This window comes from Aquarana catesbeiana, linkage group LG07, assembly GCF_042186555.1.
Source record: "Aquarana catesbeiana isolate 2022-GZ linkage group LG07, ASM4218655v1, whole genome shotgun sequence".
NCBI classification, from domain to species: domain Eukaryota; kingdom Metazoa; phylum Chordata; class Amphibia; order Anura; family Ranidae; genus Aquarana; species Aquarana catesbeiana.
Window position 1 is genome coordinate 109,135,057 of NC_133330.1, and position 288,358 is coordinate 109,423,414.

Sequence of the window (288,358 nt, forward strand, 5' to 3'; positions counted from 1 at the left end):
CCAAGCCAGAGACCCAGTACCACAAGGCTCATTTTGTTGAAACCGAATGGGCCATTAAACAAGCCGAGCCTTGCACTCGCCAAGTCCACTGGGGTCTCTGCAACAAAGTCTGCGACCAAATTAAATTCTTCCAAGGCTGTAATAATTTTACTGGAATGGGGTGATTGTAAGTGCATGTATGATGACAAGCTTTTCCCTCTGACTAGAAGTTTTGATTATTCCAGGAGACTCGCCGCCACTCAACCCTGGATGGATCCTCAGTTTGCTGTGCAGATGGATGGTGCTTGCAGTCGGCTCTTGATTGCTGTATAACAGTGTTTACGTTTCATAGAGCGACACACATCTTTAGAATGTCGAATACTCTTTATTGGTCACGATTAAAAGTCACATCCCAACGCTAAGCACTATTCCAGGAGCAATCGGTGGTTTGTCTGGCCTTCGTCCTCATAGGTGGTCAAGGCTCCAGTGAGTTCTCTCTGCTAGTTTGGTCTACTCTACATTCCAGGACTTCAAGATCGAATAGAAGTGTGTGCAAAGGCATCTTTCTGAAGGACGCACAGCCATGGTTCTTTTCAATCCCTTACAGGAGTCTGGTTGATAGGAGACCACCCCCCCCCCCCCCCCCAGGCTAAAGTGGTGAGGGCCAGGGTGGCTGATTGTGCGCACTGATGGTAAAGCCCATTTTTTGGGACCCATGGGTGCCTTCTATGGTAAAATTCTGTTACTTTTGGTGCTTCAAATATCACCCTCCAGAGTATTTCTTCATCCTGACCAGATTAGCACATTCCGCGCAGGAGGTGGATGTCCTCTCTGATTACATCAATATTATACAACTACAATGGGGAATGATTCAAAGTCCTTCCTCAGAGAGATTTACAGGCTTTCATTATCTTCTGTGTCTTGTGCAAAGAAGACCAGTGTTGAATTTAAAAGAGATTGAGTCTAAGTTGGTGTCAGAAACCATGAATCAGACTGAGACAGAAGTACAGTTAAATCACACTTGCTTAATAATAATAAAAAAAGGTAAACAGAGTAAACTTAGTCAAAACATAGCCAGAGTTCAGGAACTGAAACGGGTAGTCAGACAAGCCAAAATGTCAGGGAGCCAGAGATGAGCGTAGTAGAACAGCAAGCCCAATCTGGAGCCAGAAGGAATGTCAGCCAAGCAAGTTTTTAACAGGAACACAGGAGAGCGTCTCTAGAGATGTGACCAAGGCAAAGGCAGAGACCTGGATTGGACAGCTTAAGTAGGTAGGACTGACCAGCAGGATATCATCAACAGGTGAGTCACTGTGGAGAGATAGGAGCTGGCAATTAGCTGACAGCTGAGCGCCCAGCTTCGAGAAGAAAGGGCTGAGCCTAGCCCTGACAGTACCCCCTCCTCAATGACCCTTCCCCCTCGGAGGACCACCAGGCTTGAGGGGAAAATGTCTATGGAAATCACGGAGGACAGGGGCATGTATGTCCGAGGATGAGACCTAAGAGCGTTCCTCTGGACCATACCCTTTCCAATGCCCACAGAACCTACAGGAGTCAACAATGGACTGTACTTCATACTCCTCATGGTTCTCAACCTGTACAGGGTGAGGAAGAGGCACCAAGGTGGTAAAGCAGTTGCAGACCAAAGGTTTTAATAAGGAGACATGAAATACATTCAAAATACGCATATTAGAAGGAAGGTCTAATGTGTAAGCCACTGGGTTAATCCTGTGAAGAATACGGAAAGACCCAATAAACCGAGGTGCGAACTTCAAAGAGGGAACACGAAGTCGGAGGTTGCGAGATGACAGCCAGACCCTGTCCCCAACCTGGTAGGAAAGCGCAGGCAGGTGTCTGCGGTCAGCATGGAGTCTGTACCTATCATTAGCATTTCGCAAAGCCTCCTGGTCCCCAAGTGGAACGAAGACCACGGAGATGCTCCTCTAATGCAGGAATAATCGGCAGAACAAATGAGTCAGGCAACATGGAAGGTTGGAAACCATAGTTCGCCATAAAGGGGGGCAATTGGGAGGCAGAATTCAATGCACAATTGTGAGCAAACTCAGCCCACGGTAAGAGGTCTGACCAGTTGTTATGATGGTCAGAGATATAGCAACATAGGAATTGCTCCAAGGACTGAATGGCTCGTTCTGTGACCCCATTAGACTGCGGGTGATACGCAGAGGAGAAAGCAAGCTGAATTCTCAACTGTGCACAAAAGGCTTGCCAGAACCGGGACACAAACTGACTACCCCTGTCTGAGAGAATCACCTTGGGTAGCCCATGTAAGAGAAAGATCTCCCGAGCAAAAATGGAAGCCAGTTCCTTAGAAGTGGGAAACTTCTCCAGTCAGGTGGGACGTGAGGATGTGACACACCTCACAGAGGGAGGGGCCTGATCGTGTTGGCGACGGATCGCACGGGGAGATCTGAAGGAAGCTGCGGTGAAGCCGATGAGTGAGAGACAGCGGTGAGCCGTGGATGAAGACCCAGCGCCCCCCCAGAAACCCACCGGAGACCCTACATCCAGCCCAGGAGACAGGTGGACTACTGGACCTCGGCGGGATGGCGGAGAACTGAGGGTCTACTACCTCTCCTCCCGCCCCCTTCCCCCTCCACACTATTTGACCGCAGCGTGGATCCAGCTAGCATCACCATCAGCTTGTACGGTTGATTCAACGGGAGGCAGTGTGAGAAGCTAGACAACAGTCACAGATGGGAATCCTGGAAGTTCCAGACTCTAAGTGGGAAGTAGCGGTGAGTTGAATGCCTGTTTGGAAACAGTAGCAGGACGTAAAGCAGAACGGAATAGCGGCAGTGGAAACAGACAGGTACTTTCTTATATGAGTTTTAGACTGTAAGCTGTGCTACGACTGTTAAAGCATATATCGACATATATTAGCACATGCCAGCATACTCCTACAAGTATACACTTACACCTGCATGTGTCCATTTTCACCAGCATAATTTTGTACTCATGAAGAGAGTCTATGCGTGCCTGCAATTATCAGTTTACTACTATATGTATCCACATGCCTCTGAATACATCCAATTACAGCTACAACAACACCAGAAAGTATTTGGGTTTATACCTGCTCATCCCGGTATTTAACAACAAATAACCGCAACAGTGGTTGTGGGGATGAGGCCCTTGTCCCCATCAACATGGGGACAAGGTGTTTTGGGGGGCTACCCCAAAGCACCCTCCCAATGTTGAGGGCATGTGGCCTGGTACGGTTCAGGAGAGGGGGGCGCTCACTCGTCCCCCCCTCTTTTCCTGCGGCCTGCCAGGTTGCGTGCTCGGATAAGGATCTGGTATGGATTTTTGGGGGGACCCCACGCCAATTTTTCTTTTAATTGTGGCGCGGGGTTCCCCTTAAAATCCACACCAGACCTGAAGGGTCTGGTATAGATTTTGAGGGTGACCCCATGCCATTTTTTTTTTTTTTTGGCCGGGGTTCCCCTTAATATCCATACCAGACCTGAAGGGCCTGGTATGGAATTTAGGGGGACCCCCCACGTCTTTTTTTTTTTTTTTTATAATTTTGGTTCGGGGTTCCCCTGTGGGGAATTCCAATGCCGTTTTTATCAATGAACTTTTATGTGTATTGTCGGACCGGCAATTCATTAATAGCCGCGAGTAGTTTTAAATGACTTTTTTCCTTTGAAATGTCATTTTGCTGTCAGACTGTTCTAAACACGGGAAACATGCACCCCTTTACAGGCATACTATAGACACCCCCCAGGTACGAAATTTAAAGGAATATTACACTTTTATTGTTTCACTTTAAGCATTATTAAAATCACTGCTCCCGAAAAAAGGTCAGTTTTTAAAACTTTTTTTTGCATTGATCCATGTCCCCTGGGGCAGAACCCAGGTCTCCAAACACTTTTTATGACAATAACTTGCATATAAGCCTTTAAAATGAGCACTTTTGATTATTCATGTTTGTGTCCCATAGACTTTAACGGTGTTCGCGTGTTCGAGAGAATTTTTTGCCTGTTCGCAAGTTCTGGTGCGAACCGAACAGGAGGGTGTTCGGCTCATCCCTACTGGGGAAACGCAAAATCACGGCCAAAAAACCCAGTATGAAAGGCAGGATCTCAAAATGAAGTGATAGTAAATCACCTAAGGCGAAAAGGGGAGTCTGATTATGAATTCCTCTAGGTTCCCAGTGCGCTCCCTACCTGATCCCCCCTACGATCGGGGGAGATGGGGGGAGGGGAATCGGGAACAGGGCCAGAGTCTCACCTCAAGGAGAAGAACCAGTGGTGGAAATGGAGCCGAGTTCCACTATGGGTTTAGTGGTCAGAGGAGGCCAAAAAGAGGGGAGGGATGGCGGGGTGGGGGACGGGTGGTGGGAGGAGGGATCTGAGGGTAGGGTGGGGAGGGTAAGGGGGAGGGGGTGAAGAGGCACCTCTCAATTTAATAGGGTACTTATTAACAGAAGATGACAATGAAATTCTTGATATATAACGTCCGAGATCTCAACACTCCCATAAAGAGACACAAAATTTTGAAAGAAGTTTTTTTTACAGGTGACCCACTTGTCACAGGATACTAATATTAAACTATTCTCTAAAGATTACCCGACATGGTACTATGCCGACTCGACTACAAAGAGAGCCAAAGGAGCGGCAGTTGGATTTGCCGCGGGGACAAGGTTCAAGTTGGGGGACAGGGTGGGGGACCCCGAAAGGTAGATACCTCTTTTTGAGGGGCTCCCTGGGGGATACGGAATGTATGTTGGCAAATATATATGCCCCCAACTTGAACCCAATAAAATACCTGAAAGGGGCTATGGAGAATTTGATGGATTATAAGAAAGGAATTGTGATAATGATGGGTGACCTGAATTTTTGTTTAGACCCCGGATTGGATAGCACGTCTCGTCTCAAAAACGATTAAACAGAAATTGCACCAACTTCAATTATCAGATGTTTGGGGGATTATGTATCCTACAACGCTAGATTACACGTTCTACTCCCCTGTACACGGAACGTACACTAAAATTGATTATATATTGGTAGACCATATAGCATTGGAACTAGTAACTGAAACAAATATAGAAATAGCTACGTTATAGGATCACTCCCCAGTAACTATGAAAATGAGAGTAACAGGCTTACAAAGACCATCTTCTACCTGGAGGCTAAATAAATCATTAATACAAAGTAAAAAAGAAGTAGAAATAGTCCAAAAGGAGTTGGAGAATTATTTCCGGTTCAATGATACACAAGACATCTCCTCCGCTACCCTATGGGAGGCCCATAAGGCCTATATTAGGGGTATCCTTTTCTCTATAGGGGCGGGGAAAAAAAAAAAAAAAGAATGAAAAATTTGTTAGCAATTGAGGAAATATACAGATTAGAACAGGTACATAAAAAGCATAAGGGTGAAAATCAGGAAATTTTCCATCAGTTGGTAGTCAAGAGAGATGAATTAAAAGGTCTTATGGCGCAGGAAACAAAAAGGACATTTAATAGAATATTAAAAGATAGATATCAATGGGGAAATAAAACGAGCAAACATTTGGCCAGGATGTTAAAAAAGAAAAAATCAATGAATTACATAGAAAAAATCCAAAATAAACAAGGGGGAATGGTACATAAGACAAAGGAGATAGTGAACGTGTTTAGAGATTACTATGGAGCATTGTATTCAGTAATGTAAGGAAAATGGAAGAGTTTTTAGCTAAAGCAAGGCTTCCCCAAATATCTGAAAGTGATAGGGAGATGCTTGATAGACCTATAACTGAAGAAGAGATTATCAAAGCACTGCAAGTCTCTGCCCAGGGCAAAAGCCCTGGACCAGACGGGTTCACGACCTTTTATTTAAAACAATTTAGGGATATTTTAGTACCAAGACTCTGTCAATATATGAACGGATTGGGAGTGGAGTATGATATGAGTAGAGATGCCCTTTTGGCTTCAATAACAGTCATTCTGAAGGAGGGGAAAGACGGGACTCTTTGCCCAAGTTATAGGCCAATATCCCTCCTGAATGCCGACACGAAATTATATGCAAAAATCTTAGCCACAAGGATAAAAAACCTAATGAATGAACTGATCTGAGATTTGAAATATAAATATAAGTAAACAAGAAGAACAGAGTCTGCAACAGGATTTCCAGTTCCCTTGGAAGAAGGAGGGTTTAAAATATTTGGGAGTAAAGCTGATGACTTAATAAAGTTAACTATATCCCTCTTTTGGATGAAATTAAAAAAGAAATGAAAAAAATGTCAGTAAGACCCCTTTCCTGGATAGGACGAATCAATACGGTTAAAATGGTTATACTTCCGAAGATATATACATATAAGTTTCAAATGTTGCCCATAGCCCTACCACAATATTATTTCCAGACACTTAAATCTATTTTAATGAAATTTATCTGGCAAAATAAAAAGCCCAGAATATCTTTTTCAGTTCTGTGACAGGAGAAAAAACAAGGGGGTTTAGGGGTACCCGATATAAAAAAATATTATCACGCACTGGTACTTTCACAAGTGACGGAATGGGCCAGAGAGAAAAGTGAAAAACAGTGGGTTAAAATAGAAAATAATCTATGTGAAGCACGATTAAATAGTTTAATATGGAACCCCCCACAATTCAGGGTATTGGGAGCCAAAACGCACGAGATTACACGTAATGCACTTAATATATGGGAATTGATCCATAAACAAAGTAAATGGAAATATAATTCACCCTTGATTTGTTTGAAAGACAATGATTTTTTTGCACCAGGGAAAAGGATAATAGGAGGGAATTGGATAAAAAGAGACAATGCACAATTAAGGGAGATAACTAATTCGGGGAAAATAAGCACGTTGTCTGAGTTACAACAAAACACGGATTTAATGTCGATTAATGAATGGCGATATCTCCAGTTAAAGCACTTTGTGGAAAATCTGCCTCAACCATTTAGAACAGTTGATGAACTAACGCCATTTGAGCGATTATGTATAGATAAAAAGGCAAAAAAATATATTTCTCGGATCTACAGAATGCTTTTGGTTATTGACGAACTTAGGGTCACTTGAGTATAAACACAAGATTGTAAAGATTTTGAATTTAACACATAGTTCTGCTATAGATATTAGAACGGCTGAAATGAATTATAAATGTTTCACTAAGTGGTATGCCACCCCTGACAAACTAAGTAAATATCACTTGGAGAAATCACATGAGTGTTGGAGAGGTTGTAAGGTTACTGGAACGATGGCTCATTTATGGTGGAATTGTACCAAAATTAAAAAATATTGGAAAGAAATACTACAGTTGATCTTGGAAATTACAGGTAAAGCAGTGGTAGAAGATCCATGGATAGTTCTATTCCATGGTACAGAGGGCTCGGTGAAACATTATAGGGAATCAATAATACCCCACTTGTTGAATGCGGCGAAAAGCCTTATACCAAAGAAATGTGAGGAGGTAGAAAGCCCCACATTACGGGATTGGGTTAAAGTTGTTGAAGGGACATACGAAATGGAGGGCCTGAGATATAGTGAGCCAGATGTAAGTGAAGTGCTAATGGACAAATGGAACTGCTGGGAGGAGTTCAAGAAGATATGGAGATATGTTGAGGTGATGACTAGTGGAGATTAGGGAGAAAGTCGATAAGGGTACAACTTATTTGATTAGTTCGAGTGAGAGGGGGCCTGGGGGGGATGGAGGGGGGGAGGGGTATTTAATATATCGTGATGAAGAAAACTATGTTGTGCAGTCTGTGTTACTCACTTTTTTATATATTGTACTGTATTTGATAAAAGATAATAAAAAAAAGTAGTGGGGGCGTGGCTTGGCGAGCGACCGAGATGGCTGCACACTGACGGAGCTCCGGGATAAGACACAGCCGACAGCTTTTTAACCTGACTGCTCGGATCGTGAGATGGGCAGACGGATGCACCAGACTCCCCACAATAAAACACGCCGTTCGGCAGCAACGTCCTCCTCAGCAAGAAGCATATCAGAGCTTCTGAAAGCAACAACTACGGCCCGAGGCAACGTGGCGGGTCACAAGATGGCGCGGTGACTGCAGGAGGAGGAGGAGGATTTCAGCAAGGACTCGCAGTCTGCCATGGAAGGACAAGGTAGGAGCAGAACGCGCTCCAACAAGCCTCTCACTTATGCAGATATGTCTGGCTTTGCGGCAGACATAAAAGCGACATTCTCTGCAGCTATTACAGACTTTAAATCAAATATATTAGTACTATCTGATAAGATGGAAGCGGTAGAGGAACAGGGGAAACATAGAGACAAAGCACTGCATAGACTAGACAAGATTGCTGACAGACATGTTTCACACTTTATTGAAATGAATCGTCATCTTGAAGACCTGGATAACTGTGGTCGCAGACAAAATATCAGGGTGAGGGGGATCCCTGAAACTGTAGACAACGAGCAGATAATACCCGCACTCAGGAGATTGTTTAACAGCCTACTGGAAAGACAAGAGGACTCTGACATAGAGTTTGTCAGGGCACACAGAGCGCTTAGAGCCAGAGGACCAGACACCGCTCCCCCAAGAGACATAATCTGCTGCTTACAAAGTTTCCCCCTCAAGGAGGATATCATGAGGAAAGCAAGGAGAAATGAACACATCATATTCAACGGCGCACACATCATGCTGTACCAAGATCTCTCACAGATTACATTAAAGAACAGAAGAGCTCTCCGCCCCCTCCTGGACAAACTCAGAGAGAAAGACATCAGATACACGTGGCGCTTTCCGTTCGCCTTAGTAGTGAATGTCACAGGAAAACAGCTAGTGCTGCGTACACCAGACGATCTACCGGATTTCTGCACAGCATTGGACATGGAAGTGCTAGACTTGCCGGAATGGTATCAGGAGTCTGCCCTGCCACCTCATGTTAAAAACCCACATGGGTCGCCATTCTCTACCCCTGACAAACAACAACAGAACAAAAGAATGAAACAAGGACGAGGAGGAGGAACACCGAGGGGGACCCCAGTATCACGTCCAACACCCTCAAGATCCGACGTATCTGATTGATTAAGCGAACAATAAGTCCATTAGGTTGCAACCCTTCTCTACGGGCCATCAGGCTGTGACTTAAGTTTAAAGTTGTCTACCTTCAACACCCCCTTTTTTTCTTTCTTTTTTGTGCTCTCTTTTTCCTTTTTTTTTTTCTGCTCTAGCAAGGTCTACATATGCGATGAGCAGCTGCGACTACCTTTATACAGGAGTCAAGGGAACACTATGCCAAGTTGGAATTGTTTACTTTGAGTGGACTTTTTGCTCATTAGACTAGTTGGAGCCGAGCTGCTTACTCAGCAATCACATTTCAGAAGGGTTTGGAAGACGGTGAGCTGCTGGGAACAGAATACCAGATGGCATATCCTACAAAGGCTACAAATAACTCCAAGATTCTGAAACACGGAATATGAAGCTCACGCGTTCTCTACTAGTATATGATCCGAACATGCTGTGAAGTTGCATACGCTCACTTAGAGCACCGTCAATCAACAGGACTATTCCACTTTAGTGGAGAGAAATGGAAGAGGGCATTTAAAGCGGGGTTCCACCCAAATTTTGAACATTATCTCTATGCATTCTCTTCCTTGCCTTGATGCTGACATGCTGTGTAAAAAAATTTTAATCGCCGTAATTACCTTTTTTTTTCTAATCTTCTTAGCACTTCCTGGTTTTCCTCCCATGGGAGTAGGCGTGTTTCTAGCCTCTCCCAGACCTCCCACAGTTCCCTGGGAGCTAGTCTCAGGCTTCCCAGCATGCATTGTGCAACAGCGTCATCACAACATCTCGGTGAATGCTGGGAGCACAGCATTCACCGCATCCAGGAAATACATGCTTGTGGGCTTCAAATGCCCACAATGAAGATGGAAACCGCCTTCAGTGAATTTTATAAGTTATTCTTTACAACCAAATCGGACACAGGCGGACTTATTACACAGAACATGTGAGTAGATAATCATGAGAAGAAAAGTTTGTGAATGAACTCCAAAAAAAAAAAAACGATAGATAGGTGGACCCCCGCTTTAAATAGAGTTGACATCTCACTAGATTCAAGCTAAAAGTTGCCTTTTAGAGGCTGTGTCTTGGTCCTTATCCGTCATAGTTATAATAACAAATAACTAACTTTTTTTTTTTTTTTTTTTTTTTAGTATTCAGGTTGTTTTATAGTCCTGGTCGCGGACTTATCACGTCACCCCAAAGTATATCTGAGCTGAGACCCCTCGACTCAGATATACTACTTAAAAACTCTGGTCCGGTTTTTGAACTGACTAGGGTGTGATACAATTAATCTACGTACAATAGAGTTGAACCCTATTGTTGAATATTCTGTTGTACTAACATTTCTTTTCTTCTCTTCTCTTCTTCTCTTTTTTCTCCCTTTTTAGACATATATATATATATATATATATATTTTTTTTTTTTTTTCTGTAACTACCCCTATTCCCCCTATTCCACTTATCCCTTCTGTTTTTAAGGAGTGAGGTGGAGACTGGTCGTCTATAACCTTTCCAGTGCTGGTTGTGCGATTTATCGGCTGGAACCACCTATCTAATCCTACAGATGGCTTACTCACTGTTGGGTAAACACCCAAAGGTGATCTCGCACAATATCAGAGGACTGAACATACCAGAAAAAAGGACTTCACTCCTCAGAGAACTAAAGCGGGGTAAGCCACACTTTGTCCTTTTACAGGAGACCCACTTTAGGACAGGGCACATTCCAAAAATTACGAACGCGTTCTTCCCAACTGCATATCATGCAACTAATGACCAGGCCAAGACTAAAGGAGTAACGACTCTTGTGAGTAAGGAGGCACCTTTCATGCTTAGTGAAAGCCTTAGTGACCCGGAGGGAAGATATATATTTATTAAAGGTACATACCATGACAGACCGATCACGATAGCCAACGTATACTTCCCTAACACAGCACAAGTGGCCTTCTGCCAAAAGATAGTTCGGCTACTTACGGGCTTCGCAACAGGAATACTTATACTGGGAGGAGACTTCAACATACCACTGAACCCGGCAGTTGATTCCTCTTCAGGGAAATCCTGCATTAAATATAACGCACTAAAAAAAATCAAAACACTCCTCAGCTCCCTACAATTAATAGACACATGGAGATACCTTCACCCAGACTCCAGAGACTTCACGTTTCATTCAATACCACATAACAGATACTCACGCATAGATTTTTTATTTGTCACTCAAATAGATCTACAAAATGTAACCGACGCTCAAATAGGCATCCAATCAATATCTGATCACGCCCCAATTTCCCTGTCAATAGACCTAGGTCCTCTACCTCCAAGATCAACTGGGTGGAGACTTAACTCCTCATTGTTGACTGACCCAGACATAACACCCAAATTGACAAAAGCACTAACAGACTACTTTAGTACCAATGTCACACCTGATGTAGACCCTGTGACTATTTGGCAGGCACATAAATGCTATATGAGAGGAGAGCTGATCAAATTGGGCTCCCAAAAGAAAAAAAGACATGAACAAAAAATTGCGAACTTAATAAACGACATTAGAACATTAGAAAATAGTCATAAACAATCTTTATCTTTGCAGTCAGCTACTGCACTTCTTGAGAAACGAAAGGCTCTCCAACAATTAATGGAACATAAAACCAAAAGACTTTTGTTTTCCAGGAGAGCGATTTACTACGAATCAGGAGATAAAACTGGTAGATTGCTAGCGAGGGCCCTGAGGGAAGCAACTGTGAAAAACAACATAGCAGGAATTAGGTCACAGGAGGGGAAACTAGATGTTGTCACCAAAGATATAGCCTTACATTTTCACCAATTTTACTCAGCCCTATATAATTTACCCCCACCACACAAACCTCAATTTATACAGGCTGATAGAGATTCAGCTATAAAAGATTATTTGCGCAATAGTGGGCTCCCCAAGTTAGAGGATATAGAAACCTCTCTTTTGGAAGGAGAAATAACAGAAACAGAAATAATGTCAGTCATTAAAGAACTTAAGTCAGGGAAAAGCCCGGGCCCAGACGGCTTTACGTCAATTTACTACAAATCATTCAGCACTAGCCTACTGCCACTATTGACTAGAGCTTTGAATGCCCTGTCCTCTCCCAACCATGCAACAGATGATTTCTTGTCTGCCCATATCACAGTCGTGCCTAAACCAGGAAAGGACCCAGCAGATTGCGCCAGCTACAGGCCTATCTCATTACTGAACTTAGATTACTGAGACCACTACTACACTCCTTGGTAGGTCGGGAGCAGGTAGGTTTCATGCCTGGTAGAGAGGCAAGGGACAATGTGATCAAGGCCCTGCTGTTAACACATGCAGCCCACAGAGGTGACTGCGAGGGCCTTCTCCTGTCCACGAATGCGGAGAAGGCCTTCAATAGAGTCGCATGGGACTATATGCTGGAGACCTGTAGATTCATTGGGCTGAGACCACACATGATGAGTTGGATCTCCACTTTATATGACAAACCTTCAGCCCAATTGAAAATCAACGGCACATTGTCAGATAGGGTATTGATCACAAATGGCACTAGGCAAGGGTGCCCACTGTCACCGCTACTATTCATTCTTTCACTAGAACCTTTCATCAGGACAGTCAATCTAGACAGCTCAGTATCTGGGTTCAAAGTAGCAGGCAAGGAATATAAGATCGCAGCCTATGCCGACGACCTTCTGTTTTTTCTGACCAACCCCCACACTACAATCCCCAACTTGATGAAACAGTTCACACATTTCGGTTTTATAGCAAACCTTAAGATCAACTTCACGAAATCTGAAGCTATGAACATTTCCCTCACAACAGACAACTTAACCAAAGCCAAACAAAATTGTCCCTTCCGTTGGGAGCCAAATGCTCTTAAATACCTTGGGATTTGGTTAACCCCGAGCTTAACATATACATATGAGCGTAACTTCCCTGCCCTTCTACATAAAATAAAAATAGACTTACAAAAATGGCACTCCAAATATTTGTCCTGGTTTGGGAGATCAGCAGCTTTGAAAATGGTCATACTCCCTAGATTACTTTACCTTCTCAGAACATTGCCGATCAGAATACCACGGAAATTCTTTAAGGCATTGCAATCTACCCTGATTCAGTTTATCTGGAGACTTAAGAAACCTAGAATTAGCTTTTCTCTTTTTAATAGGCCAAAAAACCTAGGTGGGATGGGACTATCAAATTTCTACAACTACTATCTTGCATCACATCTCACAAGAGGAAACTAAGGATTGGGTAATACTGGAGAATTCATTGTATCAAACGCCATTGAAATTCGCCCCTTGGACACCACTCAAAGCTCATCTGTCCCTCGCTAAAAAAACATCCTCTGACAGGCACGACATTACACTTGTTTCACAGTATAGCTAAAAACACAGACCTAACATCCAATATCAGCCCGCTCACCCCTCTGACCGTTAATCCTGACTTCCCTCCGGGCCTCAGAAATACCTGTTTGCAGGCTCTTGATCTCTCACAACCTCTTATTGCAAAGACGTGTTTTCACAAAGGCCAAATTAAAGACTTTACCACACTAAAGGTTGACATCGGACTCCCAAAACTACCTCTGTGGACGTACTTCCAGATCCGTAGCTTCTTAAATGACAAATATAGGAAACCCCAACTTTCTAGGGAGCTGACGGAATTGGAAGAAATCTGTTCTAACGGGTCGCAATGTGACCGGGCAACATCGGTCACATATGCATGGCTACAAAGGACGAAAGGGACTAAAGACGACAGATTCCGCAAGGCTTGGTCTTCCGCTTTACAAATAAACATAACTGACAGACAGTGGGAAGCAGCATGCGTTCTTTCGCATAGCTGTTCGATCAGCACCAAAACTCAAGAGTTATCCTACAAACTCCTGACACAATGGTATGCTACCCCTGATAAGTTAAAAAAATGGTATCCACAGGCTTCAGACACTTGCTGGAGATGTGAAGGAGAAATAGGCACCCTCCTGCATGTTTGGTGGGAATGCCCCAAAATTACAAACTACTGGAATGAAGCCAGGAAAATTGTGAGGCAAATCACGGAGACCAGGATTACACTTAACGCTGCTTGCTGTCTACTTCATAACACTAATATCCCCATCAGAAGCTACAAAAGATCTCTAACAAAACACTTACTTAATGCTGCCAAGGCACTAATACCTCTGTACTGGAAAAACACACACCCTCCATCCATTCAAGAATGGCTAAAAAAGGTTGCCGAAACCTGTTACATGGAAGATACCCTAACACAATCCCAGGACAAAGCCGAAAAATATCAAAAGACTTGGTCTCCGTGGTTCGCCTTTAAGGCCTCCGAAACATATAATAAAATAATGAACCAATAGAAGTTGGCGACATAGACTAGAGAATCCTGATGACTACAGCGGTGGCGATGACCAGTCTCCACCAAATCTGATCCCACCAAATCTAATTCTGAATTCATATATGTCATTCAAGACACAAAATAACATATACCTGCTTTACCAACCATATACACCTTCCCTCTTCCCCCTTTCTTTTTTTTTTTTCTCTTTTTCTTTCTTTACCTCACTTCTATCCCATTCTTTATGTTAAAAATATACATAAGTTGGAACAATCAAAGCTTACTAATGAAGCAAACAATATCTTGTATATTGAAGTTTTGTAAGTGATTTAAGCTTAACAAATAAATAATACGCAATTTAGGTAAACGTTAAATAATACTGTAACTTTTAAAGCGTAGGTCTTTTAGTCAGATATAGATGATACCATGTTTGCAAGAATGCAGGACGAGAATTGTACACTGCTAGTATTGTACACATTGCTTTGATTTGTATTGTACTGTTTAAAACTCTTTACAATAAACTTCTTTGATGTTAAAAAAAAAAAAAAAGTAGTGAGCAACTTCTTAAGTGAAATACAATGGGACATTTTCGAGAACAGGTCAACCACCATAAGAATAACTGTGTTGCCCTGGGAGTTGGGTAACTCCACAATGAAATGCATAGACAGGTGGGTCCAGGGCCTCTCTCCATTGGGCAGCGGTCACAAGGTTTCTCAGGAGGAGCATGGACCTGAGCAGCAAGAATTTTGTCACCCAAAGGAGAAGTGAGACTGGTGTAAACCGTAGCTAGAATACGATCAGGAGTAATTACAGTAACTGGAACCGACTCCATCTTGGAATAAGCCTTACATTCTTAGTACCGGGTAAGAATAAGGCAATGTAATTGAAACTAGACAAGAAAAGAGCCCATTGCGCCCTCTTGGAAGAGAGGCGTTTAGCCTCAGACAAGAATGTGAGATTCTTATGGTCAGTAAGAATGAACCAGCACAGTGGTACCTTCAAGGAGATGTCTCCATTCTTTCAGGGCTAAAATGATCGCTAACAGCTCTCTGTCACTAATCTCGTAATTACACTCCGCAGGTGACAATTTCTTGAAAAATTAGCCACAAGGATGCATCGCTCTCAGAGGTAGGACGTTGAGACAGAAGGGCGCCAACTCCAGTCTCAGAAGCATTAACCTCAAGGACAAAAGGTAATGTAGGATCAGGATGTGCCAGCACAGGAGTAAAGGCCTTAATGGACTCCGGAGACCAACTCTGTGGGTTACCGTCCTTTCTTGTCATATCAGTTGGGGGCTTGATTAGAGACGAGAAGTTACGAATAAACTTCCAATATTAGTTTGAAAAGCCAAGGATACACTGCAGAGGACGTAAACCCACGGGTCGGGGCCACTGTAGGACTGCTGAAACTTTCTCTGGGTCCATCGAAAAACCAGCAGTGGAAATGACATAACCCAGGAATTTAACCTGTTCATGATGGAATTGGCACTTTTCCAATTTACAATAGAGATTGTTCTCTTTTAGTTTCTGAAGCACATGACAGACATCTGTGTGGTGGCTCTCCAGGGACTTGGAAAATATGAGGATATCGTTGAGATAAACCACCACACACAACTGCAACAAATCTCGGAGGATATCGTTAATAAATTCCTGGAAAACTGCTGAGGCATTACAAAGGCCAAAAGGCATTACGAGGTACTCATAATGGCTGTTCTGGTATTAAACGCAGTTTTTCACTCGTCTCCCTCCTTAATCCTCATGAGATTGTATGCCCCTCTCAAATCAAGCTTTGTGAAAACCGTTGCTCCCTTGAGGCGGTCAAATAACTCCGTAATCAAGGGAATCGGATAGGCATTCTTAATCGTGAAACAACTGCGACCCCTATAATCAATACAAGATCTCAGTTCACCACTCTTCTTCTTCACAAAGAAAAAAACAGCACCAGCAGGAGACGAGGATTTGCGGATGAAACCTCAAGAAAGTGCGTCTGCAACATACTCTTCCATAGTCTTATACTCCAAGACCTACAAAGGGTAAACCCAACCACAAGGGGGTATGGCACCAGGTTGAAGGTCAATTGCGCAATCATATGACCCATGTGGATGCAAAGTACCGGCTTGACCTTTGTCAAAGACATGGCTAAAATCGCGGTACTCCTCTGGCAGGGAGGAGAGTGAAGAGGTGCACAGGACCTTGGCTACCTTCTGGAAGCATGTCTTACTGTATTGTGGAAACCAGGAGAGAACCTCAGCATGGAGCCAATCAAAAGAGGGGTTGTGCCTCTGTAACCAAGGATAACCAATAATCAGCGGAAACTTAGGTGAGGAAATAACTTGGAATTGGATTATCTCATGGTGAAGAGCCCCTACGGCCATGGACAACAGAACAGTCTCATGAGTCACATGGGCAGGCTGTAGAGGTCTTCTGTCAGGAGCCACAATGGCAAGTGAAGTGTCACACAGATGCAGCGGAATCAAGTGCTTCGATACAAAGGCAGCATCAATGAACAGGCCTGCAGTCCCAGAATTGATTAGAGCCTGTATCTCAACGGACGACTCAGCCTGAGAAAGGGTAACCAAAACCAGGGGCTTATCCTTCTGGATAACTAGGGACAAAACAACGCCACCTAAGGTCTGTCCGTGACAGGGCCTCAAGGTTTGTCCGTTCCCTGGACGGGTAGGACAAACTCAGGGTAACTCAGGACAATAGGTTTTTGCGTCTCCCACAGAGTGTTTGCCCAGGCCAAGGCTCTCTCAGTAAGCAAAGATATCACAAAACCTACTTTGCTTCTGTCCATGGGAAACGCCTGGGGCGGCATCTCAAAGTATATCTCAACCTGGTTGAGAAACCCTCTGCATTGGACTGGATTGCCCCCAAATCACTGGGGAAGTGGAGCGGAACCAGATATACCTCTTATAGAGGAAATACTTGAGGTGTGTGCCTGCACAGAGACTGGAGCAGCAACAGGAATGGCCTTCAACACAGGTTGTACCGGAACAGCCACAGTGGGAGATTCCAGGTGAGCAGTGCGGCTCAGGAGCGTTTGTAACGCCATGGCAAATTGATCCATGCGGTGATCCTGCTCATCCAATCTGGAAAAAATATTACCAACAAGTGGATTGACTGCATATTCTGAATTCATGGCCTTCGTCTACTGTCAGTTCAGGAACTGGAACCCATAGTCAAACAACCCAAAACGTCAGTGAGCCAGAGATGAGCGTAGTAGAACAGCAAGCACGATCTGGAGCCAGAAGGAATGTCAGCCAAGCCAATGTCATCTGGACTAGACGGCTTAAGTAGGCAGGACTGACGAGCAGGATACCATCAACAGGTGAGTCACTGTGGAGAGATAGGAGCTGGCAATTAGCCGACAGATGAGTGGCCAGCTTTGAGAAGGAAGGGCTGAGCCTAGCCCTGACAGTGGGAGATGGAAATTCTCAGTACGTGTGTCTTTCTTTCAGGGCTCTCCACCTCACCGATGCCTTATGGAAGTCCTAATCTCTGTGTAGCCCCTCAACAATGATGTCTTGCATCCCTATGCTACCATGGGCACACTGTATTCTTTGTATTATTTCCTTTTTGCAATGCACACATGCTTCTCCTCAGATTCACAGGAGCCTCACTTGCTCCGGGACCATTGTCACCATTGATGCCAGTACTTGTTTCCCGATGAATGGGTCTTTGATCAGAAAATCTTGCCTATATCACTCAAGTATGGGGCCAACCTCAGCTGAGTCTGTTTGCATCACCATCCATTCACTAGGTGTCTCTATTCCTATCTGCACCGGTTGGTGGAGGAATTGGAAACCCTCACTCACCCAAAGAATAGTCACCTATCACTCAGATGCCTTTTCTCTACTGCCTTTGGTCATGAAGTTCCAGGGGAGACTGTTGTCTGAGGATCTCACTGTGATACCAAGCATGTCGATTGACCCGCAGGCCTTGGGTTTACTCTAGCTATGGAACCTAGTCAGGACCAAGCACTTCAACTACCAGTATTTCCACAACACCTGTCCCACGATGGACTGAAAATTGAGGGGGAAGGATTGAAGGACTTGGGCCATCTTCTGGAAGTGGTTCAATCCTGGCATAGTTTCAGAAAGCAAGTCAACAAAAGCAATTTACTGTGGGCGTGGCCGGGATGTGAGCCGGGGAAGAAGTGTGCCTGCAGAGTTCCACACTGATCTTGCTATACACCCTGACAGACCGCTCGTTTTCCACTGGGAGGATTCCCCTCAGCATCTCCACACACCCTGGATCCCTCGATTGTTGCATCATGTCAGCAAAAGGCTGGGGAAAGGCGCAAAACACTGCAAAACCTCAACTCTCTGAGCACCATCTTGGGCTCTGCTTCTGGAGCACCACGTGGAGGAGGGAAGGAGCAGAGTCCAGCGAGATTTCCTCCGGCCATGGCATTTCCCACAGCAGAGCTGTGTTGTGGAAATTTTATATTAATGTGTTGTCATAAGTCTCCCAGTGTGTGTTCAGCCACAGCCCGCTCTAAAGAGCTGACTGCGGCAGATCGACGCTGGCTGAGACCTGTTAGGTAGTGGAAAACTTCCTGGTGTTTGGAGAGAGGTGTTTGCGGAGAGAGGACATGTCCGCCAGCAAAAGAGCCCCTGTGCAATGCACAGAACTTTCGTCTGGTGGGGATGCTTTCACTCTGCAAAGACATTATCTGTTTAGAGGTGTTTTGCTCTTGTCACCCCTGGTATGCCTGATCAACATGTTTGGGGTGCCATGACGTACACCTGCAGATAATCTCCCATCCATGAGGAACTTTAGTCATCGTCATTTAGTATATTGTATCATGTCCTGTAGTAATTGGTTGTTTTGTGTTCTGTTGTTAAATCCTTATATGGTCACTTACATCCTGTGAGGTCACAAGCTTTGTAAGAGGTGTGTTTGGCTGTTGGAGGCGGAACCCTCGAGCTGTGGGACCTCCTATTGATATGCTAATAAAGTGACTCACGCAGACAGCTGGGGCTGGCTGGCTGGCAGTGGGTTTTTGGAACCGGAAGCAGGAGGATTTGATTATTTGTCTAGTTGGTTGGATGGGGCACACACCAGAGGATGGATACGATCAAAAGGTGAGATGGTATTATATCATTTAGATGAAATTGTTATTATGATTAGAAACAGGAGATTTGGCTGTGTGCTTTGCGTACAACCAAATTTCGCTGACAGCATGGTGAGCCAGAACGTAGGAGTGAACAGAACCTCTTTCAGAATCGGATCATTAAGATGTGCTGGGGAGGGTCTGCTTCGCAAAAAGAACACATTTTTCGTCTTTTGAAATAATGCTGGAAGTTTGATCGTATGTCTGGTGTGTGCCTGTGTGTGTGGGTGCCTGCCTGTGTGTGTGATTTGTATTTCGAATCTTTGTGTAAGGAGACTGTGTGTGTGTGTGTGTGTGTGTGTGTGTGTGTGTGTGTGTGTGTCTGATGCTGTGTAACAAGTTTGTAATGCATATGAGAAATATAAATGTATGAATTGATATTATTTGCAGCCTGCAATGTGTGTGTGTGTGGCTGAGTAGTTTTGTAAGTAGCTGAACCTGTTTGTAAAGATGCCATGAGTTTAGTGAAGGGGCAGGCATTGCTGTTTTGGTATTGAAAGGGGCTAAGCCCTGGGGGAAGGGAACTCTAATGTTCTGAACAGACATACAAACATTCACTGTCTGTATCTCAATGTTTTCTTCCTGTGAAAGCTGATGTGAACTGAGTTTGAGGGTATGTTTCAGCCATGTAATTGTGGGTTATGTGGCTTGGTTGTTTCATTGGATAGCATGTGTTCCTAAGTTGTGGGTTTTTTTTGTAACTTTAATGCCCCGTACACACGGTCGGATTTTCCGATGGAAAATGTCCGATCGGATCGTGTTGTCGGAAATTCCGACCGTGTGTGGGCTCCATCGGACATTTTCCATCGGATTTTCCGACGCACAAAGTTGGAGAGCAGGAGATAAAATTTTCCGACAACAAAATCCGTTGTCAGAATTTCCGATCGTGTGTACACAAATCCGACGGACAAAGTGCCACGCATGCTCAGAATAAATAAAGAGATGAAAGCTATTGGCCACTGCCCCGTTTATAGTCCCGACGTACATGTTTTACGTCACCGCGTTTAAAACGATCGGATTTTCCGACAACTTTGTGTGACCGTGTGTATGCAAGACAAGTTTGAGCCAACATCCGTCGGAAAAAATCCTAGGATTTTGTTGTCGGAATGTCCGAACAAAGTCCGACCGTGTGTACGCCCTATAACACTTTTAAATGTTTGTCTAAGCGTTCATTTAGTATCTCAAATGTGTAAGTTTTTGGGGAGACATTTTTGGTTTTGGCAGGAAAATGGTTTTTGTCTGCTACTTCCTTTTGTTCTCTTGTTGTCTACCATATGACTACGGTCAGCCATTTTCTTTTCCTTTGTGTGTGAACTTTGAAATGTTTATCCATCTTGGTCGGTTTTGGCGGGAAAATGCACCATTTTGTTGGGGTCTGGCCTTTGTTGTGGTCACCATGTGCATCGGCGGCCATTTTGAAGACCTGTGAGCCTCCTATAGGGGAAGCTCCACTGTGTATTCCTTTGTGTGTGCAAAGCCATGTGCTTTAAGCTACAATCTGGCTTCTAGGCACCATTTTGTGAATTCTATTTTTGTACTGTTTACATACTTTTTAAGGAAACTATTGCGTTTTCTGTATTGAATATTGGTTTTAAGTTGAAATGCCTGACGCATATCCAAGTGCCCATGCATTGTTGGGACATCACAATAGGAGCTGTTTACACACTGTGGGGGTCTCAGGTTTCTAGGTAATAGCATGGGGGAGTTCTAACTCTCAGAGTCAAATAGAGTGTATTGTTTAAGACATTTTATTTCATGTCTTATGTAATTTTGTGTCTTGTCATTTGTTAATGTCGGCCATTTTTCTGTAGTCCGGGTTTCATTCACCATTTTGCCAAGGACCGATTTTCGATTGCTGCAACTGCTTTTTTGTTTCTGCTGATTTTAGTCTCGAGCGAAATATCTCTGGGTTTGTACTGAATTCCATTTCCAGTAGAATCATTTAGGTTTTTATACCAGTTGTTTTAAAGAAGTTTATGTTTCTAGTGAAGAAATCTCGATTTTGGCGGGATCAACAACTAAATTTCATGTGTTAATTTCGATATTTTGTTTGTGGCTGCAGTGGAAGGGAAAAGAACTCCTTCAGCCATCTTTTTGCAGGAGTTTCAGTTTTTGGCTTTTGTTACACTGTTGTGTGGTATTTCGGTCAAAACTTGTGGTTTTCCTAGGGGATATGTGAGTCAAGGGGGATTCCCTCCCATTTGCAATATGGGGGCTTATTCCACCCACTCCTGGACAAAAGTTTTTATTTGTTGTTAGCCATAGAATTTTCTAATGTCTTGATAGACAAAATATGAAGCTATTTGAGGTTTCCCCTCCCCCTCCCTCTTCCTACTCAGGTGCGCAACAGGAAGTTGGTGGGAGGGGCTTAGGGTCTTTTGACTTGTATTTGGAAGGACAAAATCATTTTTATTTTTAAATTAAATTAAGGTTTATACTGTAATACAGTTTTGGGTAGAGAGCAAACAGGAGGCATCCAAGTTATTGTTGTAATATCTAGGTACAGATAGAAGCCATAATATTGTTTTGAATAGCGGACGATTTCATGGTGCTTTGTAGTTTGTCTGACAACACATTTATAGGGCTGCCGATAACCGGTTGTAGAGCATGTAAATGTGAGGATTAGTACGCTAGCACACCGGGAGGTCGTGTAAAATAATCGGAGAACGCCGGGTGCCAGTACTGTAAAAATAGTCACTAAGCAGTACTGATCTGAAAACTAGTGCAAGGGTGCCCTGGACTCAGGGACCGTCATAAGCGATTCGAGTCGTCATGGGTAATGTGCCGTCCATGCGTTGGAGGAAAAAAATGAGGCTCCACACCAGTCAGACAGCTGCACTTCACATGAGATCGGGGTCTGGGGCTCCGGACATGAGACCCCTTAAAGATTGGCAGATATGGTCGGAGGGTACAGTAAGGTGTATTCCTTTGGAAGGTACTTTTGATGTCTGGAAGTACGAGTCCCCAGAATAAAAATACCTTGGAAGTAGTTCAGCTGTGGCTTCAGAAATCTGTAATGTTGAGTGAGTTGATGGGTGCGTAGTATACGTTTGTGTGATTAAAAATACACAGGCCTGTTTTTGAACTTTGTGTGGCTGGTCCATGCAAAGATTTCGAAATGCTCTCGTGCCTTTCAAATTGTATTCTTTTCTATAGCTAAAAGAGTGAAGGCAGCATTCCATCTGGTCGTTTTTATTTTTTCATTTTTCGTTTTTGGGAACTATGAAATATCTCCCCCACATTTGTATCTAAATGTTTGTCTTTGTCTCATTGTTTGTATGTGGTAACAAGATGTTTGAACCTCCCGTGACAGCCCTCTTGCGTGTCGCGGCTGTTGTATTTTAGGAAAAAAAAAAACGTACAGAGGGTTTAGTTATTATCGTTTTTGTGGAATGTCAGTGACAATTTACCAATGTACATGAATGTTGTATTGTTTACCATTCTTTGAAGGATAGAGTAATAACTTTTGTTTATAAGTATCTTTTCAGGTCCAAGGAGTTTCTAGAACTGTGTGTACAGGTGTATAAGAAGGTAAAAGTATCATAGGCTATTTCACTGTTTTATTCTGCACCATTCTAAACCCTGCATGTCTTCCTCCAGTTTGTAATGAGGAGGGAAGAAAAGGGGGGATGAGAGTGGTGAGAATAACACATTTTCAAACCAACAATACTAACCGCTCTAATTCTAACCAAGTTTGTGCCAAGACTGTCTTTCTTTGATGGAATTTGAATCAGCAAGCAGCAGTCTGGTGAAGTAGGCTCCCATCCCAGATGCTAAGAACCTTTTTGTCACTGGTTCCAGGTATTACACCCCGGATGGTAAGCCACGCACAGGTTATGCAGTGACCACAGTCCCGATGTCTGGGTTATTGTCATATGAGGTTTGTTTGAAGGTCAACCAAAAACAGAGTTGTACTTTACTCATTAGCTGTCACCCAGAGGCGTATCTAGTGAAAATGGCGCCTATGGCAAGAACTGAAACTGCGCCCCTGTCCAGCACCCAAAAATGCGGTAACATCAGCACCCATAAATACAGTAACATCAGCACCCATAAATGCGGCCTTACCAACACCCATAAATGCGGCCTAACCAGCACCCAAAAATGCAGTAATATCAGCACCCATAAATGCGGCCTTACCAGCACCCATAAATGCGGCCTTACCAGCACCCAAAAATGCGGCCTCACCAGCACCCAAAAATGCGGTAACATCAGCACCCATATATACAGTAACATCAGCACCCATAAATGCAGCCTTACCAGCACCCATAAATGCAGCCTTACCAGCACCCAAAAATGCAGTAACATCAGCACCCATAAATGCGGCCTCACCAGCACCCAAAATTCGGTAACATCAGCACCCATAAATACAGTAACATCAGCACCCATAAATACAGTAACATCAGCACCCATAAATGCGGCCTTACCAGCACCCATAAATGCGGCCTTACCAGCACCCATAAATGCAGTAACATCAGCACCCATAAATGCGGCCTAACCAGCACCCAAAAATGCAGTAACATCAGCACCCATAAATGCAGTAACATCAGCACCCATAAATGTGGTAACATCAGCACCCATAAATGCGGCCTTACCAACAACTAAAAAAAGCAGTAACATGAGCACCCATAAATGTGGCCTAACCAGCACCCAAAAATGCGGTAACAAATGCTTTGAAGTTGGTGCTGGTTACTGGTACACATGCACAAGATGATCAATATCATGGTGACAGGTGCTGTACAGTACTAGTACCTGCTGCTGCTGCCTGGGGGGGTTCCAATTGGTTTTCTACTCTCTGATGTCTCTTTCTTCTCCTGGTCACCAGCCTCCATGTTCCCCTATAGAGTCCGTTGCCGACCACGTCAGAGCACCGGGCGTCAGCACGTCACAAAGACCCGACCCGGCCCGTGAGACCCACCAGAAGAGAAGCCGAAGTAGCTGCGCAGAGGAGGGTAGGCGGAGCATTAGGCTCCGCCTCCGCCAGTTACTTTATCTCTACGTAGATGACCCAGGGGCGGTCACTCTGGCCAGACCAACTCATCGGCCGTCAGGGGGGGCGCCTGTCACTTGCTTCCCTCCTGGCCTCCTCACTTGCTAATTTGCTGTGCCGGCGCTGCGCTCCAGCAGGCCGGTCGTGGCGCCGGGGACAAGAATATAGCGGGAGGCGGCCGCGAGAGGACGGGTGGTGGGACTTTATTTTTTGTGCTTTTTTGCCGCCCCCCCCCATGGCGCCCATGGCACTTGCCATGGCTGCCATACCCTAGATACGCCTCTGCTGTCACCTACATTCTCAGCTGATGGGGTGGGTGCAATCACTGTAACATGAACTTCAAAAGGTCCACCACAGGGTTCACGAGTCCATCCCGGACCCTGACACAATAACCAGTTTACATTCTTTCCAACCAGGTGACTGGGTCATTGTAAAGAAGCTTGAGAGATGAGACCACGCCAGCCACTGCAAGAAGCTGATCAACCACAAAGAGTAGAGGAGTATCTTTGTTCATTTATATTTTTTTGTTTAACCACTTCAATACCAGGCACTTAGACACCTTCCCGCCCAGCCCAATTTTCACCTTTCAGCACTGTTGCAATTTGAATGACAATTGCGCGATCATGCTACACTGTACCCAAACAAATTTTTTATCATTTTGTTCCCACAAATAGAGCTTTCTTTTGGTGGTATTTGATCACCTCTGCGGTTTTTATTTTTTGCACAACAAATAAAAAAAGACCGAAAATTTCGAAAAAAAACAAGTTTTTCTTTGTTTCTGTTACATTTTTTTGTAAATAAGTACGCTTTCTCCTTCAATAATGGGTACTGATATGGCTGCACTGATGGGCACTGATACGGCGGCACTGATGGGCACCGATGAGGTGGCACCAATGAGGTGGCACTGATGATGGGCACTGATAGGTGGCACTGATGGGCACTGATAGGTGGCACTGATGGGCACTGATAGGTGGCACTGATGGCACTGATAGGTGGCACTGGTATGCGGCACTGATTGGCACTCATAGGTGGCACCGATGGGCACACATAGGCGGCACTGATGGGCACTCGTAGGTGGCATTGATTGGTATATATGGGTGGCACTGATGGGTACTTATGTGTGGCACTGATGTGTGGCACTGATGGGCACTGATAGGTAGGCACTGATGGGCACAGATGGGCACTGACAGGTGGCACCGATGGGCAATGACAGGTGGCACAGATGGGCAATGACAGGTGGCACTGATAAAGCATTGCTGGGCAGATCTGGGCATTGCTCGGCAGATCATTGACATAATAGTGCCAATCAGTGCCCATTTGTGGGCACTGATTGGCACAGATTGGGCACATGTGGATGGCCATGGGGTACATACCTGGCCATCCACGTTGCCCCTTCCCTGGTGGTCCTAGTGGCATCCCTGGTAGTCCAGTGGGGTGATCTGAGGGGGGGCTGCGCTGATAAACAATCAGCGCAGACCCCCCCTGCCAGGAGAGCCGCCGATCGGCTCTCCTCTACTTGCGTCTGTCAGACGCGAGTGAGGAAGAGACGATCAACGGCTCTTCCTATTGACAGCGTGATCAGCCATGATTGGACACGGCTGATCACGTGGTAAAGAGCCTCCGCCGGAGGCTTTTTACCAAGATCAGTGTAGCGGTGTGTCAGACTGACACACCGCTCCACCGATCGCCGCGATGCGCGCCCCCGGGGGCGAGCTGCGGCATGTTATCCTGCTGGATGTCATATGACGTCCAGTCAGGAAAACAGAACCACTTCCCGGACGTCAATCCGCTATAGGGCGGGCGGGAAGTGGTTGATAAATTTTGGCAAGGGTAACGATGAAAAGCATCCCAACTGGCTAAGAAAGAGAACAGGACACATGGTCGGGTCTACTAGTGCCCCAGCGGTACATGCTACGTGACGTTCATATTGGTGTGAGGAGTTTTGACAGACTAGTAAAATCCAAACAGACACCTGTCAAAAGAACTTAACAGAACATTTATAGAGGATAAAATTAATTATAATTTTAACAATAGCTCTGGTTCTTGCCAGCTTTGGTATCGGGATAACTAGGTAGCCCACAAGTGTGCTACAACTGTAGTTTGGTATTGATGTGGATCTACAGCTTATAAGGTATTTACCGTAAGGCAAGAGGTTCATGTGTGCTGGTGAAACTCGTCCCAGCATCTTATGTCGCAGCTGATCGTGAGGATCTGATGGCGCGAGAGAAGGTAAGAATGGCAGGGACAGTTGGAAGGGAATTGCTTGTACACAGTGGGGGCTTGAGCTTATGAAATGCTTGAACAATTTCTCATCCATGAGGATGGGATGTTTCATGTAACTGTTGAAGCTACAAGGAAGTTCCCACAGTCTAAGGGTTTGGGAATCATTGGGGATTTTTTACCTTGCAGCGGATCATAGTGAAGGAAGTAGGGGTATATATACTCATGTTGTTTTTGTTTCTATTCCTTCTATATGCCATGATGAGGTGCTCCTGTTGCCTGATTGGACGCGTGACCAGAGCCTGAGTAGATGACCACATCTTCCCTGATGAGATGCCCCGAAGTCCGACCCACGTACAAGACACAGAGGATCCCAGACCGACCGGCGACTACTACAGCTCACCACGTCATCTCCAACAGAGTCTACATGTCAAGCCGTGTTTTACTTTTTATGGACTAAGAAGAAGATCAGGATTCATCGAGGGACACATGGGATCATATGACAAGAGGAGGGACTGTTGTGGAAATTTTATATTAATGTGTTGTCATAAGTCTCCCAGTGTGTGTTCAGCCACAGCCCGCTCTAAAGAGCTGACTGCGGCAGATCGACGCTGGCTGAGACCTGTTAGGTAGTGGAAAACTTCCTGGTGTTTGGAGAGAGGTGTTTGTGGAGAGAGGACATGTCCGCCAGCAAAAGGGCCCCTGTGCAATGCACAGAACGATCGTCTGGTGGGGATGCGTTCACTCTGCAAAGACATTATCGGTTTAGAGGTGTTTTGCTCTTGTCACCCCTGGTATGCCTGATCAACATGTTTGGGGTGCCATGACGTACACCTGCAGATAATCTCCCATCCATTGGGAACTTTAGTCATCGTCATTTAGTATATTGTATCATGTCCTGTAGTAATTGGTTGTTTTGTGTTCTGTTGTTAAATACTTATATGGTCACTTACATCCTGTGCGGTCACAAGCTTTGTAAGAGGTGTGTTTGGCTGTTGGAGGCGGAACCCTCGAGCTGTGGGACCTCCTATTGATATGCTAATAAAGTGACTCACGCAGACAGCTGGGGCTGGCTGGCTGGCAGTGGGTTTTTGGAACCGGAAGCAGGAGGATGTGATTATTTGTCTAGTTGGTTGGATGGGGCACACACCAGAGGATGGATACAATCAAAAGGTGAGATGGTATTATATCATTTAGACGAAATTGTTATTATGATTAGAAACAGGAGATTTGGCTGTGTGCTTTGCGTACAACCAAATTTCGCTGACAGCTGGATGCTCCTCTGTCCCCCTCATTAGTAGAGGCAACCCCGGAGGCTATTACCAAGCTTATCCTAGCAGCCATTGATGGCTTCAAGTCCATGTTGATGGTGCGGGTGGAGCACCTGGCATCTGATTGCACTTTGATCCGCCATGACCTGGATAAAATAAGGGGGAGACTTACTGAAGCTGAGGGATGGATCAGCAATGTGGAGGACCAGCATGGGTCCCATACCTTGCAGATCACGGAACAGCAGTCACTGGTGAGTTCACTAGTCCATAAAGTGAACGACACAGAGAAAAGACAGAGGCATAACAACAGTGTGTTGTTACATAACAACCGCGTTGTGGGCCTGCCAGAGGGTGAGGAGGGCTCCCGCCCAGCTGTTTTTGCTGAATCCCTGTTTAAAAAATTGCTGAACTTACCTGATATGCCCCCCACCTATGTGGTAGAAAGGGCCCACAGAGTTCCTATGGGCCGTCGTCCTGAGGAAGCCCCTCCACGGCCATTCTTAGTGCGGTTCCTGAACTACCATGACATAGATATTGTAAGAGTCTAGGGCTTACTACGCATGCACCAATGGAGCGTTGCCACAAGAGGAAATCTGTGCCAACTGAGCATGCGCCAAAGACACCTCACTGCGCCAACCCGCACCTGCTCAGGAGACCAGATAGAAAAAGGCAGGAAAATGCCCAGGAGGCGCACAGGAAGTGACCTCAACCAGATGGAAAAAGGCGGGAAAATGCCCAGGAAGCGCACAGGAAGTGACCTCAACCTGATGGAAAAAGGCGGAAAAATGCCCAGGAGGCGCACAGGAAGTGACCTCAACCTGATGGAAAAAAGCGGGAAAATGCCCAGGAGACGCACAGGAAGTGACCACAAACTTCCCAATATAAAGCCCAGCCTAGACACTGCCAAATAGCTGGATTATCTTCAGTCCCCCCTTGTTCCTGTGCTAGTGTGTGATCTGTCTGAACTTGTTGTGACCTGGAAACCTATTTGACTACTCTTGTTTGCTGCTTGCCATTGACCTCGGATTTGTACCTTCACCATTCTACTTCTTTGCCCCTTTTGTACTCAGCTGCCAGATTGGAACCAACCCGGCTTGGATCTCAACCATTCTTCTTCTGATTAACCCTTTTATACTTCGTTGCCAAACTGGACTGGACTTCGGCTCGGATCTCGGACTAAGGCTTGTCTCCATCTCCAGAGGCTTCAAAGACCCGAGGTGCAAGGGAGGCCTCCCCGCTACTTTGGTCTCACCTCAGGTATGTGGCCCTCATGACAGAATAATCCAGCCATGTCTGAGACTGAGGGGAGTTCTTCCACCTTCGAGGCCCTGTGCCAACAAATGGCCTCTGTGTCTCAGGCCCTGACATGCATACAAGAGGGGTACTTTCAACTGGAAGGTCGGTGGACTGCAATGGCCAATACCTCAGTTTGGAGCCCCGCAGAACCACCTGTTATGGCTATGGAGCAGCCCATCTCTACTCCAGTTCCTGAACCACGGGTTCCTATGCTGGAATGCTTTTCAGGGGTTCGCTACAAGTTCCAGGCTTTCAGGAACGCCTGTCGGCTATCTTTACCTTACAGCCTAGGAACTTCTCTTCAGAGGATACAAAGGTCGGGTTTGTAGTAGCCTTATTTACAGAAGAACCTCAGGCATGGGCTCATCGGCTATTGGAAAGGGAGAGTCCTTTACTGCACCCACTGTCTTCTTTCTTCGATGCCATGGCAATGCTCTATGATGACCCACAACAAACCACCACGGCCGAAACAGTGCTGACCTCTCTACAATAGGGGAAATGGACTGTTGAGGACTACGTAACGGAATTCCGCAAGTGGGCTGCAGACACTGCATGGAACGGCGCTGCCTTGCGCCATCATTTTCACTTGGGCCTGCCCGAGCCCCTCAAAGACTAATTAGCAAGAGTGGGGCTCCCTGATATATTGGAACCTACAATTCAGTTGGCTATCCAGCTTGATCGCAGACTCAGCGAACGTTGCAGGGAACAATCCAGTATGGCCCGTCCCACATGGATGCTCCCACGAGTACCCATGGCTCCACACCTGAGAACCCCTGAGACCCACGCATCAACCCCAATTCATGACGCAGAACCGTTGCAGCTCAGCTTAGTTAGTGCACCCCTCACACCCAAAGAGTGACAACGCCATCGCCTGAACAATCTATTCCTGTATTGTGGTGGAGCGGGTCACCGAGTAAGTGGATCGAACCCCCCATCTGTTTTGCCGTAAATTGTTAAATCCTCGCATCTTACTCTCTGCCTCTCTTTGCAGATATCGGGAAGGATAATCCGAGTAGCAGCCATTATTGACTCTGGGACTTGCAGCCGCTTTATTGACATCCACTTCTCCAAAAAGTATGGAATTCCACTATGCAAGAAGCCCCAGCCATTTACCGTTCATCTGGCAGATGGCTCCAAACCAACCTCGGGTCTAATAACCCATGAGACCACCCTCATTTTGGCCACCACCAAAGCAGACCATCGGGAATATCTTTGGCTGGATGTGATTTCTTCAACCATTTTTCCGGTTATTTTGGGGTTACCGTGGCTTCAGCAGCACCAGCCACAGATTGATTGGTCCACTGAAGTTGTGTCTTTCGGCTCACCCTATTGCTTACACCACTGTTTCCCACAACAAGTCTGTTTGACAGTTCAACCCCTTTCCACAGGTGACAACACTCTTCTCCCCCAGGTTTACAGAGACTTCCTGGACGTCTTCAACAAGAAGGGGGCTGAATCCCTATTGCCTCACTGGACGTATGATTGCCCCATTGAGCTTCTTCCTGGTTCTGCAATACCATTTGGGAGGATCTTCCCACTCTCTGTGCCTGAATTAGAAGTCCTCCGAAAATACATTGATGACAATCTTAGGAAAGGGTTCATCCGGCCCTCTACCTCTCCTGCTGGCACTGGACTCTTCTTTGTGGAAAACAAGGACCATTCTTTAGGACCATGTATTGACTACAGAGAGTTGAACAGTATCACAATCAAGAATCGATACCCGTTGCCTCTAGTCCCTGAGCTCGTTCAGAGGTTCCGCACCGCCAAGGTCTTCTCAAAATTGGACCTACGGGGGGCCTACAATTTAATACAGATAAGAAAGGGTGATGAATAGAAAATGGCCTTTCGTACTAGGTTTGGCCATTTTGAGTATCTGGTCATGCCATTTGGGCTGTGTAACGCCCCAGCAACTTTCCAACACTTGGTGAATGACATCTTTCGGGATTTTCTTGACCTCTTCATGATAGTGTACTTAGATGACATCCTTGCTTTTTCACTTTCCCTCGAGGCACATCACATCCACATGCGAAAAATCCTTTCTTGCCTCCAAGCCCATAAACTCTACGCCAAGCTTGGAAAATGTGAGTTTGAGAAAGATACCATACAATTCCTTGGCCTCGTTATTTCGACTTCTGGCATATCCATGGACCCCCAGAAGGTAACAGCAGTTCTTGAATGGCCAGTACCCTCGGACCGTAAGAGCGTCCAGAGGTTTGTGGGATTCGCCAATTTTTATAGAAGATTCATAAAAGGTTTCTCGTCAATAATTTCACCTATCACACAACTCACCAAGCAAAACAAACATTTTCTGTGGTCCCCCTCAGCACAAACGGCTTTCGACAAACTCAAGAAGCAATTCAACTCTGCCCCGGTCCTTCATCATCACGACCCAGCCCTGCCTTACGTGTTGGAGGTCGATGCTTTAGAGATTGCAGTTGGGGCAGTCCTTTCTCAGCACCACAAAACCACAGCCATATTGCATCCTGTTGCCTTCTTTTCCAGGAAGTTGTCCCCAGCCGAAAGAAACTATGATGTAGGGGGACGGGAATTCCTTGCTATTAAACTGGCCCTTCCTTCTCTGAGCTGGCCGCTCAGCTGTCGGCTAATTGCCAGCTCTCATCTCTCTCCACAGTTAACCAGCTGTTGTGGATCTGCTCGTCAGTCCCGCCTACTTAAAGATCTCCAGCTCACTTCATTCCTGCCTTCGCCTTGGTCACATCACAAGAAACCATCTCCTGCATTCCTGTTTAAAGACTGGCTTTGCTGACATCCCTTCTGGCTCCTTATCCTGCTTGCTGTTCCTCTACTTGGATCCCTGACTTCTGGCCTGGCTGATTACCCGATCTGGTTACTGAACTCTGGCTGGGCTTATTACCCGATCTGATTACTGAACAGTGGCGTTGTTAGGTGGGTGCGGGGGGTGCGGGCCGCACCCGGGTGACACCCGCTAGAGGGGTGACACCCGTAGGTAGCGGCACACACCGCTACACTGCCCGCTGCCCTGATCTGCGCCACGGGACTTGTGCTGTGTCCCTCAGCACAGCGGACTGAAGCCGCCTCCCCCTCCTCTCTGTTTACATCCACACAGGAGGAGGAGGAGCCCGAGGGACACACACGGCTGTGTGCATCTATCCGCGCTGTTCTGAGGTCTGTAAACTTTATGAATACAGTATGTGGGTGGACATGTGCAGGGGGATTCTATACTAATGGGGGGCGCTGCACTGAGGGGGATTCTATACTAATGGGGGGGGCGCTGCACTGAGGGGGATTCTATACTAATGGGGGGCGCTGCACTGAGGGGGATTCTATACTAATGGGGGGCTCTGCACTGGGAGGGATGTCTATACTAATGGGGGCTCTGCACTGAGGGGGATTCTATACTAATGGGGGCTCTGCACTGAGGGGGATTCTATACTAATGGGGGCTCTGCACTGAGGGGGATGTCTATACTAATGGGGGCTCTGCACTGAGGGGGATTCTATACTAATGGGGGCTCTGCACTGAGGGGGATTCTATACTAATGGGGGCTCTGCACTGAGGGGGATTCTATACTAATGGGGGGCTCTGCACTGAGGGGGATTCTATACAAATGGGGGGCTCTGCACTGAGGGGGATTCTATACTAATGGGGGCTCTGCACTGAGGGGGATTCTATACTAATGGGGGCTCTGCACTGAGGGGGATTCTATACTAATGGGGGCTCTGCACTGAGGGGGATTCTATACTAAAGGGGGCTCTGCACTGAGGGGGATTCTATACTAATGGGGGGGCTCTGCACTGAGGGGGATGTCTATACTAATGGGGGCTCTGCACTGAGGGGGATTCTATATTAATGGGGGCTCTGCGCTGAGGGGGGATTCTATACTAATGGGGGGCTCTACACTGAGGGGGGATTCTATACTAATGGGGGCTCTGCTCTGAGGGGGATTCTATACTAATGGGGGGCGCTGCACTGAGGGGGATTCTATACTAATGGGGGGCTCTGCACTGAGGGAGATTCTATACTAATGGGGGGCTCTGCACTGAGGGGGATTGTATACTAATGGGGGGCTCTGCACTGAGGGGAATGTCTATACTAATGGGGGGCTCTGCACTGAGGGGGATGTCTATACTAATGGGGGCTCTGCACTGAGGGGGATTCTATACAAATGGGGGGCTCTGCACTGAGTGGGGAATCTATACTAATGGGGGGTCTGCACTGAGGGGGGATTCTATACTAATGGGGGGCTCTGCACTGAGGGGGGATTTTATACTGATGGGGGAGTCTGCACTGACGGGGGATTCTATACTGATGGGGGTCTGCACTGGGGAGGTGTATGTACTGATGGGGCGGTCGGCACTGAGGTGGGAGGTTGATACTGATGGAGGGGGGTCTGCAGACTCTGTACTGAGGGAGGGTTTCTGTACTGATGGGAGGTCTGTACTGAGGGAGGGGGTCAGTACTTAGTGGGGGGTCTATACTGAGAAAAGGGGGTCTGCACTGAGCGGGGGTCTGTACTGATGGAGGGGGTCTGTACTGAGGGAGGGGAGTCTGTACTTAGTGGGGGGGTCTATAGTGATGGAAGGGGGTCTGTACTGAGGGAGGGGGGCTATATTGATGGAGTGGGGTCTGTAGTTAGTGGAGGGGGGGTCTGTACTGAGGTAGTTGGTGGAGCAGGGTGACACCAATTTTTTTGGCACCGGGTGACACCAACCCTAGTGACGCCACTGTTACTGAACTCTGGCTTGGCTGACTACCCGATCTGGTTACTGGACTCTGGCTATGCTTTGACTACGCTTACTCTATTTACCTTTTTATTTTTATTAATAAAGTGTGATTTTACTGTACTTCTGTCTCGGTCTGGTTCAGGACAAAGGAGCCTCGCACCCTATACTTATCTACACTGATCCTAGGAATTTGGAATACCTCTGTACAGCTAAACGTCTCAGACCTAGACAAGCCAGATGGGCTCTCTTCTTCACCCGATTTCAAATGCATATCACGTCCTGTCTGGGCTCCAAGAATTGTAAACCTGATGCTCTATCCCGCATGTATCCCACATCAGATAACTCGCCAACGACGGACGCGATACTCCCTGCCTATAATTCCTTCCTACTTACGGATGACCTCTTGTCCAGGATTAAACTGGCCTCTTCTCTAGACCAACTGCCCTTTGGAGAACATCTGCAAGTAAAGGACCGACTTTTCTTCCATGACCATGCTGTGTTTGTGCCCCTTCAAATGAGAGTTCCTGTGCTCAAACTCTGTCATGACAACAAGTTAGCAGGGCATTTCGGAGTGACCAAAACCACCGATCTGCTTTTGCAAACCTTTTGGTTGCCTACCCTCAAGGCAGACTGCCACGCTTACGTCAATTCCTGCCCGGTATGCAATCACAGCAAAACGGAAAAGAATAAATCATGGGGTCTCCTACGCACCCTGCCTGTTCCCTCCAGACCCTGGTAGCAGATCAGCATGGATTACATAGTGGAGCTACCACCCTCTGATGGGTTTACATCCATATTTGTTGTTGTGGACCGCCTTACAAAAATGGCTAATTTTATTCCTATGATTGGCACTCCTTCCGCCCCAGAAACAGCTCAGGTTTTTATCAAGGAGATCATACGCCTCCATGGTGTCCCCAGCAATGTCCTATCGGATCGTGGGGTCCAATTCACCTCTAAATTCTGAGCTCTGTCTTGCTCTAGACATCGAGAACTACTACTCTTCGGCCTACCACCCTCAGACCAATGGACAAACGGAACGCACAAACCAAACTCTTGAACAGTACCTTCGTTGTTTCTCCACCTTTGTCCAGGACAATTGGGCGTCCCTACTTCCTTGCACAGAATTTTCATACAACAACGCAATACATTCTACCACTAAGCAATCACCGTTCTATGCCAACCTGAGGTACCACTCTTCTTTTTCCCCTGTCCTACCTGCTTCTGCTTCGGTCCCGGCTGTCTGGAACCGAGTGGAGTTTCTACACAACAACTTAGAGCTCCTAAAGGATACCATGGCCAAGGCACAGCTGGATTACAAGACCATCTATGATCGAAGGCAGCAGGGGGAACCTGGATCTTCAACCAGGAGACAATGTTTGGCTGTCTACCAGGCATTTTAAGTTTAAGTACCGCAACCCTGGCCCCCATGCCACTCGCATACTTACCAACTGTCCCAGATTTCCCAGGACATTACCGGGATTTGGACTCTTTTCCTGAGTTTATTGTTTCCCGGGAAATGTCCCGAGAAATCAATTTTTTTACGAATTTTCGCCGCCCCGCTAGAGGTCCACGGCCAGCGGAGACATTGTCTCCGCCGGCCGGCATTTTTAAGGAGACCAGGAACGGCTGGGTGGCTAGACGAAGCTCCAGCATCGCCGCCCACCCTGCGCCCCGCCTCGCCCCGCCTACCCCCCGCCCCGCTGCCGGTCTGTTATGGAAAGGGGTTCTGTTGTAACCACACGGCCGGCGGAGGGAGACATAATTTTGTATACCCCCTCCTACTAGGACACCTGAGGTAAGGGGGGCACCGCTGGGGACACCTGATGTTGGGGGGCACCGCTGGTGACACCTGATGTAAGGGGGGGCTCCGCTTGGGGACACCTGATGTAAGGGGGGCTCCGCTGGAGACATCTGATGTAAGGGGGGTTCCGCTGGGGACATCTGATGTAAGAGTGGGGCTCGGCTGGGAACATCTGATGTAAGGGGGCTCCGCTGGGGACATCTGATGTAAGGGGGGGCTCCGCTGGGGACACCTGATGTAAGGGGGGCTCCGCTGGTGACACCTGATGTAAGGGGGGCTCCGCTGGGGACATCTGATGTAAGGGGGGCTCCGCTGGGGACATCTGATGTAAGAGGGGCTCCGCTGGTGACATCTGATGTAAGGGGGGCTTCACTGGTGACACCTGATGTACGGGGGGCTTCACTGGGGACACCTGATGTAAGGGGGGCTTCGCTGGAGACATCTGATGTAAGGTGGGCTCCACTGGGAACACCTGATGTAAGGGGGGCATCGCTGGGGACATCTGATGTAAGGGGGGGCTCCGCTGGGGACACCTGATGTAAGGGGGGCTCCGCTGGGGACATCTGATGTAAGGGGGGGCTCCGCTGGGGACACCTGATGTAAAGGGGGCTCTGCTGGGGACATCTGATGTAAGGGGGCTCTGCTGGGGACATCTGATGTAAGGGGGGCTCCCCTGGGGACATCTGATGCAAGGGGGCTCCGCTGGGGACATCTGATGTAAGGGGGGCTCCGCTGGTGACACCTGATGTAAGGGGGGCTCCGCTGGTGACACCTGATGTAAGGGGGGCCTCGCTGGGGACACCTGATGTAAGGGGGGCTTCGCTGGGGACATCTGATGTAAGGGGGGGCTCCGCTGGGGACATCTGATGTAAGGGGGGCTCCGCTGGGGACATCTGATGTAAGGGGGCTCCGCTGGTGACACCTGATGTAAGGGAGGCACCGCTGGTGACACCTGATGTAAGGGGGGCTCCGCTGGTGACACCTGATGTAAGGGGGGCTTCACTGGTGACACCTGATGTAAGGGGGGCTCCGCTGGTGACACCTGTTGTAAGGGGGGCTCCGTTGGGGACATCTGATGTAAGGGGGGCTCCGCTGGTGACACCTGATGTAAGGGGGGCTTCACTGGGGACACCTAATGTAAGGGGGGCTTCGCTGGGGACATCTGATGTAAGGGGGGCTCCACTGGGAACACCTGATGTAAGGGGGCATCACTGGGGACATCTGATGTAAGGGGGGCTCTGCTTGTGACACCTGATGTAAGGGGGGCTCCGCTGGGCACATCTGATGTAAGGGGGGCACCTCTGGGGACATCTGATGTAAGGGGGATCCGCTGGTGACACCTGATGTAAGGGGGGCTCCGCTGGTGACACCTGATGTAAGGGGGGGCTCCGCTGGGGACACCTGATATAAGGGGGGCTCTGCTGGGGACATCTGATGTAAGGGGGGCTCCGCTGGTGACACCTGATGTAAGGGGGGCTCCGCTGGTGACACCTGATGTAAGGGGGGCCTCGCTGGGGACACCTGATGTAAGGGGGGCTTCGCTGGGGACATCTGATGTAAGGGTGGGCTCCGCTGGGGACATCTGAAGTAAGGGGGGCTCCGCTGGGGACATCTGATGTAAGGGGGCTCCGCTGGTGACACCTGATGTAAGGGGGGCTCCGCTGGGGACACCTGATGTAAGGGGGGCTCTGCTGGGGACATCTGATGTAAGGGGGGGCTCCGCTGGGGACATCTGATGTAAGGGGGGCTCCGCTGGGGACATCTGATGTAAGGGGGCTCCGCTGGTGACACCTGATGTAAGGGGGGCTCTGCTGGTGACACCAGATGTAAGGGGGGCTCCGCTGGTGACACCTGATGTAAGGGGGGCTCCGCTGGTGACACCTGATGTAAGGGGGGCTCCGCTGGGGACATCTGATGTAAGGGGGAGCTCCGCTGGGGACACCTGATGTAAGGGAGGCTCTGCTGGGGACATCTGATGTAAGGGGGGGCTCCGCTGGAGACACCTGATGTAAGGGGGGGCTCCGCTGGGGACACCTGATATAAGGGGGGCTCCGCTGGGGACACCTGATGTAAGGGGGGGCTCCGCTGGGGACACCTGATGTAAGGGGGGCTCTGCTGGGGACATCTGATGTAAGGGGGGCTCCGCTGGTGACACCTGATGTAAGGGGGGGCTCCGCTGGTGACACCTGATGTAAGGGGGGCTCCGCTGGGGACACCTGATGTAAGGGGGGCTCCGCTGGGGACATCTGATGTAAGGGGGGCTCCGCTGGTGACACCTGATGTAAGGGGGGGCTCCGCTGGTGACACCTGATGTAAGGGGAGCCTCGCTGGGGACACCTGATGTAAGGGGGGCTTCGCTGGGGACATCTGATGTAAGGGGGGGCTCCGCTGGGGACACCTGATGTAAGGGAGGCTCTGCTGGGGACATCTGATGTAAGGGGGGGCTCCGCTGGAGACACCTGATGTAAGGGGGGGCTCCGCTGGGGACACCTGATATAAGGGGGGCTCCGCTGGGGACACCTGATGTAAGGGGGGGCTCCGCTGGGGACACCTGATGTAAGGGGGGCTCTGCAGGGGACATCTGATGTAAGGGGGGCTCCGCTGGTGACACCTGATGTAAGGGGGGGCTCCGCTGGTGACACCTGATGTAAGGGGGGCTCCGCTGGGGACACCTGATGTAAGGGGGGCTCCGCTGGGGACATCTGATGTAAGGGGGGCTCCGCTGGTGACACCTGATGTAAGGGGGGGCTCCGCTGGTGACACCTGATGTAAGGGGAGCCTCGCTGGGGACACCTGATGTAAGGGGTGCTTCGCTGGGGACATCTGATGTAAGGGGGGCTCCACTGGGAACACCTGATGTAAGGGGGGCATCGCTGGGAACATCTGATGTAAGGGGGCTCCGCTGGTGACACCTGATGTAAGGGGGGCTCCGCTGGGGACATCTGATGTAAGGGGGGCACCTCTGGGGTCATCTGATGTAAGGGGGGCTCCGCTGGGGACATCTGATGTAAGGGGGGCTCCGCTGGGGACACCTGATGTAAGGGGGGCTCCGCTGGGGACACCTGATGTAAGGGAGGCTCTGCTGGGGACATCTGATGTAAGGGGGGCTCCGCTGGGGACACCTGATGTAAGGGGGGCTCCGCTGGTGACACCTGATGTAAGGGGGGCTTCACTGGTGACACCTGATGTAAGGGGGGCTTCACTGGGGACACCTGATGTAAGGGGGGCTTCGCTGGGGACATCTGATGTAAGGGGGGGCTCCACTGGGAACACCTGATGTAAGGGGGGCTCCGCTGGGGACATCTGATGTAAGGGGGCTCCGCTGGTGACACCTGATGTAAGGGGGGCTCTGCTGGTGACACCAGATGTAAGGGGGGGCTCCGCTGGTGACACCTGATGTAAGGGGGGCTCCGCTGGTGACACCTGATGTAAGGGGGGCTCCACTGGGGACATCTGATGTAAGGGGGAGCTCCGCTGGGGACACCTGATGTAAGGGAGGCTCTGCTGGGGACATCTGATGTAAGGGGGGGCTCCGCTGGAGACACCTGATGTAAGGGGGGGCTCCGCTGGGGACACCTGATATAAGGGGGGCTCCGCTGGGGGCACCTAATGTAAGGGGGGGCTCCGCTGGGGACACCTGATGTAAGGGGAGCCTCTCTGGGGACACCTGATGTAAGGGGGGCTTCGCTGGGGACATCTGATGTAAGGGGGGCTCCACTGGGAACACCTGATGTAAGGGGGGCATCGCTGGGGACATCTGATGTAAGGGGGCTCCGCTGGTGACACCTGATGTAAGGGGGGCTCCGCTGGGGACATCTGATGTAAGGGGGGCACCTCTGGGGTCATCTGATGTAAGGGGGGCTCCGCTGGGGACATCTGATGTAAGGGGGGGCTCCGCTGGGGACACCTGATGTAAGGGGGGCTCCGCTGGTGACACCTGATGTAAGGGGGGGCTCCGCTGGGGACATCTGATGTAAGGGGGGCTCCGCTGGGGACATCTGATGTAAGGGGGGCTCCGCTGGTGACATCTGATGTAAGGGGGGCTTCACTGGGGACATCTGATGTAAGGGGGGCTTCGCTGGGGACATCTGATGTAAGGGGGGGCTCCACTGGGAACACCTGATGTAAGGGGGGCATCGCTGGGGACATCTGATGTAAGGGGGGCTCCGCTGGGGACATCTGATGTAAGGGGGGCTCCGCTGGTGACATCTGATGTAAGGGGGCTTCACTGGTGACACCTGATGTAAGGGGGGCTTCACTGGGGATACCTGATGTAAGGGGGGCTTCGCTGGGGACATCTGATGTAAGGGGGGGCTCCACTGGGAACACCTGATGTAAGGGGGGCATCGCTGGGGACATCTGATGTAAGGGGGGGCTCCGCTGGGGACACCTGATGTAAGGGGGGCTCTGCTGGGGACATCTGATGTAAGGGGGCTCTGCTGGGGACATCTGATGTAAGGGGGGCTCCCCTGGGGACATCTGATGTAGGGGGGCTCCGCTGGGGACATCTGATGTAAGGGGGGCTCCGCTGCTGACACCTGATGTAAGGGGGGCTCCGCTGGTGACACCTGATGTAAGGGGGGCCTCGCTGGGGACACCTGATGTAAGGGGGGCTTCGCTGGGGACATCTGATGTAAGGGGGGGCTCCGCTGGGGACATCTGATGTAAGGGGGGCTCCGCTGGGGACATCTGATGTAAGGGGGCTCCACTGGTGACACCTGATGTAAGGGGGCTCCGCTGGTGACACCTGATGTAAGGGGGGCTCCGCTGGTGACACCTGATGTAAGGGGGGCTTCACTGGTGACACCTGATGTAAGGGGTCTCCACTGGTGACGCCTGATGTAAGGGGAGCCTCGCTGGTGACACCTGATGTAAGGGGAGCCTCGCTGGGGACACCTGATGTAAGGGGGGCTTCGCTGGGGACATCTGATGTAAGGGGGGCTCCACTGGGAACACCTGATGTAAGGGGGGCATCGCTGGGAACATCTGATGTAAGGGGGCTCCGCTGGTGACACCTGATGTAAGGGGGGCTCCGCTGGGGACATCTGATGTAAGGGGGGCACCTCTGGGGTCATCTGATGTAAGGGGGGCTCCGCTGGGGACATCTGATGTAAGGGGGGCTCCGCTGGGGACACCTGATGTAAGGGGGGCTCCGCTGGGGACACCTGATGTAAGGGAGGCTCTGCTGGGGACATCTGATGTAAGGGGGGGCTCCGCTGGGGACACCTGATGTAAGGGGGGCTCCGCTGGTGACACCTTATGTAAGGGGGGGCTCCGCTGGGGACATCTGATGTAAGGGGGGCTCCGCTGGTGACATCTGATGTAAGGGGGGCTTTACTGGTGACACCTGATGTAAGGGGGGCTTCACTGGGGACACCTGATGTAAGGGGGGCTTCGCTGGGGACATCTGATGTAAGGGGGGGCTCCACTGGGAACACCTGATGTAAGGGGGGCATCGCTGGGGACATCTGATGTAAGGGGGGCTCCGCTGGGGACATCTGATGTAAGGGGGGCTCCGCTGGTGACATCTGATGTAAGGGGGGCTTCACTGGTGACACCTGATGTAAGGGGGGCTTCACTGGGGACACCTGATGTAAAGGGGGCTTCGCTGGGGACATCTGATGTAAGGGGGGGCTCCACTGGGAACACCTGATGTAAGGGGGGCATCGCTGGGGACATCTGATGTAAGGGGGGCTCCGCTGGGGACACCTGATGTAAGGGGGGCTCCGCTGGGGACATCTGATGTAAGGGGGGGTTCCGCTGGGGACACCTGATGTAAGGGGGGCTCTGCTAGGGACATCTGATGTAAGGGGGCTCTGCTGGGGACATCTGATGTAAGGGGGGCTCCCCTGGGGACATCTGATGTAAGGGGGCTCCGCTGGGGACATCTGATGTAAGGGGGGCTCCGCTGGTGACACCTGATGTAAGGGGGGCTCCGCTGGTGACACCTGATGTAAGGGGGGCCTCGCTGGGGACACCTGATGTAAGGGGGGCTTCGCTGGGGACATCTGATGTAAGGGGGGGCTCCGCTGGGGACATCTGATGTAAGGGGGGCTCCGCTGGGGACATCTGATGTAAGGGGGCTCCTCTGGTGACACCTGATGTAAGGGGGGCTCCGCTGGTGACACCTGATGTAAGGGGGGCTCCGCTGGTGACACCTGATGTAAGGGGGGCTTCACTGGTGACACCTGATGTAAGGGGGGCTCAACTGGTGACACCTGATGTAAGGGGGGCTCCGTTGGGGACATCTGATGTAAGGGGGGCTCCGCTGGGGACACCTGATGTAAGGGGGCTCTGCTGGGGACATCTGATGTAAGGGGGGGCTCTGCTGGGGACATCTGATGTAAGGGGGGCTCCGCTGAGGACATCTGATGTAAGGGGGCTCCGCTGGTGACACCTGATGTAAGGGGGGCTCCGCTGGTGACACCTGATGTAAGGGGGGGCTCCGCTGGTGACACCTGATGTAAGGGGGGCTCCGCTGGTGACACCTGATGTAAGGGGGGCTCCGCTGGGTACATCTGATGTAAGGGGGAGCTCCGCTGGGGACACCTGATGTAAGGGAGGCTCTGCTGGGGACATCTGATGTAAGGGGGGGCTCCGCTGGAGACATCTGATGTAAGGGGGGCTCCCCTGGGGACATCTGATGTAAGGGGGGCTCCGCTGGGGACATCTGATGTAAGGGGGGCTCCGCTGGTGACACCTGATGTAAGGGGGGCTCCGCTGGTGACACCTGATGTAAGGGGGGGCCTCGCTGGGGACACCTGATGTAAGGGGGGCTTCGCTGGGGACATCTGATGTAAGGAGGGCTCCACTGGGAACACCTGATGTAAGGGGGGCATCGCTGGGGACATCTGATGTAAGGGGGCTCCGCTGGTGACACCTGATGTAAGGGGGGCTCCGCTGGGGACATCTGATGTAAGGGGGGCACCTCTGGGGTCATCTGATGTAAGGGGGGCTCCGCTGGGGACATCTGATGTAAGGGGGCTCCTCTGGTGACACCTGATGTAAGGGGGGCTCCGCTGGGGACATCTGATGTAAGGGGGGCTCCGCTGGGGACACCTGATGTAAGGGGGCTCCGCTGGGGACATCTGATGTAAGGGGGGATCCGCTGGGGACATCTGATGCAAGGACGGACTCTGCTGGGACACCTGATGCAAGGACGGACTCTGCTGGGGGCACCTGATGCAAGGAAGGACTCTGCTGGTGGCAGGCGACGTGGCAGGTGACACGCTCAAGAAACCCACTGATTCGGCATTATGGTGAGTTGAATGATTTCATTTTATATTACAATGTAATAATAGAAATAATGCACTTCAATCATCCTGACACCATAACAACCATGGTGCCGGGATGATTGAAGTGCTAACACCAGGTGTTTGGAGTATCTTTATCTGCTGGTTTTTAAACTTTCTAGAATACACATATTTCCATTGTTGTGTAGGATCTAGGCCTCCATCCCTCTCCCCCACTTTCCCTCTCCATCCCTAATTCATCTCAGACTCTAACCACACACCCTTTGAGCCACACCCACTTAAGACACGCCCACTATTTTGCGTAAACCACACCCAATATTCGCCGCTGCGCATTTTTACTTTCCCCCTGTGCCACGCCTACAAACACACGCCCCGCCCCTAATTATAAGAAGACTCCGCCTACAGCCAAAAAAGTGTCCCTAAAAATTTTTTTTCAATGTTGGCAACTATGCACTCGGTGTCCACCAAGTCTCTGTCTCCATCTCCAGAGGCTTCAAGGACCCGAGGTGCAAGGGAGGCCTCCCCACTACTTCGGTCTTACCTCAGGTACGTGGCCTTCATGACAGATATGATACTAGCTGAGGCCCGGAAGCACCCAGAATTACCCTATGAAAATACCAAAGTGATGTTGTTACCTGATTTCTCGGCTGACGTCCAGAAGCGCCGCAGATCCTTTAATGAGGTGAGACGCCGGCTTAGAGAAAAAGACATCAAATACAGTATGCTCTACCCCAGCAGACTGCGGGTCCCACATAAAGGCACTGTGCGGTTCTTTGATACTCCCATGGAAGCCAGCGACGGGATCGATAGTCTGTGAGTAACGGGCCGCAGAGCCTGAGGCTGAAGGTTTTTTTTTTCTAATACTAAACTGTTCCGGATTCTCCTGATTGGGGTGGGGGGTGAAATGGGAGGCTGAGGCCCTCGCGTATAGCTTCTGAATATGCGGACTTCACCATCCGGCCTGGACTGCACCTAAAGGCTGGTACACTATACAACGTATACTATGTTGAAATATGATTATGGCGGGGTCAATCGTTAATCTAGTGTCTTGGAACGTCCAAGGCTTAAATGACAAATTTCATCGAGCCTTGATGTTCCAATACTTAAAACCGATTAAACCCCATGTGGTGTTTTTAGACACACTTGGATGGGAACAGGGTGCTGACCTTGCATCGATCCTGGATACAGCATGCACTGTCATCTCAGATCCTGGTGGTCATATTTTGATTGTCATACCTGATCTTAGCACGCATAAGATGTTGTTGGTAAACCTCTATATCCCGCCCCCTTTTCAGGTCCAGGTATTATATGACCTTATTGGTAAGTTGGCTTCCTACATGCATCTCCCCCTTATTATAACAGGGGATTTCAATGCCATACTAAACATCAAATGCATCTAGGGTGGCATCTGCAGACCTTTCTGCTTGGGTAGCTACGGCATCCTTGACAGAATTGTGGAGATGGAAAAACCCCACTACCAGAAGCTTCTAACACTTATCCAAAACTCATAGGTCTTCTTCGAGGATTGATTTGGCCTTCGCCAATGCACCAATGCTGCAACTAGTGGGGGGGTGCTAACTATTTAGCTGGTGGCTTCTCGGATCATACACCTCTATCTGTTCATATTGGCCTACCCTCAGTATTCAGGGGGGGCGTGAAGGTTGAACCTGGGCTGGTTGGAGGTAGAAGCGGTGTCTTCCCAAGTGGCGCCACATTTTTCTGGCTATTGGGAGGACAACCACACTTCGGCTGATCTTCCTATTGTGTGGGACGCGTTTAAGGCATGCATGCGAGGGCAGTACATATGAGCCATTAAACAGGCATGTAGGGTTCACAATAGTAGGGAGCAAGAACTACAAGACAAGGAAAGAACTTGTGAACTTGCTCATGCAAACAATCAGTCAGATGTTACATATGCAGAATTATTGGAGGCTCGCCGCATTCTGGCGCTGCACTTGACCGAATTAATACATACCTCTTGGGTGAAAGGGGCTGAGTCAATTTTCGAACGGGGGGACAAAAATGGGAAATTGCTGGCTATTCTAGTGGCAGAACAGAGAGTACAGACAAATTTACTATGCATTAAAAATACTCAAGGGGACATTCTCACAGACCCAACTGATATTATGAACATGTTTGTGGAGTACTACAAAGCATTGTATGCTCCTATTCCAGCCTAAAATGACCAGGACTTAAAAGCATTAATATCGTCTCTGGATACTCCTGTTCTGCCTTAGACAGATAGGGATAGTCTGGAGGATGAGATAACTGAGAAGGAGATAGAAACCGCTATCAGAGCCTTCCCCCTCCACAAATCCCCGGGCCCTGACAGCTTTTGTATAGAATGGTAAAGGCTTTTTATGGAGGCCCTAGTCCCCAGATCACGAACCCTGTTCCTTTAATGTTTAAAGCAAAAATACCTGCCGGACTCTCTGTTAGAGGCGCAGGTGATTCTTTTGCCTAAACCGGGAAAGGACCCCTTGTCCTGCTCCTCATACAGACCTATAGCACTCTTAAATCAGGACCTTAAGATTCTGTAGAAGATACTAGCCACAAGGCTTTCGCAAGTTATCACTACCTTGGTGGTCATAGATCAGACGGGCTTCATACCCCAGAAATTTATGGACACCAACCTTCATAGACTGTTTGCACACTTACAGATTGACCATACTAATCCAGGGACCAGGGTGGTGGTGTCCCTCGACATGGCGAAAGCCTTTGACTCCGTGGACTGGAATTATTTGTCAGCAGTGTTGCGCCATATGGGGTTTGGGGAAGTTTTTCTGACTTGGATTTCATTGCTTTACAGTAAGCCCCAAGCGGCTTTTAAGATGGGCACGTTCCCCCCAGTTTGCGGTGGGTAGAGGTACGCGTCAGGGGTGCCCGCTCTCGCCATCCCTATTCGCTCTAGTGATAGAACCCCTGGCTATAGCTCTGCGGAAGTCACCAGATGTAAGGGCACTGGAGGTGGATGGTATTCGGGAATGTACTGCACTCTATGCATACGATATGCTCCTCTTTCTGCAAAACGCGGGGCCATCATTAGAGGCAGTGTTTGAGATATTAGGTAACTTTGCAAGATTTTCAGGACTAGGAGTGAACTGGGAGAAATCCAGCGTGATGGCTATTGATGCGGGTGCCAAGGCATTGTCAACAAAAACGGTTCCCATTTCCTGGGTACCAGAATTCAAATACTTGGGCATACGTATATCTCCCAGAGTAGGTGATTTTATGTCCCTCAATTTACTCCAACTTTTGACCAAGGTAAAGATGCAGCTGGATGCCTGGAGACATCTGCCACTGTCCCTGATTGGAAGGGTTAACCTTCTAAAAATTAAGATTCTGCCGGTTTTCTTGCACTTCCTACGGAACTCTCTAATCTGGATCCCCTGCTCATTTTTTAGGCAGATAAACAGCTTGTTTAGTTCCTTCTTATGGTCCACAGCACACCCCAGAATTAGCCTCTGTACCTTACAGGAACCTTTGGGTTAGGGTGGACTGGCCTTACCAGATCTGTTCAAATACTTTATAGCGGGACAAATGGTGATTTCTAGACGCTGGCTAATAAGAGATGATGGAGATGCAGCAACAGTATTAGAGGCAGCCCTTATAGGATCATATGAGAGTCTGTACTACCTAGTATATAGGGGGCCCCAAGCCTCGGCATCTTTTACTGGCTCAATGCGCATTACTATACGCGCATGGGACAGGGCACAGGTGTTCATGAAATCTGCAGATGGGGATTGGTCACAGGACACCCTGTTGTGGTTTAACCCTAGACTGCCCCACTTCGGTGCAATACCTGACCCAATAATATGGGCCAGAGTAGGCATTAAACAACTAAAACATATAGTGGTAGGGAGGAAACTACTTACTTTCGACCAACTTAAGGATAAGCACAGTCTGCCCAACTGGTATTTCTTCGATTATATTCAGCTGAGACATGCATTCCTAACTCAGTTCAGCTCAGACATGCTGGAGCTGGGATCCTCCCCATTAGAGCTATTGCTGGGCAATGAAGCCTTGCAAAAACCATTATCAGAAGTTTACAAGGAATTATTTGTGGAAAGACGAAAAATGCTCAGCAAATGCAAATGCAAAAGGACACATGGAGTGCTCTGGTAACTAATTTTGAAGTTGAGGACTGGGATGATATGTGGGATCACCCGTTCTGGACTCTGGTGTCGGCTAGGGATAGGCTTATCCAATTTAAATTACTACACAGGGTCTATTATACCCCAGCGAGCCAGCATTTAAGGCACTGGCGCTGCGGAGTGCTGGCTCTGTACTACCAGTCATACTGATTTTGATCATATATTCTGGCACTAACGGCCGATACGGGAGTTCTGGGCGGGGGTTACTCACACCATCCAAAATTTGTTATTACTACCCATCCCTCTAACAGTCTCGGTATGTTTGCTGGGCCTGATGGAGGAGGTGGCGCCACGTAGGGCCCAAAGGACCATGATATCTCTTTCTTATTATATCTTATTGTGCTGGAAAAAGCCTGAACCACCTACAGTGTCCTACTGGAAAGACGTGATTAATAAATCACTACCCTTCAATAAAGCAACATACCTAAGTAGAGGCTGTCCAAAAAAGTTTGAGAAAGTGTGGCAATGCTGGCTTACCGCCGATGATACGTTAGTCTAGTTTCTACAGTGAGGGAATGCTATAGTATAGACCCACTCAAACTCTAGGTGAACTAGCCATTAACCACTTGCTTACTGGGCACTTAAACCCCCCTCCTGCTCAGACCAATTTTCAGCTTTCAGCGCTGTCACACTTTGAATGACAATTGCGCGGTCATACAACACTGTACCCAAATTACATTTTTATCATTTTTTTCCCACAAATAGAGCTTTCTTTTGGTGGTATTTAATCACAGCTGGGATTTTTATTTTTTGCTAAACGAACAAAAAAAGATGGAAAATTTTGAAAAAAAAAAAATCATGTTTCAGAGTTTGTTATAAAATTTTGCAAACAGGTAATTTTTCTCCTTCATTGATATGCGCTGATGAGGCGGCACTTGTGGGCACTGATAGGTTGCACTGATGGGCACGGATAGGCACAGTTAAGGCAGCACTGATAGGCACAGTTAAGGCGACACTGATAGGCACAGTTAAGGCGGCACTGATAGGCACAGATAAGGCGGCACTGATGGGGACAGATAAGGCGGTACTGATGGGCACAGATAAGGCAGCACTGATGGCCACTGATGGACGCTGATGGGTGACACTGATGGGTGGCACGGATGGGTGGCACTGATGGGCACTGATAGGTACCACTGATGGAGGGCACTGATGGGGGCACTGATGGACGGCACTGATGGGGGGCACTGATGGGTGGCACTGATGGGCAGTGATGGGGGGCACTGATGGGCACTTCTGGGCACGGGTAGGTGAAACTGATGGGCACTGATGTGCAGCACTGTTGTTGTGGCACTGTGGGCGCTGATGGGTGGCACTGTGGGCACTGATGGGTGGCACTGTGGGCACTGATGGGTGACGCTGGTGGGCACTGGTAGGCGGCACTGCTGCCTATTGCTAGGTGTCACTGGCAGGGGGCACAGATGATCGCCGTGATCGGGACTGATGTCCCTCTCACGGCCGCCGGTGATCGGCTTTTTTTTCCTCCTCATGCTGTCAGCGCGAGGAGAAAAAATGGCTGATTACCGGCTCTGTTTACATCACATGATCAGCTGTCATTGGCTGACAGCTGATCACGTGGTAAGAGGTCGGGACCGACCCCTTACTCTGATTTGTGATCAGGCGAGTCTCATAGACTCGCTGATCACCGAGCGTGCCGCGCGCGCCCTGAAGGGGGCGCGCAGGCCGCTCGTGCACGGGGCGACGTTAATAGACATAGTCCCGGCAAAGCAGGTCCGTGCTGTTGCCGTCATTTGGCAATAGCATGGATCTGAACTGGTTAAAGGACGACCAAGTAGATGTCTGATTATGTGATGAGTCAGTGTAATATATACTGCCTTGGTATAACAATGTTTTATTGGCAGGGCTATGAACATGGATGGTGATCCTGTATTGTTTGGAATGTTGTACAGGGAACAAGGGAGGGGGAGTTGGGGTGAAAGTTTTGTATATGTTGTACTGTATGTGTTGCAAACATGTTAATAAATATTAATTTTCAAAAAAACAAATGCAATTTTCTCTGAAGTCTGAAACAGGCTCACAGTCTTTGCAGATTGAGCAGAATTTTGATCCTCGCAACCTGGAGGTTGCTGAGTTGCTATCATTTCTTCACACGGATCTGGATTTGGGGCTCAGCCTAGTTCAGTAAGCCATTTTAGCTTTCATGGGCATGTGAGCTGCCAGGGGAATAATTCACGAGGTCAAGGTTGATCATGAGACTTTGCCCTGAGGAGGAACAAGGTTCCCCAGTGGGTTTTTATCCTGGTCCTGGATTTCCTTGCCAGGACTCTGTATCATAAGAAAGCAGTCCTCAGTGGGAATCACTAGAGAGGCAGTGTCCCTAGATAACTTCAGGCAATAACTTCAAGGGGCAGAGTATCGGATCTGCAAGCATTTGGAGCTACAGAGTCCTACCAGCAGGGCCAGATTAACATAGGGGCTATTGGAGCTGCAGCTTCAGGCCCCTGCTTTAAAATCGGCCAGCCCAGCCAGCAGTACAAGCCCGATTTCTCCTGTCCATAAATGTCTATGGGACAGAAGAAGCTTTGTGTAAATGTAGGGGTGTCTGGCTGCATCTGTGTTGGCTCACTGTGGTTATTACAATGTCACACTGTACAGTTCCCCCCTGCACAAATGGGAGAGGAGAGAGGCTGGGTATACCCTGTCTTCCCCCTCCCCTCTCTCTCCTCTCTCCCTCTGTGAAGTCCATGCAATGAAGGAGCCGTGTGGGTGGGAAATTATGAACAGAGCAGCCGGCACATAAGGTGAACACGATATCTGAGTGATAATCGTTCGACCATCCAAGTGTGAGATCAATGACTGGACTCCTAGCTCCCTTCCCCCCCCCCCTCTTTTTTTACTTTTTCCTTCAGCAATAGCTGTTATAACTGCAGCCAATATGTTTATACTTGGTTCCTTGTACTTCACACTGGTGGGTTCGCACTGGTTTGCTATGTTTTGGCCCATTGCTGGTGTATCCGTAGTTTTCCTTTTTACCCACAGTCCTATTGATTTCCATTAGGTTGCATGTTTTTTCTGAAAGCGCACCAAAATTCCTGCATGCTGCATCTTTTCTTTAGCGCACTGTCAGAAAATGCGTCAAAAACCTGCAACCTAATATAAATCAATAGGACTGCAGCTAAAACTGCAAATACACAAGCAGTGAGCCCAAACTGCAGCACACCAGTGTGAGCCCAAAGGCTTGTACACACCCCCCCCTGTAGAACTTGATCTGATCAATACTCCTGGCATTCATTTTACACACAGCCATACCATCCCAGCTCAGGAGGGGTGGGGGCTCCAGGGATTTGTTTGACTATGCAGGCCCTGTCCCTTCTACTCATCTGGACAGAGTCCTGGAGGGAGTGGCAGGCTGCTGGTGGCAAGTGGCACACTACATGGTGGCAAGTGGCACACTGTATCTGGTGGCAGGCTGCTGATGGCAAGTGGCACACTGTATCTGGTGGCAGGCTGCTTATGGCAAGTGGCACACTGTATCTAGTGGCAGGCTGCTGATGGCAAGTGGCGCACTGTATTTGGTGGCAGGCTGCTGGTGGCGATTGGCACACTGTATGCCTGGTGGAAAGTGGCACACTGTATTTGATGGCAGGCTTGCTGGTGGCAAGTGGCACACTGTATCTGGTGGCAGGCTGCTGGTGGCAAGTGGCACACTATATGGTGGCAAGTGACACACTGTATCTGGTGGCAGGCTGCTGGTGGCAAGTGGCACACTGTATCTGGTGGCAGGCTGTGGGTGGCAAGTGGCACGCTATCTGGTGGCAGGCTGCTGGTGCAAAGGACACACTGTATCTGGTGGCAGGCTGTGGGTGGCAAGTGGCACACTATCTGGTGGCAGGCTGCTGGTGGCAAGTGGCACACTGTATCTGGTGGCAGGCTGCTGGTGGCAAATGGCACACTATTTGGTGGCAGGCTGCTGGTGGCAAGTGGCACACTGTATGTGGTGGCAGGCTGTGGGTGGAAAGTGGCACATTATCTGTTGGCAGGCTGCTGGTGGCAAGTGACCCACAGTATCTGGTGGCAGGCTGTGGGTGGCAAGTGGCACACTATATGGTGGCAAGTGGCACACTGTATCTGGTGGCAGGCTGCTGGTGGCAAGTGGCACACTATATGGTGGCAAGTGGCACACTGTATCTGGTGGCAGGCTGCTGGTGGCAAGTGGAACACTGTATCTGATAGCAGGCTGCTGGTGGAAAGTGGCACACTATCTGGTGGCAGGCTGCTGGTGGCAAGTGGCACACTGTATCTGGTGGCAGGCTGCTGGTGGCAAGTGGCAAACTGTATCTGGTGGCAGGCTGCTGGTGGGAAGTGGCACACTGTATCTGGTGGCAGGCTGCTGGTGGCAAGTTGCACACTTTATCTGGTGGCAGGCTGCTGGTGGCAAGTGGCACACTGTATCTGGTGGCAGGCTGCTGGTGGCAAGTTGCACACTGTATCTGGTGGCAGGCTGCTGGTGGCATGTGACATGCGTTATCTGGCAGCAGGCGATGGTGGCAAGTGACACGCTGCATCTGGCGGCAGGCAACTGTGGAAAGTGATACGCTGCATCTGGTGGCAGGCTATGGGTGGCAAGTGACATGCTGCATCTGGTGGCAAGCGATGGTGGCAAGTAACAAGCTGCATCTGGTGGCAGGCTATGGGTGGCAAGTGACATGCTGCATCTGGTGGCAAGCGATGGTGGCAAGTAACAAGCTGCATCTGGTGGCAAGTGACAAGCTCAGGTTCACGCTGATTCTGCATTATGGTAAGTTGAACTACTTCACTATATATGACAATGTAGTAATAGAAATAATGGAATTTTATCATCCTGACACCATATCAAGCATGGTGTCATGATGATTTTAAGTGCCAACACCAGCCATTTGCCCAACAAATCACCCCCGCCTCCGATTTCACCATCAACCCTGAGACTACATCCCCCACCCTCATCTTTTTTTGGGAAGGGGGGGTTGTCCCTGAATGGACGTTTGGAAATGTGGTCTCCCTATGTTGCTGCTGGTGAGAGACCACATAGCAGGTGATATTGGTGGTGTTGCTGCTGCTCAGAGGCTGCACGGCTGGTAGTATATTTAATTTGTTTTAGCAAAAAATTGTTTGCATTTTCATTTTGTTTCCATAAAAAGGCTTGCCAACATTCTCAGCACCAGGCCCATGATGCTCTTAATCCGGCCCTGCTTCCAGACAAGTTGGGGGCAGTTTTCATCTTACAAAGTGGTGGTCCCATCCTCTCCGGCAGAGACAGTACCTGACCTACGCTGGATGTACCAAGTGTCTATAACGCCTACCTTCAAGCAGCTTCCTAGTTAAAATCCTCTAGAAGGCTGTTTGTGTTTCCATCAGGCGAATTCAGAGAAGGAACCTACAGCAAAACCTTGTCATCTTGGAGAGTCAAGGTCATCCAGAAAACTTACAGTGTGGTCAGGCAAGAGCCTCCAGAAGTTATACAGGCTCATTCAGCTAGGTCCATTTTTACATCTCTAAATTCGGGCCTTTGCCTGTGGAGACATCTGCAAAGTAACAGGCTTCTTGGCGCGGTGCACCTGCCTCAGGCGCTACAGAGAAGATCCAAGGGCCCATACATTAATGGACTTCAACAGAATGACGGTCCAGGCTTCCATGCCCATTGTAATAAAGTTTGATTATACTTTTTAGCCCCCCCGTTAAGCTCATTTAATTATCATATGTATGCTGCCATGTTGGCATCAGGAAAATGGAAAATGGTACCTGGGTTTAGAAAAGGTATTTAACAGCTTATATATACTAAAATAATTGCATTTCCATGTTCTGTGTACTGTATTTATTCTGTAGCAGGTTTTGCCTACCGTCCAGTGGTGGCTTTAACTTTAGTATCCCAGGCCTTGAAATCAAGGATTTTGTAAAACGGAAAATTATATCAAATACCTACTGTAGGTTTCAAGTCCTGGGGCACTAAAGTTAAAGCCACCACTGGACGGCAGGCAATACCTGGTACAGAATAGATCTTTCTTAAAGTGTTACTAAACCCAGGACCCTGCATTCACTATATCTGGTCTCCCAAAGTACACAGAACATGGAAATGCAATTATTTTAGTAAGTATAAACTGCTCAATACCTTTTCTCGTCAGCAGTATATAGCAGTCATGTGACTTCTATCATTGTCTGACAGAGCACTTGTTAAAGCTTGTAGGAGGTGTTTAGTAATACTTTACTTTTCCACCCTCCGATCCAGGGTTCCTGAAATTGAAAGAGCTCTCCAGGGGCAGAGCAACATGGTCAAGCCAAAAGTTGTAAGGGTGCATCTGTTACCAGAAGAGTGTCCCACACTAACAGATCTGTCAAGCTGTCAGGGCTGGGCTCAGCCCTTCCTTCTCAGAGCTGGCCGCTCAGCTGTCGGCTAATTGCCAGCTCCTATCTCTCCACAGTTACTCAGCTGCTGCTGATTTCCTGCTCGTCAGTCCTGCCTACTTAAGCCGTCCAGTCCAGAGGATCTCTGCCTTCGCCTTGGTCAACATCACAGAGACATTCTCCTGCGTTCCTGTTTAAAGACTTACTTTGCTGACATCCCTTCTGGCTCCAGATCCTGCTTGCTGTTCCTCTACATTGATCCCTGACTTCTGGCTTGGTTGACTATCTGTTCCGGTTACTGAACTTTGGCTATGTTTTGACTACGTTTGTTCTTTTTACTTTTATTATTAAACAAGTGTGATTTAACTGTACCTCTGTCTCAGTCTGATTTCATGGTTTCTGACACAAGCTAAATGGATATAGTTTTGCAATACTGTTCTCGAGGTTAGCTTTGTTATCAGGCTTCTCCCACTCCTCATCAATGAGTTCCCTTATATCCATCAACAAGGGGAAGATAGGAACCTGTTTTTTAAGGCCTGAGAAAAACGTACGCGCATCCGTGTGTGCCCTCGTGCACCTGTTGTGCACCAGTGCACATTCCTGTGTCCATGCAAAGTACTGACAGGAATAGCAGGTCTTCAGACACCTCTGCCGTGGACAGTGCCCAACAAACCACTCCCCCCTGACAGCCAGCCTCCGGATGTCCACTCCGGTGTTTGGAAAATAATTCTCAGAGCAGCCTGGGAGCATGTACATTGACCTCAGGTTCCCAGGAGCTTTCCTCAGGCAAATACCCCTTCCATTTGATCAGATATTGGTTTTGTCTCCCTCGCTTCTTGCAATTCATTATTGACTCCACCTCATATTCTGTTTCCTGACAGGCAAGGAAGTTTCAGGTTGACAACCAAACTTTGTCTCCAACGTTCAGGGAAGGGTTTCCCCTCCGCTTCCTTTTTTAAAGTTCACCTATGCCTTTCGTATGGACTCCTGGAGAGCTCAATAATTGTCTTGTATAAAGGTGAGTCTGTCTTGTACTGCGGGTACTACTGATTCAAGCACGGTATCTGGCAGACAGGAAGGATGGAATCCATAACTGGCCCAGAATGGAGATTGGTTTGCAGCTGAATGAATTGAATTGTTATGAGCAAACTCTGCCAACGGGAGCAGAGATGCCCAGTCATTTTGGGAAAAAGTTCAGAAACAACATAAATAATGCTCCAGGGTTTGGTTTGTATCAGTGGCGGCTGGTGCTCAAAATTTTTGGGGGGCTGCAAACAAACAACAAAAAAAATCAATCGCAGCCACTGTGTCATCAAAACGCAGCCACTGTGTCATCAAAACGCATCCACCGTGTCATCAAAAACGCAGCCACTGTGTCATCAAAAACGCATCCACTGTGTCATCAAAACGCATCCACTGTGTCCACTGATCCCAGACACCATGATTGTCTCCTTAATAGCAGCCAGCATCTCTTTGAACAAGGGGGGAAGGGGGGCAAGTTATCAAAGAAGGATACTCACAGTGATTTGGGGGGCTGGAAGCGGATGCTGGATGTGCTAGAGGCCACTTTGGGAGCAAAGAGGATTTGTGCTGGGGGGGTCTAATTTTATATTCAACCCCCCTTCTAGCACAAATCCTCTTTGCTCCCAAAGTGGACCCCTAGCACATCCAGCATCCGCTTCCAGCCCCCCAAATCACTGTATCTTTCTTTGATAACCTGCCCCCCTTCCACTGCAAGTGTCATATTCAGACCTCAGATCAGCACGTCCTATTGATGTGTCCATTCTCCTCCCCCTCCCCCTCTGTCTGTGTATAGGAAGGCACTCGGAGGTGTCTGCAGTCCGTGTGTTAGTAAGACAGGAGAGGGGGGTATGGGGAAGAGAGGGACAAATGCAGCTGTGCTGTGCTGGAGCTCACCCTCCTTGCGGCCGCTACATAGACCAGACTGGAACCCGTCCTTCATGCTGCTCTCTTACCTTCCTCCTGCAGCTCCGCTCGGGCCGAAGAACGGAGCTGCCGATGTCACTTCCGGCTTTCGTCTGTTTCACGAAAGCCATAAGTGACCTCGAGATTTGAAAAGCAATGCTCCCGCCAATAGAATCACACTAATTCTACAGGCGGAAGCTAATCGGCGTTTTCGATTGCGCCGCAAGGCGGGCCGCAAATGAAGCACCACGTCTGCTATCTCGTGATTGCACTGACGTGGCACTTCCCATAGTGCACTGCGTCCGGGGCCACAATGCACTTTGTTAAAGGACTTTTTTTTGTTCTTAAAGGGGCCGTTTTAAATTTTTTTTTTTTTGACTACAGGAAGGGGGCGGTGCCCAGGCGCCCCCTATGGACGGGCCGCCACTGGTTTGTATATTCAATTTGCCCATTAATTTGGGTGTGGTAGGTAGATGATAAGCAGAGTTCCACTTTCAGGGACATGCAAAGTGCTTTCCAAAACCTTGAGGTAAATTGTACTGGTCTGAAACAATATTATTGGGCAATCTGCGCAGTCTAATGCCCTGTACACACGGTCGGACATTGATCGGACATTCCGACAACTAAATCCATGGATTTTTTCCGACGGATGTTGGCTCAAACTTGTCTTGCATACACACGGTCACATAAAGTTGTCGGAAAATCCGATGTAAAACACGTACGTCGGGACTATAAACGGGGCAGTAGCCAATAGCTTTTGTCTCTTAATTTATTCTGAGCATGCGTGGCACTTTCTGCGTCGGATTTGTGTACACACGATCGGAATATCCGGCAACGGTTTTGTTGTCGGAAAATTTTATAGCAAGCTCTCAAACTTTGTGTGTCGGAAATTCCTATGGAAAATGTGTGATGGAGCCTACACACAGTCGGAATTTCCGACAACAAGGTCCTATCACACATTTTCCATTGGAAAATCCTATCGTGTGTACAGGGCATTAGGATCTCTTTTTGATGAAGGCATGGGAGGTCTAAGTAGACATACTGTGCAAGATTTTACATAGGCTCTACAATCCTGACTCAAGTTGGGCCACCAAAAGGACCCCTGGATAAATTCAATTGTTTTACGGGCCCCAAAGTGTCCATCAAGTTGATAGACATGGAATGTCCTCAGAACTTGAGATCTCACCTTCTGAGGTATAAAGACCTTATCTTAATGCCACAACAATCCATCCTGCCTCCTTAACGAGTCATGTTCATATCTGGAGTATAATGTGGAGGCCTGTTCTATAGATGACTTTAAAGTGGGCTGGATCAGCAAAAACTTTGGGCAGACAAGATAGGGCTTGGGGGAGCAGACACAGCTGATTCAGGAAACATGCAGCATAGAGCATCTGCCTTTCCATTCTTGAATTCTGGGCGGTAGGTTATGTGGAAGTTGAATGATCCCCCACATCATAATGCCTTTCAACTTGGCTCAATTTCTTAAAACAAGCTACCAGATGAAGCAGAGCCTTTGGGCCCTGCTGTTGAGAGAGCACAGCTTGTGTTGCCACTTCAGATGCATCCACCTCCAGGAGTGCAGGGTCTGGATGTTGCAACACAGGAGCAGAAGTGAATAGAGCTTTCAACTGTTCAAACATTCCTTAAGCTTCCTGGTTCCAGAGGAAGCGTGTATGCTGATGAGTTGGGTGATTGGGGCAATGATGGTTGAAAAGTCTTTAGTATATTTCCCATAAAAGTTTGCGAACCCTACAAATCTCTGGACCCCTTTTCTGTCAGAGGGTGTAGGCAAATCCAGAATTGCAGAGACCTTCTGAGAGTCCATAGAAAGCCACTCTGTAGAGATAATAAATCCCAAGAACTGTGTAGACTGCTTTTCAAACTCACTGTTCCACCTTTGCATACAAACCATGCGTTCTCAGTGTATTTAGTACTTTTCTGACATGGTCTCTGTGGAGTCTAAGTGAGGTATTCCTAGGATAGCCAGAAACATGGGAGATCTGATGACATCAAAACAAAGGTATTCCTGGTGACCTGAGTCAGTGGTTGCTAGGATAGAGATGGTCTCCTGAGTAACGGGTCCTGAGTTAGGAGTTGTGCCATCAGCTAGGTGCACGTCAAGTCTTTGCTTTTTTAAATTAAGAGAAATGCATAAGTCCTTGGCAAGGTTGATGTCCGAGAAACAGCTGCAGCCCCATAGTCAACAATTACCTGCAGCTTGACCTCCTTTCCAGCCACCTGCAAAGAGATGGGGAAAATGACAGGATAGTGGATAGAGTCCCAGATAACTGGAGGTATTACGGTATGGTTGACTGGATTTATTTGGTCAGACAGGACAGTTGCACAGGAAATATCCCATGGCCCCACAGTATAGGCATAAGTTGCCTTGTCATCTGTGCACCCTTTCTTCAAGGGTCAGAGTGGGTCGGAGGAGGCTGATTTGCATCAGTTCCACTTCATAAGTATTTATAGACTGAGGAACAGAGGCAGGGACTGTTGATCCTGGAACCTTTGGCAATACCTATGTGGGCCGGATGGTATGAGTCCGTTCGGAGCGTCGTTCCAGCAGACGGCGATCCAGCTGGGTGGAGAGCTGAATGAGATTCTCTAGAGGGGAGGGAGCTTCAACCCTGGCCAACTCATCCTTGAGGGCTTCAGATAGGCCTAGACTGAACTGGTATTTCAAAGCTGCATCGTTCCATTCGGTATTGGCTGACTATTTGCGGAACTCCACAATGTAGTCCTCCACAAGTCGCCAGCCTTGTTGCAAGGCACGAAGGACAGATTCAACAGTGGCAGTTGTTTGTAGGTCATAATAGAGAGCAGCCATGGCTTTGACGAAGAAAGCGACAAAATTTAGTGCTGGGTTCTTTTGCTCCAGTAGGCAGTGAGCCCAGGATTGGGGTTCATCAGACAAGAGGGAACTAATGAACCTCATCTTGACAGTCTCAAATGCAAAAGTCCTTGCTTGCTGGGCAAAGTAAAGTTTGCAGGCGTTTTAAAAGCCCTGAATTTACATCGGTCCCCTGAGAAGCGTTCAGGAGTGGGGACTCTGAATGCGGCAGCACCACAGCAGATGTAGCAGCGAGTGGTGAACTGGAAGGTGCAGCTACAGAGGCAGGTTTGGCAGCAGGATTGTGGTCAGTGGATGTCACGGATACAGTGAGTGTGTGAAGACGTCCTCCTAGCTGGAAATTTCCATCTTGCAGGTTTTTGACTGTGTGAGGGCTGTCATCTGTTGACATAGTACCTCCAACGCAGAAGCACCTCTCTCGGCTTCTGACAAAAGTGCTGGTTGATACTATCACATGGCAACAATCACATGTTGTGCTAACCCCACCCACAAAATATCATAAAAATAATTCATAAATAATATTTATAGTGATAAACAGTTTATAAGTCCAATGTGAAAAAATCCAAATTGAAAGGAAAAAGTGATCCAAAAAGTGTGATATGGACGATATCCCCTGTGGTGATAATTGAATGAAAAAGTGCTTTAAAGGAAGACGGCACAAACTCCTCTACCTGATAGTATTCAGAAAGGCTTAACCGATAGCCATGACCTTCTTATAATGGGAAGGTCAGACAGCGCATCTGCCCCAAGGGCTATATCCATCTTTTAGCCTGGATCCTCTGGATGCTGGGACAGTGGTGTAATTTGGGTTTGTGCTGCCCTAGGCAGGACTAAAATCCTGCCCCCCCCCTCCATCGGACGCCCCCCTCATCTAGTTTTGTCCCACCACTTCCTTTCACTTGAGCAGTCCAATTGGACCTGCCTGTCTGTTTTTCAGGCGGACCCAATTGGACCCTCCATTCACCTCTATGGAGCAGCAGGTGCAATCTCCAATCCAATCCAGTCTGCTAAAAACAAACGGAAGGAGATCTGTTCCCCTCTGCCTGGGCGGTTCAGTTCTAATATACCTAATGCTACAACTACAACTTGAACTGCTCGGGTTATCAATTGGAGGGTTATTGGGAAGGATAATGAGTCATATTCTTCATGTGACCACTTCAGGGAGAGGTGCTGAGGCTGGGGGAAACTCATCTAGGTGTACCAACAAATATCAGCAGAATTATGTCAACAGCGCTACAAGACATTTGGTTAAAGTAAACAAAGGGATCTAGATCCTATTGTGTTGTGATCGTGATGTCTGAGTCTAACCATACTTGCCAAATTTTGTCAAACTTGGCTGGGCAGCATCTAACATGATAAACTGCTTTGTATAGTGGCACCGCTGAGTTGATCAGTGATATCCAAGAATTCAAGGTGGGTACCTCTGGTTGTTTCCATTTTATGAGTAAAGCCTTCCTAGCATAAAATAGTAGAAGACCTATTAGGGTTTTGGTTGCTCGGCGGCAGGCCAGGGGACCGACCAGGCCCAGCAACCAGATCGACACCTTCAGAGGAACATGGATCATAAAAAGAGTTTCTATGAATTTTGTGACCTCCGTCCAAAAGGACTGGATCCTGGGGCAGGACCATAGCATCTGGTTGAAGTCATCTTCAGGTATACCGCACTTCTAACAGTTGGAGGAGGAATTTGGGTAAATTTTGGATAGCCTTTGGAATGACACTTAGAGAACAAATCCTCCAGACCAAAATGGACTGAGGGTAATAAAGCCTTGTAAATGGTAGAGGTGGGTTTGGCCAGCGGGACGTCCCCTCCTGTGGACTCAAGATTGGACCGTAGGAGAAGCACTGGGGAGGATCCAAACTGGGTAGTAAAGGCGTGGCAAATTTGAAGAAATCTAAAGAATTCTCGATTAGTAAGCCCAAATTTCTCCTTAAAGGAGTCAAAGGATAGCAGGGAGCCACTAGTACAGATATGTTCCAGTTTTTTGATACCTCTGGCAGCCCAGAATCGTGGATCCGGGACAGACAGAAACTCTGATAAGTGTGGGTTGATCCACAAGGGGGTGTCCAGAGATCGAGTGTGAGGATATCCTTGTACTTTACATATTACTAGTTGCCAAGCCCTGATCACCGCCTTCATGGAAAGTGTGAGAGGAGAGGGGGCCATGACACCTCTATCTAAAGCATTTCACAGCACCTCGTAGGAACCGAGGTGTGCAGCTTCAAGGACTACAGTGGGATAGCAGTGCAGCAAAGAAAAATTTCTGAAGATCCAGACAAGCTAGACCACCCTCTGTCCAGGGCCTTTTGAGTATAGATTTATTTATTCTGGGGGGGCTGGTCTTCCACAGAAAGGAGGTTATAGTTGAGTCAAAGTTTTGAAAGAAGGCTTTGGGGATCCAAATTGGGGCGTGCCTCAGTACATAAAGAAAAACTGGGAGGAATTTCATTTTGAGTAGGTTTATCCTGCCTATGAGGGATAATGGCAGGTTATTCCAAACTCAAAGTTTAAGTTTCAGTTGGGTGAGTAAGGGGTATACGACTTGAATTTCACCCTTTTTCTATATACCCTTTATTTTTCGCTTGATTGGTGCTTTCTTTGCCCCTTGAATTGGTTGACCCTGACCACCGGGCTGTGCCTTATTTCTTTTGGAGACCATAATCTTTTATAGGGCTTGTCCCAGAAATCATTACGTTTGGGGGTGTTTTTATTCTTAATATTGAAATCTGTATATATGTACATTCCCTACTTTTTGATATTCTGTCATTGTGATAGTTTTTTCTTTTTGTTGTCTCTTTTATGTACTTGAATAGAAGCTCTAGCTCCTGAGGAAGCGTTCTGTGCAACGTGAAACATGTAGAGCAACTAGAGAGCATCTCACCTTGGATCACCAGACCTGCAACATTTTGTTTATTAGAACTTTATGATCGTTTACTATTCAATGTTTGGGGAAGTATATGCTCCTTCATTTGGCAATAAGCGCTCTGATCATATATTTACTTTTGCTCTAAATTTCACATAAGCTTGCAGGACAGGATCCCTATGGTTACCAATACCAGGTTCTGTGTCTAGCCTGATTTGTTTTTAAATGTCCATGTTTGTTCATTGTCCTTTTATACTTTATTATTAAAAATTCCAAACATATCTATCCTTTTGTAGTTTAATACTGTTGTGCCTCCAAAGTCCCATTTCTAGATTCTATGTGTTTTCGAGTAAGGGGTATAGATTTAATTTAGCAAAGTCGAAGACTCTAGGGGTAATGTCAATGCCCAAATATCAGATAGAGGAGGAACAGGTCAGTGACACAGAGGGGTCTGCATGAAGATTTGCCTGGGGGTCAATAGGTAGTGCTTGAGATTTGTCCCAATTGACTCTCAGCCCAGATAATTCGGAAAATTCAGAAATAATGTTCAGAGCAGCACAGAGGGAGGGCCCGGGTCATTGAGAAAAAGCATGAGGTCATCTGCGTATAGAGCGAGTTTTTCGGTGATGGAGCCAACTTTAACACCTTTTACTAAGTCTGAGTTCCTGAGGGCTGTGGCCAGGGGTTCCATGACCAGGGCGAACAAAAATGGAGAGAGGGGACACCCCTGCCTAGTACCTCCCTCTACTGGGAAGGGATCTGACAGCAGGCCCCCTAATTTGACTTTTGCTGTTGGGGATTTGTACAATATGTCTATCCATTTGCAGAAGGAGGGAGTGAATCCGAAGGTCTGAAGGATTGATTTCATGTATTGCCAGATCAAAGGCTTTTTCAATATCTAATGCAACCATTACATGGGTTTGGGAATGAGAATTTGAGAGCTGCAGATGAATGAGAACTCTTCGCAGGTTGATGTCAGTGGATTTTCCTGGCATGAACCCGGTTTGGTCGGTGTCATCTAGTGGCGAGGACCTTGGCCAGAATTTTTAGGTCGTAGTTTAATAGGGAAATAGGCCTGTAGGAGGCACAGTGTTTTGGGTCTTTGCCCGGTTTAGGCTTGAGTATAATGTGGGCACCGTACATAGTGGGTGGTAAGGGGTTAACTTCTAAGCTGGGGGAGAAAAGTAGCTGAAGTTTGGGAGCTATAAGCTTGGTGTATTTTTTGTACCAGTCACCCAGGAGGCCATCTGGTCCGGGGGTTTTGGAGGGGGGGAGTGAGGCGATGGCCAACTCATTCTCGTGGGTTGTTATTGGGGCATCCAGGACCTCGATTTCTGCAACTGGCAGGCTGGGGAGATGTAGTTTTTGTAGTGCAGATACGATAACCTCAGGAGCAGGGCATTTGGGTTGGTGAAATAAGTTTCTAAAGAAGGCAAAAAATTTGTGGAGAATTGCATCAGGGTCAGTAACACTGGTCCCGGTCCCCGACAACAATTCGGGAATTATAGTTTGAAGATGCAGGTCGGCTACCAGATTAGCTAGCAGTCGGCCATTTTTATCGCCCGATTCAAATATTTTACCGGACAGCAAATGGACATCAGTTTGGGTTAGAGAGGTATAATGTAGAGCTATATTCCTCCTGGCTTCAGCTAGTTGTAGATAACTGGATGGTGTGGGATGCTCAGCAAAGGAAGCAGAAGCATCTGTCTCCAGACCCTCTAGTCTAGAGGTTTCAGCAGCACAGTCAGATCTGGTAGCTTTAATGCCCAAAATATAAGAGCCTTGGGCCGTGGCATTGAAGGCATCCCACACCACCCCAAAGGAAGCTGTGTCCGTGTTGTGTGACCAGTAATCTTTGAGTTGTGGAGATATGAGCTCAGCTACACTATCATTGTTAATCCACCTGGGAGCTAGCCTCCAGGTGCCTGGATCTTTCCGTCTACCCAACCTTAACATATTTCAAGTGGAGAGTAGTCAGAGAGTCCCGCTGGGAAATACGACGCCCCAGAGACTTTAGAAAGCACTGGGGCACTACCAAAAGCGAAATCTATTCTGGAGCCAGATTTATGGGCTGTGGACAGATGTGAAAAAACTTTTGAGTTAGTATGTTTCCATCTCCGTAGCTCAGATAGGGTGAAGGCGTCCGCCCATTGAGCGAGATAAGGGGAAACATTGCGCTGGGGGTTAGAGGAGTCTAGGGCTGGGTCAAGGATTGAATTGAAGTCCCCAGCAAAAATGATATGTGTAGAGGGGAGGGGAGCTAGTTTCTCGCTAATGGAGAAAAGTAGAGTGGGATCTGCAGGGGGGGCAAATAGACATTTACGATGGCCCAGAGAACTGCATGAACTTCTAGTAGTAAAATTATATATCTGCCATTGGGATCCAAAATCACTCTCTCAACGTTACACGGTAGGGCTTTGTGTATTAGGATTGCGACTCCTCTCGCATAGGTCGAGTTTGTGGCATGGAAGGCCTGCCTCACCCAAGATCTACACAGAGCCAATATCTTACTTCCCACAAGATGAGTCTCCTGTAGAAATAGGATATGCGACCTGTGGGACGCTAAGAATTTGAACATTAGGGAACGTTTACATTTGTCATTAAGGCCTCGTATGTTCCAGGAAACCAGTTTACTATCAGATATAGCCATTATATAATAACTTCAGGTAGTTAGTGAAGACCATCGTTAAAACTTTCAGTAATGACCCCAGAAAAACCACCCCCAGCAAACAGTGGTGTAGAAAAGGAGATGCAATGAAGATAGACATGACAATGTAATCAGGCAACTGAGCAGTTATAAACTTAGTGAAAAACTCCCTACTACTTAGCCAATACCCCAACATAACCAGGCTTGTAGTTTAATCCCTAAACTTAAATACCAACAAAAATCGCCTACGTGAGGCTAATGCCCTGTACACACGGTCGGACTTTCCGACGGAATATGTGCGATTGGAGCTTGTTATCGGAAATTCCGACCGCATGTAGGCTCCATCGGACTTTTTCCATCGGAATTTCCGACACATAAAGTTTGAGAGCAGGCTATAAAATTTTCTGACAACAAAATCTGTTCGCGTAAATTCCGACCGTGTGTAGACAATTCCGACGCACAAAAGGCCACGCATGCTCAGAATAAATTAAGAGAGGAAAGCTATTGGCTACTGCCCTATTTATAGTCCCGACGTACGTGTTTTAGGTCCCCACGTTCAGAACGATCGGATTGTCGGACAACTTTGTGCAACCGTGTGTATGCAAGACAAGTTTGAGCCAACATCCGTCGGAAAAAATCCATGGATTTTGTTGTCGGAACGTCCGATCAATGTCCGATCGTGTGTACAGGGCATTAAAGTTCCAGGGAAGTTCCCTGATGGTGTCCGGCCTGAAACAGCAGGCGAGGGTGAGGGGACACGTATCCCATCACGTCCGGTGGGAGACCGGATATTCCATAGATGCCCAACGTGGGCACATTGTTATCGGGAAGGTGTGTTGATTTGTCTTGCTGTAGCTCCGATTAGCAAGGATCAGATACGATCAGGAGGGTGCATTGCCCCAAATAGGGGAGTGAGCCACACCAGACACCCACCATGGAAGGGGCCTGGGGTGAGATTCCGGGAGCAACCTGAGACAGCAAATGGAAGGCCAGCCTACCCTTGATTCAGGGGCATGCCTGGAGGGCATCCGGGCAGACCCGCTAGGTGGTCACAGGTATGAAGGAGGATGTTAGACAGCTGGGTAGATGAGTCCCCCTGTGTGACCCCTCCACGGGAGAACAGCCTCACTGTCAGAAACCATGAACCAGACCGAGACAGAAGTACAGTAAAATCATACTTATTTATTAATAAAAATAAAAAGGTAAATAGAGTAAGTGTAGTCAAAGCATAGCCAGAGTCCAGTAACCGGATCGGGTAGTCAGCCAAGCCAGAGTTCAGTAACCAGATCGGGTAATCAGCCAAGCCAGAGTTCAGTAACCAGATCGGGTAATCAGCCAGGCCAGAAATCAGGGATCCAAGTAGAGGAACAGCAAGCAGGATAAGGAGCCTGAATGTATGTCAGCAAAGCCAGTCTTTAAACAGGAACGCAGGAGATGGTTTCTTGTGATGTGACCAAGGCGAAGGCAGGAATGAAGTGAGCTGGAGATCTTTAAGTAGGCGGGACTGACGAGCAGATCCACAACAGCTGGTTAACTGTGGAGAGAGATGAGAGCTGGCAATTAGCCGACAGCTGAGCAGCCAGCTCAGAGAAGGAAGGGATGAGCCAGCCCTGACAGTACCCCCCTCCTCAATGACCCCTCCCCCTCAGGGGACCACTGGGCTTGAGGGGAAAACGTCTATGGAAATCACGGAGGAGGGCAGGAGCATGTACGTCCCAGGAGCGTTCCTCCGCACCGTACCCCTTCCAATGCACCAGGTACTGTATGCGCCCATAGAACCTACGGGAGTCAACAATGGACTGTACTTCATACTCCTCATGGTTCTCAACCTGTACAGGGTGAGGACGTGGCACCGAGCTGGTAAAGCGGTTGCAGACCAAAGGTTTTTATAAGGAGACATGAAATACATTAGAGATACGCATATTAGAAGGAAGGCCTAATGCGTAAGCCACTGGGTTAATCCTGCGAAGAATATGGAAAGGCCCAATAAACCAAGGTGCGAACTTCAGAGAGAGAACACAAAGATGGAGGTTGCGAGATGACAGCCAGACCCTGTCCCCAACCTGGTAGGAAGGTGCAGGCAGGCGTCTGAGGTCAGCATGGAGTCTGTACCTATCATTAGCATGACACAAAGCCTCCTGGGCTTGTGCCCAAGTGGAACGAAGACCACGGAGATGCTCCTCTAGTGCAGGAATACTCTGCGGAACAAACGAGTGAGGCAACATGGAAGGTTGGAAACCATAATTTGCCATAAACGGAGACAATCGGGAAGCAGAATTTAAAGCACTGTTGTGAGCAAACTCTGCCCATGGTAATAGGTCTGACCAGTTGTTGTGGTGGTCAGAAATATAGCAACGTAGGAATTGCTCCAAGGACTGATTGGCTCGTTCTGCGGTCCCATTAGACTGCGGGTGATATGCAGAGGAGAAAGCAAGCTGAATTCCCAGCTGTGCCCAAAATGCTCGCCAGAACAGGGACACAAACTGACTACCCCTGTCCGAGACAATCACCTTGGGTAGCCCATGTAAGCGAAAGATCTCCCGAGCAAAAATGGAAGCTAGTTCCTTAGAAGTGGGCAACTTCTTAAGTGGAATACAATGATACATCTTTGAGAACCGGTCAACCACCATAAGGATAACTGTGTTGCCTTGGGAGTTGGGCAACTCCACAATGAAATCAATAGACAGGTGGGTCCAGGGCCTCTCTCCATTGGGTATGGGTTGTAGGAGGCCCACTGGAAGGTGTTGTGGAGTCTTACTCTGAGCACACATGGAACAGGCAGCTACAAAGGCAGTTACATCAGCACGTAGACTAGGCCACCAGAATTGTTGGGAAATGGCCCAAACGAGTTGATTCTTACCAGGGTGGCCAGCTGCCTTGGGAAAATGGTAAGTCTGGAGCACGGCAGTATGGAGACACTCTGGGACAAAGCAGCGGTCACAAGGTTTCTCAGGAGGAGCATCGACCTAAGCAGCAAGAATTTTGTTACCCAAAGGAGAAGTAAGACTGGTGCGAACCATAGCCATAATACGATCAGGAGGAATCATAGGAACCGGAACTGACTCCAACTTGGAAGTGGAGGAAAATTGTCGTGACAAGGCGTCAGCCTTTACATTCTTAGTACCGGGTAAGAATGAGACAATGTAATTGAAACTTGACAAGAAAAGAGCCCATCGCGCCCTTCTGGGAGAGAGGCGTTTGACCAGAGATGAGAAGTTACGAATAAACTTCCGATAATAGTTGGCAAAACCCAGGAAACCCTGCAGAGGACGTAACCACACGGGTCGAGGCCACTGTATGACTGCCGAAAGTTTCTCTGGGTCCATCGAAAAACCAGCAGTGGAAATGACATAGCCCAGGAATTTAACCTGTTCCCGATGGAACTCACACTTCTCCAGTTTACAATAGAGATTGTTCTCTCTTAATTTCTGAAGCACACAACAGAAATCTGTGTGGTGGTTCTCCAGGGACTTGGAAAATATGAGGATATCATCGAGATAAACCACCACATAACTGCAACAAATCTCGGAGGACATCGTTAATAAATTCCTGGAAAATTGCCGGGGCGTTACAAAGGCCAAAAGGCATTACGAGATACTCATAATGGCCTGTTCTGGTATTAAACACAGTTTTCCACTCGTCGCCCTCCTTAATCCTCAAGGGATTGTAAGCCCCTCTCAGATCAAGCTTAGTGAAAACCGTTGCTCCCTAGAGGCGGTCAAATAACTCTGTAATCAACGGGATTTCTTAAAGGCATTCTTAATCGTGAAACGATTGAGACACCTATAATCAATACAAGGTCTCAGTTCACCGCTCCTCTTCTTTACAAAGAAGAAACCAGCATCAGCAGGAGACAAGGATTTGCAGATGAAACGCAGAGAAAGTGCAGCTGCAACATATTCCTCCATGGCTTTATCCTCCAAGACTGACAAAATGTAAACCCAGCCACGAGGGGGAGTGGCACCAGGTTAAAGGTCAATTGCGCAATCATACAGCCGGTGTGGAGGCAAACTACCGACTTGACCTTTGTCAAAGACATTGCTAAAATCATGGTACTCCTCTGGCAGGGAGGAGAGTGAAGAGGTACATAGGACCTTGGCTACCTTCCGGACCAGGAGAGAACCTCAGCACGGAGACAATCAAAAGAGGGGTTGTGCCTCTGTAACCAAGGATAACCAATAACCAGCGGAGACTTAGGAGAGGAAATCACTTGGAATTGGATTATCTCATAACTGTCCCTGAGCCACCCCCATCAAATCATTCTTTGCAGCTATTACCTTTTGTACCACCACCCCCTCCCTTTAGAATGTAAGCTCTACGAGCAGGGCCCTCCTGTACCCTTTGTATTGAACTGTACTGTAATTGTGTTGTCCCCCTTATACATTGTAAAGCGCTGCGTAAACTGTTGGCGCTATATAAATCTCATATAATAATAATAATAATAATAATAATCTCATGGTGAAGAGCCCCTACGGCCATGGACAACGGAACCGTCTCATGAGTCACATGAGCAGGCTGTAGAGGTCTCCCGTCAAGAGCCTCAATGGCAAGTGGAGTGTCACGCAGCTGCAGTGGAATCGAGTGCTTTGATACAAAGGCAGCATCAATGAACAGGCCTGCAGCCCCAGAGTCGATTAGAGCCTGTATCTTGATAGTCAACTTAGCCCAAGGAAGGGTGACCGAAACCAGGGGCTTATCCTTCTGGATAACTGGGGACGACACCACACCACCTAAGGTCTGTCCATGACAGGACCTCAAGGTTCGTGTGTTCCCATGATGGGTAGGACAAGACTTCAAAAAGTGACCTGCCTGGCCACAATAAAGGCACAATCTCTCCCTCCTCCTAAAGGCTCTCTCAACCGCAGAGAGATGCGTGAAGCCCAAGTGCATGGGTTTACCTTCACTGACTGCCTCGGTACCAGGAGGCATGGGAGGTGAGGGAGGCACAGGTGGGACTGCAAAGCTTGGAGGCAAACGTACAGGAGGCTTCCACAAGCGCTCCTTAAAAGAAAGTCTTTCTCTGAGTCTGGAGTCAATGAGGATGGCAAATGAGATCAAGCTCTCCAGCTCAGTGGGTATATCTCGGGCTGCTATCTCATCCTTGATGGAATCTGAGAGACCATGAGAAAAAGCAGCCACAAGGGCCTCATTGTTCCAAGCGACCTCTGTTGCCAGAGTACGGAACTCAATAGCATAGTCGGCAACAGTTCTCGTACTCTGATGGACATGAGGCACTTAGCAGCAGAAGCGGAGCGTGCGGGAACATCAAATACCCTTTTAAAGGTGGCCACAAACTCAGGGTAACTCAAGACAACAGGTTTTTGCATCTCCCATAGAGGGTTAGCCCAGGCCAAGGCTCTCTTAGAAAGCAAAGATATCACGAACCCTACTTTGCTTCTGTCCGTGGGAAACGCCTGGGGCAGCATCTCAAAATTTATCTCAACTTGGTTAAGAAACCCTCTGCATTGAACTGGATCGCCCCCAAATCGCTGGGGAAGCGGGGCGGAACCAGACATACCACTTATAGAGGTAATACTCAAGGCGGCCATGATCATCCATGATTGTAGATTGGAGAGTAGGCTCAAGAATTACTGCAAAGATAGTAACCAGGTGTTACTGCCTCGTCAGGGGATTCAAAAAACTTCACCGAACCGCCATGTTGAACTTGCAGGCGACTTGGGTAGAGCATGGAGTATTTGATATCACGTTCCCGGAGTTGTCTTCTGACATCAGTGAAAGTTTTGCGATGTCTTTGTAAGTCTGCGGAGAAGTCAGGATAGAGATGTACCACTGTGTGATCAAAGGGAAGGGTGGGATGTTTGCGGGCCTCAAGTAGGATGTGGTCGTGGTCTCTGTAATTGAGGAATCACATTAGGAAGGGCCTCGGTGGAGCTCCAGCGGTGCTCCGGCCAGTTGGGCCAGTTATGAGCCCTTTCCACCACATACGTTGGGGGGACCTCGGTCAGGTTAAGAAGTGTCTTAAAGAATGCTTCTGCAAACTCAGCTGGGTGGTCCCCCTCCGTACCCTCCGGGAGACCCAGGACCCTTACATTATTCCTCTGAACGCGATTTTCCGCGTCATCAGATTTAGCCACCAGGGATTGGACGGTGCGCTGCAATGTGTGGAGGGCATCATCATGGCGGGCAGTGAGGTCCTCTGTGGCAGATTCGTGACTCAGTCTCAGAAAGTCTGCCCCCGAATTTGTCCAAATCTGCCTGATGAGGTTATATTCCTCAGCCAGGTGATCGATGCGGACCAGTAAGGAGGTTCTGCTATATTCTATGGCCACAAGGATGACAGTGGTGTCACTTGCTTGTGGTGGCGCCTGAGAGGCCGTTGGGATCGCTGCCTGTTCCATGTCCGCTAAAAGCGCTTTAAATTGATCCAAAATGGCACTGGGACACTGGACGGGCTGTGCTGGCGCATTTTTGGTCGCTGTTTTGCTCTTTGAGGGCGTGAGCAGGCGATCTGGGGTTATGCAGGTTAAAATTCAGGATGGTGGATTTGTTCCCTTTAAGAGTTTGTGGTTGCAGACAGGGAGACTGTCATGCAGGGGCGACAGACACCTGTGGCTGGTGTAACGCTGAGCTCCCTCACTGAGGCCTAATGGTGCTGGCTGACAGCCCCCAGATGCAGCATTCACTACCTGTGCCCTTCAGAGATGTTGTCACAGGGGATGGAGTGTGTGATGGCCATTCTTTCCACATGTCACGGCACCCGGCTGAGGAGGATACAGCAGGCCCCAAGATGGCGGCGGTCCACAGGTGTGTGCGGCCGGCTGTGTAGGACCTCTCAGGTACCCCTATTCTTGGGCTCCCGAACGGTCTCCTCCGGGGATGCTGCCACAGATGTGCGGCAACCGCTCGTCCTGCGAATTGTGGCACCTGAGCGTGGAGGATTCAGGAGGCTCCGTAGGCCTCAAAATGGTGGTGGGCCTTTGCTGTGTAGAAGGCCGCGGGCCGTGTATCTACACAGCCGGTTAGCCAGGCTCCAAGATTTAGGATGGGACTGAGGCAGGGGATGACCTGGGACAGGCAGGGCAGCTGTATAGGCTCACCAGATTGTTCTGCGGAGAGGATGGCTGAGGATTACTGCAGGATACACGGAGCTCTACAGCGGCACGTCCTCATCGGCTCAAATCCGGACACACCCCATTATTTTTTATCAATTTTTTCAAGCAATAACATCATACATGATAGATCTTTGTGAAATTTTCTGACCGATCAATAACTAATCTTTACTTTAAGACCCCTTTCACACTGAGCCACTTGCAAACTGCCAGTAAAACACTGAGCACTTTTGAAGAGCTTTCCATTCATTTCAATGGAGAGGGGCATTTTTTCACCACTCTGCCAGCGCACTGCCCCAGTGTGAAAGCATTCATTGATTTTAATAAAAATAGGTCTTCATGAGCTTTTCAGCTCATTAGCGTGAAAGTGCCTTTTTTAGCGTGAAAGCACCTGAAAAGCGCCTCAGCGTGAAAGGGGTCTAAATGTAACATGGGCACTTCTGTACACACCATGAGCTAACGCTCTGATAATCTGCTGCAGGTGCCGGCCCCACCTCATCTGATGCACTCGTGGGGGGCGTTTGCACGTGCGACTCCTTGCAAGCCGCATTCAGTGGATTGATGTCTTCCCCTTGGTGCTGCACCGGCATGGAGGCGCGTGGGATTGTCTGATAGTTTTTAAGGAGGTTCTGGTTGAGAGGCTTTTTCCTAATGCATCGGTAACTATGTTAGATGTCTATACTGGACATATAATTTAATATATATTATATCTTTTAAAATTGATATGCTAAATGCAATCTCTTTTCAGCAAACTCATCCTCTGAAGAAGACCCCGAATTTATGGGTCAAAACGCGTCAGTAATTGTTATACTCTAGACATTATGGAATGTTGTGTATAATTTTTATGTTTGTAATTCTTTGTATTTGGTATGGGTATGCCCCCATCTGAGCTCATATTTTAACTAACATCAAACCTCAATTTTCCAATAAAGAATTTATTCTTTTAAACCCATGTATTCTTTCAATTACTTTACATTGCTGCTAAAAAAAACCCTGAGGGACTTTTCCTATTTCGTTCATATTGGGGTGTGCAGCACCATCACCTCTCCCTATATGTGTCTTCCCCATGCCAAGTAAAAAATATTGTTTTTTTTTTTCAAAATTGTCGCTCTTCTTTTCTTTATAGCACAAAAAATAGGTGATCAAATACCATCAAAAGAAAGCTTTATTTGTGGAAAAAAAGGACATAAATTTTGTTTGGGTAAAACGTTGCACAGCCACGCAATTGTCAGTTAAAGCGACACAGTGCCATATCGCAAAAAATGGCCTGGTCAGGAAGGGGGTAAATTCTTCTGGGGCTGAAGAGGTTAACAAATCCCATTAGATTTTAGTCAACTCAAACGTATGGGAAATTTTAGTCGACTAAAATGTACGGGAGATTTTAGTATAGTAAGATGTACTGGGGATTTTAGTTAACTAAAATATGACTAAAACAATTCAGATGACTAAAGCTAAAATGGCTCTTTAGTGAAGACTATGACTAAAACAAAATCATAATTTGATGCCAAAATTACCACTGCTGCAGGCTTTAATTTAGACATTGGCAGCATGTGGGGAACGGTGTCAAATGTTTTGGCAAAATCCAAGTATACTACAAGTCAACAACCATTCATTTGTCCAAGTTTTTGCTTACCACCCCCGTAACAATAAACCAGATTTATTTATTAGTTTCAGCCTTTGTTGCTTTAAAATATAATTTTCTAGCAAAAACTCTTCTATATGGTCCATTATTTGTTTAGGGATAAGTTCATCTTTTTTTCTCTAAATTCCAGCTCCTCTATTTACCCATATTTCATGAATGTCTTATTTTTAGAAAAAGGCTTTACTTTAGACTTTGCTGCATTTCTTAGAAAGCTTCAGAGACTTCCTGGTATGTAGATTTGAGACGGAGTAACCAGAAAGACACAGGAAGAAGTTTACCAGCTGAATTCATGCGCACACACCCTTCACCCATCAACTAGGTTTGCACAATATACGCGGCATCCCTCCATGCGTGAATTTGCCTGGCTTGTCAATGTAAGCTGCCACAGCCGCTATGTCCACATGCTAAACTCCATGGGGCCGGGGGTTGGACACTGCCTGATCGGATACAGATTGGATAGATGGTGTCTCCTCCTATTCCATAGGTTTGGTAAATCTAAAGGAGATTGTACAATCAATCAGATTGTGTGGTGTATGGCCACCTTTATACTCCTAAAATTAACTAGTTGCGCATTCAGTGCCATTATTTGTTAATGGCACAGCAAACACACATTTTGCCACATGAGAGAACGTGCAACCTGCACCACGCCAGAATGTCCCATGAGCTACTTTGCCATGTGTAAGACAGCCCATCGAAATCAACAAGCTGCCCTATGTTTGTCATCGGAAACAAGCCTAAAAAACCATGTGCTCCCACTAGGCTAGGTGTGAATGGAACCTGAAAGCGAAATTTGTGTGTTTACAATGAGGCTCCATTCACATCTGTGCATTTCAACATGCACGGCAAACACAGAAAATACACGCTTTGCCATGCGTTTCAAAAACACACTGCAAATGCATTTCCAGATTTCTCAAGATTAATCTACAATTATAAACATACATATGCACTTCAATGGTATTTATACACAGGTTATATATATATTTGAGCATAAGTAATCTCAGTCTAGTAATGACCAGAATGTGGTTAAAGTGGAACTTCAGTCATTTATTTTTTCCAATCTATTAACTACTCTGCTCTTGTTGTTTTAACTTTGGATAATAAAACATTTTTTTCTGCCAGTCCTTATACAGCCCACTTCTTGTTTCTTGTCCGAAAAAAAAAAAAAAGCCTAGGCGTATGACATCATGCCTCTCTCTCAAGTTTGCTAGGGAAGGGGGGGGGGGGGTGTGAGTCATTCGAGGGCCAATGAGAGCTGCAGGGCTGGAGGTGTGCCTGTGTAAATCCATGAAGTGAACAAGCAGCAGCTTCAGCTGGCCACAAATGATTGCAGCAGCATATTTGGCGAGTACAGAATCACAGTGTGGGAAGTGTGGTTGTCAAGTCTGTGTCTGCACCTATTGTTTCTCTTAATGTAGTGAAGGCAGCGGAGGGTGCTGGACCAGCGTGTATGGTGGTGCCAACCCCTCCTCCTCGGCGTAGCAGAAGTGTGGGTGGAGTGAGGGATGGATTGGATAATGGGGGAGGTGGAGGTGGGAAGGGAATGAGGGTGGCTGGTGCAGAATGCAAGGTGAATGATGTGGAAGTTGGGGCGAATGACATGGATGGGGGGGGGGGTTTGGAATCACATCCTGATGGCAATTAAGTCTCAAAATGTTTCTTAGCCTGGATTGTGTTTAAGTTGAGCTTCAGGGTTTGTAATCGTCATTAAAATATGTTTCTTTCTATGTAATCTTGTTAGGAAACGGTTTTCTTTACTTGCTGATGTAAGCATGCTTGTTTTTGTTTAGTAGTTGTTTATTTTTGTGTAAATATGTTTCTAATAATGAAATGTAGGTTTGTGTGATTTTTTTTTTTTAAATAAAAAAAAAATTACAGAATCACAGCATATATAAAATATACAAAGTGGTTGGAGAGACGCTTCAGAATGGCAAAGATTTTTTTATTACAAATTATGTCAGCAGACTGCAGTTCCTCTTTAAGAACACATAGAAGTAACAGTGAGTTTATTGCATAATCAAAGTGTGGTGGAAAACAAAATGAATGATCACATGGTTTATGTTATGTTTATTGTAGTTGCTTAGTTTTAGTGGCAAGATGCTGAAAGTATATATCTTGATACCCATATTCTGTTCATATGCAACAAGGCTATGATCAGCTGTTGTTAATGTTATACATTGTATAAGTATTGAATATTGTATCTGTAAATCAACTTTGAAACATGAATAAAAGTTACCAAAAAAAGACTGGCCTGTCTGTGCATTGTGGTGCCTTGGTTCAAATGTATATGTGAAAGCATTCTTACAGTAGAGAATTAAAACCCAGTAACATATTTCTCTATAACCTGTGTTAATAGGCTCAGACGCTTACAAAATGTATTATGTACATTTAATTTTCTTTTTAATATTAAAACTCTGAATATTGAGTTTAAAAAACACAAAAAACAAAAAAAAAAAAAACAAAAAAAAAAAACAAACACACAACCAGCACAAAATGTACTAACTTGCATAGAGTCTACACTGTAGTAAAGGGGCAAAGACAGGACACAAAAATGTGTATTCTGCCCTTTACATATAGTTCAGTCTTCTATAAATGTTCATTAATATCCATTTCGACTCCATCGCTTTTATAGCTTTTTGATGAAAACAAAATTTAATAATGGAATAGAAGCATAGACAACACAGTCACTTTAGTCTCTTCTACTTGGCCACAATCTGTCTGCTTCCAAAGTATTCCTTTTCAAAACGTTTGAAGTCTGAATCTGAGAACACAGATTTCTGTTGCACCCTCTTTTTCTTCTTTACCTTCTGGTCTCTTGCTTTCCGTCCACAGTGCTGATTCAAAATCTGAGAAAAAACAAAAAACAAAAAAAACACAACAAAACCCTATCATGGTTAGCATCAAAAGAACATTTAAGGTTGGGTTCACACTGGTACAACACGATTGTCATTCTACTTTGCCCTGTGATGGAGGGGAAGGGAAGGGAAGGCGAGGCGAGACGAAAGAAAAGAGATAAGAAAAAAAAAAAAAAAAAAAGAGAAAAGAGAAGAAAGAAAGAGAGAAAAGAAAGAAAGATCAAGCTAAAACATTAAAATTTTAGCTGAAAAAATGCAATGTCGATTTGGACACTGGCAAACAAAACAGCCGTTGGACAGCCAAGTAAAACCCTTACCACTGCCAACATGTTTTGGTACAGCAAGTAGAAAATCGTATTGTTTTTAGGGACACAGGATTCAGTTAATCTGAGACAGCTGGGTAGTCCAAAAGTCAAACTGAAGGGTGGGCAGCACATCGAACAGAATAAATCTGGGCCTGCATGAAAGACCTTCCGCCCAAAACTGGCATTAGATGAGACCTGAACATATAAATAAATATAATATATATATATATATATTTTTTTTTTTTTTTTTATACTTAACCCATAAATTTGGATTAACTGTCCTAGGCAATGGGAAATGTAAGAATAAGAAGCTGGTTCCCCTTTATGGAGACCATCAGGTCTGCAAGTGCAGAATGCAGGTTTACAAACTGTTGCAAAGAAACAAAAAAGTTAAATATAAACCTGGGTGGAGGGAGAGGGTCTGGTTTGTAACCCCTGGAAACTCTGTTCTGGTAAATTGAGATATTGCTGCATCCACAGTAGGAATAATATAATATAATATATATATTTATTTATATTAATTTATTTATTTTTTTCCTGGGGGAAAAAAAAAAACAAAAAAAAAAAAACAAAAAACACACAAGAGAACAAAAGCCAAAAAACACACCACACCACACAGATCCTGGTCCCTTAAAGCAGATTACACAGCACAGTGCGCTTGTGCAGTGTAATCTGCCCCCCTCTAAACTGTAAAAAAAACAAAAATAAAACCTGAATCTGCTACTTCCTGTATGCCCTCTCTGCGCTGACTACGAAATTCAGGGCTACACGTTTTTTTAAAACAACTTTCATAGTGTGCTATGCCAGCCTCTAATAGAGGGGCTGGCATAGTCTTCTATAAATGGGTTAACAAACACTTTTTTTTTTTTTTTTTTTTTTTACAAAGAAACGTTGTTTATTATTTGAAGAGAGTACACATGTAATTAGCAAACATTACACTGTAATACGTAAAAGAATGTAGTGATTAACAGAGTAAACAATGCAATTTGTACATTTTCACAATCTGATTACAGATAACAAATAAGTATCCTCTGTCGAGCTTTGTCATACGTTCGGGATTTCGTTATGTGTGTTGTGTCAATAGATTATCCTGTGAAGTATAGTTTTTTTTAGGCTCTTGAATTGTTATCGGTTATGGAATTGCATGTAGTTGAGTTACCTAGCCAGGAGTTCCATATTTTCTCATATTTGGATGGGCATCCTATGTGGGCGTATATTTCTTTTTTATAGGGCAGGACGATGTTAACAGCAGCGATCCATTCTTGTATTGTAGGCGTTTCTATCCTCAGCCATTTTCTTGCTATAAGCAGCCTAGCTATAAACAATGTCTCCTTAAGAAAAATGATATGGAATTTATCCGAGTCAGGATCTGGGCAAATTCCCAGCAGGCATTGTTTGGGGCAGAGTCTGAGGGGAGACCCCATTTCGTCATGTATGAACTGTACCACGTGAGACCAGTAATCTTGTATAGCTGGACATGTCCATATTAGGTGGAAAAAGGAACTAGAGGGGCTGTCACATCTGGGGCAGAGAGGGTTATGTTGAGCTTTGAATCTAGCTAGTCGTATGGGAGTCAAGTATGATCTGTGCAAGATATATAACTGAGTAAGTCTGTCTGCCAGTCTAGTAGACACAGCTTTACAGTTGTCCAGCGCATCCTCCCACTCGTCATCCTCCAGCTCCCCCACGTCCTCAGCCCACCGATTTTTTAACCCATAGGCAAGAGTCACTGCTGTAGGACGGATCAGAGCGTTATAAAAAATTGAAATGAGCTTGGAGGAGTCCTGTCCTACAATAATATGAAGGATATCTAGTTGTTCTAGATTGGGCGAGCCATCATGAAACTGGGTCAGTAGGGCATGGCGAAGCTGGAGGTATCTAAAATGCATAGAATTAGGAAGGACAAAGTCATCTTTGAGCTGTTGGAAGGATTTCAGAGTATTGTCTTGGTACACATCTGAAAGCGTCCTCACCCCTCGAGCAAGCCACATGCTGCGTCCTGGTAGAGTTAGTAATTCCTTTAGACCTGGGTTATCCCACAATGGCGTGTGTGAATGCTTGTGTGGCATAGCTAATCTGAGTCTCACCACTGCCCATATTTTGCAATGAGTATACAACAGGCCTTTAAGGTTGCCCAATGTCCCGGGGGCTGTGGGGTCCCTGAAGATAATTTGGAACGGGTGGGTGTAAAGATGGGCCTGTTGGGAACAGAGCAGGGCCATATATATATATATATATATATATATATATATATATATATATATATATATATATATATATATATATATATATATATATATATATATATATCTATATCTATATATATATCTATATCTATATCTATATCTATATCTATATCTATATCTATATCTATATCTATCTTTCTTTATCGCATTTGTCCAGATAATAAAAATGTGACAGCTGCGCTGCCAGATAATAGTAATTAAAATCCGGGAGCGCAGTGCCGCCTAGATCTGTGGGGTTCTTCAGTACTTGCCAGGGTCATTTATGTCGGGCTTTCCCCCACATAAATGAATTAAGAATTTTTTTCGATTGATTTGAAAATTCTAAGCGGTAAATAAAGTGGAGCATGCCAAAAAACATATAAGAACTTGGGGAGTAGAACCATTTTTATAAGGTTCACCCGACCCAAGACTCCCAGGGGAAGTTTAGCCCAAATTTGGGTCTTGTGTTTCAAAATTGTAATCAAGGGTTCTATATTTAATTTGGTGTATTCTTCAGGGGTTCGAGTGATGGTGATCCCTAGGTATTTTATGGAGCCAACGGTTGTGAGGGGGGGAGGAGGCCTGGCTTTGGGAAGGTGCACCTGTATCTATAGGGAGGATTTGGGATTTATCCCAATTTATTTTTAAGCCCGAGTGTTTTCCGAATGTTTGTATTGTTTCTAGCGCTGTTTTCAGGGAGGAGCCAGAGTCAGATAGATACAACAACATGTCATCTGCGTAAAGACTGAGTGTTTCCATCAAGCTACCTCTCCTCAGACCTGTAATTCCCGGGTGTGACCTCAGTGAAGCTGCTAAGGGTTCCACCGCAAGGGCGTAGAGTATGGGGGATAGGGGGCAACCCCCGACGCGTGCCCCTCGAGAGCGGGAAGGAGTCGGAGACCCTCCCATTGACCAAGATCCTGGCGCTAGGGCCCCGATACATTAATTGAATCCATCTAATAAATTTTGGGCCGAAGCCAAACTTTGCCAAACACTGCCAAAGATAGTCCCACTCTAGAGTCGAACGCCTTTGCGGCGTCAAGGGATACTATGACTCTGGAACCCATCTGATCATGTTCGGCTTGCAAATTCATATGCAATCTATGGAGGTTATAGGGGTTAACAAACACTTTAAACAGATATCGACTTGCAAATATTTTAGGAAAAGTAAATTTGTTAAGAATGAAGCTACAGGGTTGTCCATATTTAACATGTCTGGCACAGCATCTATAAGAATCAATAAGGTATTCTTTAGCCTGGGGCCTATTTTTGCAGTCGGAGCCTCCCCGGGGAGCTACCCTACACTGAACAAAAAGGTGAGAAGAATGCTGGGAGTGAGCACATGTGCGACACTGAACTAACGACACAGCACGTTAGGCATTTCCGCAGTAATTAAATTGGGGAGTAAAGTTTGTGCTTAACATTGACAATGTAGCAGTTCCCTCTGCTCAGCCATAATGGTGGGTAACACCAGACGCTGTGCCATAGTTTTGAACACAGAAAGCTTTCTGTGGCTAACAAACATAGGGGATGATTTATTAAAACTAAAGATTGCAAAATCTGGTGCAGCTGTGCATGGTAGCCAATCAGCTTCTAACTTCAGTAGTTCAATTAAGCTTTGATAATAAAATCTGGAAGCTGATTGCAAAATCTGGTGCAGTTCTGCATAGAGACCAAAAAAAAAAAAAAAGCATCTGGTTTTTCAGTGTCCATATCCCTCTGTAGGTGGAAGTATAATTCAAGGGTTTCAGATTATTGAATAGTTTGTCCTTTAATGCAGAGGTCCACAACAACCCCTGGACCGCACGGCGGTTGAGTGAGCCAGCACAAACTACACTGCCAACCTCCAACTACTAGAAGGCACTCATTCCCCTCCGCTCAGCACCACTTTCCACCCCAAGAATTCATTCACAGTGCCTGCAGCTGCCACAATAACACCGGAAATGGTGCCAAACTGCACCTGACAGCGCTCAATCTCCACCTAGTCAGATGCTCCTGCCCATCCCGCAAGACTGCCACTGACGGAGAGTTCCTCTATTCAGGATTTACACCCCCCGGAGGTGACAGGCTGCAGACAATAGAGAGGAGAGACAATATGCCTGCAGAATAAATGATCGTTGTGACAGCCAATCAGAGGCTATCAGTGATAAAGTCATTGGGATTTGGTTCCCCTGGGGCCCGATCATTAAATGGAGACCCGGAGCTGTCATGGTCTCAGTGCTGGGAGTGTGCGATTGAGCGAACTTTATGCCGCATATGTGTTAGGTGGTTGTAAAAAAGGGGTTAAAAAGGTCTCTTGACAACATAAAAATAAATAAATGGGTACACAACGGTTCTTCTCTCCTGCGTTTGGTGTGCCCCATTTGCAGTACTACATTGCCATCGCATGTGAAATTCCCATTACTACAAAATAAGCAGGAAAAGGTCTCATGCACAACATGACATTCTTGGGGTATAAAAAAAAAAAATAAAAAATATATATACATAATGAAGGTTACTTTTTGGAAAATTAAAAGACGACTTACCTCTTTGACAGCATTTTTGTTTGCAACAGAGCGGGATCCAAGCATATATTTGAGATTTTGTGCAAGATAGTCTTGTGATGCATGTTTTTTATACTCCTCTGAGAAATAAAAGAAATTAGAGGAAAAATAAAGCAATATATTATTATTTAGGTGCCCATTTATAAAAGGCAGCACTATGCTATACAAATATGCTTAGTTTCAGAATTCCAAAGCATTCATTTTCCTTTCAAAACCATGTGGCTGGTCTCTGTCATGGAGTGCTCTCTTAGGAGGAGTAAAGACAACCAGCAGGGACAGAACAGCAATGAAAACCTGATGCGGAAGCAAGTGAAGATCATTGGCGTATCAGTGTCTACTTCAACGATTTCCAGCTTCCAGGGGCATTGACCGGGTATGGTATATACATAATTATATTGGTCCAATGTGACTATGTATAAACATACCGATGCCTGGAATTTCTTTTAAAGTGGTACTAAATTTACAAGTGAAAATCTACTGACAAGCAGGCTTTTCATAACAGAAGAGACCTTAGTGGTCTATTCTGTCACAAACAACGCCAGCGGGTGATGTGGTCTGAACTGAGCATGTGCGGCTCAGATTACATTTACGGCCTGCTCTGCGTGCCGGCGCGATGCGATGCACAGGAGCGATGTTCACCTGCGGCGCAGCAATCATGCACCTGAAGATCGGTAACCTGGAAGGAAGACTGGGCGAAGATAGAAGCAACCAGAGACCAAGGAGAGCATTGTCGGCATAGCGCTGGAGGGCTCCGTCTGCAGGTAAGGTTTTCATAAATGTACTAGTAAGCAGTGCATACTAGTACATTATAGGGCTGAAACAACTAATCGATTATGAAAATAGTTGTCAGCTATTTTCATAATCGATTAATCGGCCAGCCGATTAGTTGGCCTGCATACAGAATGCAATAATTGTTTACACATCAGGAAATACAGTGCAGCACACATACAGCTCAGTACACCGTCCATACATGTCAGTAAGTGCCTGAGAACGAGAATGTGCGAGGAGCAATGCCTCATGGAACATGTAGTCCCGGGCAGGAAGTGAGTGGGTGTAAAGGCAGAAGTTTTTTACCTTGTTATAGGGGCACACTATACTATAATTTGTAGCTTGCTATTGGGGCACTCTGAAGGCAGGGAGGAGCCAGAAGCATCGGTGAGGAAGCCTAGAAGAGAAGAATCTGGGCTGCTCTGTGCAAAGCCATTACACAGAGCAGGTAAGTATAACATGTTTGTTGTTTAACCACTTCAATACCACGGACGTCATATGACGTCCTGGGCTTTGAGTGGGTATATGTGAATGATGCCTGTAGTTACAGACATCATTCAGATATTGCCGGTTTCAGCCGGCGAATCTCTACACGTCCCCCCCTCCCGCCGCCCCCGTTACGATCGGTGAGGCGGAGAGTAGATCAGCCTGCGCCGGATGTAGATCATAGAGATTTCCGGCGGACCAGATGGTCCCCGGAGTCTCTATGATCGTCGGAGGCCGGGCGCGATGTTATGACGTCACGCCTGGCCTCCTCATTCAAAAAAACGGCGCCGCTTTGGCTGGGAAGCGGCGATGGTTTTATTTTATTTTTTTATTTCAGGCTTCCCAGCCTAGTGGTGAGATATGGGGTCTTATTGACCCCATATCTCACTATTAAGAGCACCTGACATGTCATATTGCTATTACAAGGGATGTTTATAATTAAAAAATATAACTAACAATAAAAAAAATTTTAAAAAATTTTAAAGCGCCGCTGTCCCCGTGTGCTCGCACGCAGAAGCAAAGGCATACGTAAGTCCCGCCCACATATGAAAATGGTGTTCAAACCACACATGTGAGGTATCGCCGCGAACGTTGGAGCGAGAGCAATAATTTTGGCCCTAGACCTCCTCTGTAACTCAAAACATGTAACCAGTAAAAAAATTTCAAGCATCGCCTATGGGGATTTTTAAGTACCGAACATTGGCGCCATTCCACGAGCGTGTGCAATTTTGAAGCGTGACATGTTAGGTATCTATTTACTCGGCGTAACTTCATCTTTCACAAAATGCAAAAACATTGGGCTAACTTTACTGTTTTTTTTTTTTTTTTTTTTTAAACACAAAACAGTTTTTTCCCCAAAAAAACGCATTCGAAAAATTCCTGCGCAAATACTGTGTGAGATAAAAAGTTGCAACAACCGCCATTGTATTCTCTAGGGTCTTTGCTAAAAAAACATATATAATGTTTGGGGGTTCTATGTAATTTTCTAGCAAAAAAAAAATGATGATTTTTACATGTAGGAGCAAAGTGTCAGAATTGGCCCGGTATTTAAGCGGTAAAAAAAAAAAAAAAAATATAATACTTTAAAAGACTGTGCAGGGAAGATCAGCATCTGAACCCAGAGAAGGTGAAGGCCGATAGACTGGAGGTAATAGAAGGCATTACAATTACATTTAAAGTAAACTTTTACATGGAGGCAAGCCACATTACGTGGGAGCAGGGCATATTACATGCAGGCAGAGCACATTACAAGGAGGCAGGGAACATTACATGCGCCCCGGTGTGAAAGGGGTCCAAATAAAAAATGTGATCTCCTAGTCTGATATTTACCAGATTCAACCTCCAATAGTATATACAGTATATCTCTTCTGTCTGTTATTCTCAGAGTAGATTAGAGAATTTTCTCCCTAAACATATAGTTGGTTATTTATATTTACCACTGCATAGAGATTTTTAAGAACACATTTTTTTAAACTTTACATATTAAATTATACACCACACTTTTTTAAGGTTATTATCCAATTAATCGAAACAATAAATCGGCCAACTAATCGATTATGAAAATAGTTGTAGTACTAGTACATTATGACCCAAGCCTGCAAGGGGACAGAAAAAAAAAAAAAAAAAAAAAAAAGGGGGGACTTTACTACCACTTTAACCACTTGACGACCGCCTCACGCCGATTTACGTCGGCAAGGTGGCACGGACAGGCAAAAATCACGTACATATACGTGATTTGCCTTCCGCGGGTGGGGGGTCTGATTGGACCCCCCCCCCGGTGCCCGAGGCGGTCGTCTTTTGTCCAGCGGCGATCGGAGATGAGGGGGAGGCCATCCGTTCGTGGCCCCCCCCTCGCGATCGCCGCCGGCCAATCAGATCACTTCCTTTGCTGCTGTATGCTAAACAGCAGCAAAGGAAATGATGTCATCTCTCCTCGGCTCGGTATTCCGTTGCAGCGCCGAGGAGAGAAGACTTCACTGTGAGTGCACCAACACTACACAACACAGTAGAACATGCCAGGCACACAAAACACCCCGATCCCCCCCCCGATCGCCCCCCCCAATCACCCCCCCGTCACAAACTGACACCAGCAGTTTTTTTTTCTGATTACTGCTTTGGTGTCAGTTTGTGATAGTTACAGTGTTGGGACAGTGAATATTAGCCCCCTTTAGGTCTAGGATACCCCCCTAACCCCCCCTAATAAAGTTTTAACCTCTTGATCACCCCCCGTCACCAGTATCGCTAAGCGATCATTTTTCTGATCGCTGTATTAGTGTCGCTGGTGACGCTAGTTAGGGACCTAAATATTTAGGTTCGACGTCAGCGTTTTATAGCGACAGGGACCCCCATATACTACCTAATAAATGTTTTAACCCCTTGATTGCCCCCTAGTTAACCCTTTCACCACTGATCACCGTATAAGTGTTACGGGTGACGCTGGTTAGTTTGTTTATTTTTTTTAGTGTCAGGGCACCCGCCGTTTATTACCAAATAAAGGTTTAGCCCCCTGATCGCCCGGCGGTGATATGCGTCGCCCCAGGCAGCGTCAGATTAGCGCCAGTACCGCTAACACCCACGCACGCAGCATACGCCTCCCTTAGTGGTATAGTATCTGATCGGATCAATATCTGATCCGATCAGATATATACTAGCGTCCCCAACAGTTTAGGGTTCCCAAAAACACAGTGTTAGCGGGATCAGCCCAGATACCTGCTAGCACCTGCGTTTTGCCCCTCCGCCCGGCCCAGCCCAGCCCACCCAAGTGCAGTATCGATCGATCACTGACACTTACAAAACACTAAATGCATAACTGCAGCGTTCGCAGAGTCAGGCCTGATCCCTGCGATCGCTAACAGTTTTTTTGGTAGTATTTTGGTGAACTGGCAAGCACCAGCCCCAAGCAGCGTCAGATTAGCGCCAGTACCGCTAACACCCACGCACGCACCGTACACCTCCCTTAGTGGTATAGTATCTGAATGGATCAATATCTGATCCGATCAGATCTATACTAGCGTCCCCAACAGTTTAGGGTTCCCAAAAACAGTGTTAGCGGGATCAGCCCAGATACCTGCTAGCACCTGCATTTTGCCCCTCCGCCCGGCCCAGCCCACCCAAGTGCAGTATCGATCGATCACTGTCACTTACAAAACACTAAACGCATAACTGCAGTGTTCGCAGAGTTAGGCCTGATCCCTGCGATCGCTAACAGTTTTTTTGGTAGCTTTTTATTGAACTGGCAAGCGCCAGCGGCCTAGTACACCCCGGTCGTAGTCAAACCAGCACTGCAGTAACACTTGGTGACGTGGCGAGTCCCATAAGTGCAGTTCAAGCTGGTGAGGTGGCAAGCACAAGTAGTGTCCCGCTGCCACCAAAAAGACAAACACAGGCCCGTCGTGCCCATAGTGCCCTTCCTGCTGCATTCGCCAATCCTAATTGGGAACCCACCACTTCTGCAGCTCCCCCCATTCACATCCCCAACCAAATGCAGTCGGCTGCATGAGAGGCATTTTCTTTATGTCCTCCCGAGTACCCATACCCAACGAACCCCCAAAAAAGATGTCGTGTCTGCAGCAAGCGCAGATATAGGCGTGACACTCGCTATTATTGTCCCTCCTGTCCTGACAATCCTGGTCTTTGCATTGGTGAATGTTTTGAACGCTACCATTCATTAGTTGAGTATTAGCGTAGGGTACAGCATTGCACAGACTAGGCACACTTTCACAGGGTCTCCCAAGATGCCATCGCATTTTGAGAGACCCGAACCTGGAACCGGTTACCGTTATAAAAGTTAGTTACAAAAAAAGTGTAAAAAAAAAAAAAAAAAAAAATATATAAAATAAAAAAAATAGTTGTCGTTTTATTGTTCTCTCTCTCTCTCTCTCTCTCTATTCTCTCTCTCTCTATTGTTCTGCTCTTTTTTACTGTATTCTATTCTGCAATGTTTTATTGTTATTATGTTTTATCATGTTTGCTTTTCAGGTATGCAATTTTTTATACTTTACCGTTTACTGTGCTTTATTGTTAACCATTTTTTTGTCTTCAGGTACGCCATTCACGACTTTGAATGGTTATACCAGAATGATGCCTGCAGGTTTAGGTATCATCTTGGTATCATTCTTTTCAGCCAGCGGTCGGCTTTCATGTAAAAGCAATCCTAGCGGCTAATTAGCCTCTAGACTGCTTTTACAAGCCGTGGGAGGGAATGCCCCCCCCCCCACCGTCTTCCGTGTTTTTCTCTGGCTCTCCTGTCTCAACAGGGAACCTGAGAATGCAGCCGGTGATTCAGCCAGCTGACCATAGAGCTGATCAGAGACCAGAGTGGCTCCAAACATCTCTATGGCCTAAGAAACCGGAAGCTACGAGCATTTTATGACTTAGATTTCGCCAGATGTAAATAGCGCTATTGGGAAATTGGGGAAGCATTTTATCACACCGATCTTGGTGTCATCAGATGCTTTGAGGGCAGAGGAGAGATCTAGGGTCTAATAGACCCCAATTTTTTCAAAAAAAGAGTACCTGTCACTACCTATTGCTATCATAGGGGATATTTACATTCCCCGAGATAACAAAAATAAAAAAAATGAAAGGAACAGTTTAAAAATAAGATAAAAAAGCAAATCGAGGGCAGTAATTTTTGCAGTAGACCTCCTCTGTAAATCTAAAGTGGTAACCTGTAAAGGCTTTTAAAGGCTTTTAAAAATGTATTTATTTTGTTGCCACTGCACGTTTGTGCGCAATTTTAAAGCATGTCATGTTTGGTATCCATGTACTCGGCCTAAGATCATCTTTTTTATTTCATCAAACATTTGGGCAATATAGTGTGTTTTAGTGCATTAAAATTTAAAAAAGTGTGTTTTTTCCCCAAAAAATGCGTTTGAAAAATCGCTGCGCAAATACTGTGTGAAAAAAAAAATGAAACACCCACCATTTTAATCTGTAGGGCATTTGCTTTAAAAAAATATATAATGTTTGGGGGTTCAAAGTAATTTTTTTGCAAAAAAAAATAACTTTTTCATGTAAACAAAAAGTGTCAGAAAGGGCTTTGTCTTCAAGTGGTTAGAAGAGTTGGTGATGTGTGACATAAGCTTCTAAATGTTGTGCATAAAATGCCAGGACAGTTCAAAACCCCCCCAAATTACCCCATTTGGAAAGTAGACACCCCAAGCTATTTGCTGAGAGGCATGTCGAGTCCATGGAATATTTTATATTGCGACACAAGTTGCGGGAAAGAGACAAATTTTTTTTTTTTTTTGCACAAAGTTGTCACTAAATGATATATTGCTCAAACATGCCATGGGAATATGTGAAATTACACCCCAAAATACATTCTGCTGCTTCTCCTGAGTACGGGGATACCACAGGTGTGAGACTTTTTGGGAGCCTAGCCGCGTACGGGACCCCGAAAACCAAGCACCGCCTTCAGGCTTTCTAAGGGCGTGAATTTTTGATTTCACTCTTCACTGCCTATCACAGTTTCGGAGGCCATGGAAAGCCCAGGTGGCACAAAACCCCCCCAAATGACCCCATTTTGGAAAGTAGACACCCCAAGCTATTTGCTGAGAGGTATAGTGAGTATTTTGCAGACCTCACTTTTTGTCACAAAGTTTTGAAAATTGAAAAAAGAAAAAAAAAAAAAAGTTTTTTCTTGTCTTTCTTCATTTTCAAAAACAAATGAGAGCTGCAAAATACTCACCATGCCTCTCAGCAAATAGCTTGGGGTGTCTACTTTCCAAAATAGGGTCATTTGGGGGGGTTTTGTGCCACCTGGGCATTCCATGGCCTCCGAAACTGTGATAGGCAGTGAAGAGTGAAATCAAAAATTTACACCCTTAGAAATCCTGAAGGCGGTGCTTGGTTTTCGGGGCCCCGTACGCGGCTAAGCTCCCAAAAAGTCCCACACATGTGGTATCCCCATACTCAGGAGAAGCAGCTGAATGTATTTTGGGGTGCAATTCCACATAGGCCCATGGCCTGTGTGAGCAATATATCATTTAGTGACAACTTTTTGTAAATATTTTTTTTTTTTTTTGTCATTATTCAATCACTTGGGACAAAAAAAATAAATATTCAATGGGTTCAACATGCCTCTCAGCAATTTCCTTGGGGTGTCTACTTTCCAAAATGGGGGGGTTTTGTACTGCCCTGCCATTTTAGCATCTCAAGAAATGACATAGGCAGTCATAAACTAAAAGCTGTGTAAATTACAGAAAATGTACCCTAGTTTGTAGACGCTATAACTTTTGCGCAAACCAATAAATATATGCTTATTGACATTTTTTTTACCAAAGACATGTGGCCGAATACATTTTGGCCTAAATGTATGACTAAAATTTAGTTTATTGGATTTTTTTTTATAATAAAAAGTAGAAAATATCATTTTTTTTTTAAATTTTCGGTCTTTTTCCGTTTATAGCGCAAAAAATAAAAACTGCAGAGGTGATCAAATACCATCAAAAGAAAGCTCTATTTGTGGGAAGAAAAGGACGCAAATTTCGTTTGGGTACAGCATTGCATGACCGCGCAATTAGCAGTTAAAGCGACGCAGTGCCAAATTGGAAAAAGACCTCTGGTCCTTAGGCAGCATAATGGTCCGGGGCTCAAGTGGTTAAGACAAGGCCTTTTCTGACACATAGATATATACACACACACACAGTTGTGCTCATAAGTTTACATACCCTGGCAGAATTTATGATTTCTTGGCCATTTTTCTGAGAATATGAATGATAAAACAAACATTTTTCTACTTTTGGCAGCTTTACCATCTGAGAAGATAAAGCGCCTCATCCACAAATTTTCTTCAAGCTGTCACTGATGTTAAAGAGGGCAGTACACGGTATTAAGAACTGGGGTATGTAAACTTTTGATCAGGGTCATTTGGGTAGTTTGTTGCCATGATTTTAAAAAAGGAAATACCAGTTGATTGATAATAAATGGCTTCAGCCAAACACTGTGTGAGTGAAAGAAATTTTTTTGTGTTATTCATATTCTCTGAAAAATGGCCAAGAAATCAAAAATTTTGCCAGGGTATGTAAACTTATGAGCACAACTGTTATATACACACACACACACACACACACACTGTATATTGTCAAAAGTATTGGGGCGCCTGCCTTTGCACGCACATAAACTTTAGTCAGCAGGGTTCATTACTGAGTTGGCCCACCTTTTGCAGCTATAACAGCTTCATCTCTTCTGGGAAGGCTGTCCACAAGGTTTAGGAGTGTCTATGGGAAGGTTTGACCGTTATTCCAGAAGAGTATTTGTGAGGTCAAGCACACTTTAACCCTTTTGTTGCCGCAAACGACTTATGTCGGCAACAGCATCAGATGTATACAAATGCCCAGCTGCTATAGCAGCTGGGAGTTTACCTATTAAAAAAGGTAAACTCCCGTTATCTCCTTAACTACCTCAGTCCAGGCCATTTTTCAGGTTTTCAGCGCTGACACACTTTGAATGACAATTGCGCAGTCATGCTACACTGTAACCATGTGAAATTGTTATCATTTTCTTCACACAAAATAGAGCTTTCTTTTGGTGGTATTTAATCACTCCTGTTTTAATTATTTTTTTTTTTTAAATTAGGAAAAATGACCAGTTACACTTACCGGTAACTGTGTTTCTGGGAAGTCTTCCAGGACAGCGCCCTGAGAGATGACTGGTCCACCCGACAGGAAACACAATCAGTCAAAGAGGTTAAAAGCCCTCGTCCCTCCCCGTGCTCCTCAGTTGTGACAAGGTATTGACGCACACCAGTGCACGAGAGTGAAGAAAAAAGACTAACACCACCACACTCTATATATTAGACATACCTAAACAGAACGGGTGGGAAGTAGGCCTGCCGTCCTGGAAGACTTCCCAGAAACACAGTTACCGGTAAGTGTAACTGGTCATTTTCTCGAGTCGACTTCAGGACGGCACCCTGAGAGAGGAGCAAGTAGCTCAAGCCTACCTTAGGGCGGGACAACCGCTTGCAGGACCTTCCTGCCAAACACCAGATCTTGAGGAGACAGTAACTCCACCCTGTAATGCTTCAGGAAGGTGTTCTGGCTTGTCCAAGTAGCGGCTTTACATATCTGCTCCACCGAAGCTCCGGCCCTTTCCGCCCAAGAGGTTGCCAGAGATCTGTGGAATGTGCCTTGAGGTTCCTAGGGGCTGCCTTACCGGAATGCTCATAGGCCAAGGAAATAGTGTGCTTAATCCATCTAGCTATGGATGCTTTACTTGCTTGTTGGCCCTTCTTTTGGCCGGAAAAGTTAACTAAAAGATGGCTGGACCTTCTAAACTCCTTAACTTCTTCTAAGTAGGATAATAAACAACGTCTGACGTCCAGACAGTGAAAAGAAACTTCCCTTTCATTTTTGGGATTGTTGCAAAAGGAAGGCAGCACTACTTCCTGAGTTCTGTGGAACTTAGATGCTACCTTAGGGAGGTACAGGGGGGTCCTGCCTAAGTATCACCCTGTCCTCTAATAAACGAAAAAATGGCTCCTTAAATCGAGAAGGCCTGAATCTCACCTACTCTCCTGGCAGATGTGATTGCTAGTAGGAAAGTCAACTTAAAGGTGAGGATCCTAAGGGGAATTTGATCTATAGGTTTAAAGGGAGCCTTAGTTAGACTTTCCAACACCAAGGTAAGATCCCAAGGTGGAAAGCTAGACATCTTGACAGGGGACAACCTCTGACTAAAAGGAATCTTTTGATCAGGGGGTCCAATGCAAAGCGTCTTTCCAAATAACAGGATAGGGCTGCGACCTGTACTTTAAGCGTCTTGGTTGCTAAACCCTGATCTGCACCATCCTGGAGAAATTCCAGAATGGCGGGGATCTCTTGATGAGAAGTTCCTCTCTCTTGACACCAGCGAGAGAACCCCCCCCCCACCCCCCAAGTCTTAGCGCAATAACGCCTTGTGACCTGCTTCCTGTTAAGAAGAAGAGTATCCACTACTGTGTCCGACAGGCCCTTTTTCTGCAGGTTCCGCCTTTCAAGAGCCAGGCCGTCAGCCTGAAGGGGAGCATAAGCCAACCGGAACTTCCAAACCTGGGCCAATGCATCTATCCCCTCCGTGCCCACTTCTCAAGCAAGGGAAAAGAATCTCTTTACCCTTCTGTTCTCCCTGCGGGCGAAGAGATCTACTTTTTTTTTTTTTTTTTTTTTTTTTGGGAAAACAAACTTTATTAAGATCAGGCAGACTCTATACAACAAATTTGAGGCCTATATATAAGTACATAAAATATAGTCACATATGGTACGTTTACATACTTTAGCACATTGTGTAGCTGGCATTACATATTAAAGATATACAAAGTGATAATAATCAAGTAAGGAGCTTCCAACCAGTACTTAATTACATAACGTATATTTGTGATTTTTAGCTGCTAAGTATTGATATTGTTTGCACACATTACTATACACAAGTCTCCCCGTCTCCCAACCACCCATCCCATATCCTTGAGTATTTATGACTACTACCCCTATGTTTGTAAATCAATTGTTTATATGGGAGAGAATTATTGACATCTCTCTTCCAGCTTGATATGGTGGGGGTTACGTTTTTTATCCATGTTTTAGCGATTACTTTTCTGGCCATAAATAGAACTTCGGATATAAATGTGGCTTGGTATTTATCAATGTCCGCGTCTGGAAGGAGACCCAAAATACATAGCTTTGGGTCTAATACTACAGGGGACCCCATTTGGTTGTGTAAAAATGTAATCACTTGAATCCAGTATGTTTGGAGGATAGTGCATTCCCAAATTAAATGATAGAAACTACCTACCTCACCCAAACAGTGAGGACATAATATATTGCGTGTGGGTTGAAACTTCCTTAGTTTGTTGGGGGTCAGATATGCTTGATGTATGATGTATAACTGCGTCAATCTATCAGACAGTTTTGGAGATGTTGCGTTTACATTTTCCAATATTTCCTCCCAATCTGAGTCGCTAACAGCTCCCACATCACATTCCCACCTTATTTTGGCCTTTTGTACCACTTCTTTTATTCTAGGTATCCTTATAGAGTAATACAGATTGGATATAAATTGTGATTCGGATCCCATTATTATATCTAAGATTTGGGGACATTCCAGGTTACAACTTTCATTCCTGAATTGAGAGCGCAGGGCATGCCGGAGTTGTAAATACTTGAACAATAATTTTTGCGGAATAGAATATTCATCCTTAAGAGTTTGAAATGCTTTAGGTCTAGAGTTTGTCATTACTTGGTGTAGGTAGATTATTCCATAATTAGCCCATAAAGTAGGGTCCGGTATTTTTTTAAGCTCTGCTAACTGGTTATTGGCCCATAAAGGGGTGTGAGAGTGAATATGCCCTAATCTAAGTTTTTTCAGGGCTATTCCCCATATTTTTTGATGATGATTAAGTACCCCATCATTGAATTGTGGACCTTTCCTATTAAATTGTCCTCCTCGTAATATAACTTGAAGCGGGGTAGTTAAGGGGCTGCCTGGACTACAAGATACTAATGTACTATAAACGCCGTTTTTCATTGTTATGGTAGTGATGCATATGTGACAGCTGTGCAGCTATATAATATTCCTGCAGATCTGGTAGAGATGTCCCTCCCATGTCTGTAGGGTTTTTAAGGATATGCCATGCTACTTTATGTTTTTGGTGTCCCCAAACAAAAGTATTCAGTATAGATTCCATTTTTTTGAAGATCTCAATAAGTAAATACAGAGGAGCATGCCATACCATGTACGGGATCTTAGGCAGGATAATCATTTTTAATGATATTTATTCTTCCCATTATTCCCAGTGGTAGTTTGGACCAGGCTTGTGTTTTTGTTTTAATCATGGTAAACAGAGGTTCTATGTTGTTGGTTGTGTACTCTCGTAGGTCCCTTGTGACCAGTACCCCTAGATATGTAATAGTGTTTACCCTGACTAATAGTAAGTCCGGTTGTATATTGGTTGGAGGAAACTGGTCTATGGGAAGTATCTGGGACTTTTCCCAGTTTATACGTAGTCCTGAGAATTTCCCCATTCTATCTATAATATCCAGGGCTGCTTGAAGCGATGGGCCTTGATCAGCTAGATATAGTATCGTGTCATCCGCGTATAGTCCAATCTTTTCGGTATAGTTACCTACTCTTGGTCCAACTATGTCAGTGGCTGCTCTTATGGCTATGGCTAAAGGCTCGGCTGCTAAAGCATATAGCAGTGGGGAAAGAGGACATCCCTGGCGCGTGCCTCTTTCAAGAGGAAATTGCCCCGACAGCCATCCATTAACGAAGACCCGTGCTTTTGGTGATTGATAAAGTATTTGTACCCATTGTATAAAATTTGGACCAAATCCATATTCTCGTAAGCACTCCCATAGAAAGGGCCATTCCACTGAATCGAAGGCCTTTGCTGCGTCTTTTTTTTTTTTTGTAAATTCTTTATTCAAGTTTTCATATATACAATAACCACTGGCCACCAACGTGGCAGAGCCAGCTTTGGCCTCGCAAGGCCCAACAATGAAAACCATCCCCATGACTCCCCCCCCCCCCCCCCCCCCCCATCAACCCACATCCCTCCCCCCCTGTCACAGCCCAAAATCAAAATTCCAAATGACCAATGTATATTTAAAAGCTCCTATATTTTAAATTTAAATTTTTCTCACCGCTGAGAAAGACTAATTTTAAACTCATTATAGGTCCCCAATCAACCTACATCCATTCACTCCTCCTATGTTCACAGGTTAAGAAGAGTTCTCACACATTTGTTTTCAACTTCCTCCTGTTGTTTTTTTAAATGTTTTATTTATATGCCTAACCCACTGTGTTTTCAGCTCCATACCATGCCTGCCACACCTTTTCAAATTTTTTTTTACATCCTCTAGCCTGATATGTGGATTTGTAAAAAGGCATCATATTATTTACCAACTTGTTGCATTTTGAAAGGTCTGGGGCCTGTGGATCCTTCCATTTGAATAAAATGGCCTTTTTGGCATAAAAAAGCAGAATAGTGAGCAGCGTTCTTATTGCCCTGGTCTGAACCACCTCTTGTACCAGTCCCAACAGACATACCTTGATATTTAAAGGAATAGGAATTGTGAGAAGGCCCGAAATACAAGATAGGACCTCCTCCCAGTATCTTTTGATATGTGGACAGTCCCAGAAAATATGACCTGCATTAGCCGGGGAAAAGGAACATCTCCAGCATTCCGCAGAGGCTGCCCAAAAATCTTCCCTAATCTTGCCGGAGTAAAGTAACTCCTGTGAAGAAATTTGAATTGAATTAACCTGTCCCTGGCTGACACCAAATGTCTAAACGGTTGATCCCATACCTCCTCCCAATCCTCTCCCTGAAGCCCTGGAACCTCCAACTCCCATTTACTTTTGGTTTTCGCTATTGTTTTTGGCGTAGTTTTGAAAAATTCTTTGTAAGATCTGGAGAGGGGTTTGTCTAGAACATCCTCCGATAACATTGACTCAAGACTGGATGGAAAGGATTCCACTCTGCGGACCCTGAATTGTGACTGATACGCATGCCGAAGTTGTAGGTAACGGAATAGATATACATTTTCCAAGTTATGTCTTGACTTTAACTGGGGAAATGTCAGAAGATCTCCGAGAGCTGTTATGTCCCCTAGAGTCTTAATTCCCTTTATTGCCCATATCATGGGGTCAGGTAAGTTGTAGAAGTGCTGCAGCATAGGATTCATCCACAGCGGAGTTGTGGGCGAATGACCATGAAAGCTTGGGGAAGCCAAGTGAACCGCCATGTCCCAAGCTTTTATAGTAGCCTTCATAGTAGTAGTCAATGGTAATTCAGACTTAAGTCCCCTAAATAGTGCTAAATAGACTTTCATATGACCCCAGGTGCGCCGCTTCCAACACCGTAGCTGCGTCCCCACCATCCATGATTAACCATCTGCGTGCAAAAACCATCTGCCCTGCCAGATAGTACTTGTGCCAATCTGGGAGCCCACAAAAAGGAGCCCACTATGCCATCCAATTGATGAAAAAATGATTTTGGAATCCACACTGGTGCATGTCTCAAAAAATATAGAATCACCGGCAGGACCTTCATCTTAAGTAAGCTGATCCTGCCTATCAGAGACAGTGGAAGCCTGATCCAAGCCTGAGTTTTTTGTTTGAGGAAAGTTATCAGTGGGAGTAAGTTACGGCAAATATAAATGACTACATGCCCCTTAACTTTAACCCCTAGGTATTTCATAGACGATACCCATTGTAGCGGCAGATCCGGATCAATCCCGTTTTTTGCTCTGTCATCTAATGGAAGTATTGAGGACTTGTTCCAATTCACTTGTAACCCCGAAAACCTTGCAAAATTATCCAAGATTTCGAGTACCACCTTTAATGAGTTCTTCGGATCTGTCAGAAACAAGAGCATATCGTCTGCGTAGAGTGCAACTCTTTCATGAATGGTGCCCACTTTGATGTCCTGTACCTTCCCAGAGGCCCTTAAGGCAATGGCCAAAGGTTCCATCACAAGGGCGAATAGGAAGGGGGACAAGGGACAGCCCTGCCTTGTGCCTCTACCTATCGCAAAAAAGGGAGACACCCTCCCACCCATGCGTATCACCACCCTAGGGTTTTTGTATAGCAGAGAGACCCATTTCCTAAATTGGGATCCGAAACCCATGGCCTCTAGTACCTTACTCATAAATTGCCAATCTACAGAATCAAAGGCCTTTGCTATATCCAGTGATACCACTATTTTACATTCAGAGTCTGAGGTGGGAAGTTGTAAATGTGTGAACAGTCTCCTTAGATTGGTGTCTGTTGATTTTCCTGGCATGAAACCTGTTTGATTTATATTAACTATTGTCTGGATAACCTGTGCAAGTCTGGCTGCTAATACCTTGGTTAAAATTTTTAGGTCTGTGTTTAGTAGGGCTATAGGGCGGTACGATGCACATTCAGTCAGGTCTTTCCCTGGTTTTGGCAGGAGGATCATATATGCTTCCATCATTGAGTCGGGTAGGGAGGAGTGCTCTAGACAATGTTCCCGTAGCCAGTTGAATCTACCAGCTAATAGTTCAATGTTCGCCCTGTAAAAGTCAGCTGGTATACCATCTGGCCCTGGGGCCTTGTTGGGCGGAAGTGCACATATTGCTGCCTCTATTTCCTTAATTGTTATCTTAGCCTCCAATAACGTGCAGTCTTCCTCTGACAATCTAAGTATAGGTAAATTCTGCAGTACACTATCCAATTCCACCTCGTCATATGGAGGAATGGGAGAATATAGCTCTGAGAAAAAATCCACAAATTCCTGCATGATAAGTAACGGGTCACTAACCACTGCCCCACTCCCATCTTTAATAACTGGGATGTGAGCCATCGGAGGGTGATCCGCCACTAGCATGGCCAGGAGCTTTCCATTTTTGTCCCCCTCAGCAAAAATTTTATGTGATTTCTGGGTTTCCTCTGACTTTGTCTGTCCTTTAACCAGTAGTGACAGACGCCGTCTGACCTCCAGTAGGGATTCATACGAGACCCTCGATGGGGATTCCGCATGCTCCCCGGCCTTTTCTCTCTCTTCCTGTTGCATGTTTTCATATTCCTCGTTCTCATTTACCCTGGCTGTTTTTATGGCCGATATGGATTCCCCTCTGATGACCGCCTTGAAGGCATCCCAGAGCAACGGTGGCCCTACTTCGTCTACATTGGACATCCAATAATTTTTAGTCGCCTCCTCCAGCTGGACTGCAACCTGTTCATGCTGCAGCCAACCTGGGGATAGACGCCAAGTCCCCCTCTCCCCCCCAAGCCTAACGGTCAGAGTGAGAAGGAGGGGATTATGATCCGACAGACCCCCTGCTAGGTAATCAATACTGGACACATATTGTAACATAAGATTATTACCGAAGGCAAGATCTATTCTCGCTGAAGAACCATGAACTGTCGATATGTGAGAGAAGCATCTAACTACTGGATGCTTCCATCGCCATAACTCCTCCACTCCGAATGTGGAGGCTCAACTCTTCAGATCCGCAGAGCTTATCCTACCTGGGTTGGAGGAATCCAACGCCGCATCTAGCACTGCATTGAAATCCCCCAACATGACCAGGGGCAAATGTAAAAATTGCGCCAGTCTTGTCACCATATCATACAGAATCTGAACCTGGAAGGGCGGTGGTATATATACATTTATGAACAACATTCGACTGTTAAGAATGTCCATTACCACTGCAGCATACCTGCCTTCTGGATCTGTAATAATGTGTTGAATAGTGCAGGGAAGAGATTCTACTAATGAGAATGGACACTCCTCTCGCAAACGTGGAATAAGTGGAGTGAACTGCTTTTTGGATCCACTGTTTGCGCAAGGCCATAACTTTACTACCCTCTAAATGGGTTTCCTGGAGAACAACCAGATGAGGTTTATAATGCTTTAAATAATGGAAGACTGAGGCCCTTTTGAATTTATTGTTGAGATCCCTGACGTTCCAGGACACTATATTAATTTTATCCGTCATGACTTTTCCTGTCTTTAGGACCAATAGTATGGAACGCCAGGGGGCCCAATCTTTCCCTCCCAACGGTGTCACCCACACTCGCTAAGATTAGGAGATTCCTACACCAGATAAAAAGGTACATACATTTGGGCTGTGACAGATAAACCTTCCCCCCCTGCTATTATACCAGAAAAAAGTCCCCAACAAAACTCAAAAACAGTGCTGGTATGTAGCTTCATCCCAAATACCAAAAAAAAAACAAAAAAAAAAAAACTCTCGTGAGATCTGGTCGTTGCGATCAACAGTTCTGCAGCTCGATGTCGAATCCACGTGTCTTCTCTTCGCTCCAATTAAAAAAAAATAGTCAATGGAGCATTCAGAAAAAAATTATAAATAACGCTTATAGCAAACTAAAAAGTACCTCAGCACGAGATGAGGATAGTGCATTCCTTCATTGCAAGTATATAGAAGCTCCGCTGGCTGTGTCCTCCGTTTGGGGATGTTGGATGTTAATTGAAAGTGTAGTCTCAGAACCTCTCCGTCACATCAGCTTCAGTCCTCCCGCACTTTTGAGTTCTCGGTCCTTCATGATACTCAGCAAATTCTTGACCCTTCGTTGAGACTCCCGGATATTTAAAGCATGGCCTTGAGGCCTTCTGACTTTCAGTCCTGAATGTTTCAAAAGTCCGTTTTAAATTAAATTAAATTAAATTCACGGGCTCTTGAGTGTTAGGATACTATTCTGAGCCATAAATCAACGCACAACAGGTGCAACATTTAACCAAGCAAGCTTAAGTTCAGTTCAAGGTAGACATTTTAGCATAGTTCCTTGTCAAGCCAGTCACTGGCCTCTCCAGGATCTTCAAAGAATCTCACACTGCCCTTATATTGGATCCTGAGCTTGCTCGGGTACAGCATGCTATATTGGATCTCCTTATCTCTCAGTCGCTTCCGTATGAGATGGAATGACCTGCGTTGTTGTTGCATTGCCGCCGAGAAGTCTGGAAAAAACATTACTCTGGCATTTTCATACTTCAGCTCCGGCGTTTGCCTGGACTCGGCCAAAATTATGTCGCGGTCTCTATAGTTCAGGAACCGGACTAACTAGGGTCTGGGGAACGCTCCTGGCGGTCTGCGACCTGTGGGTACTCTGTGTGCCCTTTCTACTACATATGTGGGGGGCAAATCCTTTAGCGACAATATTTGTTTGAATAAACTTTCAACAAAGATGACAGGCCTGTCCTCTTCTGCCCCTTCAGGTAGGCCCACCACTCTGATATTATTCCTCCTCTGTCTGTCTTCAGCGTCAATTGCTCTGCGCTGCAAGGAGAGCACCATATCTTTCAATTCAGATAAGTTTGCCCCCTGAGAGTGAGTGATATCTTCCACATCAGAGACCCTCGTTTCCACAGTAGTAAGCCGCCCCCGGATCTTGTCAAGATCATGCCTTATCAGGGTACACTCAGATGATAGGTGATCAATTCTACCCATAAGTTCCGACTTACTGGTGTTTATGGCTTCTAGGATCGGTCTTATTATGGCATCCGTATCCACAGCCCCCTGTGACTCCTCCGCTTGATCATCTGCTATTTCCAGCACAGCAGCGTCTCTTTCCGTCGCCATCTTCCCTGATGTCAGTGTGGCGCGCTTTGCTGAACTCCGTGCAGGCAAGATAGCGGGGGCGGAGTCTTTCGTTCCGTCCTTCATGGAGCGGGTATGGCGCTGCTCATTTGCGGCTTTCTGCTGCTTCTTGGAGGGTGAGGAATGCATCCTTTTGCTCCTGATTGCTTCCTCTGCAGGATGGTTAGGTTGGATTGGCGGATTGAATGCTTCAAAATCGCGGATTAGTCCAGGATAAACGGAGCCTCTGAGAAACGCTTGCTGCCTTGCTCACATCCGGCCACGCCCCACCTCCTTTGCTGTGTCTAAGGCCACCACTACTCTGGTACCTCGGTTGTCATGCTGCGCTTGGAGGTTTAAAAATAGTCTTCTTATATTCATGGCCGTATTTTTTCTGGGCATGAAACCTGTCTGGTCAGGGTGTATTAATGCTAATATGACTTTATTTAGGCGGGACGCTAGAATTTTGGCCAATATTTTGATATCTACTTGAAGTAGCGAAATTGGACGGTAAGACTCGGGATATCTGGGGTCTTTCCCTGGTTTGGGTAGAACTATTATCTGTGCTTCCTGCATAGATGGAGGGAGTGTTCCATGTAGAAATATCAATTGGTATAGTTTTTGCAATTTCGGAATTAAAATGTCAGGGAATGTAGTGTAAAATTCTAATGGCAAGCCGTCAAGTCCAGGGGCCTTAGATTTAGCTAGCTGGGACAGTGCTTCAGAGATGTCCTCTTGGCTAATGGGGGCATCCAGTAACTTAACCTGTTCTGTATTGAGTCTAGGAAACTGAATACCGTGCAAGTGATTTTTAATTTCTTGCATAGAGTGTGCACTCTGAGTTTTATATAAATTCCTATAAAAGTTTTGGAAACTATCTGCAACTTGGTGTGGGTCAGTCATCAGGTCCCCCTGTTGGGTAGTTAAGGTCACTACCACTGGGGGTTTGTCATTTAAATGAGCTAAATATGCCAGTAGTCTACCCGCTTGCTCTCCGTGTAAGAAAATTCTTTGTTTTTTAACCACTTCACATCCAGGCCATTTCTGACACTTCGCTCCTACATGTCAAAAATCATCATTTCTTTGCTATAAAATTAGATAGAACCCCCAAACATTATATATGTTTTTTTAGCAGAGACCCTAGAGAATACAATGGCGGTCATTGCAACTTTTTATCTTGCACGGTATTTGCGCAGCAATTTTTCAAACGCGTTTTTTTTGAAAAAAAAACAGTTTCATGCTTTAAAAAAAAACAAAACAGCAAAGTTAGCCAAATTTTTTTGCATTGTGTGAAAGATGAAGTTACGCCGAGTAAATAGATACCTAACATGTCACGCTTCAAAATTGCACACGCTCGTGGAATGGCGCCAAACTTTGGTACTTAAAAATCCCCATAGGCGACGCTTTAACATTTTTTACTGGTTACATGTTTTGAGTTACAGAGGAGGTCTAGGGCCAAAATTATTGCTCTCGCTCTAACGTTCGCGGCGATACCTCACATGTGTGGTTTGAACACCGTTTTCATATGTGGGCGGGACTTACGTATGCGTTCGCTTCTGCGTGCGAGCTCACGGGGACAGGGGCGCTTTAAAAATTTTTTTTTTTTTTTTTATTGTTAATTTTACTTAAAAATTTTTATTTTTACACTTTAAAAAAATTTTTTTTTTTTTGATCACTTTTATTCCTATTACAAGGAATGTAAACATCCCTTGTAATAGGAATATGAGACGATCAGTCCTCTTTACAGTGAGATATGGGGTCAATAAGACCCCACATCTCACCTCTAGGCTGGGAAGCCTAAAATCAAAAAAAAAAATAAAACGATCGCCGCTTCACAGCTGAAGCGGCGCCGTTTTTTTGAATGCAGAGGCCGGGCGTGACGTCATAACATCGCGCCCGGCCTCCGAACGATCATAGAGACTCCGGCGACCATCTGGTCCGCCGGAAATCTCTATGGTGAACATCCGGCGCCGGCGGATCCGCTATCCGACTCACCGATCGCTGAGGTGAGTCGGTAGTAGCACCGGAGGGCGGCGGGAGGGGGGGGACGTCCCCTCCCGCCGCCCGTAAGAACGATCAAGCGGCGGAACAGCCGCTATGAACGTTCTTATGGTGTACGGAATCGCCGGCTGAAAATGCCGGTATCTGAATGATGTCTGTAGCCTCAGACATCATTCAGATATAAGCCCCGAAAGTCGAGGACGTCATATGACGTCCTCCGGATGTCAAGTGGTTAAAAAATACCTGTTGTTTGGCTTTCTCTGTATGCATTTGGGTTACCACTCTGGATTGCATTTGTACTTTATGTAGGTTGTCAATACTGGGATCTTGTGCGTACACCTGTTCCAATTCCTGCAGTTTGTCAGTGGTTATCTGTAATAGCAGTTTAGAGGAACTTTTAAATCTGTTTATTCTAGTAGATAATAACCTACTAGCTTGATTTTTAAAGTTATGAAGAGATCTACTTCTGGAACGCCAAATTGCTGGCAAACCAAGGAGAAAACCTCTGGATTCAGCATCCATTCTCCCTGCAGAATTGGCTGGCGACTGGGATAATCTGCCTCTATATTCAAAGTTCCCTTTATGTGAACTGCGGAAATGGAGAGAACCTTGTGCTCCGCCCAACCCAGGATCTGTAGTCACAGGGCCAGGAGGGACATGGATCTGGTGCCCCCTTGATGATTCAGAAAAGCCACTGCTGTGGCATTGTCTGAAAGGATCTGAACTTCCTGGTTCTTGATTCTTCCCTCGAACGCTTTTAACGCTTCTCCGACGGCCAAAAGCTCTCGAAAGTTGGAGGAAGACCCTCTTTGTCTCGAGTCCCAGGACCCCTGAGCTTTTAGATCCTCTAGGTGTGCCCCCCACCCCCAGGAACTTGCATCCTGGGGGCGAGGAGCAAGGGGAGGGGCGGGGGCTTTTAACCTCTTTGATTGTGCTTCCTGTCAGGTGGACCAGTCATCTCCCGGGGTGCCGTCCTGGAAGTCGACTTGAGAAAAATAAGTTTTAGTTTATGTCAGTAAATTTTGTAAATAAGTAATTTTTCTCCTTCACTGATGGGCGCTGATGAGGCACAAATATGCCGCACTTATGGGCAGCAGTGATGAGCATCACTGACTGGCATCACTAATTGGCACAGATTGCTGGCACTGGTGGGCAAGCACTGCTGGGCACTTAATTGTAATCAGGGCACTGATGGTCAGTGCCCCCATTACAATCCTAGCTGTCCCCTGTGAGATGCCGCTGATCGGCTCTACTCTCATTCTGTCAGTGTGAGGCGAGGAGAACCGATTACCGGCATCTCCGTGTTTACATGTGACCGGCTGGGATTGGACACAGTCGATCACATGGTTAAAGAGCCGCGGCTCTGGGTCGCGCCATGTCCTAGGAGTGCTGCGTGCCCCCAGGGGCACGCGAGAGCGGTCATTCTGGGAGGCCGTCATATGACGTCCACCCAGAATGAGAGCCGCACCGCCCAGCCGTCATTTGATGGTGAGCCAGCGGCAAGTGGTTAAAGGGAACCCGTCACTTGCACTAGGCCATCACATATGGAGCTAATCCAAAATGTGCATGTCAGTCACAGCTTTAAAGCTTGACATATTTGGTATCTACTTATTTTACACAAATTTTATCAAAAAAAAAAAAAAATTAGATCTTTCGCCTGTTCACCGATCCAATACCACCCCCCATTCGCAAGTCTTACCTATTGCTGATTTAACAACTCTGTCTTTGGCTGTCGCTCTCTGATTTTGTGGCTGTCCCTGATGTTTCAGTTTTCGGAGCCGCTTCTTCATTCCTATTTTATTGCTGTTTAAGGCATCATTTTGCTTGTGCTTTTTTGGTTGCTTTTTGAAACCTAGGTTTTCATACATAAAGAATTGAATGTTACAAAGTAAAAAAGGTTGACAGTGACCCATAAGCCAAGCTGCACAACAGTACACACAATGGGAGAATAAGGGGCAACACTTAGACACTTAGGGCCAGGGTGGAAAAGAAAAAGGATTTTGATTTAAAAATCAGATTTGATTTTTAGAAAATTATTTTTAATAAAACGCTTTTGGAGTAAAATTACAGTTACTTACTGGTAACGTCTTTTCCAGGAGTCTTTCAGAACAGTCACCTATGACAGACTTCCCCTCCTCCCTTCTGAGGAAACACCGCCCAGCCTAGATTTAAAAGGCATGCTTCCACGCCAGCTCCTCAGTTCTTCAAGAGCAACTCCGGCCAGCTGGGGAGACACAAGAACGCATCATACACCATAAATTACTTTTTGATGGTTCCTGAGTCAGGAACCCAAAAGGAAACCAACAAGGGTGGGTACACAGTGCTGTCCTGAATGACTGCTGGAAAAGACGTTACCAGTAAGTAACTCTAATTTTCCCATATCATCTTTTAGGACAGCCACTTATGAGAAGATAAGCAAGCACTTACCCTTAGGGTGGGACTATGACTTACAGGACTCTGTGTCCAAAGAGCCTGATCCCTTTGCTGACAACAAGATCAGCCTCTAGTGTCAGGTAAAAGGTGGGAGAGCTGAATCATGTTGCCGTTGCACAGATCTGGCGTGGAGTAGCATCAGCTTCTCCGAGATCTCCCTACATATAAGCTTGTCCGATTGTTAGCTAATGCCATTTTAACCCTTACTTTAGTTCCTGCAAAACAAGGAAGGAAACCCCTTAGACACATGAACCAAAATTCAAAAGGAAGATCCCACGAGGCCCTACAATAAGTAAAGTTTGGTCCTACTTGGGAGACTGCAGACCTAAAGCTGGTCCAGCTGCTGTAACGCTTCCAAATCTCAGGTAAGTGGAGCATAAAATATAATCTTGAGGGATCCCTCTTAGTAGTCAGACCACCAGGTTCCCAGAGCCCTCAGGACAGAGAACCGTGGTCCTTTAAGCCAGTGTGATACAAAGAGAACAATCGTAGTGTTCTATGCCCACCGGTAAGACTGGGGGTGGGCGAGATGACACAGCACCTGGGGAAACGCCAGCTAAGTGACGGCATCTACCCAAGAGTGCAAACCCTTTACTGGTTCAGGCCCAAAGAGGACGTTTTATGGGAGGAAAACAGAGTTCCCGGAGGAAACTCGAGATCCCAGGGTTAACCGCCCTATAGATGGTCCAGATGGAAGAACCTGCAACTGCAAGAGGTCTCCACTGAGTTTTAGTCATAACTTCCGTTATCAGATGAGATCGGGTGCATTTAGGGTGCTGTGGCCATAGACCAGCATTCCTACCTGGGTCACCCTTGTATTTCACAGGAAGGGCTCTCTTCCTGTTTGCTATGCAAGAATCACCTCCGGCCCAGGACAAAGAACAGGTCCCATGTGGGAGGAGATAGCACAGTCTTGGACATGCTGTTAGTCACCCACCACTTGGGGGGCTGCCGGTCTTACTAACCGTGCATCAATGAGTGTCTGAAATTGTGTCAGACAATATTCTGAGATGCATGACACCAGTATAAATGCCAGGAGTAGTTAATTTTCCTACGATGAAAACAATCACAGGTCCCTTTCAGAAGAGAGTTCATTCTCCCGAGCATGGAATCCAACAATACCCCTCCGTCTCCCAAGACTAGGCCGGTAAGTCTGGATCTGTGGAAAAAACTGCGTCTGGTGGGAGCAGAGGGTACTGAACCAAAGCCTGCCAAGAAGCTGGACCCTAGTCTTCCCCAGCTTCCATCAGACCTAATGGACAGGAACGCTCTTTCCCACTGCTCTGGCCTTGGTCGTGGAGCAAGAGAAATTTTGTAATGAGGGGGCCTACTGGATTCACCATCCAGGCCTTCTCCCACTTCTTAACAAGTGTTTTAGAAACCTTTGTATCTTTCTAGGGTATGGTCAACTGAAGTGAAGGCCTTTAACCCTACGTGATGCCATCCAGGGGGCAACCCCTCGATAATCAGGCCCTGGTCACCAGAGATCCCCTGTTTAGTTTCCTATATCAGGTGCATACAGGTGATGTGGCCATCAGGCACCATCCGGCCGGCAACCCTGTAACCTCAAAACACTAGTGAAACATGCAGGGTGCTAGCTTGGTTGGGATTCAAAGTCATGACCTCAGTGTTTAGGGCGCAGTTTAGGTGTAACACCTTCAATGTGAGCTTTTTCCTCACTGTTTGTGGGTTGACCCAGAGAAAATGATGCTTTTAGATGAGCTGGTTTGCCGGTCCTACACAGGCAAAGTTTTAACTGCAGAACACAAACACAGAGAGAACCCACAACTTGATGCAAGTACTGGAATGTTGGGGGATATGAACTAACCACCCCAGTGTTGCCAGGCAGAAGTGTCAGCCACACAGGCCTTTGCCCCTGTATAGACGCTTTCCCCAGGAACTGAGGATGGGGGACAGCAGTACTCACTCACTCCCCTGGTGAAGACTCTGGTTCCTTTGTGAAACTAAATATGGAATCCTCCAGTTCCCCCAGAGGGGGTGACCGGCAGGAAAGGGAATGGTACCCTACTATCGCTGGTGAGGCACAGTCTGGGGCTGTGGGAGTTACCACCCGCCCAACTGGCAGGCAACCCCGTTTGTGAGGTAGTCCAAGCCCTGGGACCTCAAGCTCACCCCCCCCCGGAAAGCACATAGAACCACCAGCCCCCAGGTCACATGTGCCTCCTCCCCTCCGACCACCAACCAAAAGACAGGTAAGGGATGCAAACCCCCCTGGGTCTTCCTTACCTTATGATGGCGATGTTGACAACGCCAAAATCCGCCACGATGGCCCCTGCCTCTGACACGCTCCTGTTGTGAAAAGGATGGTCTTGCCTCTGGGACCTCCAGCCGCCTGTGCAACCTTTCTGGGTCCCCATCAGCCAAAGTCTGGCCCGCCTTCAGCATCCGCGGCTGGAACCAGAAGCTGCGAATCAAGGAGAGGTGCACACCCCCTGGAAGTGACGTCACCAGCCACACAGCCCTGCTATGAGCTGCATCGCAGCTCGCAACCAGAATGAAAAGGGGGGTGGGGTGGGAACAGCACCTCCTCCTGAGTCTCCACTGAGAACCTAAAAGCAGGCCCCCGGAGAATCCCACGACACAACTATGGCCAAAAAGTTAGAGGGGTTTTTAAACTAGGCGATGGGGGGGGGGGGGGGGAGGGTCCAGAGACAGTGATAGCCAGCGCGGAAGATATTCCAGAGGGTAGTATTGGGGGCATTAGTGGTAGGTTAACCAAAGCACAAAAACACAAGGTGAGTATAGTAGCAAGTCCTAGTTGCAATCTTGAAACACCCAATACGAGGACAATATGCGACCGGTCTAAACTATGTGGCATGTTCACCAATGCCAGGAGCATGGCGGACAAGATGGGTGAACTAGAGATACTGTTGTACAAGGAGGATTTGGATTTTGTGGGAATTTCAGAGACCTGGTTCAACAGCTCTCATGATTGGCTGGCAAACATTCAAGGGTATACCCTATACCGCAAGGATAGAGAGGGTAAAAAAGGGGGAGGGGTATGCCTATATATCAAGAATAATGTACAAGTGAATGTGAGAGATGACATCACTGAGGGGGCTAGGGAGGAGGTGGAATCTTTATGGGTAGAGCTCCAAAGGGATGAAGCTAAGGGGAAAATAATACTGGGAGTATGCTATAGGCCCCCTAACCTGAGGGAGGAAGTGGAGACGGATCTCCTATCACAAATTGGATTAGCAGCAAGGATGGGAAGTGTTATCATAATGGGGGATTTTAATTATCCAGACATAGACTGGGCGGAGGGAACCGCGCATTCATTTAAGGCTCGCCAGTTCCTTAGTGTCTTGCAGGACAATTTTATGGGTCAGATGGTAGACGCACAAACCAGAAATAAAACATTACTAGATCTACTGATTACCAACAATACAGACCTGATAACAGATGTGGAAATACGGGGCAATTTAGGTAACAGCGATCACAGGTCAATTAGTTTCAGTATAAATCACACAAATAGGAAACATGAAGGGAACACAGACACTGAATTTCAAAAGGGCCAACTTCCCTAAACTACAAACCTTGCTAAAAGGCATAAATTGGGATAAATTATTAGGAACAAAGAATACGGAGGAGAGATGGGTTTGCTTTAAGAGCATATTAAATAAGGGCATTAGCCAATGTATCCCATTGGGTAATAAATTTAAAAGAGCGAACAAACATCCTGGATGGCTAACTCCAATGTAAAAATGCATATAAAAGCAAAGGAGAAGGCCTTCAAAAAATACAAGGTTGAGGGATCATCCTCAGCATTCAGAATTTATAAAGAATGCAATAAGAAATGTAAGGGTGCAATTAGGATGGCTAAGATAGAACATGAAAGACACATAGCGGAGGAGAGCAAAAAAAATCCCAAGAAATTCTTTAAGTATGTAAACAGTAAAAAAGGGAGGACAGACCATATTGGCCCCATAAAGAATGAGGAAGGACATCTGGTTACAAAGGATGGGGAGATGGCAAAGGTATTGAATTTATTCTTCTCCTCAGTCTTCACGAGTGAATCGGGGGGCTTCAGTAACCAAAACTGCAGTGTTTATCCTCATGACACAACACAGGAAGCACCTACATGGTTAACAGAGGACGGAATTAAAATTAGACTTGAGAAACTTAACATTAATAAATCACCGGGACCAGATGGCTTGCATCCGAGGGTACTTAGGGAACTCAGTCAGGTGATTGCCAGACCGTTGTTCCTAATTTTTACAGACAGTCTATTGACTGGAATGGTACCAGCTGATTGGAGAAAAGCCAATGTAGCACCAATATTTAAAAAAGGCCCAAAAAACATCCCTGGGAATTACAGACCAGTTAGCCTAACATCAATAGTATGTAAACTCTTGGAGGGGATGATAAGGGACTATATACAAGATTTTAGTAATAAGAATGATATCATTAGCAGTAATCAGCATGGATTCATGAAGAATCGTTCTTGCCAAACCAATCTATTAACCTTCTATGAGGAGGTGAGTTGCCATCTAGATAAAGGAAGGCCCGTAGACGTGGTGTATCTGGATTTTGCAAAAGCATTTGACACAGTTCCCCATAAAAGTTTACTGTACAAAATAAGGTGCGTTGGCATGGACCATAGGGTGAGTACATGGATTGAAAACTGGCTACAAGGGCGTGTTCAGAGGGTGGTGATAAATGGGGAGTACTCAGAATGGTCAGGGGTGGGTAGTGGGGTTCCCCAGGGTTCTGTGCTGGGACCAATCCTATTTAATTTGTTCATAAACGACCTGGAGGATGGGATAAACAGTTCAATCTCTGTATTTGCAGACGATACTAAGCTAAGCAGGGCAATAACTTCTCCGCAGGATGTGGAAATCTTGCAAAAAGACCCTTTACAAATTAATGGGGTGGGCGACTACATGGCAAATGAGGTTCAATGTAGAAAAATGTAAAATAATGCATTTGGGTGGCAAAAATATGAATGCAATCTATACACTGGGGGGAGAACCTCTGGGGGAATCTAGGATGGAAAAGGACCTGGGGGTCCTAGTGGATGATAGGCTCAGCAATGGCATGCAATGCCAAGCTGCTGCTAATAAAGCAAACAGAATATTGGCATGCATTAAAAGGGGGATCAACTGCAGAGATAAAACGATAATTCTCCCGCTCTACAAGACTCTGGTCCGGCCGCACCTGGAGTATGCTGTCCAGTTCTGGGCACCAGTCCTCAGGAGGGACGTACTGGAAATGGAGCGAGTACAAAGAAGGGCAACAAAGCTAATAAAGGGTCTGGAGGATCTTAGTTATGAGGAAAGGTTGCGAGCACTGAACTTATTCTCTCTGGAGAAGAGACGCTTGAGAGGGGATACGATTTCAATTTACAAATACTGTACTGGTGACCCCACAATAGGGATAAAACTTTTTCGCAGAAGAGAGTTTAATAAGACTCGTGGCCACTCATTACAATTAGAAGAAAAGAGGTTTAACCTTAAACTACGTAGAGGGTTCTTTACTGTAAGAGCGGCAAGGATATGGAATTCCCTTCCACAGGCGGTGGTCTCAGCGGGGAGCATTGATAGCTTCAAGAAACTATTAGATAATCACCTGAATGACCGCAATATACAGGGATATGTAATGTAATACTGACACATAATCACACACATAGGTTGGACTTGATGGACTTGTGTCTTTTTTCAACCTCACCTACTATGTAACTTTCGGAGAGCTGGGGTGGCAACAAAAAAAGTCTGGCTGCCAGGTAACCTCTCTGAGGCATAGCACCACTAGTTCCCAGAGACCTCTGTCTCCTTCCCGGACATACAGGCTTCAGCCTCCCTGGCTGTCTTTAGCCACGGCTCCTCACTGTCTCCTGCCGGAGGAAACACCGAAAACTGAGGAGCTGGTGGGGAAGCATGCCTTTTTAACTCTAGGCTGGGCGGCGTTTGCTCAGAAGGAAGGACCCGAGGTCTCTCATAGGTGGCTGTCCTGAAAGACGATATGGGGAAAAAAAAAAAAAAAAAAATATCTGAACATAGTTTTCTATTTAAGATACATAATTGAGTTTATTCAGCATGAAATTGATATTAGTTATGTAGCATGAGGCTGTATATTCTGAAATATTTACATTTTTAGTAAACTCAGTCAATGAATACAAGATCTGCAAGCTGAAATAACATGCACTGCATTGATGCATTCAGACAATTTCACAGTAACCATGATATAAAACAAAGTTCAGGAATATTTCTTTATCCCATTGTTTTGCAAAATCTATGTACACTACAAACTGTATGATTGTTTGAAGAGAAATACATCTGTACCAGGCTCTAATGCCCTGTACACACGGTCAGATTTTCAACGGAAAATGTGTGATAGGACCTTGTTGTCGGAAATTCCGACCGTGTGTGGGCTCCATCACACATTTTCTATCGGAATTTCCAACACACAAAGTTTGAGAGCTTGCTATAAAATTTTCCGACAACAAAATCCATTGTCGGAAATTCCAATCGTGTGTACACAAATCCGACGCACAAAGTGCCACGCATGCTCAGAATAAATTAAGAGACGAAAGCTATTGACTACAGCCCCGTTTATAGTCCCGACGTACGTGTTTTACGTCACCGCGTTTAGAACGATCGGATTTTCCGACAACTTTGTGTGACCGTGTGTATGCAAGACAAGTTTGAGCCAACATCCGTCGGAAAAAATTCATGGATTTTGTTGTCGGAATGTCCGATCAATGTCCGACGGTGTGTACAGGGCATAAGTGTGAGGAGGAAGGGCAAGCAGTAAAAATTAAAGTGAAACCTTCTAAACAGCTTATAAACCTTGTGATCTTCCTGCACATAGCTTGGAGGTGCTTTATTCCTCCCTTGAGGAGCAAAACGGCAGCAGGCCGTAAAAGAGACCCAGTTTAGGAATATTTACTAACCTAACAGCTTATTATTCTAAATAGGAATCCATCATTTTGTTTGCAATTATTAAAGATTCTAACTACCAGAAAGAATGAGTCCTTATATTTAAAGAGCACCTGTCATTTCAGATTCATCATGGCAGCGCCTGTTAGCGGGCATCCACTGACCTGCTGCCGCCACATTCTTCACCTTGTTGGGTCACTGCCGCAACACCAGCCACCTCATTAAAGTGAATGGGACTGTCGGAGAGTCAACAGCGGGTCGGAGGAGGAGCTGCTGCAGGACAGAGATGACAGTTGCTCTTTAAAAATTTGGATTTAAAATAAAACCTTTTTACTAGTGATTTAAATAATCTTGATTTAAATCAAATCCACCCTGCTTTGGGCTCTCCCGCTTTGCAGACATTGCAGCTTTACTGTTCACAGAATAAAAGAACAGAGCATCAGCATCGTCAGAGTGCTATGTCTTCGCTGTCTTGTCATGGGGGAAAGGTAAGAACTGTTTAGCGCCAACAAGCAGAAAGTAAAGCCTGCTTATGTAATGTCTGAATATCCCAATGCCTTACAAATATGCTTTATCTAATGTTTTAACATTATATCAATTTGTAGCCACCCAGGACTTTCAAAAAACAAGGAAAAAAAAAAAAAGTGTCTTTTAAAAAAGGACAACATTCAAGGCGTTTTGAATACTCTTCAGTACCCAACACCCACAGATATGGATTTCCTGCTCATGTAATGCCGCGTACACACGGCCGGACTTCCTGACAGAAAAAGTCCGATCGGAGCTTTTGGTCGGACATTCTGACCATTTGTATGCCGCATCGGACTTTTTCTGTTGGCATTTCCGACGGACTCAGATATAGAACATGTTCTAAATCTTTTCGTCGGAAATGCAGACGGAGTTTAGTCTATTGGCAAGTCCGCTCGTGTGTAGGTGGCATAAGAGGTTTTTCTTCTTTTTCCAGGATTAATATTGTGATTATTGTAGACAGACTGTCCTCCGCAGAAGAGACGATGTGACTGTATATATCGGTTTACACAGAATGGGTAGGATTCTGCAATGAAGGTTTGCTAAAATCCTTTTAATGTATATAAACTGACTGGGGGAAGGGGCTTCTTTTTTCATTTAAAAAAAAAAAAAATTGTGAATTTAACTGAAAAAGTGGAAGAAAGAAAAGAGGACATATGCAGCGCTTCGCATTACTTACTGTGGAAGAAATTACAGGTTTTAAAATTTTTAAACATGCATGTAATTTAAAGAACAAAAAATTATTATTGCAGCTTAACAGTCCTTAGATGTGGCAGCAGCATTTATCTTCTTTTTTTTTTTCCAGGCTAAATACATTTACTTCAAGTACAGAAAATACCTGTGGATCTTGCCAAAAATCCACTATCCTTGTCACTTATTGTGCTCTGAACAGATATCTCATTGGGTTATCAATTTTCCCAGCAGATTTTGGTGAACTGCAAGGGAAAGACTCCCTATGTAATAAAGGTGTAGAAAGGAGAGGATTGTAGTCCAGAGAAGAAAAGGAGCCAAGGGTGACAACGCTGCGCCCCCCATACATACACTATAGTATGTTGTCACACTAAAAAAGGAAGTGTGTTACTGGCTTAAAGTAAAGACTGTAGGTTTCCTCTCCCCACAGCATCCTGTCAAATTTGAACTCCTAGCTGAAGGTTCATATCTTATTACAAACATGACAAGAAACTGCAGGTGCTAGAGCATTGCACCCATGATCCAAATTTTTCTGCTTTACTTACCCTTTTTACCACCTCTTCCTGGTTTCCCTAATGGCACTGGTGAAACAGCTCTGGCTGCACAGATGCCCCCTGGGAAGGCAACCTCACCATTGCCTGTACCTAAACTACAAGACCTCACAGTATTGTTATACGGTTCAAGTTGCATGACATCATGCAAATCATCTACCATATGCATTGAACATTTTTTTTCCCCAGCAAATAAAAGGGGGGCGGGGGAAGAGGAAGGAGCTTCTCTCTGAGATCTCACAAGATCTCTTGAAGAAGCATCCCTACCCCAAGCAAATAAATAGTTTTTTTATGCAATCCACTTCCTTTCATGCATGGTATGAAGGACACTTTCAAAATAGTGGCACTGGAACCCAGGCAGCACAGAGGCATGACAAAAATAGGCAAATATGAAGAGAAAGGACACAAGAAAATACTTAAAGTGGTGTTCCGGCCGAAATTATACTTATTAAATAAAAATACCCCTATAATACACAAGCTTAATGAAATCTAGTAGTTAGTCTGTAAACGAAGGTCTGTTTGTTGGTTTATAGCAGTAGTTTGTTATTTTATAAACTTACAGCAGGCTGTGGCCATCTTAAGTGTGGGCATCTGAAGCCAGACTATTTCTATTTGGATCTCATCCTTACAGATCTCGCACATGCTCAGTGCAGCATAAGCAGTGTACTAGGTTTCAGGTCAGGTTTCCATAGCAACGGCAGTGTCAGAGGAAGTTGCCGCCCCTTCCCAGAAGGCATTGCAAACAGGAAATGATGCGATGGGCCAGGGAGGAGGAGGAAGTGAAAAATGAATGACAAGCATCAGGCGTTTTTTTTTTTTCCTGCCAAAAGAAAGGAAGAAAGGCTTCTAGGAGAGTTGCCGAAGTCCTGTGTGTATAGATGCTGCATCTATGCTATAGTGCTGCATTCAAAACATACTGTTCTCTTCTAAAAACACTGTATTTTAAACACCTGTGTAAACGAGCCCTGTGAAAAATGAAAAGGGAAAAAAAAAAAAAAAGGGAAGAAGAAGGAGGATATATATCAGCAAAAAACAAAGATGAATGGAGTGCTGTCGGTTGATGTTCTATCGAAAAATGCCTCCCGTTGGATAATGCCTCTGAAGGGTCTGTGCATGCACAGTACACGTCACTCCAGTTGATATGTTGATCAGCTGGCATGATGTCAACGCAGCGCAGATCGGCGAAGGGAGTATCCGACAAGCTACAAAGAGCCGAGGGAGAACGTACATGGCAAATTCTGCCTCACTGGTGTGAGTGTTGCAACCCGCCCTTAGACACAGGCAAATCCTGCAACACACAAACAAAACACGCCCTTCAGCACACGGAAAACCCACCCAGCAACAGCGAGGCAATCTGCACATGCGCTGTGTTGACCTCACACCAGCTGATCAACATATTAGCTGATGTGATGTTTGGTACTGCGCATGTGCAGACCCATCAGAGGCATTTTTTGACAGGATTTTTTGATTGCTGTAAAGCATCAGTAACTGGAGAGTTAGACGAGTTGCTGTTCTGACACAACACCAGCAAGCGTATACAGTCTGGTACACGATAATATGAGTGAACATTGTTAGTCCGCCCGATGCGAACAACATGGCCGCCTCCAAGGCGGTGACAACTTTTTCCTCCTCAGCTGCTGTTCTCCCAAAACATCAAACTCTTTGTGTACAGGAGAGTACACGCTTGCGTCAGATTAGGCGACCCGTCAGAATTTGTAGCGAAAGTCATGTTCCATCACAGCCATCTTGCTACACCCCGCAGTCCTCCACAGTAAGGATACAGTGAGAAGATGGCAAGCGGACATCTCGTTACACCCACCAGAGTCTTGCATTTCACACTTATTTTTAACAGTAAACTCAGCCTATATAGTGAAATTCATTATTTTCAATTCGCTTACGCAGTTTTGATGTTGATTTTTCAGCGGTGTTCTGTCAGATTAGCAAACCTGTGAGATCAGCAGGTTTGCCGCTGCTTTTAAAACAAAATAAACAGTGAGATGGATTTTTAAATGCTGTATGTCACTAGATAAGCTTAGTTTACTGTTATAAATAAGTGTGAAATGCATGACTCCGGTGGGTGTAACAAGATGTCCGCTTGCTGCCTTCTCACTGTATCCTTACTGTGGACGAGTACGGGTTGTAGCAAGATGGCAGCGATGGAACGTCACTTCTGTCACAAATTCTGACAGGTTGCCTAATCTGACAAAACACCAGGGGTTGTGTCAAAACAGCAACTCGCCTAAATCTCCAATTAATGATGCTTTACAGTAACCGGAAGTGACACGTTTGGAGATCTCAATGAATTAGCTATTTTGACACAACACCGGTGTTTCGTCAGATTTTGTAACAGAAATGACGTTCTGTCACGGCCATCTTTGTACACCCTGCACTCGCTCACACTAATGCCCCGTACACACGGTCGGACTTTGTTCGGACATTCTGACAACAAAATCCTAGGATTTTTTCCGACGGGTGTTGGCTCAAACTTGTCTTGCATACACATGGTCACACAAAGTTGTCGGAAAATCCGATCGTTCTGAACGCGGTGACGTAAAACACGTACGTCGGGACTATAAACGGGGCAGCGGCCAATAGCTTTCATCTCTTTATTTATTCTGAGCATGCGTGGCACTTTGTCCGTTGGATTTGTGTACACACGATCGGAATTTCCGACAATTTCCGGATTTTGTTGTCGGAAAATTTTATCTCCTGCTCCCCAACTTTGTGTGTCGGAAAATCCGATGGAAAATGTCCGATGGAGCCCACACACGGTCGGAATTTCCGACAACACGCTCCGATCGGACATTTTCCATCTGAAAATCCGACCGTGTGTACGGGGCATAAGCCTGCAGTCTGAAGTCGCCAAGCGGACATCTTTTTACACCCCCCGAAATCTTGCATTTTACACTTTAACCACGAAACTGAGCTTATATAGCGAAACACCGTTTTTAGAAGTCCGTGACACTGTTTTGATGTTGAATTTTAAAAGCAGCAGCAAGCTTGCTGAGCTTACACGTTTGCTGAGCTGACAGAAGACCACTGCTTTTAAAATTCAACATCAAAACAGTGTCATGGACTTCTAAATAAGTACGAAATGCAAAATTCGGTGGGTGTAAAAAGATGTCCGCTTGGCGACTTTAGACTTACGGCGGCTAAGTGCGGGGTGTACCAAGATGGCCATAACGGAATGTCAGGTCGCCTAGTCTGACGGAACACCGGTGTTGTGCCGAGAATGGTTTCCCCGTCGAAATCTGTTCCCCCTGTCTCTCGGCTGAGATCGGAACTCCGCCTCTCCAGCCCTCTGCACTGCCGCTCTTCCTACTCTCCCCCGAATGCTAATCATCCTTCTACCGTCCCCGCGCGCGTCCCCTGTACAATATTAGTCCATCCACACAAATATATATGTATATATTATCACTCCTTATAAAATATATATCTGGTACAATATTATTACTCCTTCCATATATATTATATATAAAAAAAAAAAAAAATCTATGTGTGTAATATATATATATACACACACACATACACACATACATATATACACACACACACACACACACCTCATTATTATCCCTTCATATTAATTACCCCTCCTATTAATTTAATATTATTTATTGAACACTGGAAATTCTCCCCACAGTCCCTATTATTATTATTCCTACCACCTATTATATATCTATCAGTATACACGTCATCATTATCATCTCTTCCTATTATTTTATCTAATTTTTTATTGCCCCTCCTATTATTTTATTTATTGTTACACCTCCTAGTGGCAGATGGTGCTGAAAATTTTTTTGGGGGGGGGGCGCAAACAAACTGAAAAAATCTTTAAACGCAGCCACTGTGCACATCTGTTTCTCTGACTGTTTTACTCTTTGTATCAATCATCCTCACTCTTCTTTCTTACCCCAGACCCTTTCTGTCCAGGGGAAGCGGATTTTGATAGCAAGCTGACTATTGCTATCGAATCTGGTTCCCCCTCCCAATATAGCTTCCACAGCATTTCAAGGGTTAAAAACACTTGTATATGGCTTCTCTGACTGCTCTACTCTTTGTATCAATCATCCTCACTCTTCTGTCTTACCCCAGACCCTTTCTGTCCAGGGGGAACGGATTCTGGTAGCAAGCTGACTGTTTTAAATTTGGTATTATCGCTCTCACTCTCTCATACTGGTCACTGGAAGTTCAACATGGCACCTCATGGGAAAGAACTCTCTGAGGGAGGATCTGAAAAAAAGAATTGTTGCTCTACATAAAGATGGCCTAGGCTATAAGAAGATTGCCAAGACCCTGAAACTGAGCTGCAGCACGGTGGCCAAGACCATACAGTGGTTTAACAGGACAGGTTCCACTCAGAACAGGCCTCGCCATGGTCAACCAAAGAAGCTGAGTGCACGTGCTCAGCCTCATATCCAGAGGTTGTCTTTTGGAAATAGACGTATAAGTGCTGCCAGCATTGCTGCAGAGGTTAAAGGGGTCAGCCTGTAAGTGCTCGGACCATATGTCGCACACTGCATCAAATTGGTCTGCATGGCTGTCATCCCAGAAGGAAGCCTCTTCTAAAGATGATGCACAAGAAAGCCCACAAACAGTTTGCTGAAGACTAGCAGACTAAGGACATGGATTTTTGGAACCATGTCCCGTGGTCTGATGAGACCAAGATAAACTTATTTGGTTCAGATGGTGACAAGCGTGTGTGTGGGGGCAACCAGGTGAGGAGTACAAAGACAAGTGTGTCTTGTCTACAGTCAAGCATGGTGGTCTACAGTCAAGCATGGTGGTGGGAGTGTCATGGTCTGGGGCTACCGGTGTGCTAAAAGAAAACCTTGACTCGTGCAGAAGTTCGACCGCATCACTTCCGGTGCGGCTACATCACAAAACAGCTGATCGCGGGGTTCCACTGCGCATGTGCTGCTTCACCATGCCTATTCCGCGCATGCGCAGATGCTCATTTTAGTTGAGAAAAATTATAGACTCGAGTGGGTAGGCGGAGCGAGTTGCTTAATTACATCATCGGCAGCACCGCCTCCAGCCCCGCCCCTAGTCTGCTCTGGAGAAGGGGGGCGGGCCCCCTTGCAACTTAGCACTGTGTATATCAACGGGACCAAGGTCGAGAGAAAATATCGAGCTGCACCGCCTCCAGCTCTGCCCTCGCCCCTAGCCTGCTCTGCTGAAGGGGGGCGGGCCCAATGCATAATAGCACTGTGTATATCAATGGCAGGTCCAGGAAAAATATAGAGCTGTGCCTGTGGGAGGGGCCAAGCCTTTGCATAGAAGACATTCCTCATCAATATGAGCATCCACACTGCATGATGTACATAATGTGAAGGGCTGTTCAATCTGTTCAGGAACGAAAACAGCAGCCTAACACATGGAGCTTCGCTTACACAAATCTGTCTGTGCACAGCCCTTCAAAATACATAAAAGGGAGGTCAAGGAAAATTATAGAGCAGTGTCTGTGACAGTGGCGGTTGGTGCTTAAAAATTTTGGGGGGCGCAAACAAACGGAAAAATACTGAAACCACCCCAGCCCCCCCCCCCCCAATCAATTGCAGCCTGTCATACGCAGCCACTTGTGCCCCTCATACGCAGCCACTTGTGCCCCTCATATGCAGCCAGGCGCGTCCCCCAACTCAGCTGTTACTTCACTAAACCCCCCGCGCGCGCGGCTAGTCTAGTGGCACTTACCGAGTGACGGGCTTCCTCCTCTTCTGTAGCGGCGGCTGTGGCCCCTGTGTCCGCCCGGCTCCTCAGGCTTCTATAGTATGTGTCTATAGTATACCTGTAAAGGGGGGCATGTTTCCCGTAATTAGAACAGTCTGACAGCAAAATGACATTTCTAAAGGAAAAAAAGTCATGTAAAATTACTATCGCTAGCGCCAGCTATAATGAATTGTCGGTCCGGCAATACACATAAAAGTTCATTGATAAAAACGGCATGGAGTTTCCCCACAGGGGAACCCCGAACCAAAATTAAAAAAAAAAAAAAAAAAAAAAAAAAAAACTGCGTGGGGGTCCCCCTAAATTCCATACCAGGCCCTTCAGGTCTGGTATGGATATTAAAGGGAACCCCGCGCCAAAATTGAAAAAAAAAAAAATGCCGTGGGGTCCCCCCATAAATCCATACCAGACCCTTATCCGAGCACGCAACCTGGCAGGCCGCAGGAAAAGAGGGGGGAACGAGAGAGCGCCCCCCCTCCTTAACCATACCAGGCCACATGCCCTCAACATTGGGAGGGTGCTTTGGGGAGAAGGACCTCATCCCCACAAGCCTTGACCGATGGTTGTGGGGGTCTGTGGGCGGGGGGCTTAGCGGAATCTGGAAGCACCCTTTAACAAGCGGACCCCCAGATCCCGCCCCCCGTGCGAACTGGTAATGGGGTAAAAATGTACCACTACCATTTCACAAAAAATGTGTCAAAAAGGTTAAACACAAGAGACGGTTTTTGACAAGTCCTTTATTAGTTTCTTCTTCTTTCCGCTTCTTCTTCCATCCTCTTTCTTCTGGTCTTCCTTCGGTGTTCTTTTTCTTCTTCTCCATCTTCTTCTTCTCCATCTTCTTCTTCTCCATCTTCTTCTTCTCCATCTTCTTCTCCATCTTCTTCTTCCTCCGCTCTTCTCATCCTGCATCTTCCTGCGGCTTCTTCTCCGCTCCGTCCGCATGATCCGCCTCAGTGGGAGTCTTCCGCCGTGTGACGCTTCGGTTCTTCTGACACTTCTTACATAACGGAGGGCGGGGCCACCCGGTGACGCACGGGGACTTCCTGGGACTTTCCTACGGCTTTCCCCGTGTTGTCAGAGGGGGGCGGGGACACGCCCCTCCCTCCGTTATATAAGAAGTGTCAGAAGAACCGAAGCGTCACACAGCGGAAGACTCCCACTGAGGCGGATCGTGCGGACGGAGCGGAGAAGAAGCCGGAGGAAGATACGGGATGAGAAGAGCAGAGGAAGAAGAAGATGGAGAAGAAGAAGATGGAGGAAGTAGAAGAACACCGAAGGAAGACCAGAAGAAAGAAGATGGAAGAAGAAGCGGAAAGAAGAAGAAATTAATAAAGGACTTGTCAAAAACTGTTTTGTGTTTTTTAACCTTTTTGACACTTTTTTTGTGAAATGGTAGGGGTACATTTGTACATTACCAATTCACACAGGGGGGGGGCGGGATCTGGGGGTCCCCTTGTTAAAGGGGGCTTCCAGATTCCGATAAGTCTCCCGCCCGCAGACCCCCAAAACCACCGGGCAAGGGTTGTGGGGATGAGGCCCTTCTCCCCATCAACATGGGGACAAGGTGCTTTGGGGGGGCTACCCCAAAGCACCCTCCCAATGTTGAGGGCATGTGGCCTGGTATGGTTCAGGAGGGGGGGCGCTCTCTCGTCCCCCCTCTTTTCCTGCAGCCTGCCAGGTTGCGTGCTCGGATAAGGGTCTGGAATGGATTTTTGGGAGGACCCCACACCATTTTTTAAAAAATTTTGGTTCGGGGTTCCCCTGTAGGGAAATTCCATGCCATGTTTAGCAATGAACTTTTATGTGTATTGCCCGACCGACAATTCATTATAGCCGGCGCTAGCGATAGTAGTTTTACATTACTTTTTTTCCTTTAGAAATGTCATTTTGCTGTCAGACTGTTCTAAACACAGGAAACATGCGCCACTTTACAGGCATACTATAGACACCCCCCAGGTACGAAATTTAAAGGAATATTACACTTTTATTGTTTCACTTTAAGCATTATTAAAATCACTGCTCCTGAAAAAATGGCAGTTTTTCAAACTTCTTTTTGCATTGATACATGTCCCCAGGGGCAGGACCCAGGTCCCCAAACACTTCTTATGACAATAACTTGCATATAAGCCTTTAAAATTAGCACTTTTGATTATTCATGTTCCATAGACTTTAACGGTGTTAGCACTAATTTTTTGCCTATTCGCATGTTCTGGATGCGAACCAAACCGGGGGGGTGGTAGGCTCATCCCCAGCCATGAGGTGCCATGTTGAACTACCAGAATGAGAAAGTAAGAGCGATAACACCAAATTTAACACACAGTCAGCTTGCTATCAGAATCCATTTCACCTGGACAGAAAGGGTCTGGGGTAAGAAGGAAGAGTGAGGACGATTTATACAAAGAGTAGAGCAGTCAGAGAAGCCATATACAAGTGTTTTTAACCCCTGAAATGCCGTGCAAGCTGTTTTGGGAGGGGGAACCAGATCCGATAGCAAGAGTCAACTCGCTATCAAACTCCGCTTCCCCTAGACAGAAATGGTCTGGGGTAAGAAAGAAGAGTGAGGATGATTTATACAAAGAGTAGAACAGTCAGAGAAGCCATATACAAGTGTTTTTAACCCTTGAAATACTGTGGAAGCTATATTGGGAGGGGGAACCAGATTCGATAGCAATAGTCAGCTTGCTATCAAAATCCGCTTCCCCTGGACAGAAAGGGTCTGGGGCAAGAAAGAAGAGTGAGGAAGATTTTTAGAAAGAGTAGAGCAGTCAGAAAAGCCATATACAAGTGTTTTTAACCCTTGAAATGCTGTGGAAGCTATATTGGGAGGGGGAACCAGATTCGATAGCAATAGTCAGCTTGCTATCAAAATCCGCTTCCCCTGGACAGAAAGGGTCTGGGGTAAGAAAGAAGAGTGAGGATGATTTATAGAAAGAGTAGAGCAGTCAGAAAAGCCATATACAAGTGTTTTTAACCCTTGAAATGCTGTGGAAGCTATATTGGGAGGGGGAACCAGATTCGATAGCAATAGTCTGCTTGCTATCAAAATCCGCTTCCCCTGGACAGAAAGGGTCTGGGGTAAGAAAGAAGAGTGAGGATGATCGATACAAAAAGAGTAGAACAGTCAGAGAAACAGATGTGCACAGTGGCTGCGTTTAAAGATTTTTTTTTCAGATTTCTTCAGTTTGTTTGCGCCCCCCCAAAAAAATTTTCAGCACCATCTGCCACTGGGAGGGGGTAATAATAAATTAGATAAAATGAATATGTGTAACAATAATATAAAATAATAGAAGGATTAACAATGAATATAAAATAATAGGAGGTGTAATAATAAATAAAATAATAGGAGGGGCAATAAAAAAAATTAGATAAAATAATAGGAAGAGATGATAATGATGACGTGTATACTGATAGATATATAATAGGTGGTAGGAATAATAATAATAATAATAATAATAATAATAATAATAATAATAATAGGGACTGTCGGGAGAATTTCCAGTGTTCAATAAATAATAGGCAGGGATAATAATGAAGACGTAGGAGGGGTAAGAATAAATTAGACACATTAATATGAAGGGATAATAATGATGACGTGTGTATAGTTTATATATATATCTCCATCTATAAAATATGTGTGTGTGTGTGTGTGTGTGTGTGTGTGTGTGTGTGTGTGTACACATAGATATTTTAGATAGATAGATATGGAAGGAGTAATAATATTGTACCACATATATATTTTATAAGGAATGATAATATATACATATATATTTGCATACCTCCCAACTTTGGAACTTGAGAATGAGGGACACCTAGGGACGGAAAAGACATGTGGAGCACATCGCGACAATAATGGGCGTGGCTTAAATGCGTTGAATTTTGAGGTGGCTTAAAGAAACATGGTTAAATAGAGTCTAAAGCGGTATTAAACCCACAAGCAAATATTTATTATATTTCAGCTTACAAATTCTTAGATGTGATGGCTGCATTAGTTTTCTTTTTCTTTCTTTTTTAGGCTTTCTTCTATTTTCACCTGGTGATCCAGCCAGTATGTTTTTTTGTTTTTCAAAAGAACAAGCTGTCCTGCAGATGTAGCCATTAGAGAGTTGAGACAAACCATTTACCATTGACAGGGGTGCTTACAATGATCAGCTTTTTTTTATTTATGTAAGACCTTTATCCTGAAAGAAAAAATATGTTTGCTGCAATTTCTTATTAAGTATTAGTGTATTTAAATCTTCTAGTCCATCTAACACTCCCTTCCTTCCAGACTGACAACGTTGCTGTTTAAAGGTGCCCCCATTGCTCTTTCATCCAGAGTTGTGTCTCACTAATACAGGAGGTGCGTTACTGACCAAATCACCAGGTAAAATTTAAAAAAAAAACAAAAAAAAAAAAAAAAAAAAACCAATGCAGCCACCACATCTAATGAGTATTAAGCTGAAATATATTACATTTTTGATTTTGGGTTTATTACGGCTTTACAGTGGTATATACTGTACACAGTCCGCAGTCCTCATACCCACAAAATACTCCTTAATTTCTGTGCCATGAGTGAGAGGCCCGCTGACATAAACCTACACCATGTATACACTCAGATACAGTTACGGGCTGAGGTATACTTAGTCACCCTTTATATCAGAATCTCCCCTTCACATCAGGTGCCCCCTTCACATCAAAGTCCCCTCCTTCACACCAGTAGTTCCCCTTTACATCAGAAGACCCCTTACATTAAGAGCCACCCTTTCACATCAGAGTCCCCTTTTACAGCAAGAGTCCTCCTTTACATCTGCAATGGCCCTTAAATTTGGGGCCACTTTCTCATCAGAGTCACCCTTTAACATTGGTAGTCCCCCTTTAACATCAGCAGTCTTCCCTTGACATCAAGAGTCCCCCTTTACATCAGGAACGGGGGGGTGTTAGGAGGAGTGATCCAGGGATATGAGATCACCTACCAGATCGGCTGCAGGGATTGAGAATGGGGGCACCGTTTGCTGACCTTTCCATTGCTAGGAGGAGATGAGGGTGGGTAAGCAAACTGTAAAGTTCCAATGTGACAGTGGCAATGCAGGGGTGCTACAGTGACATCATGAAGCTGGAGAGGAATGAGAGCACTTTCCGCACCTCCTCCGGGCTCTCTCCTGTTCTCCTGATTTGATTTTTCTCATCCAGAGCTAAGCTGACAGGAGTAATGATGCCGCTCTCACTACTCCTGTCAGCCTTGTAGTGGCAGAAACGCTCCTCCCGGCACCCCCAGCTCACATGTTGCCATCATATTTCTGCTTCCTCCTTGTCCCTGCTCTGTGGCCCTGCCGCAGCTACTGCTGCCTGGATGATGATACCTGAACAGTCCACACACCCTCCACGTACCTTTCCTTCACAGTCACCGCTGGCTGCAGTCCTGCCTTCTGCTTTCAACACTTCCTGAGAGTCAGGCAGACAGGCATCCCCTCCATATCATTCCGCCAGGGAGAGCTAGGCTGGGGGCCGGAACTTTAAACTATCGGCAAATGCGGCTCTAGCTGCCTCTGCCCCTACATTAAAAAAAAAAAGAGCTCCCGCTCTGCTACTGCCTCCTGGGGCCCCACTGATGGAAGGATGGGGCCCCGCAAATGTTATTTAATGATTGGTCAATCTAGGAGCTGGTCACAAGCCTTGAAAACTGCCTGCACTTTACAAGAGTGAGTGGCAGTGGAGGCAATGCGGGAAACAGCTCAGCTGAGCGGGACTGCGGGACATAAGTCCGAATCCGGGGCTGTCCCGCAGAATCCGGGACTGTTGGGAGGTATGTGTGAATATACTAATATTGTACAGAGGACGCGCACGGGGGCGGGGACGGTAGAAGGATGATTAGTACGGGGGAGAGTAGGAGGAGCGGCAGTGCAGAGGGCTGGAGAGGCGGAGTTCCGATCTCAGCCGAGAGACAGGGGGAACAGATTTCGACGGGGAACCATTCTCAGCACAACACCGGTTACTGAAGCAATTTGAAGGAACAGTAAGCGCTCTTAATGAAATCCGTGTTCTTTTAGGCGAAGTGACACAACTGTACTCGGCGTGGTCCCGCCACACACAACACATTCATACTGCTAACAAGGCTCTCGCACTATAACCTCACCAATTGAATCAGAACACACCAACTCCAGTCCCTTCTTCAGCAGTGACCGAGACATCTCCACATATGACACATGGGTCTTCAGGGCGGAAGTGACGTTCAAGAAATGCGCGAAGGGGCGGAGCTCGGGCTGTGTTGTGTATGGAGGGGGGGAAACACAGAGAGAATAAAGGCGGGAGGCTGCTGTGGTAAGTTTTCGCTGTTTAGTATGTTGGTTATGGAGGCTGAACGTAGCAGAGAACTTTGTACTAGTTCCTCTGTGTTTACAATTTAACTAGAAACATTTTCCATTCACTAGAGCTGTGCTGTACAAGGAGATCAGTCAGAGAATGGTGGCGGTGACAGACAGTTGTGCAGAGTATGGGATTCTATATACAGTATCTTTTATATGGAGCTGAATGAATTACACATCACCTTACATGGAATAATACAGAGCTGACTGATCCACATTCCAATGTACAGCAATGACAGACACCCATCAATGCATACAGTATCTGGCAGGGCATGTATTATAACATGCACTGTGAAGTGGATATGTCAGAGCTGTAGTACTATATGTATTGTTTGTTGTACAGGATTTATATAGCGTCAACGGTTTGTGCAGAGCTTTACATTGTAGAGGGAGAAAGTACAGTAACGCTATAATCCAATACAAGAAAGCTAGGAGGGCCTTGCTGCTAAGAGCTTACAATCCAGTATTATATACTCATCAGGTTTGTATTACTACATGGACTGTGATGTGGATCTGTCAGAGCTCCTATTACTATATTCATTATGATGTGGCTCTGTCAGAGCTTTATTACTACGTGCTTTGTGATGTATACATGTCAGGGATGTACACACATTGTGTTGTAGATCTGTCAGGGTTGTATTACAATATACACAGTGATGCAGATCTGTCAGAGCTGGATTACTACATGCATTGTGATGTATACTTTTCAGGGCTATATTACTACATGCATAATGTGGATCTGTCAGAGCTGTAGTACTACATGTATAGTGATGTGCTGTATTGGTACATGTATTGTCATGTAGATCTGTCAGAGCTCTATTACTACATGCATTATTATGTGGATATGTCAGGTCTGTATTCAAACATCCATTGTGATGTGAAATAATCAGGGCTGAATTAATACAGTGAGAGGGAAAAAAAAGTATTTGATCTCCTGCTGATTTTGTACATTTGCCCACTGACAAAGAAATGATCAGTCTATAATTTTAATGGTAGGTTTATTTTAACAGTGAAAGACAGAATAACAGCAAAAATATCCAGAAAAACGCATTTCAAAAAAGTTATACATTTATTTGCTTTTTAATTAGTGAAATAAGTATTTGATCCTCTATCAATCAGCAAGATTTCTGGCTCCCAGGTGTCTTCTATAGAGGTAACGAGCTGAGATTAGGAGCACTCCTAATCTCAGCTTGTTACCTGTATAAGAGGCACCTGTCCACAGAAGCAATCAATCAGATTCTAGTCTCTCCACCATGGCCAAGACCAAAGAGCTGTCCAAAAATGTCAGGGACAAGATTGTAGACCTACACAAGGCTGGAATGGGCTACAAAACTATCGCCTAGCAGCTTGGTGAGAGGGTGACAACAGTTTGTGTGATTATTCGCAAATGGTAGAAACACAAAATACTGTAACTGTCAATCTCCCTCGGTCTGGGGCTCAATGCAAGTTCTCAACTCGTGGAGTCCTAATGATCATGAGAACGGTGAGGAATCAGCCCAGAGCTACACGGGAGAATCTTGTCAATGATCTCAATGCAGCTGGGACCATAGTCACCAAGAAAACAATTGGTAACACACTACGCTGTGAAGGACTGAAATCTTGCAGCACCCGCAAGGTCCCCTGCTCAAGAAAGCACATATACAGGCCCGTCTGAAGTTTGCTAATGAACATCTGAATGATTCAGAGGAGAACTGGATGAAAGTGTTGTAGTCAGATGAGTCCAAAATCGAGCTGTTTTTCATCAGCTCAACTTGCTGTGTTTGGAGGAGGATGAATGCTGCCTATGACCCCAAGAACACCATCCCCCATCACCACCAAACATGGAGGTGGAAACATTATGCTTTGGGGGTGTTTTTCTGCTAAGGGGACAGGACAACTTCCCTGCATCAAAGGGACGATGGACAAAGGGGCCATGTACCGTCAAATTTTAGGTGAGAACCTCCTTCCCTCAGCCAGAGCATTGAAAATGGGTCGTGGTATTCTAGCATTTCCTCCTCCCCTGCTGGCTCCTCAGTTATTTGTGTTTCCTCCAGAGGGGAGACACCACAGGAACCAAGCCAGGAGAGCCAGAGGGAGGCTCAGGCAGCATGTCCTGAAAGAGGAGTAGAGACTCCTAGGACAGACCAGAGAAGATATTAGTGTGCAGACCCACAGCGGTATGGCACTAACCTGGTCAAAAACTTTTCTTGATATTGTCACCCCCGCATCCCTGAGCGCAGGTGGAGATTGGGGGGTGTGCCTTTTCAGCACCGAGTGCAGTGGAACGGAGCGCACTTCCAGCAGTCCCATGCCCCCAGCAGCGTGTGATACAGCAACCACGCCAAGTATTGGGACTGCACGGCCTGTGGCGGGTGACGTCCTATCCGGCCGAAGGGGCGTGCACTTCCGGGTTCACGGCTTCTGGTTCTGGCCGCAAACATGGGCTGGAGAGGAGCTGAACATGCTGTAGAGACAGCAGAGGCGACACGAAGATGGCGGACGCAGAGGCATCAGACCACACTGCTCCAGCAGAGACCAGCTCCAGCCATGTGAAGGTAAGGGGGACCTAGGGTGGAACTCCCCTGACCTGGACCCACCACCCCCCCCCCTCTACCTTTAGCATTGGGACACATAGAAAAAGGGGGGGTAGGTAAAGGACCCTCCGGTGTCAGAGGGCGGTTCATAGGGCCCCTGGTGAGGTTAACCCTATATGAAGATGTTGCACTCCTGCAACTATGCAGGGGAGGGTACTAAAATATTAATTTTGTGGGTTTTTTTCCTTATGTCTTTTCGGAAAACAGACAAAACCAGGGCCCCTCATAATTCAAAAAAGAGGTGCCCCTCTTGTAAATCTACCGTTAGAGATTCCTGGGGGAAAGCATTATGTAAGGAATGTATCACTAAATTAGTACAAGAACATTCTTCGGAGCAGAGTGAGCTAGCGGCATCTGTTAAGGAATTGTCCAGTACTTTTGAATCCTTTAAAACCTTTTTTGAAGGGTTTCAGTTACCGCAGCTTCAGACTGCTCCTCCTCCTATACAGACAACGTTACCAAAAACGCTGGCAATACCCTCCACTAGTGCAGGTCCTTCGGTAGCCCCTAGAGAGGAGGCGGAAGAGGAACCTGACAGTGCAGCATCCGGCTCCCAAGATTCTGAGGGTGACGCTCTGGATGGGGATTCTAGAAAGCCATCCTGATACAAACTCTCATTAGAAGAGGTAGACCATCTTTTGGGAGCCACACTAGGTATATCAACAGAAAAGAAAACGCTATCCTTGCACGATCAGATGTATGAGGGCCTAGGGGAACAGGAAAAAGGGAATTTTCCTGTTCATGAGGTCTTAATAGAGTCTATTAAGAAAGAATGGGAGGAACCTGAAAGAAAACCATTTTTTTCTAAGGCTTTAACCACTTGCCGACCGGGCCATTGCCGAAAGACGGCAACAGCGCGGTCGGCTAGTTCTGGGTGGATGTCATTCCAGAATGTTGCTCCCGCGCACCCCCTGGGGCGCGCACTCGGGAACATCTGTGACCGCCGGGTCCTCCGGACCCGGCGCATCACGGATCATGGTAAATAGCCGCTGATCGCGGCCTTTTACCACGTGATCGTTCCGTCAAATGACGGAGCGATCACATGTAAACAAACCGGCGTCACGTCATGACGCCGGTTCCTCCCTCCCCTCTCTGTACCGATCGGTACAGAGCGGGGGAGAGATGGCAGCGCTGTGGGCTGGATGTTTAGTGCCCACAGCGCTGCTCAATATAAAAAAATAGCAATAATCTACAACACTGTGCAACACACTGCAATACTCTGAAATACTGCTATACTCTGCAACACTGTGCAATACTCTGCAACACTGCAATACTCTGCCAATACGCTGCCAATACTAGCCAATACTCTGCAATAAATTTTAACAGAAACGAAGAATTTTTTTTATTTATCGAATTTTCGGGCTTTTTTGATTTATAGCGCAAAAAATAAGGAAGTTACTAGAAAATCTCAAGTATACGCAGACATTTTGAAAAGTCTAGGTTGGCTGATAAATTTAGTAAAATCCAACCTACAACCTACTCAACAAATAATATACCTGGGATATATCATAGACTCAGCTCAACAAAGAGTGTTCTTACCCAAAGAAAAAATAGAAAAGATTCAAAGGGAAGTAAGCACAATGCAGGCCAACTTACCATGTGCCATAAGGCAGATAATGTCAACAATGGGACTATTAACATCTGCAATCCCAGCGATACAGTGGGCAGGCCAGCATTTTCAGCCACTGCAGATGTTCCGGTTAAGGATATGGGACCACAAGCAGGAGTCCCTAGATACCAAGGTTCTAATACCAGCAAAGGTAAAAAGAACCTTATGGTGGTGGAGGAGAACCGGGAACGTGAACAAAGGACGGCTGTGGAGCCTACCCATTTCCCAAATCTTAACCACAGACGCAAGCGGCGTAGGATGGGGAGCACATCTAGGCCCTCAAATAACACAAGGGACTTGGGAAAAGGAGGAGAGAATGAGATCATCCAACTGGAAGGAATTAAAGGCAGTATGGTATGCACTTCAAACCTTCTAGAAAGAGTTGAGAGGTCATCATTTGCAGGTCAGGTCCGACAATTCGTCAGTGATCGCCTACATAAACAAACAGGGGGGACAAGAAGCAGAACCCTGTGGACGTTCGCAGAAGAAATCTTGAAATGGGGAGAGGAAAACATACTCTCATTGTCAGCAGTCCACTTGAAAGGGGATTTAAACAAAGTGGCAGATTTCCTCAGCAGGAAAAAAGTGAGAGAAGGCGATTGGGTACTAAAGCAGGAGGTATTCGAGCAGATTGCTCAAAAATGGGGAATACCTCAGGTGGACTTGTTTGCCTCAAAGGAAAGCAGGAAAGTCACAGCATTCTTCTCTCTGAAAAGAGAGGACGGAGCGCTCGGGGTCGATGCGTTAGCACAGAAGTGGGCATTCAACAAATGCTATGCCTTTCCCCCACCAGTACTACTACCAGCGGTCATAAGGAAATTACATATGGAGAATACAACACTAATTCTCATAGCACCTTACTGGCTCAGGAAACCGTGGTTCTCTATGCTAAAAGCACTCGTGGTAGAACCCCCTTGGTTATTACCGATCCAGGAAGATCTACTCTCCCAGGGTCCAGTACACTGCCCCCAAGTGGAAAGATGGAACTTGGCCGCATGGTGTCTGAGGAGCAGCTGCTGGAAGCAAAAGGGTTCTCAGGCCGTCTAATAGATACACTGCTGAAAAGAATAAAAGGTTGAGACACGTAACAGCTATCAGAAAGTATGGAAGTGTTTTAACAGATGGTGCACAGACAATAATTTCAATACACAAAGCTCAGTTGCAGTCTTATGCCCCGTACACACGGTCGGATTTTCCGATGGAAAATGTCCGATCGGAGCGTGTTGTCGGAAATTCCGACCGTGTGTGGGCTCCATCGGACATTTTCCATCGGATTTTCCGACACACAAAGTTGGAGAGCAGGAGATAAAATTTTCCGACAACAAAATCCGTTGTCGGAAATTCCGATCGTGTGTACACAAATCCGACGGACAAAGTGCCACGCATGCTCAGAATAAATAAAGAGATGAACGCTATTGGCCACTGCCCCGTTTATAGTCCCGACGTACGTGTTTTACGTCACCGCGTTCAGAATGATCGGATTTTCCGACAACTTTGTGTGACCGTGTGTATGCAAGACAAGTTTGAGCCAACATCCGTCGGAAAAAATCCTAGGATTTTGTTGTCGGAATGTCCGAACAAAGTCCGACCGTGTGTACGGGGCATTAGAGTTTCTACAGAGCGGGATAGACAAAGGACTTAGCCTTAGCATGCTAAAGAGTCAAGTGTCAGCACTTTCGGTTTACCAGGAAAAGAGATTAGCATCTGATCCGTGGGTAATCGGACTCTTTAGATCTGTGAGCAGACAAAGACCGATACAAACCACAGTCTTTCCAAAGTGGGATCTGTCATTAGTGCTGCAAACTATGACAGCAGACCCCTTTGAACCATTAGATAATTGCAGCCTGAAGATGCTGATGCTTAAAGCAGTCTTTCTGGTGGCAATTACTACAGCCAAAAGGGTCTGTGAGATAGAGGCCCTATCAATCAGGCCCCCCTTTTTTCAGATTTTTCCGGATCGCATAATCTTTAAAATGGATCCGGGATTTCTGTCTAAAGTGGCCTCGAAATTCCACAGAGGCGAGGAAATTGTGTTACCGTCATTTTGCCCAAATCCGTCTAAGGAACAAGAGGTAAAGTTTCATAATTTAGACGTCAGGAGATGCGTCTTGCATTATTTAGAAGCAACAAATGATATTAGGAAGACGGATTCTTTATTTATTTTAAGTTCTGGAGCGAAGAAAGGGCACAAGGCCTCAAAACGCACCATAGCCAGATGGCTAAAAGAAGCCATTGAACAGGCTTATAAGTTAGGAGGCATGCAGATCCCAGAGGGTATCACACTCCACAAGGGCAATGGCAGAGAGAGCTGGAGCAACGCCGGAACAGATTTGTAAAGCGGCAACCTGGTCCAGCTTTGCCACCTTTGTAAGACCCTATAGAGTGGATCTTTGGGCGGCTAAAGATCAGACCTTTGGACGCAAGGTCTTACAAGCCGTGGTCCCGTCCTAGGGGTAAGTGCTCATTTATCCTCTCAGGTGGCTGAAAGACGATTAGGGGAAAAACGAAGTTACTTACCGGTAACGTTCTTTCCCGGAGTCTTTCAGGACAGCCGGGTACCCACCCAAATGTGTATTAAGACATGAAGATTTCCTTACAGGAAATGTGATATACTTAATTATGTGTATCATATGTTCTTTTGTCACCCCAGCGGACTGGAGGTGCTCTTTAAAGAACTGAGGAGCCAGCAGGGGGGAGGAAATTTATAGAAGGCTGGCGCGGTGTTTCCTACAGAGGGGAGGAGCCAAGGTCTCTCAGGTGGCTGTCCTGAAAGACTCCGGGAAAGAACATTACCGGTAAGTACCGTTATAACACGCACTTTTTTACCCAGAAAACAGAGGGTAAACTGTGCCTGCGTGTTATATGCCGATATCTGTTTTTTTAACCGGGGGGGGGGAGGGGCAGGGATCGGCAGGGATCGGGCGGTCCGTCTGCCTCTCCTTGCCCTGGGACAGCGCTGCCAGGACAACTCCAGATGACAATACTGCAAGCCCCCTCCCACACACCGCTCCCCGATGCCATTGTATGGCAATTCAAACCCCTCCACCAACGCCGCTCTCCTCCTCCCGCTCCGCCCCCTTCCTCGAGTGTAGCTTGTGATTGGAGGAGGAGAGCGGTCATGTGACCGTCAATGATTCAGAGCCGAGATATGTCACATGACCGGGTTCACGGCACCAATGGAGATGTTCAAAAGATCCACAAGTGACAGGAGGAGCGGCGCACGAGAAGGGGCCGGCAGTGATGGCAATGCAGGTATTCAATAGCTCTGATCCAGAGCATGCTGGCAATGCCATCCCAGGAGACTGGGGGTCTCCTGGGAGTGCAGAGGAGGAGGGGGGCTTTACAAAGAAGGGGATCTGTGTACCATGCGGGGACTCTGTGTGTTGTGCAGGGGGCTCTGTGTGTTGTGCAGGGGGCTCTGTGTACCATGCAGGGGGCTCATGGGCCTGTGGAAAGTTTTTTTTCCTGAAACTTCCCTCTTAAAGTTAAGGTGCGTGTTATACGCCGATAAATACGGTAACTTCTTTTTTTGAGATGCGTTTTTTCTGGATGTTTTTGTTTTTCTTTTCTGTCTCTTACTGTTAAAATTATAGACTAATCATTTCTTTGTCAGTGGGCAAACGTACAAAATCAGCAGAGGATCAAATACTTTTTTCCCTTAGGCTACTTTCACACTGAGGCGCTTTACAGGCGCTATAGCGCTAAAAACATCGCCTGTAAAGCGCCTCTCCTGTCACTCGGGCTTTCACACTGGAGCGGTGCGCTGGCAGGACGTTAAAAAAAGTCCTGCAAGCAGCATTTTTGAGACGCTTTAGAAGCGGTGTATACACCGCTCCTAAAGCACCCCTGCCCATTAAAATCAATTTAACCTTTTTTTGGCCGTTAGCGGGGCTAAAAGTCCCCCGCTAGCGGCCGAAAAGAACAGCAAAAACAATGGTAAAACACCGCTAAAAATAGTGGCGCTTTACTGCAGACTCCTGCCCAAGTGTGAAAGTGCCCTTACTATACATTGTATGTAGATCTGTCAGAGCTCTGTTACTACTGCATTATTATGTAGATCTGTCAGGGCTGTATTGCTACATGCATTGTAATGTGAATGTCAGAGACTGTTCTTGCACTGCGACATGGATCTGTACATCTGTGCATTGTGGTATGTATTAGTCTGAGGGGGTCTGTGTTGACAAGCTGTGATCTTTTGTGGATGACATCAGTTTGTCATGCTTCTCATAGTATTCAGAATTTGACAGGTGCATTTGACCTGCTGTTGACCTCTTTCTGAACTGCAAATGGGTTTTGCACTTGAGTAGACTCTTGTATCGAAATGCAAAACCTCCATGAAGCAAATATAATGCCCAGTACACACAAGCGGAAATTCTCCAAGCAAAAGTCCGATGAGAGCGTTTGGTCGAAAATTGCGACCGTGTGTATGCTCCATCGGACTTTTGCTGGCAGAATTCCAGTTGGCAAAAGATTGAGAGCAGGTTCTCTATTTTTCCGTCGGAAAAAGTTCCTATCTGAAAATGCATTAGTCTGTATGCAATTCAGACGTGCAAAAAATCACGCATGCTCGGAAACAATTCGACGCATAATCGGAAGCATTGAACTTCATTTTCTCAGCTCGTCGTAGTGTTGTAAGTCACCGCGTTCTTGACGGTCGACAGTTCAGAGAACTTTTGTGTGACCATGTGTATGCAAGCCAAGCTTTGCTCGTGTGCACGGGGCATTAGCCTGTGGACACGGGTCCTTAAATTGTCTGAAGGTATACATGACAATCCCCAAACTTTCCTGTTTTTCAATAGGATCTCAAGAAGGTCTGCTGCATGTGGGTGCACCAGGAGACACAGCCAGTCAAGGTTTATTTGGGGACAATATGACAAGCTGGAAAATCTTTGTCTGATTTCATATTGTTTTCTGGGGCCTTTAGTGACAAAAGCATTGTGGAATGAAACTCTTTGTTTTATTACTAAATGCTGTCAATGTGAAGATAATATGCCTTATAGCAGATTCATATTGAAATATCAGCAGCAGTCGTGTTACTGGGATACTGCTTATAGTTTACCAGTTGGCTTGTTCATTTGTGCAGCAGTACACCCCCCCCCCTTTGAAAAGTGATGGATGGTGGATCACTCTTCAGAGGCATTTGACAGGTGGTGAGAAAGCGAGATATTAACTCCTCAACGCCTATTTTAACCCTGAAAATGCTGACCCACAGCGCCGCAATTATATGCATTGCAGCATGGCCCCTCTCACTTGAATGGGTTGCTTTTGGTGGCAGTACCAACCAATGAACGTTATATGTTTAATTTTTTCAAGACTTTAAAGTATTGTGGTCTTGGCATCTGTATAGCCCTAAATGGCTGCATGCTCTTTTTTTTTGTTAGGTAGGCAGTTAAGGGTAGTAAAATCACTATCATTTATAGCCCCCTGGCAACCTTTTTAAATGAGCCCTAAGTGAGTGGAACATTTTTAAGTTTTAGGAAAGTCATTTGAAGTGATCCAGTAATTTTAATACAATTTCTTATGTTTAGACTATTTAGTGCTGGGAAACTACATATATTAAACAGGGAAAAAAGATATAATGTGCTACTTTCATGATATCCTATTAAAAAGCCTGTTGGTGCTTGCTTAAACGTTTTAACAAACCCATCCTCCTGCAGGTAGATGCTGTAAATAAATGACTGTTTACCATCTAATCTGTGTTGGGCCTGGATATGGCATTCAGTGACTCTCGAGGTAAGAGTTTTGATTGTGTTGTTGTACAATGTTTTGTAGCAAATACAATGTACAAGGATATGGAAAACCATTGTAACACATACACACACTCTCAGGTTGACCTGGATGAACCGATGTCTTTATTCAACCTTACCAACTATGTAACTATGCACTCAAAGGAATAAATTAAAACGCACAAAAACAAAAGTACTCTTGTTAATATTTTTTTTTTCTGCTTATTCTTGTAATTTGTTCTGCTAAATCATGGAACTTGCACAACATTTTGTAAGCTGGTACTGAAGGCTGTTCTTAGGGCACTGCTTTTCAGAAATGGGTTGAACAGGGCAATCACGTTTTGAATGGCATATCTAAAGTCGTTGGGGATATGAACTAAAATGATCAACTAATAGAGGCCAAATTTTTATTAATGTACACTTTACAGAAAAAAAAAAAATATATAGGATATAGTATAGATCCTACAAGAAGACAGAACTGGAAATGGACAGCTAAACAAGTTCCATTGGTCATTTTAAGCCTGGTCTTTGCTAAGAATGAATGGCATTAAGTAAAGCCGGAATACTGCTCAGTTTTCCAGCATTTAATGCATGGGACTGTGGGAGTTCCAAGTACTTGACATGCTGTTTTTGTTTATGATCAGAAATTCTGGACACAGATCGTGGAATGGAGGATGTGAGTTTGGCAGCTGGCAGGAGCCAGCGGGAGAAAAAAAGATCATACAAGGATCTTTTACGTGAGGAAGAAGAGATTGCTGAACAAGTCCGTAAATCTTCTAAAAAGAGATCCAAGGTAAGATTTGTTTTTCCATGTACTGTGTCTTGTTTGAACATCTGTAATAAACTTATTTTTAAAAAAGTTAGCCGTCAAATGAGACAATTTTTTCTCACTGTTGTGGACACAGCCAGTGTTGGCACTCGGGATGGATTATGCTTTAAGGGAACAGTGTGAGATTGCACCTGCAGGGCATGATGAAGCTGCAAATATTTGAAGACTGATTTTTTAGGTAACTGAAATTGTTCTGATAGAGAGTGAAAAGAAAGTAAGTGCCAGTTCATACTTGTGTGATGCGGGAACCCTGCAAATCCACTGCGTGTTCCCGCATTGCACCCAACTTGCAAGGCAGTTCACACTGCTATATGCGAACTGTGGGGAGTGTCAATACAATGTTAAAGACACCCCCATTTCAGCTCGCATATATCGCACTGCGAACTGACAGTTCGGACATGAATTGGATCGCACGGGTGTGAACACCCATGCGATCCGATTCTGGTGCGGACCAAAAGAAAGGTCCTGTGTGAGTTTGGTCCGAATGCGATGAGAATTCAGCCATACAGATGGTATGGCTGAAATTGCACCACATGTGATTTGCACTGCAGTGCGGTGCGAATCAAATGCAATCTCACACCACGCACTGGCAAGAACCGCCACTAAAATATCATTATTAATTAACGGTTGAATGAAGAGAATGCCAGCCTGTTTCTAGTTCCATACCTCTTCAATTTGAATAGTGCAGGAAAATAAAAATTGTTCCAAATTGGGGCATATTGGGCAGGGTGGATTTGATTTAAACCAATTTGATTTAAATCACGAGTAAAAAGGCTTGATTTAAAGTGGAGTTCCACCCATTTAAAAGTCAGCAGCTACAAAAAGTGTAGCTGCTGACTTTTAATAATCAGACACTCGCTTGTCCCGCGGTCCAGCGATGCAGGTGCATAAAGCCCCGCTCCTCTCCGCAGTGCCGGCATTCTAACTGTGGGCGCCCGGCTGTGGCTTCACAGCCGGGCGTGCACTGTGCATGTGCGAGCTGCGCTGTGCGCTGTGATTGGCCAGGCAATCTTCTGGGACCTGTGACGTGTTCCAGAAGATTGCAAGGAGGGGGGAAGAGGTGAGCTTCCTTCTGGCACCAGGGAATAAGTGGGAGCTGGGTGCCTCTAAAAACAGGGTACATGCCCCTCCCCCCAAAAAATGGCATGCCAAATGTGGCATGTCAGGGGATCACCAACACTTAAAGCGGAAGTTCCATTTTTGGGTGGAACTCCGCTTTAAATCAACTCAATTTAAATCATAATTTTTAAAAAGCAGCTGTCATATCTGTCCTGCAGCGGCTCCTCCTTTGACCCGCTGTTGACTCACTGACAGTCCCATTCACTTTAATGGGACGGCTGATGATGTGGCAGTGACACAAGAAGGTGAGGGATGTGGCTGCAGCAGGTGAGTGGATGCCCGCTAACAGTCGCTGCCATGATGGATCTGAAATGACAGGTGCTCTGTAAATGTAAGCACTTATTCTTGCTGGTAGTTAGAATCTTTAATATTTGAAAACAAAATGAAGGTTTCCTATTTAGAATAATAAGCTGTCAGGTTAATAAAACAGCGATATCAGATCGGTTCAATCATACAGTTTGTAGTGTACATAGATTTGCAAAACAATGGGATAAAGGAATATTCCTGAACTTTGTTTTCATGTTTACTGTGAAACTGTGTGAATGCATTGAAACTTTTGAATAAGCAAAAGCGCAGGAAATTGCCACCGGGTGTGAAAATGCCCAGCTTCCAATAGCAATATAAGGCAGTGTTGTGGAAAATGGGCAATAAGCAGTCTCTGAATAGAATCCCCTACAATATAGTTTGGGGCCACTTTTGCTTCCAAATAGGATCCCTGAAAAGGCAATAGTTTTTTTGAGAACCCGCTGTGTAATCTAAACTGGAGTGTTATGAAGAGCGTACACACTATACGAAAATTGAGCGATCAAGCTTTGTACGGAATTTTTCTTCGGATTTTTTCATAGTGTATACCCCACTTTAGTCTTGTAGGAGGCAGCTCCAAAAAGTATGTATTAGTATTCCTAATGCAGGCTGACATCTCCAGCAAGTTTCTTGAGACCCATGGAATCATTTTGTGGAAAAGGGATGGAGTCCAGCACCCCCTTGTTAACAATTTTATAACCTTGTTCGTAAAGCGGTAGTAAAGTCTTTTTTAAAGAAAAAAAATTGTCCCCCTGCAAGGTAATGGCATAATGTGCTAGTATGCATAACAGATGTACCTTTTAAAAGGGATACATTCAGGGCTTCCATCTTCTCCTGATCTTCCTTCTGGGTTCACAGGCCCTGGCCATTTGAATGGTATGCCCATGGGAGCCACAGCACAGCGCTCTGGATTGATGGCACATTCAGTGTGTTCTCAATTCAGAGTGCAGTGCACATGCACCAGTGACATCGCAGGCTGAAGAAATTGTGAATATCTCCTAAACCGTGCACTTTTATAAGTTTAACCGTTTCATGACTAAGCCTATTTTTGAAATTTGGTGTTTACAAGTTAAAATCCGTATTTTTTGCTAGAAAATTACTTAGAGTTCCCAAACATTATATATTTTTTTTAGCAGAGAATCTAGAGAATAAAATGGCGATTGTTGCAATATTTTTTATCACACGGTATTTGTGCAGCGGTGTTTTAAACGCAAATTTTTGGAAAAGGGACATTTTCATGAATTTAAAAAAATCCAAACAGTAAAGTTACCCCAATTTTTTTGTATAATGTGATGTTACGCCGAGTAAATAGATACCAAACATGTCACCCTTTATAACTGCACGCACTCGTGGAATGGCGACAAACTACGGTACCTATGAATTTCCATAGGCGATGCTTTAAATTTTTTTTACGGTTACCAGGTTTGAGTTACAGAGGCGGTCTAGGGCTAGAATTATTGCTCTCGCTCTGACGATCGCGGCGATACATCACATGTGTGATTTGAACACCGTTTACGTATGCGGGCGCGACTTCCGTATGTGTTTTCTTCGCTGTGCGAGCTCGCGGGTACAGGGGCACTTAAAAAAAATTTTTTTTTTTTTATTTATTTTATTTTTTGTTTTACTTTATAAATTGTGTTTAAAAAAATTTTTTTTTTTTTTTACTTTTATTGCTGTCACAAGGAATGTAAACATCCCTTGTGACAGTAATAGGTGGTGACAGGTACTCTTTATGGAGGGATCGGGGGTCTAAAAGACCCCCGATCCCTCCTTTGCACTTCAAAGTATTCAGATCGCCGAAAACGGCGATTCTGAATACTGTATATATTTTTAAAACCGGCGCCATTGGCAGCCGAGTAAACGGGAAGTGACGTCATGACGTCGCTTCCGCGTTTACCATGAGAAGGCTGGAACGAAGCCGCCCACAGCCGCCGAAGGCACACGATTGGACACCGGGCCTCCCGATCGCACGGGAGGCCCGGTAAGAGCGGCGGGAGGGGGGGGGATGTCCCCTCCTGCTCCTCCGGTATAACAGCCGAGCGGCTTTTAGCCGCATCAGTTGTTATGCTCGGGTAGCCGATCGCCCGCTGGAAACAACGGTACCGGGATGATGCCTGCAACTGCAGGCATCATCCCGGTATAACCCCGGAAAGCCGAGTACGCATATCTGCGTACGGTCGGCGGGAAGGGGTTATTATTATTATTATTATAGGCTTACCTGTAGGTACTGCTACTGTATTAAAGTCTATTGGCTATGGAAAATCTGTGCACTAACATGGTGGCCCGCTGAATTTGGCTTTGTGTAAGTGAGATGTTGAGTTCAGATTCCTGCTTCTGTATGTATGGGGCTACAGTGGATATAAAAAGTCTTCAAATGTCAGGTTTCTGTGATGTAAAAAAATGAAACAAAGATAAATAATTTCAGAATGTTTTCTACCTTTAATGTGACCTAAAAACTGTGCAACTCAATTGAAAAACAAACTGAAATATTTTAGGGGGGGGAGTAAAAATAAAAAACTAAAATAATGCGGTTGCATAAGTGTGCACACCCTCCTATAACTGGGGATGTAGCTATGTTCAGAATTAAGCCATCACATTCAAACTCAGGTTAAATAGGAGTCATTACACACCTGCCATCATTTAAAGTGCCTCTGATTAACCCCAAATAAAGTTCAGCTGTTCTAGTAGGTCTTTCCTGATATTTTCTTAGTCGCATGCTACAGCAAAAGCCATGATCTGCTGAGAGCTTCCAGAGCATCAGAGGGATCTCACTGTTAAAAGGTATCAGTCAGGAGAAGGGTACAAAACAATTTCCAAGGCATTAGATATACAATGGATCACAGTGAAGACAGTCATCATCAAGTGGAGAAAATATGGCACAACAGTGACATTACCAAGAACTGGATGTCCCTTCAAAATTGATGAAAAGACAAGAAGAAAACTGGTCAGGGAGGTTGCCAAGAGGCCTACAGCAATATTAAAGGAGCTGCAGGAATATCTGGCAAGTACTGGCTGTGTGGTACATGTGACAACAATCTCCCGTATTTTTCATATGTCTGGGCTATTGGGTAGAGTGGAAAGACGGAAGCCTTTTCTTACAAAGAAAAACATCCAAGCCTGGCTAAATTTTGCAAAAACACATCTGAAGTCTCCCAAAAGTATGTGGGAAAATGTGTTATGGTCTGATGAAACGAAGGTTGAATTTTTTGGCCATAATTCCAAAAGATATGTTTGACGCAAAAAACACTGCACATCACCAAAAGAACACCATACCCACAGTGAAGCATGGTGGTGGCAACATCATACTTTGGGGCTGTTTTTCTTCAGCTGGACCAGGGGCCTTAGTCAAGGGAGAGGGAATTATGAACACTTCCAAATACCAGTCAATATTGCCACAAAACCTTCAGGCTTCTGCTAGAAAGCTGAACAGGAAGAGGAACTTCATATTTCAGCATGACAACGACCCAAAGCATACAACCAAAGGAATGGCTTCACCAGAAGAAGATTAAAGTTTTGGAATGGCACAGCCAGAGCCCAGACCTGAATCTGATTGAAAATCTGTGGGGTGATCTGAAGAGGGTTGTGCACAGAAGATGCCCTCGTAATCTGACAGATTTGGAGTGTTTTTGCAAAGAAGAGTGGGCAAATATTGCCAAGTAAAGATGTGCCATGCTGATACTCATACCCAAAAAGACTGAGTGCTGTAATAAAATCAAAAGGTGCGTCAACAAAGTATTCGTTTAAGGGTGTGCACACTTATGCAACCAAATTATTTTATTTTTTTTTATTTTTACTTCCCTCCCCCTAAAGGATTTCAGTTTGTTTTTCAACTGAGTTGTACAGTTTATAGGTCACATTTAAAGTGGAAAAAGTTCTGAAATTATTTATCTTTGTCTACTTTTTAAAATCAGAGACCTGACATTTTAATGGTGTTGTGTAGACATTTTATATTCACTAAATATAATCTTCAAGTGCTGTAGTGAGACCTTAAATAGCAGGGAGGGTGGCTCAGGCATGTTTTTAATGTCGTGGCATTCAAAAGGGGAAAGAGGTTTGGAAAGGAAAATTGCCATTGATCTGGTATAGACCTCAGAAAGTGTTGGATTTAAAAATGCTGCAGTTAGATGCATCAAGGCTTTGGGCACCCATCCCTAACCAAAGGTAACCACTCAGTGTGTGGCTTCATGTGAACAGTGATGGCTGCCGTCAGCCTGTCAATACTTTGTACAGGCTGTGCAGCCGCCGCTATTTGCCTGTCATTCTAGCCACAGAAATCCGCTGATTCTTGCCACTGTATTTACTAAAACTGGAGAGTGCAAAATGGTGCTGCTGTGCATGGTAACCGATCAGCTTCTAGTTTCAGCTTGTTCAATTAGGCTTTGACAATAAAACCTGAAAGCTGATTGGTTTCTATGCAGAGCTTCACCAGTTTTGTAAACCAACCTTCTGTTGTTTTTCTCCCACCTTTTTGATAATTTTATTTTTTTAGAAAATTACCCATTTCAGCAAACCTTGGTCTTTTGAAATCTAAAACTTTTGCTGTTGTATATGTTTTTTTGTTTTAATATCAAAGACATAGATATTGGTAGAAAATGTTATGTGTATAGCATTAAATTGGTGTGTGTTTATGCCTCAAGATTAGTTTTACATCTGTTGATTTATCTATTACTTTAACTTTTTTATTTCATCTACTTCATCAATTTTAAGACATTTGTTAGAGTGCTGCTGCCTGTATTTTTGTCAGTGTAGTTTCTTACTTTTGGCTTTATTAATGATTTTCCTCATATTCGTTTTCGTGTACTTTTGTCAAGAGAGGCCACATTTATTGTGTATATAATATGCAATATTAGTATTTTAAGTATGTACAATATGAATCCAAATTGTGTATTGCACAAATTAATCATATAGTACTATACTTATATTTGTAGGACATCGAAATTACACCTTTGGCAACAGAATCTCATAAAAAGAAAAAGAAGCATTCCTCTGAAGACACGTATTATCCAGGTGTGTATCTGCAGCAATTGTATAACAGCTTAACTAGCCAATATCATCTCTCCTACATCTGGACTATACATATCCTGCCACCATGGTGACTAGAAAAGTGCATTGCTAAATAACCCACTTCACTGTGTGCCATGGTAGAATGTGAGACTTGCCATCTTCTGCGTTGTTGGTTTTTTGAAGGACTATTGGGATGGGGTCCTGATGGTCATCAGATCTCTTAAGCCTCGTACACACGATCGGCTTTTCATCCGAGAATTGTGTGTTGACAGACTGTTTGCCTAAAATCCGACCGTTAGTACGCTCCATCAGACAATTGTTGGACCAACAGCCAACTTTCCGCCAACAAATTTTGGATGGCAGGCTAGTAAATTTTCGGCGGACAACAGTCTGTCAGATTTTCCTATCGTGTGTACACAAATCCATCACACCGAAGACCGAAGTACAAACACGCATGCTCAGAATCAGTGCTCATCAAACACGACATTAGCAGAAGGTGCCCAAAGGGTGGCGCTCAAGAGCTGAAATTCCACGTAGTACGTCACTATGTTTGTGTTTGTTGGCCGACCAATTGTGTACCGTTTGTATGCAAGACAAGTTCACGGCACACGCCCTTCGGACAAAAGTCTGGCGCTTTGTCTGCGGAAAATCTGATTGTGTGTACGAGGCTTTAGAGTGCTAGAAAAAGAAGACCAACCTATTTGGTACTTTTAACACGGGACACAGTGCCATAGTAGTTACTATGTGGGTTATAGGCCACCTTCAGGTGATGGACACGTGCACACCCTAAGACAAGAAGTCCACTCCCTATATAACCCCTCCCACTACTGGGAGTACCTCAGTTTTTTCGCCAGTGTCTAAGCTGTTGGTCACGAGTAAAGATGTGCTGTGCTGAGCTCCACTGGAGCAATCCTTGCTGGGGCTAGCTATGCAGCCGGATCCATTCAAAGTGTCTTTTAGGCCGAATTGAATGGTATCCGGGCATCGTGTCCGAAGAAACAAGGTTTTGCCTGTAAACGCTTCTCTTTTTGGAGAGCTGGATCCCGGGATCCAGTACTTTTGGTATTAAGGCCATAATGTTTTACTGGCGGGATGCCATTACAGGTCCAGGATTGTGGGTTCCCCAGCTCCTGAACCCACTGTGAAGGGTGAAGATTGGGTCTGTTGGTTTTTACCACAGAAAACCCTGCAGCGGGAAAGGTAAGTGGAGTTTTCTAAGAAATTTTTGAATTTTCTTATGAAATGTCTCCTTTTAATTAGTAAATGTTGTCATGCCTAAGTGTCAGCACTGGGGGCTGTATGGAGCACGTACCTTCTCATGCTTCCTCAAGAGATCACGCTGTGTCCGGAGCAGTAGGCTTCATTTTTTTCCAGCTAGCAGGCAGATCTCTGGTAAGTCTGGGGGGGGTTCCTGTTCACCAGACACCCCTCACCTGGGCTGTACTCTCCCCCTCTTCATAGGAGCGTTAGGAGAGAACAAAAAAAAAAAAAACCTGATAAGCACGCCGCCCTACTCGGCGGCGGCGTCCAGGTCCCCTCTTCGCCATTCCTCCCTCACAGAATGATCCCGTAGGATCAGAGGCCCGCGCTAGTGCAGGAAAAACTTCTTTTTTTTTAAAGGAGGAGGGGGCGGGGCTTAGCGCAGCGTTGGCGTCCTCCAACGTCCAGCCAGGGAATATGCTTTTTAAAAGCTCCATTGTTGCTGCTGCAAGCTGACGGAGGGACACAAGAGCAAAGAGGGGGATGAAAGAGGTTTGGTGACACAGGCATTCCTTTTGACACATTTACTATTGCATCAGGCTGAGCGTTCATAGCAGCGGCAGGGCTGGACTATTGCTCAAGCAATGGATGCGTTCCTTCTGGTAGTACCTCTGCTTTGTACATCGGGGGGGTAAAAACACCTAAAAAAAGAGCTATAGAAAGACTTATACAGCCACAAAGAAGCCTAGAACCATCTAAAAAAATGGCATCCTCCCCTGAGAGTGAAATGGCTGGTCAGAATGAACCAATAGGGACGTCGGGTGTTGCAGCTGCTGTTAACACTGCAGCCCCTGTATATGTTACTGAAGAGGTTATTTCCTTAACCATTTTAGGCTTGGAACAAAAGATTGATGCGTTAAACATCCCAGAGTGGGACTAAACGTGACAGGTCCCCTTCCATTACACAGGATCCTTAAACTGAGTAACGGGGGGCGAGAGATGATAAATTTCTCTTGGGACCAGGAAGAGGCTGATGACTCCTCTTTTGAAAAGTCAAATACGGAGGGATCAGGTTCACAATCTGAAAGGTTGTGGGTACAATCTCTCACTGAATTGGTCCGCTCCACATTTTTGCTGCCAGTAGCGGAGTAATTCGTTGAGCCCACTTCTTTGGGTTCGCTAAAGCCTCGCCAATCTATTCATGTTTTTCCTATCTATTAATTACTAAAAAAGCTTATGTATTCTGAGTGGGAGCACCCAGAAAAACATACACCGACTGATATCGGTGTATGTCAGTCCTTAAAAGACAAGTTTAAACAGGTGCTCTAGATTATTCCTGATCAGCAGGCCCAAGATTTGGCCGGATAGCAGAGGTGTTATGTTTTACAATAGACGCTATGAGAGATTCTATTCTCCAGGCCTCGCCACTTATGCTCGGGCTGGTGCATGTGCTTAGAATTCTATGGTTGAAAAATTGGTCAGCCGAAGCACCATGCAAAAAGCTCTTGGCTAGATTTCCATTTCGTGGTGAACGGTTGTTTGGGGATGATCTGGATAAATACATCCAAAGAATTTCTAATGGAAAAAGTTCCTTTTTACCAGTTAAGAAGAGGTTTAAGCATTTTTTTTTTTTTTAAACAAGCTTCTTCTCCAGTGCCAGGAGCATCAGCTTCCAGGCAGTCACGATGGCCTCCTACGTCAAGTTCAAGAGGTAAACCTCAGGGTCAACCCCAGGGACAAAAGAGTCCCTGGGGGAGGAAACCCACTAAACAAAATACTAAAACCTCCTTATGAAAGGGCACCCCCGCTCGCTCGAGTGGGGGGGAAGACTTCTGCAGTTCTCAAGGGTCTGGCAGGAACAGTGTCGAGACAAATGGGTGGCTTCCTCAATATCTCTAGAATACAAACTAGAGTTCTGAGAGTTCCTGTCTCCTCGTTTTCTCAGATCAAACGTTCCCAGAGATCCAGAAAAAAAGTCTCTCTTTCTGGCTTTGGACCATCTCTTGTCTCAAATGGTGTTATTCGTGGTTCCCATGGAAGAGCGAGGGTTAGGGTTTTATTCAAACCTTTTCACAGTACCAAAACCAAACTGGGATGTCAGACCCATTTTAGATCTCAAAGATCTAAACCGGTTTTTGAATATCCGCTCTTTTCGCATGGAGTCAATCTGATCAGTGGTCTACATTCTACAAGGTGGAGAACTGCTAGCGTCAATCGACATCAAGGATGCTTACCTCCCATGTACCTATTTTTCTCGCTCACCAGAAATATCAACGCTTCAAGATAGAAAATCTTCATTTTCAGTTTGTAGCTCTGCCTTTCTGTGTAGCTACTGCACCTCGAGTGTTTACAAAGGTCTTGGCTCCCCCTTTAGCCAGATTAAGGGCTCAGGGTATAACGATTCTAGCTTACTTAGATGATCTCCTCTTGATAGGTCAGTCGGTAGCCCGCTTAAACCAAAGTTTGGTTACCATGATCAGCTACCTGGAATAACTAGGTTGGATTCTCAACCTAGAGAAATCTTCCTTAAAACCATCAGGGAGATTGGAGTACTTGGGTCTGATCATAGATACAGCTCAGAAGAGGGTGTTTTTGCCCCAGACAAAGATCAGTTCCATAAGAGAACTGATTCAGGTGGTCAAAGCAAAGAAGAATCCTTCTATTCGGCTTTGCATGAGATTGTCGGGAAAGATGGTGGCTTCATTCAAGGCTGTTCCTTATGCTCAGTTTCATTCGAGACTGCTGCCACACAGTATCCTATCAACTTGGAACAAGAAGGTCCAAGCTCTAGACTTCCCAATGCGTTTATCCCCAAAAGTGCGTCAAAGCCTCAGTTGGTGGTTGATAACCAAGAATCTCCAAAAAGGAAAATCCTTTCTACCAGTTACCTGGAAAGTGGTAACAACAGATGCCAGCCTTCTGGGCTGGGGAGCAGTCCTAGAAGAAACGTCTGTCCAAAGAAGATGGTTCAAATCAGAAATGACCTTGTCCATCAATATTCGAGAGATTCAGGCAGCTCATCTAGCCCTGAAAGCCTGGACGGTCAGATTAAGGAATTGTCCTGTCCGGATCCAATCCGACAATGCCACAGCAGTGGCCTATATCAATCACCAAGGGGGCATGAGAAGTCGTGCAGCCCAGAGAGAGGTGAATCATATCTTATCTTGGGCAGAAAACAACATTCCTTGCCTATCGGCAGTCTTCATTCCAGGAATAGAGAATTGGCAGGCGGAATACTTGAGTCGCCAGCAGTTGTTCCCGGGAGAATGGTCTCTTCATCCCGACATCTTTCTATCAATATGTCAAAGATGGGGAATTCCAGACATGGATCTATTTGCGTCCAGGTTCAACAAAAAGATCAACAACTTTGTGTCAAGGACAAAGGATCTGCTGGCATGCGGAACAGATGCCTTAGTTTTTCCGTGGGATCAGTTTTCACTGATTTATGTGTTCCCTCCGGTTCTGTTGCTTCCGCGACTTCTTCGCAGGATCAAGCAGGAAAGGAAGGCGGTGATTCTTGTGGCCCAGGAGATCTTGGTATGCAGAGATCATAAAGATGGCGGTAGGGGATCCTTGGGCCACCACGGCCAGACCTTCTCTCGTAAGGTCTGGTGTTCCATCCTACCTTACAAACGCTAAATTTAACGGTTTGGCTATTGTGACCCACATTCTGAAGGAGCGTGGGCTGTCAAGTTTGGTAGTTTCTACTTTGGTTAATGCTAGGAAGCTGGCCTCCAGAGTCATATATTATAGAGTCTGGAAGGCATATGTCTCCTGGTGTGAATCCAGGGGTTGGCACCCCAGGAAATATGTCATAGGTAGAATCCTTGAATTTCTACAGATGTAATTAGAAATGAAGCTGGCCTTGAGTACTATCAAGGGCCAGGTGTTGGCCTTATTGGTATTTTTTCAACTACCACTTGCTTCACACTCTCTGGTTCGTAGCTTTATTCAGGGGGTAACGCGGATTAATCCTCCGGTTAGATCATCCCTGAACCCTTGGGACTTGAATTTAGTCCTGTCGGCATTACAGAAACAGCCTTTTGAGCCGATACGAGATATTCCCTTGGTCCTTTTGACAAGGAAATTAGTTTTTCTTGTTGCCATATCTTCTGCAAGAAGGGTATCAGAATTGGCTGCTCTTTCTTGTGAAGAGCCATATTTGATTATTCACAAGGATAAGGTTGTATTACGTCCTCATCCTAATTTCCTACCGAAGGTAGTATCAGGTTTTCATTTAAACCAGGATATTGTTCTGCCTTAATTTTTTCCAGAACCTCGTTCTGCGGAAGAAAGGTCACTACATTCTCTTGATGTGGTGAGAGCAGTCAAAATCTAATTGAAGGCAACTGCTCAGATGTGTAAAACAGATGTTTTGTTTGTGTTGCCAGAAGGTCCTAAGAGGCAGCATTGAAATCTACTATTTCTAAATGGATTCATCAAGTAATTGTTCAAACTTATAGTTTAAAGAGGAAAATTCCACCTTTCCACCTTTTCATATTAAAGCGCACTCCACCAGGGCTGTTAGTACTTCCTGGGCAGTGCATCATCAAGACTCCATGGCTCAAATCTGCAAGGCCGCAACTTGGTCTTAGAGTCCATACATTTACCAGATTCTATCAAGTAGATGTAAAAGGTCATGAGGATATCGCCTTTGGGCACAGTGTACTGCAGGCAGCAGTATAAGTCCTCTAGTCTACTGGTGCCCTACTTTTGTTGTGTCTCCCTCCCTTCAGTTGGCATTGCTATGGGACATCCCACATAGTAGCTACTATGGGTCTGTGTCCCGTGATGTACGTAAAGAAAATAGGATTTTTAAAACCGCTTACTTGTAAAATCCTTTTCTTTGAAGTACATCACGGGACACAGAGGTCCCTCCCTTCTTTTGGTATACACGTGTATTGCTTTGCTACAAAAACTGAGGTACTCCCAGTAGTGGGAGGAGTTATATAGGGAGTGGACTTATTGTCTTAGGGTGTGCCAGTGTCCATCACCTGAAGGTGGCCTATAACCTACATAGTAACTACTATGGCTCTGTGTCCCGTGATGTACTTCAAAGAAAAGGATTTTACAGGTAAGCTGTTTTAGAAATCCTATTTTTAAGGTACTACAATAAAAATTATTCAAATACTCTTAAAATGATCATGATTTTATTAGATACAAGAAGTGAAAAACTAATAAAAGATACTAATACATACAGTACAATCCTAAGTAATTTAACATGGAGACCTCCACTCTGGGCTCATCAGACTGTATCAAGCTCCTAATATTTTGGCAACATATCAACATAAAGAAGTTATTCTTAAGAATATCGAGCTGTACTAGGCCCAGAGCACCTTGACGCATTTAATGTACCTTCATCCACCTCTTCAGGTGGAACTTGTGGAAACACCTCTCTATAATATATAAAGATGCAATTACATACAGTACATAAAGAGAACATGGTCATTGAATACTTTCCATTTTGTGATAATTCTTACATTGATTTACATGTATAGTGTACAGTATTGAATATTGTTAATAAAACCCTTTATACCACCAGTATTATGTGCAACCTGTTACTAGTTAGTTTTTAACTCTATTTTATCTAATAAAATCATGATCATTTCAAACAGTTGAACATTTGGATTATTGTAGTTCGTTAAAAGTCCCAAATAGGTTGGTCTTCTTTGACTAGTTCTATGCATTAGGTATGTGGTACACCCTTAAAGGGAAAAGTTGTTGGAGTCCATCATTTTATTTTCTTCATATTTGTATCTTTCAATGCTAGTACATTAAGAATAAAAGAGTATCAAGATAGCGCTTGGGAACAGAGAGGAAATTAGAGGAAAGTTATGCCTTTAGAACAATATTAAAGGAGAAAAAACTCCGGGCAAAAACTTTTTCCATGTCCTTGTTGCTGATCTCCTAACTTCACTGACTATGCCATCCATCTTTCTGTTAGCTCAGTAGTTCCTCTGTAATAGCCTGATGATTTTGAAGTAAAACTGTGGCTTTTATTCCTCCTGTTCCCTCAGCCACCGGTCTTGGGACAGCCCATTTGTAGTTCTCTCCAGCAAGCTGGGATTTGTACTAACATCCCTGCTGGCTGTAGTGGGCGGAGGGGTCTCGCAGACCCCGGTCTGTACCGCCCATGAAGTTGGTGTCTTCCTTATTCTCCCTCCTCCATTCCCTGCCAGCACCCAACATCACCTGCCGCTGGCTGCCCGTTGCTCACCCATCAGTCATCTGTCACTGCTGCACAGGGATCATTGGAAGAGCCGGCTGGATGACATATCTTGTAGGTGAAACGCACGTCCAGCCTTTTGCTTTACTGACACTGTCAACTTTCCTTCTGACAACGTCCACTGCCAAATATCTGTAGGTGGGGTTTCCGCCACCCTGCAGAGTTTCATTTTTTTATGTTTTATTTTCAGTTAGATGTGTATTATAGGTGATGTTACATGTCACAGAGAACGGTATTGTGGTAATATTGAAATGTATTGAGATTTCCATTAGAGAGTTCCTTCATTAATGTGTTATTGATTTAGTAAGTTTTCAGCACTTTTTTTTGTTTCTTTTTCTCATGCCGACATTTACTTATGCCACATGCTGGTGTAAAGCCGCATGTCCTGGCTCTTTCTTTCTGTGTTGCAGCTAGGGATGTTCTCATATACACCATGCAAGCACTGCTTGCTATAAGAAAGACCTCAAAGCTACAACAGGAGGAGGAATATTTATAATACTGAATTACAGCAGAGTACAAAGCATGATGGGAAGTGTAGTTTCATTATAGTGGAGAGAGAAGAGAGGATATGATGTAATCAATGTTGTAACACCTCCTCCTTGGCAGAATAGATGCTGCACCTTTTAAATTAGAGAGCTGACTTCCTGAAAATTCAGTTAGACTTTTCTCTTCAATGGTAAGGAATTTCACAAATGTAATAACTGTTTAGTGTCGTGTGTGTGGGGGGTGTACTAATGGGGGATTTTTTTGCCGATCCCGGAGTTCTGCTTTAAGAGAGATTTTCTGAAGAGCTTAATGTGGACAACATACACCTTTTTTTTCTATGTTATTATTTATTTTCGTTTTTTTTTTGTTTTTTATCTGCGATGTCCTTTCATATACAGTATGTCTTTACCTAGTGTATTGTAAGGAGTAAAAAAATCATGTGGCTAATTGAAATGGCAATGCATATAGTTGTAGTAGTAACTGTATATCTGTTAAAGTGCTTGTAAAGGTTTTTTTTTTATTTTTATTTTTTTAAATAACAAACCTGTTACCTGCTCTTCGCGAGGGTTTTGCACAGTGCGGCCCTGATCCTCCTTTTCTGGGGTCCCCCCGGAGGTGCTCCTGGCTCCTCCTCTTCAAGTGCCCCCATGGAGAGCTGATTTCCAAGGGGGCAATCGTGTGGGCGCGCTCTGAGTCCTGCTGCTGCGTCCATTGACACAGAAAGCAGGACTCTGCCCCGCCCCCGAGTCCCGTGTCACTGGATTTGATTGACAGCAGCTTGAGCCAACAGTGCTTCTGTTATCCTGACTGGGCATCATATAACGTCCAGCAGGATATGCCCCAATCGTGCGCCTGCGGCAATCGGTCTTGTGGTGTGTCACTTTGACACACCTCAACTCCGATCTAGGTAAAGAGCCTCTGATGTAGGCTCTTTACCACGTGATCACCTGTGACCAATCATAGCTGATTACAGCGCGTAACCAGGAAGTGCCTGTAAACAGCTTTCCTCAGTTCACGCAGACAGCGAGAGCCGATGGGCGGCTCTCCTGTCGGGGGGTGGGGGTGGTGTCTGAGCTGATAATCAGCGCATTGATTATCAGCCCCCATCAGAGGTGCCACCACAGCTGCCAATAAGTGCCCATCAGCTGCCAGTCAGTGCCCACCAAAGTGCCAATCAGTGCCCCTCAGTAACACCTGTCACTGCTCATGTCATATGCCAATCAGTGCCTATATCAGATGCCAATCAGTACCTCATCAGTGCTGCCTATTAGTGCCTGTCAGTGCCCCCTATCAGTGTCGCCTATCGGTGCCCATCAGTGCTGCATATCAATTCTACATATCAGTGCCTGTCAATGCCGCCTTATCGATGCCTGTCAGTGAAGGAGAAAACAAAATTTTATAGCAGAAACGAAGAAAAATGTTTTTTTTTCGGTCTTTGTTTAGCTTAGCCAAAAAGTGAAAACCCTAGTGGTGATCAAATACCACCAAAAGAAAGCTCTATTTGTGGGAAGAAAATGATAAAAATTTAGTTTGCGTACAGTGTAGCATGACCGCGCAATTGTCATTCAAAGCGTGACAGCTCTGAAAGCTGAAAATTGTCCTGGGCAGGATGGGGAGAAAGTGCCCTGTATTGTAGTGGAAATCCTGTCCAGATAAGAAAGGGTGCCTGAGATCAAGTGTGCAATTGAGCTTAGGTGGATTTGGTCCACAAAACATGAGTCTAGAGTCAGGCAGGGGGTACTAGGCTGGGGAGCCTGTGCTGAAGTAGCAGAGAAACCCTGTGTACAGACTTGGAGAATACTCTCTGTGGAGGGGCAAAGACAGAGGGCCAAAGCTGCCTGATCTGCAACCAAAAAGCCATGAGGCTAAATGCTTGTTTTGTAAGTATCATTCTAAAGTCGGCTTCTAGAGTTTGGGAAGATGTGTCCAAACCTTATCTTCCTCACTTCAGATGCTGTGATGTCTTCTCCACACTTTGTATCATTTTCTTACCTTTATGCCTCTTAAAGATAAACTCTTCCAAATACATAATAGTCAGGTAACATAACCTTAAAGTAATAGAAATTGTCTTTGAAAAACACTTACTCATTATTTTGTCCCCATATCTTTAACCACTTAAGGACTAGCCTCATTTTGGATTTTAGGTGTTTACATGTTTAAAACAGTTTTTTTTTTGCTAGAAAATTACTTAGAACCCCCAAACATTATATATTGTTTTTTTTCTAACACCCTAGAGAATAAAATGGCAGTCAATGCAATACTTTTTTTCACACCGTATTTGCGCAGCGGTCTTATAAGGGCACTATTTTTGGAAAAAATTCACTTTTTTGAATAAAAAAAATAAGACAACGGTAAAGTTAGCTCATTTTTTTTTATATTGTGAAATATAATGTTATGCCAAGTAAATTTATACCCAACATGTCACGCTTCAAAATTGCGCCTGCTCGTGGAATGGTGTCAAACTTTTATCCTTAAAAATCTCCATAGGCGACATTTTAAAAATCTACAGGTTAAATGTTTTGCGTTATAGAGGAGGTCTAGGGCTAGAATTGTTGCTCTTGCTCTACCGGTCACGATGATACCTCACATGTGTGGTTTGACCACTGTTTTCATATGCGGGCGCTACTCATGTATGCGTTCGCTTCTGCGCGCGAGCTCGTCGAGACAGGGCCCTTTAAAAAAATGTTTTTTTTCTTATTTATTTTACTTTATTTTATTTTATTTTTTTCACTTTTTTTTTTTTAAATTGGATCACTTTTATTCCTTTTACAAGGAATGTAAACATCCCTTGTAATAGAAAAAAGCATGACAGTTCCTCTTAAATATGAGATCTGGGGTTAAAAAGTCCTCAGATCTCATATTTGGATTTAAATGCAAAAAAAAAAAAAAAAAAAAAAAAAATGACAACAAAAAAATATGCCTTTAAGGCAAATGGGCGGAGCTGACATTATGACGTCGCTTCCGCCCTCCTATGGTATGGAGATGGGTGGGGGCCATCTTAGCCTCACTCATCTCCATACCGAGGAAGTGACAGGTCCCGATCCCCTCCGCCGCTACCGACGGCTCCGGTATGGCAGAGGGTGCAGGAGGGGGTGGCACCTCTCCCTCCGCCGATAACGGTGATCTCGCGGTGAACCCGCCACAGAGACCGGCTCCAGTAAAGGTGGATATCTCGGTTGTGGCAGCAGCTGCTGCCGTTAACGAGATATCCACCTTCAAAGTGCCGACGTATATGTACAGGAGCCGGTCGGTAAGTGGTTAATGACCAGGCATGCATTGAAGCTTTATATAAAAGTTGGATTTTTGTGGTAACTCCGACCCTTTAAATATATTTTAACTCAACTTGTTTGAAAGAAACAAGCTCTGTTTTCGCTGTTGTAAACTGTGTTGTCAGTCAGCGTGCTGTCATCAAGGAGGTTAGTAACGTGCTAAACTAAATATTGTCTGTTCTCCTATTGTAACGTAAAAGTGTTAATAAATAATATTTAGTGATTTGAACAGATCCTCCTTTTAAAACAATATTTTGCTTGACTAAACTTTTTTCTTTTATTCCCTGTACATTCTAACCAAGTTTCTACCTTTTTTATTTTGCAGTTTTTCCATGCTTGCATAAGTCTCTCTCCATCTTTCCGATATAATTCTGCTTACATATGTCCTTCTCTGTTTTAACTACAGAATTATCTTCTTCAGATGTGAAGAAGAAGAAAAAGCATTCTCATCCCAGTTCTTCTCCATCCTCGGATACAGCTATGGATCTTCTCAACTCCATTTCCTCCCCTGTAGTTTCTTCAAGCAAACACTCTTCTAAAAAAGCTGAAAAGATATTGGCTTCCCCTGTTGGGTTTCAGTCTTCAATCCAAGTAACCCGAAAAGAACATCGTAAAAAGGGCAGAGAAGACACTCCTGAGGATCTCTCCCACAAATCAAAAAAGCCCAAGCCTCTAACTTTACGTGAGCCTGAAGGTCTAAAGATGAAACTAATTATTTCTCCCAAAGAAAAAAACAGTGAACAGCCACTGCCAACACAGGAGAATCCGGTATATAGTGACAAAAGCTCTTCTAAAAAGAGCAGCAAGAAATCTAGAGATGAAACTGAGAAGAGCAATCACAAGAAACACAAAAAAGAAACACACACACCACGGCATGGTAGCACTCCAGATACAGCTTCTTCTTCTGGAGGGGATGTTGAGACGGGAGAACTTGTGATTGATGATTCCCTTGGGGAAATGAAGAAGAAAAAGAAATCAAAAAAGAGTAAAAAGAAAAAGGATAAACACAAGGAAGACAAACATAGGAAACACAACAAGAGCAAGAGGGAACATGGATTAGAAAGCCCGAAAGTCATGGCAACTTCTGTACTCTCCTCATCACCAGTTACATCATCCTCTCCTCCACCATTACCAAGTCCACCAGCCACGGTACTTCTGCCAACACCTGTTGTCTTGCCTCATCCTGAAGGAGCAACAGAAAAGAAAAAGAAGAAAGAAGAGGTAGAAAAGGTAAATAAAAAAAATCATTAACATTGTACCCTCTTGAATCACCTGATTGTTGCTATTCATTTTTGGGCCTTGTATGGACATTCAAAGCTACACACCTAATTTTAATAACCGTATTTGTAGTAATTGCTCTTTGTTAAAGCCAAAATTAACAGTATCTGAACACCACAAACCGAAAATGCTTTTTCACCACTTCCTGACCACGCTATAGCCAAAAGATGGCTACAGCGCAGTCGTCCAGTTCTGGGAGGGCCTCCCAGAACCAAGCCCCCTGGGGCGTGCATACAGCTTGCTCTGTGATCGCTGTGTCCTTCTCTGTGTCCATCGCTGCCCCAACCCCCCCCCCCCCCCCCCCCCCCCCCGTGTAGGATATTGACCTTTATCTTAGTGGATTATTTTATGGTCTTTCCAACACCTGTAGAGAAACTCTCACTTTTCATGGTCCACCGGACCCAAGTGTACATACCTGTGCAGTAAAAAGGGTCCATTGTGACCTGTTGAATGGTTAATTTAATTTTCCTTACTAAAAATGTCAAAATTGGAATATATCCTTTCTTGTATTACATAGGTATTGGTATAAGAGTTAAATTGTATGACTTATTTATACTGATTTGGATATTTCTGTATATTTATATGGTGACACTATTGAGCCAGTTAGCTTTTTTTTCTTTTTATCATAGTGTACAATTCTTTATTCTGCTTAACACAAGGAACAGTTTACATGGATCAGCCAAAATTAAAATCAACAGAAATGCAGAATAGACGTTTACAAAAAAAAATGTTCTCAAACATGGTGGTAAGACGGCGTGCTCCCAGCACAAAGGGAGATCCGCAAATATGCGTACTGTTGGCGTGAATGGGTTAAAGTGGTTGTAATGGTACATTTAAAAAAAGAAAATAACAAATATGTTCTACTTGCCTGCTCTGTGCAATTCCACATTGATCCCAAACCTCTCTTCTCAGGTCACCTGTCGGTGCTCTTTGCTCCTCCTCTATGTCCAGTCCCCCCTTAGGAAACTGCTTCTGGTGGGGGCACTTATGCATGATTGCTCCAGAGCCCCACTGCTAAATCCATTGACACAGGCAGCTGGACTCGGCCCCACCACGACTCCCTTATCACTGTTTTGATTGACAGAGCAGGAGTCAATGGCTTCCGCTGCCCCAGCAAAGCCAGAGAGACCCGGAAGTGAGGGGATAGACGAGCTGTAAACGTGCACAGCACCAGGTCGAATGAAGGGCTCAGGTAAGTAAAAGGAGGGGTCAGGGGGCATACTGATGCCTAAACATTTTTTACCTTCATGCAAGGAAGGCTTTAGAACCACTTTAACTTGTTGTTCATTTAGAGGTACAGTTGATTGCCAAATTTATTTGTGCAGGGAGTTTTTTTTTTAGTTTTTTATTTTGAAGATTGTTTACGTGAGAGATGTAATTAAAGTGGTATGAAACTCACTGGTTCCTGGTGTTTCCATTTTCGCACGGTCTTCCCTCAAGGTTCTGTCTCTGGACTTGGCTCCCACGCATGCATGTGTATTGCCCCACTATGGCACAACTAGAGTGCCCGAATGACAACAAAAGGAAGAGGGCGCACCGACCTAGCGCAAATCCTCAATACTATTTATTCAAAAAATAAAAAACAATAATAAATCTACTCAAACACATGTTGTGTAAATGCATGTCATAACAAGTGGGACCAATCGCCTTCAGGTCTACTTTAATCTATCGGTACCATGAAAGGACCAGGCGGCATCCGTGATGGCTGATGCAAGGTGCTTTGGTGCCCCAAAGCACCCTCCAATGTTGAGGGCATGTTGCCTGGTAGGGTTCAGGAGGGGGCTCGTCCCCCCCCTCTCCTGCATGCTCGGATAAGGGTCTTGTATGGATTTTTGGGGGGCCCATTTTTTTTTACATTTTTGTATTGCCGGCAATTTTTTTTTTTTCATTCAGCTGACAGCTGATGACTCATCCGTTGTTAAGCATGCGGCGGCCTCCGCACCAAAAAAAAAGAAAACAAAATCTCTTCTAAATGCCCTGTGTGCATGAGGCCTTAATGTTGCCATAAAGTACTGTTGTCATTTCTAAACTCTGCTAATGAAAATATATGTTTTTTTTTACTTTTACTCCATGTGTAATCAGCCCAAGAAGAAAAATATGTCTGCATATCAAGTGTTCTCTAAAGAGTATCGAAGCAGCATTATAGCAGAGCATCCAGGAATTGGTAAGAAGCATTTACTTGTTGCTTAACAAATATACACCCTGTACACACCGAAAGTTTCACTTCAGGAGTCGAGCCAGATAAAGATTTAGCCCTGTCTTTACAAAACTCGATTTGCAGTACATGCTGCTATCTTACAAACCAAAAATATGGCAATCTTTTGTTAATATAGATAGACAGTATGTTGCACATCAAAAATAAATAGTGATCAATCGGCGCAAACAAATATCCTAACCTAAAAAGCTGCTATAACACTAAATCCTAAATACAAATCCTCAGTAAACTTTTAAAAACCTAAATAGTGCAGCGCTAAGTAAAACTAGACAAAATCACTAAGGATTAATAAATGTATGAATTTAAAAACTTCAGAGAGAGAGCCCATGCGTAAAATAGTAAGTAAGGCAGATAAAGTCCTCAGCTGTGAACACTTGTGCTGGTAAAGATGCTTTTCAATCTGGTGCAGATTTGTGAAAATGCCACAACCGTCAGAAATACAGGCAGGTCACATTGCACAGTGCACCTACTGAGCTAACAGGTAGGTCTACAAAAGCCTTACCCTCACAAGGGGTTAAAGAGGTAAAGATGTTTTCCAGAGATCCAGCTCATATTACACATCCACTGCTTTACTGCTCCAAATCGCTCATCAGTTCTCCTAATCAATATAGATTTGTTCTAGGGCTGCAACTAACGATTATTTTCATAATCGATTAATCGGCCGATTATTTTTTCGATTAATCGATTAATCGGATAAAATCATAAAAAAAATCGTAATGTGCCATTTTTTTCTATTCCTCCCGGGGACACCAATGACGGGGCGCTATTCCTCCCGGGGACACCAATGACGGGGCGCTATTCCTCCCGGGGACACCAATGACGGGGCGCTATTCCTCCCGGGGACACCAATGACGGGGTGCTATTCCTCCCGGGGTCACCAATGACGGGGTGCTATTCCTCCCGGGGTCACCAATGACGGGGCGCTATTCCTCCCGGGGTCACCAATGACGGGGCGCTATTCCTCCCGGGGTCACCAATGACGGGGCGCTATTCCTCCCGGGGTCACCAATGACAGGGCGCTATTCCTCCCGGGGACACCAATGACGGGGCGCTATTCCTCCCGGGGTCACCAATGACGGGGCGCTATTCCTCCCGGGGTCACCAATGACGGGGCACTATTCCTCCCAGGAACACCAATGATGGGGCACTATCCCCCCACCCCTCCCAGGAACACCAATGGGGCACTACCCCCCCCCCTCCCAGGAACACCAATGGGGCACTATGTCTATTCTCCTCCCACCCAGGAAAACCAATGATGGGGAACTACTACTCCAGGCACCCCCCCCTCCCAGGAACACCAATGGGGCACTATTCCCCCCCCCCAGGAACACCAATGGGGCACTATTCCCCCCCCCCCAGGAACACCAATGGGGCACTATTCCCCCCCCCCTCCCAGGAACACCAGTGGGGCACTATTCCCCCCCCCCCAGGAACACCAATGGGGCACTATTCCCCCCCCCTCCCAGGAACACCAATGGGGCACTATTCCCCCCCCTCCCAGGAACACCAATGGGGCACTATGTCTATTCCCCTCCCTCCCAGGAACACCAATGATGGGGCATTCCCCCCCCCCCTCCCTCCCCAGTAATACTGTTAGGATGGTGCCCGGTCATAAAAATGTGCTGTTTTTACTGTGTTATTAGCTGCTACCTTTCACTATGAATGAGCAGCTCGGCTCTCCTCGCTTCTTGCCCTCGCCTCTCTGTTCCCTCGAGGCAGCGGGCAGGGCTGAGATCAGTGGGGATGACGTCTGCAAAGAGGAGGAGGGGGAGAGGTGTGCCGCGGACGTGCCTGGTCACAAACGGCGGCGCCGAGGACACAGGAGGGAGGATTTTTTCTCTGTTCCCTCGAGGCAGCGGGCGGGGCTGAGAAGATTAGGGGGGGGGTGACGTCAGCAAGGAGGAGGAGAGGCGCGCCGTGGACGTGCGGCGGCGCAGACGTGCCTGGTCACAAATGGCGGCGCCGAGGACACAGGGAGGGAGGATTTAAAACGGACGGACAGACAGAAGGAAGGTGCGGACCAACTAATCGATAATGAAAATCGTTGACAACGATTTTCATTATCGATTATTATCGATAATATCGATTAATCGTTTCAGCCCTAATTTGTTCCGTTTAGTGATGAAACACCCAATATAGTGGGCACCACATCCCCAAAGAGAAAATGTATCGGAATAAAGAAGAACAAGGGATTTTAATGGTGCAAATGAGTCTTAAGGAAAAGTTGTATTGTATAAAATGTTTTTAATAAATTCAAAGTTAAAAGAACACATAAACAAGTATTCGCAGTGTTTAACAGGTATGGTGGTCACAACAAGCAGGTAAACTTAAAAGGGTAAAGCCGTACATTAACCCGACATGTTTCGCTGAGATGCTTCTTCAGGGGATGTGTGGACTGAAACACTGATATCAAGAAAAACTATACATGCGTGGAAACAAAGAAAGAATGACTAAACAACGATATAGCACATGTAAACAAATATATTATAAGGAAAGCACAGTATATTTCGGACACTGCAAACAAAGTGCTTACCCCACAGCAACTTCCACCCAGCACCAACCACTGCCTGAACCCGCAACTAAAACAGTCCCCCAAGGGAAGCCATCTCGGTGCAGTCACAGAGGACAGAAGGATCAAACTAAAGAAATGATACAAAATAAGGTGTATGGGTTTTTAGAAACAAACCTGGCTGTATGACTGAAACAGCCAGGAACAGAGAAGATTTGTTTTAAATACTTACTTTAAAAAGGGGTAATAGAGCATGGATGGAGGGTAAACTTGAGATAGCCTGCTAGGTAGTAATCGCAGGATATCATTCTAGTAAAAAAATGAAGAAAGGGAATAGAGACCAAAAGAAGTACGGATTACTGTAATATTGAATAGATCAATGAGGAAAAGAAGAGCAAGGGAAGGATAAAACATTATTAAATATCTAAACCAGAGAATGTATTAGACTATGTCTCTATAAATCTAGGAATATGTTAAAAAATAGTATGGAGGGTAAATAGCATAGTTCAAGCTTAATAGATGAATAAATGGAGGGATTGGTATAAATAAGGAAAACTGAGCAAGGAAAGTTTAGGAAGTGAAGACGCAGTAAGCGGTGTAATAAGGACCAGTGAAGAACACTGTTGGGTAGTGTCTGACCCTCCGACTCTGGCAGCGAAACTGCCGAGTAAGCCGGCTTTATCTGTCCTCCATCGAGTCAGCGTCTGAAGTCGCCGACACGATGTGGACGTGGGGATGCCTAGTGCGCATGCCCAGGGAGCCAATGGCCCAAAAGACTACACAACCCAAAGGGCAATGCGGCAGTGGGAGGGTTCCAAACAAGGCACGAGCAGCAATGGTGTGGTGACCGGAATGATTGTAGGCACGGCGTAATGCGGCCATAGAGTGAAGCAATCACAGTATGCCCTGGGCGTCCGTATGACTGCTATGGGCAATCCCCAGAGGTGCGGAAGTGGAAGGAGGCAAGGGTGGACCGGGAATTGGAGGAACATGAACGGAGTAAAAGACAGGCACGGCATACTGGACCACCCACAGCCGTAGCCCATCTAAGTGTCAAAACAACACTGTGCTTTCCAACCAAAACATACAATAGTTATATGAATGCAGATAAGATTAAAAATTGTCATCAGATACACTCAGTAGAAAGACAATAAAGTAAATAGTCAAGATGAAACACACAAAAAATTAATATAAGAAGACTAGAATAAAATTAAGCTCAAATGGTAGGGAACAAATGGGGAAAAGAGGCAGACATGGAAACCAGGAGGGGGGGGGATGTTGTTACAGACAAACCTTGTTGTACCATGTAAGATCAAAATGAGACATCCATAGTGCTCTCTGTATAAACTCAGTACATTTTATTTAAATCCAAAAGTAAAACTACTCACAAGTGAAGCACTGTAATCCCAGTGCTATGAATGAAATCGTTTGCTGCAAGCATATCTCACAGAGACTGAGTGGAGGGTGGCTGCTTCTGACGCATTCAGGTCCTCCCGCATGCGTATCATCCCATTGGGCGGGACTTGATCAGCAGTGTTTAGAGCCCTATTATAAGCCACCTAATTGCCAGACATACGCAGTAGTGCTCATAACAGTGTTGATTGCCATACGGACGTAATTACTGAGCTCAGTACAACAAGCCAGTCAGAGCCCTGTCAGAAGTGGACATACAGGGCAGAAACCAACCCACTGGCAGTGTGGGCTCCGTCCCTGGCAAACACACATGAAAGGGGAAAAATATATATCGTAACGGCACAATTTCTGATTAGTAATATCTATCAGTAGTGCTCAAATTCTTAGGAATAATATATAAAACTCTCTATTTGCGTAATGTATAAAAAGATAACACACATTAAAACTAAATAGCGTCAGAGCGACCAACCTCCACTTTACAGTGTTTTGGACCGAACCAGAACCGTTCCGTACTTTTGTTTCTGCCCCCCTGGCCAAATTAACCTTCAATGTAAAAGTGTGCACACTTGAAGCTAATTACTGACACATACACGAGTTCAGTAGATTGATACTTCTGCTTTTATTACTTCCTGGACCCCGGCTAATATACCGTGAGCCGGATATTTTGTTATCAAATCAAATATCAAATAAGACAAGCGTATGCAGACCACAAGATATACATATTCATTATTGTGACAAAGTATAAGCTTTTAGCTGGGTTATATCTGTATAAGGGAATAGCAGACTATCATAGCTAAATAGGGTGTCTTGTTTCCAGTTCTTGAAAACAGGCGCAATCTTCTTTTAACTTGCTCTTAACTCTTGCAATTCTGTTCCACAAAAAGGGGGAAGCTGGCAGAAATCTAATTGAGCATGGTTAAGGCTAATAGCTGGTTATATGAGATAAGCACTTATATCTATGCGATTATATTAGAAATAGGCATTTCATCATGGCACTCATAATCACATCCACTACAACAGTGCATATTAATATTCTAAAAAATTTCAAAAACACATTTATAAAACCACACAAAGAAAATTTGTTTTTATAATCAGATACTAAATTCATATATGAAAAACTTCATATATAAAAAATTTTCATATAAAAAAATACCCATGAAATATCTTTTCTATGCAAAAAATTCATATAAAAAAATCGCATGACCTAAAATTTAATTAGCGATCCGAAATAAAACAATTTAAGTCAAACTCTACATTTAAACCCATAGGCACTGCCACCTTAGTTTCACATACCCAGTATGATTCTCAACGGCCAAGTTGTCGGATAAAATTACCCCCCCTCCAGTGTTTCTTAACTCTCTCAACACTCCAAAATTTGAGGTGTCTGGGGTTACTATTGTGAAACAATTTAAAATGCTTAGAAACGTTATGGGTTATGAGTCCTTTCTTAATAGTATTAACATGTTCGCCAATTCTGACTTGTAACGGTCTGGAAGTTCTACCTACGTATTGCAAGCCGCACTCTCATTCCAACATATATACGACTCCTGTGGTCGCACAAGTAATCAACTCTTTAATTCTATAAGTCTTATTGGTGGCGGCTGCCACAAAATCCTTTCTTTTCTTCATATTACCTCTGGACTGCCTACAGGCTGCACATCGCCCGCACGCATAGAAGCCAGTCAGAAAGGAAAAAAGCCTATTCTCTACTTGGGCAGGGGGGTCAATTACCCCTGGTGCTAATCTGTCCCTAAGCGTGGGTGCCTTCCTGTAAATGAACTGAGGCCTTTTCGGGGAGGACTGGACCCAAAATCCTGTCCTGCTTTAATATAGGCCAATGCCTCTGGATGATTTTTTCAAATTTTTTATATTGGATGTTGTAGTCCAAAACTATCTTCATATTAGTAGAAGTATTTGCATTCTTACGTGACATGTTGGAAACCAAAATCTTTCTATCCATTTTTCTTACCATTTCCACCTCCTTCTCAAGGCCTAATCTATCATAACCCTTTCTCCTGAAATTGAGTTGACAGAACCTGAGACTGGGCAATAAAATCTTCCTCCTGAGGTGCAGTTCCATCGTAGATGAACCCCTCCTGGGTATGTTACATAGCAATTTGCTATGATGACCACTCCCTAATGGAATCAAAGAATTCCGGTCCGTCGGCTTAAATTGATTGACCATCTTAAAGATATGATTTTCTTTAAAAATTTCTAGATCGAGAAAGACTGTCCGCTCAGTACTAATATTCCAAGATAAGATAATATTTTTATTGTTGGCATTTAATTTATTCATAAAGACCTCTAAACCAGATCTTTCATCCTCCCAAATCATAATTAAATCATCAATATACCTATGTTAACATACTAGCTTGGGGGGTCAGTTTTTGAACTCACATTCTTCCTCCCAGTGGGCTATAAATAAATTGGCCACAAATAAATCGGCCACACTGGGAGCAAACCGAGCCCCCATCGCAACTCCCCTAGTCTGTAGGAAGAACTGCCTATTGTACCAAAAGTAATTTCTCGACAGACAAAAGCTCAGACAACTCAAAATAAATTTCTTATGTTTCCTTGAGAGGTCAGATAACAAAAAAGCCCATCTGATCGAAGATAAAGCGTCTTCATGACCAATAATAGTATACAGTGAACTTACATCCGCTATGATTAGGAAACTTGCTGGGGAGGCTTTAAGGTTCTCTAGAATCTGAATGATATGTTTTGTATCTTTTAGGAATGCCTCAGTGTTGATCACCATGGGTTGGAGAAAAGTGTCAATGTATTGACCCAGTCTAGATGAGACTGAGTCAATACCATTGACAATCGATATTCTGCACATGATATATAAGATGTAGTTGCTTACCAGGTTTTCACACATCTCAGGAGGGATTTTGGTCCACTCTTTACAGATCTTCTGTAAATCCTTAAGGTTTCCTGGCTGTCGGTTGCCAACTTAAAGTTTCAGCTCCCTCCATAAATTTTCTATAGGATTAGGGTCTGGAAACTGACTAGGCCACTTCATGACCTTAATGTGCTTCTTCTTGAGCCACTCCTTTGTTGCCTTGGCAGTATGTTATGGGCCATTGTCATGCTGGAAGATCCACCCGTGACCCATCTTTAGTGTGCTGGCAGAGGGAAGAAGGTTCCCGTCCAAGATTTTACAATACATGGTCCATTGGCCATTTAATGCTCAAAGTCAGCCTGTACATTTAGCAGAGAAACCACCCCAAAGCATAATATTTCCACCTTTGTGCTTGACTGTAGGGATGTGTTCTTAGGGTCATAGTCAGCATTTTTCTTCCTCAAAACAGGGAGAGTCGAGTTGGTGCCAAAGAGCTAAATTTTGGTCTCATCTGACCACAGCACTTTCTCCCAATCCTTCTCTGAATAATTTAGGTGTTCATTGGCAAACTTCAGAGGGGCCTGTACATATGTCTTCTTGAGGAGAAAGACCTTGCGGGCGCTGCACGATTTCAGTCTATGGTGGCATTTTGTGTTACCAATGGTTTGTTTGGTGACTATGCTCCTGACTGCCTTGAGATCAATCACAAGCTCCTCCCGTGTAGTTCTGGGCTGATCCCTCACTTTTCTCATGATCATCCTTACCCCATGAGGCAAATACTGTATTTAGTCTTTGGGAGACAGAATTATTGTTGGTTGGTAAGGGATCAAATGCGTATTTTACTCACTGAACTGCAACTCAATTTATAACATTTGTATCATTGTTTTTTCTGGATTTCTGGTTGATATTCTGTTTATATCGTTTAAAATACACCTATGATAAGAATTATAGACCCTTCATTGGGGGGGGGGGGGGGGGGGTTAAAATGGATAATGAATAGTGGGGGTGCCTCCAGTTTTTAATGCTAGAAACCCCTCTTAATGATCATTTACTACCTTAGTCCAATTTTGCTATGGAGGGGATCCTTTTTTTCAGTTTCACTTAAAGTGAACAGATTATCCATACATTTTAGTCCATAATTCACCTGTTAAAGTGGTTTTAAACCCTTACATATACTCATTGAAGTGGCATCAGGTGATACGCAGAGATGAAACAAATCCTCCAACATAAGTTGTTCCTGTTTATCTGCAGCTATCTCTTCTCTACATTTGTTCAAAGTCCAGTTTTTTAAAGATTGTGTGAGAGCTCAGAAAAAGGGAGGCAGAGAACTAAAATTACGATCTGCAGAGCTCAGGGAAGGAGAGCTGATTGGTGGAAAGGGATATACCCACCTTCACTCAGGAACAGAGCTGAGACTGTCAATCACAGGCTGTGTCCTGGAGCTCCCTCCCAGTTGCCCTTTTTCTTGGTGTCAGGAAAACTGGTCAGAAGTGATTCATGTTGATAGCAGAAAAACGAAAGACAGGAATGACACTTAGTGCTCTAGATTGAGACAAGTATACACTATAGAGGGATATGCTTGGTCATATTTCATGTCTGAGGTTTACAACCACTCTAATCTTTCTTTTTAATCTGTTGCCAGACTTTGGAGAACTTAGTAAGAAGTTGGCTGAAGTGTGGAAACAACTGCCAGAAAAGGATAAACTTGTAAGTGAAAACTGTAAAAGAAGGAAGCTCTGTCTGTTCCAAGCTTTTATGTTAATTGGGGTTTGTCTATACAGGTGCATCTTAAAAAATTTGAATCTCACGAAAAAGTTAATTTATTTCAGTAATTAAATTCAAAGAGTGAAACTCCATATATTTTATAGATTCATTACACACAGAGTGATATATTTCAAGCATTTTTTTGTTTTATTATATTAGAATTATAAAATAGAATAATTACAATAAGACCAAATTATAATATTACATAAGACCAATATAAAAAAAAAGGAAATGTTGGCTTACTGAAAAGTATGTCCATGTGCAGTATAGTACGCACTCAATACTTGGTCGGGGCTCCTCTTGCTTGAATTGCTGCATCAATGCGGCGTGGCATGAAGGCAATCAGCCTGCGGTACCGCTGAGGTGTAATGGAAGTTCAGGTTGCTTTGATGGTGGCCTTTAGCTCATCTGCATTGCTGGGTCTGGTGTCTCTCATCTTCCTCTTGACAATACCCCACTTCATGGGGTTTAGGTCAGGTGAGTTTGCTGGCCAATCAAGCACAGTGACACCACGATCGTTAAACCTGGTATTCATACTTTTGTCAGTGTGGGCAGCTGCCAAATCCTGCTGGAAAATGAAATCGGCATCTTCATAAAGCTGGTCAGCTGGTCAATTTCCTGGTAGAGGACTACGCTGGTTTTGGACTTGATAAAACACGGTGGACCAACACCAGCAAATGACATGGCTCCCCAAATTACTCACTGCGGAAACTTCACACTGGACCTCATGCAACTTGGATTCTGTGCCTCTCCACTCTTCCTCCAGACACTTTACCACAGTCCGTGATGTTTTGGGAAGCCATGTCATCTACTGGTGTTGGTCCATTGTGTTTCAAGTCCAAAGTAAGCTCAGCCCTCTACCAGGAAATTCTAGAGCATTTCATGCTTCCCTCTGCGGATCAGCTTTATGGAGATGCTGATTTTATTTTTCAGCAGCACTTGGCACCTGCCCACACTGCCAAAAGTACCAATACCTGGTTTATTAATTATGGTATCACTGTACTTGATTGGCCAGCAAACTCGCCTGACCTAAACCCCATAGAGAATCTGTGGGGTATTGTCAAGAGGTAGACGAGAGCAATGCAGATGAGCTAAAAGCCACTATCAAAGAAACCTGGGCTTCCACAACACCTCAGCAGTGCCACAGGCTGATTGCCACCATACCACGCTGCATTGATGCAGTAATTCATGGAAAAGAACATACTGTACATGGACAAGTGATGCAGAGGAGCGAGTGTGCCTAAACCACCTCAGAAGGTCAAAGAGGTAGGTAAGGCATTGCTTCCCCCTCCCCCCCCCTTCCCCTTCTCCCCTTTCCCCCCTTCCCCATCTCCCCTTTCCCCTCTCCCCCCTCCCCCCTCTCCCCCCTCCCCGGTGGTCCTGATTTGTTGGGCTACGTAGCAGAAATACAAATTGAACCTGTGCCAGGGATAGTACATATACTGCCTTTGGTAATCGGTGCACAAAGTGGCGTCGTGCCGATTTAGACTGTGCTATTAACAGCAATGGCTGCCGATTTTAGGCATGCGATTTGACATGTTGAGTCGCATGCCAAATCACTTCAATATGGATGTGCTATCTCTATTCAGAATTGTTATATTGTTGCACATCAGACATATACAAGATTGAAGGTTGTCTGTCCTTTATGTCTTACATATACTGCCTTATTGGCTGCATATCAGAAAGGACACAGCAGTGAAGGTTGCTTGTCTTTTTCTGATTTGTTTTTGCTGCTCAGCAGGGAGACACATTGAGGATGGTGGCATCTCTGCTCAGTATTGGTATATTGCTACACATCAGACATACACAAAGATTGAAGATTGTTTGTGTCCTGTATGTCCTATATTTACTGCCTTATCGTCTGTATATCAGAAAGGCACAGCAGTGAGCAGTGTTTCTCATTGATCTACCTTGCTGCTTCTTAGGGATACACAGCAGGGGGTTGTTGGCTGCACTCCTCCAGGGAGTCACAGTATTGGGGACCCCTCGCTTGTTCGACCTGAAAACTGCTTTTTTTTTTTTCCCTGCGACCTGTGTAATCTTGAGGTCTGTGGATCCAGAAAGCAGGGACTGCTGGAGTTGCACAGACACAAATGGTACCCAATGGTAGCCATAGTGTATGACTTTCTCATGCATCTTGCAGTCCCAAGTCGCAGGTTGGGTCGCATGGGTGTGGGAGCCCTAAGCTTATCTGTCCCTTCTGGTTGAGGTTTTGCTACACAGCAGGAATACTCCTCATGGAGTTATTGCCTTATTTTGCAGTAGACCAGAAAGATCGCAGCTGTAAAAGCTGTCTGTTTTTTCTCTGTTTTTATGTTACTGCACAGCAGAAATACTCAACATTGGAGCTTGTTGATGCTTTCTGTTTCATATTGCCTTACCTTACTGCACTTCAGAAAAACACAATGCTGCAGGTTGCTTTTGTCCTTTCTCAGTGTTGGTTCTGTCTGATTACACTACAGAACTGCATAACAGAAAAGATTGTCTTGTGTTCCATATTATTTTACCCTGTGGGACAGCAGAAATGCACAGCATGGGGGCGTGGCTTAGCTATGGAAGTGTGAGGACGCACCGCCAGGAGCTCTGCACTGGAACGGGCTGAGAATCACCCGTAGAACCGAGCAGTCAAGCCAGCTTCACATGCCAGGGGGCCGCAAACACCCACCGGCCACTGAGGAACGAGGGGACCTGAAATCTCCCATTATTTCTTACAGCAACAGCAAATCTCGCCAGCCGGACGGAGCAAGATGGCGCCACCACGAGTCTCCACGGCGAACGCTGCAACCACAGGTAAGAGGGGCACACAGCTAGCTGTATCCGTGACAGAGGAGGACTTTCCCCCCTTATCACACAGGGCTCCTTCACCCATACAGTCCCCTGCCATCCCGCTTGCGGACACTCCATCACCGTCGGATGGCACAGGGGATCGGTGCGGCATGGTGGAGGGCTCACTGAGGGATATAGTGTCGGGCCTACCCTCTAAACAGGCCCTAAATGCAATGGCCACTTCAATAGTTAATGCCCTCACTAGGGAACTGCATGACCTAAAGCAGCAAGTCGACACAGTAGAGGAGCGGGTGACTGTCATTGAATCCTCCCATGCAGACACTGAAAGCCGCATCACATCCTTAGAATCTGAACACAGGGCCTTTCGCCGCCATCTTGTGGATGTCCACCTGCGACTCGATGACGGCGAGAACCGGAGCAGGCGGAATAATTTACGCCTCAGAGGTATCCCAGAGGCCACGATGGGCCCCGATCTCCGGTCCACTGTCATCGCTATTTTGAACCAGGTCTTAGGGAAACCACCTACCGCCTATCTGGAATTAGACAGGGTGCACTGCATACCGGGTCCCAGGGCCCCTTCTTCTGCACAGCGATCAACGGCTGACACTGATCTCCCCCGAGATGTCTTGTGCAGATTGCACTTCTTTACAATTAAGGAGGATATTTTACGTCTAGCATGGGAGAAGGGCCCGATAGACTTTGATGGAGCTACCATCCGGATCTTTCCAGACATATCCAGGCTAACACGCGTCATGCGAGGGATGATGAGACCCCTGTTGGATGTAATCCGCGAGGCTGACGCCACTTATCGCTGGGGTCACCCCTTTCATTTAATAGTCAAGAAACAAGGATCTGAATTTCACCTTCGCACGCCGGATCAGCTTCCCGCACTGTTTCACTTCATTGCCAGACCGGTGATGGACGTACCTAATTGGTTTAAATACTTGCTTTCACAGGATACACCTGGCCCTTCTGCCCCCCGGCAACAGAGGGTTCGAGGCTCCCGGTCTCGCCAACCCAACCGAGAAGCCATCAGATCTCATCCGACTTCATCCAAGGATTAATCACTCCCTAACGTACAGGAACTGGTAAGACTCACAGTATTCCATGTCTGCATCACCCTTCACCTTCACCCTAGTTGGCGACTCACCCAGGATCATTCAAGCTGACAGTTCAAGAACATGACTATACCTAGGAGACGTGATTACACGGGCTCTCTACCACTTCACCTCATGCGGCGCCGTCTGGCCTAGCATGTCTCCCCACTTGCCGTTTTTATTTTTTATATTTTTTCCTGGTTTTCCATTTGGGGTCCTGCTGGATGGGGTGGGGCTGCATTGTATAAAATGTCTCTAGGGGTCACAACAGGGCTTGGCCTGTGCGGGTCTGCGCACTGCTCCCTTACTCTGGTCCTCTCGGGTATTGGTGGGGGTCGTGTGTTGATCTGCATGGGCCTCGCCACCATGAGGTCCAACCTCTTGGGTCACAGTCACAGGCTGCAAGGATGCCTATATGCTTTTTGTTCTCCCTTTTTTTTTTTTTTGTGAGTACAGCACTCCTTTTTGCATTTTCGTTTTATTATGTTATGTTTGGGTTGTGTTTATGTTTACGATAATAGGGTGTTTGTGTACCTGTTCTCTCTTATCCGTTCCTGGACAATGTTTCATAGGCCTGGAACCTGGCATTTTGGCCTTGATGCTCCGGGAGACGGGACGTGGGGGGCCCTGCGCATGCTTGGCTCAGGAATCCGGGTGGCTTGTGCGGGACCCTCCTGTCCATAGGTCGCCTCAGCGGTGCAGTAACGCCGGGCAGCCATAAGAAAATGGGTATTACTGTGTTTCACATGACTACCAGAATCCCACTGGAGCTACGATTTTCTATCCTTTAAGCTGGTTAAAATGTTGTTTGCATATTCATTTACTATGGTTCTCATTGTCCCAATCTAGTGCATCTCCTCTATGCAGAGTAGTTTTTGTATTTATCTTTAAGGTTATATATTTACCTTACAAACAGCGATCCTCGCTGCACTGACCACCCCCATTTAGGGCGGCCTCCCGGTTGCTATATTTGGTTAATCGGGGGTCCATAGAATAATTGTATTACAGCCTAGATTTTCCCTTTCAACTTCCCTACCCCTTCCCTACTCTCCACTAATCTTCTGTTCCCAGCTGTCTCTTGCTCTGTTTCCTCCCCCTTCTTTTCCCGGTGGTGCTGCCCCCCGGCTGGGCGGCGACGTGGGTTAAAAGCGATTGCCCTCTTTATCCTCATAACAGTGTCTGTCGTGGTGATAGACAACGCGATGGGTCTCCTAAAGGTTGCCTCCCTCAGTGTCCGTGGCCTTAATATCCCGGAAAAACGCTCTCAACTTCTAGCTGACCTACGTAGAGGCAAAACTCAAGTTGCCTTTTTACAGGAAACTCACTTTCATGGTGACCGTATCCCCAAATTGACTAACAGATCCTTCCTGACGGTATACCACAGTATCTCGCCCATCTCCAAATCTAAGGGGGTCAGCATTTTGGTAGCAAAGTCGGTACCATGGACGTTCGAGGCGCAGCGAGTAGACCCACAGGGCCGCTTGCTCCTGCTTAAGGGAAAGGTCTTTGACGTGCAGGTCACCTTCGCCAATGTATACTTTCCCAATGTAGATCATGTACAATTCTTATGTGGGCTAATACCTCAGCTATTGGAGTTCTCAGAGGGGATGCTTATCTTTGGGGGGGATATGAATTTTGCGTTGGACCCTCTGCTAGACACCTCACGGGGCGCCTCCCACCTTTCCTATGCCCGTCTGAAACGGTTGAAGGCTGACCTTCACACCCTGCGCCTAACAGACCCATGGCGCCTACTGCATCCTCAAGACAGAGACTATTCTTATTTTTCGCAAGTCCATCACTCATATTCATGACTGGACTACCTGTTACTATCTCATAAGGACCTAGCAAGGGTGGTGGCATCTTCTATAGATGTCATCTCCCTCTCAGACCATGCTCCAATACACCTGACGCTTCAACTGGGGCCAATGACTAAATCCCCACCCTCCTGGAGACTAAATGAGGCTTTGCTGCAGTCTGAGGAGATTCGCGCTGAGGTACTGGTCAAGTTGCAGGAATATTTTTCCTTAAATGAAGCCTCGGTCCCAAACCCTTTAGTGACGGGGGAGGCACATAAGACGGTCATCAGGGGCATCCTAATTAGTATAGGGGCTCGTCTTAAAAGGGAGAGAACTCGTCGAACAGAGGAACTTCTCCTCCAGATCCAGGCCTTAGAACGCTCCCATAAGGCTAGTTTAGCTCGCTCCACCTACCAGGAGCTACTCAAGGCTCGCGAAAAACTTCGCTCACTCTTACTACACAAAACGAAAGAGAAATTGGCATGGGCACGACGCACGATGTATGAGTTCTCAAATAAACCTAGCGAGAGCACTAAGAGGCCCACGTACCAAAACCCACATCTCTCACATCATATCCTCATCCGGCCGGAGGGTGTGTACATCGTCCGACATGGCAGAGGAGTTCCGATCATTCTATAAGGATCTCTATAATTTAGACAGGCCTCCACCCGAAGATCCTAATTCAGCCGGAGGTTTCACTCCAGGCTCATACTTAGCCTCTTCAGGCATGCCTTCCCTATCGGCCGACACCCAGGAGGAGCTGGAGGAACCCATTACAGTGGAGGAGCTGGGTATAGCACTAGCGAATTCAAAGCCAAAGAAAGCCCCAGGTCCAGATGGCCTTACACCAGCCTATTATAAGACCTTTTTTGAGACGCTCTCTAAACCATTTGTTTCTGCGCTTCATTCGATTACAAAAGGGAATTCTTTCCCCTTGGACACTCTAAGAGCTTATATATCACTCATTCCAAAGGAGGGGAAGGATCTACAGCGCTGTGGGAGCTATCGGCCGATAGCTCTACTGAATGCTGACTTAAAATTTTTCGCCAAGATATTGGCGAATAGGCTGCTTCCATATATACCGAGCCTAATTCATAAAGACCAAGCAGGCTTTGTACCACAACGGGAACCTCGCGACAATACCATTAGGGTAATCAACCTGATTCATGCGGCCAGGACATCACGTCGACCCCTTCTCCTGCTGTCAACAGACGCGGAGAAGGCCTTCGACCGGGTGGATTGGACTTTCATCAGGGCCACTTTAGAACATATTGGCCTGCGCACTTCGATGCTCAGCTGGATATTGTCACTCTACTCCGATCCCACGACTGCGGTGAAGGTCAACGAGACGAGGTCGGGGTATTTCAATATCCGAAACGGAACCCGTCAGGGCTGCCCCCTGTCCTCGTTGATCTTTATACTCACCCTAGAACCTTTGCTCTGTAGGATACGGCCAAACCCAAATATTGTAGGCTTCCGTAAATCCTCAGGGGCTCATAAGGTCGCCGCTTTCGCGGATGACCTTATTTTCTTCCTGGCAGACCCACTTGCATCGCTCCCTATTTTGCTCCATTCCCTTCGGGAATATGGGGCCCTGTCCCTCTTTCAAATAAATATGACCAAATCCTCCCTGCTTAACATTACGTTGGGCCCAGACACAGTGCGTCAATTACGTTCAGATTACCAATTCCATTGGGCAACCAATACCTTCCCCTATTTAGGAGTGGCGATTACCCCCGATCCCGCCGACCTGTATCAAGCCAATTTCATTCCAATGCTTCAGAATCTCAAAACGGATCTACATCACTGGCATTCCCTCACCCTAACATGGTTTGGTCGCTGTAATGCCATCAAGATGACCGCGTTGCCGAGGGTTCTTTACTTGCTACAAGCCTTCCCCATCTACCTCCCATCCCCCTTCTTCAAGCGAATTGACGCATTGTTTCGAGAGTTTGTCTGGTCACACCGAAAGCCACGCATTAAATTGCAATTACTACATATGGCGAAACGTAGGGGGGGGGGTTGGACTCCCGGACATGAAAGCCTACTATAGGGCAATGCACCTTACCAGGCTTATTGACTGGCACTGTCATGTGGAGGCAAAACAATGGGTAACGATGGAGCTGGAGGACTCCGACGGCACAGCCAAGAGCTGGCCATGGATTACCACCCCATTACCAAGGGTCCTTGTCGATCACCCCACCTTAGGCAGCACATTACAGGTTGCCAGAGAAACTTTTCACAAATCCTTGGTATCCCCCATTCCCTCCCCCATGGTGCCGGTTTTGGGTAACCCAGACTTCCCACCTGGCTGCCAGGGGCCAATTTTTAGGTCTCTGTCGGCGGAGGGGAAGTGGCCTCACCTTCATGACTTTCTTGGGCCAAATGGTCAGCTTAGTGCAGCTGTCGGATTGGAAGACATCAACCCGCCACTGGACTTCTTGAGTGGTCTCCAATTGCGTACCTTCTTACGCCGCTGCGCACGGATCTTAGGCAGTCCACGCCCGCTCACAGAGTTGGAACAGATATGCCACCGTAGGGAACCCATACGCCACTCTCTGTCCTTAATCTATTCCTCCCTGATTTCCCCGGCAGAGGGATTTATTCCCCCTTTTATTTCTAAGTGGGAGGATGATTTGGGAGTCCGCTTTGATGACTCCCAGAGGGAGAAGATTCTACATTTCGCCTAAAAATCCTCTTTAGCCACCAGGGTCCACGAGACCTGTTACAAAATTGTGACTAGATGGTACAGAGTGCCATCCATTCTGCATCCTTTCTTTCCTCAGGTCCCAAGTCTATGCTGGCGGTGTGGGACGGGGGAGGGAACAATGTTCCATATTTTCTGGGATTGCTCTAAAATCAAACCCTATTGGCGGGAGGTGACACGCACGATCGAACATCTGACTGGTGCCACGTTGAACGGTGACCCTGGGGCATGTCTGCTGCATCTTTCTAGACGACCAATCAAGAAATACAAAGCCTCCCTTACCATACAGTTACTGAACACAGCCAAGGCTTGCATCCCCTTATTTTGGAGATCGGAGACCCCACCAACTAAAACTCAGTGGTATGCCAAGGTTAATGAGTTGCGCGATATGGAGGATCTTACTGCCACTTTGTATGGTTGGGAGGAGGCCTTTCGTGAGACATGGCGACCCTGGCAACACTTCATTTACACTGAGGTGTACCTCCGTGAGGTGACACTGGCTGAATGACCCTTGGTGTGGGGGCGCCGCCCAGTCAGGGGGCCCAGCCACCGCTCCTAGCCTTTTCTTTACCTCTTCATTCATCTTCATCTTTCTCCCCCCCTTGCTTCCCTTTTACTCACCCCTATTTCTCCCTTCCCTATGTTTCCTTCCCACTCCTCCCTTTTCTCCTCTTGTTGCTCTATCCCATTTTTATACCCCTTCAGCGATGGGAAGGTCTATCCAGATATGTTGTATATCTTGGTGTGCATCACACTTTGGCAGTATCCCATGGCTGAACTTTGCTGACTATCTAGGGAGTATTCACCCCTGGTCAGCGGAGAGTTTTTTTTTTTCATTCATTATTTGATGATCAAAGGTGCACGATTTAAATGATAAACAGGGTTACTCTCAGGAAACCTCCCTGGTTGAGTAGTTGGTCAGTTGCCTAGTATGACCCATTTCCTCCTGTCTCATATATGTTCCACTGATCGTGCAAGCAGGAGAATGACTACTCTTCAGTACTGAAACGACAAATAACTCTGTTAATGACTATTCTCCACTATTGTTTTTATTATAATCACAAAAGCTGTATGATGTTTTATGCTATGGTCTACTGAACTGTAACATTTAATTTTGGAAAATAAAGGAATTACAAAAAAAAGAAATGCACAACATGGGAGTTGGTGTTTTTTTTTTCCGTGTTCATATTGATCTTATAACTGTTTTTGGTGGTTCATTAGAAATACGCAACATAGAAGTTTGGGTCTTTCTGTCTTATATTTATGGCCTTGTTTTGCTGTACATCAGTAAAACACCACAGTAAAGGGGTTTCCCGTCCTTTCTGTATTTATATCAGTTATGACCTAGCTAGCTGCACTTCAGAAATATGCAGCATTTAGGGTTTGTTTGTGTCTTAATGCTTACACCTCGGCCGCACATCAAAAAAAACAGACTGTGAGGACTGTTTGTCTACATTGAGGTTCAGATTTGGGTCTCTTCCCATATTTGATATGTCGGTTTCGCTAGTCACACTCAGATACACAACATTGTTGTCTATACTTGTGTCCTTTCTGTCTAAATCTATTGTGCTGTGCCCACAATCTATGGTCTTTTTATTTGTGATATTAGTAATACATGTATCACCTTTTGTATTTTAGCTTTCTTTTCCGTAGTGGGGCCAGGAGTTCTGGCTGCAGACGTCACATGTCAGAAAGCCTCGACCCCTTACATTCAGGGACACCAGAACCATTTCCTAGGGTTGAAGCCCAGTAGTGTTATGGGACACTGGAGGAAGGCGATAATGAATCATCCTGTTTAGTAAGAACTTGGGAAGTTCTGTTCAGAGGAGCATTATGGCCTGAAGATGAAGTATAAAGATGTATACCGGACCGAATAGGTTACGGCTCGGTGCATGGCCTTCATTTCGCCCTTCTAGCAAAACTAGATGTAGCAATATGAGTGTTCTACTCCTGCTATGGACTTAATCTTCTGACGTAGGCTCTCAGGTGTAAGTAAAGTCATAGATCGGGCATGACTTTAAACCCCGGGATCAAGCTTCTGTTAATCTATTTACCCTTATGTAGGCTTCCCCTTAGTCTTTGCTGACGTAAAGATAAAAAGGAACAAAAAAGGTTGTCTGTCAGGGGCCCCCCTTTTTTGCAGTTTTATTTCCCTGAACAGGGTAGTGTTAAGACAGGCCCTCTTATTGATCAATGTAGTGTCCTTGTCTTACAACATGGGTATCTGATTAATCTTTTTAGTGGTTCTAAGTAGCACCTACAGGCACAATAGGCCATGGTTGTTAGATGTTTGAGACAGGCAATTTTGCTAACCTACAGGTTTAACATGTTTTCTGATTCCATCTTTAAGCGTTCACTCCACCTAGATCCTGCATCCGAAGCAGGGACATCTGTGGAGCAGACCTGCAGATCAGCTGCATGATCCAGCTAAGATACCTTCATCAAGCATATGGAGTGGAGGTAAAGCTCACTGCAGAACCGAGGTTCGCCAAAAGGGTCTTGCAGTGGTCCCACCCTAAGGTAGGCCTGAGGTACTTGCTTATCCTCTCAGGTGTGCCGTCCTGGAAGATGACTTGAGAAAAGTACTGGTTACTTACCGGTAACTGTCTTTCTGGGAAATCTTCCAGGATGTCAGGCCTACTTCCTGCCCATTGGAGGAGGGAAAATTGTAGAACACTAGAAGGTGAGTGCCTAGGAATGATTTCCCTTGTGAACCGGGTTCAGGAGTTACTACTCTACAAACTGAGGATCAAGGAGAAGGGTGGGGACTTAAAACAGCTGTCGATTGATTGTGTTTCCTGTAGGGAGGAGCCTCTCATCTCTCAGGTGTGCTGTACTGGAAGATTTCACAGAAAGACAGTTACCGGTAAGTAACTGGTACTTTTCTGTATTAAATATCCTTTTTTTTTTAATTTGTTTTATGTAATATTCAAATTTTCTGAGATACTGAATTTTGGGTTTTCACTAGCTCAATGCTGTAATCATCAAAATTAAAAGAAAGACGTGCAGGGCGTGGCCTGGAGCGGCATGAAGTAGGACGCTGGTGAGCTGAGCTCTGCTGGCCCGATATCCTGATCGACATATCCTGGGACCTCATCACCCGCAATCCACCTGTTTTTGGCCGCCTACACACCCGGCGCCCCCTGTGATCATGTTGTCTAAGCAGAAGAAAAACGCTGAGGCGGCGGCCAAACTGGACAAATACCGGCGAACAGACCAGGATCCCCTGGAGCAAGATGGCGGCGCCACGCTGGGAGAGGGGACTGCTACAGGGGCTGACACAGCGAGGGTACTTGATGCCATCACCGCCTGCCAAGAAGCCATAACGTCCTGCCAAACCACCCTGACTGCCAGGATCGAGAAAGTAAAGGTGGACATCTCCCCGGTGAGGCATAAACTAAGGGACAGGGTTAAAGACACAGAAACTTGGCTGAGCACTGTGGAGGACAGACAGCATGCAGCTGCAAGTGAATCAATTACTCCAGAAGCAGGATGAAATGGAAAACAGGCTCAGAAGGTGCAACCTAAGATTTATCGGACTGCCTGAGGGAGAAGAGGGAGCAGAACCCCCCCCCCCCCCCCATTCTTGGAGCAACTCCTGTGCACTACATACGGTAAGGAGGCCTTTCCCACTACCTTTGTTGTTGAACTGGCCCAATGCATGTCTCTGGTCAGTGCCTCACCTCGCACATTCATTGCAAAATTAATTAATTATAGAGATCGGGACACTATACTGCGCCAAAGCAGGGAGAAGGGAAATATTCCTTATGGCAAAAAGATAATAGTGGTGTTCCCGGATTTCTCTGCAGAGGTACAGCGCAGACACAAAAGTTTCACAGAAGCTAAAAGACGCCTACGTATCAAGTATGCCATGCTTTTCCCTGCAGGCCTTCGGGTGGAGGGGGACGACAGAGTGCACTTTTTTGATCTGGATGCAGCCATTTTCTGGCTTGAACACAGGGAAACTTGCAGCTAAGTGTCTATTGTTCATCTTTGTGCTTTCCCTAATTTCCCACCTGACTAACTCTTATTCCACGGGCTCGGGAACCTTGGATATGTGACGTCTCCTTACCCACCTTAGGACACTAAATTAATAAAATTGGTACAACTGCTGTACCAGAGTGCAGTGCCTAAAGTGATAGCCAACGGGTGGACCTCTGAACAGTTCCCCCTCACCAGAGGCACACACCAAGGATGTCTCTTGTCTCCCTTGCTGTATGCCCTTGCAGCGGAACCCTTATCTATAGCACTATGCTCCCATTCCTGCATTGTAGGACTTTATGTTTGACCCACAAGAGAGAAAGTTAGCACATACGCTGACGACACTCTTTTGTACATTGACGGCTCCACAGATGCACTTTCCATAGCCTTGTCTGTGATGGAACACTTTGGTTCCTTCTTAGGACTCAAAATTTTTTGGGATAAATCTCAAATAATTTTGGACAGTTTTCCAACCACACGCGCCCAGGCCCACATGCCCTTGCAAAGAGTGGATTGCATCAAGTATCTGGGTATACACATCTCACGGGCGCCTGCCGACTACACTAAGCTGAATGTGCAACCTCTATTTGAAATGCTTAAACACAAAACCCAGGTCTGGGCCAGGCTACCGCTGGGAGTTATGCGGCACATAAACCTTGTTAAAATGGTGCTACTGCCCAGAATTCTTTACGTGCTTTGGCAATCCCCACTGTACTTGGTGCTTCAGCATTTCAAAGCTATGGAGGTCATTTCTCAAGACATTTCTATGGGGAAAGAGTAGACACAAATTTCCCTGAGGCAAATTGAAGAACCCCACAGACCTGGGTGGGACAGCTTTACCAGACCTTAACTTGTACTATATGGCAGCACAACTGTCACAGCTGTTCCACATAGACAAATCTGACAGGACTAGTTTCTTGACCTTTCTGTGCCCCAAATGGGCACACTCAACTGGGGACCCCATAGTTGCTATTATGGGGAGAGTTAAGGCCACAGGGCCAACGAATAACAGAACATCACTACTCTACCATTAAGCGAATATGGGGCCTTGTGACAGACAAGCTTCAGCTACCCCTTTTGCACCAGCATACTCCGCTACGGCCCTTCCGGAGTTCTGCTCAATCCCAGACTCTGAGCTGTGGAGATCCAAGGGAATCTTTTACCTCTCCCACCTAACCCACAATGGGGAACTGAAAGTATTTGACAAACTGAGGGCAGAGTATGATTTATCGTCCCGCATGCTTTCAGAACACAATTCCCAACCGGGACCCCTCAACTGGACATTAACCCCTTTTATGGAGGTGATGCATAGCTCAGATCCCCAAAAACTGATCTCTATATTTTTATAGCATGTTGCTACTGCCCTCCTCCTCCAGGTCAGCTTATGCATTGAAAACTAGATGGGAGGAGGATGTAGGGGCAATGGAGGATGAGGAATGGAGTGATGCTCTTGGCACCTGCAAATTAGTGTCCCCCAAACTTTTTGACCGACTCACACAGATTGATATCATTCACCGATCATACCTTACCCCACTTAAGAGTGTCTAGATAAAAGACCAACCTGCCCACTGCAAAATGTGCAACCAGGCATTGGGATCGTTTTATCACTTGCTCTGGAGTTGCCCCAGCATCCACGGCTTCTGGACACAGGTTGTGCAGTTTCTTCATGACACAATGGGCTCTCCCCTCACCTTGCACCCTAAACCGTGTCTTCTGGGGATCTACCCGGAACCAGATATCAATAAATACACCAAAGTATTTCTGACCGAAACACTATTCTCTGCAAGAAAAGTTATAGCAAGACAGTGAATGAGGGCCACCCCACCTGAGTTTGGTGCATGGCTGTCAGAAGTAAACAACAGTCTATTGTATAAAAAGCTTATCTAGACACATAGGGGCTGCCCATCTAAGTATGTCAAAATCTGGGATAGATGGCTGCAGGCTTCAGAAACCCTCGGCTGATAGGACTTTCTTTGCCTAGCCAAGACCTCACATCCTCCATTCTTCACCAGTATACACCACATGTATTGAGAAAACTGTAACACGCAATCTGAATATTCTATCGTTATATGTGTTAACGTGTCTAACCATGCAACTTATTATATATGGGATGTCTGATCTAAACGCTTGTTATTAACATAGTCATTCACATCTGACATTTCCTGTGAAAATGTATTATTTGTAAATGTTTGTTTTTTGTTCTAATAAAAACCTGTTTGAATAAAAAAAAAAAAAAAAAAAAGAAAAAGATGCTTGAAATGTATCGCTCTGTGTAATGAATCTAAATAATATGAGTTTCACTTTTTGAGTTGAACTACTGAAATAAACTTTTTGATGATATTCAAATTTTTTTACATGAACCTGTATATTGAATTCTAAACTCTGTTCATCCTGGCTGCAGGTCTGGAAGCAGAAGGCTCAGTATCTTCAGCACAAGCAAAACAAAGCAGAGGCCACTACTGTGAAACGCAAGTCTAGCCCAACAGAGTCCTCTTCAAAGAGCAAAGGTATGCAGGTGCTTGTTATGCCCTCTGCTAGGAATGTGCAAAGATGTATTATTTAATATGTAAAGAAAACCTTGCTCTAATAGAAAGTAATGGCCTACCATTTCCCCTGCTTCTTTACCAACACTAGTTGCTTGCTTGCTATTTTAGTCCATTACCTTCCAACACTTTATTTCACTAACTAGAACAGCTTCAGTTAGTGAAGTCAGACCCTGTCTCTGTAGTTTTATGCATAGGTTGCCTTGAAAACATCAAACACAGACTGTTTAGTCATTTAGCTCTGGATCTGTAAAGTGTAGTAATTTTTTTTTTTTTTCTTTTTTTTTCTTTTTTAGTCATTTGTGTGTGCTTGTTCTCTAGGTTCATCTTCTACCTCAGGCCTTCATTCACCCCATAAGAAGTCCTCAAGCAGTACTCAGTCTTTCTCTTCTTCACCTGCCAAAGTCCCTGACACAGAACCAATCGATGTGGCAGCCCATCTACAGCTGTTGGGCGAGTCCTTGAGCCTGATTGGACATAGACTACAAGAAACTGAGGTGATGATCAGCAAAAACCCTGTAGGTTACTACAAAAATGAATATTTTACACAAGTTAATATGTACACAAAATATTCAATTAAATATTGCAGGCATTAAAGTGCAACTCCAGGAAACCTAAAATTCTACCTTGAAGTGGGGCTATGCTTGCTTACTCTAGGGAACAGTAACAGTATTTTTATTGTACTTGCATGATCCTCTGCTCACCTGACAGACGGCACTCCCCTATGTTCCAGCGGTGGACTGTACCTCAGCGTCCTTATGCCCAGTCCTTATAGACCCTAAAAGGGATCATTTTAAGTTTCCTGGAGTTCATCTATAATCCATGTTGCAGATTGGTAAAATAGTTTTTCCCCAATTCTCCTCCCAGACAGCACATAGGAGATGGGCTTGAACAGGAAATGCATTACTAAAAAACACTGTATCCAGTGGGGATGCGTTGTTTGCAACCTGGCGGTAGGAGGCTTAGTTAAGGATTTTTGTTTGCAGTCCTTCACCCACCCATTTTTGTGTCTTACCGTACCCTTCTGATAGTGGTCCTTTTTTGATTCCCCCCCCCATTTGTGTACCAGGCTGGGCCTTTTTCCCTCCCCGTCTTTCAGGACAGCCACATTGAGAGACCTTGACTCCTCCTCTTCCTTGGAAACACTGCACCAGCCCCCATAAATTTTCACCTTCCCCTGCCAGCCTCAGTTGTTTATGTTTCCCCCGGAGGGGAGACACTGTGCTAGGAACCAGGCCTAAGCAGTCAGGGAGACTGGGGGCTGTATTTTGGAAAGTCCCTACCTAAGAGACCGGGGTTCTCTAGGGCAGCGGCAGGGTACTTACTGGCCGTATCTTGTCTGCCTCCCTTGCTTCACCGAGCGCTGGTGGAAGTCTAGGGGGCCCTCTTTCACAGCCACAGGGCTGTTTGCAGGAGGCATCTCAGTCCCCCTGTACAGCGTACAGGCCGCAGCTGGAACCAGGCGGGCCGGACGGCAGGTGACATCATATCCGGCGGGGGGTGGGGGGCACGGATGTGTTTCCTTTGACCCGCGACCCGGAATCGGAAGTTCCGGGGCTGAGGGTCAGAGGGTCAGGCACAGGCGGTGAGCAGACTCCACAGGCCGCTCCACCAGCATGTCAGAAGCAGATGCTCAGACAGTGCTCAGCGATGCCAGCTCCAGCCATCCTAAGGTAAGGGCACCCTGGGGAAGGGTTCCCCCTCTACCTAGGTTTTCCCTCCCCCTCATGGTTCCTGTAGTGGGGGAGGGGAAGGAACCCCCTCTAAGTGGGCAGGGGGGGGGGGAACCAAGTCCCTCATTTTATAGGAGGGACTGGGCTCTTCCCATGGTTGTATCTCTATGTGATGTCTTGTGGGGATATTGACTGGTGTTTGTTTTTTCCATGTATTTCAGAAATCTTCTGAAAAAACCCCCACATAGCTCCAAAAGAAAGTGTGCCTCCTGTAGGGATACCCTAGGGGAGGCTTGGAAAAAGGTCTTGCGTAAGGACTGTATTTATGCACTAGTTAATGAAAGAGCATCTGAGCAGGAGTCAGGGTTAGCAGCATCAGTTAAGGAATTGTCCTCAACTTTTCAATCATTTAAAACCCTGTTTGAGGGTTTACAGGTTCTCCCTAAATCCTCACCTGCATCACAGAGTACAACCCTGCTTTTAGCACAGGGCTCTGCATCTTCCCAACCTGGGGCCACTACTTCAGCAGAGGAAGTGGCGGGTGCTTCCAGAGAGGAAGCTAGGGAGGAACCAGACAGTGCTACCTCTGGTTCTCAGGACGATTCGGAGAGAGAGAATAGGGACGGGGAGTCCAGAAAACCCTCAATGTACAAGTTGTCCCTTAATGAGGTAGAGGACCTCCTGGGGGCTGTCTACACCACCCTGGGTATTCAGGAAGACAAAAAAAACCCTCTCTCCATGACCAGATGTATAGGGGCCTGAAGAAACAGAAAAAAAGTATTTCCTGTTCATGAGGTCCTAATAGAAACGGTCAAAAAGGAATGGCAGGATCCCGAACAGAGACCCTTCTTTTCTAGAGCCCTGAAAAGAAGATTCCCATTTTCGGATGACCCTGCCTCAATCTGGAAAAAGAACCCCAGATTGGATGCAGCATTCTCGCAAGTGTCCAGACACACAGATCTGGCCTTCGAGGATCTAGGAGCTCTGACAGATACCACGGACAAGAGAATTGATTCCCTGCTAAAAAGACCTGGGAATCAACTCTAGGCAATCTGAAACCAGAGATGGCGGTCACTGTGGTGGCCCGTAACCTCGAACACGGGCTTACACAAATTCAAGCTCACATCGAGGCAGGTACGGCAAAAGAGACTATTTTGTCATCCTTTCCGACTATTCTGCGAGGGGTAGCATATATAGCGGATGCTTCGGCTGAGTCGGTTTGCATGTCAGCCAGGACCGCTGCACTAGCCAACTCAGCCAGAAGAGCCCTCTGGCTCAAAACATGGCCAGGCGACAATGCCTCAAAAATCAAACTGTGGCATTCCGCTGACCGGTGATCTTCTCTTTGGCCCAGGTCTAGAGACAGTATTAGACCGTACCGCAGATAAAAAGAAGGTGTTCCCAGTAAAACGAGAACCCCCAAATCAATCCAAGGGGGGGTTTCATCCGCAAAAAAAGCCTCCCAAGCCAGAGGGGGAAAAGACTTGGAGCCAAAGGGGTAAGGGCAAGGGAGGAGCGATTTTTCGCCCTCCTGAGCAGCCCCATAAGACCCAGTTACTCACTGGTCACAGTGGGAAGAAGATTGGGGGCCTTCCTTCCACAGTGGGAAGTAATTTCCCACAACCAATTCATCCTGGGGATCAGACGAAGGGGGTACTGTCTAGAATTTACAGAGCCCCCTCCATGTCGAAGCTTAGTAACGCTTCTCCCCAAATGTACGGCAAAAGCAGAAGCCCTTCTGGGACCCTCAGGAAGTTACAGATTAATTCTAAATCTGAAACCCCTGAACAAAGTGATTGTCTACAAAAGGTTTCGGATAGAATCGATATTCACAGTCAGGGCTTTACTGCCCCAGAACTGTTACATGGTGTAATTGGATTTGAAAGATGCTTACCTCCACGTCCCCATTACGGAAACCTTTCAAAAAGGTTTCCTGCGCCTGGCGGTAAAGGTAGAAGAGGAAACCATTCACCTGCAGTTTCAGGCACTGCCATTCGGCCTATCCTCGTCACCCCGAGTATTTACAAAGGTCATTGCAGAAGCCATGGCCTTTCTGCGAATCAGGGGGGTATCAATTATTGCATACCTAGGCCATCTACTTCTATTCGCAGCATCCTCAGAGCAACCAATCAGGGATCTGGAACTAACAAAAACAATCCTGATAGGGTTAGGATGGCTACTAAACCTGGAAAAATCTAGCCTAATTCCAGCTCAACAAATTTCCTATCTAGGATACCTGCTGGACTCTACTCAGCTGAGAGTTCTTCTCCCACCAGAAAAGATTCTGAAACTGGACCGAGCAGTAGCGTCCCTTCAGAACAACCAAGCAGGTATCAATACGGGCGGCCATGTCAACCCTCGGCCTACTAACCCCTGCCATTCCGGCAGTCCAGTGGGCAGGCCTGCACTTCCGTCCCCTGCAGGCCCTGATTCTAAAGATGTGGGACCACAGCCAGGAGTCTTTAGACACTCTGCTTTCTGTTCCTCCTCGGGTCAAAAGATCCCTCTGGTGGTGAAGGAAGCAGATAAATCTGTCACAAGGGCGCTTGTGGATCATTCCAGTGTCCAGAGTGATTACCACGGACACAAGCGGCAGAGGCTGGGGAGCACACCTGGGATCTCAGTTGTTGAGGGGACGTGGAAAAAAAGAGGAACTAAAGAGGTCGTCCAACTGGAAGGAACTAAAGGCAGTGGGACTGGCACTCAAAGCCTTCAGAGGGGACATCCTGGGACAACATATCCAGGTGCGTTCGGACAACTCCTCGGTCATTGCTTATATAAACAAGCAAGGTGGCACGAGAAGCGGGGTCCTGTTAAACCTAGCATCCAAGATCCTCGGCTGGGTAGAAGCCAATGCTCTTTCTCTTTCAGCAGTATTCCTGAGGGGGGAAGAGCATGTAGTGGCTGATTTCCTCAGCCGAACGTAGCTGAGAGAAGCCGACTGGTTACTCAATCAGGAAGTTTTCGACCTCATAGTCAGGAGATGGGGCCTCCCAGAGGTGGACCCTTTTGCCTCAGGGAGCAATACAAAGACTCCATATTTTTTCTTCTTTAGCAGATGGGAAAACGCGCTAGGTGTAGACGCCCTGACACAAAGCTGGCACTTCAAAGTTTGCTACGCCTTCCCACCTCCAGTGTTTCTGCTGGCAGTTCTAAGAAAATTTCAGCTAAAAAACACCACTCTGATTTTAGTGGCTCCATACTGGCCCAAGAGGGCTTGGTTCTCGGTCCTCGGGCAGTTGGCAGCGGAACCTCCCTGGCTCCTTTCGACTCGAAAGGATCTCCTATCGCAGGGCCCAGTTCTCTGTCCCCAGGTAGGCTGCTGGAACTTAGCGGCTGGCTTCTGAAGAGGAAATACTAAGAAGCAAAGGCTTTTCCGAGCAACTAGTAGCCACCCTCCTTGATAGTAAAAAAGGAGGAGACGCGCAGAATCTACCAAAAGGTTTGGGGGCGCTTTAGAGTATGGTGCCTAGAAAACTCTTTTAAGGTGCAGAGCCCTATAGCAGTCCTGGAGTTTCTGCAATGTAGGGCAGATAAGGTGCTAGCCATCAGTACCCTTAGGAGCCAAGTCTCAGCTCTTAGCGCGTACCTAGAAAAATCCCTGGCCACCAACCCCTGGGTGGTCAGATTTTTCAGAGCCCTTTCAAGACAGAGACCAGTGCAGGGTCTTTCATTCCCTAAGTGGGACATTTGCCAGATGGCTCAGGATAGCTATTAGTCAGGCCTACAAGCTGGTGGGTAGAGAGGCCCCCATGGGAATTAAAGCACACTCTACCAGAGCTATGGCAGATTCTCAGGCGGAAAGAGCTGGAGCAACGCCAGAGCAGATTTGCAAGGCAGCAGTATGGTCCAGTTTCTCCACATTTGTGAAACAGAGTGGACCTGGTATCGGCAAGTGAGCAGGCCTTTGGGCGAAAGGTATTGCAAGCCGTTGTCCCACCCTAAGTGGTAAGTTCTCGTCTATCCTCTCAATGTGGGTGTCCTGAAAGACGGGGAGGGAAAATTAGAGTTACGCTTACCGGTAACGTCTTTTCCAGTAGTCTTTCAGGACAGCCCTAATTACCCACCTGAATTTTTGGGGGGTCTTGAGAAAACGCAGGCACAATCGTAATATGTGATAGTATGTTATTAACGTGTTCTTGTGTCTCCCCAGCTAACCAGAGGTGCTCTATAAAAAAACTGAGGCTGGCAGGGGAAGGTGAAAATTTATGGGGGCTGGCACAGTGTTTTCAAGGAAGAGGAGGAGCCAAGGTCTCTCAATGTGGCTGTCCTGAAAGACTACTGGAAAAGATGATACCGGTAAGCGTAACTCAAATTTTTTCTACTAGTGGCAATAAGCGAACGTCCCTGCTGGGTATAGGCCAGGGTCACTAGACCAGTATGCTTCTTCTGACCAAGCCTTTTGGGTAAGGAGGTGTGAGGGTCGGAAGACAATTTTGTGCGTTTTGCACAGCTGTACCCACTGCTGTGTTTAACACAGGGGGAGGGAAGAATAGACTAGGAGAAGGAAGGAAGTGGGTCCGGCTGGGGATCCATCTCTCACGAACCTAGAAGTTGAGCTCTGTGCATCTGCAACCTGCAAGTAGGTAAGCCAGGGGGGACCAGATTTTTTTCTAAAAGAGATTTTTTTTATCCCACAAGACACCCGGTCTTTTCATTCAGTATGATCCAAGTAAGCTTAAACCTCATCAGGGCTAAAATCGACAGTCGGCTTTTCCATGCGGTTGCAATAGTGATTTTGGCCACTAAAAACATTAAGTAAATCAAAGTTTGTATGTGTGTCAGGATATTTTCAACCGGTTTGTTCAACAAGGCAATGCTTGCGTCTTTAGTGATATTGACCATAGTAACCGAATATATAAGAGAATGGATCCTCATCCAACATATGTGTAGAGTCGTGCCCACCTGGCCACAACCTCTGAAGCAGGAGGCCAACAAGCATGGGTACATCTTTGAAAAGCGATCCGGTACCAAGTACCACCTGGCATTAACTTTATACAATACTTTAATAAGAGCAATATTAAGAATGCCTTTTGTGAATATTTGTACTCCATCACCGCCAGTCCTCTGCCTCAGGAGCTATGCCAAAATCTCTTTCTTACTCCACCTGATAAGAAAGTTTATCAGCTGGGGTAATGAAAAGTTTGTACAGCATGGAAACGCACCCCTGTAGTTGAGTCTCTTGCATACATCTGTTTTCAAACATGATGTCTATAATATGTTTAGAAAATTGTAGATTTGCTGTAAGTGAAAGTTCTCAGAGGATGGCAAGAAAATTACTTTGAACCCCCAAACATTATATATTTTTTTAAAGAAAAGGCCCTATAGATTAAATGGTGGGTGTTGCAATTTTTTTTTTTGATTTATTTGCGCAGTGATTTTTCAAACGCAATGTTTTGGGAAAAAAACACACTTTTTTAAATTTTAATGCACTAAAACACACTATATTGCCCAAATGTTTGATCCTGTGCCAAGAACATGGATACCAAACACGACATGCTTTAAAATTGCGCACAAACGTGCAGTGGCGATAAACTGTATACATTTTTAAAAGCCTTTACAGGTTACCATTTTAGATTTACAGAGGAGGTCTACTGCTAAACTTACTGCCCTCGATCTGACCTTTGCGGTGATACCTCACGTGCATGGTGCAATTGCTGTTTACATATGACTGACGCTTGCGTTCGCCTTTGCGCATGAGCACGGGGGGACAGGGGGTGCTTTTTTATTTTTTTTTATTATAATTTTAAACTGTTCCTTTCATTTTTTTTTTTTTTTTTTTTTATTGTTATCTCAGGGAATGTAAATATCCCCTATGATAGCAATAGGTAGTGACAGGTACTCTTTTAAAAAAAAAAAAAATTGGGGTCTATTAGACCCTAGATCTCTCCTCTGCCCTCAAAGCATCTGACCACACCAAGATGGGTTTGATAAAATGCTTTGGCAATTTCCCAATGGCGCTGTTTATATCCGGCGAAACCTAAGTCGTGAAATGCTCGTAGCTTCCGGTTTCTTAGGCCATAGAGATGATTGTAGCCATTCTGGTCTCTAATCAGGTCTATGGTCAGCTGGCGGAACCACTGGCTGCATTCTCGGGTTCCCTGTTGGGACAGGAGAGCCCGAGAAAACCATGGAAGACGGAGGGAGGGGGATGTTCCCTCCCACTGCTTATAAAAGCAGTCTAGAGGCTAATTACCTGCTAGGATTGCTTTTACATGAAAGCCGACCGCTGGCTGAAAAGAATGATACCAAGATAATACCTAAACCTGCAGGCATCATTTTGGTATAACCACTCAAAGTCCAGCAACATACCAGTACATTGCTGGTCCTTGTTAAGCATATCAAAAAATATAAAAATGAACTGCGCTAAACCAAAATTGAAATAATATACTTTGAAATATATATCAAACACTATCAACACCAAATCTGACAGTATTAAAAAATAATAATAACATGAGGAATCAGAGTGACATATTAAAAATATGAAGTGAATAGCAATGTAAAAAAAGTCCCAAGAAACAAAATTAGTATCCAAATGGTGATTAGATTAAACTTCTCAAATGACACCCAGTGAAGGATCCACCACCTGTAGTAATACACGCTTACCAGAGGCAAGCTACAAGACAGCTTGTGTATGAATAGGACATCCGTTCGATGGAGGCATCCCAATCCGACCTCACCAAGGGCGGAAGGCAAGGCAGGAAGGCTCCGTCCAGTGGGTAGAGGTACTCAGCAAGGGGGACCCACCGCAGTAGCTGGGGTCACCATCTTCATTTGAGTACGTTGTCTGATGATGGTAAGCAAATGATGGTTAACAATAAAACACAGTAAACAGTAAAGTATAAAAGAATTACATACCTGAAAAGCAAACATGATAAAACATAGTAACAATAAAACACTGCATTTTAGAATACAGTAAAAAGGAACAGAACAATAGAGAGAGAGAACAATAAAACTAATTCTGTTTTTTTTTATTTTAGATTTTTTTTTTTTGTTTTTACACTTTTTTTTTTTTTTTTTGTAACTGTAACGGTTGTAGTGGTTGTAACTGTAACGGTTCCAGGTTCGGGTCTCCCAAAATGCGATGGCATCTTTGGAGACCCTGTGTAAGTGTGTCCTAGTCTGTGCAGTGCTCTACCCTATGCTAAAACTCCACTAGTGAGTGGTAGCGTTCAAAACATTCACTAATGCAAAGCCCAGGATGGTCAGGACAGGAGGGACAAAAACAGCGGGTGTCATGCCTATATCCGTGCTTTCTACAGACACAACATTTTCTTTGGGGGGCTCGTTGGGGTACCAGGGAGGACATGCGGAAAATGCCTCTCATGCAGCCGGCTTACTGCATTTGAATTGGGAAGTTGGGCCAGAGCACCGTCTGGAAACAGAAGGGCTCTGATGATTTCTTCCTGGAATTTAAGGAAGGATCCAGTTCGTCCTGAAGCTTTGTATAGCACAAAAGCATTCAGCAAAGCCAATTGAAATAAATAAACAGACACTTTTTTGTAGCAGCGTCTGGCCTTATGGGCAATTAGGTATGGCGCCAACAACTGGTCGTTGAGGTCCACCCCTCCCATATTAAGGTTATATTCGTGGACACAGAGGGGTTTCTCCACAACACCAGTCGCCGTAGGAATTTGGACTGTCGTGTCCGCGTGAAGGGAGGAAAGAACAAAAACATTCTTATTATCCCTCCACTTCACAGCGAGCAAGTTATTACACTTCAAACACGCTCTCTCCCCCAGCCTAAGACTGGAATCTACAAGCCACTGGGGAAAGCCGTGGTGATTAGATTGCACAGTGCCATATGCTCCAATTTGTTGATCAAACAAGTGACTAAAAAGTGGCACGCTCGTGTAACAATTGTCCACATACATACAAATGGTACCCCTTTCCGAATAAGGGTGACACCAAAACTCACACAGTCTTACCAGCGCTCCCTATGTAATCCGGGCAGTTCGGCGGCTCTCCGTGACTATCTCTTCCCTCGTAAACTATAAAACTATATGTATAGCCTGTTGCCCTGTCACAGAGCTTATACATCTTGACCCAGTATCTGGCACGCTTGCTGGGAAGATACTGTTTGAAAGACAAGCGGCCAGAAAACTTAATCAGGGACTCATCAACGCATACAACTTGATGGGATGTAAAGGCTGCAAAACGTTGGTTGAAGTGGTTTACGAGGGGCCGAATTTTGTAGAGCTGATCGTATCCAGGGTCGCCCCGAGGACGACAGAGTTCATTGTTGTTGGAAGTGTATGAACCGCAAGATCTGCTTGTATCGTGCCCTGGCCATGGAAGCAGAGAACATGGGTGTATGGTGGATTGGGTCAGTGGACCAATATGACTGCAACTCTTTTTAGTTACGCCCATGAGGAGGGATAGGCCCAGAAAGGTCTTAAATTCCGGAAACCGTAATTGGTTTTCATTCTCTGGCAAGGGTTAGCTGGGGATTAGCGGCGATGAATTGACCAGCATACAAATTGCTTTGGTCCACAATAGATCTATAGAGATCTTCTGTGAAAAACATTGAATAAAAATCAAGCAAAAGTAAAATCAACTGTTTCCACCTGAATGCCGGGTTGGCCAGTGAATGGGAGATGTACGGGTGCTGCAGAAGTGGTGGGTTCCCAATTAGGATTGGCAAATGCAGCAGTAAGGGTACTATGGGCTCGACGGGCCTGTGTTTGTCTTCTTGGTGGCAGTGGGACACTACTCGTGCTTGCCACGTAGCCAGCTTGAACTGCACTTATGTGACTCGTCGCATCATCACGTGATACTGCAGTGCTGGATCTACGACCAGGGTGCACTAGGCCGCTGGTGCTTGCCAGTTCACCAGAAGGAATAGCGGCACTAGTACTTCTCTGCTCCATACGGGGGACCTGCGGTTCTTGCACCTCAACAACAGCAGAAGAAGATTGGGGTCTGGTACGCCTGACCTTGGCAGGGACCACAACTCTGTCGTTAGAGCTATCTGTCAGGGTGCTGCTGCTGTCTACAGGTTCTAAATTTACTGGTACACTAGTGAGACTCACAGGTAAAAAAGCTCCTGACTGTTAGTGACTGATTCAAAAGCTACCAAAAAAACTGTTAGCATTCGCAGGGATCAGGCCTGACTCTGAACGCTGCAGTTATGTGTGTTGTGTTGTGACAGTGATCGATTGATACTGCACTTGGGTGGGCTGAGCTGGGCGGAGGGGCTAAACGCAGGTGCTAGCAGGTATCTGGGCTGATCCCACTAACCCTTCGTTTTTGGGAACCCTAAACTGCTGGGGACGCTAGTATACAGTGGGGACGGAAAGTATTCAGACCCCCCTAAATTTTTCACTCTTTGTTATATTGCAGCCATTTGCTAAAATCATTTTAGTTCATTTTTTCCCCTCATTAATGTACACACAGCACCCCATATTGACAGAAAAACACAGAATTGTTGACATCATTTGAGTCCAGCTGTGTTTGATTATTTGATTATACTGATTGGACTTGATTAGGAAAGCCACACACCTGTCTATATAAGACCTTACAGCTCACAGTGCATGTCAGAGCAAATGAGAATCATGAGGTCAAAGGAACTGCCTGAAGAGCTAAGAGACAGAATTGTGGCAAGGCACAGATCTGGCCAAGGTTACAAAAAAATTTCTGCTGCATTTAAGGTTCCTAAGAGCACAGTGGCCTCCATAATCCTTAAATGGAAGACGTTTGGGACGACCAGAACCCTTCCTAGAGCTGGCCGTCCGGCCAAACTGAGATATCGGGGGAGAAGAGCCTCGGTGAGAGAGGTAAAGAAGAACCCAAAGATCACTGTGGCTGAGCTCCAAAGATGCAGTCGGGAGATGGGAGAAAGTTGTAGAAAGTCAACCATCACTGCAGCCCTCCACCATTTGGGGCTTTATGGCAGAATGGCCCGATGGAAGCCTCTCCTCAGTGCAAGACACATGAAAGCCTGCATGGAGTTTGCTAAAAAACACCTGAAGGACTCCAAGATGGTGAGAAATAAGCCTTAATTCTAAGCGGTATGTGTGGCGAAAACCAGACACTGCTCATCACCTGTCCAATACAGTCCCAACAGTGAAGCATGGTGGTGGCAGCATCATGCTGTGGGGGTGTTTTTCAGCTGCAGGGACAGGACGACTGGTTGAAATCGAGGGAAAGATGAATGCGGCCAAGTAAAGGGATATCCTGGACGAAAACCTTCTCCAGAGTGCTCAGGACCTCAGACTGGGCCGAAGGTTTACCTTCCAACAAGACAATGACACTAAGCACAAGGCTAAAATAAGGAAGGAGTGGCTTCACAACAACTCTGACTGTTCTTGAATGGCCCAGCCAGAGCCCTGACTTAAACCCAATTGAGCATCTCTGGAGAGACCTAAAAATTGCTGTCCACCAACGTTTACCATCCAACCTGACAGAACTGGAGAGGATCTGCAAGGAGGAATGGCAGAGGAGCCCCAAATCCAGGTGTGAAAACTTGCATCTTTCCCCAAAAGACTCATGGCTGTATTAGATCAAAAGGGTGCTTCTAATAAATACTGAGCAAAGGGTCTAAATACTTAGGACCATGTGATATTTCAGTTTTTCTTTTTTAATAAATCTGCAAAAATGTCAACAATTCTGTGTTTTTCTGTCAATATGGGGTGCTGTGTGTACATTAATGAGGAAAAAAAATGAACTTAAATGATTTTAGCAAATGGCTGCAATATAACAAAGAGTGAAAAATTTAAGGGGGTCTGAATACTTTCCGTCCCCACTGTAGATCTGATCAGATATTGATCTGTTCAGACACTATATTACTAAAGGAGGCGTATGGTGTGTGCATGGGTGTTAGCGATACTGGCACTAACCTAAAGTTTCCTAGGGCGACGCAGACCCTATCTGACACTAAAACCTAACTGATGTTGCCCACTGGGTGATCAGGGGGTTAAACCTTTATTGGGTAATATACGGCAGGTGCCCTGATGCTATAAAAAGCAAATTAACTAACCAGGGGGTGAAAGGGTTAACTAGGGGGCAATCTGGGTTAAAACCTTTATTAGGTAATATATGGGGGTACCTGAGGCTATAAAAACCTGACGGTGAAACTAAACACCTAATTGACTAACTAGCATCACCAGTGACACAAATACGGCGATCGATTAGTGACACTGGCAACAGGGGATGAAAGGCTTAACCAGGGGTTTAAAACTTTTTATTAGTTAGTATATATGGGTGTCCCTGAGCCTATAAAAACCTGACAGTGAAACTAATCACCTAACTGGCTACTAGCATTCCCAGTGACACTGGCGACAGGGGGTGAAAGGGTTAACTGGGGGGGCGAACAAGGGGTTAAAGGGGAGTTTAGGGGAGTAACATAGACTTAACACTTATTGAAGTCATGAATGACACCAATGCAGTGATCAGTGAAAAATCTGAAAACTGCAATTGGTAACACAGCGACAGGGAGTGAAAGGGTTAACTGGGGGGCGATCTGGGGGTGATCGCGGGGTGGAAAGTGTACCTGTGTGCTAGTGTTAGTGTGCTGTTGGTGTAACCCACGGTTAGATGCTCTCTTACTGGAATCCAAAAGACTCCACGAGGAGAGATTACATCACTTCCCCCCCTTGTGTTTACACTTACACAGACGGGAAGGTTTTCATTTGTTGGGAGTGATCGCCAGGGCCAGACCATAAATCATTGGTCTCGCCCTGGAGACTGATGGCCCCTCTAACGAAACCCGACTGCCGTGGGCACGGGGGGGAGGGCCGAACTTACAGGTACGTCCATTTGCCCACCTGTGCCATTCTGCCGACGTACATCGTTGTGCGGCGGTCGGGAAGAGGTTAAGGGCATGTAGCATCTTTGTCTGTGCACTACAAGATGTGTATTGCACAGTAGTACAATCAGATTATTAATGTCATGTGTTACCTATTCCCCCCCCCCCCCCTTTTCCTTCTTCCTCCCTCCTCGATAAGTTTTATAGGTCACAAGGCCTATTTGACAGCCATATACAGAACAGTGGGAAAATAATTATTTGATCCCCTGCAGATTTTGTAAGTTTGCCCACATAAAGAAATGAAGGCTCTATAATTTTTTATCATAGGTGTATTTTAAATGATAGAGACAGAATATCAAACAAAAATCCAGAAAAAAACTAAACGATTCAGATGTTCTGTATTGAGTTGCAGTTCAGTGAGTAAAATAAGTATTTGATCCCCAAGCAAAACGGGACTTAGTACTTGGTGGAGAAACCCTTGTTGGCAAGCACAAAGCTAAGACGTTTCTTGTAGTTGGTTACCAGGTTTGCACACATCTCAAGAGGGATTTTGGTCCACTCTTCTTTACAGATCTTCTCTAAATCCTTAAGGTTTCTTGGCAACTTGAAGTTTCAGCTCTCTCCATAAATATTCTATAGGATTAAGGTCTGGAGACTGGCTAGGCCACTCCACGACCTTAATGTGCTTCTTCTTGAGCCACTCCTTTGTTGCGTTGGCGGTATGTTTTGGGTCATTGTAATGCTGGAAGACCCATCCACGAACCATCTTCAGTGTTTTGACTGAGGGAAGAAGGTTCTTATCCAAGATTTTACAATACATGGCCCCGTCCATTGGCTCCTTAACGCAGCAAAGTCGGCCTGTACCTTTTAGCAGAGAAACAGCCCCAAAGCGCAGTATTTCCACTTCCATGCTTGACTGTATAGATGGTGTTCTTAAGGTCATGGGGGTTATTTACGAAAGGCAAATCCACTTTGCGCTACAAGTGCACTTGGAAGTGCAGTCGCTGTAAATCTGAGGTGTAGATCTGAAATGAGTGGACGCTCTGCTGATTTTATCATCCAGTCATGTGCAAGCTAAAATGCTGTTTTTTATTTTCCTTGCATGTCCTCCTCGGATTTACAGTGACTGCACTTCCAAGTGCACTTGTAGTGCAAAGTGGATTTGCCTTTCGTAAATAACCCCCATAGTCAGCATTTTTCCTTCTCCAAACGTGGCGAGTCGCGTTAATGCCAAAGAGCTCAATTTTGGTCTCCTCTGACCACAGCACTTTCTCTCAATCCTTCTCTGAATCATTAAGATGTTCATTGGCAAACTTCAGACTGGACTGTACATGTGCATTCTTGAGAAGGGGGACCTTTGCAAGTGCTGCAGGAATCCATGGCGGCATATTATGTTACCAATGGTTTGTTTGGTGACTGTGGGTCCCAACTGCTTTGAGATCATTCACAAGCTCCTCCTGTGTAGTTCTGAGCTGATCCCTCACTTTTCTCATGATCATCTTTACCCTATGTGGTGAAATCATGCATGGAGCACCAGACTGAGAACAATTGTTTTTTATTTTTTTTTTGTATTCCATTGGTTGGTAGGGGATCAAATACTCAATTTATAACATTTGTATCATTTTTTTTTCTGGATTTTTGGTTGATATTCTGACTCTATCATTTACAATACACCTATGATAAAAATCATAGACCCTTCATTTGTTTATAAGTAGGCAAATTTACTAAATCTGCAGGGGATGAAATAATAATTTTCCCCACTGTAGGTGACTAGTGATTGGTGTTTGTATCAGCGTTTTGGCAGCAGGCTATTTTCTTTGTTCTAATACACTGTATTGATTTTTGTTTCGCCACCACAGCTCGTATTTGTAGTTGGTACATTCATGTTCTTGCAAAAGGTTTGCTCTCATGACTTCAGAGGGAAATTCTTCTATAAATATGTAAGAATACTAATATATATATATATCTCATATGCAGAATATGCTCATAGCTGTATGTTATATCTGATCCAAATAGAGGGCTCAGTATATTCCTTCAGTTACTCTTTTAACCACTTCAATACCAGGCACTTTCACCCCCTTCCTGCCCAGTCCAATTTTGAGCTTTCAGCGCTGTCTCATTTTGAATTGCACAGTCATGCAACACTACCCAAACAAACTTTTAATAGTTTTCTTCCCACAAATAGAGCTTTCTTTTGGTGGTATTTGATCACCACTGGGGGTTTTATTTTTTGTGCTCCAAATAAAAAAACACCAAAAAAAAAAAGTTATTCTTCATTTCTGTTAACAAAATTTTGTAAATAAGTGGAGCTGGGCAATTTTCTCCCAAAAAAAAAATCTGCGATTTAAAAGAAAAACAAAAACAAACTTGATTCACGATTCAAATCGAGCCGCGCCGATCCTGAGGAGCTGCGGGCAGGAGTTTTTAGGTGAAACTCAATTCGAATCGTGAATCAAGTTTTTTTTTTAAAGCTGACACCGCGCCGGTCCTGGTGAAAAAAAAAAAAATTAAAAAATCGATTTGCTGAAAATTTTAATCGATTTGACCTTTCAATTCAATTTAAATCGTTTTTTTTTCCCCAGCCCTATAAATAAGTACGTTTTCTCCACTGACTGGCACTGATGAGGCTGCACTGACGGGGACTGATGAGGCGGTACTGATTGGCACTGATGAGGTGGCACTGATATGCAGCACTGGTGGGCACTCATAGGTGGCACTGATCAGGAGGCACTGACAGGCAAACACTGATAGGCACAGGGTGCTATCCTAATGGGCACTGATTGGCATCCCTGGTGGTCTCCAGTGGGCATCCCTGTGGTCTCCAATGGGCATCCTCAATGGATCTACTTGCGTCTGTCAGTGCGAGTGGAGGAAAAGCCGAAAAACATCTCTTCCTGTTTACAGTGTGATCAGCTGATCACATGGTAAAGAGCCGACATCATAGGCTCTTTGCCTAGATCGGAGATGCGGTGTGTCAGGCTTATCTCGCTGAATGTCATACGATGTCCATTCAGGAAAACACAACCATTTCCCGGCTGTCATTTTGATATATGGTGGGCGGGAAGTGATTTAATTAAGCCATAAGGGCTGGTGTGTCCCCTGGCTAAGGCCTCACAACGGCTTGGTCGTGTGTGTGTGTGTGTGTGTGTGTGTGTGTGTGTGTGTGTGTGTATATGTATGTGTGTGTGTATATATATAAGAGCTGCACAATTAATCGTTAAAAAATCGTGATCTCGATTCACCTCCCCTGACGATCTCTCCTGCTGAGTTTGCCGATTCTTTCATATAAACAAGTGGAGAGATTATCTGTTCACTCAGCTGTCAAAAGAAAACATCCAGGCAGTCTGCCAAGTTTAGAACTTGAAACATTGTATCTAACTTCCTTCTTAGATCAAAGGGATAAGCTTCTCTGTGTAAACAAATAACCTGGGCAATCTGCCAAGATTTAAACAACTTGTAAATGCAGGAAGTTTAACCACTTAAAGCGGAGCGCCGCCGAAAAAGTTTTTTTTAAAAGTCAGCAGCTACAAATACTGCAGCTGCTGACTTTTAAAACATGGACACTTACCTGTCCAGGGCGCCCGCGATGTCGGCACCCGAGGCCGAAGCGTCTCTCCGTCCTCGGGTGCTGCCGCCTCCATCTTCGGTAAGGGAATCAGGAAGTGAAGCCGTGCGGCTTCACTTCCCGGTTCCCTACTGCGCATGCGCGAGTCGCGCAGCGCAATACGGATGGTCCCTGCTGCCTCTGGGACCCGTGTGTTTCCCAGCAGGCAGCGGGGAGGGAGCAGGAAGTGGCGTAAATAACCGCAGATTCTGCGGCTATCTATGCCGGAAATGGGTACAGATACCTGTAATATACATCTGTACCCCCCTCCCCCCTGAAAGGTGCCAACTGTGTCACCGGAGGGGGGGAGGAATCTGATGAGTGTAAGTTCCACTTTTGGGTGGAACTCCACTTTAAAGTCTAAATCTTTTTCTGACACTTCTTTCTTAAGTTAAAATCAATATTTTTTGCTAAAAAAAATTACTTGGAACCCCCAAACATTAGAGAATATATATATATATATATATATATATATATATATATATATATATATATATATATATATATATATATATATATATATATATATATATATATATATATATATATATATATATATATATATATAAATAAATATAATATAATATAATTTTTTTTTTTTTTTTTTTTTTTTTTTTTTTAAGCAGAGACCCTAGGGAATAAAATGGCAATTGCTGCAATATTTTATGTCACGTTGTATTTGCCCAGCGGTCTTTCAAATGCAATTTTTTGGGAAAAAATACACTTCAATAAATAAAAAAAAAACGAAACAGTAAAGTTAGCACAATTTTTTGGTTTTAATGTGAAAGATGATGTTACGCCAAGAGAATCGTGATCTATCCTCTAAGCAAAAAAATTGTGATTCTCATTTTAGCCAGAATCGTGCAGCTCTAATATATATATAAAATATGTGTGTAACTTCGCACTTGGTTAGTCAGGAGCCAATGTGTGCTGTGTGGACCATGTACTAAATTTTTTCTGCAGTTTAGGTTGTCTGTATTTGTTTTTCTCTAGTTTGTCTCTCTACTGAGAGATTCATATACCTGGGGAATCTGTAATTTTCATGGTCAGCACTGTGGGAGGAGAGCTCTCCATTTTTCCCCTCCGTAATCTAGTTCTCTGTTATCCTCGTTTGTGCTGTCCTGGAAGACAATTTGGGAAATCCAGCGTTAGATTTACCAGTAACACTATGTACTTCCAGGACAGCAGGTTTCCCACCTTTGTGTTATGATCATTTATTGTATGTGTTTTTTTCTTTAGATTAAGTCTTTAGGTTCTCTTTTATAACTGATCAGTTTGTTAGAAAGTTTTCATTTTTTAAGTATTTTTTGGTGATGTGTTTCCTCTTCCTGTCAGAGAAATTGCCTATATGCTAATCTGGAAGACTCCTGGAAATAGTTACAGGTAAGTCCAACCGTGGATTTTAAGAAATTTTTTATGAGTGGCATATGTGTAACTGATCTTGAAGGATAATTTGATATTGAATCATTTTAACCGGTTCAATACAGGGCATTTTCACCCCCTTCCTTCCCAGACCAATTTTTAGTTTTCAGAGCTGTCGCACCTTAAACGACAATTTTTCCCCAGTTTCGGCCAATACGTATACGTTAAAAAAAAAAAATTATTTATTTTTTTTACTAGTAATAGCGGCGATCGCGATTTTTTTTTTTTCGTGACTGCGACATTATGGCGGACACATTGGACACTTTTGACACATTTTTGGGACCATTCACATTTATACAGCGATCAATGCTATAGAATTGCATTGATTACTGTATAAATGTGACAGGCAGTGAAGGGGTTAACCACTAGGGGGACATGAGGGGTTAAATGTTTCCTGGGGGAGTGATTATAACTGTAGGGTGCGGGGACGTACAAGGGGAGGAGACCAATCAGTGTTCCTCTGTACTGGGAACACAGATCGGTCTCCTCTCAACTGACAGGACGTGGATCTGTGTGTTTACACACACAGATCCACGGTCCGGTTAACGGGCAATCGCGGGTGCCCGGCAGACATCGCGGCCGCCGGGCACATGCACTGGGTCCCGAGCAACGTGGCGGGCGCGTGCGCCCCCTAGGCGGCCGGGAAGCCCAGGCCGTCATATGACGTCCACCCAGGATGGGAGTTCCCATCTGTGGACGTCATTTGTCTATGGCCGGGTAGCGAAGTGGTTTAAAAGCTACCATCAAGCCATGTACATCCTTGCTTTTTAGGGGCCCTTACAGTGCAGATGTTGTTTTCCTCACTAACACAATAACCACCTGTTATTCTATGCTGAATAAACTGTAACTGGGCTTTACTGAACCCTACAGGAAACCTGTTAGGGTTCTAATAAAGGAGAATTCTGCAGCATTTTTGCAGAATTATGCATCCTTTGTCCAATGTCAGCTATTTTGTCAATAATAGCTAAAAGATTTTATTTGAACATATGTGGGAGAAACTCATTAAAGTGACACTACACTCTGATTTCAGAAAATATATACAGAAACTCAAGTATGTATTCTGAAGGCAACCACTATTATAACTATTCTTAAAAATGTTCCCTCCCTCCAAAAAACATGTGTGTACTTGCCTAATTTCAACCCACTCGTGTCTGGTCATGTGAGTTCTGTGTAAGGGAGCTCTGTGTTTTCTCCTTTCCCCTGCAGCAGCTGCTCACTGACATGGGAGAGCTGGCGCTGCGGGATCACATGACCAGAGAAAATAAAAAATAGGTAAGTACGCAAATCTTTTTCTTAACAGGTTAGACAGAATGGGTAGGAGGGGAAATTTCATCTCCAAGAACGGAAAGGCTTCTTCACAGTAAGAGCAGTGAAAATGTGGAATAGACTCCTTCGAGAGGTGGTTCTGGCCAGCTTGGTAGATTGTTTTAAGAAAGTCCTGGATTCTTTCTTGATACACATAATATAGCTGGATACTAATATTTATAGGTAAAGTTGATCCAGGGAATATTCAATTGCATCTTGGGGGATTAGGAAGTAATTTTTTCCCCTTCTGGAGCAAATTGGATCATGGTTTATTGTTTTTTTTTTTTTTTTTTTTTTTTTTTTACCTTCCTCTGGCTCAACTGTGGGTATAGGATTGTATATTTAATTTTTTTTTCCCTTTTATTGGTTGAACTAGATGGACTTGTGTCTGTTTTTTTTAACCAGACTATCTCATTTTGAGAGGCGAGGGAACATTTTTAAGGATAGTTATAGATGGGCTTTTCTTCCACTGTAACTCCAAAGTACCTTCTGGATCACAAGGTATTTTCCAATATCAAATGCTGAAAGTAATACTAAAAACATGCACAAGATGGCAGTATAAACCAGGCGTGCAAAAGGTAATGTAAAATCCTTCAAATTACAAATTCCTCACAGTGAATGTGGTAGATAATACAATTTCCATAACAAATGAATTTCATTTATGAAAAAAAAAAGTGGGTAATCAATCAGTGCTCATATGCAAAAAATACCACGTGTGATGCATTCATAAACATAACACTGGATAATAAGGTGAAGATGTAAAGGTTTGAATAAGTCTCTGGAATAATCCAAGGGTTATGGTGTAAAAAGTGAAATAAAAGTGTTAAAGTCTTTCACAGTGCGAACTAGGAAATATATAGCAGGTGTCTCTTCATTCCATGCAGTGACACCTCTGTGTAGGATGGCCTCTCACCTTACTGCTGTAAGGTAACCGCATGGGAAAAACGATGATTCCGATATCCTCTGTGGGTCTTGTATGGATGGCTGATGGCTTTTGGATATGGATAATCCCAGTTTCCTTTAGGGGTTCTCCTCTCATTATCCCAAGAATCGGTACTGTATGCTGGGTGATGGCGCCCCTATGGTGGTATAGGATTACTCTCACACTCGCCCAGAGGGGGATATGGAGGAAAGTAGGGGAATGCCCAAATGGTGTAGTACTTAGGTAAAAAATGTATTGATAAAAACTAACCTAAAACACTGAGCATGATGGAACACATTGTATCATCCACGAGCAACGAGCTAATTTCCGTTGGGATTGATTGACAGGCACACCGGAAGCGGGGCGGATCCAGAGTCTAGTCTCGGGAGGGGCACTGCCAGAAAATACTTTTTTTGGGGGGGGGGCAATTTATCGGGGAAAAGGCTGGTGTTGGCGCTTCAATCATCATGGCACCATGGTTGCTATGGTGTCAGGATGATTGAAGCGCATTATTTCATATATAAAATGAAATAGTTCAACTCACCATAATGCAGAATCAGTGGGAGCCCTGAGCGCGTCGCCTGCCACCAGATGCGGATTGTCACTTGCCACATCATCTGCCACCAGATGCGGATTGTCACTTGCCACACGTTGCGGATTGTCACTTGCCACGTCGCCTGTCACCAGATGCACATTGTCACTTGCCACATCACCTGCCACACGTTGCAAATTGTCACTTGCCACGTCACCTGTAACCAGATGCGGATTGTCACTTGCCTGCTACAATTGTCACTTGCTGTGTTACTTTCCTGCTAAGGTGGTCTCTTGCTGTGTCCCAGTCAGGCAGCAGATTACCAGTCAGGCAGCAGGGAGATGATGTATTATCTCTGCTGCCTGCGGCTGTCTGCACAGTGAGGGCGGAACTGCAGGGATGGCGGTGAGAGATGTCATCTCTCTGCTCCCGTGCCTGCCGGCTCCCTGATTGGCCAGCAGCCCGCTCACACCGAGCAGCCCAGCTGCTTGCCCGCTCTCTCACCCGCCCGCTCAGCGACCGAGCAGTCTGCGCTCTCACCCACGGAGCCGCCCAGGCTCTCCCCCCCAACTGGCAGAGTTGAATATTATGCAACTCTACCAGTCAATTTTCCAGGAAAATCTACTACTTTTAGATGCAAGATTCTGAGCTGTGCAACTTCCTTCATATGTTCTAATGAGTATGAGCAATGCTGCAGTAAGCTTAGAGAGGTGAAAGGCTCAGAATCTGAGGAATTTGGCTGCTAGGACAGCTAGGTGCAATAAATGAATGTCAGGATGAAAATAAGTCATTCATTAAAGCCAAACTAAAGTCTAGCTTTCAAAGAGACTTTGAGCATGAATGCTCTTTATTTCAGAAGAGACCTACAATGTCTCCCCTTCAATAAAAAAACTACATGCCTGCAGTTTTCTTTGGAATGTACACTGATCTTTGCAAGCTCAGCTCAGTTTACATTCTGGCACTAAAAAAATAACAATCTTCCCTATGGTAGGGTACTTACATTTAATGGGTGCTACAGTGCACCATTCTATACAAGCCAGAAATCGTAAAAACGCTGAACCGATGTGTCCCCTTTTGTGCTGAGAACATTCCACCGTCTCACACACCACTCTGGCGAAAGTCAGTGAAAACAATAATGTATATATTACTTATATCATATACAGTTATGCTCATAATTTTACATACCCTGGTGATTTTGGCCTGATAACTTGCACACAAGTTGACACAAAGGGATTTGAATGGCTATTAAAGGTAACCATCCTCACCTGTGATCTGTTTGTTTGTAATTAGTGTGTGTGTATAAAAGTCCAATGAGTTTCTGGACTCCTGACAGACCCTTGCATCTTTCATCCAGTGCTGCACTGACGTTTCTGGATTCTGAGTCATGGGGAAGGCAAAAGAATTGTCAAATGATCTGCGGGAAAAGGTAGTTGAACTGTATAAAACAGGAAAGGGATATAAAAAGATATCCAAGGAATTGAGTATGCCAATCAGCAGTGTTCAAACTAATCAAGAAGTGGAAAATGAGGGGTTCAGTTGAAACCAAACCACGGTCAGGTAGACCAACTAAAATTTCAGCCACAACTGCCAGGAAAATTTTTCGGGATGCAAAGAAAAACCCACAAATAACTTCAGGTAAAATACAGGACTCTCTGAAAACATGTGGTGTGGCTGTTTCAAGATGCACAATAAGGAGGCTCTTGAAGAAGATGGGCTGCATGGTCGCCAGAAGAAAGCCATTACTACTCAAATGCCACAAAGTATCCTGCTTACAATACGCCAAACTGCCCAGAGACAAGCCTCAAACCTTCTGGCACAAAGTTATTTGGAGTGATGAGACCAAAAGTGAGCTTTTTGGTCACAACCATAAATGCTACATTTAGAGAGGAGTCAACAAGGCCTATGATGAAAGGTAACGGAGGTGGATCGCTGATGTTTTGGGGATGTGTGAGCTACAAAGGCACAGGAAATTTTGGTCAAAATTGTTGGCAAGATAATCGCAGTATGTTATCAAAAAATGCTGGAGGAACATTTTGCATTCATCAGCCAAGAAGCTGCGCATGGGGCATACTTGGACATTCCAACATGACAATGATCCAAAACACAAGGCCAAGTCTACCTATCATTGGCTACAGCAGAATAAAGTGAAGGTTCTGGGGTGGCCATCTCAGTCTCCTGACCTCAATATCATCGAGCCACTCTGGGGAGATCTCAAACGTGCAGTTCATGCATGACAGCCCAAGAATTTACAGGAACTGGAGGCTTTTTGCCAAGAGGAATGGGCAGCTTTACGATCTGAGAAGATAAAGAGCCTACTCCACAAATACCACAAAAGACTTCAAGCTATCATTGATGTTAAAGGGGGCAATACACGGTATTAACTGGGGTATTTAAACTTTTGATCAGGGTAATTTGGGTAGTTTCTGTTGCCATTATGATTTAAAAAGAGTAGACACAGTTGATTGATAATAAATAGCTTCAGCCAAACACTAACCATGAGTGAAAGAAAAGTTTGTGTTATCATTCATATTCTCTGAAAAATGGCCAAGAAATCATAAATTCTGCCAGGGTATGTATGAGCTTATGAGCACAACTGTATAAAATGATAAATACACCCAGAAGTAGGATATATGGGTATTATGTTATAACTAAGAAACTGCGCTAAATGAGATCCAATCAAAATGTATGAATATCCAATGGGTGTTACATGACTTGAGTGAAGATTTGCAATAAATAAAAGCATCACTGTACTCCTCAATGTTCTCTCACAGCATTGTTGTAAATAATCACATCATAAAAAAACAAAACTTTAAAGTCCATATTAATGAAGAGTAATGAGCTGATAATGCTGTTGGTCAGTGAAAGGTCACAATATGAGAAAGTCTCTCCTTCATATACAAAGGTGACATCACAAATTAACCGGTTCAATACAGGGCATTTTCACCCCCTTCCTTCCCTGGCCAATTTTTAGTTTTCAGCGCTGTCGCACTTTAAACGACAATTGCGCGGTCGTGCAACGTTGTACTCAAAAAAAAAAAAAATTGACGTCCTTTTTTTTCCCCACAAATAGAGCTTTCTTTTGGTGGTATTTGATCGCCTCTGCGTTTTTTATTTTTTGCGCTATAAACAAAAGAAGAGCGACAATTTTGAAAATGTTGCTATAATAAATATCCCAATTTTTTTTTTAAAAAACACATTTTTTCCTCAGTTTCAGCCGATACGTATTCTTCTACATATTTTTGGTAAAAAAAAAATCGCAATAAGCGTATATTGATTGGTTTGCGCAAAAGTTATAGCGTCTACAAAATACGGGATAGATTTATGGCATTTAAAAAAAAAAAAAATGTATTTATTTTTTTAGCGGCGATTGCGATTTTTTTTTCGTGACTGCGACATTATGGCGGACACATCGGACACTTTTGACACATTTTTGGGACCATTCACATTTACAGTATACAGCGATCAATGCTATAAAATGGCATTGATTACTGTGTAAATGTGACAGGCAGTGAAGGGGTTAACCACTAGGGGGGCGGGGAGGGGTTAATATGTTTCCTAGGGAATGCCTCTCACTGTAGGGGGAGGGGACGTACAAGGGGAGGAGACCGATCAGTGTTCCTCCGTTCTGGGAACACAGATCGCTCTCCTCTCACCTGACAGGCTGTGGATCTGTGTGTTTACACACACAGATCCACGGTCCGGCTCGGTTAACGGGCAATCGCGTGTGCCCGGCGGACATCGCGGCCGCCGGGCACACGCACCGGGTCCGGAGCAATGCGGCGGGCGCGCGCCCCCTAGACGGCCAGGAATCCCAGGACGTCATATGACATCCACCCAGGATGGGAGATCCCATCCCAGGACGTCATATGTCTATGGCTGGGTAGGGAAGTGGTTAAAGACACCGGAGAAAATAGTAATGTGGATAGGACAGTCCTTCACCTAGAAAAACACAGCCTCTTACCAGCTGCCCAGATCTCTTATCAGGAGATCAATTCCGCCTTTTAGCTTATGACCCAGCCACAGTCTCTAGATAAACCGATATGGTGTCTCTCCTTCTCTCCAATATTTTCCAAATAGCTCACAGACAGCCATCAACCATATAGGAAAAGAGAAAATACTCCCATAGTGTAAAACTGCAGATAACTTTAATAGTATAAAAGTAATGCACTTACATAAAACACGAACAAGGATAGCATCTGTCAAAAATGTTCGAGCCGGCCAGCTCTCTCAAACAAACGCCCTATTGCTACCGGGACTGTGCGCTGTGTTTGGTGGCGTCAGCACGCCGCTCTCCCTACGCCGTTTCGTCAGAACTGACGTCCAGTTCCAAGTGGGCAGGTAGCCAGAGCATGGATCTGGCCAACTGCGGTATCGCCCCATTCCATATAAAGGAACCTATGCATTTGTTTATCTCTTTGAAAAAGCTGACTGGGATCTATATCGGGCAGTTTCTGAATAAATGATTACATTTGGGTAATATGATCATTTTTACTAGGTTAATGCGGCCTATCAAATTTAGTGGCAAATTTGACCATGTTAAACACTTGGATCTAAGGGTCAACAAGACAGGCATCAGATTTTTTCCCAAGAAATCTGAGTGATGTTTCGTCACCTGGACCCCCAAATAACGAAATTCCTCAACCCAGCGTAGAGGAGTGGAGGCTGCCCCACGAATGGCTCCCTCATCTAGGGTGGAAAAGTATTGACTTTGGCCCAGTTAATCCTTATACCCGAGTATCCTCCAAACGTGTCAAAAATACGTAGGGCAGCTAAGAGCAAGGGACCCGTGTCGTTAAGGTATAATAATGCGTCGTCCGCGTACAGGGACAGCCACTCTTCCAGCTTACCCAGCCGCAAGCCCAGCACATCTGGAGCATTCCTGACCAAAATGGCCAGGAGCTCCAGGGCAAAGAGGCCAGGGGAGAGCGGGCAGCCCTGCCTCGTGCCACGGAAAAGGGCGAATGGCTCTGACAGCCAGTTATTCGTGCGAACCCGTGCCCTCGGTGCCCGATATAGGAGCTGGATACCATGTATAAATTTAGGGCCGAAGCCAAATCGACGCAAGACCTCCCACAGATGGGTCCATTCGACAGAGTCGAATGCCTTTTCAGCGTCTAAGGAGGCAATTACCATAGTGCCTTGATTGTCATGTGTTATGGATGTGTTAAGAAAGAGCCTTCTAATATTGATGTCAGTCCCCTTCCCAGGCATGAACCCTGTCTGATCAATATTTACCAGATCCTCTATCACCTGAGAGAGCCTATTAGCAAGGATTTTTGCTAAAATCTTTGCATCAACGTTTAAAAGCGAAATAGGCCTATAGGACGAGCATTCTAGAGGATCCTTACCCGGCTTAGGGACAAGAACTATGACAGCCTCGTTCATTGAGTCTGGTAAGGCCTCAAGAGATTCAACGTTGGAGAATAATGTCTGTAGTTTGGGAGCTAGGAGTTCTGTGAAGGTAGAATAGAACTCAGAGGGCAACCCGTCCGCCCCCGGAGCCTTCCCACTCTTCAGACCTCCCATGGCCATTTGGACCTCTTCCAGTGTAACATTCTCCTCCAACCTCTTCCTGTCTCCCTCAGACAGGGCGGGAAAGGACACAGAGTCTAAATAGTCAGCCCTAGATGTATATAGTTCTTCAAAAAAATCTTTAAATCTAGTATTGATGTTGGGGGGGGTGAGAAGCTGGTCCCGGCAGTCTTTAATGGACCCAATAGGAGTGGAGGGGATGTTGCCCCTTGCTAACCAAGCCAGGAGCTTCCCATTCTTCCCCCCGAACTCAAACACCCATTGGGCCGAATAAAGGAGGGCCCTATTTGTATCCTTAAGTCTAGCGTCAGACAGATCACGTAGCACCTGTTGCCAGGCTTGATATTGAGCCTCAGTCTGGTTGGAAATATAGTCAGCCTCTAGTGTGATGGACCTACCCTCCAGCTCCTCCAGGGCCTGGGCTCTTTCTCGTTTAGTGCGTGATATCTTGGATATAAATTCTCTAATCCAGGCCTTAAAAGAATCCCAAAGTACTGGAGGAGGGGCTGAGTCAGTATTCTCAGTCCAGTAGTTGCATATGGATGCTGTAATGGGCTCCTGGAGCTTCTCCTTTGTTGCCCAGTAGCTAGAAAGTCGCCATAGGCGGGACCCAGAGGCAACAGTTAGTGTTAAAGAAAGACACAAGGGAGCGTGGTCAGAGATCCCTCTGGGAAGCATAGAGACATCCTGAACACATTGTAGGGCCAATCTAGATCCAAACGCCAGGTCAATTCTAGATAGTGTTTTATAGGTGGAGGAGTGGCAGGTATATTCTCTTTCTTTCGGGTGTGTGTGTCTCCACACATCCGTAAGGGCGAAAGTGTCCACCCACTGCCAGAGGTGAGGAGAGTCACAGGTCGATGCACACATCCTATCCCTATCAGCGCATGGGACCATATTAAAACCCCCCATCAGAAGTACCAAGCCGGTGTCCAACTGGACTACCTCCTGCATAATGTCATGAAGGATTTGGACCGATGCCGGCAGGGGAAGATACAACCCAACCAGTACAATATCCCTATCATAAATGTTTGCGTGTACTATGATATACCTGCCCTCCTTATCAGTCTTTATAACAATGGGTCTAAAGGGTAGGGATTTCCAAACCAGGATGCTGACCCCACGATCATATGTAGAATAAGTGGTGTGATAGTTACCCCCACCCATGGTCTTTTCAAGGAGATTGTCTTATGGCCCTGAAGGTGGGTCTCTTGTAGAATGCAAATGTCAGGATTATGTTTCTGTAGAAAGCAGAACACCAGGGATCGTTTAACCGCTGAGTTTAGGCCCCTAACATTCCAAGAAATTACTGTAATTGGAGCCATTTGAGGTATACGGGAGAAATCAGTGTAGGGGTAGAAGGCTCGCGGGGCAGCATCCTGGCCCCATGTATGAGGAACACTGTAGCACATCTGACACTGTACCACATTACCTTAAGTATAGACATCACAAAACACCTGAGGTGACAAAAAACACCTTTCCCTAACCCTCCCCCTCCCCGAATCCCAATCCCCAACCTAGGAATGCTTAGAACCCCAAACATTATACACCCAATGCTAGGGAGCGTGTATATATATATATATATATATATATATATATATATATATATATATATATACACTGATGGGGGAGCGACCCCGCAGATCTGGAGAGGCTCCACTGCCAGTGTAGGAGAGGATCAACACAGTTATTAGGTTTCATCTCCATCCATCAAATGCGCACCAAGAGATAACAAAACTCATACCCTTTACGCATTTAAACATGAGCAGGGGGGAATAGCATACGATTAGACCCCAAGAGAAAAACAATCCCATCCCCTTGAATAACAGTCCTTTTAATCAGGGCTAAGGATAAACCTTCGGCATTAATATTTCACAGAAGTACAGGGCTACAGTACCTTTTACCTGACACTAGAGTCCGCCAGTGAGTCAGAAGTTAGTGTAAAGAAAGTCTTTCCAGTTTGGGCACTTTACAGCAGGAGGAATGAGACTGTGCAGGGAAAAAAAAAAAGGGGGGGAAAGAAGGGGGGGAACCCCCCCAAACATATAAGGCAAACCCTGCAGCAGGAAACAGCATTTCGGCATAAAAAATTAAATCCGGAGTACTTAATGGTGAACAGAAACCCGGAATACTCCAGATTTCATTTCTTATGCCGAAATGCTGTTTCCTGCTGCAGGGTTTGCACAAAATCACCTGGTCTGTCCAGGGGCACTTTCTTCAAACGTTGCAAACAAGTAGGTCAGGCACAACAGGTGCAACAGAAGTAGAAGGCAACCTCAACCTGGAGGATGATCTCCCCCAGACATCCGCCCCAAGGTCCTCCCGTCGGGTAATTTATAAACAGAAGAGGGGGGCTGTAATACTGAGGTAAGAGGTTGTTAAATGTGGGGAGACCATCAGCCATTAGCTGTGCGGGGGGAGGGATTTTAGCCAGGCAGATGCATCTCTGGGAGAAGTAAAAAAACCTTGTGGTTTCACCATCTTGAACCCGCAGTCTTGCCGGGAACAGGATACTATACTTAATGCCCTTTACTCGCAAAGCAGCTTTTACTTGGTCAAAAGAGCGCCTTATTTTTTGCGTTTCCACTGAGTAGTCTGGGAAAATCAAAAGCCATGCCGACAATGCGGAGGTTGTTTCTCCGATTGTGATTTTCGGCATCTTCCACTTTGTATTCAAGGGCTTTAATTTTAGTGTGCAGCATTCGCAGGTCAGTGGTATGGCCCTCCTTTGTGTCTTCTACATGACTTATGCGCTGTTCTGCTGTATGGATTCTGGAACGCATTTTGTCCATGTCCTGCCTGATTAACCCCACATAGAGCTGCACAGCATTTACTTTAGTAGTTAGGGAGGTGACAGAGGCATGACAATTTGTGATGGCAGCCAGGACCTCTGTAAGACTGGTTACAGGCGGCGAGGGCTGCTCCTGGCTCTCCGCTGGGACGCCATGATCGTGGATGGGCGCCTTCCAGACCCCACGCGATCCCTGCGGACTGGGATGGATTCCTCCGGCACGGGGGGATAGTATACTTCTTACCCCGTCCTCGATGCCCGGGATGAGTAGTGTCTCATGGAGATGTCCACTGCCTCTGCGGGTGTACTCTGGCCGCCAGGAGGAGGGAGAAGAGCCTATGAACCATGGCAGAGATTGCAGGCAGTCCAGGGGCCCTTCCAGGAGGGGGTGGATTGCAACACAGTCAGGGAGGCTAGGAGAACTCGCCAGGGCTGTCGTCGAGTGGAGCAAGATGGCCGCCGTTCCAGGAGGTAGGCCCGGAGCTGCAGCCTGCCCCCAGAGAGATACAGGGCACAGATACACAGCAATAGCAGCCTCAGGTAGTCTGGAGGTGAATCTAGAAAAGGAGCAAGCTCTGTACAAGCAGGGAGGCCCGAAAATCTTGCCTGGGCCTCCGCCGGGTAGAGCAAGATGGCCGCTGCTCCGGAGACTAGGCCGAAGCCGGGGCCTTTCCTAGGGCCAGTGCTGAGCCAGACATCTTCACCGTAGCGGTCCCGGGCGGCGTTCTAACGAGCTGACAGGCTCCAGAGGCAGCGGGGAGAGCAGGACAGATCCCCAAGTGCAGTGGATGGTGTCCGATGAGCAGGATGGTCAATCAGGAGTATTGGGCAGTGGAGCTCACACAATCTGTGACCTACTCCATTGCTCTCCAGGCCACGCCCCCTTAGCGCAGTTTCTTAGTTATAACATTTTGCTTATTGTGGGTAGCTCACATTTTTAACTGCTGCATGATCATATTATTTACATCTTTTGAAACAGACGGTTGAATACACTCTTGTCTCGTCTGGGAACTTCTTTCAGACAGCGCTGTATTATTTATAATTTTTTTCATATGGGTATTATAACTAGGAGTCAGACATAAAGCTGAAATATAAATATAAAAAATAAATATGAAGGGTTGGAAGGGAGATGTACATCTTTTATATTAAAGTAGTACTAAAAGCTGAGACTTTTTTTTTTTTTCATGGATATGATCATTTTAAATATAATGCAGAATATTGGTAAAAGTTTACTTTAAATGTAATGCCTTCTATTACCTCCAATCTATCAGCCTCCACCTTCTCTGGGTTCAGATGCTGATCTTCCTTGCACAGAGACTTTAAAGTGATTTTTTTTTTTTTTTTTTAAAGGAAACATGTTATACTTACCGACTCTGTAATGTTTTTTTTTTAGTCCAACAGTGGCACACTATTCCTCCCACTGACACCAATGATGGAGCACTATTCCTCCTACCAACATGAATGATGGGACACTATTCCTCCCATTAACACTACCAATAGGGGCACAATTCCTGCCACTGACACCAATGATGGAGCACTATTCCTCCCACTAACACCACCAATAGGGGCACCATTCCTCCCACTGACACCAATAGTGGGGAGTTATTCCTCCCTCTAAAGATGTGCCATTGTTTGCTCCCACTGACATTGGGACATTTTCTACTCCCACTGGCCACAGTTCGGCCCCCTAAAGTCTGAAGGACAGTAAACTGGCCCCTCGTTTAGAAAGTTTGGAGACCCCTGTTTTAGATCAAAGGTTTTAGATTTAAAAAACTTCAGTCTGTAAGTGAGGCCAGTTTAACAACTTAAAGTCTAAGCCTTTTTCACTTGTTGCTTACAAGTTGAAATCAGCATTTTCTGCAAAAAAGTTACTTGGAACCCGCAAACATTATATATATATATATATATATATATATATATATATATATATATATATTATTTTAGCAGAGACCCTAGAGAATAAAATGGCAGCTGCTGCAATATTTTATGTCACACTGTATTTGCTCAGCGGTCTTTCAAATGCAATTTTTTGGGAAAAAATACACTTACTTAAAAAAACAAAATCGTAAAGTTAGTCCAATTTTTTGTATAATGTGAAAGATGATGTTAGGCTGCAAGAATCGTCAACTTTATTCTAAGCAAAAAAATTGTGATTCTCATTTTAACCAGAATCGTGCAGCTCTTCTGTACACTGTATATTCTATTACATACTATATGTATATTATATGCTTTTATATGTATGATATATTACAAATAAATTCTATGAGTACACATTGATCTAAAACAAGCACTCATTTTTTCAGCTTCTGAACTGTCACCGATAGCCAGCGGTTTTAGCACCACTGATTCCTGGTTCCATTTTAAAACGGCTCTGGGACAAACAGCCACATTTTTAAAATGGCATTTTTTTAAAATGACGTAATGGACTCAAGTGGTTAAAATGAGGCAGAACTGCTTGTTCCTCTTTTGTTTTGTTTTTTGTGTTGTACCTCAGTTTCTGAACTACGTTGTAGGAACAGGTTTGATGGATTGATAAAGGGGGTAGTTTGGCCTCTCAAATATTGCTATACCTAGTTCTCTCATTCTCTCCTCCTTGCTACAGTGTTGGTATTGCTTGTAAAAGAAATGTATTCTGTGTATGTACTTTAAACTTTGAACCGCTTTGTGTACTGTTATCATTATTACCATTATGCTTTTCTTGTCTCTGGATTATTCTGCTTGTTGATATACTACATATTTTAAATGTTTACATTTAATGTTGTACAGAAATTTTTATGTGAACACAAAATTTCCTACTTATCCTTATAAAACTAATTTCCTGCAGTGTATATTTTTCTGTTTGATAGAAGGGAGCAGGTCCATGTTTGACTTTACTAGCTGAATTGAAATTTGCATCTAGGTCTATGCTGGCTTCCCTAAGGGCCTGCATTTCATTTATGATAACAGATTGTGACTTTGAATGTAAATATTGTTTATTAAACTTTATTCCATCATAGCCTCAGTTATCTTTTTTAATTTTTAAGGGCATGGTTGCTGTATCTGGTAGTCTCTCTGTACTTCTGGACTCTGTGCTCTGTGCCCTGGGTCCCTTGGTCTGCCTTACAAGCCACATTCCACAGCTGAATGCATGTCCAAAGCAAGTTTTGGTAAGTGCTTTCATATTCCCTTTTATTCATAATGTTGTTACTGGGGATTACCTAGGACAATAGAAATCCCACACATCCAGTTTGTATTGCTGAGGGGTCCCCAACTCTCGCATATTGCTGCTATTTGGGAGCTGTAAAAACAGGTGGTTGAGCCACAGTTTATTCATGCCCTGCTGTCCCCCTTAATTGAACACAGAGGCTGAAGGGGATAGTACACATACCGCAATGTTTTGCAGCGAGAATTATACCCCCTGCCGGTTGCGGGAAAGTTAATGGGGCTGTGCTGCAACCACCCTGTAACTGTATACATTGCACGTGATTGTGGTGCAGGATTTTTAGAGTTAAAAGAAGCATTGAGGAGGTGACATAATGCCTCCCAGCAATCTGTTAAACACCCTCTGAAAAGCAATCCACTGCAGATGTAAACACATTTTTTGTGTCAGGGAATGACAACTACAACTTAACCTGTTTATGACCACAGAATACATATATGTGTCATCCAGGAAGTGGGCTTTTTTTCCTGTGCGCTGCATATATGCAGTCCTGTGTTTTGTGCTGGAAACGTTTCTTGATCGCATTCTCCCAGGGAAAGATTGAGAATGAGTCCATTTTCTGTATAAATCTTTTTATTGAGATTTCAGGTAACAATAAAAACATTATAAAGCAGTGGAATCGAGTACAAAAAAGGAACTGTCATCATAGTCAATATATAACATAATGGCGACCAGAACATAAATGAAGCAAGGGGGTACTTTTTTTTTTTTTTTTAAAAGTGGTTTAAAAAATAAGTACAAAATCTGTTTCCTAATCTTTTATTATGGAATGCAGGGTCAGGAGTAATACTGAGATAACTAGGTTATGCTGCTGCCTACAGGAGATTTGGGACACTGGCACACAAAAAAATCTGTTAATCAGCCAGGTATAATTACACCTTTCTCGCCCAACACACACTCATGTTCCAGTTTCTTGCTGGTGTCCTAGCAGAATGTATGTGTTTTTTTCCTTATAGAAAATTAACCCCATGAAAGTTTTTCAATTCTATCAAGATTCTTTGTTACTTGCAGAGCTATCAGGGCTCTATTGGAAGCTTTCTAGATCAGCTGATCCTCTGAGGCATCTTGGAGGCCATGGGGTCCTTACCATGGTGAAGATACAGGACTGCCTGTAATGTGACATTTGGACACTGGACTCTGCTTGGGGTGCTCTTGAGACACTGCATGTACTGTGTTAACAGCAGAGTTCTTTACAGGTACAGGCCTGTGATACATACACTGATGTAATCCTGTCATTTAAGACTCCTCTGGTATCTTGTTCACCTGAGGGGCGAAGACTGTCTAGAATGTGACATTTTTCACTGGGTTCAGTCACTCTCCAGTACATTGTTGGTGTGTGTTTGCAGCAGGGTACTCTACACACCACCACTGCAGCCCTAATTGTGTTATTCAGTGTAACATGAACATGGTCAGAAAGGTAGCTTCTAAAGCTCTGGAGATTGGTATAGGGACACATTTTTATGTGTCTTAGGCAGTCTGAGGAAACGGCGCTGCAATCTCTCTGCACCCAATGTTTTGTGGTACAATACTGCACTTGGTGCATGCACTAAGTGCTGCGCCACCTACAGCTGTGTTGCCGTGTACATTTATTTTCTTTTCTTTTTCCTTCCTTCCTTCCTTCCAGCAGGGATAAAAGAGTTTTTCTCCTCACAGTGATACTGTCACAGCCAGCCATATGTGTGAGCATCCATTTTAATGGACATTTCACACTTTTACATAAAGTTGTGTTCATAAGTTCACATACCCTGGCAGAATTTATGATTACGTGGGCATTTTTCAGAAAATATGAATGATAACATGAAAACTTTTCTTTCACTCATGGTTGGTGTTTGGCTGAAGCTATTTATTATCAATCAACTGTGTTTACTCTTTTTAAATCATAATCACAACAGTAACTACCCAAATGACCCTGATCAAAAGTTTACATACCCCAGTACTTATTACCGTGTATTGCCCCCTTTTAACATCAATGACAGCTTGAAGTCTTTTGTGGTATTTGTGGATGAGGCTCTTTATCTTCTCAGATAGTAAAGCTGCCCATTCCTCTTGGCAAAAAGCCTCTCAGTTCCTGCAAATTCTCGGGCTGTCTTGAATGAACTGCACGTTTGAGATCTCCCCGGAGTGGCTCAATGATATTGAGGTCAGTAGACTGAGAAGGCCACTCCAGAACCTTCACTTTATTCTGCTGTAGCCAATGTTGGTTCAACTTGGCCTTTTAGATTATTGTCATGTTGGAATGTCCAAGTACGTCCCGTGCGCAGCTTCCTGGCTGATAAATGCAAATGTTCCTCCAGTATTTTTTGATAACATACTGCTTTCATCTTCCCATCAATTTTGACCAAATTTCCTGTGCCTTTTGTAGCTCACACATCCCCAAAACATCAACGATCCACCTCCCTGGTGTACCTTTTTATCATAGGCCTTGTTGACTCCTCTCCAAATGAAGTGTTTATGGTTGTGGCCAAAAAACTCAATTTTGGTCTCATCACTCCAAATAACTTTGTGCCAGAAGGTTTGAGGCTTGTCTCTGTGCTGTTTGACGTATTGTAAGCGGGATACATTTGCATAGTAATGGCTTTCTTCTGGTTACCATGCAGCCCATCTTTCTTCAAGTGCCTCCTTATTGTGCATCTTGAAACAGCCACACCACATGTTTTCAGAGAGTCCTGTATTTCACCTGAAGTTATTTGTGGGTTTTGCCTTGCATCCCGAAAAATTTTCCTGGCAGTTGTGGCTGAAATTTTAGTTGGTCTACCTGACCGTGGTTTGGTTTCAACAGAACCCCTCATTTTCCATATTCTTGATTAGCGTTTGAACACTGCTGATTGGCATTCTCAATTCCTTGGATATCTTTTTACATCCCTTTCCTGTTTTATACAGTTCAACTACCTTTTCCCACAGATCCTTTGACAATTTTTTTGCTTTCCCCCGACTCAGAATCTAGAAACGTCAGCGCAGCACTGGATGAAAGATGCAAGGGTCTGTCAGGAGTCCAGGAACTCACTGACCTTTTATACACACACACTAATTACAAGCAAACAGATCACAGGTGAGGATGGTTACTTTTTAATAGCCATTCAAACCCCCTTGTGTCAACTTGTGTGCATGTTATCAGGCCAAAATCACCAGGGTATGTAAACTTGATCAGGGTCATTTGGGTAGTTTCTGTTGTGAAAAAAAGTGTAAAGGATTTAAAAAGAGTAAGCACAGTTGATTGATAATAAATGGCTTCAGCCAAACACTAACCACGAGTGAAAGAAACGTTTTTGTGTTATCATTCATATTCTCTGAAAAATGGCCAAGAAATCATACATTCTGCCAGGGTATTTAAACTTATAAGCACAACTGTATTTGCAGTATGTTGGATCAGATCTCCTATCACAAATTGAATTAGCAGCAAGGATGGGAAGTGTTATCATAATGGGGGATTTTAATTATCCAGACATAGACTGGGTGGAGGGAACCACGCATTCATCTAAGGCTCGCCAGTTTCTAAATGTCTTGCAGGACAATTTTATGGGTCAGATGGTAGACGCATCAACTAGAAATAAAGCGTTACTGTATCTACTGATTACCAACAATACAGACCTGATCACGGATGTGGAAATACGGGGCAATTTAGGTAACAGTGATCACAGGTCAATTGGCTTCAGTATAAATCACACAAATGGGAAACATAAGGGGAATACATAGACACTGAATTTCAAAAGAGCCAACTTCCCTAAACTACGAACTAGAAGGCATAAATTGGGATAAAATCTTAGGAACAAAGAACATGGAGGAGAGATGGGTTTGCTTTAAGAGCATATTAAATAAGGGCATTAGCCAATGCATCCCATTGGGTAAAAAATTTAAAAGAGCAAACAAAAGTCCTGGATGGCTTAACTCCAATGTAAAAATGCATATAAAAGCAAAGGAGAAGGCCTTTAAAAAATACAAGGTTGAGGGATAATCATCAGCATTCAGACTTCATAAAGAATGCAACAAGAAATGTAAGGGTGCAATAAGGACGGCTAAGAATAGAACATGAAAGACACATAGCGGAGGAGAGCAAACAAAATCCCATGTAAACAGTAAAAAATGGCGGACAAACCATATTGGCCCCATAAAGAATTAGGAAGGACATCTGGTTACAAAGGATGGGGAGATAGCGAAGGTATAGAATTTATTCTTCTCAGTCTTCACAGTGGAATCGGGGGCCTTCTGTAACCAAAACTGCAGTGTTTATCCTCATGACACATCACAGGAAGCACCTCCATGGTTAACAGAGGACAGAATTAAAATTAGACTTGGGAAACTTAACATTAATTAATCACCGGGACCAGATGGCTTGCATCCGAGAGTACTTGGGGAACTCAGTCAAGTAATTGCCAGACCATTGTTCCTAACTTTTACTGACAGTCTACTGACTGGAATGGTACCAGCTGATTGGAGAAAAGCTAATGTAGAACCAATATTTAAAAAGGGCCCAAAATACATCCCTAGGAATTACAGACCAGTTAGCCTAACATCAATAGTATGTAAACTCTTGGAGGGGATGATAAGGGACTATATGCAAGATTTTAGTAACGAGAACGATATCATTAGCAGTAATCAGCATGGATTCATGAAGAATCATTCTTGCCAAACCAATCTATTAACCTTCTATGAGGAGGTGAGTTGCCATCTAGATAAAGGAAGGCCCGTAGATGTGGTGTATCTGGATTTTGCAAAAGCATTTGACACAGTCCCCCATAAATGTTTACTGTACAAAATAAGGTCCGTTGGCATGGACCATAGGGTGAGTACATGGATTGAAAACTGGCTACAAGGGCGCGTTCAGAGGGTGGTGATAAATGGGGAGTACTCGGAATGGTCTGGAGTGGGTAGTGGGGTCCCCAGGGTTCTGTGCTGGGACCAATCCTGTTTTAATTAGTTCATAAATGACCTGGAGGATGGGGTAAACCATTCAATCTCTGTATTTGCAGATGATACTAAGCTAAGCAGGGCAATAACTTCTCCGCAGGATGTGGAAACCTTGCAAAAAGACCTGAACAAATTAATGGGGTGGGCAACTACATGGCAAATGAGGTTCAATGTAGAAAAATGTAAAATAATGCATCAGGGTGGCAAAAATATGAATGCAATCTATACACTGGGGGGGGAACCTCTGGGGGAATCTAGGATGGAAAAGGACCTGGGGTCCTAGTAGATGATAGGTTCAGCAATGGCATGCAATGCCAAGCTGCTGTTAACAAAGCAAACAGAATATTGGCATGCATTAAAAAGGGGATTAATTCCAGAGATAAAACGATAATTCTCCCGCTCTACAAGACTCTGGTCCAGCCGCACCTAGAGTATGCTGTCCAGTTCTGGGCACCAGCCCTCAGGAAGGATGTACTGGAAATGGAGCGAGTACAAAGAAGGGCAACAAAGCTAATAAAGGGTCTGGAAGACATTAGTTATAAAGAAAGGTTGCGAGCACTGAACTTATTCTCTCTGGAGAAGAGACGCTTGAGAGGGGATATGATTTCAATTTACAAATACCGTACTGGTGCCCCCACAATAGGGATAAAACTTTTTTGTGGAAGGGAGTTTAACTAGACTTGTGGCCACTCATTAAAATTAGAAGAAAAGAGGTTTAACCTTAAACTACGTAGAGGGTTCTTTACTGTAAGAGCGGCAAGGATGTGGAATTCCCTTCCACAGGCGGTGGTCTCAGCGGGGAACATCGATAGTTTCAAGAAACTATTAGATAAGCACCTGAACGACCACAACATACAGGGATATACAAGGTAATACTGACATATAATCACACACATAGGTTAGACTTGATGGACTTGTGTCTTTTTTCAACCGCACCTACTATGTAACTATGGATCATTAGTATTAAGGAAGGGTCATGCAGGCCTTTCCAGCTCTTGATTCACTAACCGCTCCAGGGTAACTGTTGTCCCCTGCTTGACTCCGCATGCTCCTCAGAATCTTGCATAGCTCCCTCTGGTGTGGCTACCTCCTCTGCATAATGCAGGTAGAAATGTTCTGCAGCAGTGTCAGGTTTTATGAACGACAATCACTGCCATAGTGGCTGACTCAGGCCATCGGGGTCGCAGGTGTAGTTCCATGCCTTCTCTTCCAGAGTCTGTCTTTGACATGCCTGCAGATGTTTCTGCACTTGCAGCTGAGGATCTAGAGAATTGTAACCTAACATTTTTGGATGAGTTTATACATGAGGAGGTTCTGTTTTCTGACATACTTCCCAAGCTTAAAGATAACATTTTGATTCTTGACACCATGCGTACATGTCTGGATATGGCGCAATCTGCATCTGTGTTCTTTAAACTTGGCAGTCTGGACTTTCTTAAAAGTCCCCAACCCGTCAAAACATTCCCAGGATGCACACTACTACAAACTGATTTGTTTTGGTGACTGGTGTAATTCTGTTGAGGAGACTTTTGTTAACTGTAGTCTGAGGCCTGTTTCTGTCATGGACATTCCAATTTTGCCATAAAAATGCCATAAATCTATTCCCTATTTTGTTTGATGCTATAACTTTTGCGCAAACCAATCAATATATGCTTATTGCTTTTTTTTTTTTTTTTTTACCAAAAATATGTAGAATATATATCGGCCTAAACTGAGTAGGAAGTTTTTGTGTTTTTAGGGATTTTTTTTTTTTCCTCAAAATTGTTACATAGGTTGAAAAAAAACACAAGTCCATCTAGTTCAACGATAAAATAAATAATATTATACAATGCCATATACATTGTCGCTCTTTTTTTGTTTATAGCGCAAAAATGAACAACAGCAGAGGTGACCAAATACCACCAAAAGAAAGTAAACTATTTGTGTTAAGTGCATAAATTTTGTTTGGGTACAGCATTGCATGACCACGCAATTTTCAGCTAAAGCGACGCAGTGCCTTATTGCAAGAAATGGCCTGGTCATTAAGGGGGTAAATCCTTCCGGTCCTTAAGTGGTTAAGGAGATATGAAGGGTCTATTAGACAGCCAAAAGTCGGCTTGACGGCTGCTATAGCAGCTGGGAATTTCTGTAAAAGCCCCTGCTACCAGTTCCAAGAGAAGAATTTTACAGTAAGTAAAATATCTTTTTTTTTTTTTTTTTTTTTTTTTCCACAAACTTTTTTTTTTCAGCAAACTTTTAGAGAGATTTTAAGTCAGCTGCGTCATTTACGCTGTGCCCCCTCTCTTTTTCGCATCATTGTGGATTAAGGAAAATTGTAATCTCTTTAATACAAAAACTTTTAATCGATTTTCCCTTTTCCCTTTTATCCACTAAAAATACCAATATTTACTTATCTATTTTTATTTTTCTCCCCCCCTTCCCCCCCCCCCCCCCCCCCGAAAAAACAAAACAAAAAAAAACAAACTCCCCATCCTCCCCCTCCCTCTCCCCCCCACGGTCCTCAAGCATCTATAGATGTCATGTACCTTTCTGTGTTCCTATACTCATGCCATCTTGCCCACGTCTTAGTGTATTTATCTCGCCGGCCTTCCATCGAGTGTTTTGCTTCTTCTATTCCTCTAACCCATTCTACCCTTATTATCCAGTCCTTCATCCTTGGGGCTTCTACCCCTTTCCAGTGACACGGGATCAGTGCTTTAGCCGTGTTTAAGAGGAATGGGGTTACTGACTTGGTGTATTGGGAGATCTCTCTTTCCGTGTCATGGAACAGACACGTCCAAGGATTTTTATTAACCTGCTCCCCCGTTATCTGTTGTAATTAGCTCAGGACTTCTCCCCAATATTTCTGGATTTTAGAGCACTGCCACCATAGATGGGCAAGAGTGCCAATTTTTCCACATCCTCTCCAGCAAGTTGGAGGGGTCTCAGCATCATATTCATGTACCTTCCGGGGCGTCCTATGCCATCTTGCTATCGCTTTGTAGGCCATTTCATGTGTCCGGGAGTCTCTTGCCGTTAAATGAACCATCTTTAGAATCTTACTTCTATGTGCTTCACCTTCTAAGCCTCCTATTTCCTTTTCCCACTTTTCCAGAAAAGTGGGGAATCCTTTACTAGCTTCCCCCCTTAGGACGCTATATAATTTTGAAATACTTCCTTTCACACACGTGGGGGTATTTAATAGTTTTTCAATATCCCTTAACTGGTCTTTTCCTCTTAGTGGTTGTGGCAGTGAACGTGTAAAGTGCTGTAACTGGGCGTACCTCCACTTGTCTAGTGGTTTGTTCCCCCAGGCCTGTGTGATTTCAGTGTAAGTGTACAATCTATTTCCTTTCATCACATCTTGTAGTTGTATTACATCTTTTTTTGCCCATCTCGTGAAATATAGGTATTCCTCCTTCCCAGGTAAAAAATAATCCGTGTTTAATAGTGATAATAATGGTGAATTGAATTCCCAATGGCAGCTCTTGCCTACCCTATCCCAGATTCTAAAAGTGTTCTTAGTCAAAAAATTAACTCTATTTCCCAAATCCCTATATTGTGGTGGAATCCATATTAATTTTTCTATATCTACCCCACTCAGTGTTTCTTCAATATTCACCCAACATTTCTCCTGTGTAGCCAGTCAATTATCCTGGAGATAACAGCCGACTGATAATACTTTTTGAAATCCGGTGCACCTAACCCTCCCAATTTTTTATCCTTCGACAAAGTGCCGTATGCTACCCTAGGGTGCCTACGAACCCATATAAATCTTAAAATTAAAGACTGCAGTTTAGCAAAAAATATAGGGGGGATCTCTATTGGGACCATTTGGAAGGTGTATAATACCATGGGCAGCACAAACATTTTGATGGCATTTATCCTGCCTATCCATGACAGGGCTTTATATCTCATCCTACCTAATAGATCTTTAGTTTTATTGAGTAGGGGTACATAATTATCGGCGAACAAGTCCCCCGGTGAGGATAATATTTTTATACCTAGATAAACCAGTTCCCTCTCACACCATACAAATGGGAGCCCGGCTTGGAGTGCTCTCTGCTCTCGCTTAGGGATTGATATATTTAGGAGCTCTGACTTACTCATGTTTATTTTAAAGTTTGCCAAACCCCCATAGTGCTCCAGCTCCTTGAGCGCCATGGGAATTGTCGTTCTAGGACGGGTAACGAAGCATAGCAAATCGTCAGCAAATGCTGCTATTTTGTACTCCTTCGTTCCAACCTTAATTCCCTGAATGTCTTCGTTCCTACGAAAAGCCGCTAAGAATGGCTCTAAGGATAAGATAAACAAAATTGGGGAGAGAGGGCAACCCTGTCTTGTCCCGTTAAACAATTCAAGGGGACAAGACAGGGTCCCATTCACTCTAATCCTCGCCTTGGGGTGCCTATATAGTGAGAGGATCCATCTCATCATCCTCTCTCCCAATCCTAGATGTTTCAGTCATAAAACCCCAATCCACTCTATCGAATGCCTTTTCGGCATCGATTGATAGCAGAGCTGCTGGTGTGTTACTCCTGATTGCTTCCTGCATGAGAAGTAATGTTTTCAGTGAATTGTCTCTCCCCTCCCTACCCGGGACAAATCCCACCTGGTCACTGTGTATCCACTGTTTTAATCCAGTTTTCAGCCTATCTGCAAGTATTTTAGCAAAGATTTTTGTATCTACATTTAAGAGCGAGATTGGTCTGAAGCTTCCGGGTGAGGCTGGATCCTTTCCTTCTTTCAGGATAAGGGTGATATACGCTAGTAGGGATTCTTCTCGGGACTCTTCGTTCTCCCCGAGGGCATTCAAATAGTCACACAATTTGGGTACAAGTATTTCGGAAAATTTTTTGTAGTAAGCTACGGAGTATCCGTCGGGGCCCTGGCTCTTTCCCAGGGCAGTGTTCTTTATCGCCTTTTCTACCTCCCCTTGGGATATGGGTGCATCAAGACGCTCAACCATATCCCTCTCTGCCCTGGGAAGGTCTAGTCCCCGAAGGTACTCCCTTATCCTTTCCTTCTTGTTATAGCTCAGTCTCTCTCTCCGGCCTACCTTATAAAGTGCACTGTAATAAGAGTGGAATATTCTAGCAATTTTTGGGGTAGAGAATTCAAGGTTCCCCTCTTCATCTCTTATTTTAGGTATAAAGGTCCTATTCTTTTTTTTTTCCTAATCCTTCTGGCCATCCACCTACCTGGTTTATTCCCTTCTCGATACATATCTCTATTTATCGTATCGAAAGCGCAGCTCCTTTCCTTCTCCAGCAAATCATTCAGGTCTCTTCTTTTCTTAACCTCCCTGGCGGTATGATTATTTCGGATTTTAGGTGCTGAAAGCGGTACCATTATTTTGCATGGAAATTTGGCGTTTTATATTGTAGGTCTGTAAATCTTAACAATAACACACTAAATCTGTCCAAACAAGAGTCTAGTAGATATCCCGGGTATGATAAAGTTTGAAACACAAAAACATAAATTATAATATAATAAATAAAAATAAATAATTAAAATTAAAAAAAATAGTAATAAAATTTCCCCACAATTCACTATCGCACAATTCTGCAAGTGTTCTAATTTACTATCGCTGTTTTCTAGCTGGTCTAAAGCCACTTTTGACGTAAAGGGACACTTTTTGGTTGCTATGGACAATCTCCAGTTTCCAGGCAGAAAGAACAGTGTATATCATGTAAAACTGCATGCAGGGCATGGGCCAAAGCACTGGGGACAAAAGGGATGTGAAATCATTTCATACAGTACTGTAATCTGTAAGATTACAGTACTGTATGTGTTATGATTTTTACTTTTTTTTTAATTTGCCGCCAGGCTCCGCCCCCGTGCGTCGCGCCGCTCGCAGGGAACGGAGCCTGGCACGGAGAGGCTTCGGAGGAGGAGGACGGAGCCCTCGGACGCTGCGGGTGACATCGCAGGATCCCGGGGTCAAGGTAAGTAACGCCGCCCCAGGATCCTGCAATGCAATCCCGAGTGTGGCTCGGGGTTACCGCTAATGGTACTGAATTTTAACCCCGAGCCACACTCGGGAAAACCGCCAGGGAGGTTAATTAGCTCATGCTTTTCTGGGAGCCCCCTGGGTCTTGTACTCTGTTCTGCTTCCTGGATCTCCCTGTATAAGCGTGTCAACTTTTCTCCCCTCTCTTTTTTTTTTTTCCTCGTTCCGATAGCAATCCAAATCCCTCTTATATAGGTTTTGTGTGCTTCCCAAAGAGTGGATCTGGATATGTCCTCTGTATCATTAATCTCGAAGTAACTTTTTAATTCCTACTCTGGATCTGGATCTTACTCTGCATCTGGATCTTGTGTGAGGGAATCATTAAGTTTCCAGTTTATCCTAGGCCGATCCACACCGGCGATCTCTACTTGGATTTTCACCGGTGCATGATCGGACAGGGTAATAGCCTTAATTTCTGCTACCTTCAAAAGAGGGACCATCTGGTGTTCTATTAAAATGTAGTCTAACCTCAAGAATGATTTATGAACAGGGGAGAAGAAAGTGTAGTCCCGATCTTTTAAGTGGCTTATTCTCCATGCATCCATTAATTGAAGGTGATTTAAAATTTTTTTGAGTGTCTTTCCATGTGTGCCCGATCTTAATTCGCCCCTTGACGTGTCCACCTCAGGATCCATACACAGGTTCAAATCTCCTGCGACTATTAGTTTACCTTTTCTACAAGATTCTAGTTTCGTCAAAATTCTCTTAAAATTCTCCGGGTTTCTATTAGGGGCATAGATATTCACCAATGTGATCCACGTCTCAAACATTTTCCCTTTCACAAACAAGAACCTGCCTCCAGGATCGGCCAATCGCTCCTCTTCTTCAAACGTCATTGTTCTATCGAACCCTATAGCTACTCCCCCTGAATGTGCTGATCCAGCGTCCCCATATAATCACTTTGGGAACAAGTGCGATGTTAATCCCTTACTTGCGTGCGTTACATAGGTTTCTTGCAGAAACACCACGTTTGCGCCCAGGAGGTGCAGCTCCTGATTGATTTTATACCTTTTTTTTTTTCTGTATTCAATCCCCTCACATTATATGTAACGAAATTAACTACTCCCATTTTTTATTACTGGAGAGAGCGTCCGGCCAATCCCATGAGGCATAGCAGGAGAGAGAGGGAGGGAGGAGAAAAAAAAAAAAAAAGAGGCCCGCCCACACCCCCCCCCCCCTCCCTTCACCTCCACCTTCCCTGCCCCCCCACCCCCCCCATCTGGAACAGATCGCCTATTTCCGGCGGGGCAGACTCCTCTGTTCAAAATATGGATCAGGTGGCCTCCCTCGATCAGATGCCACCCTGCACCCATATTCCCCATAGGGCTCATGTCGTGAGGACTCCCCGTATCGCCCCGGCGCCCTCCCCCCGCCCCGCTCATGTCGGCACTACCCTTCTGCCCCTAACTATGCCTCTTGGTTATTAGCTTATATTAACCATTGTGCCCCTCCCCTCCCTCCGCCCTATTGTATCTCGTGCTGGAGCTGCAGTCTCTTCCACGCCCCAACCAGGAATACGTGGAGGAGCGATGTCTAACTTGCGACAAAAGTCCTCAAGGTCTTCTGGGAATCTAAGCACTGCCGTTCGTCCATTCCTTTTTCCAATTAGGCAGGCCGGGAACCCCCATTGATATGCTATTTCTGTCGTTTTCAGTAGGGCTGTTAGAGGCTTCAGCAGCCTCCTTCTTGTGAGGGTCTCTGCTGATAGGTCTGAGTAAACCTGTATCTCTGCCCCTTCAATGCTTAGGCCTGATTGATGTCGCAGTTTTCCCAAAATTTTCACTTTTTCCTCCTCATAGTGGAACTTCACTATCACATCCCTTGGACTCTCTGATGTATTTCTGGGGTATCGTGCGACCCTGTGTGCTCTATCTACTTTCAGAGGGGCCATTATTTCTCTATCCAGCAATGGGTTTAGCAATTGTTGTAGTGCCGGCGCCAGCTCTTCCTTCCCGAATTTCTCTGGGAGACCCTTGATTCGCAGGTTTTTGCGTCTGCTGCGATTCTCCTGGTCTTCTAATTTATAAAGAAGGCTTCTATTTGCTCTTTGTATGTCTCTTATTTGCATATTCATACCCTCTAGTCTCCGCTCGTGTTCTTCCAATCTGTCCTCCATCTCCTCCACCCTTTTCAATGCATGCCCAATGTCTACCCTTACGGTCGCAATCTCTTTTTTAAGGGAGGTCTCCAGTTTCAGTAGCAATTCAGCAAGCATTTCTCTAATATATGGAGCTTCCTCCTGTGTGAGCTGCAGTGGTGGTTTATTCCCCCTTGCAGTATCTTCCTCCTCAGTTCTCCCATAAGGGCCTTCCTGTGTCTCAGAGCCATACATCTGCTGGCTTCCGCTGATCCTTACTCTTGCACTTTTGCTTTTATTCTCCTCTGATGCCCCTCTCTGTTTGTTTATTCCTGGGCTTGAGGATACTCCCAATCTGGGACTCCCTTGAGGTTCTTCCAGCATGCTGGCTTCAGTTGACATGTAGCGCTGAATCCCGCCTGGACTTGTTGCGGTTACAGTTCCTTTATTACCTTTAGTTGCCTTCCCCCTCATCTCCACAGGCCTCTAGTACTCCACCCAACCCCGGAAGATTAATACAAGCCTAGGTATAAGACCTAGTGGTTGTATACAACTTGCTCCTTGACAGGGTCGGGGGCCAACTCCCTCAGTTCCCTCTTATAACCCTCTTATACCGGTGTGCAAGTCGCTGGTATCCGCTTATGCAGAGGCTCTTATATTAATTCCACGAGGGACCTCCCGGACCTACTTGGGTCTATGAGGGGTCCTGCGTAGAAGCCTTGTCTACCACCGCCCACCCTGCACGTCAGGTCTGGGCGGGAACGTTCACCTCCCAAAAACACCGCAGGGCTACTGTCAGGCTCCTTTTATACCCTATTTGTCGGAGTGAGAAAGTGAGTTTTAGCCCCCAAACCCAGGCTTAGGATGTGTAATTCTTCTTGAGTGGATCTTGCGCCTACCTCTCTACCCTTCTGTCCCTATGCCAAATGTTCACTGTTCAGTCCAAGTAGCCCAGGATAGCTGGTATTTAAGCCAAATACTTGGAGTTTCTTAGCCTTAAGACATCAAAAAGGGTCAGGGGGGGTTCCCACGTTAGAATATCCGTAGAGAGAAAAAAAAAAAAAAAAAGGGAAAAGAAAGAGAAAGCGAATAGCAATGGGACCATCTACTCAGATCAACTGCGATCTAATACAGACATCTCAGAGGGTTAATACTGTTGCAGATATTGTCATTTAAAGTCAAGAATTTTATCTTCCACTCCGACTATTCTTATGAACAAAAAGCCCAATCCGTTCTCCTTGAGGTTTATATATATGACTTAGTCCCCCTACTTCCGTTCCTCCTCCTCTACCTTAAGAGATTGCAGAGATCCAAGGGGGAGGGGGTGTAAGTGAACCCAAGTGCTCACACTAAGTAAGTAGGTGAACAGTTCATCTGTATATAGCCAAGTGCACCTCAAACACGTCTCATCTATTCCTTATTGTTCTAGGGATTGTTCCTTCAGCCTTTTAGTACATATCATGCGTCCGAGCATCTCAGTAGTATATAGCAGGGTTAGTTTTATATCAAGATTACAGTTTAAGTTCTTACCCTGTTTTCCGGCTGCTTTCCCACCATAGACACTTCAAAAGGGGAGCAGGGGGTGCACCAGGGGGTATATCAGCATATACTGAGCTCTCATCATCTCTCACCTCTCCCTGCTCCTATTTCAGTGTATCCCCTTGCTGGCTCACCCCCCTCCAGCTGCAGCGTCACCTTGCTGTTGTTAAGCCAACCTGTGCCTCCAAAGCCGTTCGCGGTCTCCTCCCTGTCCGTTGCTTCGGAGCTCCAAGCTCCAGGTGTCAGTGTCAGTGGCAGTGCTGTGATTCGCAGCGGCAGCTAGGGCAGCGAGGGGCGAGCGGCTTCCCCTCTCTATCTCCCTCCAGGCCGCGTCGGAAGCATCTCACGGTGCCGGCGTCTTTGCGGCTTCCTAGCCTCCTCCTCTCTGTTGAGCGGGTGTACGGGGGGAGCAGTGGCGCCAAGCCTCCTACGGAGCACTCCTACGTAGCGACGCTCCGCCCCATCCGTAAAATATCTTGTTTTTTAACCTGTTGTTTGTTTAATTGTAGTTTAAAACCATGTACTTGCTAATACATGTATTATATGACATATCTTTAGCGCTGAGATAGTGGAAGGAGGCCAAGAATTCACTCTATTTCTTAAATACATGTATTATGTTTGCAATATTTTTAGAGCTTAAGATAGAATGTCACTTTGTTAATCGTGCATAACAGATGTGCATAGCTAATAAATATTTTTAAATTTTCTCTAGTCCAATACTTTGGATAACATCGCCTATGTTATGCCTGGCTTGTGACCGCAGAAGAGGAGTGACACAAGAGAACTTTTCTTTCTCTACAGTATTGTATGATATGTATAAAGAATGTGGATTGTTTTATAACACGTTGTAATTTAAGTACCAGTTCTACAGAAAAGACACTTTTGGGGAAAAATTATTTATTCTGCAGCACAGAATCATCTTTTTTTTTTTTTCTCTGATAAGCTAATCTGTGTGTTTGCTTTATAAACATGAATATGCTGAAGCAATATCTTCAATCATGGCTTCTTTGTTTTATAAGATAATTGTAATTTTAACAAGCACCTTCAACTGCCTGGAATACTTATTTATTATACATTGCTAGAAAGTATTAAAATCTATAAAACTGACACAAACCCATTATAGTTGACTTTATCTCTGATTCATATAAAACTGCTCTCTTAATGAGCCTCATCCAGATCTAGGAGCATTGCTTGTTTTCGTTGTCCTATGTGCCTTTAATGTCTGAGGCATCAGCAGTCAAGGCTCTTTAAAGGAGTATTTTCCAGACTTAGGAATTGTCCAGTTATTCTTTTCTCTTGCTAAGAGCTATCAGTGGCCCATCTTTGCCGCCTCTCTTCATAGTCTAAACTAAACATAAGCAGTCACACAATAGAGCTATTCTTATTTGGGGAAATGCTAGAAGTTTTGTTAGATGCCTGTTGGCAGTTGGTTTATGCCTGCATGGCCATGCACCCTCTAATGTTTATGGTAGCCTTCACTTAAACTGGTGACTGTTTGCAGATGTGCCATCTACGTACAAAGGTGGGCAGATTCCCAGAAGGTTAGTAGATGTGCCAACTAGTTTAAATAGATCTAAAATAATTTGTCTATTTAAAAGAACAAAAATGTAATATATTGCAGCTTACAAGCCCTTAGATAAGGTGACTGTGTTAGGTTTTATTTTTCAGACTTCATCTTCACCTTGTTAATTGTGCCAGTAATGCACATCCTGTTTTAGGGTGAAAACACTAACTTGCTATACTATGCTTTTGGAGGAGTAGTGTTGTCGCCCTAGGACAGGAAGTGTGTTAGGACTACAGAATACCACCCCTAATCTCCGTAATTTATGGGATGGTGTTCTGTAGTTCAGAGGGAACAAGGCAGTGCTGATACTACTACTTAATATAACACTGCAGAATGTGCAGTAAAGCACTCGATTTCTGTCTGGAAGAACCGATTTTTATTTATTTTTTTTATTTTATTTTTTTTGCACTTATCAAACTAATATAACAAAACACTTTGATAGACCGAAACAGAGCAATATTGTAAAATTTTAGAGTGAACTAAAGAAAACAAAGCATACCCATTGTTTAAGATGCTGTACTCTGGGGGGGTGGGTGTGTGTGAGAGTGTGTGTATACATTTGCTATTAGGAATTCTTGTTTCTGCCCAACCCTAAATGTTACCTCCCCTCCTCCATTCATGCTCAAATATTTAAAATGAATTAAAACCACAGCTGATGGAGGGAGCCCTCTTCAGCACCTTTGTAAGCCTGGGAACATGCACACAGAAACCCTGTCACCAGATACATGTATAATCTTTGTTTCTTGCTTTCATTCTTCAGTTTGTAGTGGATTTAAACTTTTATTGTGGCTATAATAAATATATTTGTATTCATTCGTCTCTAAATATTTGATCTGAACAGTTATTGAAAAAGAATGTGTGGCCTTTTCAACTCCTTTGATGCTGTACTAAAGAGACAAGTGTCAAATTGTACATTACTGTAAGAAAGGACATTATATTTGTTTTTAAAGTGAAGTGATTTGCTAGGAATATCTAGTTCAATTTGTCTTGTAATATTGGCTATTTTTTTACTTTTTATGTTTTTAAAAATAAATTATATAAATGTGTCTCTTGACTTCTGCTGTTTGTAGTCCTAATACTTGCAACTTTGTTTGTCTGTTAGTCTCTCCAACGTGAAAGAAAAAATGTGAATCTCTCCTGGTTAAACATATTTGGCTGTTTGTACATTGGTGCTGGACCTTTTAACTCAGGAATCATGAATAAGTGCTTTTTCAAGCAACAGTTGTAATTTTTTATACACTGTATTAAATAAAAATATTTAATATACTGTTATATTGGATTCAAAGAGCTGTATGGTGTGTTTTTTTTTTTTTTTTTTTTTTTTGAACTGGAGCGCACAGCAGAGATGGTTTTCTCTTTCACTTGCATGGGTGAGGTGAGTCACTCCTGTTTCCTATACAGTATGCATAAGTTTGAGAAGTTCATCTCTCCAAATAGAATAAGAATAACCTGGAAAACATTAAAAGGTTCCTGTAAAGAGTCTCTCTCTTGAGTTCCAAATAAAAAGGGAACCTTCTACATAATGGCAATTGCAATAATGCTAACATGTTGTCGAACCGAAATATAATGCTAATTATTTGGAATTTTTCTTTAGTTACCCCTATGACCGTTTGGTGGAGTAAAATCTGATATGTAAACTTCTACTACAAATCATTTTTTTCCCTCTAACTTGTCTTTACTTCTTCTGGGTTAGTGACTCAAAAAATGTTAAGGCCAGGAAATGTATGTGTGTGTTGCTGATGACAGATATGTCTTGGCTAGCTCTGCATCTTCTGGGAGTAAAAATCTAACTCTAAAAATCTAACACGAGCTTGTGGTTTCCTGTACCAGAATTATTTTTGAAAGATTCTGAGATAGTGCTCAACAAGGCACTAATGTAGCATAAAAGCACATTACAGAGGAAATTTTGAAAGTGATTTGGGAATTAAGGTGCACAACTACTGCCTTAAAGACAAGTATAAACAAAATGACACAAAAACTAAACGGAAAGCCTCGCCTTTGTAAATTTTTTCAGCTTACTCCCCTCTCTGTAAAACAATATAAACACACTGTCAGATCTTACTTTAAGTGGTATTAAACCCAAAAGCAGCAAACATTTATTATATTGCAGCTTGCCAATTCTTAGATGTGATAGTTGTATTAGTTTTCTTTTTTTAGGCTTCCTTTTTTTTCACCTGGTGAGACGGCTAGTAAGTCTGTTGTTTCTCAAAAGAACAAGCTCTCTTGAAAATGTAGCAGTTACAGGGTTATGAGACAAACCATTTACTACTGACAAGGGTACTTGCAATGGTCATCTTTTATTTATGTAAAACTTTTATCCCAAAAGAAAAAAAAAACTGTTGTAACTGCTTATAAAGTGTAAGATGGTGTTCAATTGACCACCATATATCTTTGTATGGATTACTAAAGTATTGTAAGTACATGAGTGCTGTGAGTGCACATGGGGTGTATTGAGTATTCGTGTCAGGTAGTACCGGTGTATTGTGAGTACCTGAGAGTTGTTTGAGTAGTGTTTGTGAATCATTAGTACTTGTGTATTGTGTGTGTATGCACGTGGGTCTGAGAGTACCTGTGTAATATCTTGTTGAATACCTGTGTATTGCCTTGTTAAAGCTAGTTGTTAGGTAGTTTGGACGGTGTATAATCCCCAATCCTCTTAATCCTCATCTTCATATGATGCCCGGTGGGTGTGGAGATGCGACTCGGTGTACATCTTGCAGCATGTATTAGTTCCTTGATCATCCGATCAAGGGCGAATACTGCTGTGCAAAATGTAAGAACATTGTTTCCCTGGAAGCCCAGGTTCTGAATCTGGGGAAGCAACTGTCAGCACTGAGAAGACCCGCTATACTAAAGGAGAGCCAGGAACATACGTGGCAGGTAGGGATAAAGAGGTGCAGGCACTAGGAAAGAGTAGATGGGTGACAGTCAGGAAGTGTAGAGGGGGAAGTGCCAGGGAGACCGATCCAGGGATGGAGCATCCCAATAAGTACGCTCCATTGAGTGACATTGGTGAAACCAGTCAGGGACCAGCACTGCTGGAGCTGAGGGACTCTCCTAGCTGCCGGGGGAAGAACTCCAGTGAAAAGGGGAGGCGAAGGGAAAGGAAAGACAGGTTCTGGTGGTAGGGGACTCAATTCTTAGAAGGACAGAGAGGGCAATCTGTAGCAAAGACCTGAAGCGCCGAACTGTATGTTGTCTACTGGGCGCTCGGGTTCGGCACATCACGGATCTGGTGGACAGATTACTGGGAGGGGCTGGGGAAGACCCGGCTGTCATGGTGCACGTTGGCACCAATGACAAAGTCAGAGGCAGATGGAGTGTCCTAAAGAATAATTTTAGGGACTTGGGAGCTAAATTGAGGAAAAGGACCTCCAAGGTAGTATTCTCAGGAATATTAACGGTACATCAAGCCACACAAGAAAGGCAGAGGGAGATTAGGGAAGTAAACAAGTGGCTGAGGAGCTGGTGTAGTAAGGAGGGGTTTGGGCCGACTTCTCAGTCGATCACCAGTACTATAGAAGGGACTGACTTCACCTAAATAAGGACGGTGCAGATCAGCTGGGAGTAAAGGTGGCCAAAAAGTTAGAGGGGTTTTTAAACTAGGCGATGGGGGGGAGGGCCCAGAGGTAGAGATAGTCAGCGCAGAACATATTCCAGAGGGTAGTATTGGGAGCATTAGTGGTAGGTTGACTAAAGCACATAAACCCAAGGTAAGTATAGTAACAAGTCCTAGTTGCAATCTCGGAACACCGAATAAGAGGATAGTATGCGACCGGTCTAAACTAGCATGTTCACCAATGCCAGGAGCCTGGCGGACAAGATGGGTGAACTAGAGATACTGTACGAGGAGTATTTGGATTTTGTGGGAATTTCAGAGACCTGGTTCAACAGCTCTCATGATTGGCTGGCAACCATTCAAGGGTATACCCTTTATCGCAGGGATAGAGAGGGTAAAAAAGGGTGAGGGGTATGCCTATATATCAAGAATAATGTACAAGTAAATGTGAGAGATGACATCACTAAGGGAGGAGGTGGAATCCTTATGGGTAGAGCTCCAAAGGGATGAAGCTAAGGGGAAAATAATACTGGGAGTATGCTATAGGCCCCCTAACCTGAGGGGGAGATGGATCTCCTATCACAAGTTGGATTAGCAGCAAGGATGGGAAGTGTTATCATAATGGGGGATTTTAATTATCCATAGACTGGGCGAAGGGAACTACGCATTAGTCTAAGGCTCGCCAGTTCCTAAATGTCTTGCAGGACAATTTTATGGTTCAGAAGGTAGATGCACCAACTAGAAATAAAGCGTTATTGGATCTACTGATTACCAACAATACAGACCTGATCATGGATGTGGAAATATGGGGCAATTTAGGAAATCACAGGTCAATTGGCTTCAGTATAAATCACACAAATAGGAAACATAAGGGGAATACAAAGACACTGAATTTCAAAAGAGCCAACTTCCCTAAAGTATGAACCTTGCTATAAGGCATGAATTGGGATAAAATCTTAGAAACAAAGAACACGGAGGAGAGATGGGTTTGCTTTAAAAGCATATTAAATAAGGGCATTAGCCAATGCATCCCATTGGGTAATACATTTAAAAGAGAGAACAAAAGTCCTGGATGGCTTAACGCCAATGTAAAAATACATAAAAAAGCAAAGGAGAAGGCCTTCACAAAATACAAGGTTGAAGGACTCATCATCAGCATTCAGACTTTATAAAGAATGCATCAAGAAATGTAAGTGTGAAATTAGGGCGGCTAAGATAGAACATGAAACACACATAGCGGAGGAGAGCAAAAAAAAATCCGAAGACATTCTTTAAGTATGTAAACAGTAAAAAAAAAGGGAGGACAGGCCATATTGGCCCCATAAAGAATGAGGAAGGACATCTGGTTACAAAGAATGGGGAGATGGGGAAGGTATTAAATTTATTCTTCTCCTCAGTCTTAAGGAGAGAATGGGGGGGCTTCGGTAACCAAAACTGCAGTGTTTATCCTTATGACACATCAGAGGAAGCACCTCCATGGTTAACAGAGGACAGAATTTAAAATTAGACTTGGGAAACTTAACATTAAAAAAATCACCGGGACCAGATGGCTTGCATCTGAGGGTACTTAGGGAACTCAGTCAAGTAATTGCTAGACCATTGTTCCTAATTTTTACTGACAGTCTACTGACTGGAATGGTACCAGCTGATTGGAGAAAAGCCAATGTAGAACCAGTATTTTAAAAAGGGCCCAAAATACATCCTTGGGAATTACAGACCAGTTAGCCTAACATCAATAGTATGCAAGCTCTTGGAGGGGATGATAAGGGACTATATACAAGATTTTAGTGATAATGGTATCATTAGCAGTAATCAGCATGGATTCATGAAGAATCGTTCTTGCCAAACCAATCTATTAACCTTCGATGAGGAGGCGAGTTGCCATCTAGATAAAGGAAGGCCCGTAGACGTGGTATATCTGGATTTTGCAAAAGCATTTGACACAGTTCCCCATAAACGTTTACTGTACAAAATAAGGTCCGTTGGCATGGACCATAGGTGAGTACATGGATTGACTGGCTACAAGGGTGAGTTCAGAGGGTGGTTATAAATGGGGAGTACTTGGAATGGTCAGGGGTGGGTAGTGGGGTCCCCCAGGGTTCTGTGCTGGGACCAATCCTATTTATTTTGTTCATAAACGACCTGGAGGATGGGGTAAACCAGTTCAATCTCTGTATTTGTGGACGATACTAAGATAAGCAGGGCAATAACTTCTCCGCAGGATGTGGAAACCATGCAAAAACATCTGAACAAATTAATGGGGTGGGCAACTACATGGCAAATGAGGTTTAATGTAGAAAAATGTAAAATAAGTCATTTGGGCGGCAAAAATATGAATGCAATCTATACACTGGAGGGAGAACCTCTGGGGGAATCTAGGATAAAAAAGGACCTGGGGGTCCTTGTAGATGCTAGGCTCAGCAATGGCATGCAATGCCAAGCTGCTGCTAACAAAGCAAACAGAATATTGGCATGCATTAAAAAGGGGATCAACTCCAGAGACAAAACGATAATTCTCCCGTTCAGCCACACCTAGAGTATGCTGTCCAGTTCTGGGCACCATTCCTCAGGAAGGATGTACTGGAAATGGAGCGGAGTACAAAGAAGGGCAACTAGGCTAATAAAGGGTCTGGAGGATATTAGTTTTGAGGAAAGGTTGTGAGCGCTGAACTTATTCTCTCTGAAGAGACGCTTGAGAGGGGATATGATTTCAATTTATAAATACCGTACTGGTGACCCCACAATAGGGATAAAACTTTTTTGCAGCAGGGAGTTTAACAAGACACGTGGCCACTCATTAAAATTTAGAAGAAAAGAGGTTTAACCTTAAACTACATAGAGGGTTCTTTACTGTAAGTGCGGCAAGGATGTTGAATTCCCTTCCACAGGCGCTGGTCTCAATTGGGAGCATTGATAGTTTCAAAAAACGATTAGATAAGCACCTGAACGACCACAACATACAGGGATATACAATGTAATACTGACATAAGTGATGAAGCAGCGCTAAATATCTCCTTAAAAATATGTTAATAAAGTGCTGGCACTATTCCTGAGTACCCCAAAAACAATCTTGAACTATACAGTGCTAAATGATAGAGCGCTAATGACAATATATATTAATTAATATGCAAACTGGTGCGATAACATCAAATAGAATAATTCACCAATTTAGCGGCGGATGTAACAGGGAGCAGGGACGCACTGCTCCGCCATACATCCGTACAAAAATCCTGTAAACGTCTCGAAATACCGCTCGTTCCTCATCCCCGATTACCGGCACAGATAGCCACTGTCACCGGCTACACGGAGGTACCACTGGCTTCACCGGGAATCATGTCAAAGCGGGGGATCAGCGTCCCGCTCTGCTCCGGACCAAGCTAGCCAAGATGGCGGCGTGCTGCAAAGGAGACTTATAAAGCTGCAGCTATGAAGCTCCTTGGCAAAATGGCACCCAGGAACTCCCCTAAACCTGCACCCATCCACCCTGAACTAGATGACAGTCACAACGAGGCGGATGACACCATACCGCTCGAGGACCCTGCTACACCTCACCTTCCATGGAACAGTGCAAGTACCCCAGTTTGTATGACAGATGAACCGTCAGCTTGTGCCCCTGACCAGGACAGTCCAGAGCCCACTCTCAGAGACATGGCTGCAGTGCTCTCATGCAATACCTCTATTGCAGCCCTAACCTCAAAAACTAAAGAGGTTAAAACTGAACTTTTTTTTGTTAGACAAGACATGCAAAAATTGAGAGACCGCACCACAGCACTGGAAGGCAGACTGGGCACACTGGAGGATGAATGGGCCCCTATACAACGGGAGGTGCACTACAATACAATGGCGGTAGACAAGCAGGTGGCCTGCATAGACATGGAAAACAGGATGAGGAGAAATAATGTCCGAGCGATCGGCATTCCTGAAAAGACCGAAGGAAAGAATCCGGTACAATTTATTGAACAGTGGCTTCTCCAGACAGAAGCCTTCTCTCCCATGTTCTGCGTCGAAAGAGCCCATAGGGTACCCATGAGACGACTACCACCGGGCAACCCCCCTCGCATGTTCTTGTTCAAACTACTTAACTACAAGGACAGACGTTATGCTCTCAAAAGTCAGGAACCTAGGAGACGCCCTAAAAATGGCTAACTCCAAAATTTCACTCTTTCCTGACTTCTCTGCAGAAGTGCAGAAGCAGAGAGCGCAATTCAACGATGTAAAGAAACAATTGAGGACCCTCAACCTACAGTACTCCATGCTATATTCCTTCCGTCTCTGTGCGGTGGTCAGAGACCAGGTCCATTTCTTTGACAGACCACAATTGGTTTCTCAATGGTCAGAGAGGAATGCTCCATCCGAGAGGAGGCAGCAAATCGCAGAATGGCTGAATGAGGCACGTACGCTCAAGGTATGCAGAACACAAAACCCGACATCGTATATTCTTTCCCACTGCTACCACATTCTTGGCAAGCCGGATGCCCTAAAAGATGACAGAAAATGAAGCTACCATCCCCATCTTGCCTGGTGTGCCATTTAGGCTCATAAACAGCATCAACATCAGGCTAAGAGTCACGTCTCCCCACACTCAGAATGCCTTGACAGTCCCACGGGGACGAAGATTTTTCTTTAAAAGGTTTTTTGTAAGGGCCCTGTTGGCCTGTTTGGTGCTTCTTCGCACGGACCGGGACCCCTTGCAGAGCACCAGAGGGATGTCCCTTTTGCTTATTGTTGATCCCGCAATAAAAACTGAACTTCAACGCGCTCGAGGGAAAACCTTTTTGATTTTTTATCCTATTTGCATACAATGGTGTGGCACACATGTAAGTTGTGTGAGGTCTATGCCCTTTCCCAACTTTCATTTGGCCGTCAGATATTTTTTAATAATCAGACATGGCTAGATCTCATGTAGTGCTCAGTTGGAATGTGCGGGGACTGAGTAGCAGAGTGAAAAGGCTGGCTGTGACACATGTGGCTAAGCGACTACGGTCCTCAATACTCATACGGATCAATCCTTACAATTTTCAGCTTGTTTGTTCAGCCGGCAATTTCACTCTGCATATTCCGCATTTTCTCGGGGAGTAAGTATACTGATCCCCCAGGGGACCCCCTTTACATGTGCATTCTCAGTGATAGATGATAAGGGGAGGTATATTTTTCTTAGATGCAATCTGGAGGGCTTGGAGTGTATATTAGCAAATGTGTACATACCCCCTCCATTCTCTGCAGAAGTTCTTAATATTTTGGCAAGTTTTCTGGCCCATCACCCTAATTTTCCAGCTGTTATCGTGGGCGACTTTAATAATTATTTAAACTCCCAGCTGGATACATTTTCAATGACCCGCCCTGATAGATTTAAGACGGGCGGCCCGACACCATTTGCCCACCTACTGATGGAAATGGGGCTGCATGTTGTCTGGCGCCTAAAAAACCCCCAAACTAAAGCATATTCCTGCCATTCGGCATCACACAGAGGCCTCTCCAGGATTGACCTTGGTCTTTGTAATAGGGAGATGCTACCGTATATTGCTGATACTCAGTATGAAGCGAGGATGGTCTCTGACCACTCTGGATACTGGGCTAAGGTAAATACAGCTGTCCCCAATAAATGGAATCACTGGAAAATAAATCCATTCTGGCTATCCTTGTACCCCACGCCAGACCCGGTAATAACCGCTCTCGCAGACTTTATCGCCATCAATAAAAATACATCGCCCTCAGGTATGTGCTGGGACGCGCTTAAGGCCTTTCTCAGAGGTCAGTTTATAAAAGCAATCTCCTCCGTAAAGACCAGGACCAAGGCCTGGGAGCTTTCTATCCTGCAGGAATTAAGAGATGCGGAATCGGGGTTCATTGCAAACCCGACCTAACATACGGAAAGCAGATGGTTGCAGGCACAAAAGTTGGCTAATACTATGACAATATCGAAGGCAGAAAACAAGCATTTTTTTGCAACAGAAATACTATAAGGAAGGGGAGAACACCGGACATACATTGACCATGATGGCTAAGGCAGGTAGAGACCCCTCATTCATAGCGGCAGTCCACCGGCCGGGTAGTGAGTGCTCATCCAGAGGTTATCACGACATTTCAAACATTCTATGAAGACGTATATTCCTCCAAGGTTTCCTCTGCTCCCACTGATATTCGGGACTTCCTTGTGGGGTGTAATTTACCACGTCTTGAGCAGTCTGACAGGGACATGTTGAATGCCCCTTTCACGGCCGACGAACTCTTAGAGGCCCTATCTCTTTTTCCCTATCTCAAGTCCCCAGAGCAGACGGACTGCTGGCAGAGGTATACAAATGTATGCTACCACAACTAAAAACAGACCTTAACAGAAGCCCTAGAACTAGGTCAATTGCCCCCATCCATGATAGAGGCCACTATAATTATGTTACTTAAGCCAGGCCAGGATCCCCTTCTTCCAGACTACTATAGGCCAATCTCCCTGCTATCAATGGATGTGAAACTACTGGCCAGCGTACTGGCCACTCGTCTAGCATTTGTCATTCAAAAACTCATTCACCGTGACCAATCAGGATTTATTCCTTCCAGATCTACGGCACTGAACATAAGACGCTTATTCTTCAATATGCAGATTCCAGTGGACAATCTGGGTAATAGGGCAGTCCTATCCCTTGACGCTGCCAAAGCTTTCAACATCATCGAGTGGCCATACTTATGGGAGGTCCTGGAGAGGTTCGGTCTGGGTTAGAATTTCATTAAATGGGTCCGACTATTATACACGAACCCCACCGCCAGGCTGCGTATCAATGGTGATCTCTCTGACCTTTTCCGTTTTTACAGAGGCACGAGGCAGGGGTGCCCTTTGTCGCCCCTGTTGTTTGCCCTAGTCCTGGAACCGCTTGCGGAGACGGTGAGAGCGTCGCTGTTGATAGCCAGCTTCGTGAGAGGCCCTGCAAGTTGATAAAATATCATTGTATGCAGATGACACTCTCCTATATCTGGGAGATACCTCCACTTCACTACTAAAGATAATTGTCTCTAATCACACAATTTGGCACCTTCTCTGGCTTCTCCATAAACTGGAGCAAGTCGGTCCTCCTACCCTTGGATCAACTCCGCTGCCAGAGTGTGCCCCATTTCTTCAAGTTGTCTCCTCATTCAAGTATTTGGGAGTGCAGGTTACTCCGGATACTTCCAAATATCTAACCCTGAACTCCCTATGATCACTGAGATACAAACCAAAATGCAGCGCCTGGTGCAAGCTACCCATTTCTGTCACCGGTAGGGCCAATCTAATAAAAATGGTATGGGCGTCTCAGCTACTATACATACTACATAATTCCCTGCAATGGATCCCACGTAGGTGGTTCACATGTATTGACACTATATTTAGAAGCCTCCTTTGGAAGAAAAAGATTGCTAGAATCAAATTATCCACATTGCAGTACAGTAAAGACCAGGGGGGGGGGGGGGGGGGCAGTTGGCAGTCCCTAACATGCAACTCTATTTCCTGGCCTCACAACTGCAGCATCTGGATGGCTGGGGAGAAGTTGATACGACAGACCCTATCTGTAACATACTACTCTATGTCACATTGGGCCTTCCCGCAGCTTCACATCTTGAGGCAGATCTCCTCCAATACCCCAAATCGATGCCTACCATAAACTTACTGACCAAACTATGGGGCCTCATTAAACATAGCCTGGGTATGAGGGGCTTCACAATGTACCCGGAATTGCAGAAACACCTCTATTTACAGACCATCTTTAAATTCTTCACTGACTTGCAGGAGTTTGGGCTACCAAGACACAACTTTTATACATACCTCCAACTCCGGCATGCTGTGCAATCACAGTCACGGCTGTCCAGGTTGGAACACATAGAACATCCGATCATAACTTACATTCTTAACACACAGAAGAAAAAGAGTATGATCTCACAAATATATAACACTCTTTCATCTAGATCGCAGGATGCAGCAAAACTTCCACGTAGACATAGGTGGGAGCAGTCTCAAGATTACTATATATTGCATGCAAGCAGATAGCTCGTCTATGGTTATCACCACATAGCCCAACAACGAAACAGTGGATCGAACAGGTTAATAATACTCTAATTAAAGAAAAACTGATGTATCAACACAGAAATGCGATTAATACGTTCTATAATATCTGGACCCTCCGGGTTTGGCACCCTCTCAGCTAGTTCTCGATAGACTACTCCAAATATAAACTTCTAGCTCCCTAAAAGTATAATGCCGCGTACACACGATCGGACTTTCCAGCAGACTTCGCCCGACGGTCTTTCCGGCGGACTACCTGAACGGACGGACTTGCCTACACACGACCGGACTTTCCGGCAGGCTAGGTCCGCCCGTGTTTCCAACGGACTTTTGCCAGAGTTACGGTGGACTTTCAGAATGAACGGACTTGCCCACACGGACAAGTCCGTTCATTTTGAATGTGACTCGGGTACGACGGGACTAGAAAAGGAAGTGAATCTCGCCGCTTTTATCAGCGAGATTGACACCTCGCGAGCCCCGTCGCGGGGCATACCAGGCCCTTAAGTCTGTTGTGGATTTTAAAGGGAACCCCCTATGCCGAAAAAACGGCGTGGGGTCCCCCCTAGAATCCATACCAGACCCCGATCCGAGCACGCAGCCCGGCCGGTCAGGAAAGGGGGTGGGGACGAGCAAGCGCCCCCCCTCCTGAACCTTACCAGGCCGCATGCCCTCAACATGGGTAGCGGGTGCTTGGGGGAGGGGGCGCCCTGCGGGGTCCCCCACCACAAAGCACCTTGTCCCCATGTTGATGAGGACAAGGGCCTCTTCCCGACAACCCTGGCCGGGTGATGTTAACCACGCCCCCTAAAACGTCACAGTCCCAGCATGCCCAGGGACTGTGACGGCATAAGGGGGCAGGGTCTCCGCCTATATAAGTCACATCAGAGCTCTCAGAGAGCATTCCAGCCGGAGAGACCGTCGTGTCAACATGGGAAGAAGAGAAGAAGCCCAGAAGTCCGGGCCTCTGCTGGCAAAAGAGCAGCATGAAGATAGCGGAGGAGCCGGCAGAAGAACTGGAACACCGGGAGAAGAGGCCAGAGAGAGCGGAGAAGAACCAACCGGACGCTGGGAGAAGAGGAAACGGAGGGACCCCCGGAGCCGGAAGAAGACCCCCCCGGAACTGTCTAATAAATTACTTCAAAAACTTGTGTAGTGTGTTTTTATTATTGACACTTTTTCCCTAGGTAATTGGGTAGGGGTACCATGTACCCCATACTCATTCACATAGGGTGGGGGGCCGGGATCTGGGGGCCTTCTTAGTAAATGGGGCTCCCAGATTCCGATAAGCCCCCTGCCCGCAGACCCCGACAACCAACGGCCAGGGTTGTCCGGAAGAGGCCCTTGTCCTCATCAACATGGGGACAAGGTGCTTTGTGGTGGGGGGGCCCCGCAGGGCGCCCCCTCCGCCAAAGCACCCACCCCCCATGTTGAGGGCATGCGGCCTGGTACGGTTCAGGAGGGGGGTGCTCGCTCGTCCCCACCCCCTTTCCTGACCGGACGGGCTGCGTGCTCGGATCGGGGTCTGGTATGGATTCTAGGGGGGACCCCACACCGTTTTTTTGGCGTAGGGGGTTCCCTTTAAAAATCCATACCAGACTTAAGGGCCTGGTATGCCCCTCGCTCACCGCAATAGGAAAATGTGTTTTTGCATTGCATTGTGTTGTGTGTTTTGCAGCGAGCGCGAGATACAATACCCTGCCCTTGTGTCGTATCTGGTCCGTCGGACCAGCATACAGACGACCAAGATGAACGGACTTTCCATCAGGAACTGAGTCCGGCGGACCAAGATGCTTCAAATCTAGGTACGGCGGACTTTTGGGAAAAAAAAGTCAGCCGGAGCCTACACACGATTGAATTGTGCGGCGGACTCTGGTCCGCTTGTGTGTACGCGGCATTAGCCAACTGTCTGTACCATGTTACAATAATACAAAGCCTTGAGCCAGCTCAAGGAATTAGGGTTCATTCTTAATACCTCCTTTCCTAGGGGTTAACCAGCGGTATGGACCGCTATGACCCAACCAGGCCCTGGTTGTGAGGAGAGGCATCAGCTAGTTTCACCTTACCGTTGGAAGGTAATTCGTTCACTTACATTTCCCCTTTTTGGTTAGGACTATCAGTGTGTCATGTACATTGTTACCAACCTACTAAAGAAATATACAGAACTAAAAGCATTGATGGAACATACCTGATATAGGTATATTGTTAAAAATGTCATGACTAAGTTCCATGCTTTAGACCAACAACTGAATATAATACTGTTGCTATTGTATACCCTAAAGTTACTACGGTGTATCTGTTTACAATGTACATCTGTTTTTGTGACACAATAAAAACTTTTCTGATTAAAAAAAAATAAATAAATTCATCAAAATGGCTGATGTAGCTCCAAAAAACTAGCTGTACAAAATAATGCAATAAAAATGACATCAATATAATAAAGTTCATAAAGTTGACAGATGAATCTTCAGTTGCTAAGCCAATAGTCTTTATACGGGTATATACGTCGGGGAAAAGAAAGATTTCTAATGCAGATAATAACTTATAGGAATGCTTTCTCCAATCCACACACTGTAAGTACTAGCCTCTCACCTCAAGGGAAGACCCCAAGTGGGTCTAGTTGTGCATCACCGGATCAAACAATGTACTTTTCCTCCTCCTTGGGTGGATCTTGAACAGATGGTCACAGCAATTTCCAGGCTAGTTTCTCCACAGACACCGAGTTCCACGACCAGCTCCTTTTAAAAAGTTTTCTCCAGGGATAAAGGGTAGAAGAAAAGAGCTCCATCGTGTAGTAGTAAAAAACTAGCATTTTATTTAAAAATATAGGCATAACAGTTTAAAAAGTGGCCAAAACGCCATCAGCAGAAAAACATGTGCCAAACAAAGACTTCCGTGTAAGGGCGTGACTGGAAGTGACGTCACTAAGATCCTCCCTACGCGTTATGTCACACCACACGTGACTTTGTCAAGGGTATGGATACTAAGTGACCGGGTGGAGTTTATATACTCATGGTGATAATGAAAACAGCATACTAATGAGTAGGGGCTTGTCATATGCAAATGAGTTGACACAATAAGAGAGATATAGGACAAATCCATAAGCTTGGCTCTCACTAATCTGCTCACATGTAAGAATTGATAGCATATAAAAAGAGTTTGAAAGACCAGCAGCTCTATGAAAAGGAATATGAAACAAACATTGTGAATGTGAGAGAAGAAAAAAAAATTATATATATATATATATATATATATATATATATATACATACATATACAGTGGGGACAGAAAGTATTCAGACCCCCTTAAATTTTTCACTCTTTGTTATATTGCAGCCATTTGCTAAAATCAGTTCATTTTTTCCTCATTAATGTACTCACAGCACCCCATATTGACAGAAAAACACAGAATTGTTGACAATTTTGTAGATTTATTAAAAAAGAAAAACTGAAATATCACATGGTCCTAAGTATTCAGACCCTTTGCTTAGTATTTAGTAGAAGCACCCTTTTGATCTAATACAGCCATGAGTCTTTTTGGGAAAGATGCAACAAGTTTTTCACACCTGGATTTGGGGATCCTCTGCCATTCCTCCTTGCACATCCTCTCCAGTTCTGTCAGGTTGGATGGTAAACGTTGGTGGACAGCCATGTTTAGGTCTTTCCAGAGATGCTCAATTGGGTTTAAGTCAGGGTTCTGGCTGGGCCATTCAAGAACAGTCACGGAGTTGTTGTGAAGCCACTCCTTCCTTATTTTAGCTGTGTGCTTAGGGTCATTGTCTTGTTGGAAGGTAAACCTTCAGCCCAGTCTGAGGTCCTGAGCACTCTGGAGAAGGTTTCACCCAGGATATCTCTGCACATGGCCGCATTCATCTTTCCCTTAAACTTTATTATTTTGATGCCATTTTTATTGTATTATTTTGTCCAGCTAGTTTTTGGAGTTACATCAGCTATTTTGGTGAATTATTCTATTTGATGTTATTGCACGAGTTTGCACATTAATGAATTTATATTGTCATTAGCACTCTATCATTTAGCACTTTATATCTGTTCAAGATTGTTTTTGGGGTACTCAGGAATAGTATCAGCACGTTATTAACATATTTTTAAAAAGATATTTAGCACTGCTTCATCACTTATCACGGTATATTTTGGTGCTGGCAACACTACAGAAGTCAGCTGCTTTATAGTTATCGTTTGCACTTCAGCACTTTGCTATATATTTTGTTTACACGTTTTAGCTGCGCATTAGTACCTCACATTTAAAATACTGACATATCACACACATAGGTTGGACTTGATGGACTTGTGTCTTTTTTTCAACCTCACCTATTATGTAACAATGTAACATGATGGAAGGAGAGAGATGGGTTCATCTTAGCAAAGACCAATATGATACATTTTACAACATAGGGGCACATGTCTATACTTTACCTAAACAGGTGCCCCAATGCTCATATTATAATTTAAAGTAATATACACACACTATTTTATCAAAAGTATTGTGACACCTGCCTTTACATGCACTGAACTTTAGGTGAAATTTCAGGTGTTATTGACAGTTTTAATGACTCCTGTTATAACCTCCGGTTTTAAACTCACCACCTAGTCCAGTTCCACTTGGTCTAAGTTCCAGCAAACAAAAAGGGGGCAAGCTCAAGGATAAGCAGGCTCAGAAATGAGTTCTACAGAAAGTTATATAGGACCTCAAGCACCTGTGACCAATTAACCACTTACGGACCGCCCGCCGTCGTTATACGGCAGCTGTTTGAAGGAGGATATCGTTGTTATGGCAGCAGCTAGCTGCCATAACCCCGGTACCCCCGTCTTCAGCGAGGGGTCCACTACAAGATAAAAGTGGTCCCTGCAGCAGATTCACCATGAGATCACTTTTATCGGTGGCGGGAGAGGGGCCCCCCTCCTCCCGCCGCGATCCGGTTCCCCACCCCCCGCTTACTGGAGCCATCGGCAGTGGCGGAGGTGATCGTGTCCTTTCGGTAGCTGGGTATGGAGACAAGTGAGGGGAAGATGGCCCCCACTCGTCTCCATAGAATTGCTGGGCGGAAGCGATGTCAAAATGTCACTTCTGCCCACAGTTCTTAAAGGGACATTTTTTTTAAAATAATTTTTCTTAAATTACAAATTTTTTTTTTAATTGCATTTTAGTTTAAATATGAGATCTGAGGTCTTTTTGACTCCAGATCTCATATTTAAGAAGTCCTGTCATGCTTTTTTCTATTACAAGGGATGTTTACATCCCTTGTAATAGGAATAAAAGTGATATTTAAAAAAAAAAAAAACAGTGTAAAAATAAAAAATATAAGGTAAAATAAATAATACATTTTTTTTTTAAAGCACCCCATCCTGACGAGCTCGCATGCAGAAGCGAACGCATACGTGAGTAGCGCCCGCATATGATAACGGTGTTCAAACCACACATGTGAGGTATCACCGCGATCGGTAGAGTGAGCAGTGACCATAACATGATTTCATTTAATGTTAGCTATAAGCAACAAACACATACGGGTAAGATAAAAACATTTAACTTTAAGAGAGCAAATTTTCCAAGGATGAGGGCTGCTCTCCAGGACTTAGACTGGGAGGGAATATTGGCATCAATGGACACAGAACAGAAATGGGAATGCTTCAAAGTGACTGTATGTAAACTCACTGCAAAGTATATTCCCATGGCCAATACGTTTAAAAGGCTAAAAAAAACATCTATGTGGCTCACATCCAAAGTTAAAACAGCTATAAATAACGTATTTGTCGGCGTATAACACGCATCCCAAGTTTAGGAGGGAATATTAAGGAAAAAAACTTACATTTAAATCCCCAATCAATACAGCCTTATCAGCGTCCATCTGCATGCTTGTCCAGTGTCATTTGCAGCCTTTCAGCCTTGTCAGTGTCATTTGCAGCCTTGCAAGTGTCATTTGCAGCCTTGCCAGTGTCATTTGCAGCCTTTGCAGCCTTGCCAGTGTCATTTGCAGCCTTATCAACGTCCATCTGCAGCCTTGCAAGTGTCCATCTGCAGCCTTGTCAGTGACATTTGCAGCCTTGCCCAGGCTGCAGTTAAACTGCAGTGACATGTCAGTGTCACTGCAGTTTGAAAATGGCGTGTTATACGCCGATAAATACGGTAATAAAAAAGAGCTTTTAAAAAATATAAAAATGAAGGAATGCTATCATCGTTTAAATGTTACAAAGAATATAACAAAATATGTAAAAAGGAAATCAAGGACGCAAAAATTCAAAACGAACGACAGATTGCAAAAGATAGTAGGACAAACCCCAAAAAGTTCTTCAAATATAATAATAGTAAAAAGGTCAGGTCTGAGCGTGTAGGCCTTTTACATAATAATCTAGAGTGGGTGACTGGGGACAAAGAGAAGGCAAATTTATTAAATACTTTCTTCAGCTCTGTGTATACAAAGGAGCATGGGGGAGCTCATGTCTATAATGGGGGTGGTAATGACACATCCCCAAATGATCCACAATGGCTGAAAAGTGATATGGCCCACATATATTTAAGCTCTAACGAGCAGGGCCCTCTGATTCCTCCTGTATTGAATTGTATTGTACTTGTACTGTCTGCCCTAATGTTGTAAAGCGCTGCGTAAACTGTCGGCGCTATATAAATCCTGTATAATAATAATAATAATAATAATATTTAGACAGAATAAAGGTGGATAAAGCACCTGGACCAGGTGGCATCCACCCACAGATCCTAAAAGAATTGAGCTCTATCATTTCAAGACCCTTGTTTCTAATATTTAGGGACATGTTAATAACTGGAATGGTACCACTGGATTGGCGCAGGGCCAATGTGGTGCCCATATTTAAAATGGGATCAAAGTCTTTACCAAGTAACTATAGACCTGTTAGTTTAACTGCTATAGTCAGGAAGATACTGGAGAGTTTAATAAAAGACCACATAGACGAGTTCTTGCTGGAAAAAAATATTTTAAGCAACAGACAGCATGGATTCATGAAAGACAGAAGTTGTCAAACAAACCTGATTTCTTTTTATGAGGAGGTAAGTAAAACCTTGGACAGAGGGGTGGCTGTGGATGTGGTGTACCTTGATTTTGCAAAAGTGTTTGACACAGTTCCCCACACACGGCTCATGTGTAAGGTAAAGTCTACAGGCTTGGAAAGATCAATTTGTAATTGGATAGAAAACTGGCTAAAAGACAGAATTCAGACAATAGTGATTAAAGACTCTTACTCTGAATGGTCTAAGGTTATTAGTGGTGTACCTAGGGCAGCCATCAGAAATTTTTGGGCTCCTTACACAGTTTTGGGCCTGGGACCCCCTGAGCCTGACCACCAACATTCCCCAGGGCTTGCCCATAGGCCATCCCACCGAATTCACATCGGCCACCTCACCTGTATGCAGTGAGCCCCCACCTCAATCCTGTATATATGTCAGCCCCCCTCAATCCTGTATATATGCCAGCCCCCCCTCACACCTATATATATGTCAGCCCCCCCTCACACTTATATATATGTCAGCCCCCCTCACACTTATATATATGTCAGCCCCCCACACACCTGTATATATGCCAGCCCCCTCACACGCAAACCTGTATATACGCCAGCCCCCACACACACCTGTATATATGTCAGCCCCCCGCACACCTGTATATATGTCAGCCTCCCACACCTGTATATACAGTGGGGATGGAAAGTATTCAGACCCCCTTAAATTTTTCACTCTTTGTTATATTGCAGCCATTTGCTAAAATTATTTAAGTTCATTTTTTTCCTCATTATTGTTCACACAGCACCCCATATTGACAGAAAAACACAGAATTGTTGACATTTGTGCAGATTTATTAAAAAAGAAAAACTGAAATATCACATGGTCCAAAGTATTCAGACCATTTGCTGTGACACTCATATATTTAACTCAGGTGCTGTCCATTTATTCTGATCATCCTTGAGATGGTTCTACACCTTCATTTGAGTCCAGCTGTGTTTTGATTATACTGATTGGACTTGATTAGGAAATCCACACACCTGTCTATATAAGACCTTACAGCTCACAGTGCATGTCAGAACAAATGAGAATTATGAGGTCAAAGTAACTGCCTGAAGAGCTCAGAGACAGAATTGTGGCAAGGCACAGATCTGGCCAAGGTTACAAAAAAAATTCTGCTGCACTTAAGGTTCCTAAGAGCACAGTGGCCTCCATAATCCTTAAATGGAAGATGTTTGGGACGACCAGAACCCTTCCTGAAGCTGGCCGTCTGGCCAAACTGAGCTATCGAGGGAGAAGAGCCTTGGTGAGAGAGGTAAAGAAGAACCCAAAGATCACTGTGGCTGAGCTCCAGAGATGCAGTTGGGAGATGGGAGAAAGTTGTAGAGAGTCAACCATCACTGCAGCACTCCACCAGTCGGGGCTTTATGGCAGAGTGGCCCGACGGAAGCCTCTCCTCAGTGCAAGACACATGAAAGCCCGCATGGAATTTGCTAAAATCACCTGAAGGACTCCAAGATGGTGGGAAATAAGATTCTCTGGTCTGATGAGACCAAGATAGAACTTTTTGGCCTTAATTCTAAGCGGTATGTGTGGAGAAAACCAGGCACTGCTCATCACCTGTCCAATACAGTCCCAACAGTGAAGCATGGTGGTGGCAACATCATTCTGTGGGGGTGTTTTTCAGCTGCAGGGACAGGACGATTGGTTGCAATCGAGGAAAAGATGAATGCGGCCAAGTACAGGGATATCCTGGACGAAAACCTTCTCCAGAGTGCTCAGGACCTCAGACTGGGCCGAAGGTTTACCTTCCAACAAGACAATGACACTAAGCACATAGCTAAAATAACAAAGGAGTGGCTTCACAACTCCGTGACTGTTCTTGAATGGCCCAGCCAGAGCCCTGATTTAAACCCAACTGAGCATCTCTGGAGAGACCTAAAAATGGCTGTCCACCAACGTTTACCATCCAACCTGACAGAACTGGAGAGGATCTGCAAGGAGGAATGGCAGAGGATCCCCAAATTCAGGTGTGAAAAACTTGTTGCATCTTTCCCAAAAAGACTCATGGCTGTATTAGATCAAAAGGGTGATTCTACTAAATATTGAGCAAAGGGTCTGAATACTTAGGACCATGTGATATTTCAGTTTTTCTTTTTTAATAAATCTGCAAAAATGTCAACAATTCTGTGTCAGTCCCACACATACACAAATCTGTAAACACACACAAGCCTCTGGCCCCTCCCTGTACACAAACAGCCCCCCTCCCTTTCCTTCACAGCCCCTGCTTGTGAGGCTGGGTTCACACTGGTCCGACAAACGCTCCGACATTGGGAGCTCATGTCGCATGACGTGTGAAATTTAATGTTTCCCTATGGGAGCCGTCCTAACTGGTCCGACACAAGTCGTTCCGACTTTAGAAATGCTCCCTGTACTACTTTGGTCCGACTTTGATCCTACTTCAGCCTATTGACTATCATTGAAGTCGGATCAAAGTCGGATTGCCGTCTTGCATGATCCGACTTCGGCACGTGACTTGTGCTCAGATGTTCTTGAGGGGGAACTCCGCGCCAAATTTTAAATAAAAAACCGGCATGGGTTCCCCCTCCAGGAGCATACCAGGCCCTTGGGTCTGGTATGGACCTTGAGGGGAACCCCCTACGCCGAAAAAACGGCGTGGGGAGTCTCCCCCAATCCATACCAGACCCTTATCCGAGCACGCAGCCCGGCCGGACAGGAATGAGGGTGGGGACGAGCGAGCGCCCCCCCCCCCTCCTGAACCGTACCAGGCCGCATGCCCTCAACATGGGGGGTGGTGCCTTGGGGGAGGGCAGCGCGCTGCGGCCCCCCCACCCCAAAGCACCTTGTCCCCATGTTGATGAGGACAAGGGCCTCTTCCCGACAACCCTGGCCGTTGGTTGTCGGGGTCTGCGGGCGGGGGCTTATCGAAATCCGGGAGCCCCCTTTAATAAGGGGGCCCCCAGATCCCGGCCCCCCACCCTATGTGAATGAGCATGGGGTACATCGTACCCCTACCCATTCACCTAGGGAAAAAGTGTCAATTAAAAAAAAACACTACACAGATTTTTAAAGTAATTTATTAGACAGCTCCGGGGGTCTTCTTCCGACTTCGGGGGTCTCTCCGGTTCTTCTCCGCGCTCTCCGGGTCTTCTGCCGGGCTCCTCCGCTATTTTCTGCTCTTTTGCTATAGCGGAGGAGCCCGGTCTGCTGCCTTCTTCTCTTCGGGGGTCTCTCCGGTTCTTCTCCGCGCTCTCCGGACCTTCTGCCGGGCTCCTCCGCTCTCTTCTGCTCTTTTGCCGCTCTTTTGCTATAGCGAAGGAGCCCGGTCTTCAATCTTCTGCCTTCTGCCTTCTGCTCTCTTCTCCTGATGTTGACACGACGCTCTCTGGGGCTGGAATGCACTCTGAGCGCTCCGCTCTGACTTATATAGGTGGTGACCACGCCCCCTTATGCCGTCACAGTCCCTGGGCATGCTGGGACTGTGACGTTTTAGGGGGCGTGGGCATAAGCCCCCGCCCGCAGACCCCGATAACCAACGGCCAGGGTTGTCGGGAAGAGGCCCTTGTCCTCATCAACATGGGGACAAGGTGCTTTGGGGTGGGGGGGCCGCAGCGCGCCCCCTCCACCAAGGCACCACCCCCCATGTTGAGGGCATGCGGCCTGGTACGGTTCAGGGGGGGGGGGGCGCTCGCTCGTCCCCACCCCCATTCCTGTCCGGCTGGGCTGCGTGCTCGGATAAGGGTCTGGTATGGATTGGGGGCGACCCCCCATGCCGTTTTTTCGGCGTAGGGGGTTCCCCTCAAGGTCCATACCAGACCCAAGGGCCTGGTATGCTCTTGGAGGGGGAACCCATGCCGGTTTTTTATTTAAAATTTGGCGCGGAGTTCCCCCTAATACCAAACAATGCCGGGCATTGGCGGGGATCCAAGTCGGATCCCCGTTCATTGAAAGTCGGACACATGCCGGCTTTATGTCGCAGGGCAAAGTCGGATCCAAAGTAGGATGGCTGTCGTGTCGCACCAGTGTGAACCCAGCCTGAAGGAAATCTTCCTACCTAGTCCCAGCTCGTTTTCACAAAGCTGACATGTTGCTGACACAGAGGAGCACAGTACAGGTAGCTCACACGAGGGGTGCACATGCACATAGTAGCCAGTGGTGACAGTAAAGAGCTCAATGGTTGAGCTCAATGACACAGAGAGCAGCAGAAGCTGCAAGATCATTTCTATAGTACACAACACAGCTCCCCTTCACCTATCCTGCCGTCTTCTGGCCCAGGGTTGTATCGACTGTATCCCCCTGATGGCGGCCCTGGGTGTACCTCAAGGTTTAGTGCTGGGATCCTTACTTTTTAATATCTTTATAAATGATATAGGGTCTGGGATTAAAAGTAAAATGTCTGTCTTTGCAGATGACACTAAGCTATGCAGTGGAATAATGTTCTTACAGGATGTCTCCAATTTACAAGCCGACCTCAATGCACTCTAATTGGGCAACTAAGTGGCAAATGAGGTTTTATGTTGATAAATGTAAAGTTATGCACTTGGGGGCTAAGAATATGCATGCATCATACATACTAGGGGGAATCAATGGTGGAGAAGGATCTGGGGGTTTTGATAGATCATAAGCTCGATAATAGCATGCAATGCCAAGCCGCGGTTTCTAAAGCGAGCAAAGTCCTTTCCTGTATTAAGAGAGGTATGGACTATAGAGAGAGAGATATCATTTTGCCCCTGTACAAATCATTAGTAAGACCTCATCTGGAATATGCAGTTCAGTTTTGGGCACCAGTTCTCAAAAAGGATATCGGGGAACTGGAGAAAGTGCAGAGAAGGGCAACCAAACTGATAAGAGGCATGGAGGAGCTCAGCTATGAGGAAAGCTTAGAGGAACTGAATCTAAACTATTATAAAAACTATTAGATAAGCACCTGAACAATCGCAACATACAGGGATATACAATGTAATACTGACATATAATCACACACATAGGTTGGACTTGATGGACTATGAACAACATGTACAAATACAAAAGTGGTCCATATAGTGAACTTGGTGTTGAGTTATTCACTTTAAGGTCATCACAAAGGACAAGGGGGCACTCTTTACATCTAGAGGAAAAAATATTTCATCTCCAAATATGGAAAGGTTTATTCACAGTAAGAGCTGTGAAAATGTGGAATAGACTCTGTCCAGAGGTAGTTCTGGCAAGCTCAGTAGATTGCTTTAAGAAAGGCCTGGATTCTTTCCTAAATGTACATAGTATAGCTGATACAAACATGTATAAGTAAAGTTGATCCAGGGAAAATCCGATTGCCTCTTGGGAGATCAGGAAGGAATTTGTTCCCCTGCTGTAGCAAATTGAAGCATACTTTTTTGTTTTCATTGGAAAAAAAACAACTTTATTGAGATGTAAGCATGGCACACATACGTACTTTCAACAGATATACAAAGTTTTGTACATGTCATATATATGCAATAAATTTCTTTTATACAATATCCAGCATTCCACTTTCGCTTATTTTATTTTTCCCCCTTATGCAAAGGCATCACTTTTAAATATATACCCTATCAGCAGATTGGATCACTTAAATACATGTCTCGCCATCCTCCAGCCATCTGTCCCATACTTTAGAGTATTTTTGAGTGCAGCCTCTATGGGTATAAATCAGTTTTCTGTATGGAAGAGTATCATTGATTTCTTTTTTCCAAGCCTGAAGTGTAGGGGGCGATATCTGCATCCAATTTCTGGCTATCAGTTTCCTTGCTACAAATAAGGTTTCAAGTAGAAATATGGTTTGATATTTGTCCACCTCTATGTCGGGCAATAGGCCCAATAAACATAGCTTTGAGTCAAGGACCACTGGGGAGCCCATGTTGTCATGTAGGAAACGTATTATCTGCGTCCAATAAGTTTGTATTATGGAGTATTTCCATAGTAGGTGATAGAATGTACCCAGGGACTGTAGACTAGAGGTCGACCGATATGGGTTTTTCTCTGGCCGATGCCGATATTTAGAAATCGCGGTGGCCGATGGCCGATATATGATGCCGATTTTTTTGGGCCGATATATTTGGCCGATTTTTTTTTTTTCATTTTTTTTTTCCCTTCATCTCATAAAATCTAACAGTTAGACCCCTTTCACACTGGGGCGTTTTTCAGGCGCTTTTGGGCTAAAAATAGCGCCTGTAAAGTGCCTGCAAAACGGCTCCCCTGCAGTCTCAGAGTGATATCCCGAGTGCTTTCACACTAAGGCGATGTGCTGGCAGGCTGTTAAAAAAAAGTCCTGCAAGCAGCATCTTTGGAGCGGTGTATACCGCTGCTCCACCACTCCTACCCATTGAAATGAATGTGCACCGCTGTCGAAGCGCTTGCAAAGCGTTTCGGCAGCGGCGCTTCAGGGGCGCATTTAACCCCTTCCTCTGCCGCTAGCTGGGTTATAAGCACCCTGCTAGCAACCGAATAGCACCGCTAAAATGACGGTAAAGCGCCACTAAAACTAGCAGCATTTTACCGTCAACGCCCGCCTGCTCCAGTGTGAGAGCAACCTTAAGTAATAAGTGATACAGAAAATTTTTTACATTTAAACATTTATTAAACAAAAAAACCTCCAATCAGTTCACTTGTATGTATAATTTAGATAACAAAAAAAAAACTATATCGTAAATATTAAATACACAAAAACAGGTAATCAAAACTTTTGGACAAAAAAAATGGGCTAACTTTACTGCTTAGTTTCTTTTTTAATTCATTAGTGTATTTAAAAAAAAAAATTGCGTTTGAAAGGCCGCTGCACAAATACCGTGTGACATAAAATATTGCAACAACCGCTATTTTATTCCCTGGGGTCCCTGCTAAAAAAAATATATATATAACGTTTGGGGGTTCTAAGTGATTTTCTAGCAGAAAATACAGGAATTTTACCTGTAAGCAACAAGTGTCAGAAAAAATTTAGTCTTTAAATGGTTAAACTGAGAACTCCTACACATGGAGCTCAGCTCATTGATAAAAGAACCAAGAAGAGATACAATGTTTCTTCTTATCAGATTTGGCAGGCTGTCCAGAGGAGGAGAGAAGTCTCTTCAGAGAAAACTTCAGGCAACTTGCATTGACTTCTATTACAGAAGTCATTTGCAAGTCACCGTGAAGTTATAATCGGCCTTTTTTATCAGCACAATCGGCCGATGCCGATTAAGTAAAAAACGCCAAATACCGGCCGGCCGATATATCGGTTGACCTTTACTGTAGACACAGGGGGCAAAGAGGATTTCTTGTATCTTGAAACTTAGCTAGTTTCACCGGAGTCAAATATGCACGATGTACAATGTACAATTGGGTCAGTCTGTCTGATGACTTGGGAGACATGGCTTTAACCCCCTCCAGTATTTCTATCCAGTCAGAATCCTCCATGGGTCCTACATCAGTTTCCCACTCTGTTTTAGCTACGTGGATGACTACATTTGTCTTTTGGAATCGAAGGGTGTAATAGATGTTGGATATAAGTTTGGCTGCGTCTGATCCTAAGATGCTATTGAGGACAGGAGGGGTACTCAGAGTAATCGTATTGTTTGCGAACTGCGCTTGTATAGTGTGTCTGAAGTTGAAGGTATCTAAACAATAAATGGTCTGGGAGTGCAAGTTCCTCTTTAAGCGTTTGAAAGGTCTTAGGTCTGGAGTCCGTCATTACTTGGGACAGATAGATTACATCGTAAGGGGCCCATATTGTGGGGTCTGGGACTGTGTCTAGTTCAGGTAGATGGTTATTGTGCCATAGCGGAGTGTGGGTATTAAGCTGGGTCATATTCTGTTTTTTCAAGGTGACATCCCATACCTTCTGGTGGTGTGTGAGCATCCCCTGATTTTATCTGGGGGTTTGTTATTCTGTGGTTCTTTTCAGAGAATTGCCTGTATGGGAGTAAACATCGGGTGCCCTGGTTTGTCACACACTAGATTTCTATAGAGCTGTGCTTCCAATGAGTTGTAGTAGTGCATGTGTGAGAGCTGTGCAGCTATGTAGTAATCCTGCATATCTGGTAAGGCACATCCCCCTGGCTAATTGCCAGGCTAATTTGTGCCTATTATGTCCCCAAACAAAGGAGTTCAAGATTGCCTCCATCTGTTTGAAGATTGTTAAAGGGATGTAATGAGGGGCATGCCAAACCACATACAAGATTTTGGGTAAGAGAATCGTTTTTATGAGGTTTATTCTTCCCGTTACTCCCAGGGGCAGCCTAGACCAGGTTTTAGTTTTAGATTTAAGGATTGCGAACAGGGGTTCTATATTAAGATGGATATAATCTCTAAGATTTCCAGTCACCAGCACTCCTAGGTATTTGATTACCGCCACTCTAGTTAAAGGGAGCTCTGGTTGGACCACAGGCAGGGGGAATAGGTCCAGGGGGAGGATTTGGGATTTGTCCCAGTTTATACGTAGTCCAGAGTATTCTCCCATTTTTTCGATTATGGCCAAGGCTGACTGTAATGACTTTCCCTGATCTGCCAAGTATAAAATTGTGTCGTCCGCATATAACCCTATTTTTTCCCATGCATCCCCCTGTCTCAGGCCAACAATTTGGGTCTGCTCGTATGTCTATAGCTAGTGGTTCCGCGTACAGGAGGGCATCCTTGTCTTGTGCCCCTCTCAAGGGAGATTTGATCTGATAGCCAGCTGTTCACAAATATCCTTGCCTTAGGTGTCTGGTATAAAAGTTGCACCCATTTAATGAAATTGGGCCCAAATTCATAACAGCCAAGACATTCCCATAAATACGGCCATTCGACAGAGTCAAAAGCTTTGGCCTTATCTAGGGCCACGATCACTCTGGTATTAGAGTTATTGTGCTGAGTCTGGACATTCATTAACAGTCTTCTAATGTTCATTGCGGTGTTTTTCCCTGGCATGAAGCCTGTTTGATCTGGGTGGATAAGGGATAATATTATTGTATTCAATCTAGAAGCTAGTATTTTGGCCAATATTTTAATATCAACTGGAAGTAGGGAGATGGGGCGATATGATTCTGGGAGATTGGGGTGTTTACCCGGTTTAGGGAGAACTATAATTTGGGTTTCCTGCATGGAGGAGGGGAGTTTCCCTAGTTCAAGTATGGAGTGGTATAATATCTTAAGTTTAGGAGTAAGTATTTCTGAATATGTGGCATAAAATTCAATGGCAGTCCATCTAGCCCAGGTGCTTTGAATTTAGCGAATTGGGAGATTGCTGTGGATATATCTTGATCTGTTATGGGGGAATCTAGCATAGTAATTTGGTCCGCGTTCAGTCTTGGGAATTGTATTGTGTGTAGATGCGATCTGATATCTTCTGACGTGTGTCTGCACTGCGATTTGTACAAGTTGCTATAAAACTCAAGGAATTTATCTGCAACTCGCGGGGGGTCAGTGATCGGTTCTCCATCCAGTCCGGTCAGTGAGACCACCGTCGGTGATTTGTTATCTAGATGGGCCAAGTATGCCAATAGTTTCTCCACTTTTTCCCCGTGTTCGTATACTCTGGCTTTACAGAAAAATACCTTTTGCCTGGCTTTCTCTAAGGACTGTTGTGCCATTGTATGGGCCTGTAGTTTAACCCTTTCCAAATTTTCCGGGGACGGGTGTATATTATAGGCTTCCTCTAATTCCTTCAATTTATCTTCAGTCAACTGTATGATTGTATTGGATGTTTTTTTGAGTCTATTAATTTTCAAGTTGAGTATTCTACATGCATGTAGCTTAAACTCGTCCCACCTGGAGTTGAGTGACATAGAGCTTTGTCCCTCTGGAAAGAAAAATTTAAATTCCCTTGCTATATCATCATGCTCTGTTAATGCTGACAACCAGTATGGGTTTAATCTCCACACCTGCTTGGGTGCCACCCCCAACAGTGATGCTAGCATCCAGCATGGGGAGTGGTCTGACAAAGCCCTAGGTGCAAATCCTGAGTCCACAATCTTAGGTAGAAGGGTTTTGGACACCAGTATGTAATCTATTCTGGACATTGTTCTGTGGCTTAATGAGTGACATGTGTATGCTCTAGCTACTGGGTGCTGATGCCTCCATATGTTCACTAGTGCGAATTCCGTTAACAGTCGGCTTAATTTGGTTTCCCTCGGTCTAAAGAGGGGTTCATGGTCATATTGAAGTCTCCCATCCACACAGCCCACACAAATGGTGTAGATTTAGTCACTAGTATAGACACCCCCCTGGACATATTCGTGTGAGTGCTGTGATATGTCCAGCCAATCCATGGGCGCTTCAGGGCGGACTGAAGGTGTCCTGTAACATGCGTCTCCGTCAACGCTATGATGTTGGCCTTTTGTGCTTTCAGGAGCGCAAGTAAGTGCAGCTGTGCGTTTAATTTTATCGCGCAGCCCCCTTGCATTCCATGTTAAAAATTTATTGTAGTCATTTAATCTTTGACGGGTATACAGTATATGGGGACCAGCATGATAGAGGTTTAACAGGTTCAAAACATTAGTGTTATATCGTCCATACCAGTGTAGTTTCTTGTGTGCCCTTAGTTGTTCATAAGTACATCTCAAAAAACATTTCTTAACATCTCTATAACTCTTTTCTATAAACCAAACGACCCAAACATGGGTAACAACCTTCCCTCCCAGCTCCGCGCCTCCCCAACTTGACGGAAGCATATCTTGCCCAAAAAACACTATGAAGGCTATCTTCCGGCTATAGTCTCTAGCTGGAGGCATATATCTTGAAACAAAAATTAAGTGAATAATTGCAATGTATTCAATCATTTTTGGGGACGATTTCTCACTGTTCCATGCGTGGTAAGTTAGTGGGGTAGGAAAATGCTCCCTGAGAGACCGGTGCTAAGGGTCTCTTTTAAGCACATCTGTACGTTGCTATATGCAAGTTCCCCTTTACCGTTGAGGTTCAGTTCTGTGAAATTCCATAAGGGTTAACTGTGTAAGGAAGGTAACCTGGGGGCCCAAAGGAATTGAGGCGCAGGGGATAGTGTGCAGATGACATGACTGCCGGTCCTGTGTCAGGCAGGAGAAGTGTTGTGTACACAAGACTTATACATGCGCTGTACAGTATATAGTGCCCGACTGAATCCTGGGCCCAATCCCCCTGCTTCCCCCCCCCAAGCCACCCTCCCCTGGCATTTCCGGATGGTTCCCCGGATATACAGCGGGAATGTAAACGAAAGCAGGGGTGCGGGGGGGTGCCGCAATAAGGCTGTGTGTCAGGGGCATGTCAATCACACTCCCCTCAGGCATGTTCTACAATGCTTGTACATTATCCTGTGTTAGAGTGAAAATAGTTCACGATGCTGTATCCCTCTGCATGGGGAGCCCTCCAGTTCTTACTATAAACAGGTTGGTGACCACCGCTCCAGGTAACTGGGTTTGTTTTTCCCGTCCTCCGCTGGGTGAATTGTGAGAGCTCCAGGTGCTGGCGATTGCTATTCCAATGGTATAGGTGCTTATGCTGTATCACTTCAACAGCGCAATGTACGCATTTTATACCATGTCATTTTTTCAATAAAGAAGATTTTACCTTTATTATTCCAATCCGGAGTGCGGCAGTCCAGATTTTTCATTGCACCTATACCAGTTCTTACTATAAATGCATATCCCTGCATTTAGCTTTATGTTTCCCAGGTGGTGATTGTTCAACAAGTATATAGCAGTCTGTCTATTTTTGCAGTATTTCAGTTTTACCGATGTCCATGGACCGTTGATCGGATGGTAGTCAAGAGGGGGGGACGCACCGTGCTCTACCGGGGGTCATATACTAAAGACACTGTACGTCCCTCTGTCATATACTTTAGGTCAAGATAGATATGAACAAGTTAGAACCAGGGACGGTGGGTTCTCCCCCCCTCCCGAAAATTGGCAACGTGTCTTTTCCTTGAACACGGGTATAAGTCATACTCACTGGTGTTTTATATCCATCAGATTGTTAAGCTGCACGTCCCCGCTGGTCAAGCCATGCCACCGCTGCAGCTGGGTCTTTGAAAAATTGTGCATGGCTGTCCTCCTCCACCCGCAGTCTGGCGGGGAAGAGCATTGCTTATTTGAGGTGCTGTGATTGCAGGCGGCATTTGACCTCCTGGAATTGGGCTCTTTTTCTCTGCACTTCATTTGAGAAGTCCGGGAACACCGCTATCTGGTTATTTCCCATCTGGATGTTGCCTTTTTCTCTTGTAATCTGCAATAATTTAACCCTGTCTTGGAAGTTTAAAAACTTTGCTATAAAGGTATGAGGAGGTGCCCCAGGAGGTAGTGGACGTGCCGGGATGCGAACATCACAGAAAAGGCAGCTGGGTCAGCGCCCTCTGACTTCTCCGGGAGACCTATGAATCGAAGATTGCATCTTCTTGGTGATTCTCCATGTCGTCCTGGTGCGTGTGTAGCTGATGTATTTGCCTCTGCATATCTTCCGTTGTGTTTATCAATGGGTGCAGGAAATCCTCCGCCGTACCTATGCAGGTCTCAGTCTCTGTTACACGGTCCTTCAATTTTGAGAGGTCTTGGCAGAGAAAAAAAATGTCTACCTTTACCTCATCAACTTTGACGGTGAGAGTGCCTTGCAGGGCTGCTATAGCATCTAGCACTTTGGCTGTATCTAGTGTGTGATGCTCCGTGTCGGCGCACGTGTCGCGGCCATCTTTGGCCTGCTGATCCTTATCATTGCGGCAATATTGTGCAAGCTTATCGGCCGCTTATCGGCTGCTCCGGTGTTTCTTTTCGGCGGAGACATACTCTCACTCTTGTCTGGGTCTCAGGGGGACAAAATCTGAGTGTATTCTGCCGCGGAATAGTATGCAGGAGATCGTTCAGGCGTTTGGGCACCGGGAGCTCTCTCTACCCACGTCCTATTCCATCACTCGCCAGGCCACGCCCCCCAAATTGAAGCATACTTTACTGGGGTTTTTCGCCTTCCTCTGGATCAACTGTGGGTGAAAGATTGTGTATATGGGATTGTATTTATTTATTTTTTTTTTGGTTGAACTAGATGGACTAGTGTCTTTTTTTTCAACCTGAATAACTCCTGCTGCAGAAAACATCCCCCAACCCATGACGCTTCCCCCTTCACCTTTCACTGACTTCTTTACACACTTTCCCAGGTTTAGTCTTTCCCCAGTTTGACGACGAATATAATGTTTCCCATTGGACCTAAAAAAATTAAACTTTCTTTCATAACTAAAGTGAACTTTGGACCAGTTCTCCTCTGTCCACACAACATGCTCCTCAGCAAAGGTTAGTCTAGCCTTTAGATTTTTTTCCCCTAATGAAAGGTTTGGTCACTGCAGAGTGGGCTTTCAGTCCAAAGTCTCTTAAATGGCGAGACACTGTATGACGAGACAGATACTTTGTTCAGCTGGGAACTGGCAAGCAATCGCAGCTGCACTGTTGAACTGATTGCCCATTGAGATTTTCCACATTATCCTGTCCTCTCTTGCATTTGTCTTTCGTGGACGACCAGCCTTCTTGGGGGACTTGAATGAGTTTGTGACGTAAAGGTGCAGTATACTAGAAATCACAGATTTGGAATGACAAACTTCTCTTGCTATGGCTAAAAGGGTCATCCCTTTGGCCTTCATCTGTACAACCTGCTGTTGGGGGGTTTCAGTCACTTTAGTACGGCTCACCATCTTGGAAATTTAGTGAAAACTGGAAAGTTACGCTGTCAGATAATTAAAGAAATTAGCACAAGATGCCAAATTAACACCAATAAATGGGAGGTATCTGAAAGTGTTCTCTAATTTTAATCAATGTTCTTTTTCTAATCTCATTGAAGTTTTTTTTTTTATTCTATGCTTCAAAATATATGTAACTCATGAAATATGCTTAACAAAACTGCTATTTCACTCCTTTTTAGATAAACTCAAATAGGACTAAGCAGTGATTTTGAAGTTTATGAAATTTTAGGTTGTTCTCTAATTTTGATCTCCAGTGTATGTATGTATGTATACATGTGTGTATATTATATACAGTGCTGTTAAAAAGTATTTCCCCCCTTCCTGATTTTTTTTATTTTTATTTTTTTTTGCATATTTCTCACACTTAAATGATTCAGTAACCCGAGTAAATCCAAGATGCAGTTTTTAAGTTATTATTTCATTTATTAAGTGAAAAAAGCTGTTCAAACCTGCCTGGCTATATGTGAAAAAGTAATTGCTCCCTCCCATGCTGAATCGTGAGTGAACTGTGATTAACCACAACATTTTTTGGAAAGCTGAGTTAAATTTCACTTGCCACACCCAGGCCTGATTACTGCCAGACCTGTTGAATCAAGAAATCACATAAATAGAAGCTGTCTGACAAAGTGAAGCACGCTAACAGATCACAAAAAGCCACACATCATGCCACAATCTAAAAATATTCAAGAACAGATTAGAAACAAAGTAATGTTCATGTATCGGTCTAGGAAGGGTTTCAAAGCCATTGCTAAGGCTTTGAAACTCCAGTGAACCACAGAGAGAGCCATTATCCACAAATGGATATAACTTGAAACAATGGCGAACCTTCCCAGGAGTGGCCGGCTCACAAAAATTACTTCAAGAGCATGACGGCGATTCATCCTGGAGTAAATAATGATATTTGAAGCGCTTCACAATGTGCATGAAAATGAATATATAAGAATAAATATAAATAGTCAAATAAATCCAGCGGTGAGTAAAAATTCCTATAAAATCCAGCAATCAAAATAGTGTAAAATTATAAAAAAATATAAAAAATTAGTGACATCAAATGTGTAAAAAATTCACATAAAAAATCCACATAAAAATAAATATATAGGGATGTATTCAGAAGGTTCAATTATACAGGTGTAGAATCCTGATTGGTATAGAGCTTTTGATCACTAGCAAAGCTGTTTAAAAACACTTGCTTAACCACTTGACCACTGGGCACTTAAACCCCCTTAATAACCAGACCGATTTTCAGCTTTTGGTGCTCTCACATTTTGAATGACAATTACTCAGTCATGCAACACTGTATCTATATGAATTTTTTGTCCTTTTTTTCACACAAATAGAGCTTTCTTTTGGTGGTATTTAATCACCGCTGGGTTCTTTATTTTTTGCGCTATAAAAGAAAAAAGACCGAAAAATCTGTAAAAAAATAAATTTTTCTTCGTTTCTGTTATAAAATTTTGAAAATTAGTAATTTTTCTTCATATATTTTGGCCAAAATTTATACCGCTACATATCTTTGGTAAAAATAACCCAAATTAGTGTATATTATTTGGTCTTTGTGAAAGTTATAGCGTCCACAAGCTATGGTACCAATATCTGAAAATTGATCACACCTGAAGTACTGACGGCATTTCTTGAGACCCTAACATGCCAGAAAAGTACAAATACCCCCCAAATGACCCCTTTTTGGAAAGAAGACATTTCAAGGTATTTAGAAAGATGCATGATGAGTTTTTTGAAGTTGTCATTTTTTCCCACAATTCTTTGCAAAATCAAGTTTTTTTTTTTCTTTTTTTTTTTTTCACAAAATTGTCATATTAGCAGGTTATTTCTCACACACAGCATATGCATACCACAAATTACACCCCAAAACACATTCTGCTATTACTCCCGAGTATGGCGATACCACATGTGTGAGACTTTTACACAGCGTGGCCACATACAGAGGCCCAACATGCAGGGGAGCACCTTCAGGCGTTCTGGAGCACCCAGGCCAATTCTGACATTTCTCTCCTACATGTAAAAATCATCATTTATTTGCTAGAAAATTACATAGAACCCCAAAACATTATATATTTTTTTTAGCAAAGACCCTAGAGAATACAATAGCGGTCATTGCAACTTTTTATCTCGCACGATATTTGCGCAGCAATTTTTGGAACGCGTTTTTTTTGGAAAAAAAACTGTTTTTTGCTTAAAAAAAAAACAAAACAGTAAGGTTAGCCCAATGTTTTTGCATAATATGAAAGATGAAGTTACGCCGAGTTAATAGATACCTAACATGTCACCTTTCAAAATTGCACACGCTTGTGGAATGGCGCCAAACTTCACCACTTAAAAATCCCCATAGGCGACGCTTTAAAATTTTTTACTGGTTACAAATTTTGAGTTACAGAGGAGGTCTAGGGCCAAAATTATTGCTCTCGCTCTACCGATCGCAGCGATACCTCACGTGTGGTTTGAACACCGTTTTCATATGTGGGCGGGACTTACGTATGCGTTCGCTTCTGCATGCGAGCACACGGACAGGGGCGCTTTAAAAAAAATTTATTTTTTTTTATTGTTCATTTTACTTTATTTATTTTAGTTTGACACTTTTTTCCAAAAAAAAAAATGTTTTGATCACTTTTATTCCTATTACAAGGAATGTAAACATCCCTTGTAATAGGAATATGGCATGACAGGTCCTCTTTACAGTGAGATATGGGGTCAATAAGACCCCACATCTCACCTCTAGGCTGTTCCTGAAATATAAAAAAAAAAAAAAAAAAAATCCTGGCTTCGATCATAGCGGTGAGTCGGTAGAAGCACCGGAGGGCGGCGGGAGGGGGGGGCGTCCCCTCTCGCCTCCCGTAAGAATGATCAAGCAGTGTAACAGCCGCTACGATCATTCTTATGGTGTAGGGAATCGCCGGCTGAAAAAGATGATATCTGAATGATGCCTGTAGCTGCACCCATCATTCAGATATCCCCGCACAAAGTCAAGGACGTCGTATGACGGAAGGCGGGAAGTGGTTAAAACGCTTTTTTTTTTTAACACAAAGTTGTCCATTTATACAATATTTCTAACACATAGCATGTATATACCAAAAATGACACCCCAAAATAGATTCTCCTACTCCTACTGAGTATGGCGATACCACATGTGTGAGACTTCCACAGCCTGGCCACATACAGAGGCTGGGTACGGCTGAGCATGGCTGGGTATTGCAGAGTATCGCCGAGTATGACTGGGTATGGCAGAGTATGGCTGGGTATCACCGAGTATTGCAGAGTATGGCTGAGTATTGCAGAGTATGGCTGGGTATCACCGAGTATTGCAGAGTATGGCTGGGTATTGCAGAGTATGGCTGGGTATGGCAGAGTATGGCTGGGTATGGCAGAGTATTGCGGGTTATGGCAGAGTATTGCAGATTTTTGTGGGGTATTGCAGAGCATGGCTGGGTATGGCAGAGTATGGCTGGGTATCACTGAGTATTGCAGAGTATGGCTGGGTATTGCGGGATATTTCAGGGTATTTCAGGGTATTGCAGGGTATGGCAGAGTATTGCGGGGTATTCCAGGGTATGGCAGAGTATTGAGGGGTATTGCAGGGTATGGCAGAGTATTGCGGGGTATTCCAGGGTATGGCAGAGTATTGCGGGGTATTGCAGGGTATGGCAGAGTATTGCGGGGTATGGCAGAGTATCGCAGGGTATGGCAAAGTATTGCGGGGTATGGCAGAGTATTGCGGGGTATGGCAGAGTATTGCGGGGTATTTCAGGGTATTGCAGGGTATGGCAGAGTATTTCGGGGTATTGCAGGGTATGGCAGAGTATTGCGGGGTATTGCAGGGTATGGCAGAGTATTGTGGGGTATTCCAGGGTATGGCAGAGTATTGTGGGGTATTCCAGGGTATGGCAGAGTATTGTGGGGTATTCCAGGGTATGGCAGAGTATTGTGGGGTGTGGCAGAGTATTGTGGGGTATTCCAGGGTATGGCAGAGTATTGCGGGGTATTCCAGGGTATGGCAGAGTATTGCGGGGTATGGCAGAGTATTTTGGGGTATTGCAGGGTATGGCAGAGTATTGCGGGGTATGGCAGAGTATTGCGAGGTATTGCAGGGTATGGCAGAGTATTGCGGGGTATGGCAGAGTATTTCGGGGTATTGCAGGGTATGGCAGAGTATTGCGGGGTATTGCAGGGTATGGCAGAGTATTGTGGGGTATTCCAGGGTATGGCAGAGTATTGTGGGGTATTCCAGGGTATGGCAGAGTATTGTGGGGTATTCCAGGGTATGGCAGAGTATTGCGGGGTGTGGCAGAGTATTGCGGGGTATTCCAGGGTATGGCAGAGTATTGCGGGGTATTCCAGGGTATGGCAGAGTATTGCGGGGTATGGCAGAGTATTTTGGGGTATTTCAGAGTATTGCAAGGTATTGCAGGGTATGGCAGAGTATTGCGGGGTATGGCAGAGTATTGCGAGGTATTGCAGGGTATGGCAGAGTATTGCGGGGTATGGCAGAGTATTTTGGGGTATTGCAGGGTATGGCAGAGTATTGCGGGGTATGGCAGAGTATTGCGGGGTATTGCAGGGTATGGCAGAGTATTGTGGGGTATTCCAGGGTATGGCAGAGTATTGTGGGGTATTCCAGGGTATGGCAGAGTATTGCGGGGTGTGGCAGAGTATTGCGGGGTATTCCAGGGTATGGCAGAGTATTGCGGGGTATTCCAGGGTATGGCAGAGTATTGCGGGGTATGGCAGAGTATTTTGGGGTATTGCAGAGTATTGCGAGGTATTGCAGGGTATGGCAGAGTATTGCGGGGTATGGCAGAGTATTGCGAGGTATTGCAGGGTATGGCAGAGTATTGCGGGGTATGGCAGAGTATTGCGAGGTATTGCAGGGTATGGCAGAGTATTGCGGGGTATGGCAGAGTATTTTGGGGTATTGCAGGGTATGGCAGAGTATTGCGGGGTATGGCAGAGTATTGCGGGGTATTGCAGGGTATGGCAGAGTATTGCGGGGTATTGCAGGGTATGGCAGAGTATTGCGGGGTATTGCAGAGGGAATTGCAGAGTATTGCACAGCATTGCAGGGCATGCAGAGTAGTAGGGATGGCTGAGCATGGATGGATGGATGGCTGGATGTCTCTGTGCAGCGCTGTGGGCACTACAGATGCAGCCCACAACGCTGCAGCCATCCATCCATCCGCCTCTTCGGTCACTGTGTACCGATCGGTACACAGGAGGAGAGGAGAGGGGGAGGAGAGGAACCGGCCTCATCAGATGACGCCGGTTTGTTTACATGTGATCGCTCCGTCATTTGACGGAGCGATCACATGGTAAACGGCCGCGATCAGCGGCCATTTACCGGGATCTGTGATGCGCCGGGTCCTGTGGACCCGGCGATCACGGATGCTCTCGAGTGCGCGCCCTAGGGGGCGCGCGAGAGCAGAATTCTGGGAGGACGTCCCTGGACGTCCTCCCAGAGTTAAACAACCGCCCTGTAGCCGTCATTTGGCTATGGGCCGGTTGTTAAGTGGTTAATTAAGGTGCTCATTGATAGTACCAATGTGTTTTTTGCTTCTATTCACAACCAATGTGAGAATCATAAACAGGCAGATAAGAGAAAAAAACAATCATTGTGCAATAGTTAGGATACCAAGGTACACAGGCAAACTTCAATCCACTCACGTGTGCCTTATAATGATAAGGCATATGCAGGTTTTACTATAGCAGTCAGCCGCCTTAGACAGGAGCAGATTCAGTGCAGTACACTGTGTGAAACTGCTGATCTGCACAGAGCTTCCTTGGCTCCTCCCACGCGTTACATCACAGTCACGTGACTTTTTCAAGGATCCTGGGTCTCTGGCTTGAAACCCACTGAAATTTTCCAATAATTCACCGTTCCTGGCCGGTAGAACCGTCACTTTTGGTTGGACTGCAAGCTGCAGTGTCACAGCAAATGGTCTGAATACTTAGGCCCATGTGATATTTCATTTTTAATAAATCTGCAAAAATGTCAACAACTCTGTGTTTTTCTGTCAATATGGGGTGCTGTGTGTACATTAATGAGGAAAAAAATGAACTTAAATGATATTAGCAAATGGCTGCAATATAACAAAGAGTGACAAATTTAAGGTGGACTGAATACTTTCCTCCGTCCCCACTGTATATATATATATATATATATATATATATATATATATATATATATATATATATATATATATATATATATATTGTGGAGATGCGCCCCTGTGTCACTGGTGCATATGAGCAGTGTATGCCTGATTTTGGTAGGCTTGCTAATTGCACACCTGTGCGCTGGCTTCATAATTGGAGACAGCTCCACCCGGCAGACAGGAGTTCTGGCCTAGGAGTCAGGAGGGAGCCAGCACGAAGCTGCAAGCACAGAGGTGCTGAACGTCAGGTCTGGGGAAGACAGACCAAGGCCTAAGGTGTAAGGCCTGAGCAGGAGTGCTGTGTTTTAGCCAGGAAGTCTGAATGCTGGTTCTGAAGCAGGACTGTAATGCTGAATACCCCTGCGAGGGAATCTGATGTTTATTTTTGAACTTTGTTTCTTTTGAATGAAAATGGGCTGCCATGCCCTTGAAAATGCAGTCGGGACTGACACGATTTCTTCAACTCGGATTCACCACTAGAGCTTAATCACCCCGGATCATCACAATATTATATATATATATATATATATATATATATATATATATATATATATATACACACACATACATACAGTATATCACAAAAGTGAATACACCCCAAGTGAAAATGTCCAAATTGGGCCCTAAGTGTCAATATTTTGTGTGGCCACCATTATTTTCCAGCACTGCCTTAACCTTCTTGGGCATGGAGTTCACCAGAGCTTCACAGCTTGCCACTGGAGTCCTCTTCCACTCCTCCATGATGACATCACAGAGATGGTGGATGTTAGAGACCTTGCGCTCCTCCACCTTCCATTTTGAGGATGCCCACGGATGCTCTGCTCAATAAGTTTTAGGTCTGGAGACATGCTTGGCCAGTCCATCACATTTACCCTCAGCTTCTATAGCAGGGCAGTGGTCGCCTTGGAGGTGTGTTTGGGGTCGTTATCATGTTGGAATACTGCCCTGTGGCCCAGTCTCCGAAGGGAGGGGATCGTGTTCTGCTTCAGTATGTCACAGTACATGTTGGCATTACTAATATGCAGTACTATACTGATGAAATTTGTATAATTTTTTAAGACAGAGCTTTATTTTGGTCATAGTTAATCACCACTGGGTTTTTCATTTTTTGCTACCTAAAAGAAAATCACACCACAAATTTTGAAAAAAAAAACAATTGCCTGAAAGGCTCCATGGCAGCATACGTGTGGGTTAGCCCCGCCTCCATAACTACCCAATAGGACCCCTCTCCCATAAATCTTTGCTCTAGGCTGTTATCCATGTTCCTTTTTTGTCCTCCTCCGTAGGACCAGGTGTTGGTTCTCCTATCTGAAGATAACCTCCCTACAATCAATTCAGCAGAGTGCCAAGTTATGTTCCTCCGATAGGCCCTGACTGTTAAGCAGGGTATGGAGTGTACAGCAGAGTAGCGCTGAAGATTGGATTGGGTTCATCTATGTACGCTCGGTCTGTTTGCCTAATGTTACCAGGCGACCACTATTTGTTACAAAGTCTGGTGTGTGTGTGTGGCGGTTCTCTCGGCTCAGGTGATAGTAGGTGGAGGGCTAAGTTTATATATATATATACACATGGCAGCAGTGTTTGTGTGTTGTTTGTACCTTTTTCCTGTGTTTTTCTCTCATCAGTGGTGTCCTAGCTGGCGCTGACGGTTCCTGCGTTCCAGCAGCTGCTCTCTCTATCACTTCCAGGTACCGGCGTGTGCTCTGCGCATGCGCGGACCCAATACGAAGATGAGGCTTGGTTCGCGCATGCGCGCGAGCGTCTCACGTCTGACGCCTTCGATGATGTCATGGGTGCCACTTTTAAAAGCTGTGGGAAGCTTACAGAGCCCCGAGAATGATCGTGGGTGATACGGCGACTTCCCGAGGCAACTATCTTGGCGGTTCAAGGTAAGACAAGCTCTATTGTCTGGGGTATGAGGTCTTTGTCAGCCAGCTGATGTGTGAATCTGTCTCTGCAGTTCCCTATTGTGTTGACACCATGGATTCCTCACTGCCCCTAGTGGCCAGCCCGTTTGTAGCAGGTATGTTTGCAGTTATGCTTTTCTGCCTGTACAAGGGAAGAGAGTAGGATTTTAGGACACTAGCTGATTTCTGTCTCTATGTTTTCTGTTCTTCTTTCCTCACAGCCCTTCTAGGTCTGATCCACAGCGTAGTTCCCATAGAGGAAGTGGGTCATCAAAATCACACCACCGGCAATCTTCCTCCAGGTCTAGCCATCGTAGATCTCTTTCCAGATCTGAACAGCACAGTAAAGATCCTCCCCACCCCCCTTCATCTCACTCTAGCAACAGACCAGAAAAATAATGCTGGGGGTGCAGGATGCCTGTTCCAGTAGACAAATCTATGATCACAGCTTCTCTAAAGCCGCAGATGAGAGGGATGGTGCAGACCAGCGTTTAGAATCTATGGTGAGGCGGGTTGTGAAAGAATCTCTGCAGGAAAGAGAGGCTCAACAGCCCCGTGATTCCCCAACAGACCCATTATGCCCTCCAGTGGGAGAAGGTTTATTACATGAGACATGGGAGTCTTCCCAGCCAAGTCGCCATTCTGCTCCTATTTCAGACAGCGAATCGGATCTGGAAGATCCTGACATGGGGTTTGAATACGCTTTAGTCCCTTCTTTGGTGAAAGCAGTAAGAGAGGCTCTGAAGTGGGAAGACCATGTTACCCCCCCCCAAAACAGAGAAAATTTTTCAAGCAGCTCAATAAGGAGCGACAATATTTTCCTTTTCTCTCTGAGCTGGGTGACATCATATCTGATGAATGGAGCAAGATGGATAAAAAGAGTTCCATGCAATCAAAAGTCTTGAAACTATATCCTTTTAAGGAAGAGGAAGTAAAACACCTTGAGTCAGCTCCTTTGGTGGATGCAGCACTTATGAGACTAGTAAGATATGTAACTCTTCCCTTAGAAGACACTATATCTTTTAAAGATCCCTTGGAAAGACGGATTGATTCAGATCTAAAAAGGATTTACCTGACATCAGGAATGGCATGCAAGCCAGCACTTGTGATAACTGCAGTATCCAAAGCTATAGAATCTTGGTCTGACAATGTGGATGAGTTCCTAAAAGGTACCTCTGTTGAAACGGCTAAAGATTCTACTATCCAGGAGATCAGGCTGGCATCCGCCTTTCTTGGGGAGGCCTCTATTAATGTCATCCGCCTGATGTCTTGTGTTATGTTGGCGGCTGTTTCAGCACGTCGTGCCTTATGGCTCCGTCTATGGTTGGCGGTTCCGGCTTCCAAACAAGCTTGGTGCCGAATTCCTTTTGAAGGAACTTCACTATTTAGCAACAAACTTGATAGTGCCATAACCTGGGCCACAGGTGATAAGTCTGGTTTCCTCCCTCAAGACTGACGCCTACAAAATCAGAAACGCTCTTTTCCTAGAAGACAAAATTCTGATTGCGCTAGGGAAGCGCGCAGCTACAGGCCTGGTCGGGAGTTTTCAAGGTCCTGGAATCCAGGCAGTCCTCTTTCAAAAAACTCACAAAAGGTGGTTCCTCTGGCAACCAGGATTCCACTAAGTCCTTTTGGGATTGGGCCCACTCAGGCATGCCAAGTGGGGGCTCATTTTCGCCACTTCAGGCATGTCTGGGCGGCCTCAATTAAGGATTACTGGACCGTCAAGATGGTCTCCTCCGGTCACAAGTGGGTCTCCAACAACGCCCCAAGACTTAGATTTGTTCCTACAACTCTTCCAGGTTCAGAAGAGAAAAAGCAGGTTCTGTTAATCTACGTGAATTGTTTATTGGATCAAGGCGCAGCCATCCCTGTTCCAGAAGATGAACGAGGCAAGGGCATGTATTTTCCTCTGTTCATGATACAAAAGAAAAACGGTACATGGAGACCAGTCATAGACTTAACCCATCTCAATTCCTTTATCCGGAAGGAAAAGTTCAAAATGGAATCCTTACTTACAATTCAACAGTCAGTACATCTGGGAGACTGGTTGATTTCAATCGATCTAAAAGATGCCTACTTTCACGTGCCGGTGGCAACAGACTTCCAACAATTCCTCCACTTTGCGGTAGGCGATCAGCATCTGCAATTCACGTGTCTACTTTTCGGTCTAACGACGTCACCTCGGGTCTTTTCCAAGGTCCTATTATCTGTTGTGGCTCTTTTTCGTGTCAAAGGGGTTCGTCCCCACCACTATCTAGATGACCTACTTCTCCTAGCTCAAAACAAAGACCAACTTTTAGAGCACAAGAGCTTAGTCATTTCCACCCTGCAAGAATTTGGGTGGCTCCTGAATCTAGAAAAGAGCCATCTAGAGCCAACACAATCCCTTGTGTTTCTAGGGGCTCACTTCAACACAATGGAAGGCACCATCTCCCTTCCAGAGGAGAAGATTGGAGTAATTTCAGATGGAATACACGCAGCCCTTGCATCATCTCACCTCTCTGCTCTCCAATGCCTGAAAGTAATTGGCACAATGACAGCCACCATTCCTATAGTGAAGTGGGCCCAATGGCATACATGGCCCTTCCAAAAAGGGTTACTTCAACAATGGGATTCTTCCAGCCAAATCCAGTGCATACACCTTACTCCAACCATGAGAACGTCTCTCCTTTAGTGGCTTCAAGGGAAAAATCTGTGCAATCACCATTCAATCATTCCCATCTCATGGGTCACAATAACATCGGATGCCAGCAATCGGGGATGGGGCTCTCACTGCCTTTCAGAAGTGGCTCAGGGCAGATGGATTTCCCCTTCTCGAGGGATTGTCTCCAACATACTGGAGCTGAGGGCCGCTTTTCAGGCACTCCTGTCATTTCGCCATCTAATAATGAATTTATCAGTAATGTTAAGGTTGGACAATACAACCGCAGGGCTTACATAAAGAAGCAAGATGGAACTCGCAGCTGGTCCCTGATACAGGAAGTAGAGCCAATAATGAGCTGGGCTCAGAAGAACTTGTCCAACATCTCTGCGGTTTACATTCCAGGGATTCAGAATGTACAGGCGGACTTCCTTTCTCCTGTTCAAATGGACAACAATGAGTGGTCTCTCCAGAGAGAGGTGTTCGAGTGGCTTCTGACCCTGGGAGTGTCTCCAGAAGTCGATCTGTTTGCTTCCCCATGCAATCACAAAATGCCCAAATATTATTCGAGGTTCAGAGACCCTCGGGCCTATGGGACAGATGCTCTCTCAGATCAGTGGGGGTTTCAGAAGGCCTGTGCCTTCCCTCCTGTACCGGTGGTTCTTCAATTTCTCCGGAGGCTCAGAACAAAGAATGTGGAGGTCATTGCAGTGATTCCTTTCTGGCCCAACAGGCCGTGGTTCCCTCTGTTATCACTCCTAAATTTAGACCAAAATGCATTCTGCTACATTTAATAAAAAAAATAACCAAATTTCATGTATATTAGTCTGTGTGAAAGCTAGAGTCTACAAATTATGGTATATACAGTATATATTTGAAAGTCAATCAATCCTGATGTACTGACTGCCTATCCCATTTCTTGAGGCCCTAAAATGCATTTACAGTTTACATGCATTACAAAACACAATCAGAGTATGGTGATATCACATGTATGAGACTTTTTCACAGCCTAGCCACATAGAGGGGCCCAAAATATAAGGAGCACTCTAGGGCACACATCTAATTTCCAACACCCACAAAATGACCACATTTTGGAAAACAAACTCTCCAAGATATTTTCTAAGAGGCATAATGAGCCTTTTTTTAAGTCAGATTTTTGGAAAATGTGGAAAGAAAATGAAAATGTATTGTTTTCTTAATTTCTGTTATAAAATTTCTCTCAAATGGCATATGCATACTTGCAACTACACCCCAAAATACATTCTACTACTCCTCATGAGTTAGGCGATACCACATGTGTGAGACTTTTTCACAGCCTAGCCACATAGAGAGGCCCAACATGCAGGGAGCACCAGGTACACATGCAGGGAGCATCAATTACACATCTAACTTCTTGACTACCTATTACACTTTTGAAGGCCCTCAAGCACCAGGACAATGGAAACGCCCACACAATTACCCCATTTTTGAAAGCAAAAACCTCAATGCATATATTCTTTGAGGCATTATGAGTCTTTTGAACATGTCATTTTTTTCCACAAGATGGAAAGAAAATGAAAGCGTATTTCATATGGCACTGATGAGGATCCACTGATAGGGTGACACTGATGAGCACTCACTGATGGGCACTGATGTGCACTAATGGGGCACTGTAATGGCACTGATAGCACTGTAGGTCACTGATGAGCACTGAAAAGCACTCACTGATGTGCACTGTAAGACACTGATAAGCACTCATTGATGTGCACTGTAGGGCACTGATGAGCACTGTAGTAGCACCGTAGGGAACTGATGAGCAGTGTAGTGGTACTAATAAGCACTGTAGTGGCACCGTAGGGCAATGATGAGCACTGTAGTGGCACTGATGAGCACTGCAGGGGCACTGATGGTCACTGTAGTGGCACTGTTGGCATGGTAGGGGCACTAATGAGCACTGTTGGCACTGTAGGCACACTGATGAGCTCTGTTGGCACTGTAGGGGCACTGATGCCATTAAGGATCGTGCCAGCTCACGCTGCTGCGGTGTCTCCCTCTCCTCTCCTCACACCGATACTGTCAGAAACCATGAATCAGACTGAGACAGAAGTGCAGTAAAAGTCACACTTTAATAAAATGGTACAAACAGTGCAAACATAGTCAAAACATAGCCAGGGTTCAGTAATAAGAGCAGGTAGTCAGAACAAGCCAGTAAAACAGGAATCCAGAGATCTGTGAGGTCAGAGGCAGCAAACAGGATCAGGAACCAGAAGGGAAGACACAGCCAGGCAAAAGTCTTTAACAGGAAAACACAGCAGAGAGTATGCGGATATATTGACCAAGGCAAAGGCACAGGAGATCTCATGCAAGCAGCTTAAATAGTCAGCAGACTAACTGACGAGCAGGATATGATCATCAGGTGAGTCACTGTGGAATGAAGAGTATTGGCAATTAACCTACAGCTGAACATTCTGAGCTCTGAGAAGGGAGGACTGAGCCCAGCCCTGACAGTACCCCCTTCTCAATGACCCCTCCCCCTCATACTCCTCATGGTTCTCAACCTGTACTGGGTGATGACATGGCACAGAGGTGGTGAAGCGGTTGCACACCAAAGGTTTTAATAAGGAGACATGGAATACATTAGAGATATGCATATATGCAAAGGGAAGGTCTAAATCGTAAGCCACTGGGTTAATCCTGCAGAGAATACGTAAAGGCCCAATAAACCGTGGTGCCAATTTCAGTGAGGGAACACGGAGTCGGAGGGTTGTGAGATGACAGCCAGACCCTCTCCCCAACTTGGTAGGGTGCAAATTGTGTTCATTTTATTACACGTACTTATATAGCGCCATCAATTTACACAGTGCATTACACATATATTGGACATTCACATCAGTCCCTGCCCTCAAGGAGCTTACAATCTAAAGCTGGATACACACCATACAACTTTTGTTGTAAGATTTCCTTTAGATTTACCTTCAACTATGTAGTGCAAGGGCCTGCCTGATCGCTTAAAAATTGAAAGTGTTTAGACTTGACCTCATATTATATGGTTTTGGTAAATCTAAAGGAAAAAAGCTTAAGGAGATTGTATAGTGTGTATCCAGCTTTATGCCTCGTACACACGATCAGATAATCAGATGATAAAAATTGCTTTCGGATTAATCGCACGATAGTCTGACCGTTAGTACACAGCTTTCGACAGCCGATCAGGAAGGTTTTCCAGAATCGTACGGAAAATCATACATTTTGTAGAGCGCATAATGCAATGTTGAATTTGACATTAGTATTATGAAACAAAATACGAACGATAAGTCGTACGTTTATCTGATCGTGTGTATGAGGCATTAGGCCCCTAACTCACACATACTAGGGCCAATTTAGACAGGACATACCAGCATGTCTTTGGAGTGTGGGAGGAAACAGAAGCACCAGTAAGAAACCCATACAGGCACAGGGAAAACATGCAAACTCCATGCAGGTGGTGCTGTGATTGGGATTTGAACCAACAACCCCAGTGTTTAAATTAGGCAATAGGCATTTCCCGGAACCGACATGCACATGGTAGTATGCTGCCAAGGATGAGCGCCAGGAAAGGAAAATTATGGTTAGTATTTAACCACTTGCTGACCAGCCGCCATCATACTGCGGCAGGATGGCTTGTTCCTGCAAATCGCCGTAGGTATACGACGGCTTCACTAAGAGCCATAGTAGGTACATGCCCGCTGCACGTAGTCGGGGGCCGCGATGTCCGCTGGCCACCCGCAATTGCTGGAAAGAGTGCTAGAACGGGGATCTGTCGATGTAAACAGATTCCTGTTCTGACAGGGGAGGAGAGAGAGATCTGCTGTTCCTAGTGATTAGGGATCTCTCTCCTCCTCCAGTCAGTCCCATCCCCCTACAGTTTGAAACACCTCCAAGGGAACACATTTAACCCCTTGATTGCCCCCTAGTGTTAACCCCTTCTCTGCCAGTGACATTTACACAGTAATCAGTGCATTTTTATAGCACTGATCGCTGTATAAATGTCAATGGTCCTAAAAAAGTGTCATAAGTGTCTGATCTGTTCACCGCAATGTTGCAGTCCCGCTAAAAAAATCGCTGATCGCCGCCATTACTAGTAAAGAAAAAAAAAAAGCTAAAAATGCCATAAATCTATCCCCTATTTTGTAGACACTATAACTTTTGCGCAACCCAATCAATATACACTTATTGCAATTTTTTATTTTACCAAAAATATGTAGAATACATATCGGCCTAAACTGATGAAGAAATTTTTTTTTTTAATTTTTTTTGGGGGATATTAAAGAGGAGTTCCACCCGAGGTCCAGTCAAAAAAAAAAAAAAATTAAAAGTCAGCAGCTACAAATACTGCAGCTGCTGACTTTTAATTGGACACTTAACTGTCCCAGGGTCCAGCGATTCGGGAGATCGAAGCCCCGCTCGTCTCCCCCTCCGTTCAGCGGCGCCGGCATTGCAACTGTGGGCGCCGGGCTGTGGCTTCCCTCCTCCCCCCCTCTTTCCCCCCCCCTCTTCCTTCCCCCTCCCCTTTTTTTTTTTTTCCCCCCTTGTTCCCCCTTTCCCCCCCTTTCCCCCCCTCCCTCTCCTCCATCTTGGCACCCCTGGGGCCGAGTATCAATGTATTGACCATGTCTGCCTAAGTTTCATCCTCTAAAGTTATGGGTGGCTGACACCCCATATAACTTCACACAATATTTGTATATAAATTCGTTTTATCCTTTATTTCATTATGCTGTATTATGTTGTTTTACTCTGTTGCTGTTCAAGGTCAGGCTCCCTCCCCCGTTATCAGACTCTGTTAGTGTGTCCTGCCCCGATCCTTCTCCTATGCGACGGACACATGCTCGCCCTGGCAGCCCTTTGACTGCTTGCGTCTCCTTGTTTGGGAACTAGATTCCCCTTGTCAGGAGCGCGCGCTTGCGCAGTAGCACTCACAGTGCACCTGCGCAGTGCGGGCGAGCTGACCTGGTGATGTCAGGGACTGCCCTCGCTATGCCGTCCCTGACTTCCGGGTTGGGGTGCTTTTATAGCGGCCGGACACGGCCGCTGTATAAGCCTACAGTCCTCTGACGTCGCGCTCAACGAGGAGCAGCATCTGGGGTAAGTCTTACCTCCCTCCCCTCTCTTTCCCCTTTCCCGTCCCTTCCTTTCCATCCACTCCCTCCCCGGTGGTTGACCTCTCCCCTCTGCTTCTCTTCCCATCCACGCTGGGCTTGGTTATCATTGCCTCTTTACACACAGTGGCTGCTTGCAGCGCCTATGTGTGTTCTCATGCTGGTATTTTAACATCTCTTCCTCATGGGGGACTACATATAATTTGTTATCTTGACACCTCTTGGCACTTGCTACCTATTCTTACTACCTATGTTTTGATATCCTTTACTTTAGTGAGCTACCGCTGCTGTCCCTTTGCTTTGTGGGCATTTTTCTACCCCCCTCTATTACTTCTGAGTGTAAATTTATCTTACTCTATTACAGCTGCTGCGGTGATTATTTCTCTTGCACATATCATTGGCTCCAGCTTTGTGGAGCTTTCACCATTTACCCATGAGCGCCTGGATCGTTTAAACTATTTTATACCACGATCCCTATCATTGTATGCTCCCCTTTTACTGCATTTCACCGCCCTCGTTGATCGCGTTGTAGGGGTAAGTTATGGCCCTTATTACCTGTGTGCATTCTCTTTCTCTCTCTTTAGTCTCACCTAATTTTCACCTGGATCTAGTTTTAGCTCCTGCTCACCACTCAATCCTACTACCTTTTCTTTCCCCATTGCTTTCCCCCCCCTCTTCCCCCCCCCCCCTGTTTTCCTTCTCCCCCCCCTTTTTCCCCTCTCCCCCCCCCAATTTTCCTTACCTTTCCTCCTCCCCCCCCCCTTCCCCCTTCCCCCTCCTTTCCTTCTTCCTTCCCACCCCCACCCACAACCCCTCCCTTCCCCCCCCCTCCTCCCCCTTCCCCCCCCCTCCTCCCCCTTCCCTCTTCCTCCCTTCCTTCTTCCTTTCCTCCCCTCTCTTTCCCTCTACTCTCTCTAACCATTCCAACTCTAGTCTCTCTCCTCTGCACACTGGGTTCCAAACTTAGAGCTCCTTTATGGGTACCCCTATACTCTACCACGCTTTACTTTGTTTTGTGGTTTAGTGACCCACACATAAATCAATTACCTAAATATTTTACCCACCAGAGGCTGTTCTGTTATCCCCTGTGTTCGTCGCAGGGGGAACTGTATGGGGCCCCACATATCTACAGAGAATACCTGAGCGGGTGAGCCTGTCCTTTCTATATTCAACTTGTATATTATTGTTTAATGTATTATTTAATGACCTCGCTGCCACCACCACAAAAACTTTATGCATCTGTGAATCTTTGTATATTTATTATTTGTTTTTTATGCTACATTATAGACTTTACTCTCCTGAGGAAGCGGTGAATACCGCGAAACCGGTCGAGAATCCAAGTCACTGTTGCAATCTCTGTTATTATTGGATGCGATTCATGTGGTTGTATATATTGCCTTGTCCTGTATTACAACTGTATATGTTATTGTAATATTGAGATATATATATCTTTTTTAAAATGGCTTTCTATTAAAAATATAGTTTTTATCCTATCACTTCCTTTTCACCCCTTTGTGTACTAATACCCAACTACCTTCAGTACCGAAATAGTCCCCTGTGTTTTTCCCTGTGTGTGGGGGGTTGGGACATCTGCCGACAGAAGCAGCGAACTGCGGCTTTCCCTACTCCTTGCCTCTCTTTGTAGTAGAATACATATCGGCCTAAACTGATGAAGAAATTTTTTTTTTTTTTAATTTTTTTGGGGGGATATTAACCACTTGACCACTGGGCACTTAAACCCCCTTCCTAACCAGACCAATTTTCAGCTTTCGGTGCTCTCACACTTTGAATGACAATTACTCAGTTATACAATACTGTACCCATATAAAATTTTTGTCCTTTTTTTCACACAAATAGAGCTTTCTTTTGGTGGTATTTAATCACCATTGGGTTTTTTATTTTTTGCGCTATAAAAGAAAAAAGACTGAAAATTTGGTAAAAAAATGAATTTTTTTTTGTTTCTGTTATAAAATTTAGCAAATTAGTAATTTTTCTTCGTAAATTTTGGCCAAAATTTATACTGCTACATATCTTTGGTAAAAATAAGTACAACTTGGTGTATATTATTTGGTCTTTGTGAGTGTTAGAGAGTCCAAATGCTATGGTGCCAATATCTGAAAATTGATCACACCTGAAGTACTGACGGCCTATCTAATTTCTTGAGGCCCTAACATGCCAGAAAAGTACAAATACCCCCCAAATGACCCCTATTTGGAAAGAAGACATTCCAAGGTATTTAGAAAGATGCATGGGGAGTTTTTTGAAATTGTCATCTTTTCCCACAATTCTTTGCAAAATCAAGATTTTTTTTTTTCTTTTTTTTTTTTTCACAAAATTGTCATATTAGCAGGTTATTTCTCACACACAGCATATGCATACCACAAATTACACCCCAAAACACATTCTGCTATTACTCCCGAGTATGGTGATACCACATGTGTGAGACTTTTACACAGCCTGGCCACATACAGAGGCCCAACATGCACGGAGCACCTCCAGGCGTTCTGGAGCACCCAGGCCAATTCTTATATTTCTCTCCTATATGTAAAAATAATAATTTATTTGCTAGAAAATTACATAGAACCCCAAAACATTATATATATATTTTTTTTAGCAACGACCCTAGAGAATACAATGGCGGTTGTTGCAACTTTTTATCTCGCACGGTATTTGCGCAGCAATTTTTCGAACGCGTTTTTTTTGGAAAAAAAACAGTTTTGTGCTTTAAAAAAAAATAAAACAGTAAAGTTAGCCCAATGTTTTTGCATAATGTGAAAGATGAAGTTACGCCGAGTAAATAGATACCTAACATGTCACCCTTTAAAATTGCACACGCTCGTGGAATGGTGCCAAACGTCGCTACTTAAAAATCTCCATAGGTGATGCTTTAAAATTTTTTACTGGTTACATGTTTTGAGTTACAGAGGAGGTCTAGGGCCAAAATCATTGCTCTCGCTCCAACGTTCGCAGTGATACCTCACATGTGTGGTTTGAACACCGTTTTCATATGTGGGCGGGACTTACGTATGTGTTCGCTTCTGCATGTGAGCACACGGACATGGGCGCTTTAAACATTTTTTTTTTTTATTGTTTATTTTACTTTATTTATTTTAGTTTGACACTTTTTCCCCCCAAAAAAAATTTTTGATCACTTTTATTTCTATTACAAGGAATGTAAACATCCCATGTAATAGGAATATGGCATGACAGGTCCTCTTTACAGTGACATATGGGGTCAATAAGACCTCACATCTCACCTCTAGGCTGGGAAGCCTGAAATAAAAAAAAAAAAAAAACGATCTTGGCTTCGATCGTAGCGGTGAGTCGGTAGAAGCACCGGAGGGTGGCGGGAAGGGGGGGGCGTCCCCTCTCGCCTCCCGTAAGAACGATCAAGCAGTGTAACAGCCACTATGATCATTCTTATGGTGTAGGAAATCGCCGGCTGAAAAAGCTGATATCTGAATGATGCCTGTAGCTGCACCCATCATTCAGATATCCCCGCTCAAAGTCAAGGACGTCATATGACTGTGGGCGGGAACTGGTTAAAAATTGCGGGGTATTGCAGAGTATTGCGGAGTAGTGCAGGGTATATTGCAGAGTATTGCTGGGCATATTGCAGAGTATTGTGGGGTATATTGCAGAGTAGTGCCGTGTATAATGCAGAGTATTGCGGGGTATAATGCAGAGTATTGCGGGGTATTATGCAGAGTATTTCGGGGTATTATGCAGAGTATTGTATGTATTATGCAGAGTATTTCAGGGTATTATGCAGAGTATTTCGGGGTATTATGCAGAGTATTGCGGGGTATTATGCAGAGTATTGCGGGGTATATTGCAGAGTAGTGCCGTGTATAATGCAGAATATTGCGGGGTATAATGCAGAGTATTGCAGGGTATAATGCAGAGTATTGCAGGGTATTATGCAGAGTATTTCGGGGTATTATGCAGAGTATTGCGGGGTATTATGCAGAGTATTTTGGGGTATTATGCAGAGTATTGCGGGGTATTATGCAGAGTATTTTGGGGTATTATGCAGAGTATTGCGGGGTATTATGCAGAGTATTTGGGGGTATTATGCAGAGTATTTTGGGGTATTATGCAGAGTATTTTGGGGTATTATGCAGAGTATTGCGGGGTATTATGCAGAGTATTATGCAGAGTATTGCTGGGCATATTGCAGGGATGGCTGAGCATGGAGGGATGGATGGATGTGACTGTATTTGTCACTGAGCACCGCTGTGGGCACTACACATACAGCCCACAGCGGTGCTGCCATCCGATCCCTCCCCCTCTCCCCTCGCACTGTACCGATCGGTACAGAGAGGGGCGGGAGGAACCGGCGTCATGACATGACGCCGGTCTGTTGACATGTGATCGCTCCGTCATTTGACGGAGCGATCACATGGTAAACGGCCGCGATGAGCGGCCGTTTACCGTGATCCGTGATGCGCCGGGTCCTCTGGACCCGGCGGTCACGGAAGTTCTCGGGTGCGCGCCCCAGGGGGCGCGCGAGAGCAGTATTCTGGGAGGACGTCCCACGGACGTCCACCCAGAACTAGCCGACCGCGCTGCAGCCGTCTTTCGGCTATGGCCCGGTCGGCAAGTGGTTAAAGAGGAGTTCCACCCGAGGTCCAGTCAAAAAAAAAAAAATTAAAAGTCAGCAGCTACAAATACTGCAGCTGCTGACTTTTAATTGGACACTTAACTGTCCCAGGGTCCAGCGATGCGGGAGATCGAAGCCCCGCTCGTCTCCCCCTCCGTTCAGCGGCGCCGGCATTGCAACTGTGGGCGCCGGGCTGTGGCTTCACAGCCTGGCACCCACTGCGCATGCGCGAGCGGTGCCGTGATTGGCCGCTCAGTCACCTGGGACCTGTAATGGGTCCCAGATGATTGACAGGAGGGAGGGAGCAGAGCTGAGCCCTTCCTGTGCCGAGGGGGAAGTGATGTCACCAGCCCAGGCACTGGAAGAGGTAGACTACGAGGGACCACCTAGCAACAGGCATTTAGAGGTAAGTAAAAAAAAAAAAAAATTATATCCAAATTTTTTTTGTTTTTTTTTTTTGGATTTTTCATGTATTTTTTTTGGATGGAACCCCACTTTAATTATAGCAAAAAGTAAAAAATATTGCTTTTTTTTTTTTCAAAGTTGTCGCTCTTTTTTGGTTTTTAGCGCAAAAAATAAAAACCGCCAAGGTGATTAAATACCACCAAAAGAAAGCTCTATTTGTGGGGAAAAAAAAGAATATCAATTTTGTTTGGGTGCAACGTCGCACGACTGCACAATTGTCAGTTAAAGCGACGCAGTGCCGAATCGCAAAAAATGGCCTGGTCATTAAGGGGGCAAATCGTCCGGTCTGTAAGTGGTTAATACACAATTCCTGGCATTTTACTTGCAGAAAGCTTGGATGTAAGCCAACTTCCATTCAATCAATATGTTACCCATCCATTCTGAGGAAATTCTGCATTTGGGAACTCCATCATATGTACATGAGCACGTTTATGTTGATGCACAAAATCATTGGCATATACCCAAGTACGGTTGTATACAGCCTTACACTATTTTGGCTGGCTGACAAAAATGCTGGGATTTTACGCCCATCAGGTCTGTAACTTTCTACTCCAAACCTACGGTTTCGGAACTCCTTGGATCCAGGACAACCTTGTCTCAGTTGTTTTTGAAAGCCATTGCCAACGTCAGCAAAAGCAAATGTACATTTGCTTTCTTTGTGTCATCCACTCTACTTTAGCAAAGTGTCTCTTTCCTCAGAACAGCCAGATTTCCAATGAGATTTTCCCCAGATTGCAGTGACAAGATAAAATACTTGTCTGTACCTCCTACACACACTGGTGTATATGAGAGTACAATGAAAACTAAGCTACGACAGTCACTGCAATCACAATGAAGCCACTAAATTACAAGAGCCCCATGACATCATAGCTAAGAACTGCATTAGTCGCCAAGCCCCGCCTCCTTCCCAGCGCTTTGAGCGTGTCCTATGACCAGCACGTGTTTCCTGTGGGGGCGTGTTATACAAGTTTGTTCCGTGAGTGACGCAAGGTGAGGTGGGCGTGCCCGGGTGGATGCTGTGTGTCATGTGACTTGGCTGGAGAGTTGGAGCAGAGCTTGGTGTGAAGTAGTGACCACAGTCGTAGTGCACCATGGAGTTCTTGTTGGGAAACCCTTTTGCCACACCGGTGGGGCAGCGCGTTGGTAAGTTCTCCATACTATTCTTTGCTATTCAGACCAATCCTTCTGTTCCAGACACTTGTCTGTTCCACTTGGGGCAATGGGAAGTTGGTCAAAGATGAGTGGTAAACCTATTACAGAACGCTGTGGCCTATAGAATGTGAGCTGCTTGTGGATTTGACCAATAGACGCGTGACTTGCTTTGCAGACGTTCTGAGTAGGCCAATAGGGGGGAGAGATGTCTTCGGGTGGGTGGGATTAGACTTCAGTCACCCGTCTCCTCCCTTATTGGAAATAGCTGGAAAGGTGTTTGGTAATGCATTGATGACACGCTGATAATAAAGTGCAGACGGCGATGTTGCTGCAAATTCTTAATTGAAGTAAATATAAATTTGAATCTCTCCTTACCTGTATATTGTTACCTTTTTTATAGTTTCATTGCAGGGTCCACACCTTCCCTGTCCTAAGTCTCTAGGGTGTTATTACTTTGTTTTGAAATAAAATATTTGGATATACACCTTTTTACTGTTGCTTGCTCACTTTTTGTCATTTGTACAGCAAATTTATCAACGTTAAAGTGGAAGTAATCCTCCTCCTCATCCTTTACAGCCAAGGAAACTTCCATCTTAGCCTCTGCCTGATCTGTAGTTGCTGTGGTGATCAGTTATGACCCCAACCATTTAATGGCTTCATAGTTTGGCTGAGCGTTAGGTTTGGTTGTAAACTTCAGACGTGAAATATGAACAATGCATATCCCTCTATAACGGGGGTCAGCAACCCATAGGTTGTGACCTACCAATAGATCGAAGCCGGGTGACCGGTAGATCGTGGTCTGAGCTTGCTGACCCGCCATCCCAGAGCATCAGAGTGCAATGCAGAGAGACTACTTGTAAAGTTGGAGCTGTAGTAAGGAGCAAGAGCTGTATAAGCCGAGCCGATGTCCCATGTAGAGTGATACCGAGTACTCCACCTCTTATCACAGCTTGAGGTCTCCAGAGTGGTGGCAGCAGCAGGAAAGAAGAGCTCTTCAGGTCAGTGCAAAGCAATACACTGGGCAAAAAGTTGGCTATACACAGAGCAATTTTATACTCATTCCTAAAGAACTTGCTGAAATTCACTAAGTGGTTGGGCCTGTAGGCCGCCTTCCTCCTCGACATCCCATGACTGAAATTTCATAGGCGCCAGGCCACAAATTGTCAGCTGAACAGCTGCATTGGTACGTTTCAGCCATTGTTAGTTAAAACTGAACTCCAAGCAAACTGCTAAATGCCCAGTATACATGCATATATCATACCTGGTTTACCTTATAAAAAGATCTGTATTCCTGGTTATATAGGTGTTTTTCTATTTTTTAAAATTTTTTTAACACAGCTCTGGAGCACAGCCCTGCCTCCCTCTTTTAGGGCTAGTTTTGGACATGCTTTGTTAAAGCTCTCTGAATGCCAGTCAAAGCTTCTGTCACTAAATAAAACGGTTAGCTTACAGTCCTGTTTACACAGGCGGTGGTTTCAGCGGGGAGCATTGATGGTTTCAAAAAAACGATTTAGATAAGCACCTAAACGACCACAACATACAGGTATATACAATGTAATACTGACATATAATCACACATATAGGTTGGACTTGATGGACTCGTCTCTTCAACCTCTCCTACTTTTTAACCTTGCGTTTGCTTTGCTTCAAAAATTATACCACATGTCGTTTTAGTGGTGATTTAGCGTGTCTTCAAAGCTTCCATAGAACTCTGACAAAGCTCACATGAAGCACCTACGACTTTTGAGAGGCTTTAATTCAGTTTTTCTTTGTTTTGGAGAATTGCAGGTATGAGATAGCCGCACACATGGCATCTGTCAAGCTTCAACGAAGCTTAAGGGCTCATTTACTAGGGATGCACCAAAATTTTTGCCACCGAAACATATCGGATGAAAATGGCCCTTTCGGCAAAAAGCCGAAAGAGAATTCTTGCCGATACTGGCGCAGAAAATGGGGTGTGGCCTGGGTGGGGGGGCAGGGCTCTGCCCCTGGTGCCCCCTATCAGGGGGACTTCCTATATCGTAGAAGAGAGGAGAGCCGCCGCCTGTTTGATTACAGCGCTGGGAACATCACAGCTTTCATTTCAATAACTGTGTGTTCCCCGCTGCGCGCCGTCACATACAGCCCCTCCCCCTTGTCCGGGCACTTTGATAGACAGATCACCTTTCCCAGGATTGGACGGGTGATCTGTCTATCAAAGTGCCCGGACAAGGGGAAGGGGCTGTATGTGACGGCGCGCAGCGGGGAACACAGCTATTGAAATGAAAGCTGTGATGTTCCCAGCGCTGTAATCAAACAGGCGGCGGCTCTCCTCTCCCTTCACTGGCTGCAATGGGGACACAGGCTGGCTACATCTGACGGACACTGGTGAGGCTGCATTGATCTCTTGTATCATGCCCGCAGTCTCTGACCATCTCCTGTACCATGTCCACAGTCTCTGACCATCTCCTGTATAAAAATATTTTTAAAAACAGTCACTTTCGGTATTAGTTTAGGTTTTGGGGATCGAGGAAGATTTATTTTCGGTATCGGTTTCGGCACTAAAAAATCCATTCTGTGCATCCCTATCATTTACACCTTGCTTCGGCTTCAACAAGGCTTCGGACAGGCTTTGTTAAAGCTCTCTGAATGCTAGTCAAAGCTCCTGTCACTAAATAAAATGGTTAGCTTACAGTCCTGTTTACACCTGCTTTTTGCTTTGCTTCAAAAATGATGCCCCATGTAGCTTCAGTGATGCTTCAAAGCGTCTTCAAAGCCTCCATAGAAATCTATGGCAACACTCGCCTGAAGCCCCATCGAAGCCTCATCGAAGCACCAAGCAAAAGCAGGTGTAAACAGGATTGTAAGCTAACAATTTTATTTAGTGACAGGTGCTTTGACTGGCGTTCAGCGAGCTTTAACAAAGCGTGTCCGAAGCCTTGTTTTGAAGCAAGTGTAAACTAGCCCTAAAAAGAGCATCACCAAATGGCCTTGCCCATTAACATTCTATAGATTCGGGCAGAGCACTTGGTCCTGAGGGCCTGAACGTTCAGTTTACGGAATTGTCCTGCCAGGATGCAATCCGACAATGCCAGAGCAATGGCCTATATCAATCGCCAAGAGGGCACAAGAAGTTGTGCGGCCCAGAGGGAGGTGAATCATATCCTATCTTGGGCAGAAAACAATGTAATTTGCCTATCAGCAGTCTTCATTCTAGGAATAGAAAATTGGCAGGCGAACTACTTGAGTGGCCAGCAGTTGTTCCAGGGAGAATGGTTCCCTCACCCTGATTATCTTCCTGTCAATATGTCAAAGATGGGGGATCCCAGACAAAGATCTGTTTACGTCCAGGTTCAACAAAGAACTCTACAACTTTTATGTCAAGAAAAAAGGATCCGCTAGCATGCGGAACAGATGCCTTACTATTCCCGTGGAATCGCTTTTCGCTTATTTATGCATTCCCTCCTATTCTGCCTGCGTCCATGACTTCTTCGCAGGAAGTGAAGTCAGTGATTCTTGTGGCCCAGAAGATCTTGGTATGCAGAGATCATAAGGACCCGTGGACCCGTGGACCCACGTCCAGACCTTCTCTCGCAAGGTCCGGTATTACATCCTACCTTACAAACACTAAATTTAACGGTTTGGCTATTGAGTCTCACATTCTGAAGAAACGTGGGCTGTCAAGTTCAGTGGTATCTATCTTGGTTAATGCAAGGAAGCCAGCCTCCAGAATCACATATTATTATAGAGTCTGGAAGGCATATGCCTCCTAGGTTGAATCCAGGGGTTGGCACCCCAGGAGGTATATCATAGGTAGAATCCTTGACTTTCTGCAGATGGGGTTAAAAATTAAGCTGGCCTTGAGTACTTTAAAAGGCTAGGTCTCGGCCTTATCGGTATTGTTTCAATGACCCCTTGCTTCGCATTCTTTGGTTCGTAGTTTTTTTTCAGGGGGTAATGCGGCTTAATCCCCCGGTTAGGTCACCCCTGAACCCTTGGAACTTGAAATATAGTTCTGTTGGCGTTACAAAAACAGCCTTTTTGAGCCGATACGACACATCTCTTGGTCCTTTTGACAAGGAAACTTTTTTTTTTTCTTTGGTATCCATATCCTCTGCAAGAAGTAGAGCTGCACAATTAATCGTTAAAAGTATGCGATCTCGATTCACCCCCTCTAATGCTCTGAATTGCAGTGTTTCCCAATTCTTTCATGTAACAAGTATAGAGAGTTCTCTGCTCACTTGGGCAGTCTGCCAAGTTTTTAACTGTAACTCTTGGCTTAGATCAAAGGGATAAAACTTCTGTGTGAATATGCAGGAAGTTTAACCACTTAAAGTCCAAACCTTTTTCTGACACTTGTTTCTTACAGTTAAAATCAGATTTTTTGTTTTTCTAGAAAATTTACTTGGAACCCCCAAACATTATATATATATATATATATATATATATATATATATATATATATATATATATATATATATATATATATATATATATATATATATATATATATATATATATATAATTTTTTTTTTTTTTAGCAGAGGCCCTAGGGAATAAAATGGCGATTGTTGCAATATTTTATGTCGCACTGTATTTGCATAGTGGTCGTTCAAATGCATTTTTTTGGGAAAGATACACTTCAATGAATAAAAAAAAAGAAACAGTAAAGTTAGCCCAATTATTTTGTTTAATGTGAAAGATGTTATGCCGTGAGAATCGTGATCTATCTTCTAAGCAAAAAAATTGCGATTCTCATTTTAGCCAGAATTGTGCAGCTCTAGCAAGAAGGGTATCAGTTGGCTGCTCTTTCTTGTAAATAGCCATATTATTCACAAGGATAAGGTAGTGTTGCGTCCTCATCCTTTCTACCGAAGGTAGTGTCAGGTTTTTATCTAAACTAGGATATTGTTCTACCTTCGTTTTTCCAGAACCCTGTTCTATGGAAGAAAAATCATTACTTTCTCTAGATGTGGTGAGAGCAGTCAAGGTTTACTTAAAGGCGACTGCTCAGATTTGAAAAACAAATGTTTTGTTTGTGTTGCCTGAAGGTCCTAAAGGAGGACAGGCAGCATCGAAATCTACTATTTCTAAATGGATTCAGCAAGTAACTGTTCAGGCTTATGGTTTAAAGAGGAGGATTCCACCCTCTCAAATCAAAAGTGCACTCCACTAGGACTGTTTAGTGCTTCGTGGGGGTGCATCACCAAGCTTCCATGGTTCAAATCTGCAAGTCCTCAACTTGGTCTTCAGTCCATACATTTACCAGATTTTATCAGGTGAATGTAAAAAGGCATAAGGATATCGCCTTTTGGGCGTAGTGTGCTGCAGGCAGCAGTATAACTCCTTTAGTCTCATGTTGCCCTAATTCTGTTGTCTCCCTCCACTCAGTTGGCATTACTCTGGGACATCCCACATAGTAATTACTATGGCTCTATGTCCTGTGATGTACGATTTTTAAGAAAATAGGATTTTTATAACAGCTTACCTGTAAGATCCTTTTCTTCGAAGTACATCACGGGACACAGAGCTCCCGCCCCTGTCTCTAGTATACACTTGTATTGCTTTGCTACAAAACCTGAGATGCTCTCAGTAGTGGGAGGGGTTATATAGGGAGGCAACTTCCTGTTTAGGGTGTGCCAGTGTCCATCACCTGAAGGTGGCCTATAACCCACATAGTAATTACTATGGCTTGTGTCCCGTGATGTACTTCAAAGAAAAGGATTTTACAGGTAAGCTGTTATAAAAATCCTATTTTTTCTATGTGGGAACACTTATATGCATGCTGCTGTGTGTGTATATATATATATATATATATATATATATATATATATATATATATATATATATATATATATATTCGAGTATAAGTCGAGGCCCTAATTTACCACAAAAAAATTGGGAAAAACGTATTGACCCGAGTATAAGACGAGGGTGAGAAATGCACAGCTACTGTAAGTGGAAAAGAGGGTCAACAATGCCCATTTTCATGCCTCACTGTGCCCATTTTCATGCCTCACTGTGCCCATTTGCAGCCATAGGTCCCCTGAACTTCAAACTCGGTAGTTAAGGGTTCCTAGATGCCCCCTAACAATCAGTTCAGAAAATGTCAAGCACTTTTCTACAGCAGAAAATGACATTTTCCGAACCGACTTTGGGGCCCCGTATCTCAG

At 45.1% G+C, this 288,358-nt stretch overlaps 3 protein-coding genes across 11 annotated transcripts in view; 2 read left to right on the top strand and 1 right to left on the bottom strand.

Annotated features, from left to right (window-relative positions):
* Positions 1-74,358: 74,358 nt before the first annotated feature.
* RPS19BP1 (ribosomal protein S19 binding protein 1) lies at positions 74,359-123,737 on the bottom strand. Its single transcript, XM_073592624.1, has 4 exons — positions 123,606-123,737; positions 102,368-102,520; positions 80,348-80,445; positions 74,359-75,283 (listed from the first exon to the last, which is right to left on the bottom strand). The coding sequence occupies exons 1-4, from the start codon at positions 123,658-123,660 to the stop codon at positions 75,137-75,139; spliced, it is 453 nt and encodes a 150-aa protein (XP_073448725.1). The 5' UTR covers positions 123,661-123,737; the 3' UTR covers positions 74,359-75,136.
* HMGXB4 (HMG-box containing 4) lies at positions 123,362-229,198 on the top strand. 7 transcript variants are annotated; one of them, XM_073592621.1, is made up of 11 exons: positions 123,379-123,485; positions 133,674-133,749; positions 134,387-134,535; positions 140,922-141,000; positions 152,585-153,408; positions 155,539-155,620; positions 164,078-164,142; positions 178,969-179,074; positions 179,432-179,628; positions 211,661-211,783; positions 227,062-229,198. In XM_073592621.1, the coding sequence occupies exons 2-11, from the start codon at positions 133,728-133,730 to the stop codon at positions 227,104-227,106; spliced, it is 1,692 nt and encodes a 563-aa protein (XP_073448722.1). In that variant the 5' UTR covers positions 123,379-123,485; positions 133,674-133,727; the 3' UTR covers positions 227,107-229,198. The 7 variants fall into 7 exon arrangements, with proteins under 7 accessions (XP_073448724.1, XP_073448722.1, XP_073448718.1 ...); XM_073592620.1 differs by lacking the exon at positions 123,379-123,485 and adding an exon at positions 123,687-123,790; XM_073592622.1 differs by lacking the exon at positions 123,379-123,485 and adding an exon at positions 123,687-123,790 and having other exon boundaries at positions 179,432-179,607.
* A 52,811-nt stretch (positions 229,199-282,009) lies between these two features.
* Positions 282,010-288,358, top strand: part of TOM1 (target of myb1 membrane trafficking protein) — a 532,535-nt gene continuing 526,186 nt past the window's right edge. Inside the window, exon 1 of one of the 3 annotated variants that reach the window (XM_073592626.1) lies at positions 282,010-282,197. In XM_073592626.1, coding sequence (XP_073448727.1) covers positions 282,146-282,197 — 52 coding nt within the window. In that variant the 5' untranslated portion in view covers positions 282,010-282,145. Of the gene's footprint in view, positions 282,198-282,923; positions 283,205-288,358 lie in introns of those variants that run through there. The other 2 variants (XM_073592625.1, XM_073592627.1) reach the window with 2 other exon arrangements.

Coding starts and splice junctions, on each gene's coding strand:
- RPS19BP1 (XM_073592624.1), bottom strand. CDS start 123,660: ATGTCTCGGTCACTGCTGAAGAAGGGACTGGAGTTGGTGTGTTCTGAT. Junction 102,521..123,605: donor GGTGTGTTCTGATTCAATTG/GTGAGGTTATAG, acceptor ATGAAAACCTAG/GTTTCAAAAAGCAACCAAAA. Junction 75,284..80,347: donor ACAAAAATGCTGTCAAAGAG/GTAAGTCGTCTT, acceptor GTTTTTTCTCAG/ATTTTGAATCAGCACTGTGG.
- HMGXB4 (XM_073592616.1), top strand. CDS start 123,676: ATGGGTCTTCAGGGCGGAAGTGACGTTCAAGAAATGCGCGAAGGGGCG. Junction 155,621..164,077: donor AGCAGAGCATCCAGGAATTG/GTAAGAAGCATT, acceptor ATCTGTTGCCAG/ACTTTGGAGAACTTAGTAAG. Junction 179,075..179,431: donor GTCCTCTTCAAAGAGCAAAG/GTATGCAGGTGC, acceptor CTTGTTCTCTAG/GTTCATCTTCTACCTCAGGC.